General features: G+C 43.8%; 5 protein-coding genes, 1 long non-coding RNA gene and 1 other non-coding gene across 11 annotated transcripts; 3 read left to right on the plus strand and 4 right to left on the minus strand.

Moving 5' to 3' along the window:
• Nucleotides 1–15856: 15856 nt before the first annotated feature.
• Nucleotides 15857–123974, minus strand: GLB1 (galactosidase beta 1). 5 transcript variants are annotated; one of them, XR_009505768.1, is made up of 17 exons: nt 123838–123974; nt 100474–100643; nt 98194–98344; nt 97593–97653; nt 96243–96337; nt 91177–91357; nt 88335–88393; nt 86789–86910; nt 86662–86702; nt 81149–81261; nt 65068–65142; nt 62698–62787; nt 59177–59290; nt 57433–57564; nt 54931–55170; nt 31413–32980; nt 29348–29556 (listed from the first exon to the last, which is right to left on the minus strand). XR_009505768.1 is itself a non-coding variant. In XM_059939084.1 (16 exons), exons 1-16 carry the CDS (start codon nt 123907–123909, stop codon nt 16863–16865), a joined length of 1746 nt encoding a protein of 581 aa, XP_059795067.1. In that variant the 5' UTR covers nt 123910–123974; the 3' UTR covers nt 15857–16862. The 5 variants fall into 5 exon arrangements, 4 of the variants coding, with proteins under 4 accessions (XP_059795067.1, XP_059795066.1, XP_059795065.1 ...); XM_059939084.1 differs by lacking the exons at nt 29348–29556; nt 31413–32980 and adding an exon at nt 15857–16892; XM_059939083.1 differs by lacking the exon at nt 29348–29556 and having other exon boundaries at nt 31067–32980.
• On the plus strand, nt 16201–17280 carry CCR4 (C-C motif chemokine receptor 4). The gene has a single exon (XM_059939086.1). The coding sequence runs from the start codon at nt 16201–16203 to the stop codon at nt 17278–17280; it is 1080 nt and encodes a 359-aa protein (XP_059795069.1).
• On the minus strand, nt 19658–19791 carry LOC132375498 (U11 spliceosomal RNA). The gene has a single exon (XR_009506046.1). It is a non-coding gene; the product is annotated as a U11 spliceosomal RNA (small nuclear RNA).
• On the minus strand, nt 120218–121561 carry TMPPE (transmembrane protein with metallophosphoesterase domain). Its single transcript, XM_059937574.1, has one exon. The coding sequence runs from the start codon at nt 121559–121561 to the stop codon at nt 120218–120220; it is 1344 nt and encodes a 447-aa protein (XP_059793557.1).
• LOC132374833 (uncharacterized) lies at nt 123326–128114 on the plus strand. The gene is made up of 3 exons (XR_009505769.1): nt 123326–123634; nt 126519–126661; nt 127530–128114. It is a non-coding gene; the product is annotated as an uncharacterized LOC132374833 (long non-coding RNA).
• A 7714-nt stretch (nt 128115–135828) lies between these two features.
• CRTAP (cartilage associated protein) lies at nt 135829–172004 on the plus strand. Its single transcript, XM_059939088.1, has 7 exons — nt 135829–136368; nt 142024–142173; nt 150084–150255; nt 156771–156899; nt 162861–163006; nt 163950–164033; nt 171316–172004. The coding sequence occupies exons 1-7, from the start codon at nt 135898–135900 to the stop codon at nt 171367–171369; spliced, it is 1206 nt and encodes a 401-aa protein (XP_059795071.1). The 5' UTR covers nt 135829–135897; the 3' UTR covers nt 171370–172004.
• Nucleotides 172005–177621: 5617 nt separating this feature from the next.
• Nucleotides 177622–224678, minus strand: SUSD5 (sushi domain containing 5). The gene is made up of 7 exons (XM_059940578.1): nt 224673–224678; nt 223881–223959; nt 221978–222280; nt 211414–211591; nt 206378–206496; nt 196112–196300; nt 177622–180625 (listed from the first exon to the last, which is right to left on the minus strand). Exons 1-7 carry the CDS (start codon nt 224676–224678, stop codon nt 179331–179333), a joined length of 2169 nt encoding a protein of 722 aa, XP_059796561.1. The 3' UTR covers nt 177622–179330.
• Between the last annotated feature and the right edge of the window lie 24150 nt (nt 224679–248828).

The raw sequence follows: 248828 nt of genomic DNA on the forward strand, positions 1-248828 counted from the left end.
GTTTTGATTTACATTTCCCTGATAGTTAATGATGTTCACCATTTTTACATGTGCTTATTAGCTGTTTATATCTCTTCTTTGAAGAAATGTCTATTCAGCTCCTTTCTTCATTTTAAATTTGGTTATTTGTCTTATTAAGTTGTAAGGGTTTTTATATATTCTGGATACAAGTCGCTTATCAGATATATATATTTTTTCCCATTTTGTGGGTTGTCTTTTTACTTGATGGTATCCTTTGAAGCATAAAAGTTTTTGTAAGTCTAATTTACTTTTTTTGTTGTTGTTGTGCTTTTGTTATATATCTAAGAAGGCTTTGCCTAATCCTGGATTACATTTGATAACTCACAATATCTTAACTTGTGGCTAGGATTAATTTGAAGATACTAAACTGTACCTTCTGTCACCTGCTGGCAAGATTCATTACCCTAATACTGCAGTTTTCAAAGTGTGGAATGTGGAGCCCTCTGGTGGGAACCAGAGATTCTTTTAGAGTGTTTGCAAGTCCAAAACTATTTTCATAATAATGATAAGATGTTATTTGCCTTTTTCACTGTGTTGATATTTGCACTAATGGTGCAAAAGCATTGGCAGGTAAAACCACTGGCAGCATCATCACATTGTGGCCTCTGGGAAATTTCATTGTACATTCTTTATTAAAAAAAAATATATATATATATATATATATATTTATTTATTTAGTTGCACCGGGCCTTAGTTGTGGCACGTGGGCTCCTTAGTTGCAGCATACATGTGGGATCTAGTTCCCTGACCAGGGATCATATCCGGGCCCCCTGCATTGGGAGCGCGGAGTCTTAACCACTGTGCCACCAGGGAAGTCCCCTCATTGTACATTCTTTAGGACATAGAAGAAAAAAATTAAAAACAGATATATAGTTGACCCTTGAACAACATGGGTTTGAACTGCACGGGTCCACTTATAGGTGGATTTTTTTCAATAGTAAATACTACATTACTACACGATCTGATCCTAGGTTGGTTGAATCCATGGACATGGAACTGCATACTTGGAGGGCCAACTTAATTTATAGTCAGATTTTTGACCACATGGATGGTGGGTGTCTCTAACCTCGACGTTGTTCAAGGGTCAACTGTAATTCTAGAAATTCTTTAGAATTTAGAAGTTAAAATTATTTACTTTGGTATTAGTAGTAGTATTACAAAAATAGTTTTGACCTCATAGGCCCCTTGAAACAATCCTGAAGTCCCTTTAGGGGTCCAAGGACCACACTCCAAGAACCATTGTACTGCCATCATAGATCCTTTGATGGAAGAATTATTTGAAATGCACTTTAAATTTCTACCAGTATCACTTATCTATTGAGGAATCTTTGATCTAATTAAATATTAATTTTGGGGGGGTTGGGGAGAAGGAAGGGATTCTCCTTGCAGCAAGTAAGGAGAACACTGGGGATATTTTCCCAAAGAGGTGTCTCCCCGAACTGCAAAATAGGGGAAGTTTTAAACTAAAGGTACGTGCATATTCAGGAGGGGGCTTGAGCTGAGGAGAATTCAGCATAGAATTGGGGCAAAGGTCGACAGAGTCCAAGCTTTAGTTGGTTGAAGTCAGGAGGGTCAACATCATCATTCTATCCTCCACCTGGGTGGGGGCCTTATTAGTTCCTGCATAACTGGCGTCAGGACTTACTGAAGCTCAGGTTCTTTATGCCTTGTCACAGAAAGAATCCACTGAGAGACAAAGTGATCGTAAGAAGCGGCTTTATTTAGAGAGGTACACATTCCATAGACAGAATGCGGTCCGTCTCAAAAAGTGAGAGCGGCCCTGGGAAAAACACACTGCACGGACAGAGTGTGGGCCATCTCAGAAGGCAAGAGTCTAAATATTAATATTTAATTTAGTTTTCGTATGTGACTTTCAGTATTTTTTTTTTTTTTTAATTTTTATTTATTTATTTATTTATGGCTGTGCTGGGTCTTAGTTTCTGTGTGAGGGCTTTCTCTAGTTGCGGCAAGCGGGGGCCACTCTTCATCGCGGTGCGCGGGCCTCTCACTATCGCGGCCTCTCTTGTTGCGGAGCACGGGCTCCAGACGCGCAGGCTCAGTAGTTGTGGCTCACGGGCCTAGTTGCTCCGCGGCATGTGGGATCTTCCCAGACCAGGGCTCGAACCCGTGTCCCCTGCATTGCCAGGCAGACTCTCAACCACTGCGCCACCAGGGAAGCCCTAGTATATTTTAAATTAGTACATTATTTCTGTTTTTAACTTTTTTTTCTAAATTCTGTGATGAAAAGGCTGCACATGCATATAATCAGATTGTGGCCCTTAAAATAACTGCCAAAATGAAGCATTGAATCCTAGTTTGGGTGCAAGAACAATAGTCAAGATCTGTCATATGACATAACAGCTGGGGTAATATCTTTATCATTAAACTAATTATGTGAATTTTTCTAGGTTTTAGCTTACAGTAATATTTCGCCCCGAATATTCCAAGCTCTGTAATAAACTATGACTGCTAAACCATAAGGTGGGTGGGAATGATATTGTTGATGATCGTCTTGAGCACATTCATAGGTAAGAATTCTGAAACTTAACTCTCAATTTCTTGAGAAGGGATATTTTTTCACATGTAAATTTCCCACATGTTTAAGAATGATAATATTCTTTGGATCCTCCAAATTAATTCTGAGCTGAATTTAAATGTTAGATATAAAATAAGATTGAATTGAAAAGCTGGTTACATTACTTCATAGCACATGACCCATGAGAGGCCCTAGTATGCAGATGAGGGCGTGGCAGTGAATTTGGAGTGGCATTCAGCCCTGGAGCTTGCTTCAATAGAAGCATCAAGCAGAAACCCTTAGAGAAGCTGAAAGAAGCTAAAGCATTTAAAAACATATTAAATGGGTGAGTTTAAATACTATAGTTATTCCCTTAGTTGCAAAACTTAGTTGATTAGAATATTTTGCTCATGAATAAATGATGTAAGTTACACTCAGCATGGAAAATGCATTTCTTTGTTTCAGTCTCATAATTCTAAAATCAGTTTTGTATGTTAAAATATGTTTAATGTAGCTTGGCTGACACTTTTGACCAAATCAGTCCCACTTCTCAATTATATGCAAGAATGATCCTTTTCCAGCACTCAGTTATTGATCACAACATCTCTTCCTTTTTTCCTTAAATAAACCAAGACATTCAAATAAATATATCTTGGAACTGCTAACAACGTGTGCATGTTCCATGAAGTAAAATGAGCCCCGTTTCAAAAAAAGTATGAGGGAGGAGGGCTTTTGTAATGCAGATATGCCATTGTACTGTGGATACATTTTAGTACATGAGCTTTTTATTACATCATGTCATTGTGTAGGTGTGAGTACTGCTTATATAATATTTGCACCCAAAAGTGTATGTATACAGGGACACACACACACAAGCTAACACACACACACATTCTTGTTTGATAACATATTCACAGTATCATTTTGTGTTTTATTATATAAACTTTAAATATTTTCAGAAAAGAGCAAAAGTTAATTTTCTCTACATGACATTTTTAAGTACCATAGATAATATATGAAGAATGTTTTCTGATTAAAAATACATTTTATTTTATATTAGGTATCACTTCTTATCTTGGAATGTTCTCAAATATCATAGCATGAGAGAATCACAGTGGCTATGTGGATATAAGGTAAATATTCAGTCTTTCCTACTTCATCTCCCTCTCCACATTGACTTCTGGCACTTAGGAAGGCTTGGTATATCCCAGCTCTTAACCCTTGGTGCTAATATTTAAGCAGATTCTGGGACTAAGTGTTGACGTGGGAGTGTCAGGGAAATGGCAGGGCCGGAGGAGGCCAGAGGAAAGAGAAGAGGGAGGATAGGGATATCTATCCCTAAGAGATGGGAGAGACAGTGTCTGACACCTGGGAACACTGAGGAGGGAGTAAACCCTAAGGGAATATGGCCCAGGGTTTCTCCCAACTGCTTCTAAGCAGTTTTGTTTTTCTTTGTTGAAAGCCCTGGGTTTTGCAGTTCAGGGCTTCATTATTTAGCACATCATGGAGCCATTATTTTCCAACAGATTTTTCTCCTCTTTTTACCCTAGACCAAAAAAAGATGGCAGCAACAGACCATGGTGTACCTCTGCAGTCTGTTTTCCAGTCTCCACAGCCACCTTCTGCCTCCACAGGTCCCACCCAAGGATTCTCAGAGCTGCAGGAATGAGATTTTTTTCCAACTTCTTTCCTCATGGTGACTCCTCATGTACCCTCTTGAGGGCTGTGGTAAACTGTTTCTCTGTAGTAAAAATGCCCGTGATACTCTTCTCTACTGCCTCTCTCACATATAAGATGGCAGTATTAAAATTCCTCATATTGAATGTACTGTCATATTTCCAAAATTATTTACATGGTAAAATAAAAATATATTCTTTGAATATGCAGAGCTGTATTTTATATTTTGTGTCTTCAACTGTGTTTAACAAGGAAGGAATAGAACCTTGGGTTAAGATGGGAGGAAGAACCTCACAGGGCCGACTTACAGGTAGAAAGTCAGGATTGGAGGCAGTTGGTTATTCCAGAGACAGGATTTGGTGGATTGTAGGTGTGTTGGGTGGTAGTTGCTCTGGAGGAGGAAGGGTGGTCGTTGCTCTGTGTGGAGTATATGTCCTGAAGAACTGATGGAACATGTTGGTATCTAGCAGTATGGAAGGGACCTCTAGAGTCTAGGCCCTGTTCCCTGGAGACTCTGCTGCCCATTAACAGTCTCCCATTGTTTTTTTTATACTATTTCTCAGGGTCAAACAACTGCAATTTCACCAGTTGGGCTATAGTTGCTGGGGGGTGGGGGGGGGTGGTAGACAATATTCGGGGGGCTTCCTAATAATGTAAAAAGTCTATCTCTGGAAGAAAGTCATTGAAATTGGCCTCCATAACTGAGGGATGATTCAGCAAATAAACTCATAAATCATATGGTTACATATATGTTTCTATTGATTAGGTACAGCAAAGATGAAAAGGCAGGAGTGTTGCCCCAGCCTGCTCCAGTGTTTGGCATTCTTTATTGTGTGAATTTGAGGAAAGAGATGAGCAAGGTTCTTAGATCAACCATACAGCTTCTTCCAGCCTCTCCCAAGCAGAAGCAAGGGGAACGGGTTGAGGAGCTGTGTTGCCGAAGCGGCTGCTGGGAGCGGCAGTAGGTGTTTGGCATCTCCTGCTGGTCAGTGTTGAGCAGTTAGGGGGCAGGGAGCCATGACCAACTCCTCTGAAGCCATGCCCCCATGCTGCTCCCTTGGTTGGTAGGCTGTGAGGCACCACCCCTCCTTGTGCCCTGCAGACAAGACCCTTGTGAGCCTGAGCCAGGCTGGAGCGAAGCCTTTCAGGCTTTATGCGCTGCCTACCATATTTCTCTCACTTTCTCCTCTCTGGGCCACTGGTGGGTTTTGTATAGGGGTAGGGGTGTCGGAAGTTAGGGTTCAGAAGCTCAGGGGTTGGTGGGAGGGCTGGGCCCCACTCTCCTCAGAGCATGAGGGCCCGCACTTGGGGGGCAGGCTGTGAGGTGTCCGAGCCTCACCCAGAAAAAAATCCACCTCAGGGGATCGAAATACCCTCTGGCCAATGACCCTGGGCAGTTTTTTCCCCTCAGTGAGTCTCTAACTGTAACATGGGGACCGGCTGGGTGGGAATGAGGTCGTTGGACTCTGGGCTCCAGCTCCCTTCTGGCGTCAAGTGTCACTCCTGGGAGGAGTAAGGTGTGTAATCAACCATCGATCTGTTTGAGATGATTAGATTTGTTCCTTCATGAACACTGGCCTCCGCTTGACTTCACACTAATACATTTGTTCATAAAAAGAGAATAATGCATATTTTATTATTCAGAATTTGGCAGTACTTGTGTGTTATATTTAGTTCCTTGGATGCAAAGAGGAAATAAGCTGTTGTCTCCTATCCTCACCTAATGGGAAGGAAAATTGTCAGGGTTAAATCCAAAGAAGGGGTGCTGCACACTGGCTAAGCTGGCCCTGGGTGTGCTTTGGGGGCAGAAGAAAACCATCAGGAGCTCAAAAGAAAACAAGGAAGTGGAAGGTGACTATCCCATGGGGTGTTCCCAAGAGCTACCTACTGGATGGAGCCTTAGACACATCTGCATCACTGTGCTCAGAGGTAGAGCTAACGTTCAATTAGAAAGAAGAGCATTGATGAGATCATGGTTTCTCTTATTTCAAAGAATGCTGATGCCAGTGATGACTTCAGCCTGTGTCTGATCTCAGTTACCATTAGTGTCCCTCCCCGCCTACTACACTGAGCACCACCATCCCAAACAGGTTTCCTGCCCTCTCTCTATTCCTTGCCTCTGACCCCACTGTTTCCTTAGCCTTGCCAGTCAGTCCTTACGTCATGCCTTCATTTGGCAAATATGGTTGGCAAATATCAACTATTCTTAGGAGCCTTCCTTCATTCCAACAAGCAGAGCCAGGTATGATTTCTGTTCTATTATAGAATTGTGCTCATATCTCACTTACTCAGTATTATACTTTATAAAATTATCTCTTTATTTTATTATACAGTTCTGTTCAATCTTATTTTACATAATATTCTATCATAACTATCTTCTTACATTGTCATCTCCTCCACTGGATTGTGAACTGGTGCCCTGAAACATGGACACTTCCTCTTGAAATCACCATTGTCCAGTATGTAGGAGATGTTCAGGAAATCTTGTTGAATCATTGAATGAATTTTCACCTAGGAGAATTGGTCACAACTTAAATTCTTAGGAAAAAATCTCTTGCTTTTGTTGTTGTTGTTGTTGGCTAGGAAGATTGCACATTATTCCATTATCATTTATTACTAATTGTATTTTCTATTTGGTGAATTGTTACTTTTATACTTTTTGCCCATTACTGAAGTCTTAAGTTTCTTGGTTATGTCATATAATCTGTGTAAGATATTCATTCAGTGAATAATTTTGAGCATATCCCATGTGTGACATTGTTTTAGGTGCTAGAGATGTGTAGTTAACAAAGAAACAAAAATCCTTGCATGGCACCTAAATGTCCATCAACAGAGGAATGGATAAAGAAGATGTGGTGGTACATATATACAATGGAGTATTACTCAGCCATAAAAAAGAATGAAATAATGCTATTTGCAGCAACATGGATGGACCTAGAGGTTATCATACTAACTGAAGTAAGTCAGAGAAAAACAGATGTTATATATTAATGCATATATGTGAAATCTAGAAAAATGGTACAGATGGGTCTACTTGCAAAGCAGATATAGAGACACAGATGTAGAGAACAAACGTATGGATACCAAGGGGGGAAAGGGGTGGGGGTGGGATGAATTGGGAGATTGGGGTTGACATATATACACTACTATGTATAAAATAGATAACTAATGAGAACCTACTGTATAGCACAGGGAACTCTACTCAGTGCTCTGTGGTGACCTAAATGAGAAGGAAATCCAAAAAGCCGGGGATATATGGATATGTGTAACTGATTCACCTTACTGTACAGCAGAAACTAACACAACATTGTAAAGCAGCTATATGCCAATAAAAAAAAAAAAAAATCCTTGCATGTTTGGTAGAATTTTCCTATAAAACCATCCTGAGGTTTTTTGGTTTTTTTTTTTTAACTTTGTTTTTGTGCAAAGCATTTAAACTACTGATTCAGTTTTTGAATGATTATGTCAATTTTTATTTCAATTTTTGACTGATTTATACTTCTTTAATTTTTTTAAAATTTATTTATTTATTTATTTATTTTTGGCTGTGTTGGGTCTTCGTTTCTGTGCATGGGCTTTCTCTAGTTGTGGCGAGCGGGGGCCACTCTTCATTGCGGTGCGCGGGCCTCTCACTGTCGCGGCCTCTCTTGTTGTGGAGCACAGGCTCCAGACGCTCAGGCTCAGTAGTTGTGGCTCACGGGCCCAGTTGCTCTGCGGCATGTGGGATCTTCCCAGACCAGGGCTCGAACCCGTGTCCCCTGCATTGGCAGGCAGATTCTCAACCACTGGGCCACCAGGGAAGCCCTATACTTCTTTTTGAGACAATTTTGGTAGGTAGATTTTTCTAGGAATTTATCCATTTCATTTAAGTTTTCAAATTCATTGTAATAAAATCATTCATATTATTTATTATCTTTTAAGTCTCTGCTCTGTATTTATTTCTCCCTTTACATTCCCAAGATTGTTTCCTATTTTTTCTTTACTTATCTTCCTAGAGTTTTGTCAATTTTGTTATTGTTTTCAAATACTTTTATGGGCCTTTTTTACTTTCAATTTCTTTTTTTTTTAATACATTTATTTATTTATTTATTTATTTATTTATGGCTGCATTGAGTCTTCGTCGCTGCGTGCGGGCTTTCTATAGTTGTGATGAGTGGGGGCTACTCTTCATTGCGGTGCACAGGCTTCTCATTGCGGTGGCTTCTCTTGTTGTGGAGCATGGACTCTAGGCACGTGGGCTTCAGTAGTTGTGCCACGTAGGCTCAGTAGTTGTGGCTCGCGGGCTCTAGAGCGCAGGCTCAGTAGTTGTGGTACACAGACTTAGTTGCTCCATGGCACGTGGAATCTTCCCGGACCAGGAATCGAACCCATGTCCCCAGCATTGGCAGGCGGATTCTTAACAACTGCGCCACCAGGGAAGCCCCACTTTCAATTTCTGTTTAACTAATTTCTCTCTTATGTTTATTATTTTTTCCTTATACTCTTTTTCTTCTTCTTCTTCTTTTTTTTTTTCCACACCGCACAGCTTGCAGGATCTTCCCCGACCAGGGACTGAACCTGGGCCACCTCAACGAAAGCCTGGAATCCTAACCACTAGGCCACCAGAGAAGTCCTTCCTTATACCCTTTTTGAGTTTCTTCTACTCTTCCTTTTTCTGCAGTGTCTTTTTCAAGTTAAACACTTCTTACCAATTTGTAGCCTTTCTTCTTTTCTGGTATAAACATTTAAGGTCTAAATTATCCTCTAAGAGCCTCTTTAGCTGCCGACCACAATTTTTGTTGTTGTTGTTTGTTTTTTTCGGCCGCACGGCACAGCATGCAGGATCTTAGTTCCCCCACCCACACCCCCTGAAGTGTAAGCTTGGAGTCTTAATCACTGGGCCGCCAGAGAAGTCCCTGACCACAATATTGGATAAATGATATTTTATTATCATTCAGTTATAAGTGTTTTCTATTTTCTATAGTATTTTCTTTGACATCCAGGTTACATGAAAATGTGCTTTCTAGTTTTCAAATGTGCAGTAATTTTTAGTTATCATCAAAAAACAAAACAAAACAACCCATTTGTAATTTAATTGTTTGCAATCTTTTATTTCCTTTCCAAAGTTTTGTCTGTTTCTTCAGACCTCCCCCGTAATATAGTGTGTTCAAATGCTTTCTTGACCCAGTTTTGAGGCCCAGTCAGTTCCCCTTTTTGAGGAGTTAGGTCCATACCCCAGTCACTTCCCCCATTAGCCTCTTGTGTGTACTCTGGGATCACTAGGAACCAGCCCTAATTGTCCTGGGGACTGGGAACCAGATGACTAGGGACAACTCCTCTGCTCCAAGCCTACAAAGTTTTTCAACTTAGCCAATCAACAGAGAACTCTTGAAAGCTAACTAACCCCACCCTGCTTGCCATACATAAGTTGCCCCCTACAGCTCTAGCTTGCTGTTACTCTGTCCTTGGGTCCAACCCCTGTGTGGCTTGCCTGACAGCCTTCTCTCATTTTAAGCTGTATTAACAGGTCTGACACCAAATCCTGGATGCTTTATCACCTCTGCTCTGCAGCAGAGGTCCATGGAGCTCCTCCTGAAGGCCTTGGGAGTTTTTGCCTTCCAGTGTCAGACACGCTGGGTGGCTACAGTACCTGTGGTCCGGGGATTGTATTTTGATGTCTTTGATCTTGAAATAAGGCTTGGTCCACCAGGGGGCGCTGTAGGCTCACACTCTCCCTTTGTTTCTTGTTGAAAGTCTGTGCTGTGCAGCATATGGCATACCACCTTGCTTTGAGGGAGGGTTTGCTCTGGGTATTTTTTTGTTGGTCACCTTCTCTCTGGTCAGGTTTCAGAAACTTAGCTCAATAAAAGATATTGTCCATGAAAATGTCGGGAGGGTAGGCATTAACACTGACTGTGTCTCTGGCTTTGTTGCCTTGAGTGCACCACCTCCCTTCTCTGGATTCTTAAAATTTCATCCTTTTTTCTTTTTGTTTTTTTTTTGTGGGTGGGAATATTGTTTAGTTTTGAATCCCTTACTGGAGGGAAAACCTATTTAGTGTTTCTCCAGGACACTATCATTATTACTTTGCAAACCTGAAGACCGACTTTCTCCAGGGCAGTAACCTTTGCAACTTGGAAATCTGAAACCTGCTTTTTTAAAAATAATTAATTAATTAATTTATTTATTTATTTTTGGCTGTGTTGGGTCTTCGTTGCTGCACACGAGCTTTCTTTAGTTGTGGTGAGCAGGGGCTACTCTTCGCTGTGGTGCGCGGGCTTCTCATTGTCGTGGCTTCTCTCGTTGCAGAGCACGGGCTCTAGGCACGTGGGCTTCAGTAGTTGTGGCACGTGGGCTCAGTAGTTGTGGCTTGCGGGCTCTAGAGCTCAGGCTCAGTAGTTGTGGCGTACGGGCTTAGTTGCTCCGCGGCATGTGGGATCTTCCTGGACCAGGGCTCGAACCCATGTCCCCTGCACTGGCAGGCGGATTCTTAACCACTGCGCCATCAGGGAAGCCCTGAAACCTGCTTTTAACCCGAACAGCAACTCAGAAATTGATTGTGGCCCACTGAGTCTAAATCAAAATATTTCCTGGATTCCTAGTTATGGCTAAGGGCAACATGCCAGGCTCACCCATTTCAAGAGAGAAAGCTATTCCTGTGTGTTTTATTTATCCTACTAATTTTCACAGCTGGTGCCATTTTGAGCACATATCTGTACCAGGCACCATGCTAAGTGTTTTACAAACATTAGGTCATTAATCTTCCCACAATCCTCAGGCTTTATCACCCTTTTTTACAGATGAGAAAATTGAGGTTCGTATAGCTAGTACATGGTGACCCTGAGATCCAAACCCAGACTGAGCAGGACTCAAAAAGCAAGTGCCCTCAGCTAACATGGACCCTGGAGCTTGGGCTTATCCCCACTCATGGGGCCAGGTGCCTGTCACATGGCCAGTCCGTCAAGGGAGCACCAACTAGCTTTAAGGGACCATCTCCAGACCCACAATGACCAACTACCACCGATGACAATTTGGACATCCAGATATCATCTGTTCTAGAACTTACCACTTCTCCCCCCTCCATGGAGGGTCCATGGAGACTTAGGCAACATGCTCAGATGGCCTTGCCCAGGGTAACTCGTCCCTCAAGTTCTCTAATTCCGTGGTGGAACCTTCCTCAGGTTCTGCATTTCTAAAAATAAGTTACTCTGTATAACGGGCATAGATTTACTGCTCAAATTGTTACCGAATCAGGTCGTAAGGACCCCTGCTCGGGCCCTAGCCCAGCTGAGGCCCCCCGCCTCAGCAGGGAAGTTTCAGGTTCGTGCAGCCAGAAACAAAAACGAAGCTGAGATTGATGCAGTGCAAGCTTTATTAAATGGCCTGAGAATGGAGAAGCGGGAACTTTGTTTACGGATGAACTTCTCGCCCACGTGGCACAACTTTGGGTCATGGCCGTGAGCAGGGGTGTCCTTTAGTAGCTGATGTAGTGAAATCAGCATAGAATGAGGCTCAGGGGTTGCTGGAGGTCAGATTCATCTTGGTTTCAGCTGGTTCTATCTGGGTTTTTGTTTTGCTCTTCCTATAACTCCCCTTTTTTGTCTCCAGACCCTGTGACTTAAAGATATATGTTAGTTCCTGTGCAAGGGAGGGGTTGGCGGGTTTTGAGCAAGGATCTGGTGTCAGCTCTGGCAACAAAATATATCTGGGACGTTTTTACTCTACATCTGCTTCCAGAGTTCATGATACTATTAGCACTGGAAAGCACTGCCGTGAGGAACTGTGTTTAACCTGAATCCAAGCCCAGCATTCTCTAAGGTTATTTGTCCATTTCCTTTTCACAGGATTTCTATGAATCTGGCTCCACAGTTCACAGGTGGGAATATTGCTGTAGCTGAGGAGTCCTCAGCCTCAACACTGCTGGCCTTCTGGGCTGGATGACTGTATTGTGGAGGGCTGGCCTGTGTGCGGTAGGATTTTAAGCAGCATTTCTGGTCTTTTCCCATTAGAAGCCAGAAGCAACTCCCCCCAACCTAAACAAACCTTACTCTTATATATATAAAGCATATATATTTGCATATATATATACGAAACATAAGCAGATTTACTATTTATCTGTGGTATTATTATTATTATTAATTTGGCTGCACCGAGCAGCTTGTGGGATCTCAGTACCCAGACCACGGATCGAACCCGGGCCACTGAATCCTAACCATTAGACCACCAGGGAACTTCCCTATTTATCTGTGGTATTAAAATATATCATGGGGAGGTGATTAGGAAAAAAAAATCCCAAAAGACTCCTTGGGAGGGGTGATAATGGAAAAAAAAAGGTTGATAAACACCGCTCTAGCTCAATTTTTCAGTTCTTATTTATGCAAATTCCTCAGGAGAAATGACATTTGTGGCTCTTGTAAGCTGAACCAAAGAGCCAAGCAACTGTGGACACATAGAAAGAAATGGCTGGGAGCTGGCAGAAGCTGGCAGGATACCGTATAGAAAAGACTCAGGACTGATGTCAGCTCCTTGGCTATGATGGGTACATGAACCTGAAGAAACTCTCAGCCAGGAGCAGTGTCAGGGGAAGCTCTGCTGTGTCTCAGTGGAAGGGGCTTGGGGGAGGGCTCTTCCTGCTGGGAAAGGGGCTTAGAGCTGTGTGGTCATGTCACTTTACACCAGGCTGAGGACGTTTATCGAATGTGGTTGACTAGGGCCTCCACGTCACTGCCAGACACACACATTTGGATACACTTTTCTCTCCTCTTGACTAGCCTTATTCTTGAATAAATCTGGCCTCTCACTCTGACCTCCTCAGATCCCACTGTTTAGAGAACACTGAATATCTTGATTGCTGGCCACTGTACATCCATGATGGGGAAATAACAAACAGCCCACTGATCCAGAATATAAAGATCACTTCTACTGCACATAGCCAGCTAAAATGAAAAAATTTAAATTAAAAATCCAACAAATACATTTTAAAACATTTAGAAGTTTCTCTCTTGAAAAACTTAACTTCCTCATCTTGCAGAGAGCAAACCTTCCCAGCTTTCAGTCTGGGGAAATGAGTGACTAAGAGTTTAACCTGAACCCAAGCTAAGAGTCACTCATTTTCTGCTTCTTACTTCTATCAAAAAACCCCACTTGAACTCAGCGTAGATGGATGAGGAACAGAGCTGGTGCTCACAGGAAGCCACGAGCCCTTCAAAGACTCCTGTCTTTCTTAGCGCCGTGCTTCTTGAGCAAGCCAGGCACTGCCTCGCAGACCTGCCTTGGAGCCACTTTCAGAAACGCAAGGTAAGGGGCCGGCGTGGCAGGGGGGTGAGGGGGCGCGTTCCCAGGGCCTCAGGCCCTGCGTTGCTTTGTCCACAGGTGTGTGGACTTTGGAAGCGCTGAAAGCTGCCCAGCCACACAGCTAACCCCATCACTCAGGCATCCTGGTCATCTGCTGGTCATTCTGTTGGCACCTGTCCTGCAGCTCACACAACCTACCCTCCCAGCCCTCATCTGACTGGCTCTCGCATACATACAGGGCTCTCCTCCTGCACACATCTGACCTAAGCCACAGGCTCAGAACACACAGCTAATTTTCATTCAACATATACACTTTTCCACTTCTGGCTTCTATCGAGACTCCCAGGTCAAGAAACACCAGCCAAATAAGGCCTGCAGAATAATTCCAGACATTTACCAGCTGTGTTGACTTTAGTTTCTTCTCCTGATAATTTCCTAACACCTCAGTCTCTCTTATTCCTTTCATTTTCACTGGTAAAATTATGGAGGAAGGCTAGAATTGTTATTCATTTAACTAGAATTGATAATCATATAACACAGTTTTTTGTTTTTTTTTTTTGAGACCCTGAGATGCCCCAGGTCTTCAGCATCTGTTTGCAGGAATAAACCAAAACCTCTCTCTTGAGAAACACATAGCTTGGGTGTTTGGGTGTGTGGTGGTCAGGGTGGGAGATGGGGAATAGATGTGAATTATCGAACAATGTGAAAGGGTTTTGATAAGGAATATCAGGGTGCCGCTAAGAAGGATGCAAGAGGAGGTGGCCTTGAGTCGGAAAGCCTCCTGCATTGCTCCGATTCACATGTGGACGTGTGAATAACTTTAAGAAGGTTTTAACCTCATCTGCCAATTTAGATAAGAAATGAGGGTGGTTGGCGAGGTAGAGATTTTATTTCTGGCTATGATGTGCCTTTTCTAGATTTGTCCTGCTAATTCCCACTCTGATAGGATTCAGTGTGTAAGATTGATTTTTTACATGTGGTTTTGATGAAAAGGCCAAAAATTTCCCTCAATTTACCCAACTGAATACTGCAACCTTCTACAGGGCCTGGAAAACACATTTGCTGCATTAGTGTCAGGTTGGCCCAGGAGTGGCCAGTCACCCAGCCTGGGAGGCTAGGTGTGTTCCAACTAAGAAGGTGCTCCACAGGGAACATGGGGCTTGGCTGTGGCGTGCTAGGGCCCACCCGCACCAGCTCTCAGGAGCTGACTGTTAAATCTTCAGGAATTTTTGAGGCGGTTGGTGGCTTGAACTTGGCCATGGTGGGAGTATTTACACCACGGAAACCAGCAAGAGCCATAAATCAGAGCCCCCCCCCCCCCCCAGCCATCCCCCGCACCTCTTTGCCCTCCCAGACCTGGTTCACCAGCACATCACTGGGACTTGGGGCCCGAGGAACAAGTCCTCTACATGGCTGTGTGGCCTTCAGGAGGCATTTAACTTCTCTGAGTCTTTCACGAGTCATCTACACCATGGCTCAGTATGCTTATTTGGCTTAGAGTACCAGGTTTTTGTTGGAGGGGGGTGTGGGAACAGGAGCACAGGACTGGGATTGAATGTACGATATGAGTGAACATGCTCTGAAATCCTATGAAGTACAAAGCACACAGGAGGAATTAGAATTTTAAAAAAAATATATTTTCTTGGTCCTTGCCCCCTTTTCTTTTATTCTTTTTTTTTTTAAAAAATATTTATTTATTTATTTATTTGGCTGCATCGGGTCTTAGTTGTGGCACGCAGGAGCTTCGTTGTGGCATGTGGGCTCTCTAGTTGTGGCGCGCAGGCTCAGTTGCCCAGCGGCATGTGGGATCTCAGTTCCCTGACCAGGGATCGAACCCACATCCCCTGCACTGGAAGGCAGATTCTTAACCACTGGACCACCAGAGAAGTCCCAGAATTTTTATATAAAGGCAAGAGGCCAACCTGGTTCCCTTCTAGCCTGATGATTTACCTAAGTCATCACTGAATTTTTGGTGTTACAGTCTGAAGGGGAAACATGCATAGATTTTAAAATCTTTTTTTTTGGCTTTCATGTCAGAAAGGCCCTGGGTAAAGTTCTGTTGGGCACGTCAGCTAGTCTTGTCATTCTTGCGAGTGATTTCAGTAATGCCAGACTAGCTTTCAGAAATATACTTTTGAAAAACACCTCATCGTTGGGACTTCCCTGGCAGTCCAGTGGTTAAGACTTTGCCTTCCGGTGCAGGGGATGCGGGTTCGATCTCTGGTCGGGGAGCTAAAATCCCACATGCCTCACGGCCAAAAACCCAAAAACATAAAACAGAAGCAATATTGTAACAAAATTCAATAAAGACTTTAAAAATGGTCACTATATTGAAAAAAAAATCTTAAAAAAAAAAAAAAGGAAAACGTCTTGTTGATAAGGAGGTTTTACTACCCCCGCTTACAAACGGGAGAACCAGAGCTCCCAGCAGAGGGGTAGGAAAAGTGGCAGAGCTGTAATTTGGAATCTGCCTCCAAAGAGCAGGATTATTTCACTTTGGCTGCACTGCCCTTCAGTTCAAGGATCTGAGCCCTTCCATGTGGGAAGGTTGGGAAGAGTGTATGATGATCTGGGCAAAATACAAAGCAGCTGTGCTCTGTACGCAGCACCGTTCTGATTCGCTTTTGTTCTGATAGAAATCTTGTTGGCTCTTCCACTCATTAGGTTCTTCTGGTTGGGCTCAGACCTGCCGTGAGGAGCCTGTACATCTGAAAATGAACCCCACGGGTATAGCAGACACCACCCTGGACGAAAGCATCTATAACAATTATTATCTTTATGAAAGCATCCCCAAACCTTGCACCAAGGAAGGTATCAAGGCATTTGGGGAGCTCTTCCTGCCCCCCCTCTACTCCTTGGTCTTTCTGTTTGGTCTGCTTGGAAATTCTGTGGTGGTTCTGGTCCTGTTCAAGTACAAGCGGCTCAAGTCCATGACCGACGTGTACCTGCTCAACCTCGCCATCTCGGACCTGCTCTTCGTGCTCTCGCTCCCTTTCTGGGGCTACTATGCTGCAGACCAGTGGGTGTTCGGGCTCGGCCTCTGTAAGGTCGTTTCCTGGATGTACCTGGTGGGCTTCTACAGCGGCATATTCTTCATCACACTCATGAGCATCGATAGGTACCTGGCCATTGTGCACGCGGTCTTCTCCCTGAGAGCGAGGACCTTGACTTACGGGGTCATCACCAGCGTGGCCACGTGGGCAGTGGCTGTGCTCGCCTCCCTCCCAGGCCTTGTGTTCAGCACGTGTTATACTGTGCGCAACCACACCTACTGCAAAACCAAGTATTCTTTCAACTCCACGACGTGGAAGGTTCTGAGCTCCCTGGAGATCAACCTTCTAGGGCTGGTGATCCCCTTGGGGATCATGCTGTTCTGCTACTCCATGATCATCAGGACCTTGCAGCACTGCAAAAATGAGAAGAAGAACAAGGCAGTGAAGATGATCTTTGCCGTGGTGGTCCTCTTCCTGGGGTTCTGGACCCCTTACAACGTGGTGCTCTTCCTGGACACCCTGGTGGAGCTGGAGGTCCTTCAAGACTGCACCTTTGAGAGACACCTGGACTATGCCATTCAGGCCACAGAGACCCTGGCTTTCGTTCACTGCTGCCTTAATCCGGTCATCTACTTTTTCCTGGGGGAGAAATTTCGCAAGTACATCGTACAGCTCTTCAAAACCTGCCGGGGCACTTTGGTGCTCTGCCAGTACTGTAGGCTCCTCCCGATTTACCCCGACACCCCCAGCTCATCTTACACACAGTCTACGGTGGACCACGACCTCCACGATGCTCTGTAAAAGATGAAAATGCAAAAAGCAGAGTTAATAAGCTTCCCAAATTAAGAGCTTATTTAAAACTGTATTGTAGTAAGAGTTTCCTGAACAAGTACCGGGAAGAAGAATTATATCCACTGCAAAACACTGTAGGGCTTCTCACCCTGCAGTCAGCTTTTCTTCCTGCCAAGTACAAGTTCAGTGTGACTAGAGTTCACCCGGACCAAGATGTCCTTCCTCGCACCAGGCTTTCCTGCAGGGATGAGTAAACCCGAGGAGGATTCTGAGCAGTGTTTCAATGAGGAGATGGATGATTTTGGAAAGGGAAGACCAGTCCCTTCTAACCTGAACTCATGGGATTCTCCAGAGGGGACTGTAGAGAATTGACTGGGGGAGTAAATCGCTACTTCTTGCTGTGAAAATGAGCCCTTTAATTAACTTCTAGCTTTTTGTGAAACAATATAGAAAACTTCGGCATGCTGTCCCAGTGTTTTCCTAAGAATATATCTGAAGCATGGTATACTCCATGAAGTCAGGTGTCTGCAGAAACGAATAGTGAAGTAATGAACTTAGATCTTGATTCTTTTATTGTAAAGGATTATTTGTTAATGGAAGCCAAGCTTTCAATGCTGATTACAATAATAAGGAGAAGAAGGCATTAGCGTGGTCTGATTTCCGAACATGAAATACAAGGCATTAACAAATCTAAACATACTCGTGGAAATTCAAACACAGTTTCATATGCTTGTGGACATGTTTTGTTTTAATTATAACAGATGAATATTCAAATTAAAAAAATAATACATAGGCCCAGACACATTTATTTGGGGTCTTTTACTCATTTACAAACATTTCCTTTAAAACCAAAAATGATGAGGACTAATCAAGTATGACAATTTTTCCTTAATCATTTTGAAGTGCCTGCTGTCAAGTGAGGCAAGAATAAGCCACTAAAAGTTATTGCTGATGTGGCATAAAAATGACTTTCCAAGGTGTCATCCTCTCTTTTAAAATATTGGCCCTGCTTTTTAACTTTTGGATGACTCAAAAGTTCTTACAAGTCATTTTAATTACGTAATTAATCATTTTACACCATTAAGATAAATCTCTGTTCGTAAAGCCTTAATCAGAATTAAGTAAAGACTTTAACAAAGTCTAGGGATACCTGTAATATCTCCAGAAACAAAACCTATTTTACAGACTATTACCTGAGTTAACCAGTTTAAAATGTTTCTGTAAATTTACACATTATTGCACGCTTTACATTTATAAAGAATGCATTTCCAGAAAATTTATTTTCAGAAGTGATTTTAACAGGGTAAGTTGATGTTGCCTTTATAGAAATACAATAAAATACAATAAAATAAACCCGTGTATGGTTTCTCCTGGTTATGTGTGTGTTTGGTCTCCCGACGGGGATGAGAATCTGAGCCACTAATGTTCCCATTGTCTCGATTAATCATCTTCGCTACATGTCGTAGACGAGATGGATGTCCCCGAGAGGAAGAATTAAAGGGTTCACTGTTAAGATCACCACTTGGGATGGGGAAAGGAGTCGCTACGTGTTGTCACAACAATGCTTGGAGGTTAGAATGGATAAGGAGTGGGGGTGGGCCGGGTTCCTAGGCAGTGTTTCCTTAGAGAACCTCTGCACCATATGGCAGGGTCTGCAAATCCTACCTCTGTGTTTCCTTGTGAGTCTGAGCACATTACTTTCCTCTCTTAGCCTCAGTTTCCTCGCATCTGTAAAGGAGAATATAGTTCAGAGTGACTGAAAAAAAGAAATAAGATGATTACTGAAAGCATCTATGTTCCTTGGTCATAGATAAAGTGTGGTTTTGAACTTCCCAGCCAGTGACTGCCTCCCTTTTCCTGAGGGAGCTTGTAATTTCATTCATTTAATCACAAGCAGACAGAAATTTAAGGACACCGAGGGACTTCCCTGGCAGTCCAGTGGTTAAGACTCCGAGCTTCCACTGCAGGGGGCGTGGGTTCGATCCCTGGTTGGGGAACTAAGATCCCACATGCCACACAGCATGGCCAAAAAAAAAAAAAAAAAAAAACCCCAAAACCCCAGTAAGGACACCAAAAGACAAAGACTGGCCAAAGGGGTTTTACTGTCCCTTCATTGTCCATCGCATACAATGCTAAGCAAGGCTACGGTGCAGACCACACAGCTACCACCCCTCCACCTGAGGGCAGGGTCACTTATCACCTCCAGTCACTCAGGGCCTCCCTTGTTCCAAAGTTGGGGGGTGTCCCCTCAGGATGGGAATTTCAAACCTCCGGTGATAGCCAAACGTAATCCTCTCAGAACACGGAAAAGAAAGTTCCTTCTTCCCCTTCAGTAACAGAAACATAGAAAGCAAGCCAGCTTGATTTCTACTCACAGGTTTTTTTTGAGGGCATCAGGACCAATGATCACCAGCTGCCCAAGTACCAAAAAGTTATGCTTCCAAAATCTCTTGATGTCGATTCCGCACAAAGAACAAGCAAGCTGCCCTACGTGTGCCACTCACAACAGAAGCCCTTTTTAAGGTGGGTTTAACAATAAGTTTTCAGACATTAGACCCATCCTTTTCTTGCTGCAACATGCCTCGCTTCTGGGGAACACAGGCTAGGTGTAATTTCTTTAAGAACAGAAGAAGCAGGTTTGCTTTGGAGGTGATGCAAATGTTTTGGAACTAGATAGAGGTGATGGCTGCACAGCTTTGTGAATGTACTAAATGCTACTGAATTGCACATTTTTTTTTTTTTGAATTGCACATTTTTAAACGGTTAGTTTCATAGTATGTGAATTTTACCTCAACAACAACAACAACAACAAAAAGAATAATAAGAAATAGCCCTGTCAGGATCTGTCCCGTAGTTGGTACTCAAATTCTATTAAATAGATGTGTTACCTGCTTCCCATGAGAAGGAAGAATACAGGGTGATGGCCAAAGGTCTTCAGATCTTTAAGTAGGTTATTCCTAAGAAACTCTCATAACACTTTGGGACATTTGATGCAATTAATTCCTATTTGTTGAGAGTCTGTTTTGTGCCAAACCGGATGCTAGGTAATGGATAGAATATAGGATAAAGGAGTGAGCTCTGCATGTATGGAATTTATAATCTGAGTAGGGAAAACACAAGCACAAGATCGACTATAGTGCAAGCAGGACAGATAGGATAACAAAGTCACAAACAAAATGCTTCAGGACCCCAGATGAAGGAGAAATCGATTCAATGTCAAATTTCATAATATAAGTAGCTTTTGAAGTCGGCTTTATAAGAAGAGCATGATTTGGATGAATGGAAGGGAGGAAGGACAGTCTATGCTGATGAAATCACACATGAAGAGGCAGGTGTGGTGTCAAGAGCACACTGTGTGGTCAGGTAGTGGTGAGTAGGTTTTTTTTTTTATATAAATCTGATTCTTTTTTTAAAAAAAATTAATTAATTAATTAATTAATTTTTGGCATGTTAGGTCTTCGTTTCTGTGCGCGGGCTTTCTCTAGTTGCAGCGAGCGGGGGCCACTCTTCATCGCGGCGCACGGGCCTCTCACTATCGCGGCCTCTCTTGTTGTAGAGCACAGGCTCCAGACGCGCAGGCTCAGTAGTTGTGGCTCATGGGCTTTGTTGCTCTGCGGCATGTGGGATCTTCCCAGACCAGGGCTCGAACCCGTGTCCCCTGCATTGGCAGGAGGATTCTTAACCACTGCGCCACCAGGGAAGCCCATGAGTAGGTTTTTGTAGTTAAAGTGAACGTTGCAGGTGGGGGAGAGGAGCAAAGTAGGAAAAGATGAGACAAAAGAAAAGTTACAGACCTAAGAGGCAGCAGTTTTGAGCTCCTGAGCCAGTGGCCATCCTGCATTGGGCTGCAGGAGACTGTCAGTGGGTTCTGTGGGATGCCGTCCACACACCCCATGCGGGACGGAGGGCCGCTCACTGTACCATCTACCAGGAGCCCTGACATCTGGGGCTCTCAGCTGGTCTCCTTTCAGGGCTGTCCTTCCTGGGCCAGCTCATATCCAGCACCTGGATACTGAGGAGAAAGAGACACTTGCCCCCTTGCTTTAATTTGGGACAACGCTGAACTGCGTTACAACTGCGGAGCTCGCCGTAAGATTAGCTGGGGCCTCTGTTGCAGCTACCTTGTGGACCAACTTTTCCTACTGCCCGCTCCTGCTTCCTTCATGCCCTTACAGGTGTTGTTCCCAAGAGGACTCCCCATTAAATCTCCTGTATGCTAATCTCAGGGTTTCAGAGTCTGTTTCCAGGAACTCAGGTCTAAAATGGGGACTTCTGGATCAGCACCTAATATAAATGGAAATTGACCCCATTTCCATTGTGGGAAAATGAGGAAGCACTGAGTTTGCATCAGGGCTGTCCACTCATTGCCTTCTGGCCCCCATTTGACTCTTGGTTCATGCAATTCCATTAGTCAACCTCACCTTTGCTGCCATAATTTGCCTGCCTCAAGCCCTGAGGCATTGTCCCTACACTCTGTTTTATTATAGTCATAGGCCAACTCTACCCTTGGCCGTGTTGCGGCCACCTGACGTCCTCTGTTCTGTACTGGTCAGTGGCTTCCTGGGCTCAAATGAACCAGACACAAGCTCCACCCATTTCTGTGGTCACAGTACTTTACTCCTGAATGGCCATCATCAAAAAGTCTACAAATAATAGATGCTGGAGGGAATTCCCTGGAGGTCCAGTGGTTAGGACTCCGTGCTTTCACTGCCAAGGGCCTGGGTTCAATCCCTGGTCAAGGAACTAAGATCCCACAAGCCACGTGGCCCAGCCAACAGCAACAACAACAACAAATCAAAAAAAAAAAAAAATGCTAGGGAGGTCGTGGAGAAAAGGGAACCCTCCTACACTGTTGGTGAGAATGTAAATTGGTGTAGCCACTGTGGAAAATAGTATGGAGGTTCTTTGAAAAACTAAAAATAGAGCTACCATATGATCCAGCAATCCCACTCCTGAGCATATATCTGGAGAAAACTCTAACTCAAAAAGACACATGCAGCCCAATGTTCACAGCAGCACTATTTACAATAGACAAGACATGGAAGCAACCTAAGTGCCCATCAACAGATGAATGGATAATGAAGATGTGGTACATACGTACAATGGAATATTAATCAGCCACCAAAAAAAAAAAAAAATAATGCCATCGGCAGCAACATGGATGGACCTAGAGATTACCTTACTAAGTGAAGTAGGTCAGACAGAGAAAGACAAATATCATATGATATCACTTACACGTGGAATCTAAAAAAATGATACAAATGAACTTATTTATAAAACAGAAATAGACTCACAGACATAGAAGACAAACTTATGTTTACCAAAGGGGAAGGGGGGGAAGGGATAAATTAGGAGCTTGGGATCAAAATATACACACTATTATATATAAAATAGATAACCAACAAGGACCTACTCTGTAGCACAGGGAACTATGTTCAATACCTTGTAATAACCTATAATGGAAAAGAATCAGAACAAGAATAGATACATATATGTATAACTGAATCACTTTCCTGTACACCAGAAACCAGGACAACACTGTAAATCAACTAATTTCAATAAAAATAAAAATAAAATACTTCACTCCTTAAAAGCTTATAATGGCTCCAAATTCCCCTTTCAGAATATCAGAACTCCACCAACTGTTTTCATATACTGAAACTCATTTCAGCCTCTCCTTAAAGTAGATAAGGTTGGTTTTATTATCCCCAAGCAACTGAGTTCAGGGGAAACAATATTCTAATGATGAATTAGACAAACCCTACGAACAATAATCATCACCTCACTGCTTAGTAAAATGCCTAGCACAGAGCAGTTGTTCAATTATTTTTTCGTGAATGAGTGAATTTCCTTATCTCTTAATTAAGTACTCTATGCTAGCAATTCAAGTTTCTATTTCACTACACAAAGTTCACCAGTCCTCTCTCCAAAATCCCCATTATGTTTCTAATAAAACTTTGTGTGACAGAGTTCAAAGGTTGATTGAATTGCCTCCCAGTTCCAGAAATTAGTTTGTGGTCTTTGGGTCAAAAATGACTTCATTAAGACTTTTGGTATGAACAGAGCTGCAGAAGTCTGCATTTTCATCTTCTCTGGGAAACTGTAAAATAACAGCAAGAAGAAAGAATGAAAAAACCCACGAACTCCATTTTCAGTCAAACTTGGAGAGAGAGATACTTTTCAGACTCCAAAATATATGAAAGGTCTGCTAAAAGCAGCCAACATCAGGCACAAATTGTGGGGAAAGGTGAAGAGAAGGGTGGGGAGAGGGTGCAGCAGTGACGGACCTCACAAAGCACTGAAAGAATCCACTTCCCAAAGGGAGGGGCACACCTCCAGGAGAAGGGCTTCAGTCAGAAGCCCTCCGAGTCCCAGTTTGGTTCAGAAGAGCAGACGAGGCAGATTTGTTAAATTTCAGATTTGCAGGAGGCAATCTCTCTCTGTGGCAGTAAAAGAGAGTCATTGGGTTGTGAAAACAGCTTGCCTCCTGGAAAATTACCAACACCCTGCCTCACACACACACACACACAAATACAAACATAATCATATTTTTTTTTTTTTTTTTTTTTTATTTATTTATTCATTTATTTTTGGCTGTGTTGGGTCCTCGGTTCGCGCGAGGGCCCTCTCCAGCCGCGGCAAGCGGGGGCCACTCCTCATCGCGGTGCGGGGACCGCTCTTCATCGCGGTGCGCGGGCCCCTCACTATCGCGGCCCCTCCCGCTGCGGGGCACAGGCTCCAGACGCGCAGGCTCAGCAGTCGTGGCCCACGGGCCCAGCCACTCCGCGGCATGTGGGATCCTCCCAGACCAGGGCCCGAACCCGCGTCCCCCGCATCAGCAGGCAGACTCCCAACCACTGCGCCACCAGGGAAGCCCAACATAATCATATTTAACAATTCAAAGATAGGGCTTCCCTGGTGGCGCAGTGGTTAAGAATCTGCCGGCCAATGAAGGGGACACGGGTTTGAGCCCTGGTCCGGGAAGATCCCACATGCTGCGGAGCAACTAAGCCTGTGTGCCACAACTACTGAGCCTGTACTCAAGAGCCTGCAAGCCACAACTACTGAGCCCACGTGCCACAACTACTGAAGCCTGCGCTCCGCAACAAGAGAAGCCACAACAATGAGAAGCTCAACCCAAAACAGCCCAAAATAAAAACAAACAATAAAGTAATTAATTAAAAAAAAAAAAAACAATTCAAAGATAGACACTAAGAAAAATAATATTGACTATAACCAGGATAGGAATACTACAGAAGTATAGGAATATAATATTTTATTACCATGATCAGATATATTTATCTCAGTTCAAAATGCTTAACAGGGCACTCCTGAGGTATTTTAGCTAAAAGCAAAAGACAACAAGAATGCCTGCTGTCATCACTGCTACACGCCATCGTGCTGGAGATACTAGCTCCTTGCTGTAAGTGGAATAAATTAGAGGTATAAAAACTGGAAAAGAGGGACATTCTACAAAGTATCTGACCAGTACCTCTCAAAACTGTGAACATCTGCAAAAACAAGGAAAGTCTGAGAGGCTGTTCCAGCCAGGAGGAGCCTGAGGAGACATGACAATTAAATGTAGTTAGTTGTGGAACAGAAAAGGACATTAGCTAAAAACTAAGGTCATCTGAATAAAATGTGGACATTAGTTGATAATAATGCATCAATATTGGTTCATCAAGTATAACAAATGCGTCATGCTAAGGTAAGATATTGGTAATAGGGGAAATGGAATACGGGGTATATAGGAACTCTCTGTACTTTCTTCATAATTTTATTTTTTTTCCTCTTCCAGTTTTATTGACATATAATTGGCACATAGCACTGTATAAGTTTAAGGTGCACAGCATAATGATTTGACTTACATGCATCATGAAATGATCATCACGTAAGTTTAGTGAGCATCTATCATCTCATATAGATATGAAATAAAAGAAAAAGAAAAAATGTCACCAAAGATATTACATAATTATTGGATATATTTCCCACCCTGTACATTTCATACCTGTTACTCATCTATTTTGTAACTAGAAAGATGTACCTCTTAAACTCCCTCACCTATGTTACCACCCCCTCCCTTCTGACATCCACCTGCTTGTTCTCTGTATCTATGACAGTTTCTGTTTTTTTTTTTTTACATTTGTTCATTTGTTTTGTTTTTGTTCATTTATTTTGTTTTTTAGATTCCACATATAAGTGATAACATACAGTATTTGTCCTTCTCTGTCTGACTTATTTCACTTAGCATAATGCCTTCTAGGTTCATCCATGTTGTCACAAATGACAAGATTTCATTCTTTTTTGTGGCTGAGTGATATCACATTATATATATATAATACATATATACCACGTCTTCTAAAAAAGAATATTTATATATATATAACTGAATCACTTTGCTGTACACCTGAAACTAACAATATTGTAAATCAACTATACTTCAATTAAAAAAAAAAAGATGGCATCTTAAATCAAAGGAGGGACACAATGAATTGTTTATTTAAGGAGTAGACCAAAATGGACCATCATCTGGGAAAAAAATGAAGCTTGATTCATACCTCACACCATACATGGTTAAATTACAAATAGATAAAATATTTAAATGTAGAAGTTGGAACAATAAAAGTTCTAAATGGAAACATGGGAGAATTTCTTCAGAATTTTGGCACAGGCAAGAACATTCTCAAAATTCAGAAGCCATAAAAGAAATGAGTAATAAATCCATCTATGTGAATACAAAAATATGCATGACGAAACATCACCAAAAGAAAAATCAGAAGACAAATGACAAACTGGAGAAAATATGTATACACGACTGAACTTTTTTTCTGATGATTAAATGGCACATGGATGTTTATTACATTATTCTTAGTACTTTTCTGTATGGTTAAAACATTTAATAATAAAAATTAACTAATTAATGTATATCCATATTATGGAATATGCCATTAAAAAGAATGATGTCCAGCTATAAACTTACTACAATGCAGAAATGTTCATGATGTATATTAAGTGCTTCTATTATTATTATTTTTTTTTATGGCTTGCGGGATCGAACCTGGGCCCCGGCAGTGATAGCTTTGAGTCCTAACCACTAACTACTGGACCACCAGGGAATTCCCTTAAGTGCGTTTTAAAAACCTGGAAGGATAAACCTCAAACTTCAACCCCAAACTATTAGTCATTTAAAATGTTTCCAGATTTATTGAGATATTATTGATGTTAGCCATTTTTATAGAGGGAAGAATTATGCTTTATAATTTCAGGGCTTCTTTATTTCTTTAAACAAACATGCATTATTTTCATATTCTGCCAAAACAATCAATATCCTCCATTTTAGAAAAATAAAAAGAGGGAGACCTTGTGATTAAGGATAACTGTCTAATAAACCGCAGAGAGAGAATCTAAAAAGCAGGGCTCACAAGTGAGGTGAGCAGGTGATTGCTCATCCTGATATACCTGCCTGTGGAGATGTGCAGTGCTTTGAAGAAGATGCTGTCAGTCCTGGGATGGGAAGCAGAGTTTGCGGTATGAGATGGTTACAAGATAGCACGTGGGAGCCTGCAGAATGTTTGCATTCTTTTGATCACACAGGAGATAAGCCAAGGCTATAACTGGAGCCCTGCCAGGCACGAAAAAGATCTGCACCAAGACTGGACTGTACAACCACCTCTCCATGGTTGCCTTGGTTAGAGGGATTCCTCCTAATTGTAATGACATGGCCACAAAAACATCACATGCAAATAAAGTGAATGGTGGTTCAAGCGGCAGATTTTGTGGTCTAGCTGGGCTTCTCTTGGGGGAATGACTAAGGAGGAGTTTGAGAGGGTTTGTACAGTCGACAAAGAGTGAGCTTATGAGGGAATGGATTTAAGTTGAAAATAAAAGAACTGTCCCTTGGAAACTTTTTTTTTTTTAAGTTTATTTATTTATTTTTGGCTGCATTGGGTCTTCGTTGTTGCGCACGGGCTACCTCTAGTTGAGGCGAGCAGGGGCTACTCTTTGCTGCGGTGCGTGGGCTTCTCATTGCGGTGGCTTCTCTCGTTGTGGAGCACGGGCTCTAGGTTTGCGGGCTTCAGTAGTTGTGGCTCATGGGCTCTAGAGCTCAGGCTCAATAGTTGTGGCATATGGGCTTAGTTGCTCCACGGCATGTTGGATCTTCCCGGACCAGGGCTCGAACCCGTGTCCCCTGCATTGGCAGGCGGATTCTTAACCACTGCGCCACCAGGGAAGTCCCCCCTTGGAAACTTCTTGAGGGTTGCAGATGTGTTGAGTCTATCACTGAGAAGACTTCCAGTTAAGGTACAACAAGAAGCCCACAGTTTGGGGGCCTTCCTGGTTTCCAAAACTCACTGAAATGATACATAACATGTAACAAGAAAAATTTAAAAGATGGTTGGATACAAAAGCCACTTTGGAAAATAGCTTGACAATTCTTTGTAAAGTTGAACATATATGTACCCTGTGATCCAGGAATTCTATTCCGAGGTATTTACTCATTAGAAAGGAAGACCTCAGTCCTTAAAAGACTTGTTCAAGAATGTTCACCACATCATACTTGATGGTGAAAGACTGAATGCTTTCCCCTTAAGATCAGGAACAAGACAAGGATGTCTGCTCTCACCATTTCTATCATAGTGGAGGTTCTGGTCAGGAAAAAAAAAAAAAAGGCAAGAAAAAGAAAAAAAATGCATCCAGATTCAGATTGCAAAGAAACAAGTAAAACTACATCTCTCTGCAGACAACATGATCTTTTATGTGGAAAATTCTAAGGAATCCATAAGGAAAACTCTTAGAGCTAATAAATGAGTTCAGCAGATTACATGATACAAGATCAATATAAAGAAATCAGTTATATTTCTATTCAAATTTAATCTCATCCAGAAACCCTCACGGACACACCCAGAATAATGTCTAACCAAATGTCTGTGGCTTAGCCAAGTTGACACATAAAATTAACCATTACAAGTTGCCTGCATTGGCTTGATTTCACAGGGGCTCTGGAGCATGAATTGTTTCACAGAATTAAGCCCATTTTGAGGCAAAGGGTATGGCCTTTTGTATTCTCATGTTAGTGAGGCATCTTCCTAATTAAGCCAGGAGTAGCTCTCTGGGGAAAAGAACAACCAACGCTCACAGCAGGTAAAGGAGGGGTGCAGCAGTGGGCAAAGGCTTCTGGGTAGGGTACCAACAGCCTCCAATACAGAGGCAACCTCAAAATTCCTATGTAGGGATGGAGGAGCAGAGAGAGAGAGAAACAAATCTTTATAAACAAACTAAGAGGAAATCTCCCATTCAAAATGAGCCTGCAATCCAACACTCCTTAGTCCAAGGAAGAAATATAATTCTACAACAATGAACAAGATCAACAATCCAAACGAGCTCACTTGAGATGAACTCAATATAATAAAATAGCGGAGGAAATACTTCTAAATAAATATGCTGATCCATTCTGAGGAAGTAATAACACCTACTAACAAAGAACAAATGATTCTAAAACATTTACCGACACCAGATAGGGCTGATCCTACCCAAAGGTGTTAAGAGAGATGTATGTGGGTGTCAACAGTAAACTTACACCTAGAAATGAACTTAACTTCTGTTTTGAGACCCCAGTTCCTCCAAAAGGCAGAGACTTAATCTCAGTCAATTCAGCATTTAACCCACGCCCCTTCCTTCAGTGACATTCGGTGTCACAATTTTGGGAAAGGGACTCTGGATTTTGTCATCTGTTGCTGTCAGCACCTGCTGAAATGCACCTCATCCTGTCTGGGCCTCAACCATCAACCCATGGACTGACCTCCTGAGTTGATCCACTGATCCTTTGGCATTCCTCTTGCAACACTGGAAATGCTCCATTTTCTCCTGTATTCCTCTGTGGCCTCAGAAGACTTAGCAGGGCTTTCTGGAGGCCTTGCTACTTCATGCTGCTCTGGCTGGCATAAGAGACCATCTTTCTGCTCTCCACTCCATGTCTTGCTCATAGGAACCCTTGAAGGGGCCTTGGTCCGCGTGCAGACACCCATGCCATGTTGCCTTCACACTTGAGCCATGATGGGGAGCTCAGGGATCTTGCTTCCTCCCCTCAAAGCCCCATTTGCTCAGATCTCAAAACTTTGGTGGGGATTCTGTTGTGGTTTCCCACTCCAGGGGCTTGGCCATGGGAGGTGGCCATGCCAGAACCCTTCCCAGGGACGCTCCCTGGCATCTGACTTGGCTTTCCTTTTGACTCCTCTCTCTTAGCGCATGGAAGCCTTCTCAAGGGCCCTTCCTAAGAAACTGGACCTGAAGGAGAAAGGTGAGAATGTGTCATTTCAGGAATACAGATGGGACATGTTTAATTTTTAAGTTATTGGAAACTCAGAGGTGGGAGTGGACAAAGAAGAGAAGAGAAGCGAAGATAAAACAAGGATGGCCAAGCAATATGGAGCATGGTAGAATGTCTTGTAAAAACTGGAGTGTCTGATATTCAGTACTATCAAGCTTATGCTGTTGCTGTGTAGACTGTCCCTCGCCCACATCTCCTTAAAGCTTCTGTAAAGTTCTAAAGATGAAAGGCCCAATGTGGGTGAGGTTTTGGTGAAACTCAAGGGACTCAGTTCCACATTTGAGTCAAGATACTGCAAAAGACTGTGTGGGATGATGAGCTCGTTCATGAATTGAACTAATTCAGTGGAAGCACAATGTCTAGCCAGAGGAAACTATGAGAAAGGAAGCTCTCCCGGGGTTCACAGAAATCTTGGGAAGGTTTTAAAGACAAATCTCATCTAAATTTTTTAAAGAGAAGGACACCTCAGCTAGCATCTGTGTTAGACACGGCTAAAGCAACACTGAAAACACATGGACCCACTCCCAGTCTGTGAATGTAGACACAGAAGTATTTTTTCATCCAGATAGCATTGATTGAGGGCTAGATGTGCTGTACTGGGTACCAAGGATACAAGAATGAAAATCACATGGTACTTGTCGTGAAGGCTCTCGGATCAGCGGTAAACAAATAACAACAATATTATGAGCTAAGTCCCACAGAAGGAGATGTAACCTGAGCAAGGATTAACAGTCCCTCCTCTAATAATTATCAGGGCAACCTAGCTCTCCCATTTCCTCGTCTGCCCCCAAGGCTCACAGAATGTTTGCCAACCTGGTCCTAATCCGCCAGTCTGAATTTCTGACACAGTACCCAGGATATTTACTTATGTGTCCTTTGCCTAATTAAACGATGGAAGTTCCTCTTCTTTTGTGATTGTTATTATCATTGGCTATTGCTTCATGAGCATAAGACTACTCTGCAGAAGCTCCATGATGACCACATATTGCAGTTAAGGTGATGGGAGAGTACAGTATTAACAGCAAGTGTCAACAAAACAGGAAATCGCCCATTATCTCAAAAACCTTTGGGTGAGATAATTGCCTTAATGTCTAGTTAGCACGAAAAACAAAAGGCTCTTTTTGGAGGTGGGCATTTGTCCCAAAGAGACAGATGAGATTCTTAGCACATTTAGTGTGAAGATAGAGAGATTTTATGAGACATGATGGAGATGGAGGGATTGTGTGGGACATGTTTTCTTCAAGTGTGAGTCGAAAAGAAAAATTCTCCCCTACCATTTTCCATAATAACAGCAATCAAGAAAAGAAAGAAGAAAGAAAACAAATTATCTAAGTTTCAACAGTTGAGGAGGAAAATAAGTTCTTGTATTGCAGACTCCTGCAACAGAAGAATTCATTGGACTATGAAACAAGAGTTTTAACCAAAATTTTTAGAAACTGAGACCCGATTGAAATAAAAAGGTGTTTATTTGGGGTTTGTTAGGACTGTAGCCTGGGAGACACAGACTCAAGAAGCACCTGAATTTGTTCCGCTGGACTACAAAATAGGGGAGGCTGATAAAGGCAAAACCCACAAGGTTACAGTCAGTTACGTGAGTTGTTTACCGAGAATTAGAATTGGAGCTAGTGAGAAGTAAGGGTGCTTGTTAAATAAGATTGGCTGGGGTCTGAGTATTTCTGGAATTCTCTATTGTCTGTCTAGACGTTGGATCTTTGTAGTTGCTGCTTCCTCCCTAAAGTACCTTCTGTTCTCTTCATTTCTATTCCTTTCTCCTTCTCTTATTCTCCACATGGCTCCACTCCAGGAGGCTTACCCTGACCAATCCCAGCTCTGCAACAGGTCCAGGACTAGATCCGGAATGTTCACAGCACGCTGGTCTTGTCCTTGGAATTGTCTTCCCCACAGACACTGCATCGTCCATTCACACATCTGTGTGCTCCTTGAGGGGCAAGAAATACGTCCTACTCAGTAGCATGGGGTTCAGAGTAAGTACTGAATGAACATTTATTGTATAAATGAAAACACTCCACTCATAGTTAAAGGTGAAGAGCACACCCACCCTAAAAGGGACAGGACCTGAACCCCCGGGGAGTCCTCAATGACACTTCTTGGGACACTTCATGACTTCAAAGGCCATGGAAAAGAGGACAGGTGATCCAGAACGGCCCAATTACCTAGATAAAAATCCCATTGCTTAGTAAAAATTAAAGCCAAGGTGAAGTAAATTGGACAGAGTGCACGCCTTGCTCAGAAATCTAAATCCAAAGATAACAAAGAAGGAAACCAGACTTTAAGTGCAGTATACACTCCCATCACCTCACCCTGCCATACACTCTTGCTGGTGGAGGGTCACACAGTGGATTTCTAGTCTATGTTCAGAGTCACAATTCCCCTTTCGTTACTACCTGGTGGGACCCCTAAAGGCCAGTAATCTGCAAAAGAGACAAAAGAATCCAACTCATTAACACAGGCTAAACATACCCACTCTGGAGCAAGCACAGTGCTCTGCCAACGGGACCTCGGACCAAGGGTGAAGGGATTCAATTCATGCTCACCGGCTTCTCAGACTTTAGTGGGATGGACGTAAATACACAAAAAGGACGCTCTAGAATTCCCTCCTGGAACACACCCTCTCGGAACCCGGCTACTGAAGGCATAGAGAAGGTCATGTATGGAAGCTTTGGTTGACAATCCTAGCTGAGCTCAGCCTTCAGACATCCCAGCCCAAATGCCGTCTGGAGTGAAGGAGCCTCCAGACGATTCCAGGACCCAGCAGAGGTCGCAGGTGTCATGGAAGAGACAAGCCATCCTGCTGTGCCTGTCCCAATTCCTGATCCATGGAATCATGTACATCACAAAATAGTTTTTTATGCCACTTATGCAAATGTATTGAAGCAGTTTGATGTGTAGCAACAGACCACAACCAGCGTGGCACGCACTGATGGGAAATGCCCTTCGGATTAGGAATTCAAGGTGTTGGCACCAGAAAGTTGCTTAAGTTTTGAGAACAGGTGAACAGAGGCCTTGAGGAAGTGGAGGACCCTGAGGTCTACACTGAGGTTTCTGAAGTCCACGCTGGATTTCAAGTGTTTTCTGTAGGCACAGGCTGCTCCCAGCAAGGCCAGGCTAGTGCTGGAAGGTCCTGATGGATGAAGCACCTTCACCCTTTCTGTGGAGCCTCCCCCCTCTTTTCTGGTCTGGGTCCATGTTTGATACTAGACTGTCTCCTTGGCTTTGCGTCCTTCAGCCAAGCACGGCGCCTGGTCAGAAGAGCCAAGCTGTTGAACTGAACACGAGGAGCTCCAGGGAAAGGATGGTGTCTCCTGGTGGCTTTTCTTCCCTGCCCGTCTCTCAGGTTTCCAGATGATCGGTTACCTGCTTCTGTGGAGGAATGTGATGGGAAAGAATGCAATTAGCCTTCAGGAAGTCCCTGCTCCATGGCAAGTGCCCTATGAGGCGCTTTTATGATTATTGCCTTTGATGTAAAAACTCCACAAGTGGGGACCCCACTTAGGAGGTGAGGAAATGGGGGCTTAATAAGCGAATCACTTCCTTGAGACCATGTTGATGGTGAGTGATGGCGTGGGAGCACGCACCAGCGTTTCTGCCCCTAGCCTGTCCTGTTTCACTGGGGCGGGGGGGGGTGGGACGGTGCTGCCGGCCTGAGGGCTCAGAGGCCTGGGCTCCTGGGGGGTTCCTCACATGTGGAAAACCCCTGGGGGTACAGAGCAGCTGTCTGCTGAGGAATCAGTTGAGAATCATCCCTGGGCTTTTATAGACAACAGAGGGCTGCTGGGTGTCTAGTTAGCAAACCTCAGGACCCGAAGGCTGAAGGGCAGGGGACAACCCGGGAACGTGCTCAGTCAGACCAAGAGCAGAGGCTGGGCTTAACCCAGAACCGCCTCAGCCCGAGTATCTGGACACCGACTGGACTTCCCTCACAGCCCACGAGCTACTAGGCCACCTGAGCCGTCTCTTCTGCCACAGACCAGACAGAAGCCCTCAGAGCACTGACTGAAAAAGTGATTTCAGGAAATGACTTTTTTTTTTTTTTTTTTATGCTCATAAGGCAAGAAACAAAGACCACACAAGATCATTTCCTATGTGTGTCATCTGACGGAAGACCTATCGCTTGTTGGGGAAACAATGAAAAAAACCCAAACTCGGATGAACACGAAACAATTTCATTCTGAATAAACTGGATTTGCTGAGAAATAACAATGGACTGACTGACAGACAAAAAGAGAGAGACACTGAGCAGCCTGACACAGAGCAGGGTAAAGAGACAGAGGGCACAAACTCCAGGGCCGCAGGGCCCCGCCCAGGGCGCCTCTGTCCCTTCTTCATCCCTTCCTTGCCTCAGGCAAGATCTTCTGAAATTGTTAAGCAGTTTCTTAAAAAGTTGGACATACATTTCTCATGTGACTAAACAATTCTACTCCTAGGTGCCTACCCAAGGGAAAGGAAAACAGTTGGCCACATGAAGAATTGTGCATGGATGTTCAGATAAGCATTATTCATAAGAGCCCCGAACTGGAAACAATCCAAATGCCCATAACTGACAAATGGATGTCCACACGTGGAATGCTCTACAGCAGAAAAAAGGAAGAAATTTCTGATCACGCTACAACATGGGCGAACCTCAAACACATTATGCTGAGTGAAAGAAGTCAGACACGGAAGACTTCATATTGTGATCCCAGTTCCATGAAATTCTGACAAAAGGCAAAATTACAGTGATGGAAAACAGATTCGTGGTTCCCTGGAGTAGGGTGGAAATGAAGATTTTCTGCACTAGAGAACCTTCTGGGGTGAAAGAAGTGTTCTAAAACTGTATTGTGATGGTGGTTTACACCCATATAAGTTTAGTAAAACTCATCAAACTGAGTGAATTTTATGGTATGTAAATCACACTTCAATAACTCTGTTCAAAACAAGAGGTTCTGCAGGTTGTGCAAATCTGGGGAATGTCTAAGCCAAGGCCATGATGTTCACAAGGATGGCTGAAAATATGGTAATGTTCGAGGAACATCAGTGTTATGGTTGGGTTAGCTCAGGCCTGCTCAGACAGCTTTGACATATTAAAACCAGCTTAAGATAAATTTAATATAAAAGGTTTACACAGCAGGCAATAAAGGTGCTGCCCTTATTATTTTCAGATGTAGCACCCTTCCACAGAGTTAAGACATCAGGAATGATGGAGGGGCATTGTACTTTAAGAACGACATTATAGAAGATGAAATGTATGCCCCTGAGAGGCACTACAGAGGGTTGGATAGGTTTGGGTAGAGTCCAGGGTGGTACCATTTGTGTATTAAGATTCTGTTTTGCAGAACATGACATCCTGGACAAGGGTGAAAACCCCAAAAGATTCCCTCACATGAACCAGACAAAACACTCTGGCTTTGGACAGAGATACACCAGATTGGAATCCAACTCCAGCTCTCGCTGACGTTTAAATGTTTTCATCTGTGAAGTGGGTTTACTGCTGCCTATTGTAGGGTGCAGTTCTGAATATCGGATGAGAGGATGGAAGGGAAATGTACGCTCCGACGCGGTGGTTTCACTCCACTGCCTGAGCCTCTGGAGACTCCACAACAGGGAATCTCTGGGAGGGGGACGTGCAATGTACCAATGTACGTAAGGCTTTAAAAGGAATGGTCTCACATCTTCCCAAAACGTGTCACTGGGCACAGTTCTTGAGTATCGTTTTCTAAGTTTTCAGTAACTTAGTAGTGGAAGAAAGAGTGATGCAGTGAGGCTGCGTGTGCAGATAGCAGCCCCTTCACCCTGTGGTCGGCCCAACATCCAAAGGATGCAGGACATCCAGCAGAAGATGCTATGGAAGACAGTCGTGAGTTAAGTTCTGGTCTGTCTCAACTCATACTTGCCTCCTGCAGTGGCTCAACCAGAGTTTCCAAACTCCCTGTTGAATCCCAGACAGTCATCACTGATGTCTAGGAGACAGAGAAAAACACACTCCCGTGAAAAGATGCTGTAGATTAGCATCAGAAATTTTTCCTTTCTTCCTCCCTTAAAAAAATGTACATCTTCTCTGTACAGGATTTAAAATACAGGTAAGCAAAAAAGAAAAGGTAAACAATCTCTCAAACAACCACCACCCAGATATGCTCATACTGACAATTCTGTTTATGTTGCTATGGTCCCCTCCTGTGGGAACATGAGCATGTGTCGATATATGACGAATGCAATGTGTGTCTAGATACCAGAGCCAGACAACCGGGGTTCAAACCGTATCTCTACCACTTGTAGACGTGTGACTTGGTAAATCGGGTAAGAGGACAATACGTTCCTCTGAGTCCTTGTGGGGGACGAGTGGATTAAATATACAGTATGCTCAGAACTGGGTGTGGTGGAGGACAGTGCCCAATGTCTGACAGCAGGATGCCCCGGGCAGGACATGCATCTCACACAACGCCTGGTCTCTGCCATGTCCACGTGTGTTCATGTGTCTACCGACGTTGAACAGGCCTGGGCTGAATGTGTGCATACGTGCAGCTCTTATGTCTAAACACACAAAATGGGATCCAACTTAAGGCAAACTGCTTTTTTAACACCACTTACCATGGTCTGCATCACCATTTTAGTGGCTCTGGGGTCTCCTACTGTACAGATGCACCATCCTGTCTACGCTCTCCAACTGTCAATCCTTTGCATAATTATTTGGAGTTGTGTTTAAAGGCTCACCTAGTAGATATCACAGAGATTCAAAAGGAAGTCAAATAAAGATCAGAAAAGCAATAGTCCACTAGATCAAAACAAGACTATTTTCTACTCCTTTGAACCAACCTCAAGTTAGTGAAGTGGCTTATTCAGCCCACTCAAGTCTAGTTATGATTTAAATCAGAACCTATAATTTAACACCTGCTAAACATTAAAAACAGTAAGATCATTTGAATACAAATTTTATTTAATAAAAAGACTACATGATTTGTACAAAATAAAAATCGGAAACACCTTGAACGCTTCCATTCCAACTCTGCAGATGCCTCTGTGTGTTGCTGGGCTGCCACCCTCACCCTATGTCCACGCAGCCAGACGGGGGTGCGTCAGGCACCGTCGGAAACCTCAGGTGAGAACACACCTAATCTATTTTCCAATCAAACTCTCCAGTGAATGCTGACCTTCCGAGGGGCATGTGAGGTATGAGCAAGGCTAGAATTCCAAAGGGTCACAGTCCTTGTCATCACACACGGTCCAGCCATGAGTCTTGGTTTTGGTCTGCAGGGACACGGCTGTGGGTCTTCACTGCACCGATCACCGGCCTGTCCACGAACTCCACGGTGCACAGTTCTGGGCCACCATGCCCACAGGGCGCACGCTCTAGCTCCAGCACGATGATGGTGTTTGGGGCCGAGGTCACCAGGATGTGCTGCGGCACGAACAAGGTCATCTGGGGGCCCCGTGCTGGCCAATAGCGGCCAAGGTTAAAGCCATTAATCCACACCTGACCCTGGAGAGAGAGAAAACCATCAACCCAGCTGCACTGACCACCCTGGGGAGTGCGAGAGCCTTGGTGCAAGGGGGCCAGGGCGGGGAGGCGGGCAGTGTCCCCAGAAAGGCGCTCTCCTGCCACAGGCCAGGCCCAGAGCCAGGCCAGGCCAGGGTGGGATCCAGCATCCTGCCGAGATGTCCAGCCAAGTCGGGCAGGGGCTGGGTGGGAGAAGCCACAAAAGCTGCCCCTGGTACCCACACTGCTTCAGGAAGAGATGTGTCTGGTCCCTTTGACTGGCTTCAGCACCACACATATCAGCACTGGATGACACTGTGGCAGATGCACCAAGTTACTGGATTTCGTCCTGGGTCCAGGGCGGGGTGGGGGTCAGGTGCCTGTCGGCACACACCAGCCTCTGCCTGGCACCTCTGTAGGCAGCTGCCTCCCTGCCTCCTCAAGGAGACGAGCTTTCCCTCTTTATTCTCCCCTCCTCCAGGCAGGTGGTGACCTCGCTGCCTCTGTGCACGAGATAAGCACGGGGCCTGCAGCCTGGGACACACAGGTCCTCTAGAAGGATGTGGAGGTCGCGGAGGGAGAGACGGGGGCCGCCCAGGTGGGTGTCTATGTTCCTGCTGTGTTTTGGCAGTTTTCACACCAGCATCAGAGTGAGGGTGGGGACTTGCTTCAAGGAGCAGAGGGGATCCTACAAGCTGCAAAGACGACTTCCGTGAATAGGAGAAGCTGCTTCCACCGCAAAACTGAGAGGGAGGAGAAAGTCCTCAAGAATAGGGACCAGGTGCAGGTGTGTCTGCACAGCCTCTAGGCAGGAGCTAGGATTTGCTCACAGGTGGGACTTAGCAGTTGGATGAATAGATGGAACCTTCTGTTACACAGAAAGAGAGCAAAGGAGGGGAGATCTCACACACATGACAGAGCAAGTGGGGAGAGAGAGAGAATAGGTGGGAGAGGATGGGGGGAAGGAAGGAAGAAGGAAGAAGGAAGGGAGGGAGGGAGAAGTATAAAAATTGCTCCCGGGCTTCCCTGGTGGCGCAGTGGTTGAGAATCTGCCTGCCAATGCAGGGGACACGGGTTCGAGCCCTGGTCTGGGAAGATCCCACATGCCGCGGAGCAACTAGGCCCATGAGCCACAATTACTGAGCCTGCGCGTCTGGAGCCTGTGCTCCGCAACAAGAGAGGCCACGATAGTGAGGGGCCCGCGCACCGCGATGAAGAGTGGCCCCCACTTACCACAACTAGAGAAAGCCCTCGCACAGAAACAAAGACCTAACACAGCCATAAATAAATAAATAAATAAATACTTTAAAAAAAAATTGCTCCCACGGTGGCCCAAATGTATTGGGGGACACCCTGGAGGAGGCCCAGTCCTGGCTGCCACCTGCAGCCCTGACCCAGCTGCAGAACTACTCAGTTCTCACCTGGTTAACCCCAGGTGTCCCCTCAATGTCAGCTTCCTACGTGGGTTCAAACCTTACTCCTGCCACTTACTGGCTGTGTGACCTTGGGCAGCTCCGCACTCACTCTTGTACTCGGGGACAGTGAGGGCGGGAGGAAGCAGTGCCTGGCCCGTGGTCAGCACGGTGTGGCAGCACCCCTCACACCAGCACAGTGAAAAGACCTTGGCCTCCACAGGCCCACGAAAGGAGGCCAGTGATGGAAAGCCACCTGTCTGTTGGGATAAGTCATTTAGAAAAAGGGTGGCAGTTTCACAATTCTCAGAATTATTTTACTCTTGTTTTTACCACGGGATATGCTATCTCGATCCATCCTGAAGGTGCACGCAATGACAGCCTCACCAGGTTTTATCAGTTGAAGATCTGGCAGCACCCTGTTTCCGCAGTATTAGAGAACAGCAGAACTTGACTTTTGCGGTGGAGGGGGAACGATGGGCTCCAAGGGGGAGTGCGAGAGGGCTCGGTGAGTAGCACACAAGGGCCTGGCCTGGGCTCCACGGGCTCCACACTGCACCCCAGCCACGGCCACGCTGAGGGTCAGTCCCTTCTACGACGCTACCCCTCACATCCCTCGTGCTGCACCGGGCATGTCCACCTGGAAGCTGGGGACCGGGTCCTGAGCCCCCCGTGCTGGTTATGGGGACCTGGGAGCCCAGGGTGGAAATAGGCTCCCCTGGCTCCCTCCAGGGTTGGGGGATGCAACTCACCCGGGCGAGGAGACAGGGTGCAGCGAGCAGGGGCCCTGGGAGCAGAACGCTCCCCGAGCAAGGAGCAACTTGCTGGACACTGGAAGGTGGAAGGGGAGCCGGGGCACTGCTGGGGGTTTTCACGGTTAAACGAGGAACTGACAGAACCAGGCACCTGTGGGCTCAGCTCAGCCTTGGTCCACCCACTACTCCAGGTCCAGCTCGTCCTCCTAGACACTGCCCTGCCAACCAGCGGCGCAGTAACTGCACAGACAACAGCCCCAAAGACCTCCCATGAGCTTCCCAGGGTACCACTTGCTTCTGGGAGTCCCCAGAGAAGCCGACTGGACCAAATCGGGAGGGTGATGAGCGTTTCTGCCTTTGATTGTCTGGTCCTTCTTCCAACTTTCACTTCTCCAGCTGCCCCCATGTTTCTGGAAGGTCCAACTCCCACTAGCGAACGCTCGTGGTGGCCCCACTTCCCAGACTACTCTGTGACCGACGGATGTAACCCCCAATTGTCACTCCTAGCTGCGCATCAAAGGTGATACAATTTTTCTCCTGATTCTCCTTAATTTGCACGATCTGTTCTAGTTATTCTTTTCTCCCCCAAATTATCACCTGTGGCCTATTTTAAGCCTTCAGCTCCCACGTGGACTCTCTTTTATCGGCTGCGCCGCGGCGTGCGGGATCTTAGTTCCCTGACCAGGGATCAATTTCGTGCCCCCTGCAGTGAAAGCGTGGAGTCTTAACCACTGGACCACCAGGGAAGTCCCTGGACTCTTTTAACTTGCCCAAGTGACTCCAACACGTGGGCATCCTGCCTGGCACCTTCCCTCCAACTTTCCCAAAACCCAGGGTTACATTGTCTTTGGTTTTGGTTAATTCTCCAAAGCTATGAAAGTCTTCAGGACAAACTTCCCCTCTACTCTCACTCCTTAACAGAATGGACATTCGATGAAGCCTGTGATGGTTTGGTTGCCCTTCCAAGAGAGAGGAATGAAGGATTGGGAAAGCACAGGCAGAAACCTTGCACATCTGTCTTCTTTCTTTGAACCCTGCCAGTCACCATATGAACAAGCCAGGGCTGGCTTGGTGGATGATGAGAGAGATGTGGACCAATCTCTGTGGCCTCAGCAGGCAGACAGCCAGCCCCCCGGGAGGAGGGCCTCCTCGCTGACTAGAAGGCCCTGCCCAGCTGAGACCAGCAGAAGAACCACCACCCAGTCTGCCAACACTCCAAATCAGGACCTAAATAAATGGTTTTGGTTTGAAACCACTAAGTTTGGGGTGGTTTGTTAAGCAGCAAAAGCTAACTGATATGCATCTCCATGGCCTCAAGGTACAGTAGCATGCTGCTTTTTAGTAAAGTAAATGATGTCATTGAACCCGATTTAACAAGAGTAGGATCGTCCTCTACTAGTCAGTTCCTCTTTCACTAATCAGTCTACTAGTCAGTTCCTCTTTCACTAATCAGTCACCAAACCCCGTTAGGGCTGCCTCTGTCGTGTCTGGGCCTCTCTCAGGGTTGTTGTTAAGAGACAGTGAGAGGACACAGGTGAGCACTCAGCACAGCGGCTGGTGTTCAGGGAGTGCTCCATGATGAGGCTGTTCCCACAGCTGGGCCCCCTCTCCATCCCCCCACCCCCCCACTGCTGCACTGAAGTCCAGCTTCCTTCCTTGTCCTTGGACCACTTCTCCTGCAGAAGAGCAGGTTTCAGGGGAATGAGGAGGAAGGGTCTGTCTTCTATGTATCGGGTGGGAGGTGCCTCTGAGGCCTCCGGTAGCTGGTCCACCCTGCTGCTTGGACGTGGTGTTCCCGGTCCTCAAAAGTGGTGAGTTGGAGCTGAAAATTTGGGTGTCGCCAGCACATCTGTGAGGATGACCTCCTGTGAAAATGTAAGAAGAGGGCCCAGGATCAAGTCCTGAGAACTGAAACACAGACACAGAAAGAGAAGCCTGAGGAGGAATGAAGACGGGGAGGGAAATCAGAAGTTTGGTCACAGACGTCAGGAGAGCTTCAAGGGAGGGAGTGGTTACCCTGTGTCAGACGTTACTTGCCAAGAGGTTAAGTGAGAAATGTCTGGGGTGTCACTATGTGGGTGTCGGTGGCCTCGGCGGGGACAGTTTCCGAGGAGTGTGGGAGCAGAGTTCCTCCCCATCGTCCTCCACTCAGAGTCAGTTCTACAGGTTGGGTCCTTTCCTAACAGCCCCAAACCTGGGACAGGCCCCGAAAGCACACCTTTAACTTACATTGTACCCCACCTCCCCATCTGTACAGAATTATCCGTATAGACTCAAGACTGACAGGTCTTCTAGAGGATCCCATCAGGTCTGGAAACAGAGATGACAATATTCCATTGTACTGAGTGCAGCTTTCCTTTTTTGCTGTGTTGCAGGCTTTGGTGGCCAAGAGCAGACAGCTCCTCTTGGATGAACAGGAAGTACTTGCGACTGAACATGCCCAACACAGGGCCTCCGGTCCCCTCCTGTGCTCCTCAGTTGCCCCTCTCAGAGGCTGACAGCTCCATCCCTCCAGTCGTGTAGGCTCCAAACTCTGGAATCCTGCTTCTGAACAACCAGCTGTAAGCTGGGGGTTCCCACGCACCCCTCCTCAGGTTCAATAGTTTGCTAGAATGGCTCACAGAACACAGAAAAACATTTTACTGATATTTATGGACTTATTATAAAGGCTACAACTCAGGAATGGCCAGATGGAAAAGATTCACAGGGCAAGGTAGGAGGGTGGCTGAGCTCCCAGCCCTCTCCAGGTGTACCTCCCACCCAGGTGTACCACCAGCACTTGAATGTTTTCACCAACCCAGAAGCTCCCCAAATCCTGTTGTTCTAGAGTTTTTATAGAATTTCATCTCCAGGGCTTCCCTGGTGGCGCAGTGTTTGGGAATCCACCTGCCAAGGCAGGGAACGCGGGTTCGAGCCCTGGTCCGGGAAGATCCCACGTGCCGCGGAGCAACTGAGCCCGTGCGCCACAACTGCTGGGCCTGTGCTCTAGAGCCCGCGAGCCACAACTACTGAGCCCACGTGCTGCGACTACTGAAGCCCACACGCCTAGAGCCCGTGCTCTGCACTAAGAGAAGCCACCGCAATGAGAGGCCCGCGCACCGCAGCGAGGAGTGGCCCCTGCTCCCTGCAACTAGAGAACGCCCGCGCGCAGCAACGGGGACCCAACACAGCCAAAAATAAATAAATAAAATAAACAAATTTATAAAAAAAAAAAAAAGAATTCCATCTCCAGTCCCCCACCTTGGCTTTAGAGGTTGGGGGTGGGGCGGAAAGTTCCAGCCCTCTAATCACATCATCTTTCTGGTGACCAGGCCTCCGGATAAGACTGGTCACCAGAAAGACCAATTGATTAGAGAGCTGGAAATTTCAAAGGCAAGATGCAAAAAAAGAGTCTCAAAATAGAAGGGATTTCTGTCAGCCCTTTGTTATAAATTCTTTTATTTCATGATTTTTTTTACATCTTCAAAGAGGGAATGTTTGCCTTTAAAGAATAAAGTTGCTTTTTGTCCGTATTCTACGTTGATTCTTAACATTCAAAGCTTAATTCTGGTAGAGGAAAAGCGGGAAGTTATCCCACCCCTCTCACTGCCAGGCTTTGCTAGGCACCCAGACGTACTGCGAGTGGTAAAAAAATGCAGGAAGGCTACACAGGATATTCATGTGAGATTATCCACACGCATCTGAAGGAGAGATAAACAGCACACACGTCACTGCAGCGGCAGAGCACGACATTTCAGGTCTGGCCCATCTGACCCAGCTGGAGCACTGAAGAACAGTGCCTCCTGCGGGGAGTTTGCATCAGACGAGAGTTCTGTGCGGACAAAGCGCTGGCCTGTGTCTCTGGGATAGAGCAAAACATGCCTGACCGCTTCCCACTGAAATCCCAGTTGACATTCGGGCATTTAACCAGAAAGCCACATCTGACTTAAGTAAGGCCGAGTAATCAGAAGTGATTTTTTAAATCTCCTGAATCACCCTTATCAGTGACTTCATTCACTCCATCAAGGTAGTTTCTCTACAGCAAGTGAATAGCATAAGTCAAGAGGCTGGGACAGGGGCCTGACAGGGCCTCCCTGCTGGAGGTGGATGGAGCGGGGTTAGTGCCTGGAGGCAGAGTCTTGGAAACGGCCCAGGCTTCAGGTAGTCCATCCCCAATGCACCCCCAGATCTGCCAAAGTGCTCATTCTCCCAAAGTCAGAACTCCATGCCCTGTTGGGGGTGGGATCTGTCTGTCCTGCATCTGCTGATCATTCAGAACCTCAGGAGCTGGCCCGGGACTGTCCTTGGCAACAGGGACCACTGCTCGCTGGAAAATAACAGAAAACACACATGCTCTGTCCTATGTATGATACACCTATGTCCTCTGACCTTCAGACCTGTGCAACCCAGGTCCACAAAGCCTGTGGATGGGCCTTCTTGCAGGTGTGTGTGTAAAGCTTTACTGAGTTATAATTCACATACCATACAATTCCCTCATTTCAATGTACAATTCAGTGGTTATTAGTTTACTGCAGAGCTACCCAAGTATCACTCCAAAGAGAAACCCTGCACTCTTTAGTATTTACTCCCCATCTCCCCCCAATAACCCCTTCCCCTTGTTCTAGGCAACCACTAATCTTTCCATATCTAGAGATCTGCCTGTTCTGGACATTTCTTTTTTTTCTTTTTTCTATTTTTTTTTTTTCCGGTTGTGTTGTGCGGCATGCGGGATCTTAGTTCCGCGACCAGGGATGGAACCCGTGCCCCCTGCAGTGGAAGTTTGGAGTCCTAACCACTGAACCGCCAGGAAAGTCCCTGTTCTGGACATTTCATATACATGGAATCGTACTGTTATGTATGGTTTGTGACTAGCTTCTTTCACTGAACATGTTTTCAAGGCTCATCATGTTGTAACATGGATGAGTACTTCATTTATTTATTTATTTATTTTCATTTATTTTTATTGCCAAATAATTTTCCATTGTGTGAGAAGACCAGATTTTGTTTATGCATTCATTAGCTGATGGGCATTTGGGTTTTTCGACCTTTTGGTTGATTTTGGATAATTTTGGATACTACTGCTGTGAACATTTGTGTACTCGTTTTTGATCGGACATATAAATTAGATGGGCTTCTGGGGTTCCAAACCCCTTGACACATTCATAAATATTGTGTGTACACGTACTTTTCAAGCATGACGGTGCAGAAAATCCATCAGACTGACTAAGTAAGTAAAGAGCTTCTGCCTGGATAATTAGCACAATCTCCCAGCTGGCCTTCGAGGCCCTGTACATGCTGCCTGCCTCTTCGTGTGGGCCTTCAAGTCAGACAGACCCGGGGCTGGCGAGCCTTTCCACCACCATGTCTGTACCTCACACACATTGCTGAGGTCTCTGAGCCTCTACCTGCTCATCTGCAAACTGGAGACACTATCAGGACATCCTACCACAGGGGCCTCCTTTGATGATTATGAAGATAGTGTCTCTTAAGTGCCGAGTAAAACTCCTGGGTGTGACACTTCTATGACCTGGCCAAGGCAAAACCCCTTGACCTCAAAAACATCCTATGCTTCTCCATTTCTTCATTTTTGCATCTACTATTCTTTCACCTGAAATTCCCTCCCTGACAAAGCCTCTGATTCCGATGAAGAACCATCCATCCTTCAGGTGTGTTTCAAGCTCCATCTGAGCCCCCTAGCCCTGTTCATAACCCCTGTGACAGATAATGTTCTCTTTCTACTTTGCATTTCCTGAAGGTTGTTTCTCTTAAGGCACTAAACTGACACCACCTGGTGAGCAATGGTTTGTGCTGGGTCTTCTCATTGGCCTTGGCCCTGTACCCAGAGCACCAGCCAAGCCCCTCTTCACCAACAGGACCACCCAAGGGCCTACAGTCCTCGCACGTGCTTTCTTTCAAGGGACCCAGCAACACAGGCAATTCCCCCTTTCCACCTGAAAGCAGTTACAGAGCAGCCAGGCCTAGGGAGGACACAGAATAAACTGGGCACTTAAAGAAATGCCCCTCGTGAAACTTATGACTCAGTGGGTGAAACCAGGGTGCCAGCCTGAGTGATGAAGCGTCACGGAGCTGAGTCCAGGCGGGGCACGAGGTGGATCAAGGGGGACTAAGGGTCTAAGAAGGTTTCAGAGAGGAGTTAATGCCAGTCCTGACGTCGTGAACCCGGTGGGCAGAGGGAGGGAATGAAAAAGCATGAACAGAGGACACCAAGAGGGAAAAGGGGGGAAGGACCGGGGGTGGGCAGGGAGCAAGAGAACAAGAACGAGCCTGCTTGTGCTCCAGTGGGAAGATCCGGGGAGGGCTTTGTTTTGTTTCTGGGTCGCAGAGGCCCTGGATATCGCTTCTGGGCTGCAACACGGGAGTTGGCAGAGAAGACAGAAAGGCTGACAAAATGCAGGAGGAGAAAGAGAACAGGATCTCGGCCTGGAGGAAAGAGGTGGGAGGGGGATTTGGAGCTTAGACTTCCTCCTAGAGGCCACTGGGCAGGAAGCGAGGGTGGAGGCGGAGAGGTAAGTCTGACAGGAAGCTGAGGAACAAAGGAGCTCCACCTGATAGTGTCAAGGAGGGTGAGTCCTCAGCGGAGGGGGTGGGGAAGAGGAAGGTGGTTTAAGGCGGATGATGAGGGTCATAAAGGCCAGCTGGGGACAGGGAAGAGAGAGGCCCAGGACTGCTGGGCAACTTGGGACCTCCAGAGTCTGGAGACAGTGAGGGGAACGTGGCCCCCTGACAAATGTGCCGGAGTGGCTCCCCCAGGGCTGCTCAGTTACTGGTGAACCAGCAGAGGCCAATGGTGGACCCACTCCCAGTGGAGGATGATCAAGGGGACAGAGTGGAAGGGCAAGGGGGTCAGTGCATTGATGGCCCTTAAAAAAATGGTGATGATGTCTAGGCAGGATAGGGAAGAACTGCGGCCTTAATGGTGGAGCTTCAGGTCATCCATAAGATCCAAGAGTAGGCTTGGGAGGCATGAGAGTTCGAGGGATAGAAATATGTGGCCAGAGAGAGGATGGTAGAGCTTAAAATTCCGGAGGTATATTCATCAAGAAATACAATATGCTTGGACCTTAAGCCAAGTCTCAATAAACTTAAGAAGATTTTGCAACCATCACCACAATTTAATTTTGGGACATTTCCGTCACCCCAAAAAGAAATCCCATACCCATTTGCAGTCATTCTCTATTCCCACCCTCAGTCCTAGGTGACCATTCACTTACTTTCTGTCTCTACAGATTTGCCTTTTCTGAACGATTCACGCAAATGGGATCATACAATATGTGGCCTTCTATGACCGGCTTCTTTTACTTAGCATAATGTTTTCCAGGTTCATCCATGTTGTAGCCTGTATCAGTAGTCTGCTCCTTGTTACTGTGGAATACCATTCCATTGTATGGATATTGCAGAGTTTATTTATCCATTCATCAGTTGATGGACATTTTGAATTACTTCCAATTCTTGGTTATTTTGATAATGCTACTATGAATATTTGCATGTAAGCCTTTGTATGCACATATGTTTTATGTCTCTACCTAGGAGTAGAATTGATGAATCCTATGGTAATTTTATATTTAACCCTTGAAGGAACTGCCAAACTGTGTTCCAAAGTGTTTGTACCATTTTACATTTCCACTAGCAATGTAGGAGATTTCCCATTTCTCTACATCCTTGCCAACATTTGTTCTTGTCCATCTTTCATTATTATAGCAATTCTAGTGGGTATAAAGTGGTATTTCATTGTGGTTGATTTGTACTCCCTTAATGATGTTGAATATTAAGCATCTTTTCATGTATTTATCAGCCATTTGTATATCTTCTTTGGTGAACTATCCATGCAAGTCATTTGCCCATTTTTTGATTGGGTTGGTTGTCTTCCTATTATTGTGTTATACGAATTTTTATATATTCTAAAATCAAGTCCTTTGTCAGATATATGGTTTGAAAACATTTTCTGCCAGTCTGTGGCTTGGATTTTCATTTTCTTAATAATGTTTTTTGAAGGGAAAACATTTTCAATTTTGATGAAGTCCAATTTATCCATTTTTTCCTTTAAGGATCATGTATTAGGTGTCAAATATAAGACATCTTTGCCTCACCCAAGATCATAAAGATTTTTCTCCTTCTTCCAGAAGTTTTATAGAGGAATTAAATTAGAAATCAAAATTAAGATATGCTTTAAAAAACGCACAAATATATGAAAATTAAACAACACACTTCTAAATAATCCATGGTTCAAAGAAGAGATAATAAGGGAAATTAGAAAATATTTCAAACAGAATGATAATGAAAATGTATGTCCATAAACATGTAAAAAGCAAACATTATAAAAGGGCATTTATTAAACACATGCCATGTGCATCATCTCTTCCAGTTTTTTTTCCAGTATTTTTTTCCTCTTCTCCTTCAGAGTCAAACTTCTCAAGAATGTTTATCTTCAAGTATCCGTATTTATTCATGTGTTCATGTCCTCCCCCTACACTCCTCAGTAGAAGGCCATCTGGCTTGCAATGCTTCACTCTGCTGGCTTAGCCCTTACTGAGGGTCCCCATGACCCCCTGGTGCTAAATCCAGCAGAGATGCTTCTGTCTTCATCTCACTTGTCCTCTTGGCAGCATAAATGTTGTTCTCCTCTCATTTTTTGGTCTCTCCTCCTCACTTTCTGTCATGTTTGTGTCTCTCAAAGATCAGCCTGAGGTCTTCCTTTCTTCCTTCTTCATCCTCTCTCCTTAGAGGACCTTGTCTATCCCATGTCTTCCACAACCATCCATACACAAATGATCTCATATGTATGTTCCCAGCCCAGATCCCTCCTCTGAATCCCCACCCGTAAATCCAACAGCCTCCTTGTGTACCTTCTTTCCACTGTTCTCCAAGGAATTTCTAACTCAGCTGTCCACATCCAGACTCATGATTTTGCTCTTCCAGCCCAAGTCTTCTTCTGAAATTTCTTCTTTCAGTAAATGGTACCATCTACCCAGCTGCAAGCCTGGAACCTCAGAGTCATCTGATACGTCCTTCTCTTTAAATCCCTATATCCAATCTGTCATTACATCTTATTGATTTAACTTTATTCTTTTTTTTTTGGCTGCACCATGTGGCTTGCAGGATCTTAGCTTCCCGACCAGGGACTGAACCCACGCCCTTGGCAGTGAAAGTGCGGAGTCCTAACCCTGGACCACCAGGGAATTCCCGATTTAACTTCAAACATCTCTCCTATAGTTGATGTCATCTCTATTTTGGCTCCCACCATCCCAGTCTCTCAATGAAACTATGGTCCAGCCTCCTAGACAGTTTCCCTGAATCCACATGTACCCTCAACCAACCCATCCTGGGGTCACAGAGGCTCATCACATCACAATCGCGCCATGTCTCTCTGCTGCTTCAGTGACTCTCAACAGAAAGACCAAACCTTAATATGGTTTAATTGGCCTGTCCTGATCTGGTCTCTACCCACTTTCTAGCCTCTTCTCTGAACCACACTCCCTTTTCTCTGTGTTCCACACATTTCAGTCCTTTATCAGTTCCTCACACTGGCCACTTTCCCCTCTAACCACATGGCCTTTGCACATGCTGTCTCCTCTGCCTGGAGCATGTTTCCCTCCCCTTTCTGCCACGTTAATTCCTATTCAACACTCCTATCTCTGTCAAGCATCATGTCCACAGGTAAGGCTTCCCTGACCTCCCTGACAAGGTCAAATGCCCAATTATTATCAACCTCCATATCTCTTCTTAGCACCCATTGCAGCTGCAGTTCTATCATTTAATTTGGGTGATTATATGATTTGGTTTGGCTGCCCCAACAAGACTTTAAGTTCCATGAGGGCACGAACCATATCTGGTTTTTTTTTTTAAAAGATTTTTTTTTCCTGAGCCCTGTTTTTTTTTTTTTTTTTTAAAAGATGACATCTTTTTTTAAAAAAATTATTTATTATTTTTATTTTTGGCTGTGTTGGGTCTTCGTTTCTGTGCGAGGGCTTTCTCTAGTTGCAGCAAGTGGGGGTCCCTCCTCATCGCGATGCACAGGCCTCTCACCATCGTGGTCTCTCTTGTTGCGGAGCACAGGCTCCAGACGCGTAGGCTCAGTAATTGTGGCTCACGGGCCTAGTTGCTCCGCAGCATGTGGGATCCTTCCAGACCAGGGCTCGAACCCCTGTCCCCTGCATTGGCAGGCAGATTCTCAACCACTGCGCCACCAGGGAAGCCCCCCATATCTGGTTTTATTCATTATTGTATCATTAGCACCTGGCACAAAGTTTGGGCACACAGTAGTGAAATGGAGCAAGACACTATGGTCCTTCCCCACCATGTCCTCAGCCTGCCTTTTGTCTCTAGAAAAATTTTAGCCAAAGGATAAGGTTAATCAGAGAAGTGAGAAAAATACAGAAGCAAAGGAAAACAATCAAATAGGACAAAACAATAATAGTTTAGTCATTAAGCAAAATCAAGGACCTTTAGTTTGGGATTTCCCTGGTGGTCCAACGGTAAAGAATCTGCCTTACAATGCAGGGGACGCAGGTTCGATATCTGGTCAGGGAACTAAAATCTCACATGCCACAGGGCAAATAAGCCCATGCGCCACAACTACTGAGCTCACTTGCCTCAACTAGAGAGCCTGTGTGCCGCAAACTACAGAGCCCACGTGCCTTGAAGCCTGCGCGCCACAACTAGACAGAAGCCCACGTGCAGCAAGGAAGAGCCTGCGCGCCGCAACTAAGACCCAACACAAGCCAAAAATAAATTAAAAAATAGTAAATAAATCTTAAAAAAATGTTTAAAAAAAAGGACCTTTAGTTCCTCCTCAAGGGCTATAGATAATATTCTGAGTCATGTTCTGTGAGCTGTCTTATAGATACTGAAATCCCCACCAGGTGGAAGAAGTTAACTACATGAGGACCAGACTGTAGCCATCACATAAGCTGCCACAATTCAGAGAATTGGCCTCAAGGAAATGGTAACAAACCGACCCTGGAGCTGAAGATTAACTGTACTTAAAACAATCAAGATGATGGTGGTCAGACCACCGCAGGACCAATTTCAAGACGACTGTCAGAGCTGACTGTGCTGTTTCTATATGTAGCCCCCTCCGTCCACTTATAAAAGCTCTTGCCCCCTGATTGTCAGTTGGAGTGTGGGGGAAGTCGGCTTTGGACAGGAGTCTGCCCTCCCCACCACTTGCCAGCCTTGTAAATACAGCAAACTTTCCTTTCCACCAACCTTGCCTCTTTATTGGCTTTTGAGCAGTGAGCAGCTGGACCCACTTTTGCTAACAGATTTTGGCTCCCAATGTGAAGCTGCACTCTCACAATATCTGGCTCCTTGGGGTTTTCTCCAGCAGAGCTGCCACCATGACGATGCACCGGGATGGCTGCAAGGAGCCCACTGCTCATGGTTCGCTGGCCCTGAGAGGGGGATTTGGGGGCGTTCCTAGCAGCTGCCAAAACCATTTGTTTCGGGGATCCTCCCTGTTTCTCCCCTGCTCACCGCTGGCTGCCAACGTACGCTTTTCACTGGTGGAACAGAAAGATGCCTCTGGACGAGCTGATGAGCTCCAAGACCAAGGTAAGTTCACTGGTGTGCACCTGGGCAAACTTCTCTTTGAGCATGAGGTGCTATTTGGGCATTTTGCCAATTGGTTCTGATGTGTGTCTGATGTTGAGAACCATTTGTGAGCACTGAGTGTCATTTGGGCATTTTGCCAATTGGTTCTGACGTGCGTTTACCATTGAAGACCGTTTGTGTTGGGAAGTGTTTGTTTGGGACTCCGTATTGGTCATTCTCTCAGAGGATCTGTGACAGTTCTGTCTTCTGGTGTGTGAGTGTATATTCTATTTGTGTATTTGGTATTCTTGTTGCCTTTTGTAAAATGAGAAATTCAGGTTCAGTTCATTAGAAAGATTTTAGCTATGACACTATGACTAAAGAAAAAGAAAGATGATTTCTTAAAACACTGTGTGGCCACCAACAGTATTCTTCAAACTCCGAAAAAAATTGGTTAAGATGGAATTCTGTTGAAATTCCAAAACTGGTTATTTTTGTATATGCAGTTAGAGAAAGCTAGCTTGATAAATACTTTTTTTTTTTTTTCTCAGGATTCTGACCCTGAGAGAACAAAAATATGCTTAGGAGAAAGTCTGAAGTTAACTCTTAACACATTCTTGAAATACAAACACAGCTCACTTTGCCTGAGACTTCAGCCTTGGGTTAATTAGTAGAACTTCAAGCCAAAAAAAAAAAAAGAAAAAAAAAAAAGAGAGGAAAGAGGACTTAGGTGTATTAAACATACATCTGGTACCACATTAAAGAGAAATTGTGCATGAAAAAAATGTATGTTTTTAGAGGTTATGGAATATGTTCTTAAGTTTGCCAATCAGAAAATGCTGGTATAACAGTTCGATTACTCGTTTCTTAGTTTTGTTAAGGTTTTAAAGGGTTAAAAATTGTAATATGTAAAAATGATAAGGGAAACATTTCAGTATGTAAAGCAAGTAGGATGTGTGTTGTTGGCGAGAGAAAATATAAAGAATGGAGATACTTTTGTTTTCTGTTTTTGTTTTTTTTCCTTTGGCCATGCCATGTGGCATTCAGGATCTTAGTTCTCCAACCAGGGATCGAACCTATGCCCCTTGCAGTGGAAGCATGGAGTCCTAATCACTGGACTGCCACCGAATTCCCTGGAGATATCTTTGTTGAGGGATAAAAGGAGAATAATTTTGTCCTAAAGCTGGTTGCTTCTGGATGGGAAAAAAATAAGGGACAAATTAATATGGATACAGAGAGTATCCTTTTTTTTGTAAAAAAAGGTACTTTGAGAAAAGAATTTTGTACGTTGTTAAGATCGATTAAGATTAGATTGAATTTAATTATGTAAATGAATTTTGTTATTAACACTAAGCTGGTACAAGGTGGGAATCTGGTTTTCTCTCTGTTAAGAGAGCAAAGTTTTCCTGGAATATTGAGCTGCTTTTGAAAACAGATTGTAAGTTTCTTTATCTATCTAATTTTGAGTTTTCCAGAGGGCCCCTGAGGAATCTCAGATAGAAATATTGATAAGACATTTGAAGAATTCTAATGGAAAGCTACTGTTTTTCTTCTAACTATACGTCTGACCCCAATGTTTAGGATGGAAAAAAACGTTTAATGAAGTTGTCACAGAGTATAACTACTAATGATGTGTATCACTGCTGGCTTTAAGTTTACTGCTTAAAGCACATGTACAATGTTTGTGTGATAACTGGGTATAACTGATAAAATGTATAGCCTATAAAATGTTTCCCCATCAACATACTTTTCTGTACTTGTTTGTTATGTCTGATTAGTTTTCCCCCAATGTAGATGACTAGACAAATATATAAACAAAAAGTAGGCCTAGCACTGAGGGACATGAATGGACCCAGAGTAGGCAACTGAGTCACTATGGCAACTTGGAAAAATACATTGATTATCAATGTTTTCTATTTACAATTGAAAGGGGAAAATGATAGAAGAAATTTTCACATATTGAGGTATGGGGAAGTCATTCTGTCTTATACCTGATTTAATTTGAACTTTAGGCTAACCAAACAGCCTGTTTATGGCCTATTAAACATACACTGTACATCCGCTTTAACCATTAAGGAAAAAAATACATTCAGAGAATAGTACAAAAATACATTTTGGGGCTTCCCTGGTGGTGCAGTGGTTAAGAATCTGCCTGCTAATGCAGGGGACACGGGTTCAAGCCCTGGTCTGGGAAGATCCCACATGCCACGGAGCAACTAAGCCCGTGGGTCACAACTACTGAGCCTGTGCTCTAGAGCCTGTGAGCCACAACTACTGAGCCCGTGTGCCACAACTACTGAAGCCTGCACGCTTAGAGCCCGTGCTCTGCCACAAGAGACGCCACCGCAATGAGAAGCCCACACACCACAATGAAGAGTAGCCCCCACTCACCATGACTAGAGAAAGCCCGCATGCAGCAACGAAGATCCAACGCAGCCAAAAGTAAATAAATAAAATGAATAAATTTATTTAAAAAGCTGATCTTCAAAAAAAAATACATTTTGATTATTACCCTCATTGCAATATGTCTACTAATTTTCAAATGTTTGTCCAGGTACTATGACAAGGCAATCAAAGACAGAGGCAATGTTTTCATAATACAAAATATTGATGCTAAGCTTGGAACACGAAATTATTTCCAACTCTGTGTCCATTCCCCAAATTAGGCAGGACTAGGCCCCATTTCAACAGGAAGTAGCCAGAGCAGTTGTCGCCCCATTCCCTCAAAGATTTGGGGGAAATTGGAACAGAAATGGAACTAAAACCAAGTTCCTCTGCCAAGTTTATGATTAACCTCTCTATCCAAAACTTTATTCCCTTTCTTGTTCTATACCTGTCCCTCATCAAGACTGGGGAGTATCAAAGAAAAGGGGGGATTGAAATGGAGCAGGACCCTATTGTCCTTCCCCCTCCATGTCCTCCACCTGCCTTTTGTCTTGTAGAAAAACTTTAGCCAAAGGATAGGTTTAATGAGAGAAGTGGGAAAATACAGAAGCAAAGGAAAACAATCAAATAGGACAAAACATTAATAGTTTAGTCATTAAGCAAAGTCAGGGACTTTAGTTCCTCCTCAAGGGCTATAGATAATATTCTGAGTCATGTTCTGTGAGCTGTCTTATAGATACTGAATCCCCCACCAGGTGGAAGAAGTTAACTACATGAGGACCAGACTGTAGCCATCACATAAGCTGCCACAATTCAGAGAATTGGCCTCAAGGAAATGGTAACAAACCGACCCTGGAGCTGAAGATTAACTGTACTTAAAACAATCAAGATGAAGGTGGTCAGACCACCGCAGGACCAATTTCAATATGACTGTCAGGCTGACTGTGCTGTTTCTATATGTAGCCCCCTCCGTCCACCTATAAAAGCTCTTGCCTGCTGATTGGGGGCGGAGGGGAGTCAGCCTTTGGGCAGGAGTCTGTCCTCCCCACCCCCAATTGCTGGCAACCAAAATAAGGCAAACTATCCTTTCCACCAACCTTGCCTCTTTATTGGCTTTAGAGCAGCAAGCAACTGGACCCACTCTTGGTAACAGTGGCCACCAAAATATTTGTTGAATGAATAACTGAGTCATGATAAGGGCATCTAGGATGAAAACAGGACTTGAAGTGGAGAAGACAATGGTGAAAGAACACATGCTGATGTCTTCAAAGAATAAAGGAGAGTGAGCAGGCAGTAAAGTGGCCAAGGGAGAGCTGAGGATCGTACAGACAGTGGTGGATGCCCCCAGGGCACAGGGGCACTTTCACACGGAGGTGGGGGTGTTCTGAGAGTATAGAGTTAGGCACGAACAAGAGAAAACAGGTTCCCCAGAGATTCACCCCTTTGCCTGGGCCAGATTTTGTTCAGGATAAAGAAGAAGGGCTCCTCCTAGGCACTTTCCAAGGGGACTATGATTTTTCTTAGAGGCAGGAGGAAGTTTCTAAAGGAAGTTGTCAGTCAATGAAAAAGGGGTAGATGGTGTACCTTCATGCTGACCATTGCATCTTCAAAGATCTGCCATGGTCCTGCTCCTGAGAAATGGGTAAACTTCCAAAGAAAACCCTCCACTCCCAGACTGTCACACAGCATCCCATTAGCAGCTCTTTTTGATTCTCAATCAGAGATTGAAAACCAGACGTCTGAGGCCTGAATTCAAACACTTCCCATGAAGACACATACCTTGGTCCATCCGGAAAACTGGATAAAGGTGTCCTGGGGCAAGTCTGGGATCCCACTGGGAATAGAGAAATTAGCCACATAAAAGGCCGGGAGTGTGTAGTCAGATGTGCTGTGGGCACAGCCGCTGTCATGGCCATCCCAGGTCCCCAGGTGGTTGCATACTGCATCCTCCATGTCCAGTGGGAAGATCTCCCAGTCGGTGAGGATTTTGGAAGCAAGGGTCAGGTTAGAAATAAGACCCTGTAAAGGAGAAACAGAGCAATGAGCTGGGGGTGGGGGTGGAGGGAGGCTTCAAGTGACTCTGTGTTCCAGCCCTGAATTCCTGGGAAAAGCAAACTGGGATATGAAACACAAACAGTACATGCAGACTCAAATGGTGTGTACATCAAAGCGACAGATCTGGCTTGAGGCCAGAGCTTTTGATCCCAAATCCCCAATCTTCAGTGTTTGGTTCAGAGACGTTGCTAGAATGGAGGAAATGATGGAATTTGAGGATGAGAGAGTGAGTGGAGGGGGGGGATGCAAAAGAACATCCAGCCCACTGTAAAAGGATAGAAAGGGCTGTGATGATGATGGGGACCCTCAGACTCACTTTCTGAAGTTGCTCTATTTGTCCAGCAGGGGCAGGGGCCTGGGGCGTCCATGGCACCAGCCACTGCATCGAAGCCTTTGCTCATGGTTCATCTGGCTTTCTCTTCCCAGCCTTTTTAAAAAATAATTAATTAATTAATTAATTAATTATTTTTTGGCTGTGTTGGGTCTTCATTGCTGCGGCAGCCTCTCTCTAGTTGCAGGGAGCGGGGGCTACTTTTCATTGTGGTGCGCGGGCTTCTCATTGTGGTGGCTTCTCTTATTGCGGAGCACGGGCTCTAGGTGCACGGGCTTCAGTAGTTGTGGCATGTGGGCTCAGTAGTTGTGGCTCGCGGGCTCTAGAGTGCAGGCTCAGCAGTTGTGGTGCACGGGTAAGTTGGTCTGCGGCATGTGGGATCTTCCCGGACCAGGGCTCGAACCTGTGTCCCCTGCATTGGCAGGCCGATTCTTAACCACTGTGCCACCAGGGAAGTCCCTCTTCCCAGCCTTTTATGAGGGGAACTTCTCCAACCCAGTGGGATCCCAAATTAGTCGCAGGATACTTCTCAATACCAAGCCTCAATTGTTCAATTAGTAATTCAATAAGCATTAACAAGGCAGCTGTGTGCCAGGCTCTTTGCTGGGTCCTGGGGACTTAGACACCTCATAAGAGTCCCCATCACTCTATAGGTCAGCGTGGCCTGTGACAGCCAAGCAGGAAGGCCACTAATTACAGCCTGAGCACAAGGACTGTAACAGGGACATTTCTACTGGAGACAAAAGTGGCCCCTGTATGGCTATTCCCTAAGAGTGTCATTGCCTTGCCTCCGAGGTGCCACCAGGAGGGTCAGGAAATAGCCCCAGGCACCTGTCCTCTCCTAGAGTAGGTGGTGCCATCATTCCCTCAGTGAAGACTTCCCTCCTCTAGCAGATGGTGAGCTACCCATGGGGTAGCCTATATCTCAACATCCTTGCATCCCCCCAAAGCACCTCATGGAGCATGTGCACAGAGTATGAGCTTCACAAACGTTTGCTGAATAATGCTCTCAAAATATACATTAGAAAAACGTATTTGGACTAGACACCTAGGCACAGACTAACCAACAGAAGTGAGAGGCAGTGCACCAAGGGAAAGGCTCTCTGCAATTCAAGAGTTTGTCCTGGTTCATCCACATCCAGAAAACAGAGCAAACCAAATATTAAGCTGGCTTTGTTGGCAAGGGAGTGCTTTTTGCGAGCTCGGTGGGTTTTTTTTTTTTTTTTTTTTTTTAAATTTTTTTAAAATTTATTTATTTATTTTTAGCTGTGTTGGGTCTTCGTTTCTGTGCGAGGGCTTTCTCTAGTTGTGGCAAGTGGGGGCCACTCTTCATTGCGGTGCGCGGGCCTTTCACTGTCGCGGCCTCTCTTGTTGCGGAGCACGGGCTCCAGACGCGCAGGCTCAGCAGCTGTGGCTCACGGGCCTAGTTGCTCCGTGGCATGTGGGATCCTCCCAGACCAGGGCTCGAACCCGTGTCCCCTGCATTGGCAGGCAGATTCTCAACCACTGCACCACCAGGGAAGCCCATCGGTGGGTTTTTTAAGCAAAGGAAAAGCACGGTGCAGTGGCTTTCTCCTCCCGTTTCTTACTAAAGGATGACTGAATTCAAACACAAAGGAAGGCTTCTGTTTGCAAAGCTCAACTTTCTCATCACCTGCAGAGGAAAACAGTTCTTCAAAATAACCCAGCTTCTAGGTTGCAAAACAAATCAGGGTAGGTTCACTCATCAGATACGGAAAGGTGGGTGTGCTTTTAAAAATTACTTCTATGTGAACAGGGCTGGAGGGAAAGAGTGTATGTGGGAGAGTTTTAAAATGGATTTACAGAAACTTCCCTAGTGGCTTAGGCACAGGTCAACCTTTGAACCTCACTCCTTACAGGGAAGCTAGGTCTACCTTAAAATCGTTGATAGAACTGCCGTAGTTCACACGCCCCATGTTCTCCACCAGGAGGTCCAGGGTGGCTCCAGCTTTCCCTGTTATGTTCAGGGTGATCACAATATCTCGCTCAAGGACTCCGTGGGGGACCTGTTGGTTCAATGCCAAATGAGAATTAACTAGGGTGGGAGGGTCAGCAGAGAGGCAGCCCCCTCAGTTAATTCAGCACTCATTTTCCTGCCTGGAAGTGTCACCAGACTTGGGAGGAAATGCTCTGATGGCTCCTTTGCCCAAGTTACTGGCCAGATGCCCACATTCCTGAAATCACTGCTTTCTACACAAGAAGGTCAGCAGACTCAGCTCCCAGCAAGGAAGGGGCAAAGCTGGTTTCCTTAGCTCTGGGATGTTTTGCTGTGTATCTATTTTTAAATTTTGTATTTATTATTATTTTTTATTTTTATCTTATTTTTTGTTTTTTTAGTTTTTGGCCCCACTGCACGGCACGTGGGATCTTAGTTCCCTGACCAGGGGTCGAACCTGCGCCCCCTGCAGTGGAAGCTCAGAGTCCTAACCACTGGACCATCAGGAAAGTCCTTTATTTTTTAAATTTAATTTTTATTTTATATTGGGGTGTAGTTGATTTACAATATTGTGTTCATTTTAGGTGTACAGCAAAGTGGTTCAGTTATACATACATACATATGCATTCTTTTTCATATTCTTTTCGCATATGGGTTATAACAGAGTGTTGAGTAGCCTGTGTATCTATTTTTAACAGAAAGGGGATAGAGGCAAAAATTCCAGGGGAAGATCCCTAATACAGGAACCTCTTCACGTTCTCACAGCAAAAAGGCAGTCACAAAAAGTAGCTTCTGAACAACATGGAGAGAGGAGACAAAATCAGACAAACGAGATAAAATCAGCGAGTTAGGTGGAGTAGTCTCACTTCAAAATACCTGATATGATGCATTAACCACAAAGATGAAATAATAGAATGAGGGGAAACAACAGGTATTTTAGCAGCAACATATTCCTAGTTTTTTTAAATGCAAGATTTTTAAAAAAATGACCATAATTCAGTAAGACAACCCCAAGATTGGAATTTTAGAAACAATTGCTGCCAGTATACACATAATGTCTTAGACACTTGCTGCCACTGAAATTAAAGCCGCTAATGACAACAGAATGGAAATATTTTCATTTAAAATTTTCTGAACAAATTTTCTTGGTTACGAAAAATCTCTTCATGTGTTTTTTCTCACATGTTCAGTGAGAGGAAGGGAAATCCTAAAATGTTATCTTTACTTTGCTACAAAACCAAAGTCTTTGTGTCCTTTAGCTCTAATTATCATGAACAATCCTACAGAATATAATTTCTCGTGTAATGAAGACCCAAAGTTAAATGAGTCATCTGGTGTGTACAAAACAGACCGTGCCCTCCAGGAGCAAAGAAGACATGGGTGACACACATGGTCAGTCAGAGGGGATGGCCCTGGACTGGGGCAACCAGGAAGCTTTCCGAGGAGGTGGGGCCTTAAGCACAGCCCTGCGGTTCGGATGGGTGAGGGGGTGTATCTCAGGTAGATGGAGCACAGGTGAGGCTATGTCAGCAAGCAAGGGGCACAGCTAAGGGGCATCACGAGGAGGGGTAGAGCCTGAGGATGGAAAGGCAGCCACGGCCTTGATTGTCATGTTACCAAGTGCAACCCACAAACCCCCTCTCCCGTGGGGGCAGACACACAAGTATAGAGAGAATTCTTACCCCATCCACAGAGACGTAGGCCCGATCGTGGACGCCATTGAAGGGCGAAGAGAGGGGTGTCGGGTCGCTGCAGTCTTGAGGAAGTGTTGTTCGGTACAGCACAAACCCGAAGTACTGGTTAGAGAAGGATGCAAGAAAAAGACATCACTCTTGCCATTCATGTTAGGAGAACTTGGTCACCCTCGATCTGTGTGAAAGTGACATTTCTAAAACCAGAGGAATGAAATGCTTCCCCAGCCTCGGCAAAAATTCCAGCTGAGAGAAGAGAACCGGCTTCAATCTTCGGGTCATAGAATAAAGCTATCACAGCAGCGAACTGCAAGGAAGCCTGAAGAGTGTTTTGTCAAACGTCACCTCCCCTCCCACAAGAGGGAACTGGACCCTGGAATGTGTTAAGTGATTTGCCCAGAATCACTCAGGGGGATCACATCATATATATCCCAAAGTTATTTCTGTTACCTCAAAAACCAGAACCAAAGACAACAACAACAAAAGGCAAACGGTGGGCTTCCCTGGTGCGCAGTGGTTGAGAGTCTGCCTGCTAATGCAGGGGACACGGGTTCGAGCCCTGGTCTGGGAGGATCCCACATGCCGCGGAGCAACTGGGCCAGTGAGCCACAACTACTGAGCCTGCGCATCTGGAGCCTGTGCTCTGCAGCGGGAGGGGCCGCAATAGTGAGAGGCCCGCGCACCGTGATGAGGAGTGGCCCCCGCTTGCCGCAACTGGAGAAAGCCCTCGCACAGAAACGAAGACCCAACACAGCCAAAAATTAATTAATTAATTAAAAAAAATAATAAATCTCCGCCGAATAAAACATAACTCTCAATTTAAAAAAAAAAAAAAAAAGGCAAACGGCAACAGAATGCTCGGTAAAACGTTCTCCAGATTCTTGGGCTAAATCTGCTCTAACATACAAAACAAGAGTCAATCAGAAACTGTTTAAAGTGGAGGCATGAGGGAAACTGATAGAGATGGGGGTGTAACCTGTCGCTAAGTCAGAAAGTACTTTGAGAGCTGGGATCCCTGGTCCCAAAGGAAGGCCCCAACCATCAGCCTCGGTTCGTGGCTTCCTGCTGTGGCCATTAGCTGGTGGAGGTGGATAAATCCTGAGTCATACAAGAGAGTCCAAATGGAAATCCAGCAGGGAACAGAGACAAAGTTCCCTACTCCTCGGGCCCCAAAAGCAAGAAAGTGCACCCCAGGCAAGTGGAGAGGTGACTTGCAGGAGTGGAAGGAAAACGCTAACACACGTTCCTGTGTTGCAGGAAAGTGCTGAACTCAAGAAATGCTACTGCTGTCGCCAGCCAAACCTTCAAGTGCAAGGATGCCTCCCTCCCAGACCCCAAATCTCCGTCTCTGTCTTGTTTTTATCTTTTGAAAGTACCAAAGTGGTGTGTCCTAGTTCAGAGGCCGAGGAAAACTTAGCCAGGGGTTTCCAGGAGGGGAGCAGAAGTTGAGATGCTCCCTGCAAAGGCAAAGCTGAGGCCTCCGGGGATGGGGTGGGGGGCAGCTGCAGGGGTACCAGGGCTGCACCCCACTCCCTGCAGCTGTGCCCGCCAAGGGGTTTGCTGGAAATAAATCTTCTATGAGCTTGTCCCAGATCTGAAACAGCCAGGGCCCAGGAGCCCCACCCGATCCGAGAGCACTGCCTTGGCCAAAGAGGAGAGAGCAGAAGGGGTCTGAGGAAGAACAAGGGCTGCCGGTGTCTACACATGAACCTGGGATTCACTTCCCAGGTTCCTACTGCTCTGTGTCGTGTCTTGTCTGATGTGCTCAGACCCTACTAGGTGGAGAAGACAGGTAGAGGAAGACGTGGATGTACAGTCAGTGTGTGTTAGAGCCAGAGAAAGAACCTACCCAACGTTAATAAAAAAGTGTGGGGTGGGGAGCTTAATTATTCATTTTTATTTATCACAAAGCAGTGCTGTTGGAGTGAAATCACAAGTATAACAATAGTAACTGGAGGCAAAATACGTTAAAGTGAGATCGGATGTGCTATTATTCCCTCTAGAAGGTGATCTCCCCAGGAAGTCAGAAAGGAGGGCCGAGATAACTTTCCATTTCAAAAAATGGGGCTGAGATCCTAAGTGATCAAACTGAACATTGAACCTAAGGCAAAAAGTGACCTCATGGGCATCCTGAAATGGTGCCCTGAGAAGAACACATCACCACTGTCATGTTTGTGCCAGAAATGTTCCACTGAATCTAACCAGTGAGGGGCCGTATACAAAACTGGGCTGAACTCTTCAGACATGTCCATGTCATGAGAGAGAGAGAGAAAAAGACTCAGGAACCGTTTCAGATGAAAGAAGACAATGTGTGATCATGAACTGGAAACTGGACTGAAAAAAGTTAAGCTATAAAAGACACTGTTGGAATGACCAGGGATACCTGACTGTGGAATGTGTATTAGATAATAGGATTGTATCAATGCTAAATTTCTTTCTTTTTTAAAAAATAAATAAATTTATTTATTTATATTTTAAATTTTGGCTGCGTTGGGTCTTCGTTGCTGCGTGGGCTTTCTCTAGTTGTGGTGAGCTGGGGCTACTCTCTGTTGCAGTGCGCGGACTTGTTGCGGTGGCTTCTCGTTGCAGAGCACAGGCTCTAGGCACGCGGGCTCAGTAGCTGTGGCTCGCGGGCTTAGTTGCTCCGTGGCATGTGGGATCTTCCCGGATCAGGGCTCGAACCCGTGTCCCCTGCATTGGCAGGCGTATTCTTAACCACTGTGCCACCAGGGAAGTCCCAATGCTAAATTTCTTAAGGGTGATCATTATTTATGGTCGTGTAGGATAATGTCCTTCTTAAAAATATATGCTGTAATATTTAAAGGTGAAGTGTCATGATGTTGACAACTACCTCAAACGGCTGAAAAAAAAAGCAGTTGACTGCGTATACACACAGAGAAAGATAAAGCAAGTGAAGTAACTGTTAACACTTGGTGAATCTAGGTGAAAGCTTTACGGGTGTTTGTTTTACTATTCTGACAAGTTTTCCAAAATAAAAAGTTGGGGAAAACTTTTACAATAAAGATGGGGCTGTGGCCTGGAGATTAAACACACACACACACACACACACACGATGTACTCTGTTCTTGTTCTCTTCAAAAACAGGAAAAAGAATCTCTAATAACCTAATCTATTAAGAACACAGTCCTTATACCTTTGAGCTAAGGACAAATAATTGTCTTTTTTGAGTAATAAAATAGTGGTTTTCCTCTGATAACTTATAAGAAAGATTAATTATGTCCTAAATATACTCAATTTATAGCTTGTACAGAATTATGCTGAAGCAGGTTGAGCTACTACCTATCTGATAATAAGAAATGGGGGGAAAACACAGGAAAGATCAGCTCACCATGTGGTACTTAGAACTAAAGAGATCGTGGAGATCCATGGTTAATTTACGTGGGGTCTGATTTATCTACTTACCGTTTTGGTCTCTGTGTTCAGAACAGGCAGTGCAGAAAGCACATTTTTGCAAGAAGAAGAAAGGTGAAGCATTACCTTTGAAGGCCTACCTGTTTCACCTGGATAAATGTCAAGGGATAAACGCTTTTTACGGGTCCAGAGGGACACAGAAGGTTGAGAGCTTCCTCCACTGTCTTTAACTGAAAAGAAACAAAAGCAGCATTCACTCACTGTCACCCCTCCCTGGTAATCACAGTAGAGAATAACATCATTGACCAAACCCCTAAATAAATTGAAATGGTTCAAATTCTACTTAGTGCTGTCCCCCAATATACCTATTTGCAAACCCAACCTCCTGTATATGAAAGGCCCTTAAAATGCATGAAAACCAAAGCTCCGTAAAGCCTTCCCACCACTCCCAATGAAGTAGCTCCGACTGTGCCCTCCTCTGAATTTGTCTGCAGCATATTTCCCACGCCTGTATCACTTTCCAGTTGTTTATACCACTGCTGTCCTTGCTGACCGTCAGCTCCTTAAGGGCAGGGTCTGTACTGTGCTTACCTCCAATGCCAGCACAAGGTAGACACTCAATTAATACTTATGATTGTGTATTCTTCCAGCTCATGGTGCTTATTCTGATGCAATAACAATGATAATGGCTGTAAGTGCCTCACCAAACTCCAGGGGAGACATCACTTTACCCGCATACCTCACTGAATCCTCACAACACCGGGAAAGGCAGGCATTACTGTCCCTTTTCAGGAAAGAAGAAACGGGGCTCAGAGCAGCTCACTTGAATCAAGGCGCAGACAGGATTTGCAGTTAGGTTTGGCTCCAAACCCAGGGCTTTCCCTAATACGATACTGGTCAGGAATTTTATAAACACTTTTCATGGTTACCTCGCCAATAGGCAGCATGGAAGAAAACAGTCTTAAGTACAATCCATCAGTTCAGCTGAGTGGGTGCTTTCCCACTTGGACAACTAAAGGAACTCAACTCATGGTGAAAGCTTTTATCCTATATAACTATGTTCTACTTAAACTTCATTTAGTTATATGCCGATTTGCTATCTTCAATTGTATATATTTAGTTTCTGGTCTCACAATTTTCCTTCCTGGTAAACAAAATGCGCTCTGGTACTAAGGTAGCTATGTTTTAGCAATGTTGTTGTTTGAAATATTTGCAGTTATTTTCTGTTGCATAAAAATAAAATTTTCACAGCTCTATAAAGACATAAACCAGGACTTCCCTGGTGGCACAGTGGTTAAGAATCTGCCTGCCAATGCAGGGGACACAGGTTTGATCCCTGGTCCAGGAAGATCCCACATGCCGCGGAGCAACTAAGCCCGTGTGCCACAACTACTGAAGCCCATGCACCCTAGAGCCCATGCTCCACAACAAGAGAAGCCACCGCAATGAGAAGGCCATGCTCCACCACGAAGAGTAGCCCCTGCTCGCCACAACTAGAGAAAGCTCACGCGCATCAATGAAGACCCAACACAACTAAAAATAAAAAAATTTTTTAAAAAGACACAAACCAACCCTTTCCTTAAGTAGCAGTAGCAATGAACAAGTAGAAGGTACTCCCTTTACAAGTGTGATTAAAGTTTGGTTAATCTAAAGCAAGATTCCTATCAGGCAGAGAGACCACATTCTTTGTAGATCATAACACACGTATCCGACACTAGGTGGAAAATGTTACAAGAGCTCAACCAACCAATAATATATCAAAGGGCTTCACGAATGGAAAAATTATACAATCATGTTTGGTATTTTGCTTAAAGATAAAAACTTATGATGCTATTTTAGAATTATCAAGATTCTTAAGATATATGTAACTTTTTTTTCCTTGTGAGTTAACCCATGTAGGAGTTAGGGATTATTAGAGGGGAAAACCTGAAGACACAGATGGTTAAAACAAATTGATTTGGGCTTACGTCACTCCTATCAAATGAAACCTCGCTTCTTTGTCTCTTTCCCTAGAATAAAATGGTCTTCACTCATATTTATGATTCATTTCTAGCTTTCCCCCCTGATGTCCCAATTACCATATAAGCCACAAGCCACGAGGACATAATTTTGAGATGGAGGGGAGTGTATAATTGAGGGTTAATGCCTGTGGCTTTTGAGAACCCCCTGTGAGAAAGGTGAGTTGTAGAAAAGAACATCACCAGCCGTAACAATAAGGCTGCACGTTATTCCCACAAGGGCTCCTAGTGCTGCTTTTGACGTGGATAATGGAACCAAAATGATGTAAGAATGCCCGCTCGTGCCCCATGTGCTGACCCTGTCAACATGCACACAGAGTCTCTCACCTCCCGTGTCCCCGTTTTCCCAGACACATCATCCACCCCATCAGTCTCACAGAAAACAAGTTCACAGAAAAATAACGAACCGATTCCCCAGCATAACACTTTCACTCACGACTGCTGAGCTCCACTTCCTCACTCTCAATGTTTCTGTCATTTTTTTTTCCTTACCTTTTTCAGACCAACTTTTCCATATGCAAACTTCGGTGTGGATGGAGGGATAGGGCCTTCCGGTACTTTTTCAAACTATAAACCATAGTGGAAAAAGACAGAAAGGAAAAACAGCCGTTAAACTCTCAGAAACATATCTATACAATTCATGTTTCAAAAGGAGGGTCAAAGAGTCAAACAACAGTGCCAGTGATTTTTGGAAAGGCAAAGGAACCAAAAACTCTCCCCAAAACAGAATCTAAGTGTATATCTTTGTATGTCTGTTCTTTAAGCTCCAGGAACCATTCAAATAATTATAGAACAAAAGACTTCAAACCGAAAGCAAAAACAAGTAGAGAGAATGAAGGTGACAACAGAAGACTGAAGTGGAGGAGAAAAGGAAAAAGGTACATGGTAAAACAGACTCTGAAGGGAGGGAGTTTATATTATCAGTTTATATTGAGTTTTCATTGATTATCATACAGCAAAATTCTAATCTTCTGTCCAACTAATTAATATGTCAGAAAAGAAGTAGACAAATATGCCAAAATATTATACTTCTGAACCTTTATTTCTCCATAGTAATTTGTACATTAATCATAGTTTTCAGAGCAGTCATAAATACTGCTTCTTATCCTACCTGTTTAGATGGACAAATTCAACATGGGAAGCTGCTCTTTTCCCAGTGTAATCCAATAGATTCAATGGTGACGAACTTTTCTTTTCCCAAGATCTCTAATGTTTTCATTCATTTATCTAACAAGCTCTTAGAAAGTACTTTGGGGAATTCCCTGGCCAGAGTTTAGGACTCCACGCTTTTACTGCCAGGGCCCGGGTTCAGTCCCTGGTTGGGGAACTAAGATCCCACAAGCCGCGGCAAAAAAAAGGAAAGTACTTTGTGTCAGGTCTTATGCTTGGTACTAAGGATAATAACAGCCCCTAGTCCAGAGTGAGAATGTATAAACAAGTTATATTAGCAAACTAGGAGAAGTTGTGTCTTCAAGATTTCCACAGTATAATGTGGTGACAGAAAACAAAGTGTGACTAAATCTTCAGAGAGACGAATCAAAGACAAACCCCAGAGAAGGTAATGAGATGTGTCCTCATTTTCAGATGGATAAGGGCAGAGGGACCAGTTTGTGCAGAAGTCAGGAGCTGTAAACTGCACCTCCTGTAAAATTCTAGAATTTTATGTACCTTCATTTTAAGGCTAGAGACTCACATACAAGAAAGTGAGAATTGAATAGCACAGGGAACTATATTCAATATCTTGTAATAACCTATAATGGAAAAGAATCTGAAAAAGAATGAAAAAGTACTGAATCACTTTGCTGTACACCCCGAACCTGACACAACATTGTAAATTAACCACACTTCAATATTTTTAAAGTGGTACCAAAAAAAAGGGGGAGAATTGAGAGATGAGGCTTGATGAAAACAGGGGCAGAGTCATGGAAGGCATCCTGACCAGATCAGCATTTCAGAGAAACCACTCTGGAAGACAGACTAGAAAAGCCAGGTCTGTAGGAAATGAATAGACTAATGCCACAAGAGTACAGGTGACGCTTTAGAAGACTATCTATTTGGATTAGCAGATGCAAACTATTATATATAGGATGGATAAACAACAAGGTCCTACTGTATAGCACAGGGAACTATATTCAATATCTTGTGATAAACCATAATGGAAAAGAATATGAAAAAGAATATATATATATATATATATATATATGTATAACTGAGTCACTTCTGCTGTAGCAGAAATTAACACAACGTTGTAAATCAACTATACTTCAATAAATTTTTTTTAAAAAGACTAACATTCATTAAGTAATATTCACATCGAAATCCTTAATAATCAGACATAAACACTGTGTCCACCAGCAACATGGATCATCAAGAGACAGCTGTGTCTACCCACTGAGCTAATGTCATTCCAGCCATAAACCAAGATGGACAATCAATCAGCCAGTGTAGACTGGTCCTGGGTCAAGTTTCAAACTTCATTAAGCTTCTGAAGTACTGAAAATCACGATGGCCATCCTCTCATGTCCAGTCCCCGCCCAGCCTCACTACCACCCTCATGAAATTCTGAGATCCCCTCCAGTCATCAAGGTCCTCAACTACAACTTAATTTCTGCAGAATGACCCATCTTCAGAAAGTCAGCTGGACTCATCTTTGATGGAATCCCTATGAAGAACTGGAACAAAACTCTTTAAAAAATCGGTCTGAAATTCATTCAAAAGCATTCAAAAATAAACTCACCACTGCCCCTCTCAGGAATTGCTACCAAGGAGGAGGGCGCTACCCTATAGTATTACGCTTCATCCTCGAGGTCAAGGTGTTAACCATGTCTGGTTGAGTTTTACCCACACCAAAGAGAATACATTTAAAAATGCAAATGTCACGAGCTTTGTCACGCCTTGAAGAGTCCTGTGCAAAGGGCTGCCTGGAGTCTTCACCGCTGAGCCCAAGCTTGTGCAGCCTGCTGGGAAATTCCCATCTCTGGGAGTCCATGTAATTGAAAGAGACTGTCCATCTCCACCCAGCTTACTCTTGAGATGAACTAAAGAAGAGACCCATTCGACTTTTTAAGCCTTTGGTGAAGGAAAGAGGCAGGAAGAGCTATATATGGGGGTATTTATGATCCCATTTCTTTTCCTCGACGCAGACAAATACTTTGAATACCATCTAACAAACCATCGAAGTGAACATCTACAAAGGCTCATAAGAAAGAGCTCACTTTTAAAGTCGTTCATTTCTCTCTTCCAAACCTGAAATATCAAAAAAGAGAAGCGGGGAAAGATGACCACATGTTAAGCTGCAATCTCTCATAAGCTACTGAATTACATTAATTTCTGAAGACTCTGTCTCCTTCATGGGTTCATTTTACTGTGGCCACTGGTTAAATGCTTGGGATCCTCTGGGTTTGTCTTTTGCTTGGCCCGCTGCCCTTCTCACTCAGCTTCTGCGTGCAATCTCAACCTCTCCTGGACTTCAGCCTCCACCTCCACAATGACTGCAGAATCCGTGCCTAACGGATTCTTCCTGGAGCTTCTCACTCTTAAGTGAGATGCTTGCCAGACAGACACGTCCACCTGGATGTCCTCAGACGCATCCTGAGCTCAACTTGCTTCTCCCTCCCCCTTCCCACCTGCGCCTTCTCTGCAACACTCTATGTTAGCTGCTGACCCCAATACCCATCTAGTTATCCAACCAAGGTTGTAACCTGGACAAATCAATGACTCCTCATTCTTCCTCACACCGGCATTCAGCCAGTTGCCAAATTCCACCAGTTTTACCTCCTGAATATTTTTCAAATCAACTGCTTCCTCTCCACTCCCCATTGGCCCTGCCATCATCTAATTCCTAGGTTACTGCAGCAGCTGCTGAACTCATCTTCTGCAGCCAGAAGTACCCCAAGGGAGGGTCCTAGCAGTGCGTTCTCATGGTCATAGGTTTTTGCAAAATTTGCAGAAGTAATGCAGTTTAACCACAAAAGGCTAAGACCCTCGCCCCTTTCTGCTCCAGCTTTCCTGTGTTAAACATCCTCTTGGGTCAGGAGGCTTTAGAGTGGCTACAGGCATCTTTGAGATTCAACCAAAGGAGAGCTGAGGTGGGGATTTATTTAATTTGGGTGTAGAATATATTTACAAGGTTCACTGTCACTCCTATGAGTAGGTAAATTATTGCTAACAGATTATGCTGACTCGCAATATGATTGTGCTCTAAGGCATCCAGCTCCAGAAATACGTGGTTTGTGGAGGGGAAACAGGTTTTAAAATGTTATGGGGCCAGATCATCAAAAAATCTACAAAAAAAAAAAATCTACAAACAATAAATGCTGGAAAGAGTGTGGAGAAAAGGGAACCCTCTTGCACTGTTCTTGGGAACGTAAATTGATACAGCCACTATGGAGAACAGTATGGAGGTTCCTTAAAAAACTAAAAATAGAACTACCATACAACCTAGCAATCCAACTATTGGGCATATACCCTGAGAAAACCATAATTCAAAAAGAGTCATGTATCACAATGTTCACTACAGCTCTATTTACAATAGCCAGGACATGGAAGCAACCTAAGTGTCCATCGACAGATGAATGGATAAAGATGTGGCACATATATACAATGGAATATTACTCAGCCATAAAAAGAAACGAAGCTGAGTTATTTGTAGTGAGGTGGATGGACATAGAGTCTGTCATACAGAGTGAAGTAAGTCAGAAAGAGAAAAACAAATACCGTATGCTAACACATTTATATGGAAGCTAAAAAACAAACAAACAAAAATGGTCATGAAGAACCTAGGGGCAAGACGGGAATAAAGACACAGACCTACTAGAGAATGGACTTGAGGATACGGGGAGGGGGAAGGGTGAGCTGGGACAAAGTGAGAGAGTGGCATGGACATATATACACTACCAAATGTAAAATAGATAGCTAGTGGGAAGCAGCCGCATAGCACAGGGAGATCAGCTCAGTGCTTTGTGACCACCTAGAGGGGTGGGATAGAGAGGGTGGGAGGGAGGGAGATGCAAGAGGGAAGAGATATGGGGATATATGTATATGTATAACTGATTCACTTTGTTATAAAGCAGAAACTAACACACCATTGTAAAGCAGTTATACTCCAATAAAGATGTTAAAAAAAAAAAATGTTATGGGGCCAGGACCTATCTACAGAAATTTCTTCCAAATATTACAGCTCATGCATGAAAGAATTTGAGAGAGATTTCCCCAGTTTAGATAACAATCCTAAATATTCATATAATGCTATCAGCAACAAAATGAGAAGCTTTTCTGTTTTTCTAAACTATCAATACTAAAAAACAAATTTCAATCAGTCACACTTGAGAAAGATTGCCAGTCTCTCTAGAGAAGATTACAAACATTGTTGTCATCCGAAGAGACAATAAAACAGCATGCAGCCAAAAGAATATAAGGAAAGAAGGATGGCAGAGGTGTTTCAGTAAATAAAGCCAAAATATGTTTTTAAGTTTTGTGATGTTTGCAATTATTTTAATTTAAAAAATTTTTAAATTTGTAATGATTTTTAAACAATTTTTATTGGGGTATAGTTGATTAATATTGTGTTAATTTCAGGTATACAGCAAAGTGAATCAGTTATACATATACATATATCTACTCTTTTTTCTTTTTAGATTCTTTTCCCATATAGGCCATTACGGAGTATTGAGTAGAGTTCCCTGTGCCATACAGCAGGTTCTTATTAGTTATCTATTTTATATACAGTAGTGGGTATATGTCAATCCCAATCTCCCAATTTATCCCTCCCTCCACTTATCCCCTGGTAACGGTAAGTTGGTAATGATTTTTTTTTTACTCATTTAAATATACATTCGCTTTTGGTGCCTCACTCAGTACCCTTTCTGAAATGCCTATCTGACTATGTCACATGGTGTATTCAGCAGCATTAATGTTCCTGGTGAAGGAGGAGATAGCATCACCTGTACCTTAAGGAGAAAGCATGGCAGTGTTGGTTCCCACTAGATGGGGAGAAGAGACCAGGGTGTAAATAGAGACGTGCAGATAATTAAAGGTCCAGTTGAGGTTGGAAGTACAAATCCCTGTTCCAACCAGTGCACACTGAAGTTCACAGTCCTCCTGCCTGGTTTCAGGGCCAGAGTGTGACAGCAGAATGGTCCAGGCCGGTGGATTGTGGAGCAGGGGCCCTTGAACAGCAGCAGAGAGGGCTACGGAGGGTGATGGTGAAAGACTCTAACAGCCATCAATCCTAAGAGCCAGGGAAGGTCAAGAAAATGTGAGGAGTTACAGGAGTGGGGCAAGGGGCAGAAAGAAGTAGCTAAATATATGGGAGAATAAAAACGTGAGGTTATGATGAGGCCAAAGATTAGATGATATTTTGTGCAAGAAAAGCACATGTAAATATCTGCTTTTAAATTTGACTTGGATTTTTCTTCTATGTTAAGCATAGAAAAGCTCATTATTTCAGAAAGAAAATGATTCTAAAAATAAACCTGCCAGCAACACCACTGAGAGGTATATACCCAAAGGAATCGAAAGCAGGGACTTGAACAGATACTTGTGCCCCAATGTTCAATGCAGTATCATTCAAAATAGCCAAAAGATGGAAACAACACAAGTGTCCATCAAGAGATGAATGAGGTGAATAGATAAACAAACTGTGGTATACAAGTCGTCCCTCTGTATCTGCAGACTATTGATTTCAGGACCCCCACAGATACCAACATTCCAGGATGCTCAAGGGACTTGAGTACATCTGCATATGTTCCATGCACATTCTCTCATATTTCACATCAGCCCTACATTACTTATAATACCTAATATAGTGTAAATGCTATGTAAATAGTTGTAAATACAATGTAAATGTTATGTAAAAAACTGCCTGCGTGCAACAGACTCAAGTTTTGCTTTTTTGAAAATTTCTGTAATTTTTTTTTTTTAATATTTTCAATCTGTAGTTGGTTGAGTCTGTGGATGTGGGACCCACAGACATGGAGGGCTGCCTGTATATATACAATGAAGTATTATTCACCCATGAAAAGAAATGAACTTCTGATACATGCTATAACATGAACCTTGAAAACATTATGCTAAGTGAAAAAAGTCAGACACAAAAGGAAAATATTGTATGGTTCCACTTTTGTGAAACATCTACAATATGCAAATTCACAGAGGCAGAAAGTAGACTAGCGCTTACCGGTGGCTGAAAGGAAGGGGAAATGGGGAGTTATTGCATAATAGTTAGTGTTTCTGTCTGGGTGGATGAAAAGATTTTGTAAATAGATAATGGTGATGGTTACACAACATTATGAATGTAATTAATGCCACTGAATTGTACACTTAAAAATGGTTAAAATGGCAAATTTTATGTTATATATATTTTATCACAATTTAAAAAATTAACATACAAACCCCACTGAATTGTGTACTTTAAATGGATGAAGTCTATGGTATGTGACTTATATCTAAATAAATCTGTTTAAAAATAAACAAACCTGAAGTGGTTTGTGAGATGAGGCAACAGACTGTAAAAGAAATAAGTCCACAGGCACTACAATAAAATCAAAGAAATCAGTAATTTAAAAAGGGAAGTACAATGGAATATTCATGTACAATTTAAAGAGACCAAAAAATTAAATATAGTGTATGTGGATGCATGCATTTGTGGTAAAAAATCACAAAAATGTGTGTGAAGGATAAATACTATTCCTCCTCCTCCCTCTGAGGAGGGAGGAGAAGAAACAGGAAATAAACCCAGCTTTATCTGTGATGTATTATTTTCTTAAAAAATCAGAGGCAGGGCTTCCCTGGTGGCGCAGTGGTTGGGAGTCCGCCTGCCAATGCAGGGGACACGGGTTCGTGCCCCTGTCCGGGAGGATCCCACATGCCGCGGAGTGGCTGGGCCCGTGAGCCACAACCACTGAGCCTGCGCGTCTGGAGCCTGTGCTCCGCAACAAGAGAGGCCGCGATAGTGAGAGGCCCGAGCACCGCGATGAAGAGTGGCCCCCGCTCTCCACAACTGGAGAAAGCCCTTGCACAGAAACGAAGACCCAACACAGCCAAAATAAATAAATACATTAATTAAAAAAAAAAAAAAAAATCAGAGGCAAAGATTTCATAATAACCTGTGTTAAATCTAGGTACCAGGTACATGGATGTGTGTGACATTATTTTATATATTTAACATTTTTTAAGTAGGTTATATTTTAAAGACAAATATATAATCATAATATTTCTCATAAAGAAATAAAAGACGACTTTGATAATGATATTAGTATTAGAAACATAGAATATTTGGGAATAAACATATTAAGAAATGGACAGGGACTATTTTAAGAAAACTTTAAAACAAGAAGCACATCAGAGAAGACTTGAACAGGTAGAAAGGCATTTTCTTAGCTAAGATTCAATATTGTAAATATCACCCCTAATTTGATGTATAAACTTAAAACATCAACAGGTATCTCGAGTTTTTGTTTTGTTTTGAAGTTGATAGAATAATACAAAAGTTTACATAGAAAAGTAAACTTGCAGGAATAGCCAGGGAAATACTGAAAGACTAAAGATGGAAGACTAGTCCTACCAGATAATAAAACATTGTAAAGGTAACAATTAAAACAGTTTGGTATTGATAAAAGAGAAAAAAAAAATCAATAACATAAAAGAAAGTGTTCAAAAATAGACCCAAATACTTATGGAAATTAAGTAGGTGACAAAATGGGCACATCAAACCAGTGGCAAAATAATGGATAAGTCAATAAAAAGGGCTGGGATAACTGTCTAGTCATTTAAGAGATGAATAAAGCTAAGTCTCTACCTCACTCCTAATAACAGCAACAACAACAAAAATTCCATGCACATCAGCACTTAAATGTAAAATATGAAATCATAACAATTTTAAACACACTAAGAGAATTTATTTATACTACTACAGTGGGGAAGCAGCCATAAAGGAGGGAAGTAACATATTTGACTACATAAAAACGCAGGATTATTTTTTACAGGAAAAAAAAAGAACCCTCCCCAAACTGTGAAAAATGAAAAATGCCACAATAACAAAACTCTTGCAAATTATAAAAAGAACAAATAGCCCAACAGAAAAACTATGAAAAAACCTGAACAAATAGTTCATAGAAAAAGTAACATAAATGGACAATTTATACATGAAAGGGTGTACAACTCTAAGTACTCATTACTAAAGAAATGTAGTGCTTACTTTTAAAACTATCCTTTTACGTATCAAATGGCAAGGTCAAAAAGTCTGATAATTCACAGTATTGGTAAAAGTGTGGGGAAATAAGACTCAACTGATACAATTTCATTGAAGGGCCATTTGTAATATATTTCAAGAAAATTTCGGGGACTTCCCTGGTGGTCCAGTGGCTAAGTCTCCACACTCCCAATGCAGGGGGCCTAGGTTCCATCCCTGGTCAGGGAACTATATCCCGCATGCTGCAACTAAAAATCCCACATGCTGCAACTAAGACCTGGCACAGCCAAATAAATAAATAAATATTAAAAAAAAAAAAAAGAAAATTTCCTGTAGCTCTCCTTGAACTGTACATGGGATGTCATTTAAAAGTTGACGGCTTCCCTGGTGGCGCAGTGGTTAAGAATCTGCCTGCCAATGCAGGGGACACGGGTTTGAGCCCTGGTCTGGGAAGATCCCACATGCCGCGGAGCAACTAAGCCCGTGAGCCACAACTACTGAGCCTGCGCGTCTGAAGCCTGTGCTCCGCAATGGGAGAAGCCGCGACAGTGAGAGGCCCGTGCACCGCGATGAAGAGTGGCCCCCGCTCACCGCAACTGGAGAAAGCCCTCGCACAGAAACGAAGACCCAACACAGCCAAAAATAAATAAATAAATAAATAAATAAATTTTTAAAAAAAAGTTGAAAATAATCTAAACGCCCATCAATTAGAAATGGATTACGTAAATGGCAGTAAATCTAAATAGCACAATAGCATGTAGCCATTACAGAGAATGAGATCATTTAGGTTAAGATGGCACACTAAACATAACATCTAATTTCATTCTTTCCCAAAAGAATGCCAGTAAACATCTCAGTAAACAGATTTTTGTTTAAGACATAAATACACAGAACTGATGAACAGAAGAGGAAACAACAGCAACAAAATTCTGGAAGCTGGAAAATGGACAAATGAATGGCAAATCAGTAGTAAGAAAGCCAAATCCTAATCCAGAATGGGAGAAAACTAAGAACCAATTCAATCTGACTGCAAAATTACCAAAAGGCTCAAAATTGGAAGCACCAGGGCTTCCCTGGTGGCGCAGTGGTTGAGAATCTGCCTGCTAATGCAGGGGACACGGGTTCGAGCCCTGGTCTGGGAAGATCCCACATGCCGCGGAGCAGCTGGGCCCGTGAGCCACAATTACTGAGCCTGCGCGTCTGGAGCCTGTGCTCCGCAATAAGAGAGGCCGTGATGGTGAGAGGCCCGCACACCGCGATGAAGAGTGGCCCCCGCTTGCCACAACTAGAGAAAGCCCTTGCACAGAAGCGAAGACCCAACACAGCCATAAATAAATAAAGAAAACAAATACTTAAAAAAAAAAAATTAAAAAAAAAAATTGGAAGCACCAGATCCTTCTGGAACTGGGAGGTACAGGTGCTAAAATAAGGAGGATTGGGTGAAAGCTATTTGTAAAGCAGCATGATCCTCAGATTTCTTTCCCTTCTCCAAGCCAAAGGTTCTCAAACTCTAGCGCACGTCAGAATCACCCAGGGGTCTGTAAAATCTTGGATTGCTGACCCTATCCACAGAGTTTCTGATTCAGTAGAATTTGCATTTCCATCAAGTACTTAGGTGGTTCTGATGCTCTGGTATTTGAGAAACACTGCTCTATGCAATGCCCCCTCCCACCTGGGACTAGAGATTTATTCTCCGGAGAGGGGAAAACATGGTCTTTGTTTTCATGGTTAACCTGCAGCATCGAGGACATTTTAAAAGGGGAGAATGTGATCATGCACGTAGTAAAAAGTAACTACCCCTCCCACCCCACCCCCCACCCCCAACCCTGCTCCAGGGCGCAGAATGCTGGCAACCAGCCCCTTACTCCAGGCAGGACATTCGAAGACATCTTTCCTGGAAATCTTAGCCATAGAGGAAACATCTAAAAATACTGATACCTTGTAATTTTATATAATTAAACAAAATTAGGTCAGAAAGGAAAAAAAGCAACCTCTAAAAATAAAAAACCAGTAAAGGAAATAAATGAACCTGTTTATTTGATTAGTGGCATAACCAAAGGCTACCTGTGATTACAATGAACATTGCCTGTCATAAATAAAGCCCTGAGTGTAGGGGGATGTGGCGGTTTTAATGACATGCCCACAAATTCTCTGATACTCTTCCCCTCAATAAGTGGAACTTAATTCCCCTGAATATGGCCCGGACTTAGTAACTGGCTTCTAGTGGAAAGAATATGGAAAAAGGGATGGGATGTCATTCTGTGTTTGGGTAATAAAAAGACTGCAGCTTTCATCTGGAGGTGCCCACTCTCTCACGGATCATTCACTGTGGGGGAAGCCACATCATGGGCAGCCTCATGGAGAGTCCCATGTGGCAAAGAACTTTAGTGACCTGCACAGAGCCATGTGAGATGGACCCTTCAAAGGGGAACCCTACTACACAGTTGGTGGGAATGTAGGTTGTTGCAGCCACTATGGAGAAGAATAAGGAGGTTCCTCAAAAAACTGAAAATAGAGTTGCCATATGATCCTGCAATCCCACTCCTGGGCATATATCCAGAGAAAACCATAATTCAAAAAGATACATGCACCCCTATGTTCATAGCAACACTATTCACAATAGCCAAGACATGGAAGCAACCAAAATGTCTATCGACAGATGAATGGGTAAAGAAGATGTGGTATGTATATACAATGGAATATTACTCAGCCATAAAAAAAAGAAATTATGCCGTTGGCAGCAACATGGATGGACCTAGAGATGATCATACTAAGTGAAGTAAGTCAGACAAAAACAAATACCATATGATATCACTTATATGTGGAATCTAAAATATGACACAAATGAACTTATTCATGAAACAGAAACAGACTCACAGACATAGAAAACAAACTTAAGGTTACCAAAGGGGAAAGGGGTGGGGAAGGATAATTTAGCAGATACAAACTACTATATAAAAAATAGATAAACAACAAGGTCCTACTGTATAGCACAGGGAACTATATTCAATATCTTGTTATAAAGCATAATGGAAAAGAATATATATATACATGTATAACTGAATCACTTTGCTGTACAGCAGAAACTAATATAACATTATAAATCAACTATACTTCAATTAAAAAAAAAAAAGAGGAAAGTAAAGAAAGAAATGGACCCTTCAGGGACTTCCCTGGTGGCACAGTGGGTAAGACTCCATGCTCCCAATCCAGGGGGCCTGGTCAGGGAACTAGATCCCACACGCATGCCGCAACTAGGGAGCCCACCTGCCGCAACTAAGGAGCCCACGTGCTGCAACTAAGGAGCCAGGGAGCTGCAAATAAGGAGTCCACCAGCTGCAACTAAGACCCGGTGCAACCAAATAAATAAATAAATATTAAAAAAAAAAGAAAGAAAGAAATGAACCCTTCAGCCCCATGTAAGTCTTCAGAGTCTGCTGCTTCGCCAACAGCTTTCAGTGCAACCTCAGGAGAATTCACAAGCTACAACATCCAGCTAAGCCACCCCTAGATTCTTTACCCTCAGAAGCTGTGTGAGGTCATAACATTTGTTTTTGTTTTTTTTTTAAATTTATTTGTTCATTTAATTTTTATTTTTGGCTGCGTTGAGTCTTTGTTGCTGCCGCGGGCTTTCTCTAGTTGCGGCGAGCGGGGGCTACTCTTCGTTGCAGTGCACAGGCTTCTCATTGCGGTGGCTTCTCTTGCTGTGGAGCATGGGCTCTAGGCGCACGGGCTTCAGTAGTTGTGGCACATGGGCTCAGTAGTTGTGGCTCGCAGGCTCTAGAGCGCAGGCTCAGTAGTTGTGGTGCACGGTCTTAGTTGCTCCACGGCATGTGGGATCTTCCCAGACCAGGGCTCGAACCCGTGTCCCCTACACTGGCAGGCGGATTCTTAACCACTGCACCACCAGGGAAGTCCCACATTTGTTGTTTTAAGCTACTGAGTTGTAGGTAATTTGTTGCACAGCAATAAATAGGGGAGAAAACAAATCTCCCTTGAAGATTCACATCCACAACTAGCCCACAACTAAAATACACGACATTCAGAGCATATAAGTCAGGAAGGATGTAACTGGAGTTAATGTGAGATAAAGTTCTGGTTGTAGGAAGGAAGTAAAGATATGGATTAATTTTAAATTATTATAAGTAAAAACTGAATGTTAAAGTTTTTTGAAAGCCAGACATAAAGGAGTGCATACTGTATGAACCCATCCATATAAAGTCAAAAACAAGCACAGCTAACCTATGGTGATAGAGGTCAGTGGGAGGTCAATGACCAGAAGGAGCATGAGGGGAGCTTTTGGGGGGCTGTGTGTTGGTTCCAGGGGTTCACGTTGTTCTTTACTGAGTTGTATTTTTGGGGAGGTACATATTTCACACTTCAACAGGTAACCACTAAAAGAATAAAAATACAAAAAAAAAAAAAAAAAAAAAAGAATAAAAATATAGTGAATAACATCCAAACTAGGGTGGGAGGGAGATGAAATAAGGAAACAAAAATAAACAGTTCAAAAGAAAGTAATAAGGGAAGACAAAACAGAAAAGCTGGACAAATAGATTATTATAAGATGGTTGAAATGAATTGATGTGTATCAAGAATTATAATGAATGACAATGAACAAGTGCACCAGTTAAAAGATAAAAATGTTCCAACTAGATTTTTTAAAAATCCAGCTATATCCTGTTTACAAGGGACACGTTTTTATTTTTATTTTTTATTTATTTATTTATTTATTTATTTTTTAATTAATTAATTTATTTGTTTTTGGCTATGTTGGGTCTTCGTTTCTGTGCGAGGGCTTTCTCTAGTTGTGGCAGGCGGGGGCCACTCTTCATCGCGGTGCGCGGGCCTCTTCACTATCGCGGCCTCTCCTGTTGCGGAGCACAGGCTCCAGATGCGCAGGCTCAGTAATTGTGGCTCACGGGCCCAGTTGCTCCGCGGCATGTGGGATCTTCCCAGACCAGGGCTCGAACCCGTGTCCCCTGCATTGGCAGGCAGACTCTCAACCACTGCGCCACCAGGGAAGCCCTTATTTTTATTTTTTTTAATTGAAGTATCGTTGATTTACAATGTTGTGTTAAGTTCTGCTGTACAGCAAAGTGATTCAGTTATACATATACATTCTTTTTTATATTCATTTCCATTATGGATTATCACAGGATATTGAATATAGTTCCCCATGCTATACAGCAGGACCTTATTGTTTACCCATTCTGTATATAATAGTTTGCATCTGCTAATCTCAAACTCCCAATCTATCCCTCCCTCCCCCTTGGCAACCATAAGTCTGTTCTCTACGTCCGTTGAGTCTGCTTCTGTTTTGGGACACGTGTTTTTTTAAAAAGGATATAAAAAGGTTGAAATTAAAGCATTGTGAAAGATATACCAGATAAATACTAACCAAAAGAATGCAGGTAGTATTAGTATCAGACAAAAAAGACTTTAAGGCAAAAAGCATTATCAGAGATAGACGACTTCCATATAATGATACTAAAAGATTTAATTCTCAATCTACATACTAATAACATGGCCTCAAAAACTGACAGAACTACAAGAAGAGATACATAAACACAACTCTCTCAATAACTAATAGAATAAACTGACCAAAAAATTTAGGAAGGATATCAAAGATATCAGCAGCACCATTAATAAGCTTAATCTAATGAACACGTATACAGATTATAGCCAACAATTATAAAACACGAAGTCTTTTCGAGAATACACAGAATATTTGTTCATATTGGTATAGGCCAGGCTCTACCGAGAGGTTCAACAAACTTCAAGGGATTGGTATCATACACACTACATTCTCCAACCACAATGCAAATATGTGAGAAACCAACAGACTAGAAAAATACTTATGTTTAATAATTTAAAAACTCACTTCTGAACGTTTGAAGGGTCAAAGAGAAATCAAAATAGGCATGTTTAAAAGCAAACAATAATAATATATTACATATCAAAATTTATGAGATGGCACCAAAGCAGTACTTGAAGGAAATATATAGACTTGAGTATTTATATTAGAAAAGAAAAGAAGAAAGCCCAGTTTAAAAAGCTAGGGCTTCCCTGGTGGCGCAGTGGTTGAGAATCTGCCTGCCAATGCAGGGGACACGGGTTCGAGCCCTGGTCTGGGAAGATCCCACATGCCGCGGAGCAACTAGGCCCGTGAGCCACAACTACTGAGCCTGCACGTCTGGAGCCTGTGCTCCACAACAAGAGAGGCCGCGATAGTGAGAGGCCTGTGCACCGCGATGAAGAGTGGCCCCCGCTTGCCGCAACTGGAGAAAGCCCTCGCACAGAAACGAAGACCCAACACAGCCATAAATAAATAAATAAATAAATAAATAAATAAAATTAAAAAAAAAAATTAGATCTCTTTGTGAATAAAAAACACATAACCAAAACATAAGAAAAACAGTATGTAAAAGAGCAAGATTTAAAAAAATAAAAAATAAAAAAAATAAATAAAAAGCTAAGCTTCAAATAAAGGAAGGAAATAATAAAGATAGGAATAGAGAGCTTTGAAACAGAGAACAAACGTACAAGACAGAACTTGGGAGTCATCACTCTAAATTCTACAGAGATTAAACCCACAGCAAAAATCACATGAGCAACATTTTAAGCACACGTCTGAAAACGTAGATCAAATGGACAAACTCTAAGAGTAGTTTAGATCATATTTTTCAATATGTTTAAAATTTTTCATAATATAAATAACACTTAGGCTTAGACTGAGACTACAGCATACTTAAAACTAACAGAAAAAAAAATCCATACCATTTATAGGCAGAAAATCTTTGTTTTTTAACTTCAAAACTCAGGTGACTGAGCAGAAAAACTGTGGGTTTTTTTTTAAAGCCACACAGAGACAGGAAACCCCACCTGGGTGCGTTAGATGCCTCAAAGGTCACAACGTTAGCAGGACTAAGCATTCAGGTGTCAGGCCAGGAGGAAACAGCAATCACTTGCCCCAAATAGAAAAATGAAGCATTGCTGACAGCTCACGTTTGTACCGTGTTCAGAATGCCCACGGATTTTCTTTCCTGCATACTTCAGCTACTTATGTGGACACACATTTTCTTCTGTTTAGTATGAATAATAGTATAAATGGCCACCACTTACTGGACAACAGATGTGTCAGGGCTGTACCGGAGGCCTTACCTGTGTTCTTTTTAATCCTTACAACGTACTGTGGAGTACCTTGCTGACAGGCTCACTCTTAATCGGGTGGGACCAAGACTCAAGGCCAAGTCTTGCTCATGCTTCCCTTTCATCCGTCCTTTTAAACACAAAAGCTCCAGGAAGTTGTCTACAGAGCATTGTGAGTCCCGGGCAGGCTCTGGCCCAGACCAGCCCCTGCAGCCCGTACAAAGCACTCACCTGCTGAATAACATCCCGCACAGCAAAATACTTCTCACTGAGGTCCCCGGCCTCGCTCAGGGGGGCATCATAGTCGTAGCTGGTGGGCTGTGCCTGGTAGGGCGTGTTGGCCCCTGGAAGACAAAACCATGCCACTAGCTACTACGGAAGGCCTTCCCCTGGGACAAGTTCTTTGGGATTCATGGCTCAGCATTGTGGAGGGAGAAAATAAGGAACACATTAGAGCCAACTGTTAAGTGACACAGAGGTGGCCCTCAGGAGGCAAGGTTTAGAGAAACGAGTTTCTTCCTGCAGGTGGCCCTCGCCACGCTCCTTAGAGTCTACAGAGCACTTTCCCCATCCACTCTCTCAGCGACCCCAGCAGACAGCCCTGTCACTGGACAAGCAGGGCCTCTGATGCTCCCCACAAAACCCCCTGGACATCTCACAACCAGCAACAGCAAGGCTTATGGCATGACCCCTACGTCTGACCGTTAACCCTGCAGCCGTGATCTTGTTCATGACCTCATGTGTGGCTGAGAAAAGGTCCATGGTGGACACACAGTTTTCTGGGCCCAGGATAAGCAGCAAACAACTAAGGGGCTATCAGACCAAACAAACTGGGAGATGACTGCAGACACACATCAGCCCACTGAAAGTCAAGTGTAACCTTGGGCGTTTGTAATGTCTGCAAAGAGTTAGGGGGTGCTGTGGTGTGCCTCTCACATTGACCTTCAGGGCCCAGGCGCTCACTCATTCCCCCAGTTAACCGGGAGTGCTTGCTGAGGACGGCTCTCAGATGTGCCCCTCTCTGGTCCTTGACCTCTGCTGGGCCGCCTTGCCCAAGATTACACCCCTCCTGGGATCGCCCACATCCAAAGATTGACCAGTGCAGGGATATAAAAACCCAGTCCCCTTGCCTCAAAGGGCCATCCCAGCTCCAGAGCTCCCTCTAGAATCAGCTGAGCCACTTTTGAGACTGCGTCACTGCCCAGCTTCTCCTTCTGCCCAATCCTGACTCTCACTGGTGTTGCCGCTGGGAGCACACCCCAATAAACTTGTGCCAGGCAATCTCAGAGTCCCGTTTCCCAGGGAACGTGACCCGCCGCAGAGACTAATAAATAATGCCAATACCGTCGATGCAAAAAGCAAACAGCGTTGCAATTGTTGTCCAAGGGGCACAGTCTAGACCAGTGGGCCCCAGCCTTGTCACAGGTGATATTCACAGATAGGAGACTCCGCAAATTTGGGCAGTGACCCTGCGTCAGTACAACTTGCCCCGGCCTGAGAGTCATGTGGAGAGCTCGTCAAAACACACTCCTTAGCCCAACCTGGGATTCTGATTCAGCAGGGCTGGGGTCAGACCTGAGACTCTGCATTTCTAAGTAAGCCTCCCAGGTGACACTGACGCTGCCGTTTGCAGACCAGCAAGGCTCTATGCCACCCCTTTCTCTTCTACTCCAGAGAGCATTTTGCAATGCAAGTGTGTGAAAGAATAAAGTTATTTTAGGATAATCTTATATCCAATCTAATTTTTAAGTAAATGAGGCACAAAATCTGACAGTTCACTATGATTTAGTAACGAATTCCTTGGAGCGATCCCACAGCTCACGAATGATGGAGCCGCCCTGGGTGATCCTACTGGTGGCGGGGTTGACAGATGAGGGAGGCCGAAGATCAGGTCATCCCCCAAAGACTGTCTCATCTGTTCTATGCACAGAATCTACATTTTGAAACACCTGGACCACTCAACCAATTGAATTGATCCAGTCGTATTACTTTTACTCTCCTGCCCCTGGGAACACCTATGTTAAAACACATCCTTTGCTGTGAGATGCAAAGAAAAGAAAAACCACATCCCTTGCTGCAAGGAGCTCACCTTCTCCTTTGTGGTCCCTCCTCTCGCTCAGTGTGGCAGTGACCTTGCTCCACTAGACCAAGGGCATCCTAGTGGTAGGCATGGCCTCGTTTACCCGAGGCCCTTGCAGAGCCATGCATGAGAAGGAGCTCTGTGAAGGAGTGTCAACAAGTGTGAACACCCAGAAACATACTCTACGGGCCAAGGGAAACCAGGCTGGGAAGTTGGCCAGTGGGTTACAGGACAGACTGGAAAACTAAGTCTGTGCAGTTCTACCAGCAGAATGCTTCCTCTGGATGTTTCAGGTCCCCACAGGGCAGTGTCCTAGGGAAACAGTGCTGACTTCAGCCTCCTCTGGCCATGCTGGGGAGTGTGAGGTAGGAAGGCAAGAGAAATGGCAGGATATACCGCTCCTCAGCTTTGCAGGGTGTGTGAGGCGGAGAGGACAGCCTGGCTCCCGTGGGGATACACGAGCACAGAGTGGGCACCTATCTGCACAGCGTGGGCAGCTATTGTGGGCAGGAGCGCAGTGAGCACCTGAGCCAGAGGTTTCCTCCCGTGCTCTCCTCTGGGAAGCCGGCCCGAAGAATAGCAGCCAAGAGCACAGACCGCCCACCCACCCCGCCCAACTCCCGCAAAGAGACCGGGCCAACAGGGCAGGAGAGAGAGGCCAGCAAACACAGAGGGGCTGGTTTGGGGGTTGGAAACACAGGCTTCAGGCTGCAAGGAGTTATCCAAAGAGCGGTGACCAGCTTTCCAAGGCCTGAGTTTGAGCCCAGGCTCCACTCTCTGCCAACTGAATGGGAATCTTGTGGACTTTTCTGGTACCCTGCTTTTCTTATCTGTAAAGTGGGTCCATAATCCCCAGCCCAGATGAGACTGCTATGAGGACTAAATGGGAAAACAGAGGCAGAAAAGAGCCTTGTATTGTTTATGGCAAGGTCAGGGGCAAGGGACAGGATTAAGGACAACTTCTGAGTGGTAGTTTTATACATGTAAATTTTATTTATTTTTAAAATTTTTATTGGAGTATAGTTGATTTACAATGTTGTATTAGTTTCAGGTGTACAGCAAAGTGAATCAGTTATTATACGTAAATTTTAAAAAAGAATGTATTGGGACTTCCCTGGTGGCGCAGTGGTTGAAAATCTGCCTGCCAATGCAGGGGACACGGGTTTGAGCCCTGGTCTGGGAAGATCCCACATGCCGCGGAGCAGCTAAGCTAGTGTGCCACAACTACTGGGCCTGCGCCCTACAGCCCGCGAGCCACAACTACTGAGCCCACGTGCCACAACTACTGAAGCCCACGTGCCTAGAGCCCAAGCTCTGCAGCGGGAGAGGCCACCGCAATGAGAAGCCCGTGCACCGCAACGAAGAGTAGCCCCCACTCGCCGCAACTGGGGAAAGCCCGCGTGCAGCAACTAAGACCCAACAACGAAGACCCAATGCAGCCAAAAATAAATAAATAAATAAATATTTTTAAAAAAGAATGTATTGTTTTCAATAAAATAATAGGATATAAAAAATTGTTTCATGAACTGTAAAGTTTCAAAAAATATCAGTCTTTATTCCTGGATTGGTGACTGGTCTCGGTTCCATGGATGGAAGCTAGGAGGAATCTCTACTTTCTGAATGCAAAAGGCATCACAAAGTCTAAAGTGTTTCTAAGGGGAAGACAGACACAGAGCTGATCTAACTTAAATTACCAACCTTGGCACTCTACTATCTTTTAAGAAATGACACTTGAACTTTGCATTATCTCCATTTTTTGGCTCTAATAATAATATTAATAATACTTTGACCAAAGTCTTCTCCTTGACCATCCTGCCCTGCACAAAAGATAGCAGTTTGAAGAAGAAACTTCACTAAGAGCTGATAGTGTCCAATTACTAACACCAGGAGACTGAGGTCCAATTAGGCTTCCAAAACTCAACTGTAGAGCATCCTTAATGACTCCTAAGGAAAATGCAGATGTGGAGAGATGTGGGGAATGAGGCTTAGAGAAAAGCAATATAGGACGGTTTGTCTTTGCAAAAGTCAATGGCAATGAAGAGAATTCTACCATAATTTTTCCTACTAAAAAAAAAGACCATATAGGCCATATAGGAATGTAAAATGATGGAGCTGCTTTAGAAAACACTGTGGCAGTACCTCTAACTCTAAATATAGAGTTAGTTACCATATGAACCAGCAATCCCACTCTTAGGTGTACAGCCAAAAGAATTGAAACAGGGGTTCAAACAAATACTTACACATCAATGTTCATAGGAACATTATTCATAATGGCCCAAAAGGGGGAACATCCCAAATGTCCATCAGTTGATGAATGGATAAACAAAATGTGGTATATCCACACAATAGAATATTATTCAGCAATAAAAAGGAATGAAGTACTGATACACAGTACAATATAGATGAACCTTGAGAAGATTACGCTGAATGAAAGAAGTCAAACACAAAAGACCACAAATTGTATGGTTCTCTTCGTATGAAATGTCCAGAATAGGCAAATCCATAAAGACAGAGAGTAGACTGGTGGTTGCCAGGGGCTGGGAGGAGGGAGAGTGGGGCATTTCTTGGGTACGAGGTTTCTTTTTGGGGTAATGAAAATGTTCTGGAATTAGATGGTGATAATGGCTGCACAAGTTTGTGATAAACTAAACACCACTGAATCATGTACTTTAAAATCATGAATCTATTTATTTATTTTTTTGGCTGCACCATGTGGCTTGTGGGGTCTTAGTTTCCCAACCAAGGATCAAACCCAGGCCTTCGGCAGTGAGAGCGTGGAGTCCTAACCACTGGACAGCCAGGAAATTCCTAAAATCATGAATTTTATGGTATGTGAATTGTATCTCAACAAAACAAAGTGTTTTTTTTTCAAAAAAAAAGAGAAGAAAAAGACCAGAATATATGAACAAGTAAGTTATAGCCAGAGACTATGACCTGCCCGACTAGCTTGATTTAAAACAACAGCTTCTAAATGTACAAGTTACGTCTCTTAAATTTTTTTTTAAGGAAAAATGATTTTTTGACCTACTGTATAGCCAGAGAACTATACTCAATATTTTATAATAACCTATTAGGGAAAAGAATCTGAAAAACAATACATATCTATATATCTATATCTATCTATATCTGAATCACTTTGCTGTACATCTGAAACTACCACAACACTGTAAATCAACTATACTTCAATAAAATAAAAAAAGAAAAGAAAAAAATAAAACTTAGAAAGATTCATATTTACGTATGAAAAATATTCCATTTCTATGATTCTATAATACATTTGTAAATTAAATTAAAATTCTGAATTAAATTTTAAAAGAACAAGTAATCTGTGAGCATCTAAAACAAGTATAGAAGGGTAATTTATAATCATCATAATGCAGTTCCTCATTTATATAACATTGATTATTTCATAACACTTGGATACTCAATTTTTTTAAATCAGTTCTTAATAGAAAAGTAAATTCAACATTTCTCTCCTCTTCTTAATAAATAAAAGAAAAATGATTTTTTAAATTAAATAGGCAATTCTTATATATTAGAAAATTTGGGAGACAACAAACAAAAATAGAAAATAACAGTTGTCCATAGGCACACCCCTCCAAAAATCAAGCACCAGAAACATTTTAGGATTAGATTCTACAAACAGATGTTAAATTGCTCTTACCATTCCAATAGGCAAAATTGGTGCCACCTATAAACATGTACCTACAAGGAAACAAGAGAACAGACGGTACTTCACCATGAGCCCACAGCTACGGAGAACAGTCTCCCCTCCAAAAAATAACACTCACATGTTCACACTGGCCCCTCGGGAAAGAATATCGTGAAGGGAGGAAGCCACCACTTCAGTCTTGACTGTTGAGTGAGGTTGGCCCCAGTGGTCTAACCAGCCAGTGTAGAATTCAGAATTGACCTGAAAAGAGAAAGGGATACGGAGCTTAGGATAGACTTAAGACCTCTACATGCTGAACTTCTCAGTAACTACTGCCCTAGGTTCTCTACCGAGGAACAGGTGGGGAGAGGAGCTGACATTCACTGCTTTACCTGGAGCTGGGGGACCAATGAGGACATCCCATATAGCATTGCCTAAACTCAGGTCTCAGGTGCGGACAATACAGGTGTCCCTGAAAAGTTGTACCTGCATCAGAATCTTGTTAACCAATCCCCAGTTTGAATATGGTAGGAAAGTTTGTTGGGCAAAAGAATCAGATGACAAAATGTTTATAAAATAATTAGCTCCAAATTCACCCTTTGTGTGAATCCAGATTTTCAGGTGTCAGGTTGACTTAAAGTGAGGTAGACTTGTCCAAATATTCTGCCAAGCAGGCCCCAAACACTTCATGTTTCTGTTGGGCATGACCCTGCCAAGCCCTTGATCTATGGAAGGAAAGAGAAATCTGGATGTGTTCTGGGGCCTTCTTGTCTCAGGCTCCAGGAAATAGCTCCACCCAGAGTCTGGGAACTCGGGTTCTGCATGGCTCACAAAGCAGAGACCAGGTTCAGAAAAGGCTGCTTTGTACAAAGCTGGGTACGCAGGCGGGGCAGCCTGACTTGCTGTGGGGAAGGCACAGGATATTCCCCCTTACACGGGGCCAAGTGACAAGGACAACTGCCACAACTGCAAGGAGAAGGGAAGCACAGAGAGGGCTGCATCATTGATGGGCTGAGCACACCTGCCAGGACCTGGCCGCCGTCTCCACCTCCCAGGCGCCTACACAGCATGTCACAGAGCCCCGCGGCTCCCAGAGTGGTCAGCAACCCTACATCCCCACGTCACCTGGTTGCTTGTCAGAAATGCAGAATCTCAATCCCCTCCCAGACCCAACAGATCAACGTTTGCGTTTTAGCAAGAGTCCCACGTGATTTGTAAGCACACTGAAGGTGGAGAAGCTCTGTCACAAAGACCTTTCAAGAAACACAGACCTGAACTCAGATCCTGGCCCTGCCACTCACCAGCTGTACGACCCTGGGCAAGTGACATGGTCTCTGAGCTTCATTGAAAATGGAGACAATGATACTACTTATGAGAGCTGGCACGAGGACCAAATACGATGAGGTACGCAAGAGCGCAGAGCCTGATGGAGGCAGGATGTTCACTTTGGTCCCCATTCTGCCCCCCTCCAGTGCAGGGCCTCAGTGTCAAGTAGCAGCACTGCCTCTGCTGTTTCCCATGTGTCCAGAAGGGGGTCTCTACACTCCCATCAGCTGCTGACCTCAGACCCAGAGAAACCAAGGATCCATTCCCACCCTCCACAGCACTTAATCGCTCTCTCCCAGCAGCAGTAATGAAGTTAGTACAAGCAAACAGTCTCCCCACGCCTCACGCCTGATTCTTACCAAGGGTCCTTTGGGTTCACTCTTCCTCTGGATTAGGAAAGCAGCTGTGATGTTGACACCTGAAAAATGAGAGGGAGAAGAACGGTCAGCCATGGGAATGACAAGAAGTTAAATAAAAAGATTCCTTCGTAGGACTTGCGCCCGAGGCCCCCACCCTTCCCCACACCCCCAGGGGCTTGCACACCTCCAAGTTAGCTTTAGGTGGGGACTCAGACCATCCATTTGACAGACCGTGGGGACCACAGAATGATGCTTCCTCTGTGAACAGTGCCCGGGCCTCTCCTGACTGCTTTCCTTTGGGAGATCACGGCACAGGCTTTGTGCTTCCTCTGTGTCCCCAGCACCTGGACACACGGCTGGTGTCTCTCTCTCTCTCTCTCTCTCTCTCTCTCTCTCTCTCTCTCTCTCTCTCTCTCTCTCTCCACTCGGACATCTGGTTGACCTAGCTGCTCCCTACAGGATAGCCCTGCTTTGAACATACTTCCTGGTAAGCTCCACAGCACCATACACACCATAGTGGCACAAATATCTGCCACTTAATTAACAAATCAAAGGGACACATGTGCTCTAATTACGTTTATCCCTGAATCATGGAGTATACTCTGAATTTTAATTTGTACATCAACAGTCATTCCAGACCACTCGCGAACTCAATTTTTTCTTCTGAAATATTCCATTAGGATGCCTGTATCTCATCTTGCTTCCCACGTCTCTGTTCTCCCCTCCATCTCTAAAGAGAGAAAGCGTTTCTCCCCAGAGAGGTAATGGGCTGCTTTACATCACTGAACACGCACAGTGCTTCCCAGCCAGAGCAGAGGACACCCTGACCCCATACTGCACAGTCCAGTTCCCGCAGTGGGTGTCCCAGTGTGAAAGGGACACCAGCCAAGTCTCCAAAAACGCCTTGCTCTTGGACAAGCCTTGGGCTTCTCTGTAAGGCCAGCTTTCAGGAGAGAACGTGCTGATCAAGAAAGAATGGAATCTCATTTATTTTATGGCTGTAAATTTCTCACCGTTAAGCATTCGGTAGCTTCCAGATCTTTAAATGTTGCTCTCAGGCACCTCTCCTGGGATCTGACCCCAGGCACTGCCCCTCTCGCACACAAATGAATGAAGCTACCACAGCCCCACCTGCCCCAGGTACACCGGTCTTGAATGTCTGTCCTTGAACCCACAGCAGAAGCATTATTTGTATGTGCTGTCACCCTACATACAAATAATGCTTACAACTAACTCATAATAATCTTCAATTTGTTCCTCCCAACAGAAAAATACTGTGCTTTTTCGTCACTGTGTTGGGAAGTGTGCCAAAGCGGACGAAACTAGCATGCCACTTCCTGTGCAGCTCTTTGTAGATGAGTTATTTCATCGCCAAATGCTCTGAGCAACGTACCATGTTTCTAGAAACACTCAATTCACTCAGAGCCAGTTATTTCCTTGTTGGTAGTGTAGAAGAATCTTTTTAAAAATGCAACTTCAGTTTTCTGTACATCCTTCTCAAGAGAAGGCAACACTGGATGTACGTCTCATCCCTCAGATGGGAGAACAGCGGGATCCTTATGCTACTTGAAGAGCTGGTCTTTTTGGGCGGGGCAGTAACTTTTCATTTTGAAATAATTTCAAACTTACAGAAAAGCTGTGAGAATAGTACAAAGAACTCATATTCCCTTCACCCAGGTTCCCCAATTGTTAACATTTTACCACATTTATCAGGTTTTCCCCCTTTATATGAATATACATATTTTTTTCTGAGCCTTTTCATTTTGAAATAATTTCAAACTTACAGAAAAGCTGTGAGAATAGTACAAAGAACTCATATTCCCTTCACCCAGGTTCCCCAATTGTTAACATTTTACCACATTTATCAGGTTTTCCCCCTTTATATGAATATACATATTTTTTTCTGAGCCATTTGAGAATAATTTGCAGACAGAATGGCCTCTTACTCCTAGATATTTCAGTGTGTATCCCCTAAGGGCAAGGGCATTCTTTAAACAAACAGAATACAATGATAAAAAACAGGAAATTAACATGGATAGAATACTATTATCTAATCTAAAGGCTTTATTCAAAGATTTCAATTGTCTCAATAATGTCCTTCATAACAACAACAACCAAAAAAAGAAAAAAAAAACACGGAAAAAAAAAGGCCAGGATCACACACTGCATTTAGCTGCCATGCCTTTTATGAAAGCTGCTCTCAACCTACATGAAGATTTCTTAATGTCATTACAGCCCGAAGCATCCCAGCCCTCCTTTCATGTGTGGAACCTCAGCAGCTTACACAGCACTAATGCATCAGGCAAGACGATTTTTTGTAGCATCTGCCAAACCACCTCCGGCCCATCACAGTTGCCAGCGTTATGAGTTGATGTAGAAAGAAAACGGAAGTGCCAGGTAAGTTCCCGGAACCCCAGGGCTGGCCTCAGAGTTCACGATGGCCATGACCCAGCCCGAGCATCCAGCCATGACTCGGGGGACAGGGGGAGCAGGGAAGAGCAGCACATCCCAGACAGAGCCTGAAAGGTGGAGCTCCTCAACCTGGAACTGCTCCTGGCAGGCAGCCCCTAAGAGAACAGGACTCCAGGCTGCAGCCAGCTCCGCCAGGGCTGGAAATGGAGCTTTTGACCTAAGGCCCAACTCAGCTGACATAAAGTGATCTCTGCAATGGAGGGGTGCATTATCAGGTATTCTATGTTACCAGTTACCAGATACAGGAAAATTTGGGAAATCTCACTTGATATGCCCTTGCCACTTGAACAACAGGTGCCTAGAACGACCGATGGAGTAAAAAGCCCAAACCTGCCTGCTCAGCTGGGTTTCTGTGACTGTAGACACCAACCTGCTCCGAAGTCCACGGTGGCATAGAGCCCCTGCAATGCCCCGCACTGCAGGAGCCTCTCATGCACCCCGTCCGTGGTGAACAGAAGCACGTCCTCACCCAGGTGGTACTGGAAACGCCTCTGCAGGAAACGCAGGTAGTTGTAATCACAGGTATAGTAGCTGCCATATTCATTTTCAACCTGCAAATTTAAAAAGAGGAGGGGAAAGAAATCAGGAGACTCCAACGTCCGAAGGCAAGCTTTTGTTTAGAGAAACTACCTGCGCATCACTGAGATGACAAGGCTTAGTAATCCCCCCAAATATCTCCTACACTCAGTCCTCAAAACTCATTTTCCAAAAAGCAACTCAGCATAAAAACCTACCTTCTAATACCTCCCAGAAATAAGGAAAACAACCAATGTGTTAGTTTTCAGATTGTAGTGATAGTCTCCCCTATAATAGGTAACCGATACTTTAAACATTACATAAATAATAACTTTCCATGGCAGAAATGTTAAAAAAACGAAGAAAAATGGAAAAATCATCTGTTAATTCAGCGGGTAGAGGCCAAAGGATGTTGCTAGAGATCCTGCATTGTCAGCTTCCACAACAAAGAATTATTGGGTACAATGACAATAGTGCTGAGGGCGGTAACCCCTGCTCTGAAGTGTCCATTCTCAATGAGGTGGAGAGCATCCCCAAGGAGGTGGGAGCTGATTTTTACAGGATTAAAAAAAAAACAACCTTATTTTTCATATAAAGTACAGATATATGTACAATTATACAGTATATCTCAGGTATTAAAATTTCATGGGGGGCAATTAGAAAAATATGTCTAGAGAGGATCTTTAATAGGCAACAATGAAAAAAAGGTTAAGCAACATTGCTCTAAAGCAATAAAAATGAATGACCTTCATTTATTTCCAATACACCGGATACACCAAAAAATCCAATACACCAAAGAATCTTAGAGGTATAGAGGTTGGTGAAAGAAGCATGACACTGAAAAATACAGACGATTCAGTTTCCCGAATAGAAAATTCAAATCAGTCAAAACCAAACTATCAAGTCTTGGTGTGCACATAATTGGTAAAAGTGTAAAGAAAAGCAAGAAGCTGACGGCTACGAAAGTCAGAACAGTGAGAAGAAGTGGGATGTGATTAAGAAGGACACCTGGGAAGCTTCCAGGGTCCTGGCCACGTACCATTTTCCATCTTGGGTGGTCATTCTGTGGCTGTTCTCATCATAATGCTTCATTATTGCACATTAATGTGTGTGTGGTATACTTCACAATTTTACAAAAATTTAAAAATTTCCCACACATAACAATTTCTACCTGCACACAACGCAAACAAATTTTTGTGATCCTAGGGATACGTGGCCTTCGAACATGAGCATAAGAAACTGTGAGCCCCCAGAAAAGAGGTGCCCAGTCTGAGAGTGGCTGGAAGAGATGGCTAAGGAAGCTTCCCCGGAGCGGTTGCCCGAGGCAGCTCTGGACAGAAAGGCACTCGCTGGTCAAGTAAGCGGGAGAGGTAGAGAGTGTTCCTGCAAGGAGTATGCTGTTGGCAAAATTGCTAGTAGCTCCATGAAGCCTATGGACAGAGTCGGGGAGTGGGAAGGGAGTAGGGAGTGATGTAGAAGAACTAGACACCATCATCATCATCTGCAAAGCACCTCCTCCCAAATGGTTTAATGCACGATGGTTTTCTCAGCGAGAATCCCTCTGACTATACTTTCATGTTATGGGTTCAAGAAGCAAAACAGGGCTTCCCTGGTGGCGCAGTGGTTAAGAATCCGCCCACCAATGCAGGGGACACGGGTTTAAGCCCTGGTCCGGGAAGATCCCACGTGTTGCGGAGCAACTAAGCCCATGTGCCACAACCACTGAGCCTGCGCTCTAGAACCCGCGAGCCACAACTACTGAAGCCTGTGCACCTAGAGCCTATGCTCTGCAACGAAGAGTAGCCCCTGCTCGCCGCAACTAGAGAAAGCCCATGTGCAGCAACGAAGACCCAACGCAGCCAAAAATAAAATAAATTAAATTAATTAATTAATTAATTAAAAAATTAAAAAAAAAAAAAAAGAAGCAAAACAAGGACTTCTCTGGAGGTCCAGTGATTAAGACTCTGCGCTTCCAGTGCAGGGGACGCGGGTTCCATCCCTGGTCGGGGAACTAGGATCCCATATGCCGCGAGGTGCAGCCAGAAAAAAAATAATAATAAATTAAATTAAAAAAAAAAAGAAGCAGCAAAACAGGTAATGGTAGGCCAGTATCAAGGGCTTCACAGGTCATGAAGCCATCCTGCAATAGGTGTTTGCCACTCACACAGAAAAGGAAACTCCCCTTGGATGACTGATCCTGATACTCTGATTAGTGCCTCAGAAGTCCCTTTGGAAATAATTGAAATAAATCTTAAGAAAAGCTTTGCAAATACTGGCAAGGTACTGTCCCCCTCATTTTCTTTTTTCTCCTCTTTAATTAAGAGCTACTTAAATGGCTGTGTCTTCCTTCATCATCTGGCTGCCAAGAAGTTCAGAGCTAAATTTAAGGGTCGGCTTTAGCAACTAAGAGGGCCCAGAGCCTCTGTACCTCTCGTTCTTTTCTGGCCACGCCCCAAGCCAATGTCATTGATTTTCACTTACTCTTTCAAATCTTATTTATCCATTATCATCATTGTATTAAGATAAAATACAGGACTGTATTTTAAACAGGATTGTAATAAATGCATATACCTAATTTGGTTAGGTTTTTAGAGAAAGAGAAAAGCTCAACATTCGCAAGACAGTTTAGTGCTGCGGTCACAGGCACAGACATTAGAGGCCCAAGAGTCCCTGTGCAAACCTCAGCTCTGCCTTTTCTTATCCAGGTGGCTCCACCCGTAAAATGTCTCTTTGTCTGTACGAGGTGAGTGTACCTACCTCACTGGGTTGTATGAGGATTCACTGAGCCAATACACGAATAGGGCTTTTGCACAATACCTGGCACCTGGTAAGTGCTCAGAAAGCTGGCAATAAAGCGTATAGTGAAGTTCTCTATCATTGCCAATGAGAGGAAAGAAGAGGTGTGTGTGGAGGCGGGGGAGGTGAGAGAAGAAACACACAGAAAAGGGCTTTGAGACTCATAGACGAAGTTGCAGTTAGCCTCAGAGGAACGCTGATTTTTCCAGAGTAGGAGTTTGCCAACTTTTTCTATAAAGGGCCAGAGAGTAAATATTTGGAGCTTTTTGGCCATATGTCTCTGTCTCAACTACTGAACTCTGCTATTGCGGTTCACAAGCAGCCCCAGACAATATATAAATGGTCAGGCGTGGCCATGTGCCAGTGGCCTTTATTTACAAACACAGGCAGAGGGCCAGGTTTGCAGGTTGCAGGTCTTTGTTCTAGAATAATTATCTCACACTGTAAGCTCCTTAATAAAGCAACAAAACACTGCAGACGTTTTCAGTTGTTACTCTTCCAAAACAGCAGGTATAAACAGGGCTAATCCCTCATGAATTGTATGAAGCAAATTTGTGGGTGGAAGGCCCCCACTCCTAATTATCAAGGGGCAAAAGGATTAGGTGGGATTTGAGCAGGTGGAGATGTGAGGCGGGTAAGGGAGAGGAGGAAGCTGGGTCCTCCGGCAGGATCCACGGTCAAGTTCAAGTCATCTGAGGTTGCCAGGGATGGACATAGGAGGAAATGCCCCCCAAGACAGTCAACTTTGCTCTCCCCTGCACAGTTCATATTTGTTGACATTGTGGTGCATTTCAATAACCAAAAGGTACAGAAAAGCCGTCAGCAAAAATTGAAAGTGATTTTGGCAGAAGCAGAGACTAAAAAGCAAGGGAAATTGAGGGAAACCTGAGATCAAGAGAAAGGAAGAAGACCCAGCTATGCAGATACATCCAGTTTCAGCCTTGAAATCTTCATACAGGAAAATGGGCTCCTGTAAGCTTAACTGGTACAGACTCAGGACAGGTGAGGGGCAGTGAGTGCTATCAGTACACCTCTCTGCGAGTAGCAGCCTGGCCTCTCTCCAACACGCAGGGCACCCTGGCCAGCCCAGCCCTCTCATATCTGAAGGGCATGGAAATGGCCAGGCTCCCTCCCCACAATGACCGTCCCTTGCAAACACTCCACAGTGCCGTTCACAAGAAGGAAATCTGGCCCACGCTCCCCTAGGGAGCGCCGCACGCACCCCCTTGCTGGTCTGGGATGCAGCCAGTTTTACATAACGTATTCTTTGCAATAAGAGCATCCTTGGTAAATGACCAACAGACATGGTTTTGTTTTACCTAAGTATTTTTGCAAACATCAAAAATCATCGCAGGTCAAGTGTACCGATTTTTCACTTGGAAAATTCTTGCCACGTGATATACCTCACAATCTACCAGTCACTGCAAAGTGAAAAACACATGGAAGAAGGAAAGTGAGGGCAGGAAGTGGGAGAGAAAACACAGTGGCCCCAATTCACTGCATCCTCTTTCCACACCCATGGAAACTGACGGCCTAGGCAGTGCAGACACCAAAGTGGGTCAGTCCATGCTGCATCCCTGTGGCCAGAAGGCAATGTGGCACTGGAGAGGAGCCAGGCTGCAACATCTGCCAGCTGTGTGACCTTGGCCAAGTCACTTAACCTCTTTGAAGATGGTGGTTGGAATAACTGAATAGCATTTGTAGGGCATCCAGCAGAGAGTCTCACACAGCAAGCATTCAAAAATGGTAATGCCTCCCCAAAATGCAATTTAAATCAAAGCACCATCTGTGGCATTGCCTCTTAAAGAAACAGACATATGAAGATAAACAGCAAGGACCTACTGTATAGCACAGGGAACTATATTCAATATCTTGTAATAACTTATAGTGGAAAAGAATCTGGAAAAGAATATATACACGTATATATGTATATGACTGAATCACTTTGCTGTACACCTGAAACTAACACAACATGGCAAATCAATTATACTTCAATTTTAAATATTAAAAAGAAAAAAAAAAAAAAGAAATAGACATATGAGGCTCATGTCGGCTTTGTTCCCATATATAATGTGGATGGATGGAAACCTCCCCTGACCCGGCCAGGCTCCTCTCTGCGGTTACCTGCACTGTTATAATTGGCCCTCCATTCTGATAGAGGAGGGGCCTCATCTTGGGCAGAAGGACTCCCAACCACTTGTCCACAGCTGCAAGGTAATCTGGAAGACAACCAGGTTTAACACCATCACACGCCTTTTTCTACAAAGAGACACAACGCAGCCTATTACCCTGGGGCTGGCAGCAGAGATTGAACAGACTGGATTCAACAACCACCTTCTGAAATGGGGGGCGCTACATGCACTAAAAGTCTGCTAAAAGTTGTCCTGCCGAGAGCTGTCTCCTCAGCGGAGCTCTGAGAGGACAAGGACCAGTATGCCTGATATCTGTCCCTGCCATTAGGACAAAAAGCCTGCAGCGCAGGAGGCATTCACCAATGTTTGTTGAATGACTGAGTGATGTGTCCTCTCTGTCACAGCTGAGTTTTCTTAAAATTAAGTTCTAATCAATTATACATTTACATTGTCAAATGGGGATAACAGAGTACATAGGTCATAAAGTTGCTGTAAGGATTAATTGAGATAAAACGTGGAAAAACACTAATATACTAAGAGCGTAAAATGTGAGGGTAGTACACTAAGAAGGAAATGCATATAGAACATAATATACTAGCCTTTTACACAGCAAATTTAATCAGTGTTAGCTGCTCTTATGACCAGCTTCATCACCAAGAGAAACTGAAGCCTTCAGAAGACAGATATGCAGCTAAGAACTCTACTCAATTCTCTGTAATGACCTATATGGGAAAAGAATCTAAAAAAGAGCTGAGATATGTATATGTATAGCTGATTCACTTTGCTGTACAGCAGAAAGTAACACAACATTGTAAATCAACTATACTCCAATAAAAATTAAAAAAAAAAAAAGAATAGCAGCTAAATGGGACCTGCAGATTGATCAGGGTTTACAGCTAGACAAGAAAAAATACCTATCATTTACAGATAACTCTGTAAAAGTAGACAAAGGAACTGAAGACACCGCAGCCACTGAGAAATCCAGTGACACCACCGCAGAAACTACATCTGCCATTCTGATTAGCTGGGAGTCATCACCAGCCATGTCGTATTCTAAGAACAGAGGCAGAGAAAGCATTAAAATCAGCCAGTCAACCGCAAACAGGGCCCAGTGTCAATTCAAAGAGTTACCAGGGTATCAGCGAGATCTGGTCAAGTTGTTCGAATAATCCTTCTTTCCTAAAACATTCAGTATCTGGAGGAGGGTGACGAACACTCACACTTCCGCTGAACTTTCAGAAGCATTTGCCCAGGAGTACCCCAGCCTTCGAAATACCTGACTCTTTTGATATAAATTATCTAAGCTTTCTTAAATTCTCTTATGATATCTGTAACAACTTACCTGGATCACAAGAACGGAGAACAATAGATTCTTTCTCTAGTAGCCAAGCAGGTAATCCTCCCTAGGAGAGGGGAAAAAAAAAAAAAAAAAAAGGAAGAAGAGGCCATGATAAGGTCTTAGGAGAGATAGAAATTACTATTAGCAGTGAGGGGAAAGAAGAAAAGTGTCATGGAGAAGGGGTATTTGAGCTGGGCTTTCTGGGTTGTAACTTTCAGGGCAATTAGAAATTGTAAACATAATAAAAATAAGATCACTCTGCATGAATGCAATGTTTTGAGAACCAAAGCCTTTTCTACAGATTACTCCACTTAACCTCACAACTACCCTGTGAGGCAGACAGAGGCCACACCATGAACTTCTTTTTACAGATGAGGAAACTGACTTCTGTACGTGACCACCAAGAGGAGGACCCATGCCTTCTGACCCCTCCCTGCTCCTCTCTGCCTGGGCACTGCCCAAGGTAAAAGACAACTGGGTTTGCTCAGTCACAGGCCCGTGTTACCTGGAATTATAGACTTACCAACGCTGCTTTAATTCACTTTCCCCCAGATCCTTGCCTGCCCGCACACCAGGCAGGCAGGGCAGGTCTAGCCGCACTCACCATGTCCCACTCCGCACAGATGTAAGGTCCAGGCCTCAGGATGACCAGCAGTCCCAGCTCATGTGCCAGCTGAATAAAATGCTCCACGTCACGGTCCCCAGTGAACTCGTACCGTCCTGGCTGGGGCTCGTGGAAGTTCCAGGCCACGTACCTGCCAAGACACACACAGCCCCTTCCTGGAAATAGCTCAAAAATCCAGGTGTCCTAAATGAATTTCTGAACAGTCTGCAGAACTATAAACCCGCAGGACACACAGACATCTTCCTAAGGCAGACTCGCAGAAAAGCAGCCTTCTTTTGAGTTTCCACAGCAGCTACCAAGAGAATCAAACTTGTGGGGAACACTTTTAAGTGTATGACCCTCAAAGAACGCCCATTCCTATTTAATGCTTGACTTAAAAAAAAATACAGAGTTCATGGACACAAATTACTACTATGGAAAAATTACTTATGCCTATGTAAGGGCTTAGGAAAAACGAAAATATCTGTGCTAAAGTAATAAGAGGCATACTTATTTTTTGAAAAATATTTTTCAATAAAAATGGGAAAACCTCCAAGCCCTGCGTCCTCCTAACAAAAGATTTTGTCAGGAATAGCCCGAAGGAGGTAAAATAACAAAAATTCCGGGACTTCCCTGGTGGCGCAGTGGTTAAGAATCTGCCTGCCAATGCAGGGGACATGGGTTCAAGCCCCGGTCCGGAAAGATCCCACATGCCGCGGAGCAACTAAGCCCGTGCGCGACAACTACTGAGCCTGCGCTCTAGAGCCTGCGTGACACAATTACTGAGCCCGCATGCCACAGCTACTGAAGCCCCCGTGCCTAGAGCCCATGCTCCGCAACAAGAGAAGCCACTGCAATGAGAAGCACACGCACCACAATGAAGAGTAGCCCCCGCTCGCCACAACTAGAGAAAGCCCGCGTGCACCAATGAAGACCCAATGCAGCCATAAATAAATAAATAAATAAATAAATAAATAAATAAATAAATAAAATAAAATTCCGACCAGCTCCTCGGGCTGCCTGCAGCATGGGACACAAACTTATTTATTTATTTATTTTTAAAATTTTATTTTTTTAAATTAAATTTTTGGCTGCGTTCGGTCTTCATTAATGCGCGCGGGCTTTCTCTAGTTGCGGCGAGTGGGGGTTACTCTGCATTGTGGTGCATGGGTTTCTCCTTGCGGTGGCTTCTCTTGTTGCGGAGCACGGGCTCTAGGCACGCAGGCTTCACTAGTTGTGGCTCGTGGGCTCTGGAGCGCAGGCTCAGTAGTTGTGGCACACGGGCTTAGTTGCTCCGCGGCATGTGGGATCTTCCTGGACCAGGGCTCGAACCTATATCCCCTGCATTGGCAGGTGGATTCTTAACCACTGAGCCACCAGGGAAGCCCTGGGACACAACTTTAAATATGAAGTCACCCACTGCCATCACAAAGGTGTCTTTGATGACCCCTGGCTTGTGTTTTTTTCCCACAATCCCATGGTTTCAGGGTCCCCTGGAACAGTCTTGGTCCCCCAGAACTTAGTGTTGAAACTACAGACATGTCCCAGTGGCCCTAGAACCAAAATAACAACTGGGATTCTTCCTAACTATCTGTCCCAGGAATCTGCTGCTGGGTTTTCTCACCCTTTATCTTTGAAGAGTTATCAGCAAGCCACATAGGCAATGCAAAAACCAAAGTGGCCAGCCACCCCAACTTCCTTCTCAATTAGTCACTTTACAACAGCAGAAGAGATAAGGAGAGATAGTTTGGGGGGTAAAATTCTGTAACCTTGGGCCACAGAATCACCCCAGCAGAACCACAAAGACAAACTAGGTTTCAGGAATCTACCCAACAAGGCATATCCCTCTAGGAGCTGAGGAGCTATGGTTGCCTACCAACACCCTTATCTTCAAATCTCAGCGGGACCTCTGTCCAAAAACATATGCCTGGGCAAATTTCAGTTTCGCCAGCTGCAAACAAGAAGGGTGACCTTGGAGAAATGGCATCATCCATGTAATGTGCCCTGCACACAGTAAACGCTCAACCATTGTTACTTCCCTTTGCCCTTTCAAGCTGATATCCATTTTATGATTTCTGGTGACAAAGTTCAAGGTTGGAAGAAGTAGTTCATTGTCTAAAGAAGGGACACTCAAGCCCATGACTAGCCTCTCCCGGGACCCCAGACCATGCTATTCCCCGTTCTGAGCAATGGAACAGCTGCACCGAGAGATGCAGCTGGACCCTCCCTCCAGGTGTGGGTGTCCAGGCCCAGGTGAGAGCCCAGTGCCCTCCTACTTACGTCTGGATGGCATTCAGCCCAGCCATCTTCATCTTCAGCAGCCGGTCCTTCCAGTAGAAACGAGGCACGCGGAAATAGTGAATGCTTCCCGAGATGTAGCGGAAGGGCTGGCCATCCTTGAGGAAGCAGTTGTGGCCGTAATCGATCTCGAAAGTCCTCTGGGAGGCGTTCTACAGAGCAAGGACGGAACCACATGAGAACTTCCGCCTTCCGCATTTCAGAAGCAGACACTTCAACAGTGGCAACTGACTCCCTACCCTTTTAGTTTGTATACGTTCTTGATTCTGGGCTATAAAGCAAACCACTGCTAAGTCAGGGCAAGGAAGAGCCACGTGCAGGATTCCAGAGGCCGGCACCAATGTGACAATCAGTGGGTGAGCTGCAGAAGTTACATGCCCAAAGAGAAAACCCTGCTGCAGGGGACTCTTCGCAAGGTGTGGCAAAGCTCAGTGTGCTGGGGCTGGAACACACACATACACACCCTGCCCCCCATGGCTGTGACCTGCCGGAGCTCTGGGTGTCCCTCAACAGGAATGTCGTTGTGCTGAAAGCAACAGATCAGAAGTCCGAAGCCCTGAAGCCATATCCTGGGTGCTGCTCTGGGTCCCACAGTGACTGAGCATCCCTCTCTAACCCTGCATCTCTTCATCCATAAATATGCAGGATGCCAGACTAAATGAACTCTAAGGCAATATGTGCGACCCAATTTGTAGGTCATGAACTCAATTTGGTGATGATTGGCACTTTTCTTAATGAAAGAGAATAGAAATATCAGTGTATTGCACATAGTAAAGACAAGTGTTTTTTTAAAAATTTATTTTATTGAAGTATAGTTGATTTACAATGTTGTCTTAATTTCTGCTGTACAGCAAAGTGATTCAGTTATACACATATATACATTCTTTTTCATATTCTTTTCCATTATGGTTTATCACAGGATATTGAATAGAGTTCCCTGTGTTACACAGTAGGACCTTGTTGTTTATCCATTCTATATATAATAGTTTGCATCTGCTAATCTCAGACTCCCAATCCATCCCTCTCCCAACCCCACTCCCCCTTGGCAACCACAGGTCTGTTCTCTATGAAAACAAGTGACATTTCATGAAATTTTGTTATATATACATATATAGAGTTGCATACGGATGTATGTCTCTGTGGGGTTGAGATGTAAGATGTATTTCTAGAAGTCAGATCAAAGTTCGAGAAACACAGTTTGGGGATCACTTCAGGAGCTGAAATGCTAGGATTTGAAAGGGAAGACCTCTGGGACTTCCCTGGTGGTCCAGTGGTTAAGACTCTGTGCTTCCAGTGCAGGGGCTTGGGTTGGATCCCTGGTCGGGGAACTAAAATCCCACATGCCGTGCAGCGTGGCCAAAAAAAAATTTTTAATTAAAAAAAAAAAAAGAAAAAGAAAAGAAAGGGGAGACCTGAAAGGGGAGGCCGACTGTGAGGTAGAATAGAACACTGCCCCCTGGTGGATATAAAAAGGCAGCACTAGATCTCAGGTTCCAACAGGACAAGGGCTACAAGAGACCATTTAATTAGTGTCCTCCATTGTTGGTAAGATTCCTTGTGCATCTTTAGGCTTTTTTTTTTTTTTAATCTTTTTTTCATAGCAGCATCACAGTCCATGAGAGCTTTGGGGGTTGCCCATGAAGCCATATCTGGAAACATCCATGAGAGCAAGGGTCCTAGATCACACTTGGCCTGAAATCCAAATATAAAGTATTGTGACTGTGGGAATTCCCTGGCGGTCCAGTGGTTAGGACTCCAAGCTTCCACTGCAGGGGGCCTGGGTTCAGTCTCTGGTCGGGGAACTAAAGATCTTGCATGCTGCCAGGAGACTGCTTAGGGGCAACTGGAAACCTTTACTGTATGTGAGTTAATAAAGCTAACCAAAAATAAACAAATAATTTAAGAATCATTTTTCAAAAGGCCAGAGTGTCAATTTAATATTTCCAAACAACGCTTTAATTGCTACTCAAAAGCAAGAAACTCACATGATTTCTTATACCAGGTGCTCCAATGGATGACTTGAAAAACATCACACAGCATGTATATGGTTAAATGTCAAATAAGGGTTTCCCACAAGTTCTTTGAGTTCAAAGGTGGCCCATATGTTGGGAAAATTGTTTGTACAGGTAGAAAGGGAGTGAGCAACTTCGGGCAGAACTGGGAAAAGGAAAGGGCTGTTTGGAGTTCGCTTGTCTAAGGGAAGGGATTTGGAGAAGCAGGAGATGAGGTTGGAGAGAAACGATCTGGGCAGATGGTGGAATATGGCCTTTGTCCCACAGAGCAGAGCACCCCTGCATTCAAACAATCTCAAAATCCAGCCTAAACATCAACCTAACAAGCACTTGCAAATATTACAAACACCTACTATGTGCTGGGTAATAACAGAGGGGAACCACGCAGATGCAGCCACAGACCACATGAAGCTTGTCTAGCGAGGAAGAAACCCAAGAGTTGACATAGTGAGGCCTACATAGTAAAATGAGGATAAAACCACCAGGTTGTACACCTTCAACGTACACAGCATTATCCATCAATTATATCTGAGTAAAGCTGGGGGGATGGGGGAACAGGATTAGAGCAGAAAGCTGCAGCAGTAATAAATGGCATGTAACCCAGGCCTGGGGGACAAGTTTCCCAGGGGAAGGAACACCCCAAACTGTGGTTCTCAACCTTGGCCACACATCAGAATCACCTGTGCAGGCTTTCTTTTTTTTTTTTAATTTATTTATGGCTGTGTTGGGTCTTCGTTGTGGCTCACAGGCTTAGTTGCTCTGCGGCATGTGGGATCTTCCCGGACCAGGGCTTGAAGCCGTGTCCCCTGCATTGGCAGGCAGATTCTCAACCACTGCGCCACCAGGGAAGCCCCTGCGCAGGCTTTCAAAAATAGCAAAGTCAAGCCTCATTGCCCAGACATTCAGATGTTAATTGATCTTGGGTGGAGCCCAGGCATTGGTATTTCTTAAAACTGCCCAGAGGGTGTAATGTACAGCCAGGGTTAAGAATAATCGGTCTAAGCTGAGCCCCAGGATGAGGAAGAGTTAGCCAAGGGGATGGGCGACACAGGCAGAGGAAACTGTGAGCCCTGGTAGAGGGGGCACAGGTCGCAGGGAAGGAGCAATGGAACCTCAACACAGATAAAGCAGCTGAAACAGGGGAGACAGGCAGGGGCCAGACTGAATGAGCCCTGAAGTCCATGTTCAAGGGCCTGGACTTTATGCCAAGAGCTATAGAGAGCAACTTAAACAGAAGAATGATAGGATCAGACATGTTTTCAAATATTTGGCACTGTGGTCTTTTCCTGAAATGGCAATAAAGGAAGCAGACTCATGGACGATGGTGGGTGGCAGCAAGGTGGGCAGCAGGCAGGAGATGGAACCCACAGGACCAGGGGGCGGGGGGTTGGGGGAGGGGTTGGTTAGATGCAGGATGAACACGGGGACTAACCTGAAGAGGCTCCCATTGGCCTCAGGTAGAAAAATTTGAGCATTTTTTTTTTTTTTTTAAAGAGAGAGAAACCTAAGAGACATATGACCTGGGGGCGGGGGTGGGGGAAGGCTGCAAAGCTATTAACACCTGAGTTCATAATGATACACAGAGGAGGAAAAAAGAATTAATCGGTCACCTTTGGAGATTGCCCATACTCTAAAAGGTTCTTTCCCTTTCACATGAAAACTATTTTGGGGTAACCAAAAAGCTGACAATGGAAAACTCTTCACAGAATTCCAGCTAATAAATGCATATGGAATAACAGAATCTGAAAAACACCCTTTTCTGAACACTTAGTGAAATAATGGATTTAAGCTATAATCATCAATGGATGCTAAAACCATCAGCAAGGTTGATGGAATTTTATAAAGAAGGGATCAGGCAGATTCTCCGTGATCCCTGCTCAGCGTCAACCTCATAAAAATGGAGCAAGCAGACGTCACTCCCATGTTTTGATTCAGGAGGAAGGACACAGCCTCTCCTCGAAGCAGTGCTCATTGTGGAACTTAAATCTCTGCTGAACCCAAATCTAACTACAACACAAGGAAGCAATAAGCCAAGCCTGAAATGGGGGACATTCTAGAAGTCCAGTGATGGAGTTTCTCTGAAATGCTGATGGTATTAAAACAAAGTAGAGGGCTTCCCTGGTGGCGCAGCGGTTGAGAATCTGCCTGCCAATGCAGGGGACACGGGTTCGAGCCCTGGTCTGGGAAGATCCCACATGTCGCGGGGCAGCTGGGCCCATGAGCCACAATTACTGAGCCTGCACGTCTGGAGCCTGTGCTCTGCAACAAGAGAGGCCGCGATAGTGAGAGGCCTGCGCACCGTGATGAAGAGTGGCCCCTGCTTGCCACAACTAGAGAAAGCCCTCGCACAGAAACGAAGACCCAACACAGCCAAAAATAAATAATAAATAAATAAAAATAAAATGACTAAAAAAAAAAAAAATTAAAAACAAAAAACAAAAAACAAAAAAAACAAAATAGAGTATTGTTAGAAAATAACAATGCTTGGGAAGGAATATGAGGGAACTTTCTGCGGGCAAGGGTAATGTTCTAGGGCTGAATCAGGGTTTTGGATTACCAGATATATGCATTTGCCAAAACTCATCAAACGGTGCACTTAAGATTTGTGCATTTCATTGTATGTAAAGTTAACCTTAAGAGGGAAAAAAAGGCATATAAACAAATATTGACCTCTAATTAATGATTTATATGCTGATGTATTTGAGGGGAAGTACACTGATGTCTGCAACTTACTCTGAAACGCATCCCAAAAATAAGATGGATTGATGGATGGAGGGATGGATTAATAGTAATTAAGTGTTAATGGTAGAATTTGAAAGGTGAGTATAAAATGTTTTCAACTCTCAATTTTTATGTGTGAAAATTTTTCCTAGTAAAATGTTGACACAAATTAAAAAGTCAGGGGCAGGGAGAATTGGAGAAAGGTGGTCAAAAGGCACAAACTTCCAGGGACTTCCCTGACGGTCTAGTGGTTAAGACTCTGCGCTCCCACTGCAGGGGGTGCAGGTTCAATCCCTGGTGGGGGCACTAAGATACCACATGCTGCGTGGCACAGCCAAAAAAAAAAAAAAAAAAAAGAGGCACAAACTTCCGGTTATCAGATAAATAAATACCATGGATGTAATGTACAACATGACGACTATAGCTAACACTGCTGTAGGATATACAGGAAAGCTGTTAAGAGAGTAGATCCTAAGAGTTCTCATCATAAGGAGAAAAAAATTTTTTCCTTTCTTCTTTCTTTCTTTCCTTTTTATTTTATCTGTATGAGAAGATGGGTGTTAGCTGAACCTATTGTGGTAATCATTTCACAAAATGTAAATAAATCACGCTGTTTGCCTTAAATTTATCCAGTGATGTATGCCAATTATTTCTCAATGAAATTGGAAAAAGATTAAACTTAAAAAGTGGACTGATGGGGCTTTCCTGGTGGCGCAGTGGTTGAGAATCTGCCTGCCAATGCAGGGGACACGGGTTCGAGCCCTGGTCTGGGAAGATCCCACATGCCGCGGAGCAACTGGGCCCGTGAGCCACAACTACTGAGCCTGCGCGTCTGGAGCCTGTGCTCCGCAACAAGAGAGGCCGCGATAGTGAGAGGCCCGCGCATCGCCATGAAGAGCGGCCCCCGCTTGCTGCAACTGGGGAAAGCCCTCGCACAGAAACGAGGGCCCAACACAGCCAAAAAGAAATAATAAATAAATAATAAATTAATTTAAAAAAAAAAGTGGACTGATGAAATAAATTACGGTTTCTATGGTATGTGTATTGCATATGAATGTACATACACACACATGATGAAATATTATGTACATCCTGAGAGTAATGACTTATTCTTGCCACTGTGGTAAGATCTCTGAGACAGAATAAAGAGAAGGTCAAGGGGTGTTTTTTAAAACACACCTGGGGACTTCCTGGCGGTCCAGTGGTTGACTCTGCACTTCCACTGCAGGGGGCGCGGGTTCCATCCCTGGTCGGGGAACTAAGATCCCGCATGCTGCGAGGTGCGGCCAAAAAATTAAAAAAACAAACAAACAAAAGAAACCTCAAAAAAACACACCTATGTCAGCTCCTGCGGATAGTCCCGCGCGAGTTCAGTGTACAGTGTGCTGACAGCGTCTCATCTCAAGCTCACCGGTCAAGTCTTTGTGTCTTCCCACCCACACGCCATGGGCACCTGCTCACCCAGGAACCCAGGTGTCGGGGGGAGTCCACGCACCTCGGAGCAGCCCTCAACCAGTGGGAGTGGATAACTGCACCCTCCTCTTTTAGGCAGGCAATTCGGGAGACATTGCGTCTGCTCTCCAGGAGACCTTGGCAGAATCACGGTCCTGTTGCCCAGAGTGAGAATCTGTCCCTCTTGGACCGCTTCCCAGATCACCTGCACTCCAGGCCTGGTTTCATGTTTTACTTCTAAAGGAACCCAAATTAAGACACTTGGTACCAGAACTGTCCTAAACAGCAGATCCTCAGGATGTCAGTCAATACCTGGATTTCTCATTTCCTGTGCGTCAAACAGCAGTAAGAACCCACACTGGTGCTAAGTGGGTGGCGACGGCCCATGGTATGCAAACACACACGATAAGGCCCTCACCTGTGCAGGACTGGGAGGGGGCACGGGCAGAGGGGGGGAGTTGGCATCTGCATTAGCTCTACGCGTGGAATGGGGCTGAGGGGTGGGTGCTGGTAATTATAAGGATTGTGAGGTTGGCTGGTTTTTACTAACAGATTGGAAGCTTTGAAGAAAGAGACTGGTTGACAGGCTCAAATCAGCCATCCACTCAGGGCATTCTGTGAATGCCAGAGGCTTCCATGGCAATGTTTAAAGAGACCTACATCTCCTGCCAGAAAGATAAGGCCAGGACTTAATTGGGGAGGGGGAGGGGGGACACTGGGAGGGGATCTTGAGGGGGCAGAACACAAGGCAGATAGAGGGGAGTGTATGGACATGGTGTGTTCTCCCATGTGTGAGCTATCATCTTGGTAAAGGTGCCCAACCCAGTCCCTGTGCTGTTGGAACCCAGTTGCTTGGAACTTGGACATGATATTGACTTACAGGAAATGAGGTGGAGGTGCCCGGACTGCCATGGAATCCTGAGGAAGGTATGAGATGGCTCCAAGAAGTGAGGAAGTAAAAATGGTGACCAGACACCCCAACATCTGACTACACTCCCCAGGACTGGCCAGAGAACACACCCTTCAGTAAGGAACACAGCAGTGAGGAGGGTCCTGGTGTCCTCCAGAAGTCCCCTGAGGGCTGTGCTCTGTGGGCAGGGGATGACAGAAGATGCTCCCTCGTGTCTTCGAGGGTGATGAGATCCTGGCATAACCAAAGAGGTACCACTTAACTGCCAGACGCAGATGGACATAATCACCACCACAACCAGCTAGGCCAGAGTGGCAGCTGGGGCGTGTTGACAGAGGTGACCTCAGGCAAGGGCTCAGAAACCACAGCATTCCTAGAGGGTGAGATGGTTGGCCAACCAGTGAGGGTGCTGCTTGATGTGTCTCGCAAGAAAAAAATCAATCACTCATGAGCAAAAGGCTGAGGTCAGCCCCTGCAGTGGAAAATCATGACTCCTTCATCTGGTTCCCAGCTCTGAGGCAGTTCTACAACAAACAGCCAACTGATGGAAGGAAGGATTGGATGGATCCCCTTGAGGAAGGGCCCTGTGATGCCACCCTAAGTACACACAATAAATATTCCTTCCCCAACGGGACTTAGGACACCTGTGTCCTAAGGAAAGCACACCTCCAGACCTCGTGAGGACTGTTGGATGCAGTCTGGGCTGGTATGTATACCAGGGCTCCTGAATGCCACCATCCCCACCTTGTTGCCACGGGAAAGGGCCCACGTCCTTCTCACTAGTCAGAGGACCTACCCTATGGTGATGTCCCTGTTTCTGAGTGCAAACTGGGATGGTTTTACTTAACAGCCCCCAGAAGCCTCCCCATGAGTAACAGCCACTGTGGAGGGAAGGGCCACACAGATGGAGCTGTCCACTGCCCACCTCCACCCAAGATACATCTGAACAAGCCCACAGTTCCTCCTGGAATTGCAGATACTGGTGCCTCCACCACAAAGACTCAGTGGACATCCTCATCACATCCCCATTCAGATCACCGGTGAGCCCCTGCCAAAAACAGATCGTGCTGGATGATGGTGGACCACTTGTTTAACCAAGTGGTAGCCCCAGTGGCAGCTGTGGGACAGTCAACACAGCCTCTGGCATTTGGTCTGTGGCTAATCTTTTCAAAACTATCAATAAAAAGGGTCAAAAGCAGTTGGTTTGTAAGTGGTCAGGACAGCAGGACACATTCTTTGTCCTGCTCCAGGGACCTGGTAACTGCCCCGCTCTCTCCCATGAGACACCTCGACTGTCAGGACACTCCCTGAGCTGTCACACTGGTCTGATATACAAACAACAGCATGTTATTTGGACCTGGGGAGTGGTGACAAGTGTCTGAAACGGAAGCTTAGAAAAGCAGCAGAGGGGATGATAACAGAAGATGCAGAAGCAGCATCACCTAAGAGACAGCCTCTAACTGGTGACTGTGATGGCCAAGGTAAACAGGGAAAATCCACTTCATGGCTCCAAAGTGACCCCTTTCAAGGTTGAAGGACCTGAGAGGACCCAGCCTAAAAGAGCCAGCTTCCTTAATCTCTGAGCTGTGGCACCACTCATGGAAGTAGGGCCATCGAGAAATGTGGGGGGAGGAGAAAAGAGGGAAAGCTGCCTTCAGAGTTTATTCCCCCAAATACATATAATGGAAAATTTGTCCTGTGTGCAAATTCCACCCCCTTTTTTCTGGCTGCACTGGGTCTTCGTTGCTGCACGCGGGCTTTCTCCAGTTGTGGCTCGCGGGGGCTACTCTTCATTGCAGCGTGCGGGCTTCTCATTGCGGTGGCTTCTCTTGTGGGATCTTCCCCAACCAGGGATGGAACCCATGTCCTCTGCATTGGCAGGCGGATTCTTAACTACTGGACACCTACACCCCCAACCCCTTTTTAATTAATTCGCATTGGAACCAAATACTGAAGAGCCAGTTTTATTTCACACGTGCTCGGGTGTGTTAGCATCAATATTTACAGTGCATGAGGTCACAGAACTTACAGAATAAAAAGCAATTCCAAACAAGTCAAAGCCCACAGCTTTCCAAGCCATGCCCCCACCCCCAACCAATGTATTGTACATAATGCATATAACACTGGAGAAAAAAGACCACAGTACAAATGAAATAACCCCAGAGCAAATACATACCAGGTAACTAATGCTGTCCAATACAACATTTTTAAAGTTAATGATACTGTTTAGATTATTTCAGTGGTGAATAAGCCTTTCTTTAAAAAAAATTCAATGTAACATTGGTATTTACATCACCAGGTAATGTGAACATGCCTCAAGTTGCCTAATCCTCAGGACTAAAAATAATTATATTTGCATTATTTGTGCACATTCCTCAACCTGAATAAAGAAATAAAAGGAGCTCAGTGCTATCACAGGTTATGGGTCATGCCGATTACGTGAAGATGCTAACGTCTTCAAGTCTCTCATAATAACTCAGGTAAGCACCTATTCCATGGATCTCCATCCCCAGCACCCTACACACCTTCTCAACTCACCACAGAGGCCCAAGAGCCTGGAGAATTCCTGACATGAGCTGCTCAGCTCCAGGGTGACAGAGACCCAACCATCCCAGGCTGCTAGCACCCTAGTGTTGAGGGAAAAGGGATTAAGAGAAGGGGAGAAGACAGGGGTGGAGGGGTGTTTACACACATGGGCTTCCCAGATCCCTCAGTTCACAGAACAAAGAGAAAGAGAAGGAATATTGCAGACAACTATAAAACACACATTGATAATGCCAGAGCTAGAGGCTTTCAAACATCAAATGTCATGGAAGCACCATTACATCAGACAGGCTGTAGAAGAAAAACCACCACAGGGAATGAATGGTGATAATCAATATGGATCTGGAGGAATTTGTGAATGATCTGCTATGGCTTATAGATTTATTAATTTTATTTACTTATGCCTGTCTTGTTCCAAGAAGATTTTTGTTCAGCATTCCAAAAGACTGTGGATAAAGAGTACAACTTTCAATGGAAGAGGAAGGGGAAATGGCAGAATGGAGGAGAAATGAGCACAGTTGAGGATCAGTTCCCTATCCTCCAGGACTCACAGACATTTACAGATTTAATTCTGCTCCCTCATCTCAGAGAAAAGGTAAGTACACAGTTTTAAAAAAATAAATTTAAAAATACAAAATAATTCTTAAAAGTGAAAAACAGACCTAACTGTCCATAGAGGAAAGAATCATTTCAAGTGAATTTGAAATAGTATTTTGACTATATTTAGGCTAAGGATAAAAATACATCTTGAACTGCATTAAAACAAATAAACCTGCAGCTGGTAGATTTCATCCTATTAATAATATTTCATTACTATTTTGAATCTATAAAATACATAACAGGATAAATAAGTAATTACATCGGGTTGTTAGGAACCAAAAATTTCAGTATAAAATAGAAACAAACATAAAATCAAAGAAAGTTAAGTAAAAGCCCTGCAATCAGGAAATCTCTACCGTCCACTCAATTTTGCTATGAACCTAAAACTGCTCCAAAAAATAATGTAACTTAAAATTTTTTCTCTTTCTAAAAAAATATTTATTTCCCCGCAATAGCCACAGAAACAGCTAAGAAATGACACTAGCCAGTAGCACTTAGCTCCTCTAGCACTTAAATTATGGTGTCTAAATATTTCCCACAAAAAGGAACCAGGGCTCCTTAAGAAATTACTTAATCCAAGTCTGGGGCAGAATATATACAAAATAAGCCTAAAACAATCAACAACTATTAGGGCCACACAAAATGACGTAGAAGCCAATTTGAAGGAGTTCCAACTGGCTCAAAATGGGATATTTTGAGCATTAGAAGATTTATCATTTCGTTAGATTGAAACACGTCAGATGCAAAAATAGCCAAATTCATAATACTCCTTCCCACCTAAAAGAAAAGCTTATTGGTCATCCCTGAAGTTTGCTGGGGTATCAACTCATTATTCTGAAAACTGATGAATAAAGAGGAAGAATCCAGCATCCATCTTGCCTTTGCTACAGACTTTTTCAGAATAACCAAACAATTGATGAAGAGAATTCTTTGTAGAAGAACCACAGCTAGTAAATGCAGAAGAAATGAGATTAAAAATCATCGTTTTGGGGGCTGAAGGCAGAATTACACTTCTTTTTCTTTTTTCGCCGCACCGTGTGGCTTGTGGGATCTTAGTTCCCCAAGCAGGGATTGAACCCAGGCCCTCAGCAGCAAGAGTGCAGAGTCTTAACCACTGGACCGCCAGTGAATTCCCAGGATTATACTTCTAAGTGCCACAAAAACTCCTTCAAAATTCAGAACTGAGGTATAAGAAGTTTCCATTGTCTCTTGAATAGATAAAAGCCAACTAATTACTCCTAGAAAGTCTATTTAGTACTCTGGCCTACTAAATTCTGTATTAAATGTATCAAACTTTTAAAAAATCACCATTTTACAATCCCTGCTGGACTAATGACTTTAGGCAACAATTATCAATGACTGCTGAAACATTAGATGAAAAGATGATGTGGAACTTTCTAGTGGAGGAGCCAAGCTGACAACACCTGGTCAATCTCAGCATCACTGAAAGCAATGAAGTCTTCCTACCAAAAAAAGAGAAAAGTTGAACATGAATCGCTCTAGCTTCTAGCTCTAACTTTAATAGATGTCTACCTCTACCAGTTTACAGAAAATATGAAGGATAGTACATGTCAAACACCACCACAAATCCAAAATGTAGGAAATACCAAGATATAATATCCAGATAACTTGAACAAATAAATGGCACAAAATAAGAAGAGAGGGTATCTTTTAGACTTAGAGAGACTTAAGAAATATATCACATGCAATATATGGACCTTGTTTTTAGATCCTGATTCAAACAAAAGAACTGTGAAGTGACACAATTCCTCAAGAAATCAAAGAAAAAAACTAAACCTAAAGCTAGCAGAAGGGAGGAAATAATGAAAATTAGAGCAGGGATTAAGTGAAATAGAGAATAGAAAAAAAATCAATGAGAGTAAGAGTTCATTTTTTGAAAAGGTCAACAAAACTGATAAATCTTTAGCTAGATTAACTAAGAAAAAAAGAGAGAAGACTCAAAATCAGAAATGAAAGAGAAGATATTACAACTGATGGCACACACACAAAAAAAGGATTATGAGACTACTATGAACAATTGTATACCTATAAATTGCAAAACCTAAAGAAACAGATAAATGTCTAGAAACATACAACCTACCAAGACTGAATCATGAAGAAATAGAAAATTTCAACAGACCAATAACTAGTAAGAAGATTGAATCAGTAATTGAAAATCTCAAAGAAAAACAAAGGACCAGATGGCTTTAGCTAGAGAATTCTACCAAACATTTAAAGAAGAACTAACACCAATCCTCCTGAAACTCTTCCAAAAAATTAAAGAGGAGGGAACACTTCTAAGCTCATCCTATGAGAACAACAGAACCCTAACACCAACGCCAGACAGGACATAACAAAAAAAGAAAACTGCAAGCCAATATCAATATTCCTGATTAATACTGATGCAGAAATCCTCAACAAATATCAGCAAACTAAATTCAACAACTTTTTTTTTTTTTTTTTTTTTTGGCCACACTGCATGGCTTGTGGGATCTTAGTTCCTTGACAAGGGATGGAACCCGCGCCCTTGGCAGTAAAAGCACTGAGTCTTAACCACTAGACCACCAGGGAATTCCCTCAACAACTCTTTAAGAGGATTATACACCATGACCAAGTGAGATTCGGAATGCAAGAATGATTCAACATATGAAAATCAATCAATGGAATGCACATTAACAGAATGAAGGACAAAAACATGATCATTTCAATTGAGGCAGAAATTTATTTGGTAAGATTCCACAACTTTTTATGATAAAACACTTAACAAACTATGAATAGAAGAAAATTACCTCAACACAATGAAGGCCAGATATGAAAACCAACAGTTAACATCATACTCAATGTGAAAGACTGCAAGCTTTTCTTCCATGATCAGGAACAAGGCAAGGATGCTCGCTCTCACCACTTCTATTCAACATACTATTGGAAGTCCTAGCCAGAGCAACAAGCAAGAAAAAGAAACAAAAGACATTCAATTTGAAAGGAAGAAGTAAAATTATCTCTATTCACAGATGACATGATCTTATATGTAGAACACCCTAAAGATATCACACGCACACACACACACACACACACGCAAAATTGTTAGAACTAATAAATGAATTCAACAAAGTTGCAGGATACAAGATCAACGTACAAAAATCAGTTGCATTTCTATACACTGACAATGAACAATCCAAAAAGGGAATTAAGCAATTCCAATTATAATAGCATCAAAAAGAATAAAATACTTGGGAATAAACCTAACCAAGGAGGTGAAAGACTCATACACTGAAAACTACAAAACACTGCTGAGATTTAAAAAGACACAAATAAATGGAAAGACATCCCATGTTAATGGATCGAAATACTTAGTATTGTTAAGATGTCCATATTACCCAATGTGATCTACAGAGTCAATGTAATCTCTATCAAAACCCCAACAGCATTCTTTACAGAAATAGAAAAATTCATCCTAAAATTCATACAGAATTTCAAGGAACCCTCAGTAGCTAAAACAATTTTGGAAAAGAAGAACAAAGTTGGGAGACTCACACTTCCTGTTTCAAAACTACTGTAATAAAAACAATGAGTTACTGATATAAAGACAAACAAATACACCAATGGAATAGAATAGAGGGGCCTGAAAATAAACTGTCACGCAAATGCTCACATGGTCATCAATAAGGTGCCAAGACCACTCAGTGGGGAAAGGACAGTCTCTTAAACAAAAAGTGTTGGGAAAACTGGATATCCACATGCAGAAGAATGAAGTTGGATCCTTACTTTACACCATATACAAAAATAACTCAAAATGGATCAAAGACCAAAACATAAAACCCCAAATTTAAAACTCCTTGAAGAAAACATAGGGGGAAAGCTTTATGATATTGGGCTTGGCAGTGACTGCTTGGATATGACACCAAAAGCACAGGCAACAAAAGCAAAAATAGACAAATGGAACATAAAACTTAAAAAACTTTTTCGCATCAAGGTATACAATCAATATAAAAAACTTTTTCGCATCAAGGGATACAATCAATACAGTGAAAAGTCAATCTATGGAATGGCAGATAATAATTGCAAATCATATATCTGATAAGCGGTTAATATCCAGAATAATAAAGACCTACAACTCAACAACAACAAAAAATCAAATAATATGATTTTAAAATGGGCAAAAGACCTGAATAGACATTCTTCCAAAGATGGTATACAAATAGCCAACAAGCATATGAAAAGATGCTCAACATCACTAATCATCACAGAAATGCAAATCGACACCACAATAAGTTATCATCCCACACGACTATCAAAAACAAACAGGGACTTCCCTGGTGGTGCAGTGGTTAAGAATCTGCCTGCCAACGCAGGGGACACGGGTTTGAGCCCTGGTCCGGGAAGATCCCACATGCCGTGGAGCAACTAAGCCCATGCACCACAACTACTGAGCCTGTGCTCTAGAGCCTGGGAGCCACAACTACTGAGCCTGCGTGCCACAACTACTGAAGCCTGAGTGCCTAGAGCTCGTGCCCCGCAACAAGAGAAGCCCCGCTTGCCGCAACTAGAGAAAGCCCGTGCATAGCAACAAAGACCCAATGAAGCCAAAAATAAATTAAAAAAAAAAAAAAAAGAATCTGCCTGTCAATACAGGGGACACGGGTTCGATCCCCAGTCCGGGAAGATCCCACATGCCACAGAGCAACTAAGCCCATACGCCACAACTACTGAGCCTGTACTCTACAGCCCATGAGCCACAACTACTGAGCCGCGCGCCTAGAGCCCGTGCTCCGCAACAAGAGAAGCCACTGCAGTGAGAAGCCCGTGCACCGCAACGAAGAGTAGCCACCACTCGCCACAACTAGAGAAAGCCCGCACAGAGCAGAGACCCAGTGTAGCCATAAATAAATAAATAAATAAATAAATTTATTAAAACAAACAAAAAAATGGAAGGTAAGATTTGGTGAGGATATAGAGAAACTGGAACACTTGTGTACTGCTGGTGGGATTATAAAGTGGTCCAACTGCTATGGAAAACAGTATACAGTTTCCTCAAAAAATGAAAAATAGAACTACTATATGATCCAGCAATCCCACTTCTGGGTATATATCCAAAAGAACAGACAGCAGGGTCTCAAAGAGATATTTGCACACCCATGTTCACAGCAGCACTATTCACAATAGGCAAGAGGTGAAAGCAACCCAAATGTCCACTGATGGATGAATGAATAAACAAAATGTGGTATATACATGCAATGGAATATTATTCAGCCTTAAAAAGGAAGGAAGTCTTGTTACATGCTACAATGTGGATGAACACTGAGGACATTATGCTAAGTGAAATAATCCAGCCACAAAAGGCAAATAATATATAATTCCACTTGTATGAAGTACCCAGAGTAGTCAGATTCATAGAAACAGAATGTAAAGTAGTGGTTACCAGGGGCTGGGGGTGGGTAGGGGAGTTGTTGTTTAATGGGTATAGAGTTTTACATTTGCAAGATGAAAAAGCTCTGGAGATCTGTTGTACATCAATGTGAATACACTTAACGCCATTGAACTGTACACTTAAAAATCACTAAGATGGGCTTCCCTGGTGGCGCAGTGGTTGAGAATCTGCCTGCCAATGCAGGGGACACGGGTTCGAGCCCTGGTCTGGGAAGATCCCACATGCTGCGGAGCAACTAGGCCCGCGAGCCACAATTACTGAGCCTGCGCATCTGGAGCCTGTGGCTCCTCAACAAGAGAGGCTGCGATAGTGAGAGGCCCGCGCATCACAATCAAGAGTAGCCCCCACTTGCCGCAACGAGAGAAAGCCCTCACACAGAAACGAAGACCCAACACAGCCATAAATAAATAAATAATTAATTTTAAAAAAAATCACTAAGATGATAAATTCCATGCTATGTGTTTTTCTATCACACACACAAAAAAGACAATTGAGATAATCAGGAAAAACTGAAAACTAACTCTTTACACAGTTAACTGCATTTGAATCCTATACTTACCTGTAATCGATACAGCCACCTAATCCTCAGACAGTGGAAAAAATACTTTTATTAAGAGGTAGAAAACCTAACTTCTAGCCCCAAGTCTCCTAACTAGGTATAAGATGATATTAAAGAATTACTGTGAATTTCATCGGCTATAACAGCATTATGGATATGCTTTTTTAAAAGGATTCATACTGAAGCATTTGAGGGTGAAATTATATTTTCTAAGATTTGCCTTAATATACTCCAGACAAAAAAGAAAGAGTGTAGGGCTGGGGTAGATGAGAAAGAACAGTAGAATAGTCACAAATGTTGAAGCTGGGTGATGGGGATTCTGTTGCTGCTTCTCTCTCTAGTTTGTGAATACTTCCCAATTTTCACAATAAAAAGCTTTTCAAAAGAACAAACAAAATAAGGGGAAAAAAGGATGGTTGGACGGATGGATGTTTGGAATGAATGGCAGTAGGATTAATGTATTGAGGTTTTATAACAATAGTATCACAGTACACAGGCTATTGTTAATTTTTAGAAAGCTTTATGTTTCATTTTAGCTTGCATTTAACAGATTTTTAAAAAGAAACTAGAATGAAATTGAAAGCATTTTCAAGCTTCAAGTAAATGTTTCTCACCACCTCCCCCGGCAATAAATAAACAAATCAAAGAAGGTAAATGAGTGAAGAACAGGGAACAGAGGTACCAAGGGGGCCGTGGAGAGCAGCCCACCAGGACCATATCTGGACACAAATGGAGAAATTTGTGCTGGGAAAACTTCCACCACGTCACGGAACACAAACCAAGTGTGAGAAGGTGCTGCTGACTATTCCTTGGGCACAGAAGATGGACCTGTCTTGTTTCTGTTAAGAGAGGAATCAGTCAAGCAAGGACTTCAGAGCAGGGATGACAGGTGCTCAAGACCGAAAAATGCTGGCACTCAGGGAAAGAGAAGAGACAAGAAGGTGCAAGATGAAAAGCAGGACTGATGGAAGTGAATTCCATCCAGCTCAGGGCACTGATGAGAAAGATCCCAAATCAAGAAACCAGTGAAATAAGACTTGGTAAAGCAGGAGACACACACGACCTGTTGCACCATAAGGTGGAAGACAAATGGCAGAACTAGTGTAGACTGGGGGTGATCCCAACTGGGGTCAGGGCACGAGAAAGTGAGAAGGTCTGGAAGTGACCTTCCTGAGGTGGGGAGCTTGAGTGATGCCACCGAGAAGGCAGTCAGGAAACTTGAGCTGAGCTGGGCGCTGCCCTTGGCAAAGCACTTCCCCCTCCTATAACCCCACCATCCGCAAAATGTGTTAAAAGAAAGGCTCTCCAGAGTCCTTTCCTTGGTTCTGGATAAGTTTTTCCGCAAACTTATTCCTGGCTGTAAGGATGATTAAACACGAGGGGGTAAATAATAAGGAAACCACTGAAATCTCAACTCAAAGATACATTTTAAACTTGACTGGAAGACCCGCTGTCAATATTTTGGTTGCCTGGAAACAAGAAAGGTGGTCTCCAGGAGCCCTCAGGGTTCCACTAACCAAGAGGACAAGGGGGAAAATGGAGAGACTCGCCCTGGCCAGGCTGAGTGTGCACAGGGAGACAATGACACAGGCAAGAGACAGAGGAAAGCAACCCCAGCAGTTGCTGCTGTGACAAATCACTGGGCCCCAGCGGCAGGCGGCATGGTACCCACTCCTGTTCCCCAGGATTGGCTGCTCCATAAATTCTCTGTGCACCTGTGACCAACACAGCCCCTTTGCAGGCCCCACGGGATGTTTAAAAGTTAGCAACATCAAGTGCTTCCTTGTGACTGAGCCACAAGCAACTTCTGCGCCATGTCTTAATACCCTCCCTGCAAAACAATCTTGAGGTAGATAATTATCCCCATTTCAGGGTGAGGGAAACCGAGGCTCAGTGAGGTCATTTGCCCGATGCTGCCTGACAAGAGAACAGGAGGGTGAGGCCCTCCAGTCAGAGTTCCCTGTTGCAGAAAGATTCTCAGTGAGGCCTTGTCTATCCGGCCTTATTGCTACCCCAGGGTCAAAGGGTATCCTACCTCTGGCACAGAGGCCGGCCAGCGAGGGTGGGGCTGCTCCAGACACGGTAACCCCTGCCTCTTTCTCTGAGGGTCCAGCTCAGGGATGGCCATCTGGTTCTGTGGCCAGAGCGCTAGGACAGCTCTGATGGGGTCAGGCTGGTGGCGGGGAAGGGGGCAGTGAGCCACCAGCAGGAAGGACAGCCCAGCATCCCAGAGCCAGGGGTCCCAGGGAGGGAAGGCCTTGGGGCCCGCGGGAGCTCAGTGCCCTGACACTCGCCATGCAAGCCTCAACCTCCCTACCGGTAGAGAGTGAACCTCCGTTTCTGACCCAAACCTGGGGTGGAGGGTGTGCACTCCAGTTTCCTGACTGTCCCTCCAGGCTAACAGCCATCCTACACTGAAACTGGCCGACCCCCTTCCGCGTCTGGCTCACGTAGTTACTGTGAACTGAAATCGGCCTCAAGCAGACCACTTCAAAAGGGCATCAGGTTATAGGCCCTTGCTTGTTCTCATTACAGTGTTACTTGTGTTTGAACACTGTCCTCGCCTGTCAGGGTACAGCTACTTACCATCAGGCAGTGGGAAGAACACTGGTCCTGGGAGGCAGAACACCGGGCTTCCAGCGGGCATCTCCTATAACCCTTGTGCTGCTGTCAGTGCTCTACCTCCCTTTGCCTCGGTTCCCTCATCTCTCAGCTGGGGAAAGTCGCCTGTCCCTAATCACCTCATCCAGGTGTTGTATAAAAGGAGCCAAGTTTGGCAAACACCCTCTGAATTCCTAGGCAGCAGCACTATGACCTTCATTCACCTACCAGTGTTCCCATCCTTCCACCCCACCCCCAACCCCAAAGGCCCAGGAGCACAGCCAATCAGACAGCATCACCCAAGGCCCGGAACAGGATGAGCCCTATATTCCAGCCGATTTGGCTGATGCTCTCAGTAAAGGTGACTCTGATAGAACCAAGGGGGGAAAAGAAAACCTTCTTCTCCAGCAGCCAGAGGGGCCTCCATCTCGCCAGTTCTCCCAGATTACCTAGCCACACTGCCCCTTCCCCAGAAAGCTCTGGATCAATGCTTTTGAAAACTGCTTAAGTCCTAAAGAGGCTTTTAAAATACCAAGAGTCCCCTCCCTACTCCACTTTCCACAGGCATCCCCTTCAAGCAACCCCCTGATTCAGTTCATCCCCATGAGTTCTGCAGAGGAGGAGGGCTTACTCCACATCATCTGGAAAATAGATGCCTGTTCCTACACATGTGACTTTAGGGGCCTCACAAATGCACAGAAAGAAGCAGATGGCCATCTATAGAGTTAACTCGCCTGGACTTGCCAGGAAGCCCCACCACTGATCACGGTGCAAGCCAGTCTTGTGACAAGCGTGTGCTGGCAGGAGAGACTGGAGGGGATAAAGCAGGCAGTCTGCTCTGCAGAGGGTCGGGGACGGAGGGCAAGGGCAATGAGGAGGCGCACGGGGCAGGGGTGGGTTCAGGGAACCCGCTGCAGGATGAGCTCTGTAATCTCCGCCCTGCTGCCCAGTCGCATGGGTATCCCATAGTAGGCCGTGCCTGGGCTCACATAAACAAATGTAGCCTGGGCCACTTGGTACAGACCAGCAAAGAAGGGGTTCAGGAGATAGGCTGCCACATTCAAGGGGAAGATCTGCCCAGCGTGAGTGTGCCCAGAAAGGATCAAGTTGATATCTGGCCGAGCCTGGAGAGCTCTCTTGGCAGCCAGGGGCTGATGAGCTAGCAAGATGGTGGTGTGGTCCGGGCTGCAGCCCCCCAGAGCCTTCTCGAGATCCATGCCGTGGCCAGAGTAGTGCAGGATGTCTGCTTCGATGTCGTCCACCCCGGCCAAGCAGATCCAGTCATCATCCTCACCCCCGCCAGGCTGGGCCTGGGTGGCAGAAATCTTCACGTTCTGATTGTGAAGGGGCTTGACGTTCAGGGATTCCAGCAGCGCAAACCAGTTGCTGACATCTGATGTGTAGTACTCGTGATTCCCCGTGACGAAGTAGGTGCCGAGGCGTGAACGAAGCTGGCCCAGAGGAGCGACAGCCGTCCGGAGGACAGAGGCTTCGGCATCGCACAGGTCACCCACAATCACTGTGACATCCGGTTCCAACGTGTTCACCATCTTCACGAACATCTCCATCTTGGTCCTGCCCACCGTGGGGCCCAAGTGGATGTCCGAGAGCAGCGCGATCTTGAGGTTGTCCATGGAGGCGGGCAGCCAATGGATGGGCACCTCCACGGTTTTCACAGCCGGGGGCTGGGCAGCGTTCAGCAGCCCTACCACGCTGAGCACGGCGGTCACCAGCACCGCCAGCGCTGGCCTGAGTGCCAGCTTCCTTGTCTTGTCAAGGCTGCCCACCACCCTGCCGGCGCGCAAGGCCAGGAGCTGGTAGGCCTGCTCCATGCCACTGAGGGTACAGAGGAAGCAGACCATGATGATGTATGCCCCGAGGCAGGAGTAGGCCGCCAAGGAAAAGAGATAGGGCTCCTCGGCCACTAGAAAGAGCATGGTGAAGAAACTGGAATGGGCCAGGGCCAGGAAGGCCACAATGGCCATCTTCCAAAGCTGGAAACAGGCCGACTCTGCAGCAGGGGAGTGGCTGAGGTTGCTGACGGTGCTTCGCCAGATGTAGAGGGAACCGAGGAGCATGAGCGAGTTGGCAAACAGGGCGAGCTGCAGGCGGAACAGCCACCGCCAGGCCCTGAGCTCGAGGCTCTCCGCCAGGTAGGAGCGGGAGATGACCATGGACACGAAGACAGTGCCGGCTGCCAGGGCGGCCTTTGCGCCCAGGGACAGCTGCCTGAAGATTGCCATCACCTCTGCTCCTAAGAGGGTCCCCTGCCAGTTCTGTGCAGGCGGGCTCTGGAAGGTGAGCTCCTTAGATAGGACAGTGGCCAAGGACAGGTTTCCAGGTCAGCTCCGCCTGCAACCAGGAACCGGCGTCAGCTTTGTGGGATATGAGAGCTTCCTTGTCCCCAGTCAAAACCTGAAGGCCACTTACACCTGCCCAACCCACCCTGAATCCAAGCCACTCAAATACCAGTCAGTTGCTACATTTTATTATTGAAATACAAACACGCTGGATTATAACAGGATGGGCAGTTTCATTTTCTTACAGTTTTCTGTATGTTTAAGGTATTTCCATAATGCATATGAACTTTTATAATAAGAAAAACATTATTCTAAACCAGCGGTTCTCAAAGTGTGGTCCAGGGAGACCCTTTCAGGGGGTCCATTAAGTCAAAACTATTTTCAAAAACAGTACTAAGCCATAATCATTCTCTCATGAGTGTACAGTGAAGTTTTCCAGAGGCTACATGACATGTGATATAGCAAGACTGAATGCAGAAGTAGCTATGAGAATCCAACTATCATCTATTAAGACAGACATGAAAGAGATTTGCAAAAATGTACAATGTCACTCTTTGCCCTAAAATTTGGGAAGAAATATTATTTTTCAAGAAATATATAAAGTTTATTAACATACAATGATTTTATGATTTCTTAAGTAAGTTAATAAATATTTTTAAATGTTCGGTTTTAACTTCTAGGACAGTTAATGTTTGAGAACCGCTGTTGTAAATAAATGTAAAGAAGGAAATCATGGAAAGCTAGTCGGCTGGTATCTTTTTCAGCTCTAGGCCCAGGAGGGACACCTAGACACCTGACATAAGGATTCCTGGGGTGAAGACAGCCTCCTGGCAGTCACAGGGCAGCCCCTGTGACTGATGCTGCTCAAGGATAATGAGCAACCACGACACGGCAGGCTGCCTTGTCCCCCAGCTCCTCCTCCATAAATCCTTAACCCTCCCGTCTCACAACCCTCCTAGATATTGGTTAAGATCTGCCTTCTCCCCATCTTTCTCTGCCACTGAACCCTTGAACTATTCTCTTGTGGCTCTCATAGCTGGCTAGTTCCCACTCCAGGGCTCCCAGACAAAAAACTGGGGCAGGGGAAGCACAGACCCAGGTAGACAAAGGTTAGCAAATAGTCATTTGAGGTGACCTTTTCCCAAGAAGAACCCCAAATGAAAATATTTTCAACAGTTGTTTTCCAAATAAGATTCTCAACCTCGGTTTAAGATAAATATGTGTATATATATATATATATATATTTTTTTTTTTTCCCCCTGCCCTACGCACTTTACTGAAAGCCTTTTATCAAAGGTGTAATTTGCAAGTCAAAGTTCACAATTTTCCACTTACAAAACAAGTCCCAGACTCAGCCCACCCGAACTCTGGAGGAACCAAAGTTGGTTCCCTGAACGTGTAGAGAGACAGGCGCCCGTTTCAATCCCCCGGTCCCTCCCCCCTCAGATCCACCCTCCCTTTCCAAGGCCGTGATGCTGACCTTCCCAGGAGCGATTCGGAGTTCCCTCGGCCCCTGCCTTAGCTCTGCCGGGTGGACTGAGGCTGTAGTTCTTCTCCCGCAATCGTGAACGCCCCGCACCGCCCAGCACCTCGCCCCGCCAGACCTCCCTCCAGCAACGCTGGCGGCTACCTGCAGCCTGCCTCTTGCCCGCCGCCAAACCCTGAAGGTTTGTAAAATCCAAGCCTTAAAAGTAGGCGGCGGGAAGGGCCGAGAAGGGCACGAAATGTCCGAAAAGAGAACACCTCGAAGGTAATTAATCCAATGTTCCCATTGCGGGGGCCTCTCCTGACCCCATTTTTCTCCTTCCGGAGCGCTCCGCAGACCGCTGGCAAGGGAGGGCGCGCCAAGCCAGAGCCCAAGGCGCCCTCCAAGAACGCGCGCTACTTGGAATCCCCCTCCCGGAAACCCGCAAAGCTGGAAAGCACCTCATCTCAGCCCCTCATTGCACCAATAAGGAAGTAGGTCCCAGCGAAAAGAGGCGGCAGGGGCGGAACACACGAGCGACAGAGCTACCGGTAAGGAAGCTCGCCCCGCCCGGCCGGCCCTCTGCCGGCTCAGCGCCCTGCCTGAGCTCCCCCGGTTGCCTTGCGGGCCCGGGCGCGCCTTGGGGTCCCAGGACCTCCGCCCTTTGGGACCCCAGGTGGCCGCAGCACCAGCCCGGTCCCCCGCCAGCCTGTCCCCTATCCATCATTCCTGCGCGGGGGTCCTGTGGACTTACGTGCAAGCCACGCGCAGAGCCCAGCAGCAGCGGCACCAGCAGCAGGGAGAGGATGCGAACGACCCCCGGCATATCCACCCTCCGGCCTCCTGGCTCCACAGTCAGCGTCCGGGCAGCCGCCGGGTGTCACTTGACTGAGGACCCGCGGCCTGGCACCGCCCCGCGCCGGCTCCGCCCCGCGCCCCGCCCACCGGCCGCCGGGCCCTGAGCCCAGGGAGGCGGGAGCCTGGGGCCCAGCGCGGCCGCGTGACAGCAGGATGGTGTTATCTGGCCCCGGCAGGCCTCCGCCGGAGGGAGGGGCCTTTTGCAAAGACCCTCAGGAGGCCTGGCTGTCAGCAGCTTGATAACGCGCCTCGGGATTGGCCTTTAACAGGGGTCTCCTTGCTCCCTGGTTCCCTTGACAGGACAGAAGAGGGAAGTTGAGGCCAGATAAACCTAAGTGGGCTAGATGGACTCCCAGCCCTGCCTACGGGGCTGTCCGGAAGACTAAACCAGGGGCCTGGAAAGTGTGGTTCCCTAGACCAATCCTGTCTCTGATACGTGTTAGAAATGGAAATAGCAGGTCCTCGCCCAAGAAATTCTAGGGGTGGGATCCAGAAATCTGTATTTTTACAAACCCTCCAGGTAGTTCCGATGCATGCTAAAGTTTAAGAACCACTTTTCCAGGTTATTGATATATTTAGAGGTGTGTTTCAACTGTGGCGAAATCTTTCCGAATGCCAACCCTCAAAGCACCAGGGGCTGCGGAATTTTTATCTCATCGTTGGGTTTTGAGAGATAAGAGTAGCAACACCTCCCATCTTTCAGTTTTGCACTTGAGCCTCTCAACATCCCTACGATGACGCAGATCTGTCAACTGAGCATAAAATACAAGTTTTATCCAAGTTTTACACTCGTGAAAACGAAGTCTCTACTCTGTGAGTTAACGTGTCCAGGACCGCTGGTTAACCACTAGATATGAGTCTGAAGTTAAGTCTTTCCTACCTAGTTCCCCGAACTCTCTGAAAATCCCCCTTTTCTCAGAGGAAGGAGCCTTTAGGGAAATCGATTTCAAATATATGTATTTTTCCAGCTTTATTGAGTTATAATTAACATTCCACAAAATTCACTGATTTTAAATATTTTCGACTTTTATATTGTTAACTTAGTTTTGAAAAATAAAAATGTAGGGTTAGGGGATTCCCTGGTGGTCCAGTGGTTAGGACTCGGCGCTTTCACTGTGGTGGCCTGGGTTTGATCCCTGGTAGGGGAACTAAGGTCCCACAAGTCTCAGGGCGCAGCCAAAAACAAAACAAAACAAAAAAACAAATGTACGGTTAAATTATGCGGTCTATTGACAGACTCCTAGACTAAACTTTAATTAGGCTCCTCTGACTAGAGACTCTTTTAGACTCTTCTAGACCTGGACCTTGGCCTTCTGTGCCTGTCCTGTCCTTGCCGGCCCTGCATTGTCCAGCCTTAGCAAAGAATCCTGCTAAGTCAGTTTAGGAACAATCCCCCAATTCTTGTTATCTGATCAAGGTCCTCATTCCCACCCCACCTCTCTTTGACATCTAAGTCCTTGACCTCCCCTTAGCAAGAATCCCTTGAGATCTCCTCTTATAATTTTTCACCAACAAGCCCTTCTCTCTGCTGGCTGTAAATCCCCAGCTATCTTTGCTGTACTTAGAATTGAGACCCATCCCTCCCCACCTATGGCAGTAGAGTTGACCCTTATTACAAAAAAGTCTTGAAGGAAGTCTTCCTTACCATTTTAGCAAGTGTCAGAATAATTTTTTTCTTTAGCACTATTTTTTTACAACTTGTGCATCTTTTTAAAACTTAGTCTGGATTTTAACACTGTGAGTGACGATTATAAAAGTCAAGAATAGTGGTTACTTGTGGGGGTGAGGGCCTGAGATTGGGAGGGGCCCCATGGAAGGGCAACAAAGTTTTGTTTCTTGAACTAGAGGGTGGTTACAAGGGTATTTGCCATTTAGTCCTTTACTTGTTTTCTGTTGCTTTCTGGTTTTTTCTGGCCTTGCTGTGCAGCATGTGGGATCTTAGTTCCCCAACCAGGGATCAAACCCAAGCCCCCTTCACTGGGAGCACGGAGTCTTAACCACTGGACAGCCAGGGAAGTCCCTCATTGCCTGACTTTAGAGCCCGAATTATTTTTTATTTTTATTTTTTAATTGAAGTATAGTTGATTTATAATGTTGTGTTAGTTTCCGGTGTACAGCAAAATATATTCTTTTTCATATTCTTTTCCACTATAGTTTATTAGAGCCCGAATTACTTTTACAAGGCCATGCTTCTGTGCCTACTTTATTTCTAGTTCCTGTCCAAGTGTGCATATAGAGTGTGTGCTGGTGTGTAAACCTCCTGCTCCAGGTTGTGGGGAATATGAAATGACCTTGAGAAGGCTATCACCCCATAGGGAATCACTTCCAGTAGAAAGATGTCCACATACACAACTATATATGCGGCATGCTCTGATATAGACCAGTGCTACTCTAAGTGTGGTCCGAGGACCAGTGACATAAGGTAAGTACAGAAATTCAGAGTAGGTATTTGGAAACTTATAGCAATTTGAGAAAGTTTGTCTGTTGCATCTAATAATGAAAAAATTAGATGTGAATTTTATGTCTATTTTTATTTATTTTTTCTAGTAATTTTTTGTTATAAATTTGTACAACCAGATCAGTCCTTGAAAGATGGGAAAGAGCACTGATAATCGCAGAAACAAAAGTGATCCTTCACCAAAGGTGGCTTGAGAAGCACAGAGGCCTCATCAGTAGCCTAAGAACAATGAACGGAAGAGACATATGCGGCCCAATAACAGGTAAAAACTTTGTTTTTCTATCCTAACAGGGCTTTGCACAAGTTAGGATAAATTGGGAGATTGGGCTTGACATATGCACACTACTATATATAAAATAGATAACTAATAAGGACCTACTGTATAGCACAGGGAACTCTACTCAATACTCTGTTATGACCTATATGGGAATAGAATCTAAAAAAGAGTGGATATATGTGTATGTATAACCGATTCACTTTGCTGTACAGCAGAAACTAACAGAACATTGTACATCAACTATACTCCAACAAAAATTAAAAATAAATAAGTAAATAAAGTTTTAGAACAAGAATCAATCTCCCTTTGAATGACCTGTTTTCCACTGTGGTCCTAACAGAGCTTTCCTCAGGTTCCAGTGTCAGTTCTTTTCTTTTCTTTCTTTTTTTTATTTTTCTGGCCTGCACCGCTTGGCATGTGGTATCTTAGTTCCCTGACCACGGAACGAACCCGAGCCTTCTGCACTGGAAGCTCAGAGTCTTAACCACTGGACCTCCAGGGAAGTCCCCCAGTGTCAGTTATGATCTGTATTTCAGTGTAAAAATTTAGCTAACTTTACATTTCTAATATTTTTAAAGTTCTAGTAAAATGATTGTAATTTGCAATAGGTTTTAGGAATACTAAATGATAGATGTTAAAAGCAAGGAAAAAACAAGGCCTCCACTAAAAAGAAATGACAACTAAATGCAGTGCATGATCCCAGATTGGATCGTGAACCAGGAAAAAAAATTGCTACAAGAGACATTATTGGGACAATTAACAAAAGTTGAATATAGACTATGGATTAGAAAATAATATTGTATCAAGATTAAATTTTCTAATTTTGATAACAATACGGTGGTTATGTTCTTAGGAAATACACTCTGGGACTTCCCTGGTGGTGCAATGGTTAAGAATCCGCCTGCCAATGCAGGGGACACCAGTTCGATCCCTGGTCCGGGAAGATCCCACATGTCACGGAGCAACTAAGCCTGTGCGCCACAACTACTGAAGCCTGCGCACCTAGTACCTGTGCTCTGCAACAAGAGAAGCCACCGCAATGAGAAGCCCATGCACCACAACGAAGAGTAGCCCCTGTTCACTGCAACTAGAGAAAGCCCACGTGCAGCAACGAAGACCCAACACAGCCAAAAATAAAAATAAATAAATTAATTAAAAAAAAAAATTGTTAAAAAAAATCACACACACACAGAAAAAGGTAATACACTCTGAAACATTTAGGGGTAAAGGGGCATAATGTCTGCAACTTCCTCTCAAATGATCATATGTATATGTTTATATATAAAATTATACATAATACATAATATACATATTATTAGATGTGCATGATTATGGAGCAAATAAGGGCAATAAGGCAAAATGTTAACAATTGATGAATTAGGTAAAGGGCATATAGCAATTCTTATATGAAAATAAAAAGTTATTTAAAAAATAAATAATAAAGCCTCCTGCCAACAGATGTGGACAATTCTGATGTGCAGCAATTCCTCATGCTTCTCACGAGTCTTTGAGTTTTCTGATACAGTAAGTCCCAAGACCTGTATCCTGGGGTTAAATTGTGCAACCAACTGATGGGTATGGTTATGAAACAATAAAAAGATAAAATTGTGAAATCATTGGACAACAGTTTCCCCACAATACCAATAAAAGTTAACAGCTGTGTCCCAGGACTGGCCCATCCCTCTTGACAGTCATGAGCATTAGGATGCCCTTGTCACCATGTCCTCGAACTCCCTTTCAGGAGTCTGAGATCTAAAAACAAATGCCCCAAGTGAGGCCGGCCTTAGTGGGGGGGAAAAATGACTTTGTTTTAAACACTCTCTCTCCTATCTTCTTTCGCCTTCACTATCTGGCAAAAGCATCTGCTTCCCTAGGGTCTCCCAGCTGCTTCTTTGCAGTGTTGTTTTTTTCCCCTTCGTGTTTGATCTAGGCCTGTTGTTTCTTCTTCGTGTGGGCCCCCGGATTTAGCCCTCTCTGTCTTTACATCCACATCTGCAGCCATGGTTCATGTCTCTGAATGATCACAGTAGTTTTCTAGCTCAATCGAAGGTTACAACTAGATATGGCCAGAGGGCTATTTGTTTTGACAGTCACCATGTTGGCCCATCGGTGTCTTAAATTTTATATAATCAATGGAATTGTCAATATTTAATCAGGGGAATTTACATAATCTGGATTTCCAGTTTCTCTTCAAAGATCAGAAGGTCTGGCCATACCAGGGTAACAGTAGATCAGAGATATGCATTGGGACATTCTTTAGGCAGGTAGGTTCTTCCAGTTGGCAACGATCTCCATCTGGTCCACTGTTCTTTTGACATGGCCTGCAGGCCCCATGAGAGATTTAAGTTTGCAACTTCTGGGTCAGAGAGTTTCCATGGTAATTTGATCACAACCTCTCTAACTGCTATATCAAACATGATCTGTGTGATGCCTCAGATTCCCTAGTCACTTGTATCCAGAGCTCTAGGCTTCCTGTTCCCCCCAGCTGCCCTGGCAGCACATCTTCTGCCCCAGACCAACCGTCTGGAGTTTCTGGCTCCTCTACACACCTCTGCACTCACTGGAACAAAGCACCATGCTTCCTACGTGGCTGCCAGAGGTTGGGTGGTGCAACCCAGAGGGGCAGGCAAGTTCACTCCCCCGTAGAGAACCATAGTGCAACAGAAATCAGAGGAGGAAAAGAGCCAGTAAATAGATGACCTCTCCCTTCTTCCCTCAGATCAACTATTTCAAGGAGTGGTTTCTCTGTATAGCCTGTTCAGAGACATTCCAGTAGTCTAGTGGGTCCACATGCCAAGGCTGTTCTGAAGCCGTAGCCAGTGTGGTAACACATTACTTTGTGTTGCGTCTCATCCTTCCTTTCCCTCTTTGCCTCTCCTCTCTCTCCCACTGTCATGGGTTTACCTCCCAAATAAAGAATGAGCACTTAATTCTTGCCTCAGCCTCCATTTTCTAGCACAGGATAAGATAATTATTTGTTGAACATGAAGAAATTGCTCTGCAGCCTACCGTTGCCTGTATGTATTTCCTGAACTTTCTCTAACCGTGGGTTTTGGAGACGTCCTCTTAGATTTTGCTTTTAGGACCATAGGTCACAACTCATTCCCAATTCAAGTCCCAGATTTAATACCTCTTTTGTAATGAAGTAATCAGTGCTTGCACTAGCTGAAGGAGTTCTTTCCTTCTAACAATTTCCACACCACTCTACCTACATCTAACTTATGACATTTATCTTTCTCTGTGTTATGGCCCTTTATGGTCTGTGCCTTAACTCAGGCCCTCATCTTTCTTTATTTTATTTAATTAATTAATTTATTTTATTTATTTAATTTTTTTGTGGGGGGCACGCCATACAGCTTGTGGGATCTTAGTTCCCTGACCAGGGATTGAACCCAGGCCCCCAGCAGTGGAAGCATGGAGTCATAACCACTGGACCGCCAGGGAATTCCCAGGCCCTCATTTTTCTTATGGAGATCACACTGAGGGGTCTCCTATGGTGTTATTTGGCCTCCAGTCCCATCACTTGTCTTCTCCTTTGTAGTGTTGTTTTCTTCGCCCAGAATCTTCTTCCTTTGTTCATTTTTGCTTCCAGCAAACTTCTATTCCATTTTTTCAGGCCCTTTAAAGGAGTTCAACAATGGCCTCTTGGGGCTTCCCTGGTGGCTCAATGGTTGAGAATCCACCCGCCAATGCAGGGGACACGGGTTCGAGCCCTGGTCCGGGAAGATCCCACATGCCGTGGAGCAAATAAGCCTGTGCACTACAACTACTGAGCCTGTGCTGTAGAGCCTGCGAGCCACAACTATTGAGCCTGTGTACTGCAACTACTGAAGCCCACGTGCCTAGAGCCCCTGCTCCGCAGCAAGAGAAGCCACCTCAAGGAAGAGTAGCCCCTGCTCGCCTCAACTAGAGAAAGCCTGTGCGCAGCAGTGAAGACCCAACACAGCCAAAAATAAATAAATTAAACAAATTTTAAAAAAAGAAAAGAAGAATGGCCTCTTGCAAGAAACTTTCGCAGACTCAGACTAGATTAGTGCTATAGACTGAATATTTATGTCCCACCCCCAGCCCCCACGGAATTCATATGTTGAAACCTAATCCCCAAAGTGATGGTGTTTGGAGGTGAGGTCTTTGAGGTCTTTGGGGTGATTAGTTCATGAGGACGGGGCCTTCATGAATGGGATTAGTGCCCTTAAAAAAGAGACCCCTGGGACTTCCCTGGCAGTCCAGTGGTTAGGACTCTGCTCTACCACTGCAGGCGCCCAGGCACAATTCCTGGTTGGGGAACTAAGATCCCGCATGCTGCGTGGCCAAAAAAAGACTCCAGGGAATTCCCTGGTGGTCCAGTGGTTAGGACTTGGTGTTTTCACTGCCGTGGCCTGGGTTCAATCCCTGGTCAGGAAACTAAGATCTCGCAAGCTGCCCAGCCAAAGAAAAAAGAGAGAGACTCCAGAAAACTCCCTTGCCCCTTCTATCCGGTCAGGACCCAGTGAGAAGACGGCCATCAATGAACCAGAGAGCAGGTTCTCACCAGACACAAATCTGCCAACACCTTGATCTTGGACTTCTCAGCCTCCAGAACTGTGAGAAATAAATTTCTGTTTATAAGTTATCCAGTCTATGGTAATTTTGTTATAGCAGCCTGAACCCACTAAGACAGTTACCCAGCTCTGTTTGGGGCCCACACAGCACTCTTTCCAGCTCTGGTGGTGGGTAATTGAAGGTTTACTTATGTCTTCTCCAGACTTTGAGTTCCCTTAGGAAAGAGGTGATATTTATTTAATACAGTGCCTATAGGTTCACTATAGGTTAATGGAACAGTTCACTATAGGTTAATGGAACAAATGAAAAAAATATAGATGTCTTATCTCTACTCGACTGGAAGTTCCTTTCAGTCGAGGATATATGTCTGATTCATGTTTGCATTCCAGTGCCAAGGGCAGGACCTGGTATAAGGTAGATGCTGAACAGTGTATTGAAAGAATGAATAAATTCATGATGTGAAAGAGAATTTGTCATTAAAGTCACCTGGGGGACGCTGGCTCCTTTAGGGAGGAGACACTCTTGGACACAGCTCTAGTGAAGCTGAACAGACCCCAGAAGCAGGGGTCAGCCACTGTAGACATTGTCTGGTTTCACTTCCATTTATAAATTGTGTTGAATTATCATGGGAAGCAACTGTTCCCTCCACCTCCACCTGCTCACCCACGACCGTCTCCTCAAAGGCAATTCCAGTTAACCTTTGCTGCCCCACAGTCTCTCCCCAACTCTTTTTTTTTAGTGGCGGGGAGCTGTGCCGTGTGGCTTGTGGGGTCTTAGTTCCCAGGCCAGGGATGGAACCCGGGCCCCCTGAAGTGGAAGCACAGAGTCCTAACCACTGGACCGCCAGGGAAGTCCCTCCCCCACTCTTTATACTCTGGCCACAGTAGCCTTCTCTCTGTCTCTTGTACCCTTCTTGTCTCCTCCTCCAGAGCCATCTTCTGTGGGCCACCGGCTTGTGATATGTGGAGGTAGCCTGGGCTTCAGGGAGCTCCCAGAGATTTCCCAAACCCCACTCTCAAAGCAGAATGCCCTGGAAGTGGCATAGAGCTGATGGACTCGGAGGGGCTGGGCCAAGATAATGAGGTTGACTCCTTAGTGGTGACCAACACCAGATGATATTTCAGCAGAGGACACAGTGCACGTATGACAGTTTCTCTCCATTAACCACACCAGGTTGACTTAACCTGACGTCAAGGACAAGAGAGGAAGCCAGGTGAGAAGAAAAAAAGAGGGTACACTTCTTGTTAGTGGGATTGAACTCTTTTCTGTTTATTGGCCCCTTTGTGTGTCTGTTTTGGAATTGGGGTATTGACTTTTTCATGTTCTCCGTACATTAAGGATATCAAGCCCCAAGCAAGATGGTCACAGATTGGGCAGGAGTTTCCAGGGGACCAGGTAAACTCTCGTCCCAGCTCAGCTCTCTCCACAGGCTTCCCCCCACTCCCACCTCCCCCCACCACCTCCATGACCCCATTCAGGTCTCTGCTCAGACATCACCTCCTCATGCAATCTACCACCCTCCCCCATCCCATCCACTTGTTTCATTCTCTTTACATCACCATTGCAATTTTTCCCCTAAAAATTGTTTTTAAAATAACAAAGAACTGTAAAATAATATCTTTAAAATATATGTATGGCATAAAAAAATGATGCAGTGAATGTTCCCATACTCACTCGCATCCCCTCTCCCTCCTGTGACCCTCTGCCAATTCCATGTCCTTCCTTCCACCTTACCGGAAACCACTCTCCAAAGTTTTTGTTTATGGCTCCTTTTTCATTACAGTTTTACCCCGCGTGTTTGTATGAAATAAGACTGTATTACTTGCATTCCTAAATAATATTTTGTGTACTTTAGCATATTTTTAAACTTTTAGACAAGTGGAATCATTCTTTTTTTCTTTTTAAGGTTGAACTGTGTTGTTATGTGTACCTGTAATTCTTTTATTATCCTCTGCTGTAAAATATTCTCCTCTGCACACATCCTCTCTCTTTAAAAAAAAAAAAAAAAAATCCACTCTTCTGTTTTTAGACAGGTTATTTCTGCTTTCTGCTATTAGGAACTGTGCTGCTGTATCATACCCAAAACACTTATTAATTACAAAAGAAAAAAAATGAAGTGGAGAAAATGGATACGACCTTAACAAGGTAATCAAAATTAATGTCACCGATAAGGTGATAAGGTAAGACAGTGTGTTCCTCCTGTGACAGCCGAGAAGGATGGTATTCTAGTCCAAAGAGCTTAATCTGAATCTAATCATGAGGAAACATCAGAGAAACCCCAGTGAAGGGCTTTTTATAAAATAACTGGACTGTGTTCTTTTTTAAAATAGACTTTAATTTTTAAAGCAGTTTTAGGTTTGCAGCAAGACTGAGTGAAAGGTACAGAGATTTTCCACATACCTTCCACCACTACATACACACAGCCTCCCCCGCTATCAGAATCCCATACCAGAGTGGTATATTGAGTACAACCAATGAGGCTACTTTGACACATCATAATCACCCAAAATCCATGGCTTACATTAGGGTTCACTCTTGGTATTTCACAGTCTGTGGGTTTTGACAAATGTATAATGACATTTATCCACCATTATAGTATCACACGGAATAGTCTCACTGCCCTAAAAATCCTCTGTGCTGTGCCTGTTTATCCTTCTCTCCCCCCAACACCTGGCAGCCACTGATCCTTTTACTGTCTTCAAAATTTTGCCTTTTCCAGAATGCCATATAGTTGGAATCATACAGTATATAGCCTTTTTATATTGGCTTCTTTTAGTTAGTAAAATGTATTTGTTTCCTCTATGTCTTTTTTGAGGCTTGATAGCTCATTTATTTTTAGTGCTGAGTAATATTCCATTGTCTGGATGTACCACAGTTTATTTATTCATTCGTCTATTGAAGGACATCTTGTTTCCTTCCAAGTTCTGGCAATTATGTAAAAAGCTGCTATAAATATTTGTGTGCAGGTTTCTGTGTGGACATAAGTTTTCAATTTATTTCAGTAAATACCAATGAATGTAATTGCTGGATGGTATGGCAGAGTATGTTTAGTTTGGTAAGAAACTGCCAAACTGTCTTCCAAAGTGGCTGTATCATTTTGTATTCCCACTAGCAATGAATGAAGAGTTCCTGTTGTTCTACATCCTTGTCAGCATTTGGCGTTGTCAGTATTTTGAATTTTGGCCATTCTAATAGGTGTGTAGTGGATCTCATTGTTGTTTCGGCCTGTATTCTTATACAGTGTCAATGGTATGACAAGAAAAGCTGAAGGTTCAGATTCCAGAACACTAGGTAAAAGAGAGAGCTAGATTCAACACCAGATATTGGACCGCATCCTGACCAGGGGGATAAAGTGCTGTAAAAGACATTATTAGGATAGTTGACAAAACAGGAATAGGGAATATAGATTAGTCTTCCATCAATGCTAAGTTTCCTGAATTTGATCATTGTCTGTAGTTTAGTTCTTAGGACATACATATCAATGCTAAAAGATTAAGGGGTAAGTGACCTCATGTATGCAATGTACTCTCAAATGATTCAGAAAAAAACATAGAGAAAGGAAATGTGTCATAACTTAGCAATTTGTGAATGTGGATGAGGGCTATACAGGAATTGTTTCCACTATCCTTTTAATTTTTCTGTAAATTATTTATTTTTAAAAATATTAATTTATTTGGCTGCACCGGCTCTTAGTTGCGGCCCACAGGATCTTCGTTGCAGCGTGCAGGATCTTAAGTTGCAGCATGTGAACTCTCAGTCGCGGCATATGGGATCTAGTTCCCTGACCAGGGATGGAACCCAGGCTCCCTGCATTGGGCATGCGGAGTCTTAGCCACTGGACCACAGGGAAGCCCCTCTATCCGCATCTTTTGATGCACACATACAAGTTTCTCGAGCGCATTCTTTTATTTATTGGTATTTTGTTAATTAAAAAAAAATTTTGGCCGCACCGCTCCTGGGATCTTAGTTCCCCCACCAGGGATTGAACCCGCGCCCTCAGTAGTGAAAGCGCCAAGTGCTAACCACTGGACCGCCAGGGAATTCCCTCTCCAGCGTATTCTGAGGAGTGGAATGGCAGTCATAAGGTGTGTGCATCTCCAACTTGATTAGCTTAATAGTTTACAAAGCGCCACTGACATCCTTATTAATTTTATTAATGCACTGTCTTTCTCATTGAAACGTAAGGTCGTCGCAGTGCCATCAAAGTGTAGGCCGTGGACCCGCAGGATCAGTCTCATCAGAGTGCTGGTTAGAATCGCAGATCCTCAGACCCCCATCCCAACCAGACTTGCTGAATGAGAAACTCTGGGGTCACGGTCCAGGAATCTGCGTTTTCACAAGTCCTCTAAGAGATTCTTAAGTGTAAGCAGCGCTGATCTGTGATCCATTAGGGCCGCGTCTGGCTTGCAGACCGCCCTCTATAAAGGAGCGAACAGTGGAGCCCGGGATGACGGGTTAGATCGTGCAGGACCTAGAGGGCAGCGCCTCTCCCCAGGACACCCGCTCCGCGCGGGCAGCTTCGCCCGGACCCCCGGATTGGGTGGGGAGGGGCAGCCGGACGGGGCGGGCCGGAGGCTGGCGTCCCCGCCTCCCCAGCATTCGGCTCGCCGCGTCGCTCAGTCCTCCCGCTTCCTTTCCTTCTCGCACCCCTCCTTCCTTCCTTCCTTCCGCCGGGAGCGATGGAGCCGGGACGCCGGGCGGCCGCGGCGCTGCTGGCGCTGCTGTGCGCTGGCTGCGCGCTGCGCTCAGGGCGCGCCCAGTACGAGCGCTACAGCTTCCGCAGCTTCCCTCGGGACGAGCTGATGCCGCTCGAGTCGGCCTACCGGCACGCGCTGGACCAATACAGCGGCGAGCACTGGGCGGAGAGCGTGGGCTATCTGGAGATCAGCCTGCGGCTGCACCGCCTGCTACGCGACAGCGAGGCCTTCTGCCACCGCAACTGCAGCGCGGCGCCGCAGACCGAGCCCGCCGCCGGCCTCGCGCGCTACCCGGAGCTGCGCCTCTTCGGGGGCCTGCTGCGCCGCGCGCACTGCCTCAAACGCTGCAAGCAGGGCCTACCGGCCTTCCGCCAGTCGCAGCCCAGCCGCGAAGTGCTGGCCGACTTCCAGCGCCGAGAGCCCTACAAGTTCCTGCAGTTCGCCTACTTCAAGGCAAGTCCGCCTCGCCCCGCCCCACCCCCAAGCCTAGGCCCCGCCCCGCCCCCAAGCCTAGGCCCCGCCCCTAGGCCCAGGCTGTGTCCATCGGTCCTGGGCCGCGTCCCACCGCTCTTTCTTGACTTAGTTCTTTCCCACCCCGCGCTGCCAAAGGACGCCTTCAAATCCTGTTCTCCCTGTTCTTCGTCTTCAGTAGAGATGAAAATACTTTTCTTGAAGTGTTGTTCTGAGGCGGAGAACGTACGTAGAACGCCTAGCACAGTGTTATTTGAAGACGTACTCTTTTTTTAGTATACACCATTAAAATCCCATTTCTCAAGTGAGTGGTGCCTTTCAGTAATAGGGCTGAAGAGGACCTGAGGAGCCGGCCAGTCCCTTTTAAAGAGGAAATTAAGGCCAGGAAAGGGCAGGGCTCCTTGGAAGACACTTCCCTGCCTGGAGGAGAAGAAGCTGAGCGCTGTGATTCATCAGGGCTGGCGCTCTGGGCTGGCTGTCCTTCATCTAGAATGTAACACAGTTGTCTTCCTTCTTTTTGTGGCTGCTTACATTCTGCCTGTGATTGCTGGCTAAAAATAGCCACAAATTGCAGTCTCTATCCTTTAAGTCCTTGCTCTGGGGACCCACAAGTTTTAAGAGGGGCTGAATTCCCTGTTACTGGATAAACAGGTTTTAGCTTGGTGGGTCTTCACCGGGTTTTGCCAATAGAGACCTCTCAAAGTCCAGTTTCTACTTTCTCTAACCGAAAACGATTTTTTAAACTTTGCTTTCAGTCTTTGGGCTGCAAGATCTGTTTTTCATATTTCCCTGAAACGGAGCTGCGTGTCTGTTGCATTCATATGAGCCATAAAATAGCAGAAACCCTAAATAGGAGAAAAGCTGGGTTATTTCTATGCCTGGTTACAGTTTTATATAAGTATCAGATTTGTGAATGTTTGTCCTGGCAATAAAAAAACAATTTTAAAATAGAACGGGGATAAGATTAATACATTTCCAGAATGTATGAAATGCAGAAGTGATGGCTGACTCATACAAGCGGTATTTTTTACGCTAAAAAGGACTCGTTTAATCCTCTCTTTTTTGTAGAGCTTTACAGCTCTACAAAATACAAATACAGGCTGAGCCAAATTTGAGTCACATAATCAAGGGGAAAACGTTTTATTTTTAAACCTGTAGAATAGTGGAAGCTCTGATTTCTTTAATATACAGATGACTTTGAAACAAGTGCTGTAGGGAGGAGGGGACTGCAGTGCTACAACGTGACCAGAAGGCAGGGGTTTCCTCCATCCTGGCATCCTCAGAGGTTAGCAAGTTCATAGCTTCTCTCAAAACCCTTTGTAGGTCTTGTAACAATCACTTACTTAAAAGTCAGTATAGGGGGCTTCCCTGGTGGCGCAGTGGTTGAGAATCTGCCTGCCAATGCAGGGGACACGGGTTCGAGCCCTGGTCTGGGAAGATCCCACATGCCGCGGAGCAACTAAGCCCGTGAGCCACAATTACTGAGCCTGCGCGTCTGGAGCCTGTGCTCCGCAACAAGAGAGGCCGCGACAGTGAGAGGCCCGCGCACCGCGATGAAGAGTGGCCCCCGCTCACCGCAACTAGAGAAAGCCCTTGCACAGAAACGAAGACCCAACACAGCCAAAAATAAATTAAAAAAAAAAAAAAAAAAAAAAAAGTCAGTATAGGGAATTCCCTGGCGGTCCAGTGGTTAAGGAGGCTCCGCACTTCCACTGCAGGGGGCATGGGTTCGATCCCAGGTCAGGGAACTAGGATCCTGCAAGCTGCGGGGTGCAGCCAAAAAAAAAAAAAGTCAGTATAATACCATCCGTCTTAGTATTTTGAGATCACTTACAGGGCAGGGAGAAGTTTAGAATTTTATAAATAAACCAGAACCTTCCCTTAATTGCTTCAACTGAAAATCACTGAAAAAGTGATTTGGGGTGATGATATTGTATGGCTGATTTTTTTTTTTTTTTTCCATAATGGTGTTTATATTTTCAAACTCTGTTTCTGGGTAGAGAGGAAATAATTGGTGACAGGCACATTCATTCTACCTGGCACCTGACGGCTGGCGACAGGTACTGGAGATGGATGGTGCTTCCTGCTCTAGCAGGATCTGAAACCACGGTAAGTTTCATGCCCCCAGCCTGACTTAGGTTCGTGTCATGAGCTGTGGGTTCTCTCTGTGGCCGCCATCTCCATGAAATGCTCATCTTCCCCACAGGCCGAGGAACAGGTGGGCCCCAGCGCTTTATCAGATCCTTGATGACACTGTTGAACTCTGAGCTGACAGAGCTGGCTGCCTCTCAGGCATGCTTACCCCCTCTTTGCCTGGACCTGGACTCTGTCCTCGCCTGGTTGAGGGGTGGCCGGTTTGGCAGGTGACTGGGAGCCTCTCGTGCAGGTGGCTGTCTCTCAGGAGCCCATGGCAGGGTAGGTTCCCCCACCCCCTCCTTCTCTAAAACCTGCCTGGGGTCTGTCAGAGGTTTAGCTGTCAAGATGTGGCTCCATGCTCCAGCTGACAGAGCTGGAGTTAAAAATGAATAAAATCATCCTTCAGGAAGGGATTCCATTCTGTAAAACTCAGGTCCTGAGTGAGAGGCCTTAAAAATCCCACTCTGTGCCACTCTTTCTGACTGCTCTTCTGAGAATCAGAGAATCTAATTTCATTGGCAGATGCTTTAAAAAGGACTGCATTCATACTCTTCCCTTCCTTCTGGCTGCCAGACTGGCCTTTTTCCAGCCAGGAGTACAAAGCTGTCTGTAGAACTCTTTCAAAGGCAGTTCTGGGAATTCCCTGGTGGTCCAGTGGTTAGGGCTCTGTGCTTCCCCATCCCCCTTCCGGCCCCCCCCCCACCCGCCCAGAGTTCCATCCCTGGTCCATGAGCTAAGATCCCACAGGCAGCCGGCAGCAAAGCCAAAAAAAAAAAAAAAAAAAAAAGGCAGTCACACTCCAGGTCCTGGCATTCCCCAAGTATCAGCACTGACTTCTGGGAGTCTGTCCTTATCACCACCCATCACTCCTCCAGGGCAGCCACTGCCATTGTCTTCAAATGACTGGGCTCCCATTCTGGGGCAGTTTCGCACAGGTATGTGCTATCCTTTGATTCTCGGAAATCCAGAGTGTGCTGAGTATCCCTTTATTTTTCTCTCTCCAAACTGAATTCCCTAATTCTTGCCCCCAAGTGTCCCTCTGGATTGGCTGAAGGAGTCTGTGTGCACGAGATCCGGGGGTCTTCCCTACCCCCCCCACCAGGTTGTGCTGTGATACCAGGGGACCGAGGAGCCAGGACATCGCGGGGGGCCCTCTGTTTGCTGCTCGCGTGTCCACACAGGGAAGTGTCCCTGTCCTCGGCTGCCCACCTCTTGAGCCTCCCGCCCCCAGAGCATCCCATTCCTCTCTAAGGACTTATGCTCTCCTGGGCTCTGCCTGCAGGTGCCAAACCTGAAGGTCAAGGGCCACAGACCTTGCTGCCCCTGCAGACCCGAAGGGGGACTTTCTTCTGGCCTAGAGGATTCCTCTTCCTCCCTCTTCTTCTTCCAGCCCAGTTAGCTTCTTCCTGCAGCTCCCTCTCCCGATTTCCTCCTCTTCCCATACTTGCCAAGTTCTCTCAAGAGTACAGGGGCTTTTGTCATGTTTCTGTGTCCTGACCAGACAGCTACCTCCCATGAGGCAGTGAAACTCAGAATCAGCTGACCACCACCTAATGGGGAGAAGAGAGAGAGGGGAAAATAGAGGGAAACATGAATTAATTTCATGAAAATATTATGCAGTGGTGATGTTACATCCAAATCACTGGTACTTACCAAGTCCTGCTTTGTCCCAGGAACTGTGCCAGGCACCAGGAGTGCAGACATGAATGACACTGCTGGGTCCTTCAAGGCTCAGAGTCTGGAGGGGGAGACAGACACATTAGCTGAGACCACAAAGAGGTGTGAAAAGCAGGGAGACAGAACACAGGATGACACAAAAGATGCTATCATCAAAAAATTCACAAACAATAAATGCTGGAGAGGGTGTGGAGAGAAGGGAGCCCTCCTATACTGTTAGTGGGAATGTAAATTGGTAGAGCCACTGTGGAGAACAGTATGGAGGTTCCTTAAAAAACCAAAAATAGAGCTACCATATGACCCAACAAACCCACTCCTGGGCATATATCTGGAGAAAAACATGGTCCAAAAGGATGCATGCACCTCAATGTTCATTGCAGCATTGTTTACAATAGCTGTGACAGGGAAGCAACCTAAATGTCCATTGACAGATGAATGGATAAAGAAGATGTGGTACATATATACAATGGAATATTACTCAGCCATAAAAAAGAATGAAATAATGCCATTTGCAGCAACATGGATGCACCTAGAGATTGTCATACTGAGTGAAGTAAGTCAGACAAAGAGAAATATCGTATGATATTGCTTATATGCAGAATCTAAGAAAAAAGATACAAATGAACTTATTTACAAAAATAATTATATACATTTTAAATATAATGTATTACATATATTACATTATATATTATATAGTGTATAAAATATATTAGTACACATATATCCATGAAATAGTAAAGTTACATGTCAACATGTCTATCTGCAAGTATTCACCTGTAGACCCATGTATATGATGTGTGTGTGTGTGTGTGTGTGTGTGTGTGTATCTATATGTATAGATAGAGGAGAGAGAGAGGAAATGAATCCATTTGGTACAGGTTGGGTCAATTACTTGAAATAAACAGGTCATAAGGAGGCACGTCCCCCCACCAAAAAAAAAGAGTCTCTTGATCAAGGTTACGGGAATACGGGGGGCTCACCTGCATGTCCAGTACGTAAAGGCAGGGATTCTTTCCCCCTGTCTTGCTCATTGTTACAGACCCATTTCCTAGAACAGTGCCTGGCATGTAGGAGGCTTGCAACAAGTATTTGCTGAGTGAATGGATGAGTAAGTGAGGAGGTGGTGGGAGTCACTGAGAACAGTGAAGCGGAGATTCTGTGAGAGACTCGGGAAAGTACTGATACATCTGTCAAGGTTCTGGCAGAAAAGATGTGATATAGTCATACTGGGTAATTGGAGGAACATTTAATAAAGCAGTTATTTACAAGGGCTAGTGACAGTGAGGTGTGACACTCCCCCACCCAGGCCAGAAGGGGCGAGGGAGAGACCAATTGCTGGAAGCCAGAAGGAGAGATACCGGAAGGAGAGGCCCCCTTTGAGAGGGGCTGTGACCTTCAGTTAAGGGAGCGACCTTGCAGGGAGGAAGCCAGGACACTAACGGCCCAGCCTTATTCTATTCCCTTCCTTCAGTCTCCTGTTGGGTTCCTTTTGGGCTCCTGTTGGAGCGCCTCATTGATGAACCCACTGGAATCTAGGGGGCAAGGGAGTCCGCTGTGACAGCCTGTACACCAGCCTCCTGGGCAGGGCAGGGTAGGGTGGAGACTGCAGGGCGTAGATCGGGACAGGCACACAGAGGCCATCTACTCACCTGAAGGGAATGAACACTCTTCCAGAGTGGCTGGACCAGGTCTTGCTGGGGCTTGGAAATCACTGAACCCTTAGCTTCCAACACTGTGTAGAAACACAAAGTTGCCGAAGGACTGAACAGACGTTCACACTCACCACCCATTGAGTAGCTTTTCTCTTTCTTCTTTGTACTTTAGGCAAATAATCTTCCAAAAGCCATTGCAGCTGCTCACACCTTTCTACTGAAGCATCCTGATGATGAAATGATGAAGAGAAACATGGCTTATTACAAGAGCCTGCCCGATGCCGAGGACTACATTAAAGACTTGGAAACCAAGTCGTATGAGGTATATTTGCATTTTTACACAGTGGTTAGTTGCAATGCGAGTTGTCAAAGAAGCGTATCTCAGTAAACATCTATTGACATCAAAGGACCGCTAGTGATTTTTGATGACATTTAATGAATATTATGCCAATAGAAATGATTGCCTTTTTAACACCTAGTTGATCCATTTAAGAATGCAATTTTACTTTCCGTGATGATTTTAAAGCCACTTTTTTTTAAATGATACATTTTAGAAATATGGTCATGTGATGGTAGAATAAGATGGTAGAATAAAGACGTGTCTTGGAAATCATCTGAAAATGACCAAGAATAGGAGAAACAGAAATATAATTCTCCATTTCTGATGAAGCTAGGAAACATATATATTTATACACACACACACACAACTTTATATCTTAAGTTGCAAAGGAAATAGAGGCGCTAGGAGGACTGACTTGACAGATTGGAGGCTACTTAAGTCTCTGCATCTGCAGAGGGGAATTCTGATGAGAATGAATGAGGACAATCAGAAGAGGAAGAATCTAAGCCCTTTGAGCACTTACTGTTGTCCGGCCCTGTCGAGCTCGGGCTCTGGAGGTGTGGGTACCAGTGGAGGGTGGGCAGGGTTGAAAACAGAGGGATGTGTTGAAAGTACCCATGGGAGCCGTTAGATCCTAAGGTCTGACTCCAGGGTTTCCTATCGTGGGACCAGATCTCAGGCTCAGTTTTTCACGGGTGGTGACCCTCAAACGTAGTGGGCGAAGTCTCTTTCCTGGAGCCCTTCAGTTTTCCAGGGAAGAATTCTCCAGCCTTCTGCAGGGCTGGTGGGGTGTCCGTGCTTCTCTACTGGTGTCTGAGAGCCAGTCTGGGGAGAGAGATGGGGGTCTCAAAGCTGAGTCAGAGACCTTACCTGCTTCCTGGTTTTCAGCCCATGCCTCGACTCGGCTCTGCTATGCCTGCTCCCTGGCCCCTCAGCTTTTATGGGTAGAGTCTCTAGAATAGACCACCAGTCTCTGGCAAGGAGTGGCTTTGGGAAGTGTGGTCCCTTAGGTGAGCAGGTGGGCGCTGGTGGGGGAACCCAGGGTTCCAACAGCTCTGTTCAGACTTTCAGCCCTGCTTTCTGTCCCATGCCTTGTGCCAGCCTCCGTGGTCCCTGGTGCCTGCAGGTGCCTACGAGTGTATAGCTCACCTGCTCTGAGGTCCCTCCTCTCTGATAATTCGGTTTTTTTGCCTTTCCAAAAGTTGTTGAAATCTCTTGTCTGCTGCTTGCTCCTTTCCCGTTCTCCCATAAAAGGACTGAAGTCTTTTTACTTCCTTCCCTGTCATTTTTTGGGTAGGGTTTGGGGAGCAGAGCGGAGCGCATGCGGCCAGTGCACTGGGCTTCACTGCAAGCAGCTGCACCCTTCTTGCCCTCTTTGGAGTCCTGCTGTGTGTGGCGGGCTCCCCCCTCCCCACCATCCCCACCGTGCCCAGGGGCTTCCTCTCTCTGCAGGGCTTTCTTGCTGCTGCCCCCTGCCATTTCTGCAGAGCCAGCGGCCTGGTGTTGCTGCTCTTTTACCCAATCTCCAGGCAAAGCCCCTTCAGCTCTCTGCCTGTCTTGTTTCCAGGGGATGCTGCCTGTCCAGGAGGTATAAGGAGACCCACCTTCTTAACCTGAGGCCTTAAGTTGGGTGAAAATTTCAGGTCCCAGGGGTGACCCTCAAATACCCCCATTCCAGAGCAACTGAAAACAAAACTACAAATAGAGAGCCCCATGCGTATTTCAAGGCCTGTCTTGGCCCCTCCAATTTAGCAGGTTTCCGCATGCGTCCAAGATCTCTACTTATTTCCTGTGAAACCAGGCTGCTTCCTCAGCCCTAGTCATTTCTTTTACCTGCTCCAGGCAACAGTTAGCAGAAAGTCCTTGACGTTTCCACTATCTGGCACGCGGCTGCCCTCCCCAGGAACTTATACTGATGTATGGCACTGCTAGTTCATACTTCACTGTTAGGAGGAGGGGTATCTGACACTTGCTTAAGCTTTATCTTTTCCTTGAATCGATTTTTAGAATCAGCTTTACTGAGGTATAATTTATTTAAAACTTATTTACTAATTTTAAGTGTGTAATTCGATGAGTTTTGTCAAAGGTACCACCACAATCATGATGTAGAATGTTTTCTTCTCCCCTAAAAAGTTCCCTGGTACCCCTGTGCAGTCCAGGCTTTGCCCCACCCCCTGACTCCTGACAACCACTGCTCTGGTTTCTGTCACTAGAGTTTTCTCTTTTTCCTTTATTCAAACTTGATTTTTTATCAAGTGCCTGTTACTTTTTTTTTTTTAAATTAAGATAAGACACACAATACTAAATAGTGATTTGAAAATAATCTGAATGAAAGAGAGAACATGGTATATTTCTCCATCTGTTTGTGTCATCTTTGATTTCTTTCATCAGTGTCTTATAGTTTTCTGAGTACAGGTGTTTTACCTCTTTAGGTAGGTTTATTCCGAGGTATTTTATTCTTTTTGTTGCAGTGGTGAATGAGATTGTTTCCTTAGTTTCTCTTTCTGATTTTTCATCATTAGTGTATAGGAATGCAAGAGATTTCTGTGCATTAATTTTGTATCCTGCAACTTTACCAAATTCATTGATTAGCTCTAGCAGTTTTCTGGTGGCATCTTTAGGATTCTCTATGTGTAGTATCATGTCATCTGCAAACAGTGACAGTTTTACTTCTTCTTTTCCAATTTGTATTCCTTTTATTTCTTTTTCTTCTCTGATTGCTGTGGCTACGACTTCCAAAACTATGTTGAATAATAGTGGCGAGAGTGGACATCTTGTCTTGTTCCTGATCTTAGAGGAAATGCTTTCAGTTTTTCACCATTGAGAATGATGTTTGCGGTGGGTTTGTCGTATATGGCCTTTATTATGTTGAGGTAGGTTCCCTCTATGCCCACTTTCTGGAGAGTTTTTATCATAAATGGGTGTTGAATTTTTTCAAAAGCTTTTTCTGCATCTATTGAGATGATCATATGGTTTTTATTCTTCAGTTTGTTAATATGGTGTATCACATTGATTGATTTGCATATATTGAAGAATCCTTGCATCCCTGGGATAAATCCCACTTGATCATGTTGTATGATCCTTTTAATGTGTTGTTGGATTCTGTCTGCTAGTATTTTGTTGGGGATTTTTGCATCTGTATTCATCAGTGATATTGGTCTGTAATTTTCTTTTTTTGTAGTGTCTTTGTCTGGTTTTTGTATCAGGGTGATGGTGGCCTCGTGGAATGAGTTTGGGAGTCTTTCTTCCTCTGCAATTTTTTGGAAGAGTTTGAGAAGGATGGGGTGTTAGCTCTTCTCTAAATGTTTGATAGAATTCACCTGTGAAGCTATCTGATCCTGGACTTTTGTTTGTTTGAAGATTTTTAATCACAATTTCAATTTCGTAACTTGTGATTGGTCTGTTCATATTTTCTATTTCTTCCTGGTTCAGTCTTGGAAGGTTATATCTTTCTAAGAATTTGTCCATTTCTTCCAGCTTGTCTATTTTATTGGCATAGAGTTGCTTGTAGTAGTCTCTTATGATGCTTTGTATTTCTACTGTGTCTGTTGTAACTTCTCCTTTTTCATTTCTGATTTTATTGATTTGAGTCCTCTCCCTCTTTTTCTTGATGAGTCTGGCTAAAGGTTTATCAATCTCATTTATCTTCTCAAAGAACCAGCTTTTAGTTTTATTGATCTTTGCTATTGTTTTCTTTGTTTCTATTTCATTTATTTCTGCTGTGATCTTTATGATTTCTTTCCTTCAACTAACTTTGGTTTTGTTTGTTCTTCTTTATCTAGTTCCTTTAGGTGTAAGGTTAGATTGTTTATTTGAGATTTTTCATGTTTCTTAAGGTAGGATTGTATTGCTAGAAACATCCCATAGGTTTTGGATCGTTGTGTTTTCATTGTCATTTGTCTCTAGGTATTTTTTGATTTCCTCTTTGATTTCTTCAGTGATCTCTTGGTTATTTAGTAACATACTGTTTAGCCTCCATGTGTTTGTGTTTTTTACATTTCTTCCCCTGTAATTTATTTCTAATCTCATAGCATTGTGGTTGGAAAAGATGCTTGATATGATTTCAATTTTCTTAAGTTTACCGAGGCTTGATGTGTGACCCAAGATGTGATCTGTCCTGGAGAATGTCCCGTGTGCACTTGAGAAGAAAGTGTAATCTGCTGTTTTCGGATGGAATGTCCTATAAATATCAATTAAATCTGTCTGGTCTATTGTGTCATTTAAAGCTTGTGTTTCCTTATTAATTTTCTCTCTGGATGATCTGTCCACTGGTGTGAGTGAGGTGTTAAAGTCCCCCACAATTACTGTGTTACTGTCGATTTCCTCTTTTATAGCTGTTAGCATTTGCCTTATGTATTGAGGTGCTCCTATGTTGGGTGCATATATATTTATAATTGTTATATCTTCTTTTTTTTTTTTTTTTAAACATCTTTATTGAAGTATAATTGCCTTACAATGGTGTGTTAGCTTCTGCTTTATAACAAAGTGAATCAGTTATACATATACAATATGTTCCCATTTCTCTTCCCTCTTGCATCTCCCTCCCTCCCACCCTCCCCATCCTACCCCTCTAGGTGGTCACAAAGCACCGAGCTGATCTCCCTGTGCTATGCGGCTGCTTCCCACTAGTTATCTATTTTACATTTGGTAGTGTATATATGTCCATGACACTCTCTTACCCTGTCACATCTCATCCCACCCCCTCCCCATATCCTCAAGTCCGTTCTCTAGTAGGTCTGTGTCTTTATTCCCGTCTTGCCACTAGGTTCTTCATGGCCTTTTTTTTTTTTTTCCTTAGATTCCGTATATATGTGTTAGCATACTGTATTTGTTTTTCTCTTTCTGACTTACTTCACTCTGTATGACAGACTCTAACTCCATCCACCTCATTACAAATACCTCCATTTCATTTCTTTTTATGGCTGAGTAATATTCCATTGTATATATGTGCCACATCTTCTTTATCCATTCATCTGTCGATGGACATTTAGGTTGCTTCCATGTCCTGACTATTGTAAATAGAGCTGCAATGAACATTTTGGTACATGACTCTTTTTGACCTATGGTTTTCTCAGGGTATATGCCCAGTAGTGGGATTGCTGGGTCGTATATTAGTTCTATTTGTAGTTTTTTAAGTATATCTTCTTATTGGATTGATCCCTTGATCATTATGTAGTGTCCTTCTTTCTCTCTTGTAACATTCTTTATTTTAAAGTCCATTTTATCTGAGATGAGTATTGCTACTCCAGCTTTCTTTTGATATTCATTTGCATGGAATATCTTTTTCCATCCCCTCACTTTCAGTCTGTATGTGTCCTTAGGTCTGAAGTGGGTCTCTTGTAGACAGCATATATATGGGTCTTGTTTTTGTATCCATTCAGCGAGCCTGTGTCTTTTGACTGGAGCATTTAATCCATTCACTTTTAAGGTAATTATCAATATGTATGTTCCTATTACCATTTTCTTAGTTGTTTTGGGTTTGTTTTCATAGGTCCTTTTCTTCTCTTGTGTTTCCCACTTAGAGAAATTCCTTTAGCATTTGTTGTAGTGCTGGTTTGGTGGTGCTGAATTCTCTTAGCTTTTGCTTGTCTGTAAAGCTTTTGATTTCTCCATCAAATCTAAATGAGATCCTTGCCAGGTAGAGTAATCTTGGTTGTAGGTTCTTCCCTTTCATCACTTTAAATATATCATGTCACTCCCTTCTGGCTTATAGAGTTTCTGCTGAGAAATCAGCTGTTAACATTATGGGAGTTTCCTTGACTGTTATTTGTCATTTTTCCCTTGTTGCCTTTAATAACTTTTCTTTGTCTTTACCTTTTGTCAGTTTGGTTACTATGTGTCTTGGCATGTTTCTCCCTGGGTTTATCCTGCCTGGGGCTCTCTGTGCTTCCTGGACTTGGGTGGCTATTTCCTTTCCCATGTTAAGGAAGTTTTCAACTATAATCTTTTCAAACATTTTCTCAGGTCCTTTCTCTCTCTCTTCTCCTTCTGGGATCCCTATAACGTGAATGTTGGTGCGTTTAATGTTGTCCCAGAGGTCTCTTAGGCTGTCTTCATTTCTTTTCATTCTTTTTTGTTTATTCTGTTCTGCAGCAGTGAATTCCACCATTCTGTGTTCCAGGTCACTTATCCGTTCTTCTGCCTCAGTTATTCTGCTATTGATTCCTTCTAGTGTATTTTTCATTTCAGTTATTGTATTGTTCATCTGTTTGTTCTTTAATTCTTCTAGGTTTTTGTTAAACATTTCTTACATCTTCTTGATCTTTGTCTCCATTCTTTTTTTTTTGTTTGTTTGTTAAAATTTATTTATTTATTATTTATTTTATTTTTGTCTGCATTGGGTCTTCCTTGCTGCATGGGTTTTCTCTAGTTGCTGCGAGTGGGGGCTACTCTTCGTTATGGTGTGCGGGCTTCTCACTGCAGTGGCTTCTCTTGTTGCGGAGCCTGGGCTCTAGGCGCGTGGGCTTCAGTAGTTGTGGCACGCAGGCTCAGTAGTTGTGGCTCACTGGCTTAGTTGCTCCACAGCATGTGGGATCTTCCTGGACCAGGGATCGAACCCGTGTCCCCTGCATTGGCAGGCGGATTCTTAACCACTGCACCACCAGGGAAGTCCAGTTTCCATTCTTTTTCTGAAGTCCTGGATCATCTTCACTATCATTATTCTGAATTCTTTTTCTGGAATGTTGCCTATCTCCACTTCATTTAATTGTTTTTCTGAGGTTTTATCTTGTTCCTTTATCTGGTGTATAGTCCTCTGCCTTTTCATTTTGTCTATCTTTCTGTGAATGTGGTTTTCGTTCCACAGGCTGCAGGATTGTAGTTCTTCTTGCTTCTGCTGTCTGCCCTCTGGTGGATTGCACCTGCTACTTTTTGAATTAAATAAAATAAGTGTACCACTGTGAACAGGGTAGAAAAATCTAGATATAGGTAAGTTACTGATTGGTTTCCTATTTGTAATTAAGAGTGAGCATGGTTTCTCCAGAGCTAATGAGAGTAGAGCTTGACGATGGTCTGATTCCTTTCAGGAGGACAGATCTCTCTCCCTTCATGTCTGGACCTTCCTTGGCTTCTCTCTGCTTTCCAGAGCCTGCTTTTTGTTTGTTTGTTTGTTTGTTTGTTTGTTTTTTTAATTGAAGTATTGTGGATTTACAGTGTTTCAGGTGTATAGCAGAGTGATTCAATTACACATAGAATATATATATATGTATTATTTTTCAGATTCTTTTCTATTATAGGTTGTTACAAGCTATTAAATATAGTTCCCTGTGCTATACAGTAGGTCCTTGTTGCTTATCTATTTTATATATAGTAGTGTGTATCTGTTAATCCCAAATTCCCAGTTTATCCCTCCCCTACCCCTTTCCCCTTTGGTAACCATAAGTTTGTTTTCCTACTTTGTGAGTCTATTTCTGTTTTGTATACAAGTTCATTTGCATCATTTTTTAGATTCCACATATAAGTGATATCATATGGTATTTGTCTTTCTCTGTCTGGCTTACTTCACTTAGTATGATAATCTGTAGGTCCATCTATGTTGCTGCAAATGGCATTATTTCACTCTTTTTTATGGCTGAGTAATATTCCATCTTCTTTATCCATGCAACCTGTTGATGGACACTTAGGTTGCTTCCATGTCTTGGCTATTGTAAATAGTGCTGCTATGAACATAGGGGTGCATGTATCTTTTTGAATTAGAGTTTTCTCTGGATATATGCCCAGGAGTGGGGTTGCTGGGTCATATGGTAGCTCTAGTTTTAGTTTTCTGAGGAACCTCATTACTGTTCTCCATAGTGGCTGTACAAATTTACATTCCCACCGACAGTGTAGGAGGATTCCCTTTTCTCCACACCCTCTCCAGCATTTATTATTTGTAGACTTTCTGATGATTCCAGAGCCTGTTCATCCGAGCCGTGCGGGGGTACAATGGTGAGAACTGGAGGACATGCATCACGGACATGGAGCTGGCCCTTCCTGACTTTTTCAAGGCCTTTTATGAGTGTCTCGCTGCCTGCGAGGGCTCCCGGGAGATCAAGGACTTCAAGGATTTCTATCTTTCCATAGCAGGTTAGTGGTGGGTTGTGTCCTCGACATAAATGGCATAGCTGCCCCTGTGGGTTCTACATGCCTTCTAGGTACTTGAGTGGCCTCTGAGGAACTTTTGAGCTTAAATAAGAGAGGGTAACTGGGGTGGCTGACACATGTATAGATCAGCCTCTGATTTGGTGGGAGCTTCTGGAGAAACAGTGAGTATGGTGTCTAGATACAGGCCAGCAGAGAAGGTCTGCCTCATCAGCCCTACTTGATTACAGATTCCCATGGGCTTTTGGAAAAATAAAAATGGGCCCCAAAGCAACTCATGCCTCACCTTAGGGAGATAACTTTGATTATGGCAATTTTTCAGCACACATCAAGATAAAATGAAGAGTATAATGAACCTCTAATTAGTCATCACTAAGATAACTTTCGGGAAAAAAATTTTCTGACTATAAAATAATTCATGCTTATTATAGGAAGTTTAGAAAGCACAGGAAAGAATGAAGAAAATTGAGGACTTCCCTGGTGGTCCAGCGGTTAAGACTCTGTGCTTTCACTGCAGGGGTCGTGGGTTCAATCCCCGGTCGGGGAACTAAGATTCCCACATGCCTCACGGTGCGGCCAAAAAAAAAAAAAAAAAAAGAAAGAAGAAAAATTGAAAACACATAAATAGCCCTAGGGTTTCTCCTTAACCAGTAGTGGGCAGCGATGCTTCAGAGAATGGGAAATGGCCAAGAGATGTCCCTAAGTGGTTTGGGACATCCAAACTGCACCTTGCAGGAAGGGGACCCAGGTCAGATAGGTCTGAGATTGGCCTGAGCACCGTCTGCCTCTTGGAGTCTCTGTGTGCTGTGATGGTTAATGGCTCCCAGAAACCCTGGGGTAGGCAGCTCTTTTACAGTTATTGAATCCAGTACGGTTTTTGTTTTTGTTTTTTAATCACTTTTTTGCTCATGGATCTCTTTTTCCACATCACTTTTTTGCTCATGGATCTCTTTTTCCACAGAGTACCTTTATTTCTCTTAACAAAACCTTTTTATTGTGGAAAATTTCAAACATATACAAAAAATAGAAGAGTGTAAAGAAACCCCATGTCACCATGACGCAGCTTCACTGTTGTCAACTCAAGGTCAACTGGGTGTCACCTAATTCCCACCCACTTACCTCTCATATTATTATTATTATTTTTAAAAAATATTTATTTATTTATTTGGCTGTGCCAGGTCTTAGTTGTGGCATGCGGGATCTTCGCTGCAGCATGTGGGATTTAGTTCCCTGACCAGGGATCGAATCCGGGCCGCCTGCATCAGGAGCTCGGAGTCTTAACCACTGGACCACCGGGGAAGTCCCTCATGTTATTTTGAAGCACATCCCAGATGTTGTGTCACTTCATTTGTAATGTTTCAGTAGGTACCTCTAAAAGATAAGAACTCTTTTTTTTTCAACCACCGAACCATTACACCTGAAAGAATTTTAACAACAGTTCCTTGATCTCATCATCAAATATCCAGTGTCCCAGTCATCTCAGAAATGTCATAAATGTGTGTTCCTTAAATTTACAATTTGTTGGGTTTTTTGTGTGTTTTCTTTCTTTCTTTCTTTCTTTTTTTCTTTTTGGTCCCACTGCGCGACTTGTGGGATCTTAGTTACCCGACCAGGGATTGAACCCGGGCCCCCAACAGTGAAAGTGTGGAGTCCTAACCACTGGACTGCCAGGGAATTCCCAATTTATTGGTTTGAATCAGGTTCAAAATAAGTCCCACACATTGCATTTGGTTATCTTCTTAAATTTTTATTTTGAACAAAACTTTACTATTTTAACCGTGTGTAAGTGTACAGTTCCATGGCAGTAAGTATATTCACATTGTTGTGCAGCCATCACCACCATCCATCTCCAGAACTTTTTCATCTTCCCAAACTGAAACTCTGTACCCATTAAACACTAACTCCCCATCCTCCTCCTTCCCAGTCCCTAGCAACCACCTTTCTTCTTTCTGTCTCTATGAATTTGATTACTCTGGGTACCTCATATAAGCAGAATCATACAGTATTAGTCCTCTTATGACTGGCCTGTTTCACTTAGCATAATGTCCTCAAGGTTCATCCATATTCTAGCAAATTGGTTTTTATCTTTTTAATTTTTTAAAAATTATTATTTATTTATTTATTTTTGGCTGTGTTGGGTCTTCGTTGCTTCGCGTGGGCTTTCTCTAGTTGCGGCGAGCAGGGGCTGCTCTTCATTGCAGTGTGCGGGCTTCTCATTGCAGTGGCTTCTCTTGCTGAGGAGCATGGGCTGTAGGCACGTGGGCTTCAGTAGTTGTGGCGCACGAGCTTAGTTGCTCCATGGCATGTGGGATCTTCCTGGACCAGGGCTCAAACCCGTTTCCCCTGCATTGGCAGGCGGATTCTTAACCACTGCACCACCAGGGAAAGCCCAGCCCCTGGTTATCTTTTAAATCTCTTAATCTATAAATCCTCCTGCCAATTCTTTTTTTTCTCCTTGTTATTGCAGAAACTGTGTTGTTTGTCCTATAGAGATTCCCACAGTCTGGATTTTGCTGGTTGTATCCCGTAGTCCTCTGTGCTCTGTATTTTTTTTTTTTAAGCCCAATTTTTTTTTTTTTTTTTTTTTAACCCCTCCACGCAGCTTGGGGTATCTTAGTTTCCTGACCAGGGATTGAACCCACGCCCTCAGCAGTGAAAGTGAGGAGTCCTAACCACTGAACCACTGGGGAATTCCCTCTTTCACTTTTTATTTGTATACTTTTTTCTTACAGTGAAAATCTTACTTCTCTATAATGTAGAATATTTATTTATTTGCTTTACTTACAATGAACATAATATGGTTTCAAATGTATCACACCAATATAAATATTAACAATAAAACTTCTGAGTGACCTTTGCGACATCTTTGAAGTTCTTTTAGTCCTTAGATCTGTGCCGTCCAGCACGGTAGCCACCAACTGATCGTGGCTACTGAACACTTGAATGGTGACTGGTCCCATCTGAGATGTGCTCTGAGTATGATGTAGATACTGGATTTTGCAGAATTAGTACAAAAAAAAGGATAATGAATATCTCATTAACAATTTTTTTATATTGATTACATGTTGAAATGATAATATTTTGGACATTTCTCGGTTAAAAAATATGTTATTAATATCACTTGTTTCTTTTTAGTTTTTTTTTTAATGTTGCACTAGAAAATTAACAATTACATATGTGGCTCACATTGTATTTCTATTAGACTGTGCTGCCTTACACTGTATCCCACTAAGAATATTCAGTTACTGTGATCTGTTCTTTTCTCTGTGTGGTACCAATTGGATATAAATCTAGGTTTATTTTAGTGTGTTTTTAATCTGGAGGCTTGCTTGATTTTTCCTTTTTATTGTTTAGTTTTTTTTTTTGAATATATAGAATATTCATATGTTTGAGTGAAAACTATTTAAAAAAATCACACTCAGAGAAATCTTGCTTCCATCCACATCTCTCCTATTCATCTCACTCACCCCCAAAGGTAACCTTTCTTTATTCGTTTCTTTGATATACCTTAGATAGATAGATATTTAGGGATTTTTTTAGTTTTATTTTAAAATACAGTTGACCCTTGAACACTGGAAAGCACCTTAACCAAATGCTTAAAAATTAATATCACCAGGACTTCCCTGGTGGTCCAGTGGCTAAGAATCCACCTTCCAATGCAGGGAATGCAGGTTCGATCCCTGGTCAGGGAAATAAGATCCCACATGCTGCAGGGCAACTAAGCTTGTGAGGGGCACTGACCCTCAGTGCTGTTGGAGATCTGAGTATGACTTAATAGTTTGTCCACCATGTCCTTTGTTCCTCTGTATCCATAATTCCTCCAAATTCGTGGTTCTACATCCAGGGATTCAACCAACCGAGAATTGTATGGTACAGTAGTATTTACTATTGAAAAAAATCTGCATGTAAGTGGACCTGTGCAATTCAAACCCGTGTTTTTCAAGGGTCAACTGTAATTTCAAAACTGTAGAGAAGTTCCAAAAGTAGTACAAAGAACTCTCACATACTCCTTACCCAGATTCACCAATTTTTGACCTTGTGCATATTTACTATCATTCTCTCTGTATATGTGTGTATATAGTTATTTTTATTTCAGGACATTTTGAGAGTAGGTTGCAGACATCACGACGCTTTACCCCATAATCCTTCAGTGTATTTCCTAAGAACAATATTCTCTACATATCCACAGGATAGTTATTAAATTCAGGCAACTTAACATCGATACAATACTTTTTTTTGGCCGTATGGCATGTGGGATCTTAGTTCCCCGACCAGGGATCGAACCTGGGCACCCTGCAGTGGAAGCTTGGAGCCCTAACCACTGGACTGCCAGGGAAGTCCCAACATCAATACAATACTTTTATCCAATCTACAGTCCATATTCCAATTTTGTCAATTGTCACAATAATGTCCTGTCTAGCAACTTTTTCCCCTGGTTCAAGATCTTGTCCAGGATCACATTTCCTATTTATGTGTCATATTTCTTTTTTGTTTTGGCGGCGTCAGGTCTTAGTTGTAGCACACGGGATCTTCGTTGAGGAATGCAGGATCTTTCGTTGTGGAGCGGGCTCTTCGTTGTGGCACGCGGGCTTCTCTCTAGCTGTGGCGTGCAGGTTTTCTCTCTCTAGTTGTGGCACCCGGGCTCTAGAGCATGTGGGCTCTGTAGTTGCAGCACACGGGCTCTCTTGTTGAGGTGCGCGAGCTCAGTAGTTGTGGCGCACGGGCTTAGTTGCCCCGCGGCATGTGGGATCTTACTTCCCCGACCAGGGAAGTGGTGACATTAAGTTTTAAACATTTGGTTGAGGTGCTTCCCAGTTTCTCCACGATATAATTACTGTTTTTCCTTTTTAAATTAATAATTTGTGGACAGGTGCTTCCAGACTAGGACAACTTGCTGTCCATCAAACTCTGCCCTCCTCCGCACCCTGCCCCCACTGATTTAGCACACTGCTGAGAATTCTTGCCTGAATCATTTTTTTCTATAAAGGTTGTGTGAATATAAAACTACTTTCCCTAGGGATTTCCCTGGTGGTCCAGTGGTTAAGACTTCGCGCTTCCACTGCACTGGGCGGGGGTTTGATCCCTGGTTGGGGAACTAAGATCCCACATGCTGCGTAATGCGGCCAAAAAAAAAAAAAAGAAAAAAAAAAAACCTACTTTCCCTTTATTTTTGTGTCTGCTTCTTTCATACAGAATAGGTACCACACGTTAAACACTATTCTATTTTATGCTTTTTCCACTTAACAATATATCCTAACTAGTGCGTAGAGATTGTGTCATTCTTTTTATTACTGCCGAGTGCTCCACTGAGGGTTGGGGGAGTGATGTACTACAGTTTATTCAAATATCTGATAGATATTTGGGCTGTTCCAATCTTTTGCTATTACATCTAATACTGCAATGGGGAATTTTAGTGGGTTGTTGTTTGCTAAGTATGGAAGTGTGTTTGCAAAGTCAACATCAGTGGGATTGATAGTTCAGAGTAAAGGTTTACATAAATTATTTGGTATTTTAAGGTACCATTTTGCATTCCTACCAGCAATGTAGGAGAGTGCCTGTTCCTCCACAGTCTTGCTGGCAAAATGTGTATCATCATGCTGGAGTCTTTCGCTTCTGGCTGCATGAAAGGAGAAAAGAGAGGGGCCAAGGGTCACCTGGGAGGTTGTTAGGGACCAGCCCCAGAAGTAGTATTCATCAGTTGTTACTGTCCACATTTCATGGCTCACTTAGTCACATGGCCCCAACCTAACTGCAAAGGAGGCTGGGAAATGTAGTCTTTGACATCTTTCTATGTGACTGTATTTAGGTATTTTTTAAAATTTATTTTATTTTATTTTATTTATTTATTTGGCTGCACCAGGTCTTAGTTGCAGCACTCGGGATCTTTAGTTGTGGCATGAGAACTCTTAGTTGCGGCATGCATATGGGATCTAGTTCCCTGACAAGGGGTCGAACCTGTGTCCCCTGCAGTGGAAGCCACAGAGTCCTAACCACTGGACCGCCAGGGAATTACCGAGAATATGTGTATTTTAACCTTTGATAAATTTTGCCAAATTGTACTCCAAAACATTTGTTCCTATTTTGCTCCTACCAACAGAACATGAGGGCATGAGTCTCACTATTCTCTTCCTATCACTGGACATCATCAAATTTTAAACAGTTTGCCAATGTAATAGCTTACATTATTTTAGGTAGAATTGTATTTCTTAATTTCAAATGTGGTTAAGATCTTTTCACAATGTTTATTAGCCCTTTTTATAATTTCTATTAACATCCTTTTGGCTATTTTTATAGTGGACATTTGTCTTTTTCTTATTGATTTAGGAAACTCTGTGCATGAAAGATTTTAGCCCTTTATCATAAGTGTTGTGAATATTTTACTTTTATCATTTTATCATTTATCATTTTTACCTTTTACCTTGATCTTTTGGGGCAGTGGGGCAGAAGCGGCATTAAGAAAATAATGGATACACTGCCTGAAAATTTGTGTGTTCTTTCAGATCATTATGTGGAAGTTCTGGAATGCAAAATACAGTGTGAAGAGAACCTCACCCCAGTTATAGGAGGATATCCAGTCGAGAAATTTGTGGCTACCATGTATCATTATTTGCAGTTTGCTTATTATAAATGTAAGTAATCATTTTCTAGGAGATCTGAGCAAGGTACTAAGACTTAACTTCCACATCTGTAGAGAGTACTAACCTCCTAAGATTGTTGACGATTAAATGAGTTGATAGACGTGGAATGCTTAGGAAATTCACACACTGGCACATGGCAAACTCTATATAACTGTTTTTTTGGTTGTTGTTGTTGTTGTTTTGGCCGCTCTGCATGGCATGTGGGATCTTAGTTCCCCGACCAGGGATCGAACCCATGCCCCCTTGCAGTGGAGGCGCGGAGTCCTAACCAATGGACCACCAGGCAAGTCCCTTTTTTCTTTTTTCTTTTTTTTTTTAAAATATCATTATTTCCCTTCTTCCACATCATTGGCTTTACTTTTCAGACTCTTAGAATGTCATTGCAGTTGGTCCTGCCTTGGCCTGAAATTGGAGTTTATCAATCAGAACCTTCCAAGTGGACAAAGGGGACACATGGGAGAAAGAAAGGAGCTTGGAGTTCAGACTTCAGAGCCTGAATTTCCTGGCTTTCCCCCCTCTCCCTGTAGCCAAGATTGCTGGGTGCCACTCGCGTGAGCAGTGTGTACCTTGACAGTTCAGTGACAAGCACGGGAAGTTACTAGGGTCATTTGCAGCAGCAACAACTCTACCCTCCTGATGAAATGTCTGGGTCCACTGGCAGGTGTCTGGCTAGCTTCCCCAAGGCTGCTCTTCAAACTCAGGGGCAGCTGGTCTTGGGGACTCAGGGATGTCCTGGAGGAGTGCCAGGTGACCTTGTCTTCCACAGCCCCCCTTCCCCGCTGTGTCCATCCTGTTCTTTGTTGGGTTCCCTCTGCTCGAGCAGCCACCTAACCTGCCTACCTTTTAATCCCATCTCATCTCCTCTCCAGGACACACTGAAAGCCTTGCCTGCTGAAGGTTAAAAAAGGGAAAAAAAGAAAAGAAAAAATATTTTCCTTCTCTCCCTCTCTCTCTCTTTTTAGTTTTTAAATTAAAAATATTTAAACTTTTGCTGTTAATCAAGATGGCTCCTTTGTTCCTGAAAAGTCTCTGATACTGACATTTATACCATGTTTTTCTGAGGAAGGTAACTGGCCTCTCTCAGCAGTGAACCTGATCTTAGAGCGGCCGGAACCTCATCTAAGGATGCAATGAAATGTCCTGAAATGTCCCTTGGTTGGGACATTTCTGAGATCAAGAAGAGGTTGAGGTGTGTTTTTAACAGGTGTCCTTCCCAGAAGTCCCCTTTCATGGAGGGAAGGATGAGATTTTATTTGCCACTGTCACCCCAGCGTGAGCTGTCTGGTAAAGGATTATTCAGCATAGAGGACAAGAGTCTAGTTCTATGTAATGTGTGAACGTGCTTTCCTATGAGGCAGCACTGAGCTCACAGCATGGTGCCAGCAAATATTTATTGACCGCATTCTAGTGTGGAGGGGACAGTTTTCCACTAGACAGTGTCTTTGCTTATGAAGAGCCCTCTTTTCTAATATAAGTAACTGATTTAATGTAAGTGCTTTTTTTCAAAAAGGCTTACAGGAGAAGCTTATTGCAGTGAACCAAACATCTCAGAGATGTACAGAGAAACATCAAAAGCAAATAACCCATCTCCATCCCCCTCCCTGCTCTCCCCCCAACCCCAGTGTTAACTGTTGGCTTATATTCAGCCACACGTGGAAGGACCCTGTTTTAATGAGAATTATAAAAAAATTACGTACATGTTTTATTTAACTTCTGGAAATTTAAAAACATATATTGGGGGCTTCCCTGGTGGCGCAGTGGTTAAGAATCTGCCTGCCAATGCAGGGGACATGGGTTCAAGCCCTGGTCCGGGAAGATCCCACATGCCGCGGAGCAACTAGGGCCGTGCGCCGCAACTACTGAGCCTGCGCTCTAGAGCCCACGAGCCACAACTACGGAACCCGCCTGCCGCAACTACTGAAGCCCACGCGCCTAGAGCCCATGCTCCGCAACAAGAGAAGCCGCTGCAATGAGAAGCCTGTGCACCTCAACGAAAAGTAGCCCCCGGTTGACCGCAAGTAGAAAAAGCATGTGTGCAGCAACGAAGACCCAACACAGCCAAAAATAAATAAATAAAATAAATAAATTAAAAAAAAAAAAACCAAGGTAATAAAAAAAAACAACACATATGTTGGAGAGGTTGGTATAATGAACACCAGGGTGCCTATCACCCATTTTCAACTTTTATCAACACATTGCTGATCTTGGATTCAGTTTATAGATGTTCTGTTGGAGGAAAATATAGCCCGTGTTTTTCTTTCATTTTCCTGAGAAGCTGTGCTGACACTTCACTCAACTACCCCGTGAATGGACATTGAAACATGGATCTTCCAGCCACTAAGCAGGCTTGGTTCAGTGGGAACACGCGAGAACACAGGAGTTTAGAGGTGTTCCGGACACTTCCAGGCCCTGGAAGCTCACTGGTCGGTCCTCTGAAATCCTAACTCTAAAAACCAACCAGACTATCAGAAACTGTGGCAAAGACATAATGGATAAAAAACCAAAACTTTCAGCTTTTCTTGCTGCTCCCCAAGAAATCTTTGCTTTCTGGATTACAGGTAAACAGTGTGAGTAAAATTTACATCTTGAAATTGGCCTCTTGAATCCTCTTGGCCCTGTTTTGAATTCTTTTTCAATCACTTACCCCAGGACGTTTCTTGAGGACAGGTGTCATTTCCAACCCTACAGGCCTTGTGACTAGGAAGTGCCCATCAGCAGTGGTTTTAAAGTTGTTGTTATGGGAAACGGCCACAAGGCGGCAGCATTTCTTCATGCCCAACTTGGATACCTGGGCAACCGGAACCTTAGGAAAATCATGTTCCTGGGTTGTCAAGGAGGGCGTAATGTGCCAGAAGAAAGGCCCAAGGGCTTGTGTCTCATTCCTTCTTCCCCCTTACCCTTTACCCCACAGAGAAATCGCAGCCCCAGCAAAACCGCTGCACTGAGGGCGCTGTCGTCCCTGGGTGGGGTGACTCTAAGGAAGGAGGTTGGAGGTGGGAACCCCACCACCAGGAGACATGGAGACCAGGTGACTTTTCAGAGCTTCTCCAGACCAGAGGGTCCACCCTTTCTTGGGTGCACTAGGCTTGGCTTAGCTTTGGAAGGGCCCACCTGGATCTGGAGATGGCAGTCTCATCCAGAGGGGACCTGGCACTACAGGTCCAAGGGGGGCTCATTTGATGGCATATCCTCCCCAGCTCCCTCAGCCCCGCCAGAGAGCAGCCTTGGGACCCAAGCCTCCTTAGGCTTCAGGGATGTGACCCCAGCACCGGTTACCAAGCCCTGAGGGAAATATGGCAGGTACTACTTTTTTTTTAATTGAATTTTTCTTTTATATGGGCTATAGTTGATTTACAATGTTGTGTTTGTTTTAGGTGTACAGCAACTTGATTCAGTTATACAAACATATAGAGCTATTCTTTTTTGGATCTTTTTCCCATATAGGTTATTACAGAGTGTTGAGTAGAGTTCCCCATGCTACACAGTAGGTCCTTCTTGATTATCTATTTTATATATATGAGGGTGTATCTGTTAATAACAACTTTCTAATTCATCTCTACCCCCCCTAATTTCCCCTTTGAGAATCATAAGTTTGTTTTCTAAGTCTGTGAGTGTCTTTCTGTTTTATAAATTAGTTCATTTGTATCAATTTTTAGATTCCAACTGTAAGTGATATATATTTGTCTTTTTCAGTCTGACTTACTTCACTAGGTATGATCATCTCTAGGTCCATCCATGTTGCTGCCAACAGCATCATTTCATTCTTTTTTTATGGCTGAGTAATACTCCATTGTATAAACGTACCACATCTTCCTTTTCTGTTTGTCTGTTGATGGACATTGTGGTGGCTTCCATGTCTTGGCTGTTGTAAATAGTGGTGCAGTGAATGTTGGGGTGCCTGGGTCTTTTCGAATTCTGGTTTTCTCCAGATATACACCCAAGAGTGGGATGGCCGGATCATATGCTAGCTCTATTTTTAGTTTTTTAAGGAACTTCCACACTGTTCACTGTAGTGGTTGTTCCCAATTTATATTCCCACCAGCAGCGTAGAAGGGTTCCCTTTTCTCCACGCCATCTCCACATTTATTGTTTGTAAAAGTTTCGATGATAGCCATTCTGAATGGTGTGAGGTGATACGTCGTTGTAGTTCTGATTTGCATTTCTCTAACAATAGTGATGTGGAGCATCTTTTTTAAAATTATTTACTTATTTATTTTATTTTTGGCTGTGTTGGATCTTAGTTGCAGCATGCGGGCTCTCTGTTGCAGTGCATGGGCTTCTCCCTAGTTGTGGCAGTGTGGGCTCCAGAGTGCATGGGCTCTGTAGTTGTAGCTCACGGGCTTAGTTGCCCCGCGGCATGTGGGATCTTAGTTCCCTGACCGGGGATTGAACCTGCGTCCCCTTCATTGGAAGGCAGATTCTTTTTTTTTTTTTTTTTTAATAAATTTATTTATTTATTTATTTAAAATTTTTGGCTGCATTGGGTCTTTGTTGCTGCGCACGGGCTTTCTCTAGTTGCGGCGAGCGGGGGGCTACTCTTCGTTGTGGTGCGCGGGCTTCTCATTGCGGTGGCTTCTCTTGTTGTGGAGCACGGGCTCTAGGCGCACAGGCTTCAGCAGTTGTGGCTTGTGGGCTCTAGAGTACAGGCTCAGTAGTTGTGGCGCATGGGCTTAGTTGCTCTGCAGCATGTGGGATCTTCCTGGACCAGGGCTCGAACCCGTGTCCCCTGCATTGGCAGGCAGATTCTTAACCACTGCACCACCAGGGAAGTCCTGGAAGGTGGATTCTTAACCACTGGACCAACAGGGAAGTCCCAGCTATGTGGAGCATCTTTTCCAGTGCTTCTTTTTTATTTTTAAAAACAGTGTGAGTGAAATTTACCTCTTGAAATTGGTTTCTTGAAAGTCGGCCCTGTTTTGAAATGTTTTTTAATCACCCCAGGACATTTCTTGAGGACGGGTGTCATTTCCAACCCCACAGGCCTTGTGACTAGGAAGTGCCCATAAGCAGCGGTTTTAAAGTTGTTGTTATGGGAAACGGCCACAAGGCGGCAGCATTTCTTCATGCCCAACTTGGATACTTGGGCAACCAGAGCCTTAGGAAAGTCGTGTTCCTGGGTTGTCAAGGAGAGCGGAGTGTGCCAGAAGAAAGCCCCAAGGGCTTGTGTCTCGTTCCTTCTTCCCCCTTACCCTTCACCCCACGGAGAAATCGCAGCCCCAGCAAAACCGCTGCACTGAGGGCGCTGTCGTCCATAGGTGGGAAGGAGGTTGGAGGTGGGAACCCCACCACCAGGAGACATGGAGACCAGGTGACTTTTCAAAACTCTTCCAGCCCAGAGGGTGGACCCTTTTTTGGGTGAACTAGGCTTGGTTTAGCATTTGAAGGGCCTGCCTGGATCTGGAGATTATGGTTCACATGCAGAGGAGACCAGGCACTGCAGGTCCAAGGAGAGCTCATTTGCTGGCATGTCCTCACCAGCTCCCTCAGCTTCAGGACAGTCCAGCCTTGGGACCCAAGCCTGCTTAGGTTCCAGGGATGTGACACCAGCCCAGGTCTCCAAGGCGTGAGGGGAATATAGTAGGCATTTCTGCATAGGTCTCTGCCTAAAGAGGAACTTCTTCTGTTTTCCAAACTGGCCTCCACGTTCCCATGGATACCCTATCTGTGACCTTTTCACCCTGGGAAGATTTCTTTTGTCTTTGCAGGTATTCCGAAGGAGGGTCTGTGGAGAAGGGGCTTGTTGGTGATCTTTTCCTTTTTGAAGGTGTTATTCAATGGAGGGTGGGTCGTGAGAGGTTGGCTGATTTCCTGTTCTTGTTTCCTTTGCCTTCAGTGAACGACTTGAGGAGAAGGGGCTTGTTGGTGATCTTTTCCTTTTTGAAGGTGTTATTCAATGGAGGGTGGGTCGTGAGAGGTTGGCTGATTTCCTGTTCTTGTTTCCTTTGCCTTCAGTGAACGACTTGAAGAACGCAGCCCCCTGTGCGGTCAGCTACCTGCTCTTTGACCAGGACGATAAGGTCATGCAGCAGAACCTGGTGTATTATCAGTACCACAGGGACAAGTGGGGGCTCTTGGAGGAGCATTTCCAGCCCAGACCAGTACGTGCCAGTGCACCAGGCATTGCGTTTCCTGTTCTCTTCTTCATCCCACTTTCAGGAAGCAACTTTGCATCTTAAGAGATGGTTTATTTCAGAAATGAAGGGAAACTCAGTTTTTTTGATAGCTTTTTTATCTTTTAACATTTTACTTCTTTGTTCTCATTTCTAAATTAGTAAGCACTCTACAAGTTTTAAACATTACAGAAATGATTCACTTAGGAACTGAGACTGCTTCTTAATCCCATATTTTCTCTTTCTCATCCTGCCCTATAGCTATGCATTTACTGTATATGCAGCATGTAACTGTTAATTTTTACAAAAATGGGATCTTACATACTGTTTTGCAACTTGCTTTGTCTTTCTAACAATTTCATCATGAACACTTCCCATGTCGCACCCATACCACCTACTTTTTTTTTTTTTTTTTTTTAACAACTCCATGGCAGGCTTGTTTATGGATGAATCATCATTTAATTCCCTTGATGGATGCACTCAGCTTTGCATGTGTTCAGGGAAACCTATGGATTATATATCACTTTCAGAAGGTCTTTTCTAATTTGCCCTTAACTTGTATTTTCATTGAGATTTGTGCATGCTGTCCTGGTTTGCCATACATGCATCTTCCTTCAACTTCAGTGTCCAGCCAACACACACACACACACACACACACACACACACACTTTCTCTTTCATTCACTCAGGATTGGCTACTCTTTTTTTCAAATTGAGATATAATTCATATACTGTCAAATTCATGCTTTCAAAGTGCACCATTCAGTGGTCTTAGTATAGTCACAGAGCTGTGTGACCGTTACAACTATTTAATTTTAAACATTTTCATCACCCCCCAAAGAAAGCTCATACCCTTCCCCCGCCTGCCACCAGCCCAGTTCTCCCGTTAAAAGGTTGGTCATATAAACTGTTCTCTGTTTGTGTCTGAACAGGAAGCAGTTCAGTTCTTTAACGTGACGACACTCCAGAAAGAGCTGCATGACTTTGCTAAGGAAAACATAATGGATGATGATGAGGTAAGTTTTTCTGTTTAGCACACGTCTGGCTAAGAGAAAATATTACTCACAGCTTTGTTAAAAATCACTGGAAGGCCGAGTCGTCCCTGAAATGAGAAACAGAAGGGGCCTTGGGAAACAGAGTTTCTGTGGGCGTTTTAATGTGTCAGAGCACTGGCCTGGGCAAGAAGGGTTTTCTAGGAAACGCAGGCTGGAGCACCACGTTTCCTGACAGAGTACGGAGCCGTCCTCCAGGAACCCATCACAGGAGCCGTCCAAGCATCTTTTTTTTTTCTTTTCCTGCACCGTGTGGCATCAAGCATCATTTTTTTAAAAAAAATTAATTAATTTATTTATTTATTTTTGGCTGTGTTGGGTCTTCGTTTCTGTGCGAGGGCTTTCTCTAGTTGCGGCAAGCGGGGGCCACTCTTCATCACGGTGCACGGGCCTCTCACTCTCGCGGCCTCTCTTGCTGCAGAGCACAGGCTCCAGACGCGCAGGCTCAGTAGTTGTGGTGCACGGGCTTCGTTTCTCCGCGGCATGTGGGATCTTCCCAGACCAGGGCTCGAACCCGTGTCCCCCTGCGTTGGCAGGCAGATTCTCAACCACTGTGCCATCAGGGAAGCCCAAGCATCATTTTTTAACATTATAAAACACACTGAATTTTAGCACTCTGAAGACACTGGGAAGCCCACATCCCAATTTTTCTGTCAGTTTGTTTTTTTTTTTGTTTTGTTTTGTTTTCTGTAAATTAGGCATTTTATCCTTCTCTGGGGTTGCTTGAAATTCCTGATTAAGTCTTACTTAGCCGACTTCTTTATTGACGGCGGAGACTCTGCTGGTTGTGGAGCCGTCATTCTGTGGTGGGGCAGCTTAGTCACAGAAAAGCCATCATTAGGGGTAGCGTTTAGAGAGATGCGTTTGGAACAAACCGTCAAACTCTTTCTAAGACAGCTGGGGCCTTGCCAGCCATCGGAGCTGGGAGAGAGCTGCGGGTTTGTTCTCGTCTGACCCTTCACTTTATAGCTGAGGAGCTTGGGGAACAGGAAGGTTCTGGGAGCTGCTAGGCCAGACCTGGGAGCCCTGAGCCTCCATGTCTGCTCTTTCCACTGCCCCAGTTTTCGGTGAAGCACCTGTAAATGAGACATCATCATGGAATTTGTTTTCTGTGCATGAATTTGCATGAGATGGATCGACCACTAGCATGCATTTAGCTCCCCTGAGCCTCAGTCCTTCGTCTGTAAAATGGGGCTAATAACATTGACCTCACAGGGTTGGAAGAATGAAATACCACTTTGCACGTCGAAGTGCTTTACAAACTAGGAAGTGACCCATGTGCCATATGTCTTGGCTTGGGTTCTCTTGAAGCAGAGCCTGTGATATGACTACAAGGATGCTGAACAGGAAGGAATGCTGACCAGACACAAACAAGGTTGACCGCTATGGTTTGAAAAGTGGAGAAAAATATATTTATTTACTTATTTATTTATTGGCTGCACAGCACGGCATGCGGGATCTTAGTTCCCTGACCAGGGATCGAACCCATGTCCCAGGCAGTGGAAGCATGGAGTCTTAACCACTGGACCGCCAGGGAATTCCTGAGAAAAAAGTATTTAGGAAAAATGGGACAGTAGAGTTCCTGATTATCTAGAGGCAAACTACTATTGATATTTTGGTATTTATGTCTCCAGTTTTTTCTATATATTTCCAATATATATTCACTATAAACTTGACTGTAATTATATATCATGGCTTTTCCATGTAACACTGTAGTATGAGCAATTTCCCTGGTTATGTTTTTCTAGAACAGTTTGATTGAGATATTATTCACATATTGTACAATTCTCCTTTCTAAAGTATACAATTCAGTGGGTTTTTTTTTAGTATATTCATAAAGTTGTGCATTCAAATTTGAGAACATTTTCTTCACCCAAATGAAAGCCCAGGGACTTCCCTGGCAGTCTGGTGGTTAGAACTCTGTGCTCTCACTGCCGAGGGCCGGGGTTCCATCCCTGGTCGGGGAACTAAGGTCCCGCGAGCTGCACAGTGCAGCCAAAAAAAAAAAAAAAAAGAAAAACCAAATGAAAGCCCAAACCTATTAGTAGTCACTTTCCATTCCTTCCCCTCTGCCCACCCTGACCCTTTCCCCCAGCCCCTGGCAACCACTGACCTACTTTCTGTCTCTGGATTTGCCTGTTCTGGATGTTTCATGTGAATGGAATCATGGTTTTTGGTCTTTGTGACTAGTTTCTTTCACTGAGCGTAATGTTTTCCGGGTTTAGCCATGTTGTAACATGCATCACGTTACATGTAAAAATTCCTTTTCATTGCTGAATAATATTCCACTGTATGGATATACCACCTGTTGTTTATTCCTTGGTTGATGGACATTTGGGTTGTTTTCGCTTTTTGGCTACTTTGAATAATTATACTATGGACATTTGGGTACAAATTTTTGTTTGGACAAAAGTTTTTAATTCTCTTATACCTAGGAGTATATATTTAGGAGTAGAATTTCTGGGTCCTATTACTCTATGTTTAACTTGTTAAAGAACTGCCAGACTATTTTCCAAAGTGGCTGAATCATTTTACATTCCCACCAGCAATGTATGAGAGTTCTAATCTGTTTCATCTTCCTCAACACTTATAGTGTCTGTCTTTCTTTTTGTGTGTGTGTATGTGTGTGTGTCTGTCTTTTTTATTATAGCCATCCTAGTGGGTGTGAAGTGGTACCTAATTATGGTTTTGACTTGCATTTCCCTATTGACTAATGGTGTTGAGCATCTTTTCATATGGCTATTAGCCATTTGTATATCTTCTTTGGAGAAATGTTGATTCTATTCAAGTCCTTTGCCCATTTTTAAATTGGGTTGCTTGTCTTTTCATTGTTGAGTTGTAAGAGTTCTTTATATATTATGGTTATAAGTCCCCTGTCAGATATATGAATTGTAAAATTTTTCTCCCAATCTGTGCATTATCTTTTCACTTTGTTAATGGTGTCTTTTTTTTTTTTTAAAAGAAGGATATTTATTTTACTTTTTTTTTTTAAAGGAATTCCTTTATTTTTATTTTTTATTTATTTATTTATTTATTTTTGGCTGTGTTGGGTCTTCGTTTCTGTGCAAGGGCTTTCTCTAGTTGCGGCAAGCGGGGGCCACTCTTCATCGCGGTGCGCGGGCCTCTCACTATCGCGGCCTCTCTTGTTGTGGAGCACAGGCTCCAGGTGCGCAGGCTCAGTAGTTGTGGCTCACGGGCCTAGTTGCTCCGCGGCATGTGGGATCTTCCCAGACCAGGGCTCGAACCCGTGTCCCCTGCATTGGCAGGCAGACTCCCAACCACTGTGCCACCAGGGAAGCCCTGTTAATGGTGTCTTAAAGCTCAAAAGTTTTAAATTTTGATGAAATCCAACTTATCTATTTTTCCTGTTGTTGCTTGTGTTTTTGGTGTCATATCAAAGAAAATATTGTCTAATCCAAGATCACTAAAATTTACTGGTTTTTTCTAAGGTTTTTATAGTGTTATACACTTACATTTAGGTGTACAATATTTTTTTTTGTAATTTAACATATGATGTGAGGTAGTGATCCAATTTCATTCTTTTGTGTGTGGAAATACTGTTGTCCAGCATCATTTGTTGAAAAGACTTTCTTTCCCTATTCAATTGTCTGGGTACCCTTGTAAGAAATCAGTTGACCTTAAATGTGAAGGTTTATCTCTGGACTCTCAATTCTATTCCATTGATCTAGATTTCTATCCTTATGCCAGTACTGCATTGTCTTGAACACTGTAGCTTTGTACTACATTTTGAGGTTGGGAAGTGTGAGTCTTCCAACTTCTTTCTTCTTCTTCTAGATTGTTTTGGCTATTCTGGGCCCCTTGCATTTCCATATGAAATATGGGATCAGCTTGCCAAATTCTGCAAAAGGCAGCTGGGATTTTTATAGGAATTGTGCTGAATCTGAAGATTGACTGACATCTTAACAATATTAAATATTCCGATCCATGAATATGGGATACCTTTCTACTTATTTAGGTCTTCTTTAACTTCCTTCAATAATATTTTCCCAAGTTTTATTATTCTTGGTGCTATTGGAAATGGAATTGTTTTTCTTATTTTGATTTTCTAGTTGTGCGTTGCTGGTGTATAGAAATACAGTTGATTTTTGTATGTTGATATTGTAATCTTGCAAACTTATTGAACTTGTCTATCAGTTCTAAACTTTTTTTTGATGTGTATGGATTCCTAAGGAGTCTCTGTATACAAGATCATGTTACCTGTGAATAGACATGGTTTTACTTCTTTTCCAGTCTGGATGTCTTTTGTTTATTTTTCTGGCTAATTGCCCTGGCTAAAACCTCTAGTACAATGTTGAATAGAAATGGAGAGAGTGGAAATCCTTGTCTTGTTCCTAATCTTAGAAGGAAAGCCTTCTGTTTCATCATTAAGTACATTCTTAGCTGTGGTAGGGCCCTTTATCCGGTTGAGGAGGTTCCTCTTCTATTCCTAGTTAGTTGAATGTTTTTTATCATTCAACAAACTAGGAATTTTTTCAAATGCTTTGGTGTTGAATTTTGCCAAATGTTTTTTCTGCACCTATTGAGATGATTTTGTGGTTTTTGTTAACCTTGTTAGTTAATGTTCATTATAAAAACAATTTTGTAATGACTAATATTCCATGGTGTGGATTTTTTAAATAAAGCTCTTTTTATAGGCATTTAGGTTGCTTCCAACTTTTTGCTTTTATAAATAACACAGCAGTTACTAAATCTTTTACCTCTTCTCTGATCATTTCCTTAGGATAAATTCCCAGAGGTGGAATTCCTGGCTATGAACCCTTTGAAGACTTTTAACATACAAGAACAATGCATTTAGAAAAAAATCATAAATATTAGAACAAGAAGAGACCCTTTATGAGATTTAGTAAAGCTCTCTCATGTCACAGATGAGGAAACACACTCAGAAAGGTAGAGTGACTTACTCAAAGTCACACGGCTGCTTAGTAATCATCTAGTGAATAGACCAAGCTTATTGCAGGCTTTAAAATTCCTAGGATTCTTAGACTTGGACCTGTCAAGATAACAGGACTCCATTGAAGTTCCCAAAGTAGTTAGGTTATTAATCAAAGCTTTAGAATTATAAAAGAATTTCTAAAGAATGAGCTATTTTTTAAATTATATATCAAATTATGGCAAGTAATAATTTGAAATAAACTGTAACCAACACAATAAAATTCTTAGTTAATCCTTAAAAATTTCCAAAGGATAAAATGCTACTTTGAAACAAAGCGTCAATACAGTCTCCTGATATTTGTGGTATTCTTCTTTATATCTTTTTTTTTTTAACTTTTTTTTGGGGGGGGTTATTTATTTGTTTAATTTATTTATTTTATGGCTGTGTTGGGTCTTCGTTTCTGTGCGAGGGCTTTCTCTAGTTGTGGCAAGTGGGGGCCACTCTTCATCGCGGTGCGCGGGCCTCTCACTATCGCGGCCTCTCTTGTTGCGGAGCACAGGCTCCAGATGCGCAGGCTCAGTAATTGTGGCTCACGGGCCTAGTTGCTCCGCGGCATGTGGTATCTTCCCAGACCAGGGCTTGAACCCATGTCCCCTGCATTGGCAGGCAGATTCTCAACCACTGCGCCACCAGGGAAGCCCCTATATCTTTCTGGGCTTGAAATGTGTGTAAGAACTCCTGAAAGTTTGCACACTGGTTAAAAATTTTGCAGAGGCCCTGTTACAGTTTCAGAATGTTTATAAAGCAAGCTGAAATAGATGCTCTTGGGTAGGAAAGGAGGTGAGGGGCAGGGGAAGGAGCTACGCACACATGTGGTCTCACCTGCAGTCAGGTTATCCTGATCCTGCGGGGAGCTCTGGAGCATGCATTGTATCACAGAGCTCCTTCTGCCTTTTGTCATCCCCTTTCTCAGTACCTCACTAGTTGTTGGCAGCCCGGAGGGAGTGGTGTATAAGCTCCCTGGCAGGGCTGCTCATTTTGGCCAAGATCAGTCATGCAGAGAAGGGACAGGTATAAGCCATTAGCAACGACACTCCCAGCAGCTGGGGGATGGGTGCGTGGAAAATATCGATAGATCTGAGCGCGACACCAGTGACCCTATAGGAGGATATGTTTCTTTCATCTCTATTGCCGGGGACACTTAGTAGTGAGCTAAAAGCAAACAATACTATCATCCCCATCTCACAGTAGCCACACAGCAGGAGACAGTAACCCTGGGAACAGATGTCATGGCCATATATGTAATCCTCTGCCATACCCTGTTTTCCTTTTGGGGTCCAGAAAGCAACTGAAGAATGTTGTTTATTCAAGCAGTGGTCTTCCACTCCCATCACTTGAGTTCCTAATTGCAGGCATGACGTGTAGAAGCATTTGATAAAAATAATAAGACCCCTTTTTGTGTCTCATGTACTTGATAGATTTTCTAACTATTCTCAAATGCTGAGAGATTTTATGACTCTCTCTGTGTTAAAATATCAAAAGGAGCAAATTGGCTCTTGGCCTGGGAAGGAGGCCTCCGTGAGGGGGGCCAGGCTGTAGCAGGGGGTGGTCACCATCGGTGGGGCTGCCTGTACTGACCTCAGGGGAAGGGGCTTGGCCTTCTTGGTGATTCACTCATTCTCTGCAGTAAAGGGAATGGGTGTCATCAGCTGGTGGGTCAGGTGTGTCGTGGGAGTGGAATCAACACAGAGAAGGAAATCAGAAAGTATGCTGGGCTGTTTCAGGTAGAGGCTTAAGGCTCATTGCAAAAGGAGGGAGCAGGTGGGCTCCTGTACCACCCAAGCGTCTCTTGTTTGAGTGGTCTGATTGCTTCAGTTGCACCAGCAGTAACACGCCTACACGCAGTCAGCCATCCCCTAGCAGGTTTACTGCGACCTGTGTGTGCCAGTTTCTGCAGAAGAAGGTCCTGGTCCTTGAAAAGCTCATGGTCTGGTGATCAAGGCAGAAAGGGAACAGACAGAAAGTCTTCCTGTGGGGTAACTGCTGATGGGAGGGGAGTAGGGCTGGGGGAGGGATGCACAGAGGAAGGGGCACTAAACAGGGTCTTTCAGAAGGGGCTGGACCGCCAGTTCACACAGGCCATCTGGGGGTCTTGGAGCACTTGACTCCAAGTTCACATGGTGTGGAAGCCAGGTCCCTCCCAGGGAGAAGTCAGATCCTCTGGGCACGAGGGAAGAAAGGCTGCTCCAGCCTAGGGGTGGCTGGCAATTGCCTCTTGTAAACAGTCTCTGCTCACCAGCACTTTGAAGGTCAGGTACCCGCTTAACAGAGGTGTCTTATTGTCTCTTACAGGGAGAGGTTGTGGAGTATGTGGATGACCTCTTGGAGCTGGAGGAGACCAGCTAGCCCCCAGCAGCCAGAGAGACTTCCTCTTGATGTTCAGGAAACACAGATTCTTTGTCTTCCTTTTCCTAATAGTACAAGTTGTTGATACCTCGGAGCCTTCTCTTTACTCTGTGAAGTGAAAGAGAAGCCCCCATCTCTCACTACAGCTAACCAGGGGTGAGCCTGCCTTCCACGTGTCCATACCTGCCCCCCCTCTTCACACCTGCCCCCCTTCACACCTGCTTCCCATCTTCACACCTGCCCCCCTTCACACCTGCCCCCCATCTTCACACCTTCCCCCTTCACACCTGCCCCCCTTCACACCTGTCTCCCCCTCTTCACACCTGTCTCCCCCTCTTCACACCTGTCTCCCCATCTTCACACCTGCCCCCCATCTTCACACCTGCCTTCTCCATTTTTATACCTGCCTTCTCACCATTTTGGTTAGAAGGACAGTTTTCCATGGATAGTTTTTTTCTTTTCCCAGAAAATCAGTATTATTTTTTAAATAAGAAAAATACTCCTAAAAGGTGATAATTATAAAAACCTACTCTAGCCTTTCTGCTTTTCCACATTTTGGTTTTGTTTCTCCCCATCCCCTGATCCAGCAAAGATGGTGAGGACAAAGGTTAAACTTCTCCTCATGATGGTCTGTACACGGTCTGACCTGCATTTTTTCTGGCGCCCATTGAAAAAGAAGTTGGGTAGACAGGGTCGAGTACAGAAATGTGGCTTTTGCCCAACACTTTCACATGTCCAAAGTCTTACAATGGTTGGTAGATCCCATCTGAGGACAGTGCTCAGCCGTTAGTGTCAGAGTTGGGAATGGAAGGAAGCAGAGGGAAGCTAGTTTCATTCACTCTTTCAACAAATATTTACTGAGCACCTACTACGTGCTAGGCTTTTACCTGGGCACCGGAGATACTGCACAGAAAAACAGAAAAAAAAAAGTCCCTGCCCTCACGGAGCCTACATTCTTCAGGGAAAGACAGACAACAGATAAACAAAAATAAATATGTACAAGGCATCAGAGGGTGATCATTGCTATGGAGAAAAATTAAGCAGGGAAGGGGGTAAGGAGGCCTGGAGATGAGGCTGCAGTTTTTGTTTTGTTTTTTGAATTTTTTGGCCGCAGCGCATGTGGGATCTCAGTTCCCCGACCAGGGATCAAACCCGGGCCCCCTGCAGTGGAAGCATGGAGTCTTCACCACTGGACCGCCAGGGAGGTCCCAAGGCTGCAGTTTTAAATAGAGTGGTCAGGGAAGGCCTCAGCAAGGTGACAGCAGAGCAGAGACCTAGGGAAGTGGGTCTCAGGGCAGAGTATTCCAGGCCAGGGGGCAGCGCGTGCAGTGCCCAGCTGTGGGGATGCGCTTGTGTGGTCCGGGGACAGTAAGGAGGCCCAGGGGAGGCGTGGGCCAGGGGCAGAATGGAAGGAGGTGAGGATAAGTGTGTGGGTGGGAGGGTGGATGGCTCAGCCTTGCCGGCCAGCGTAAGGCCACTGGCTTCTGCCCTGAGTGGGGTGGGAGCTGTGGAGCAGAGCGGAGCCTGGGCTGACTTGCGTTTTACAGGGAGCACGCCAGCTGCCATCCTGTGAGAAACCTGGAAGCGAGCAAGGCTAGAAGCAGGAATACCAATTAGAGAATGGCTGCAAAAATCCAGGCAAGGGGGATGCGGGCTCGGCCCCGGGCGGTAGCAGGAGAGACATGGTGAGGAGTGGTCAGATTGCGGATTTTTTTTGAAAGCAGGGCCGATAGGATTTGCTAACAGATTGGCCGTAGAGCATAAGAGGGAAAAAGAGAGAGGCTCGAGGTGACCTCGAGGTTTTGGGCCTGAAGCACGGAAAGGATGGAGTTGCCATTTCCTGAGATGGGGAAGATGGCTGGGTGGGTAAGTAAGGCATTCGGTGCCAAGCATCTGCCTGAGGCTGGGATGCCAGGTTCAGGCTGCAAATCAAATTGGAGCGTTTTCTCAGGTGAGGTCATTAGCAGAGCCTAAGTCAGGGATCCTGTGGGGAGTGGGTCCCAGGGCGGGACTGCAAGGCAGGTGGGGCCCGTGCTTGGGTGCCCTGCCCCAGGACCCCATCAGTGGAGGCTCTGGACCCACACATGCTTGAGCCTCCTTGAAGCTCAGGGCTGCGGCTCTTGCCGGCTGTACGAGGACATGCAAGGAGGCCTGACTCTGTCCACCTCTCTGTGCCCACAGAGCTTCCCTCTGGTCCTCCCCCTCGGAGCCCGGGTGAGCTTTCTGTGGGTGAGGATGTTCCCCACAGGGTTGCCTGGTGGTGGGCGGAGGTTCTCCTTCACTGTCTGAGGTTGGCCTCTTTTCGCTGGGGACTGAAAGCGCCTCCACCCCCATCCTAGCGATGTCCCCTGGGAAAGAAACCCTGGGGACAGTAGGATCAACACCGTCAGCACTTTGCTTTGCTTGAAGGCTGTGGAACCAAATTACTAAGTTTTTACTTCGAAAGAAGCCAAACCAATTAAATGAAAAAAAAAAAAAAGTGGGGCGATTCTTCCAAAACCACCATGAAAAAACCCCAGCTCACAGGCTGCATTCAGCGACCTCAGCCCAGTACCTCCCTGAGCGGGTTTTCTTGGAAGAACCTAGAAGAATCCTGGATTGAGACCTTGTGGGCTCAGCGTTAGTCTGGCCTGTCTTTTGAAAAAAACAAGACAAAACGAAACACATTTGTAAACTTTGTGGGAGCTTCCAGACCGAGACTAGGATGCCTTGCTTGTCCTCTGACCCACCTGCACGCAGCCCCACGGGTACTGTTAGGTTTCCACCCAGGGAGGCTGCCCACCACGGGGCAGGGGGTTCTCTCCAGCCCCAATGCCTCTCAGGCAGCCCAGGCAGGGGCCTACACTGGGGAGGGCCTCAAGGCACCCCCTGCACTTCTGTTAATGTTCACACTTTACCTTAGCAGGGAAGGGCTGGGGGCAGGTTTGTGTGTACCTAAAGGTTTAAAAGCAACTGATGGACTGAAATATACATACCACGCTATTCAATGTACTAATATCTTTCTGAGTTTGAGGCTTTCTAATTACTGCCACTAACCTGTTGTGCTCACCTCTGGGATCCAGAACCACTGGGTCCGTTGCCCACAAATGCCGCCTTCGGAAACGTTGCTTTTAGGAGTTCTTACTAAGGGAATTTTAAGAGCACAAAAATTTTATTGAACCAAACTCAGTGGCAAACAGAAAATGATTTGTTAGATTGTCAGTGGGAAAGAGTTTATTATGACTGCTGGTGGAATCAACAGTGGCCCGTTTCTGCCAACATTGATGGAAATAACGTTTTTAAGTTTTAAATGTGAGATGTAAACCTAAACTACTTCAGTTTTTTTTTTTTAAATTCAATACTTAAACTGTGGGGAAAAGGTGGATTGGAGCCAGAGAAAACATTCTCATTTAATAGTGTTTGCACATGGAACGGCAGCACAGTTTGTAGCGAGGCTCTGAGAAAAACCCACAACTAATCCTTCATCGCAGCTGTCCGAACTCTTGACCATCTGCCATCTCCCAAACAGCGACTTCTTTTTTCTGGTGACTCCAGGCTTGAATGACCTAGTGTGGAGAGTTTAAACTATATGCAAGGAGGCGGGTGGGACGGGAAGGGACCTTAAGTCAGCCTCAGCCAAAGGTTTTGTGCATAGGACTTCCTGTGCCTGCAGCCCGTCCCCGGGGCATCTCCCTGAGAGGGAATTCACCAGGACGGCCCAGCTTCGCCTTCACTGACCCACTCCTACCCCAGAAACAAGTCAGGAGCAGCCGTGGAATGTGCCATAGCAGAATGTTCTGTCCTGGAGGTGGGCACAGTGAGTACCATACCCTAGGCCTAAACTGCGCCCCACCTCAAATCTGGCTTTGGAGGCTCGTTGAATGAGTGAGTTGACTGGCTATCCTCTTGGAGCTGATAGCGTAAGATTAATGGTGCCTCCTTTTACGAGAAAAAGAGTGGGAAGAAATGAAGCAATTTCTTAACTGTACCAACAGAAACAAGATGGCCCACTTTTGCCACACCACAAATGTTGTTGCCGATATCTTTTCCACCTCCTCTCCTTGGGTCAGGGCAGTGGGTACAATTTCACTCTGTGGGAAATTAGAATCACATTAAATGTTTTACTTTGCTTATTCTTTTTTTTTTTTCTGACCGCACAGCATGCGGGATCTTAGTTCCCCGACCAGGGATCCAACACGTGCCCCCTGCAGTGGAAGCGTGGGGTCTTCACCACTGGACCAGCAGGGAAGTCCCTTACTTTGCTTATTCTTGACTGCTTTCTTTCTCTGTCTGGTGGTGGGGCTGTCTTAACCACACCCAGTCATTCTAGGACGCGTGTTGTAATGAGCTGCTTTCTCAGGTCTGTGAGGTTTCGGATGTGCATCTAGTGAAGTAGAACCCTCACCCCAAGGACTGTTGGCTGTCACGCAGAGGGGGAGTCCTTGCCAGCTATGGGCAGGCCCAGAGCCTTCAGGAGATGCAGGCTCATTCCTCTCCCCAGGAAGACTCTCTTTCAGAGAACTGGGATCTCACTAGGAAAACACTGGGAATCCAGGGCTTGCTTTGGATCTGATGAGCTGGTCCCTTGCTGCCAAGGTCTGAGAAGTGACAAAGTATTTACTGTTTAACGAGGACCAAAAGCCTCCAGGCATGACAGCCAACAGCTACTGTGCTCCAGGACTATCACCCAAGGACCAGCAAGGAGAAAGAAAAGTGTGGAAGGAGGCAGGTGGAAAGAGTGAGGAACCAGCCAGGGCAAAACAAGACCCATGGCCCAGAGAGTTCACACACATCGGCTATTGGAAGAGGAGGTGGAGGACACAGGGATTCTGTTGATGTCAGCCCAAGAATTCCAGAGGATACAGTGGAAAAGTTTGGACTGAGCAGGAGGGGTGGTGTAGGCAGTAAGAGTTTACCCATCAATGGGCGTCTTAAGTCCTGATCTCTTGAAGCAAAGCCTTGTGCGAGTGACGGGGTGCTCTCAGGAGAAGGGAAGCAGGAAGGAGCTGGAAAGGGTGTGGTCTCGTGGGAGACCAGCCTCAGCATGATCCCATGGGAGCTCTCCCACCTTGAGGCAAGGAGGCCGGCCTTCTGTGTGCTTGTGTCCATTACTCACTGGCTGCATGCAGGGTGCTGCATGGGTGGGGGGGTGTGAGGGGCTAACTCCTGGGTGACGGAACTCCCATTAGGCTGAGGACAATTCTCTGGGTGAGAAGGGCACGCGTATGCATTTATGAACATTTTAGCAGCCAACAGGGCAGCAGGAGGAGGGTTCACCTGCCCAGTGAAGGGCATCTGGATGGGCACCAACAGTGTCCACAACATTGGGTGGCTTGGGAGGGGTCATACCCGGTGTTTGCAGAGGTAAAGAGGGACATAAGGCAGATGGGACTGGTGCTGACAGTCTCTGAGCTGGGTTACTCCATTCACGCCTCCAGATCTGTTGTCCACCTTGCCCTGTGCCCCTGGGTAGACATTGCCTGGGCTCCCTCACCCTGGACTGCCGCTGACCGCAGCTGGGACTTGCTGGCAAGGGACTGCAGGCTGAGAGAAGAGGTCCAGGTCTTTAAAAACCCTGCCTCTCTAGGTCACCGCTGGACAGGGGCTGTATTCTTCTTGAGGCCGGAGCCCTTGTCCCTCGGGGGCTTTCCTGTTGCTGAAGCTCTCGTCTGGGCCCCTAACAGCCCTCCACTGCACCTTGATGGTTCTCTTAACCCTCCCCAGGCTTTCCTGACCAGTCCCTACCCCTAACTCTCTCTATTGATTCCTTTGACTGTCCCATCAGTTAGGAGAAGGGAGGCAATTGGTTCTGGTCTCTTAGGCCAGTGCTTCTCAAACTTGACCGCTCGCACCCATCACCTGAGCATCTTGTCAAACACAGAGTCTGAGTCAGCAGGTCTGGGGAGGGGCCTGAGATTCTGCATTTCTAACAAGCTCCTAAGTGGTGTCTGTGCTGCTGGCCTGGGAACCACTCTTTGAGTAGCAAGGCCCTGGGCTTTTTGTTGTAGTGAGAGGCATGGTCTCTGGTTGGGGTGAGGAAGATGGAAGGAGGGAGGAGGGGGCAGGAGCTCTGCAGACTCCCCAGAATCCTGCTGTGGGAGGTCACATGGCTGAGAGGCTTAGAAAGGGTGGTCTTAGATCCAACAAGTACTAAGACATTACTTTCAAGACTACTAGAGAATCCTTTTTAAAAAAACCACTGTGACGTAACGCAGATATAAAATACACTAAGTAACTGTTTGGGGAAATAATTATTTATTTCAAAAATGTCAGAAGCTTTGTGTTAATGGATCCCCACCCCCAAATTTTTGTGAGCAGTAAACATTTACCAGTCTCAAAACACACATGATGACATACAATTTAGGTTTACAGTGTTTTTAAGCACTCCCTTTCTACGTGCATTTTTAGATCCTATAACATTAATTTAGGTGACACCAAATCAATAAAAACTTAAAAACTGATGTGTGGGGTTTATTTTGCAGTTCTATCAAATAATACGTTTGCATGTATTATTTATTTGTAATAAATTGATTAATACATTTGTATTAATATTACCTATTTTGAGTTGGAGGTGATGTTTCGGCAGCCTCAAATGCTATCCAGGGGCACAGCGATGCCTGACCTCTGTGCAAGACAGACCTCAGGTGTTCCTCATCGGGGCCTCCAGAGCCTCGGCTGGCCTCAAAGCTCAAAATTTATGTGCTTGTAAGCCTGTGGTTCAGTCTTGAGCGTGCATCAGAATCACCTGGCAGGCTAGTTAAAGCACAGATAGCTGGGCCCCACCCCCAGGGTCTCCACTTCATCTGGGGTGGAACCAGAGAATTTGCACCTCTAGCAAGTTCCCAGGTGATGTTGATGCCACTGGTCTGAGGACCATGCTCTGTCATCATAAGCGAGATGTGCTGAGTCACCATAAGATGATCGAGACACCGTGAACTGGGTGCTCAACAGCCATGGGGAGTCCATCCTGTGCTCAGGCTGTTTCTAGAGGGCTCACAATCGCCACAACAGGGTAAAGAACAGATCGGCACAGATCATTTCATATTCCTTTTCAATTCCTCTGCTTCTCTATCAGGTAGGTACCCATGCTTGGTATCCTAGCCCTTGGCCCTCTTGAAACATTTTTTCCCTCCTAGCTCATTCTCTCTTCCTGGAGTTCAGAGAAATGGTTAATCCTGAGAAAGGAAACCGAGGACTGAGTTTTGTTAGTCCTGGCAAAAACTCTAAGACATTCCTAGGCACAGACTGGTCAAGGACAACCAGGCCACTGCTTCTGAGAGGAAACGGTGCTTACCGGTACAAAGCAAACCTTGTTTTTTAAAAAAACGATGGGCTGTCCCACAGGATAGAGGGAACGGGGTGGATGTGTGTCCCACCACTCCTCCCCTCCCCCCCCCCAACCAAACATCTGTCGTAAATTCTTTCCAATTTCAACAAACAATTTTAAAAATCTCAAAGCTTCTAGACTATGTCCTGGTTCTTGGCTCATATGCCCTCAGCAACGTCACAGCATTAAAAGGAAATAACCCATTACTCTTCCATATCCCACTCCCAGCAATTAAATATCTATATCCGAAATAACACTGCTCTCAAATGCTCTGTACATCACATCTAGTTCGAAAATTCCATGTCTCAGGCTCATTCATTTTCTTTCTTAGAAAAAAGAAAAGACAACTGTATGATGAAGAGGTGAGTTTTGACCTCTCACTGGAATTAGGAAGCACAGGTCTGGGATTAGTGCAACAGGTTCCAGGGCAGATGGTCAAGGGGATGCTGAGGTGTGTGAAGATGCCACCAAAGCCTCCCTGCCCTGCCAGGTGCCTCCAGAGATGCTTCTCAGCCTAGAAAACAAAGACCTGAGAAAAAGAAGACGAGCCCTACTCCACTTGTTTCGTGCGCTAGTGAATTGTCAGTGTTTCTCAATGTGATATGTCACAGTTTATCTTCCTCCCAAGGGGCTTTGGGCGAGCCCCCCAAGGTGGCTAGACCTTCTCCATCTCAATCTGCTGGTGGTAGTGACCAACCTGCCGCTGGCCAACATTCAGCTTGTACACGGAGCTCTTGCGCTGGCACCTGCGGTAGCCCCACACGGCCCCCATGCCCGCCAGGAACAGCAGCAGGCACAGGACCGTGACAATGGTGGCAACGATGGGGCCTCTGCTGAGGCTGGGACACTTATCCCCTATGCAGGGCTCCAAGGTTGGAAGAAGCTCCTCGCTTGCACCTGGGCCGGGGACTTCCTGTCCCAGGAAGTCCTCAGACAGCAGGTATGGAAAGGTATCCTGGACCTCAGGGGCAGTGATTTCCATTGGAATCTGGGTGGCCGCCATGACAGTTGAGGGAATGAGGTCCGACGTCTTTTGGATGGTGGTTGTCACCATCTCCAGGATAGAGCTGGTGAACTCATAGGGTAGGGTGGACATGGGAGGCTTCTCTGTGGCATATCTCCAAGGAACAGTCGACTGGTCCCTGGTCAAGTCACCACCCCCCTTGCTGGGACTCTCAGTTTCAGACACACTCATGGGTCTGAGAGCCAAAGCTTCTACACCTAGTGTTTGAGTTGGAAGAACTGAACGATGGGTTGTGTCCTCACTGAGTGTGAGGGTGGTACTCCTGGGCTTCTTAACTTCCACAAGAGCAGGCTGATTGGGTGTAACTAGGACAGTTTCTTCCAGCCCTACTGATTGATTGCCCTTGTCCTCCTCTTCCTCCTCTTCTGCCTCTGTCTTCCTCCAAGCCCCATCGGTCACAGGGTAGCCATCTAACCAGGACTCATCGCTGCTGCTCACCATTGGGTCACCTGCCTTGCTGTCATTCCTGCCCACAAATGGCCCCAAGGGACCATCAGTGCTGCTGTAGATGACCCTGGTTTCTGGCTCACCTGGGGCCAATGTGGTGCCACTGTGGTTGTCTCCAGGAGGAAACTGCTTTTTGGTGTCCTCATCCATCTCCTTTTCCAACTCAGGCTTGTGGAAGGTCTCAACAGGAAACCAGAACATGTACTTCTGGTTTTGTCGGGATCCTGGCAGGTCTGTGGGGACACCGCTCCCAGTGCTGGGCAAACCTGTAGTTGGCGCAAAAGCTGTATCCTGGGCTGTGTCTTCTCTCCCCACAGAAATAGAGACCAGATGGTCCTGCTTTGGAGCCTCCTCAGAGGTTTCTGCCTGACCCCTGTCCTCCTCTGCCTCTGTCCGGGAATCCTCCATGAGCTCTCTGAATGACACAGATCTGTCATCAGGAAAATTATCTTCATAGTCAATATGTACCTCACCCCCGTCTGGAAGGAAAGAGGGAAAAGCCTCATTAAGTCCGAGGTCACAGAGCCAGCGTGGAACACAGAAAGGGAAACCAAAAGCATAAGGACTGGAACAAATGAAATAAAACTGTTATTCTCAGATGCTATGACTGTATCACAGATAAACCCAAAGAACCTATATACAAAGTGTTAAACAAATTAACAGGCAAGTTTATCAAGGAAACTGGGTCTACAGTCAACATAAAACATCAACTGTATCTCTATATACCAGCAATAAACAGAAAACAAAAAATTTAAAAGATACCATTTGCCATAGCATAAAAACCCCCCAAACTCCTACGAATAAATCTAACAAAAGATGTGTAAGATTTCTACATAGAATGGTACAAAGTATTTCTGAGCAAAATTAAAGAAGACTTAAGTAGTGAAGGGCTATCCTATGTTAGTACAATGGAAGTGTAATTGTTAAGCTGTCAGTTCTGCCCAAATTGATCTATGTAGATTTAATAAGATCCTAATAAACATCTCAGACATTGACAAGCTGATGCTAAAATTTATGGAAATGCAGAGGGCCAAGAATAGACAAGGAAAAAGAAAAGCTGGAGCATGCAAACTAAAAGACTTCAAGATTTACTATAAAGCTGGAGTACTTTTTAAGACTGTGTGTGGTATTGGCACAAAGACAGACAATCAAATTACATTAACTTTAAGAACTTCTGTTCATCAAAAGCCACCATGAAGAGAGTTAAAATGCAAGCCACAGAGTTGAAGATAATTGCAACACATATAGCCTCCAAAGGGTTCCAGAATTTACAAAGAACTCCTACAAATCAATAATAAATAGGCAGGGACTTCCCTGGTGGCGTAGTGGTTAAGAATCTACCTGCCAATTCAGGGGACATGGGTTTGATCCCTGGTCTGGAAAGATCCCACATGCCGCGGAGCAACTAAGCCCGCGAGCCACAAATACTGAGCCAGCGTGCCACAACTACTGAAGTCTGTGTACCTAGAGACCGTGCTCCACAACAAGAGAAGCCACCTCAATGAGAAGCACCTCAATGAGAAGCCTGCACACTGCAACGAAGAGTAGCCCCCGCTCTCCACAACTAGAGAAAGCCCACGTGCAGCAACAAAGACCCAAGGCAGCCAAAAATAAATAAATAAATAAGTTAAAAATAAATAAATAAATAAATAAATAGGCAGACAAACCATAGAAAAGTTGGCAAGATACTTGAATCAGAACATCACAAAAAGGATATCTAAATAGTCGTTTAACACGTGTAAAGAGGCTCAACCTCATTAGTAATAGAGACATGCTAATTACAGCCATAATGAAATGCCATTTACATAGCACCAGAATGGCTAAAATTAAACAGACCGACAATCCCTAGTGTAAACAAGGATGTGAAGCATGGCAATTCCACTCCTAAGTATGTACCCAACAGTAACGTGTGGACATGGGCACCAAAAGACATGCACGAGCATGTTTATAATAACCAGAAACTAGATACACTTCAAATGGCCATTAATTGCAGAAATGACACATACATTGTCGTACATTCATACAATGAAAATCTGGACATCACTAAAAATGAACCAACCCATGCTTCCCACTACATGGAATCTCACAGCCATAAAATTGTGCAAAAGAAGCCGAGCACAAAAGAGCACATTCTTTTGGGGGTACTGGCAGCATTCTACTTCTTGACCTGTGTGGTGGCCAAATTTCTTTATTTTTTGATAATTTATTAATCTGTTCCCTTATGATTTGTATGTATGTTTTTTCAAACTTTCTAAAAATTGAATGAAAGATCTTTAAATTCTATAGTGGTTTACAATTTTCAACAGTTTCACACACGATTCCATATAATCTCATAATAACTCTTTTATTTTTTATCTCCTACCCCTATGTTGCCCCTCCCCCTTCCCTCTCCCCACTGGTAACCACTAGTTTATTCTTGATATCTGTGAGTCGGCTTCTTTTTTGTTTTATTCACTAGTTTGTTTTATTTTTTAGATTCCACATATAAGTGATATCATTGTATGTAGGTTTTAATTAAATAAAAAAGTATCTTTTGAAACTCTGATTTGCTCTTTGTAAGACTTCTGAGTTGTGAGATGTGCTGTGAAGTATCCTGAATCCAGCTGAGTGAGAAGGAAGACGGGCCACACAGGCAGGAGCCCAGAATGTAAGGACAGCTTGGTGAGGTAGGAACCATGCTGGTTAGGAAGGTCTCAAGTAGCTGTGTCCTCAGAAGAGAGCAGCCCGCTGAGCTTGCCCTTCTCAATGGTCTTTGAAAGTCACATCCTACTACAAGATACAATTATTTTATTTTTAATTTATTTTTAAATTTTTTGGCTACAATGGGTCTTCGTTGCTGCACGTGGGCTTTCTCTAGTTGCGGCGAGCAGGGGCTACTCTTCATTGCGGTGTGTGAGCTTCTCATTGCGGTGGCTTCTCGTTGCAGAGCACGGGCTCTAGAGTGCACGGGCTTCAGTAGTTGCGGCAAAGCTCGGGCCCAGTAGTTGTGGCGCACAGGCTTTGTTGCTCTGCAGCATTTGGGATCTTCCCGGACCAGGGCTCAAACCTGTGTCCCCTGCATTGGCAGGCAGATTCTTAACCACTGCGCCACCAGGGAAGTCCAAGACGTGATTATTAAATAGAAAGGTTTCCTATGCTATTGTGATATAATAACATACATATTTGGTCTTTGGTTCCCGGCACAGAGCTCCTAAAACCCTTGGAATTTCCTGAGTGATAGGGGTGACAGGAATATTTTTTGTTACGCGTAACAAGTTTCTTTGACCATACCTGAGTTATGTTAATGAGGTGACTCTGTGGGCCCCTAGAGAGCTTCAGGATGGGGGCTGGTTGTCAGAGGAACCAACACATGATTAGAGGGTTGGACCTTTCAGCCCCACCCCCACCTAGGGAGAGGGGCTGGAGATTGAGCTGATCGCCAAGGCCAATGATTTAACCAACCATACCTATATAATGAAATCTCCATAAAAACCCTTAAACTACAGGGTTTCACGAACTTCCAGGTTGGTGAATGCATCCAACGTGCTGGGGAGGAATACACCCCAGGTTCACAGGGACAGAAGCTCCTGTCCTCGGGATCTTTCCAGACCTTGTCCTATGTACCTCTTCATCTGGTTATTCAACCTGTATCCTTGTAATATCCTTTATAATAAACTGGTAACTATAAGTAAAGTCCTTTCCTGAGTTCTGTGAGCTGTTCTAGTAAATTGTCAAACCTGAGGAGGGGGTTGTAAAAACCCCCAATTTATAGCCAGTTGGTCACAAGTCCAGGTGACCTGGATTTGTGATTGGCATGTAAAGTGGAGGCAGTCTTGTGGGACTGAGCCTGTAATCCATGGGTTCTGCACTAACTCCAGGTAGGTAATGTTAGAATGGAATTGGACTGTAGGACGCCCAGCTGGTGTCCAGAGAGTTGGAAAATTGGTTGTTGGTGTGAGGGATCCCCCTCCACTGCCCCCCACCTCACCACATTTGGAGTTAGAAGTGTTCTGCAGGTGGAAACAAAGCTCAGGAGTTTCCCCCTACTTCACTCTGCACCTTAAAAAGGGCAAAATGCAAAGATCTCCAGCACCAAGGTCTGGATGGAATGCTGAGGTGTGGTGCGTTCCTGGGCTCTGAAACTGGATTAGTGGGCATTTGGTTTATTCTAATAAGTCTCCTTATCTTGCTTATTTAATGACTTGCAGAGTTATAAACACATTTAAAAATCCTTTCTGATCTGCTCCTAAAATTTAAGCCCATTCATTTTACTTTTCATTATTATATTTGTGACCTTTGATGTTACTACTATGACTCGATGAAGGCTGCTTCATAGATACTAAAACCCCCATCGGGTGGAAGAGGTTAACTACATGATGACCAGTCTGTAGCCATGACATAAGCTGCCACAATTCTGAGAACTGGCCTCAAAGAAATGGGAACAAACTGACCCTGGAACTGAAGATTAACTGTACCTAAAACAAGATGATGGTGGTCAGACGATTGGTGGATGACCAATTTCAAGATGACAGTCAGAGCTGACTGTGCTGTTTCTACACGTAGCCCCCTCCCTCTGCCTATAAAAGCTCTTGCCCACTGATTGTCAGTGGAGGGAGTCGGTCTTTGGACAGGAGACTGCCCTCCCCTCTCGGTTGCTGGCCTTTGGAATAAAGCAAACTTTCCTTTCCACCAACCTTGCCTCTTTATTGGCTTTTGAGCGGCGAGCAGCTGGACCCACTTTAGGTAAGTATTTGGCTCCCAACCTGAGACTGTGCTCTCGCGATATCTGGCTCCCGGGTTTTCCCGACCAGAGCCGCTGCCATGAAGACGCGCCGGGATGGTTGCGAGTAGCTTGCTGCTCGTGGCTCGCTGGCCCTGAGAGGGGGTTTGGGAGGACGTTCCTAGCAGTTGTCGAAACTATTTGTTTCGGGGCTCCTCCCTGTTTCTTCCCAGCTTGGCACTGGCTGCCAGCGTAAGCTTTCCCTTGGTGGAACGGAAAGATGCCTCCGGACGAGCTGACGAGCTCCAAGACCGAGGTAAGTCCAGTGGTGTGCACCCGGCAAACTTCTCTTTTGAGCACCAGGTGCTATTTGGGCATTTTGCCAATTGGTTCTGATGTGTGTCTGACGTTGAGAACCGTTTGTGAGCACTGAGTGTCATTTGGGCATTTTGCCAATTGGTTCTGAGGTGTGTCTGAGGTTGAGGACCGTCTGTGTTGGGAAGTGTTTGTTTGGGACTCCATATTGGTCATCCTCTCAGAGGGTTTGTGACAGTTCTGTCTTCTGGTGTGTGGACAAGTCCTCTCTGCCTTTGTATCCCCAGCACTCAGCGTGGTGCTTGGCACATAGTAGACACTCTGGAAATATTTGTTGAATGAATAAACGCGTGAGTGAAGAAGTGAACAAGTGAGTGATGGAAGCCCGTTTTGATTAAGCTTGATTCAGTCTGGAAGTCCATCAGCCAGGGCATTATTTGGTGCATGACAGTAGCAAAGAATGGTAAACAACCTCTTAGTCCTAGGACTGAGCATAATCAACGTCGGCTAAATTCCTTCTCCCATGTAACCCAGCCCATGAGCTTCAGAAGTCAAAAGGCACCTGGAATATGGGCAGGATGTGAGCCATTTTTCTCCTCCCCCATACCTTCTTGTGCAGGAAATACTGGCCTAGCGTATAATGTTAGAGCTGGGGATTTGGGATAGGTCTGCCCACTCTTGCCTGGTGGGCCTGCCTTGACCTGGACCCTTATGACCAATCTGAGCTGTGTGTGTGTGTGTGTGTGTGTGTGTGTGTGTCTGTCTGTGTGTCTGTCTGTCTGTCTGTCCGTCCGTCCATCCAGAGGTTCTGCCTTCAGAGCTCCCTGAGCCTAGAGCATCCCTGGATGGCAGCCCAGGGCCCAGAGCCAAGCTCTTCCTGTCTGCCCAGGTTCTCAGGTCAAGGTCTGGCTCAGAAACAGGCTCTCACTGTGTCACAGTTTCGCCAAAACCTCAAATGAAGACACAGACACCAACTGTTTACAAAGAGTCTACTCATGACAAAATATCCCAAGCCTGTTTTTCCCTTCTTGAGTAACAGTAAAGTTTGTTGCTCACTGAATGTCAACCCGAAAATTACACTCTGCCTCAAGATGGGGAACATCAGCCCTTTGCCTGCTGAGGTGTAATTTCTCTCCCCTCCCTCTGCTCCCCTGAGTCTGCGCTCTCCTCAGCCAACCCTCCAGCCCTCCCCCACGCTCTCCTGAAAGCTGGGCTGGCACAACACTGGGCCTTCTGATTTAGACCAACGGGTCCAGGAAATGTAAACTTCATGGGCTCTCTTGGCAAAAACCAAGTCATTCCCTGTGTGTTTATATTTAATTGTTACTTTAGGAAAACCAAAGACTACACATCAATAGAAATCAGGAGTAAAAAGAAAAGGGTCGCCCAGGTCGTGCCTTTATCAGGGGCAGAAGTATTACAGGCCGGGCCCTAGAACCCTGGGCTCTCCCAGTGCTGCCACTTTTCATGTTTTTTCATGTTGTTGCATTTATGGAAGCTTACACATGCCTTCTTTTTCCCTCTGGTCTTGGCTACGCAGCCTTTAAAAATAGTAATTTTGAAAAAGACAACCAGACAAGCCAAAAATAACCACTCGTTCAATGAACCTCTGAACAAATATGGCAATATTGACAAAGAAATTCTAAATTCAGTCCAGTCTCTGGCTTTTATTCTATGAAGGAAGTCTAGAAGATGGAGGAAAACAGAAATGGAAGTTAACTTAAGAAAACAAAAGATGGGCTTTAGAAATGAGGGAAAATAGCAAAGGAACTTCGTGAGGGAACAGCTAGTTTACAAAGCAAGCCCTGCACTGCCCTGATGCTTTTTAGAGGCCCCTGGAGAAGCACACAGCCATCATAAAGATGTTGGAATGAGACGTGCCTGGTTTTAATCTTGGCTCTGCTTTTTTTTTTTTTATTAATTCTTTTTTTATTTTTGGCTGCCTTGGGTCTTTGTTGCTGTGCACGGGCTTTCTCTAGTTGCAGTGAGCGGGGGCTACTCTTTGCTGTGGTGCGGCGGCCTCTCTTGTTGTGGAGCACAGGCTCTAGGCACGCGGGCTTTAGTAGATGTGGCATGTGGGCTCAGTAGTTGTGGCTCGCGGGCTCTAGAGCGCAGGCTCAGTAGTTGTGGCGCACAGGCTTAGTTGCTCTGCGGCATGTGGGATCTTCCTGGACCAGGGCTCAAACCCGTGTCCCCTGCATTGGCAGACGGATTCTTAACCACTGGACCACCAGGGAAGTCCCTTGGCTCTGCTTCTTTCTGGCTGTCTGACGCAGAAAGTTACTGAACCTCTCTGTTCCTCAGTTTTCCCATCTATCAATTGGAGCCGGCCATTTCTACTTTCAGACTTGTGAAGATGAAATGAGATAAAGTGTATAAAACTCCTCTTGCAGAAAGGAACATGAGGAGACTTGGGGAAGATGAAAATGTTCTGTATTTTGGTTCTGGTGGTGGTTTCATGGGTGTACACATCTGTGACAACTCAGAGACTTTTATATTTTAAATGGTTACTGTTTATTGTATGCAAATTAAACCTCAGGAAAGTTGTTAAAAAAAACGAAACAAGGACAAAAAACAACTCCAAAACAGAGATGACATGGAACAGGTTTGGCATGGTTTACGACAGCTCTTTTCTCAGTGCCCAAATGGGGAATGGGTCTTGTTTCCACAGCTGCAACAGACCAGGGAAGGGAAAAAGAATAGCTGTCCATTTGTTGTTGGACTCAGAGGTGGCAGGGCTGGTAGAGTGAGGTCAAGCTTGGTGTCACTCACTTTCCTGATCCTACAGACCAGAAAGCACAAACAGAACCATGGAGCTTGGAGTGGAAAATCTTAAAGGCTTTTCAGAGCCTGTCTTAGCAGATACCCTTTGTCAGGGCAAGTTGTCTTTTTTTTGGCCACGCCACGTGGCATGTGGGATGTTAGTTCCCTGACCAGGGATTGAACCTGTGCCCCCTGCAGTCAAAGCTCAGAATCTTAACCACTGGACTGCCAGGGAAGTCCCCAGGGCGAGTTTTAAAGGAGGATCAAGGGGCAAATCAGAGAGCAAGGGTCTATGAGTCTCTCCCTTCCTGGGGTATCTGCAGACCAGGGTAGAGGCCATAGGACCACTGGCTGCTGAGTTAGGAGAGGGCAGAGGTGTTGAAGGCAATGAGCACCCAGGACAGCAAGTAGGGGAATGGTCAGTGTGCCCAGGGAAGCACGTGTGGTACCATGGTCACGTGGCCAGGGGTGGCCACTCGGAGTGCTGGGAGGTCAGAGACTATTCCTAGGGTACAAGTGGCCAGAGATGGATATGGCCTTGAAGATATGGGACTTGGTATAATAAGAAGCCCAAAGAAAACCACATATAGCATGGAAATCTGCGCACGTGCGTAAGGAGCAAAGCACCAGGATTTGTCTATAATTAGGGCAACAACCAATCATAGTTGGATACCAAGAACATTAGAGAGGTATGACAAACATTTCGTGCTGCCCAACTGGGAATGGAAACCAACTGTGGATTCGGGTAGGAGAATGGAAAACAAAATGGCCAGACCCAGACCTGGACTCTGGGAACCAAAGCTAGAGAAATACCAACACGCAGAGGGGAGAAAATGGCAGTTTAAGAAGTCCCCACCCATTCAGGTTGATGGTCAAGGCTAAAGTCCCTGTGCTAAGTGAGAGATTTCACCAGCACCACTTGAGGCTGGACCATAAGGTCGAGGTGAACATACAACCTGGGTGGGCAGTGTGTGCCTGAGGCACCCTCCTGCACTGGCCACTCACTGACCACCCAGGTGGACGTGCCCCTGTGCATTCATGCCCACTCACCATTCAAAGTTTAAATTTCATCACGCTCATTCAGGCAGTCCCCAGTTTACTGATTTTTCTTTAAACCACTGCTCTCCTGAACTGATGCTTTAATAAGCAACTAAGTTCTCCACTGTAGTGGATGCTGTCGGTGCTCATGTCCCCTTTCCCAGACCAGTGCACCCATCCCCCAGCTGCTGTGAGCGATGGCAGCTGAGGGTTCACAGCTGCCACTCCTCTGGAGGACTGCCCTTGGAGAAATGGGAGCCTCAGTTAGGGGGGTTGCAACCCGCCTTGCCCTCCGTGCACAGCAGCCTGCAGCCAATGAGAGACTAATATGGAGGAACTCAGGCCAGTCCCCTTGCTTCCAAGTGGGACCAACCCTGTGGTGCAATTCATGCTCCCCAGCTCCCCAAGGGATCAGGCAAAGCAAGGATCCAGCTGAGGCAACATCCTTAACTCCTCCCTCTCACCTTCCCTTCCTCCCTTATTCCCTTTCTCCCTCAACAAGCCATGGACATCTGAACAGGCTCTGCTTTTAGAGAATCTAACCCAAGTCATCTAGCCAGTCTTCAAGATGCCCAAACAGTGACAAATTTGAGTGGAACAGTCTTCCTAGTAGCCCTGAGCTCCTAAGCCCCTGCAGTCTCTGAGACCAAACTCGTGTGAGCCCCAGGTTCTTTTGTCTTGACTTCCATGGCACCCGAGCCTTGAGGCTCTCTGGGCCTGAAGAGGTCATGAGGGGAATAAGGGGCAGGGACCCCTGGGGCAGGTTCTGCTAGAGGGGTTGGGAGCGGGCTCCAGCACCTCACAGGAAACATAAGGAAACGTTCTGGGCTGGGGGCAGGGGGGTCTTGACAGACAGCCACATGATGTGTAGGGAGGGTTGTGGGCCGAGCCCAGTGCAGAAGTGACAAGTGCTCCCTGGAGGCGAGGGGCAGCTGGGGCCACAAGTCTGGAATGCTTGGGAGCTACACGTTAGAAAGTCCCCGGCTGCTTGCCCACGGGGTCTCCACCAAGTCCTAAAGCCACACAGGCCATGCCTTTCTGGAAGGATCATTTGCTGTCTCCAGAATCTGAGATGCCCGCTGGCAGAGACCAATTTCTCACCCAAGTACTAGACAGCTGAAGTCACAGACCGCCTTTGGTTATCTGTTGTACAGGAAGCTGGAGTCAGTAACACACAAGGGAGCAAGGAGCCAGCGTCGCACAAATCCCTTTAGATCCTTCAGTGAGGGGCCTAATACCCTCCTCCGTCAGCGCGAGAGTGAAAGGGAAAGAATATGGTCTGAGCTCAGACCATATCACAGGTCCTGTTCTGAGTGAGGTACTTCCCATCTTAGAATAACAAAAGCAAGCAAGCAGACAAAACAAAACAACCCCTCCACCTCTCTGGCCCCCTGATCCTCCTGCAGCTCTACCCTCTGCCCCTCCCCACTGCCGCCCCAATCCTCTCCGTGAACAGCAGAAGTTGTCTGCCTTGGTCCTCTTCCTCACTCCAGCTCATTCCTGTGCTCGCTGCAGTTCCGCCCAGGTGCATCCCACTCCCCAGTTACACACTGAAAACATGAGGCTACCAGAACCTTCTTAGGCTGTGAAACCAGTGCGCACTTTTTAGCTTCCATTGACTGGACCTGTGCAGACTTTGAGCACTTTTTCCACCTGGGAACACACACTTCCTTTAAAATTTCACCTGGGACACCTCGTTTTCCAGCTTTCCCTTTTACCTCATCATCTACTGCTTCTCTGTCTCTCCTAAGGTATTCAGTTTACTAGTTTCCTTTAGGGTTGGGACAGTTTTGCTCAACGTTGATTACACAGTACCTGGGACCCTGCCAGATGAAGGGAGGGGGACAGAGTGAACGAATGAATGGCCAATAGACCATAGAAGGAATGTTGTTGTCCAAACCAAGATGAGTCCAACTCCAAAACCCTTGTTCGGCCCACCCTCTCAAGATGACTTTTCTCCAACTTGAAGCAGTTCCTTAATCAAAAAAAGTTGGTGTTCACTGGAAAAATACACGTAAGGTGGAGTCAAATACCTGGTGACAATATTCTTGTAACACACACACACACACACACACACACACTTATAATAACACAGATACTTTAAATGTTAAATCTACAGAGTAATGAAAACTATAACGGTCTGTATATTCAGCTAAGTGTAGAAACCAGAATTCCTGCCCAGCAGCTGAAAGCTCCAATGACTCTGCTTTGCAGTGAGAAAATAAACACCATTTCAGACACACAAAACCTTCATTTAGTTCTCATTCTACTGGGGCCAGTAAACAACCCATTTGAGTGGTGGGTGTGCCTCGTGGGATGGTGTAGCCTCGGTGCCTCGCCAGAAACCCAGCCAACTCACTGACACCTCAGGGTGAGTTTGGGTCTGCTTTGAGGTGACACATTCAACAAGCAGGAAGTCAGGTCTTATGCCTCATTTTCTCAGACAGGTGAATCCATCAGAACTGGCAGGAGCTCCTGCCTGCCACAAAGCAGCAGCAACAGAGGAAAGTACTAGAAAATGGCTCAAATTGTGTTTCAGGGACTTGTCCCACTCTGTAACTTTGTTATTAGTATGTGACAAGCAAGTAGGAAGTTTTTAGAAGCCTTTGTTACAATTTGACAGGGGAATTTTATGTCTACTTAAGGAAAATTTTTATTTGTATCTAGAATATCTTTCCTTTAGTTTTATGCTAATTCATTTTTATTGCATTTTTACTAACGTGTCAGTCTATCAATAACAAGAAAACAAATTTTTAATTGTGCACAGAGAGTTTGAGACAACAAAATCTCACTATTCATCAAAAAACACTCCAAGAGGAAAAAATAAGCCACAGGATGAGAGAGAAAATTTCAACACATTAAGAAAGTTTTCATAACACGACGACCCAAAACCTATGGGATACAGCAAAAGCAGTTCTAAGAGGGAAGTTTATAGCTATACACGCCTACCTAAAGAAACAAGAAAAATCTCAAGTAAACAATCTAACCTTACACCTAAAGGAACTAGAGAAAGAAGAACAAACAAAACCCAAAGTTAGCAGAAGGAAAGAAATCATAAAGATCAGAGCAGAAATAAATGAAATAGAAACAAAGAAAACAATAGCAAAGATCAATAAAACTAAAAGCTGGTTCTTTGAGAAGATAAACAAAATTGATAAGCCATTAGCCAGACTCATCAAGAAAAAGAGGGAGAGGACTCAAATCAATAAAATCAGAAATGAAAAAGGAGAAGTTACAACAGACACCACAGAAATACAAAGCATCCTAAGAGACTACTACAAGCAACTCTATGCCAATAAAATGGACAACCTGGAAGAAATGGACAAATTCTTAGAAAGGTATAACCTTCCAAGACTGAACCAGGAAGAAACAGAAAATATGAACAGACCCATCACAAGTAATGAAATTGAAACTGTGATTAAAAATCTTCCAACAAACAAAAGTCCAGGACCAGATGGCTTCACAGGTGAATTCTATCAAACATTTAGAGAAGAGCTAACACCCATCCTTCTCAAACTCTTCCAAAAAATTTCAGAGGAAGGAAGACTCCCAAACTCATTCCACGAGGCCACCATCACCCTGATACCAAAACCAGACAAAGACACTACAAAAAAAGAAAATTACAGACCAATATCACTGATGAATATAGATGCAAAAATCCTCAACAAAATACTAGCTAACAGAATCCAACAACACATTAAAAGGATCATACACCACGATCAAGTGGGATTTATCCCAGGGATGCAAGGATTCTTCAATATACGCAAATCAATCAATGTGATACACCATATTAACAAAGTGAAGAATAAAAACCATATGATCATCTCAATAGATGCAGAAAAAGCTTTTGACAAAATTCAACACCCATTTATGATAAAAACTCTCCAGAAAGTGGGCATAGAGGGAACCTACCTCAACATAATAAAGGCCATATAAGGCAAACCCACCGCAAACATCATTCTCAATGGTGAAAAACTGAAAGCATTTCCTCTAAGATCAGGAATGAGACAAGGATGTCCACTCTCACCACTATTATTCAACATAGTTCTGGAAGTCCTAGCCACGGCAATCAGAGAAGAAAAAGAAATAAAAGGAATACAAATTGGAAAAGAAGAAGTAAAACTGTCACTGTTTGCAGATGACATGATACTATACATAGAGAATCCTAAAACTGCCACCAGAAAACTACTAGAGCTAATTATGAATTTGGTAAAGTTGCAGGATACAAAATGAATGAACAGAAATCTCTTGCATTCCTATACACTAATGATGAAAAATCTGAAAGAGAAATTATGGAAACACTCCCATTTACCAGTGCAACAAAAAGAATAAAATACCTAGGAATAAACCTACCTAGGGAGACAAAAGACCTGTATGCAGAAAACTATAAGACACTGATGAAAGAAATTAAAGATGATACCAACAGATGGAGAGATATACCATGTTCTTGGATTGGAAGAATCAATATTGTGAAAATGACCATACTACCCAAAGCAATCTACAGATTCAATGCAATCCCTATCAAATTACCAATGGCATTTTTTACGGAACTAGAACAAATCATCTTAAAATTTGTATGGAGACACAAAAGACCCCGAATAGCCAAAGCAGTCTTGAGGGAAAAAAATGGAGCTGGAGGAATCAGGCTCCCTGACTTCAGACTATACTACAAAGCTACAGTAATCAAGACAATATGGTACTGGCACAAAAACAGAAACATAGATCAATGGAACAAGATAGAAAGCCCAGAGATAAACCCATGCACGTATGGTCAACTAATCTATGACAAAGGAGGCAAAGATATACAATGGAGAAAAGACAGTCTCTTCAATAAGTGGTGCTGGGAAAACTGGACAGCTACATGTAAAAGAATGAAATTAGAACACTCCCTAACACCATACCCAAAAATAAACTCAAAATGGATTCGAGACCTAAATGTAAGACTGGACACTATAAAACTCTTAGAGGAAAACATAGGAAGAACACTCTTTGACATAAATCACAGCAAGATCTTTTTTGACCCACCTCCTAGAGAAATGGAAATAAAAACAAAAATAAACAAATGGGACCTAATGAAACTTCAAAGCTTTTGCACAGCAAAGGAAACCATAAACAAGACGAAAAGACAATCCTCAGAATGGGAGAAAATATTTGCAAACGAATCAACAGACAAAGGATTAATCTCCAAAATATATAAACAGCTCATTCAGCTCAATATTAAAGAAACAAACAACCTAATCCAAAAATGGGCAGAAGACCTAAATAGACATTTCTCCAAAGAAGACATACAGACGGCCACGAAGCACATGAAAAGATGCTCAACACCACTAATTATTAGAGAAATGCAAATCAAAACTACAATGAGGTATCACCTCACACCAGTTAGAATGGGCATCATCAGAAAATCTACAAACAACAAATGCTGGAGAGGGTGTGGAGAAAAGGGAACCCTCTTGCACTGTTGGTGGGAATGTAAATTGATACAGCCAGTATGGAGAACAATATGGAGGTTCCTTAAAAAACTAAAAATAGAATTACCATATGACCCAGCAATCCCACTACTGGGCATATACCCAGAGAAAACCGTAATTCAAAAAGACACATGCACCCGAATATTCATTGCAGCACTATTTACAATAGCCAGGTCATGGAAGCAACCTAAATGCCCATCAACAAACGAATGGATAAAGAAGTTGTGGTACATATATCCAATAGAATATTACTCAGCCATAAAAAGGAATGAAATTGAGTCATTTGTTGAGACGTGGATGGATCTAGAGACTGTCATACAGAGTGAAGTAAGTCAGAAAGAGAAAAAGAAATATCGTATATTAACGCATGTATGTGGAACCTAGAAAAATGGTACAGATGAACCGGGTTGCAGGGCAGAAGTTGAGTCACAGATGTAGAGAACAAACATATGGACACCAAAGGGTAAAACTGTGGTGGGGTGGGGATGGTGGTGTGCTGAATTGGGCGATTGGGATTGACATGTATACAGTGATATGTATAAAATTGATGACTGATAAAAAAAACAACAACAAAACAACAAAAAAAAGAAAGTTTTCATAAAAAAGAAATCCAACATTAACGTAAAAAGTCAATTAGAGAAATGGGCAAAAATCTTGGACAGACACTTACTGAGTAAATGCTAATAGTATCCGATTAGATAAGTGCTTGGGTAGAGACATGGGTTTTACACGTCACCATGGAGTAGTCACCAGATAGGTAAAAAGGTAAAAAGTCTCACAATCCTGAAGGTTGGTGAGGATGCTGGAACAGAGCTCTTATACACAGCTGTTGGGAGAGTAAACTGGTCAAAACACTTTAGAAAACTCTCTGGAAGCATCCACGTAAGCTGGACACACACCTACCCCATGGGCAGCAACTCCACTGCCAGGAACCAAAAGAAATGTGTTCACATGTGAAATGAATGATGTGGAGGAGAACGATCACCGCAGCGTAAATTTTTGACAGTCAGAACACGAGAACAAGCCAGATGACCACCAGCAGAAATAATGGGTGGCGTATTCACACTATAGATAGTAAACTGCAATGAACACAAAAAACCACAGCTCAGGCAACAACATGGATGAAGCTCACAGACAAGACAGCACCCTAGTCTCATCATGGTTCTCCCATAGGATCTGCCGGACATTCTGGGGACCAACTGTCCTACAAATTCAGTAACATTGTGGTGCTGGAGTCATCCCCTTCTATAGCGCCAACCTCCGCTTGGTACCCAGATGTCATGGGGGATCAGGAAGGTGGGCCCTGAAGGAGTCTTGGGGAGAAAGGAACCCTATGAGGTCAGGGAACAATTCAGGGTCTGGCATGAGGTCCATGGTGTAGGAGTCATAGGAGAGAGTGATTTCTGCCATTGGGAGAATTCCCAAGGGGGCTGGGCAGGGGTGGGATGCAGAAGCCTCGCCCCCAGGCATACGATGATGATGGAATGGGGACATCTGGGGGAATCAGATCAGGTTTCGGGAGCTAAATGCCCACCAGGAGTCTTTTTAGCCTCAGCTATAATTTTATTCAGACTCACGGGGCAGCCCAGGGAGTAGAGCAAGACAGCAGGGCAGCAGCAGAAAATTCTCATCAGGAGGAGCAGTTCATACAGCTGTCCTGGAGTTATTTTCCTGCTTACCTTTCCCGCAGGCCTGGACCAGGCCATACCACTCCCCACAGCTGTTGCACAGCAAGGTGAAGGCTGTTTCGTGCCGGCCCGTCACGTGGCCGGGGGCACACAGGTACAGCAGCTCATCCCCCATCTCCAAGCCCGTGTGGCCCTGCAGGATGGTGTGTGGGAAGGAAGGTGGGTCTCCACACGGCTTCTCTGAGGACAAGGAATCACAATAAGTTTTCCCAAACTCTGCAGAACTTTTTCAGCCTGGGAGGAAAAAAAAAACTTAAAAAGCAACCCCTTGGGACTTCCCTGGTGGTCCAGTGGTTAAGAATCCTCCTTCCAATGCAGGGGACATGGGTTCGATCCCTGGTTGGGGAACTAACATCACACATGTTTTGGGGCAACTAAGCCCATGTGCTCTAGAGCCCATGCACCGCAAAGATCCTGCATGCTGCAACTAAGACCTGATGCAGCCAAATAAATAAATATTGAAAAAAAAGAAGGCTGTAGAGGAAGTAAAATGGAATAATATAAAATATTGGATTAATCCAAAAGGAACATAACAATAGAAGAAGAAAAACAGAAAGCAACCCCTTCTCCCCCATGGGTGTTGCCTGCACCTTAAACTGAGATCTCCTTTACCGTGGCATCCCCAGGACCTGGCAGAATGCCTGGCACAGATGAAGCACTCAAAAAATACTTGTTGAATGAATAAATGTGCTACAAAGTGCTACAACTTTGTGTTTTTATTTATTTTTTATTTTTTAAAAAAAGATTTATTTATTTATTTATTTATTTAGCTGCGTTGGGTCTTCGTTGCGGCGCTCGGGTTTCTCGCTAGTTGTGGCGTGTGGGCTCCAGAGGGTGTGGGCTCAGTAGTTGCGGCATGCAGGCTCTCTAGCTGTGGCCCACAGGCTTAGTTGCCCTGTGGCATGTGGGATCTTAGTTCCCCGACCAGGGATTGAATCCACATCCTCTGCATTGGAAGATGGATTCTTAACCACTGGACCACCAGGGAAGTCCCACAACTTTGTATTTTTAAATTGCCAGGCAATATTATCCTCTAATGTTTCCTTGAAAGGTGGACCCAGAGACAGTGCCCAGCAGCAAGTGGTACTCTTTGTCAAATGCTGAAATATTACAGACTGTAGAGTAGAGGATGCCTCTCCCCTCCCCCAACCTCGACCCTGATGGTAACACTGTTACCTGTTTGGTATTTACAAATAAATACTGATAGAGATGCACATACGTATACTACATATGTAGCTGTCTGTGTGTGTGTGTGTGTGTGTGTGTGTGTATTTATTATTTTTTATTGGAGTAGAGTTGCTTTACAATGATGTGTTAGTTTCTTGCTGTACAGAAAAGTGAATCGGTCATACGTATACATATATCCACTCTTTTTTAGATTTCTTTCCTATTTAGGTCACCACAGAGCATTCGGTAGAGTTCCCTGTGCTTACAGTAGGTTCTCATTAGTTATCTATTTTATACATAGTAGTGTATATATGTCAATCCCAATCTCCCAATTTATCCCACCCTCTTCTTCCCCCCTTGGTAACTGTAAGTTTGTTCTCTACATCTGTGACTCTGTTTTTGCTTTGCACATAAGTTCGTCTCTGCCATTTCTCTAGATTCCACATATAAGCGATAATATATGATATTGTGTGTGTGTGTGTTAACATAAACAGGATTACATCATATTTATTACCGAGTACCTGCTTTTTAAAAAACTAATAAACTAATTTTTGGAGCTGGTTTAGGTTCACAGCAAAATTGAGTGGAAGGTACAGAGATTTCCCATGTTCCCGTCTCTACCCAGGCACAGCCTTCTCACTATCCTGTACCACAGTGGTACATTTGTTACAATCCACGAGCTTACATTGACATGTCATTATCTCTCAAAGGCCACAGTTTACATTTGGGTTCACTCTTCATGTTCTACAGTCTATGGGTTTTGATTGTATAAACCCAATCTATGGGTTTTGAATATATAATTATATATATCCGCCATTGTCGTATCATACAAAATAGTTTCACTGCCCTAAAAATCCTCGGTGCTACACTTATTCATTCCTCCTGACTCCTGGCAACCATCAATCCTTTTACTGTCTCCCTAGTTTTGCTTTTTCTAGAATGTCATATAGTTGGAATCATTCAGTACGTAGCCTTCTCAGACTGGCTTCTTTCACTTAGTAATAAGCATTTGTTTCCTCCATGTGTTTTCAAGGCTTGATAGCTCATTTCTTTTTAGCACTGAATAATACTCTATTGTCTGGAAGTGCTACAGTTTATTTATCCATTCACCTACTGAAAGACATCATGGTTGCTTCCAAGTTTTGGCAATTAGGAAAATAAGTTGCTAATAAACATTCATGTACAGGTTTTTGTGTGAACTTAAGTTTTCAGCTAATTTGGGTAAATATCAAGAACTGTGATTGCTGGATCGCATGGTAAAAGTATGTTTAGTTTGGTAAGAAACTGCCAAACTGTCTTCCGAAGTGGCTGTACCATTTTGCATTCCCACCAGCAATGAAGGAGAGTTCCCGCTGCTCCACATCCTTGTCAGCATTTGGTGTCATCAGTGTTCTGGATTTTGGCCATTCTACTAGATGTGTAGTGGTAAATCATTGTTTTTTGTTTTTTGTTTTAAATTAATTAATTAATTTGGCTGTGTTGGGTCTTCATTGCTGCACGTGGGTTTTCTCTAGTTGCGGTGAGCAGAAGTTACTCTTCGTTGCGGTGCGCAGGCTTCTCATTACGGTGGTTTCTCTTATTGTGGAGCACGGGCTCTAGGCGTGCGGGTTTCAGTAGCTGTGGTTTGCGGGCTCTAGAACATAGGATCAGTAGCTGTGGCGCACGGGCTTAGTTGTTCTGCAGCATGTGGGATCTTCCCAGAGCAGGGCTCAAACCCGTGTCCCTGGCAATGGCAGGCAGATTCTTAACCACTGCACCACCAGGGAAGTCCCTCATTGTTGTTTTAATTTGCATTTCCCTGACGACATATGATGTGGAGCATTTTTTCATATGCTTACTTGCCATCTGTGTATCTTCTTTCGTGAGGTATCTGTTCAGGTCTTTTGCCTATTTTTAAATTGAGCTGTTCATTTTCTTAATGTTGAATTTCAAGAGTTCTTTGTATATTTTGAATAATAGTCCTTTAGTAGACATGTCTTTTGCAGATATTTTCGCCAGTCCGGGGCTTGCCTTTTCATTCTCTTGACACTGTCTTTTGCAGAGCAGAAGTTTTCAATGTTAAGTAAGTCCAGCTTAACAGTTACTTCTTTCATGTATTGTGCCTTTGGTGTTGTATCAAGAAAGTCATCACCATAAACAAGGTCATCTAGGTTTTCACCTATATTATCTTCTAGGAGTTTTGTAGTTTTGCATTTTACATTTAGGTCTGTGATCCATTTTGAGTTAAATTTTGTGAGGGGTGTAAGGGCTGTGTCTAGATTCTTTTCTTTTGCATGTGGATGTTCAGTTGTCCCAGCACCTATATTAAAAAGACTATTTTTGCTCCATTGTATTGCTTTTGCTCCCTTGTCAAAGATCAGTTAACTCTATTTATGTGGGTCTATTTCTGGGCTCCTACTCGATTCCATTGATATTTGTCTGTTCTTTCACCAGTACCACACTGTATTGATATCTGCATCTTTATGTCTTTTAAAATTTAATTTAAAAAAGATTTTATTTTATATTGGAGCATAGTTGATTAACAATGTTGTGTTAGTTTCAGGTGTACAGCAGAGTGATTCAGTTATACATGTACATGTATCTATTCCTTTTCAGATTCTTTTCCCATTTAGGTTATTACAGATTATTGAGCAGAGTTCCCTGTGCTACACAGTAGGTCCTTGTTGGTTATCTATTTTAAATATGTGTACGTGTCGATCCCAAACTCCCAATCTATCCCTCCCTCTAAGTAAGTCTTGAAGTTGAGTCATGTCAGTCCTCCAACTTTGTTCTTCTTCAATTATGAGTTAGCTATTCTGGGTCTTTGTCTCTCCATATAAACTATAGAATTAGTTTGTTCATATCCACAAAATAACTTGCTGGAATTATGACTGAGATTGCATTGAATCTATAGATCAAGTTGGGAGTAACTGCAGTGGGATTATCTGGGCTGCTCTCTGCAGCCTCCTCAGACCTGCCCAGCAGCCACTTGAGCCCGCAGGGATGTTCCAAACCCAACTCATTCTCTGAAGCACTAGGACAAGGGCTCACCCAGAGCTAGTCTCCCCAGAACCACTGGGATCTCAGATTTGTAGCCCGTGCTCCAGCTGTTTTCTCTGCAATGTCCTCTTCTCCTTTCCCTAACCATTATCCCCACAGAACAAAATCCTTCAAATTCCACCTCAGCTGCCACTGCCTCAGGAAGTCTCCCTAATTACGTTCCTCCTTTGTGCCATGGAAACTCATTCATCTCTTGCTTGTCCTTATACACCGTCAACTCCTTGAGGGTGGAGAGGAGTCCTCTATCTCTATCTACCTATCTATCTATCTATCTATCTATCGATCTACCTACCTACCTACCTATCTATCTATCTATCTATCTATCTATCTATCTATCTATCTATCTATCTATCTACCTATCTATCTATCTGAAGCACCCACAAGTCTGCACCCTGCTTTGCGTTACCCTGGACAAATAAATGAAAAATTGGCCAGTGCCAGGTCAATGGTAAAGAGTGCAGACTCTTCCACACTCCCTCGGGAGACCCTGAACTGGATAAATTCTGTCAGCTGCTCAAAGCATTGCAGTTCATTGGTTCCAGTCTCCCATCATTGCTGGAATTTCCCCAAAGCCAATCTTGAGGCACAGCGCCTTCTCAAGCAGACCTGGGAGGTGGCTACTCTCAAAAATTCCTGCTCACCTGAGAGGTGAGCATTTAGCTCTCTTTTAATTTTTGGCCACACTGCAGCTTGGGGCATCTTAGTTCCCTGACCAGGGATCGAACCTGTGCCCCCTGCAGTGGAAGTGAGGAGTCTTAACCACTGGACCACCAGGGAACTCCCTCAGCTCTCTTCTTGAAGACATGAAGGGAATCATTCCATTTCTATTTTTAAGGGAGATACAGGTAGGAGTAACATATGCAGGGAGGTGAAATACAGTGCTAAGAAGGTGAGGTGGGTTGGCGGGGAGAGCAGGCAGGCCAGCCCTGGCTTAGAGGGGGAGAAACAGAAGTACACCCTTAGTGAGCCTTGGGTGCTGCAGCGAGAAGGTGAGAGGAGACCTGAAGCCTCCAGACGCCATGCTGTTGACTCCACAGACAAGCTGCCAAGAGAAGCAGAGCCAGAGAACCCAAGTGCAGGCAGCTCATTTCATCAGCATCCAGTTGGTTAAAAATAACTTCACTTATTAAAGTGAGGTCACCACAGGGCTGGAAATTCACTGTCAGTGAAACAAAAATACTGAAAGGAAACAGAGAAACGTCTACATTCATGGTGAACTTTATCCAAAAAAGAAACACAGGAGGAAGCTGCCTGAACATTCCACAGGCTGTTTTCCTTCTGGGCTCTTTATGAGGCATATGTCTGCCATTTTTGGAGTTAGCACCCTTCATTCTTCCTGTCTTGCCGAAGAGAAGCAGCAGCCCAGGGCTAGGTGCAATGAAGCATCATCAGGAAAAAGGCAACCTTTAGAGGTGATACTGCACCCGGGTGTCTGCTGAACCAGACCTCACGTGCACTCCCCAGGAGCCTCTTCTCGGCTTCTTACCTCCCTTTGGCACACATATTTCCCTTGGTGAAGTATAGTTGATTTACAGTGTTATGTTAGTTTCTGGTGTACAGCAAAGTGATTCATGTATACACACACACACACACACACACACACACACACACACACACATACACATATACAGAAGGACCTTGTTGTTTATCTACTTTATATGTAGTAGGTTTTTAAAAATATTTATTTATTTGGCTGTGTTGGGCCTTAGTTGCGGCATGCAGGATCTTTCGTTGTGGCGCGTGGGCTTCTCTCTAGTCGTGGCGTGCAGGCTCCGGAGCACGCGGGCTCAGTAGGTGCAGCGCGCGGGCTTAGTTGCCCCGCGGCACGTAGGGGTCTTAGTTCCCCGACCAGGGATCGAACCTGCGTCCCCTGCATTGGAAGGTGGATTCTTAACCATTGGACCACCAGGGAAATCCCTATATGTAGTAGTTTTTATCTGCTATTTTATATATGGTAGTTTGTATGTGCTAATAATCTCTAATTTACCCCTCCCCCACCCCCCTTCCCGTTTGGTAACCATAAGTTTGTTTCCTACGTCTGTGAGTCTGTTTTTATTTTGTAAATTAGTTCATTTATATCATATTTTAGATTCCACATATAAGTGATATCATAAGGTATTTGTCTTTCTCTGTGTGACTGACTTCACTTACTGTGATAATCCCTTGTTGACCGCCTACAAGGCTCCCCTGAGGAAAAGTGAAGAGCCATCTGGGAGCCGTTTACGTGCTCTTTCTAAAGGAGGAAAGGCAGAGGAACAGGGGCCAAGCTCTCTCTGAGGGATCGTGGGGAATCCATCCTGCTTTTCTGGAAAGTCCAAGAGAGAGCAGCCCTCTGACCCTAATCCCACCTCAGCATGTGTTCCTGAGCCCCTTCATCACCCATCTGAAGCCTCCTCACAAGTCAGGCCCTGTTGGACCAAGACTCCAGTTTCCCCCACCCAAGCCTCTCCCTGTTGACCTGGAGGGGAGGGGAGGCGGGCAAGCTAGGCTCAGGCAAACTGCCCTGGATGCGGGGCTCTTGAGCACTTTGACTCAAAGACACCCACAGAGGGCTCACTTGCTAAAATGGCATCAGTCCTTACATAAGCTGATAGGCATCATGAATTTGCTTTATTTTTTTGTTTTTGTTTTTGTTTTGTTTTGTGCTTTCCTGTTGTTGTTATTGTTGTTTTGGGAGGAGTATGTAGACCATTTGGGGGGAAATTTTCATTTGCATATAATTTCAAAGTTACAGAAAAATTTTAAAAATAAGGAACTCCCATAAACCCTTTATCCAGATTTACTAATGTGTTTTCATTTTGCCCCATTTGCTTTATCATTTTCTCTCTCTAGATATATATATATATATAGAGAGAGAGAGAAAATATATATCATACATAAACACATACATATATGTGTATGTATACATACATGAATATGTATATATGTGTATCTATATCTGTAATTCTTTTTTTTTTTTTTTTAATTTTGTCTGCTCTGGGTCTTTGCTTTATTGCAACACACAGGCTCTTCATTGCGGCATGCGGGCTTCTCTAGTTGCGGCGTGTGGGCTTAGTTGTCCTGCGGCATGTGGGATCTTAGTTCCCTAACCAGGGATCAAACCCATGTCCCCTGCATTAGAAGGCAGATTCTTAACTACTGGACAACCAGGGAAGTCCCTGTAATTCCTTTCTGAACCACTTGAGAATGAGTTGTAGATATGATGTCTCTTTGTCCCTAAGAACCTTGGTATATATTTCCAAGAACAAGGATATTGTCTTACATAACTGCAGTAGTTACCAAAATCAGGGAATTTAAGCATTGATACAATACTATTATCTAATTCAAATCCATATTCAGATTTCATCAATTATAGCTGTTTTCTCCTGGTCCAAAATACAATCTAGGATCACAAATTACATTTAGTTGTCAAGTCTTTTTAGTCTATTTTAATACAAAACAGTTGCCTTGCCTTTCTTTGTCTTTTTTTTTTTTTTTTTTTTTGCTGCACCACGAGGCTTACAGGATCTTAGTTTCCCAACCAGGGATTGAACCTGCGCCCCCTGCAGTGGAAGTGTGGAGTCCTAACAACTGGACAGCCATGGAATTCCCTCTTTCTCTTTCTTATCCTTGACATTTTTCTTTTCTTTTTTAAATTTAATTTTATTTATTTTTGACTGCATTGGGTCTTCGTTGCTGCGCGGGCTTTCTCTAGTTGCGGTGAGCAGGGGCTATTCTTCCTTGTGGTACGCAGGCTTCTCATTGTGGTGGCTTCTCTTGTTGCGGAGCATGGACTCTAGGCACACGGGCTTCAGTAGTTGTGGCTCGTGGGCTCTAGAGCGCAGGCTCAGTAGTTGTGGCGCACGGGCTTAGTTGCTCCGCGGCACGTGGGATCTTCCCGGACCAGGGCTCGAACCCGTGTCTCCCGCACTGGCAGGCGGATTCTTAACCACTGCGCCACCAGGGAAGCCCTCCTTGACATTTTTAAAAGAGTGTAGGCCAGTCATTTTGTACGATGTTTCTCAACTTGAGTTTGGCTAAAGTTGCCTCATGATTAGATTCAGGTTGCACATTTTTGGCAGGAATACTACTGAACTGAAGTTGTGCTCCTCTGAGTGCAGTATATCAGGAGGCACGTCTTACTGGTTTGGCAATAACTCAGTTTTGGAGTCACTGTCATGGTTTTAAATTTGGTGCCCTATAGGATGTGAACAGATGTTTCCAACCTCTGGCTTCATGCACTACAGTTGTGGGCAAAGGGGCACACACTTGCATACACACAACCTGTTTGAAGCCTGTGAGGTGGAAAGCCCAGGATCTCCTGTTGTATGATGAGGAACACATGGCTCAGTGCACCCCCCTCACACCCCAGTCAACATCCAGCCAACGCCCAGAAGCAAGGCCCCTACCCAGCAGCTGACTGCAGACTTGTGAATGAGCCCAGCTGAGGCCAGAATAACACAAATTGCTGCCCTCCCCCCAAAATAGTGAACTAAACAAACAGTTGTTTTAAGCCACTACATTTGGGGGTGGTATGTTACACAGCAAAAGCTAGCTGCTACCTCTTGTTCATGAGGGGAAAGAGATCAGACTCAGAAGCCCCACGTATCCATTTGAGATCACTAAAGAAAGAAGGTCATGCTGGTTTTCCTCTGGCTCTGTCCCGTCTCCCTCAGGGATCTGAACCTTTGCCTATGTTTGAGATTCAAAGGATCGTTTTCATTTATTTATGTGGTTTTTTAAAAAACAAACCATGGATGTTGTTCTCCCCAGGGCTTTCCATGGCCACATCTTTCAGTTGCTTGACTGCAATCAGCAAATGTAGAACCCTTCCTGGAGGGAGATGCCATGGCAGCAGAGAAGCCTACCACCAATAAACATCTAACAAGCACCAGCCAGGGTGGTAGGGTTCACTGTGGCTCTTTGATTTACCAACTCCTCTGACCCCTTCCCTGGAGATTGGGATTTGGTGCCTCTGGGATGCAGCCTGAGGGTTTGCATTTCTAATAAGTTCATCTGGTATTTCTCATCATCAGAGAGCTTTGGGAAACTCTGCATTAGAGAACTAATTCTCAAACTGGGCTACATGTTATAGTCACTGAGCAGCTTTAAGAAACCCCAGTGTCCAGAACATTTATATCCGAATCTCTAGGGCTGGCACCCAGGTATCAGTAGTTCTTAAAACTTCCCAGATGGGACCACTGTGCAGCCTGGCAGTACCTGTGCTGATTTCTGTGACTGATGAGTAAGCAGCTCGCTTTCTCCCCATTTGCATGGACATTCCCTTTCAGCAGCATGTATTTATGATAATGAAGGTATACTTTTTCCAGTGCACATGAAACGCTGCCCTGGAGACTCCTTTATGGTTTTCTCCTCACCACTCAGCTGATTTCCCAGAAGGAAGTTGAATTTTTCGTTCTAGGAGCAGTTTCCTAAATCCTATAAATTTCCTTTCGGGAAAAAAGGATTTATTTTCTTTTTAGAAAAATTTCCACCATGAAGACAGACCAAAGGGTAAGTGGTATCAGCAGCTGCAGCGCATGCTGTCAGGCATCTGCCCATATTTCCTAGATCCCTTTACCATTCCCATGCACAGGGGCTCTGGGTGGGCATCTGTGCATCTTTGTTGGAGGGTGACTCAGCTATCGTAATTCTTTGTCTGAGCACACTGAAAACCAGAAGAGTCCAGGAATTTATATCTCCCTGAAGCAGCCCTTAAACAATGACTGACAAGTTCAGTGGTATCAATACCCCTGTTCTCTCACCCCTGATCAGGAAACCCGTGGTGACCTGTGGTCACTGTCTCCAGAGATGCCCTGCAGGATTGAGCCAAAGTTACCCACCCCCCACCTCACAGCCACTGTGGACTTTGCTTAGTGCTGCACCATTGCCTTCCCTCTTCCTTTCCCTGTCCACTTCCCCACTGCCCTGTTGGCTTTTCTTTGGAAGTCTCCCTGATTCATGATGGTCAGTGAATCCTCATCTTAAGGTCAGTTTCTATAGAACACAACCTAAGAGGTCAACCCCCACGAGCACACCCTCCAAAACCTTTACAAAGGCTCTGGCACTGACCTTCATCCTTCATACACAGGGCATTGTATGTGCCACCAGGAACCGGGTTGCTTTCAATTCTCACATCGACAGCTCTCATGATTTGCTGTTCACCACTCCCCTTGCTACACATGGTTGTCCTAAAACAGACAAAGAAGGCACTGGGTTAGGAGAACTAACCAAAACTGGGAAAGAATTCTTTTCTTCTGTCAGCGCTGAATCAGCAGAGATTTTCCTGATTCAGGAGTTTTGGCTGAAAGTATCAATATGATAAAGTATCAATACTCTCCCCAGAAGTCTAAAAGCAGGAAGTTATAGGTGGTGCTTGAGTTGAGGTCACATATATCAATTCAAGATTCAGAGGCAATACATTGTTGATCTCTTCTAGTATATGCTTGGTTTTTATTTCATAAAATTCTCTTCTCTTTATTAGTTCTCTTCTTTTTGGGGTGTTTGTTTTGCTGTTATTTTCAGATTTCTTAAGATGGATCATTGGTTCATGAACCTTCAGCCTCTTTCCTTTTCTAACACAAGCATTTAACGCTTTACATTTTCCTCCAGGTATAGCACTAGTGGCATCCCATGAGTTTGAGTATGTTATATTTTAATATCATTCATTTCTACATATATGTGAATTTCCATTATAATTTATTTTTGCCCCATGATTTATTTAAGGATATCTTTTGTAAACAGGAAATAGTAGAACTTTAAAAAATCCACCTGATGGTCCTTGTTTTCTAATCAGAGCATCACATCTGCTTAATTTAGTAACAGATCTCTTTGAATTTAAATCTGCCATATTTCTATTAGTTCTGCCCATTCTTCCTTTCTTCCTCTCTTTTCTTTCTCGTATTTTGATTGTTTGGATTCCTTTTTGGCAATCTCCTTTTCTTCTGTATTGGTTTGGAAGTTATATGTTCTTTTACTATTCTTTTAGTGGTTACCACACGCTTCCTTGACTTATTAAAATTTAATGTTACTTTTACTCTCTTTCCCAACAACCCAATTTAAAATACTGTGTATTAACATACTTAAAACACTTCCTGACTGATATACCATTTTTTAGTGTTTAGTATTACTGTTACTGCTTTATATAATTATAGATCTTCCTCGACTTACAGCAGGGTTATATCTCCAAAAGCTCATTGTAAGTTGATAATATGGTAAGTCAAAAATGCATATAACACACAAAACCTACTGAACATCAGAGCTTAGCCTAGCCTACCTTAAATGTGCTCAAAACACTTACTTTAGCCTACAGTTGGGTAAAATCATCTAACACAAAGTCTATTTTACAATAAAGCATTGAACATCTCATGTAATTTATTGAATGCTGTACTGAAAGTGAAAAAGCAGAATGGTTGTCTTGGTACAGAATGGTTATAAGTTTATCAGTTGTTTACTTTCATGATCACATGGCTGACTGGGGGCTGCAGCTTACTTCCACTGCCCAGCATCATGAGAGAGTATCAGACAGTACATCACTAGCCTGGGAAGAGATCAAAATTCACAATTTGAAGAACAATTTCTGTTGCATGCATAATGTTTTTGCACCATCATAAAGTTAAAAAAAATTGTAAGTTGAACCACTGTAAGTCAGGGACCATCTGTACATAATTCCAATTCACCCCCATATTTACTTTTTCCACTCATCCCTTTTTGCATCTCTGGCCATCCACCTGCAATTATTTTCCTCCTGCCTGAAGAACACCCTTCAGTGTCTTTTTTTTTTTTAGTGCAGATCATGTATGATGAATTCTCTCACCTTTTGTCTGTCTGAAAATTCTTTATTTTATCTTTATTCTTGGAAGATATTTTCACTGGGTATAGAATTCTAGGTTGGCAGTAATTTCCTTTCAGCACTTTGAAGGCCTCATTCAGTCGTCTTGAGGCTTTCACTGTCAGTTTATTGTTGCTCCTTTGAAGGTACTCTTTCTTTTTCTTATTATTACTTTTAATAGTTTTTCTTCATATTTGATTTTTACCAGTTTTACCATGTTGTTCCAAGTCGTGAAATTATTTTATGTATCCTACTCGGGCTTTGTAGGGCTTCTTGAATCTGTGTGTGGATGTTTTTCCACAGTTGTGGCTAAGTCCCATATTGCTTTTGCTTTGTCTTCTTTCTCTTCTCCTTTCGGAATTCCAATTACATGCATCTTCTTTGCCTTGTACTCTTTCTTCTATATTTTCATCCTTTCTTCTTCTGTTCTTTATTCTGGACATCTTCCTCTGAAATACCTTCCAGTTCATTAATTTTCTCTTTGACTCTTAAAATCAGCTGTTAGATCCATCCATTAAGTTCTTAATTTCAGCTACTGTATTTTTCATTTCTAGAGTTTTCATTTGGTTATTTTTATACTTTTCAGTCTTCTGCCAAAATTCTCCTTTTTGTCTTTTGTATCTTTGAACATTTTAAAGAGTTCTTTTAAAGTTTGTATCTACCAGTGTTAACATCTAGAGTTTCTATTGGCTATTTTTATCTTGTTGTCTTGTCTCCTCACGTGACTGGTTATTTTATTTTGCTTGACAAATCCTATACTTGCTAAAATAGTTTGTGGAAATAAATTGTCTAGGATGATGTTATTTTCCTCCAGAGAAGATTTTTAAAATCAGCTCTGCTACCTATCTGGAACACTGGAACTCTAGTATCATCTCAATCCAAACTCATGGCTTCAGAGGATTCGAAGCTATGCTGCAGCTCCTTTGAGGGCCTGTGTACTTGTTCCAGTTTACTGTGACTCCTAGGGTACAGCCCTTCAGTGTTCCAACCCTAAGCAAAAGGATTCCCTTGGCCCCCACATACATAAAACCTGAATTCAAATCTCTGTTCTCCTAGTCCTATGATGCTATCTAAGTTGCTTCTCAGCTTTTCAGACATGCTTTATGAAATCTGTAAAAGCTCCCAGGAGACAAATAGCCCCAAATTCTAGATTCACCATTCTAGATCTCCATCTTCTAGATATATGTATATACTGAATATAAATTCATGGAGATACAGATCAGATCTATATGGCTACTATGCCATCAATTGCAAGATGCACCATGCATTTAATAATTAGTTTTTAGTGGGGAGGGGAGATGGCTGTGCAGGAAAGATGCACGGTGAAATGTACATACTAATGGTCAGATACTTCTTGGTTCCAGAGACATTAACATGGAAAACTCTTTTAATATGTCATGTAGTAAATATATCAAGTAAGTGTGTTTACTTTAAAGAAATAGCATCTAAGGGAATTCCCTGGTCGTTCAGTGGTTAGGACTCCGTGCTGTAACTACCGAGGGCTGGGGTTCCATCCCTGGTCAGGGAACTAAGATCCCATAAGCTGTGCGGTGTGGCCAACAACAACAACAAAATAGCATCTAAGCAAGTTAGAGATCCATTAACATGTCTTAACACCTTACAGGAAACCCAGAGAGGATAAACCTTTACAGTGACTCAGTTTCAATTTGTAATGCCTGGGAGACCTAAGCCTGGCTCCAAGCTGGCTCTTTAGAATCTTTAGAATACCCTGGTTATCTGATATAACGATACTGACAGAGTTATGAAAAATATCCATACTTGACTATGTTATGGAAACATGCATACACGGGACATATTTTGTCTATTTAGGAACTTGGATGTGAAATATAAAGCAGAGAGAGCCACAATTCCAGATTCACTGAAAAGCTTCGGAAGTAACCTCAGTTGTTCTCTTTATTCAATTGCTGCTTCACATGTGGCACCTTTGGAGATGTGAATCAGCATGGTTGCATGTGTTTTCTATGGCCATCTCCCAGCCAGACACCTTCTGGGTCATTATCAAGCAAAGTAGTTTTTGGAGGCCATTTGTTCTTTCACATTCCTGTGGCATGAAGGAAAACGTGGAATGGCTCCTGCCTTCTCTGTTTATGACTAATGGAGTAGTTAACAGCACTAATGGGATGTTTTCTCCTAGCTGGCCACAGAATTACTTCTCCACAAGGATTCCATGGGTCAGGAATTCAGATGGGGCACAATGGGAAAGGCTTGTCTCTGCTCTGTAATGTCTAAGGCTGAGCTGGAAAGACTCACAGGCTGGCTAACTCAATAGCTGGGGGCTAGAATCACCTGGAGGCATCTGCACTCACATTTCTGGTAGTTAATGCTGGCTATTGGCTGGGACATCAGTTGGGGCTATTGGTGAGAGTACATACATAAGGCATTTCCACGTGGCCTGGGCTTCCTAGGACTTCTTAGGTAGCATCTCAAAAGTAAGTGTCCCCAGAAATCTGACCATGGGTTTTTCCGACCTACCTTCAGAAGTCACACAGTATCACTCCTGCTGTATTCTACTGGTCGAGGCAGTACTATGCTGTCCCTGATTCACAGGGAGAGGACATAAACCCCACTTCTCAATGGGAGTAATGTGAAAGAATTTGTGGCCATATTTTATTTTATTTTTTAAAATTTATTTAAATTTATCATTTTTTTAAATTGATCTGATGACTCTGAACTTTTATTTATTTTGCCGCACCACAGGACACGCAGGATCTTAGTTCCCCGACCGGGGATTGAACCCGTGCCCCCTGCAGTGGAAGCACGGAGTCTTAACCACTGGACCGTGAGGGAAGTCCCTCGTGGTTATATTTTAAAACCTCCATACCATCTTCCTCTTCCCATGGACGCAGATGAATATCCACAGAGAAAAAGAGATAAAGAATATATATCAAATAGTTAAGAGTTATTACCTCTGAGGTGGGGAAGAAGAGAGAAACTCACTTTGCACTTTATATATATCTGTATTATTTGAAATTTTTACAAGCATTTTATTCTTTTGTAACTTGAAAGGAAATTCAGAATAACAAAGTAAAGAGGAAAAAACTGTGACAGAACTCCAGAAAAATGTTTTTAATTAACATTTTTGTTTTTATATTTTGTTTAACATTTTGTTTTTATATTTAACTCAAAACAAGAATATACTGGAAGCCACAGCCCATTGCACTCTGTCTATCCTGGCACCTCTGTTGAACCCCGTATCAGCCCTGATGGCAAGGCGGGGTGAGTTGGCAGGAGAGCGCCCCCAGCTGGCCTGACTTACCCTAGGCTGCCGTCCGCCAGCCAGCCCGTGGTGCACATGGAGAAGGCACAGTCCTGCACCACCCTCCGCAGCTCGTCCGCAGACACCAGGTGAGCGCCTCTGCTCTTGCAGGAAAGCCGAGCGGCCTCTAGTTCCAGGCCCTGAGAGCCATTCTGAGACTCCAGCACAAACAGCTTCCCTGTGTGAGGACAAGCACGGACACAGGCTGACTCTAGGATCCATGGGAATTTAGTCTCAGCAAACTCACCCTCTGGCAGATGCCTATCAGAACTGTAGTTTCCCACTTGCCTAAAGATCTAAGTGCAGCAACTACCCCATTGCATTCGTCCCTGGACTGCGATGACAGTTACACTGATGTTTTAATCTATTTTTACCTCTTAACTTTAAAAAAATTTAACCGCCTGTTCTGGCATGTTTATCTGGATAAGCCCTTCAAATCTTCCTTTTAAAAAGATGTTTAGCAGCATTATTTACCATTACCAAGACATGCAAACATCCTCTGTCCATCAACAGACGAATGGATAAAGAAGATATGGTATACATGTATATACAATGGAATACTACTCAGCCATGAAAAAGCACAAAATTTTGCCATTTGCAGCAACATGGATAGACTTGGGAGGGCACTGTGCTAGGTGAAATAAGCCAGACAGAGAATTGATATCACATCCATGGAATCTAAAAAGTACAACAAACTAGTGAATATAACAACAAAGAAGCAGACTCGCAGATATAAAGAACACACTAGTGGTTACTAGTGGGAGGAGAGAAAGGGGGAGGGGCAATATGGGGGTTGGGGGAGTGGGAGGTACAAACTATTGAGTGTAAGATAGGCTCAAGGATATATTGTATAACGCAGGGAATATAGCCAATATTTTGTAATACCTGTAAATTGAAGGTAACCTTTAAAATTGTATAAAAATAAAAAATTAAATAAAAATAAGTAAATAAAAAGATGTTTTACAAACACCAAGTGCCAAGCCTCAGCGTCCTAGGTTCCCTTAGGTTGGGTCACTTGGTGTCCAAGACCCTGATTCAGCCTCAGCTCTGCCTTCCTCTGCTGCCCCAGCCCTGGGGTGACCACAGACAGCAGGTTGCTTCCCTTCTCTCTGTCCCATTGTCTTAGGACATTTTCAGGTCCTTCCTACAATGAGTGTGCTGCATTTCTCCCCACTGGACAAGGCAGCAGCAGCCACGTCTGGTGCACCCTGGCTGCCTGCACCGCATCAGTCTGTGGGCAGGTAGCAGGCCTCGAAAAATGTGCGACAGATGGGTGGAATAGGATGTGAACTCAGGCAGAGGTGGGAGCTGAGTCTGAAAGCAAAGGACAGCTTTAGGCAAGAAAACCATGGTGCAGGAGGGAGCGCTGGGGTCCCCAGGAGCCTCGCGGAAGGACGAAGCAGTGCCTTGGGTGACCCTGTCAAGCTTAAAATAAAGGCAGGGGAGAAGAAACTCACTTAAAATGGCATACTTCACTTCCATCTGTCAGCAAAATTATCATAATAAATTGATTTTATTAGAATAAGAGACTTAACTGTCATCTACTGTAAAATTATTACAACAAATACAGTAATCTCTCCAGCTTTGGAACCAAAAGCTATAATAAAAAATGCAAAAACTTTTCACAATAAACATATCTGTAGGTGACTGGAGCTCCCTCAGATATGGTGCCAATGTGCAGTACACAACCTGAACAACTATACTTGATGGTCCTACCTGGAGAAGTAAGCATGCACCCCAAGACACTTTTGTATTAATAGCATTTGCCTATCTGGAAAAAAATGCTATGAAATTAAACAGAGATTTTGATGGCCAAGCCCCTGTGCAAGAGAGATAAAAGTGAAAGCCCAGAGCTCACATGATGTAGGGAATCTGATAGCCCTCTCCTCCCCACTCTACCACTGTCACATGCACACATGAATCTGAGAGTCTGAAGGGTTAAAGTCTCAAGATAAGAGGGAACAAGAATAAAAAATATCCCCTCCCCTCATTCTCAAGAACTGTTGGATGAGCTGTCTTGGTGCTAGGAGGCCAAGTGCTAATCCTCATTTGGAATTGTAGTCCTAACAAAAATTTATGTCTAAGACACTTCAAGCCATGGATTTAGCTTAAAGTGGCCTGAGACTGACATTTATCCAGATGCCTGATAGGAAAAATTGTAACTAACTCCTCTCTGGAGAAAAAAAAAACTGTTCATTTTATGCTTCAGGAAATCCCATACAAATACTTATTCAAAGGCCATGCCCACGGAAGTAGAAAACAGTGAAGTATACAAGGAAACAAGGCACCATGAGTGAGAAGCAACAGATACCACATGTAGCAGAAACTGACCTAAAAATAAGTCCAATACTGGTATTAACAGGCACAGATTATAGAACAGTGATGATTACTGTATTTAAAGAAATAAAAGACAAGTTTGAAAATATCTGCAAAGAATAGGAAATGATAAAAAGTGCTTAGTTGATCTGAAAAAGCACAAAATAGGACTTCTAGAAATTAAAAATACAATGATAAATTTAAAATGCAATAAATGTTTTTGGCTGCGTATCAGACACATTTAAACAAAGAACTTAACCTTGAAAAAGAAAGCAGAAGGGGACTTCCCTGGTGGTGCAGTGGTTAAGGCTCCATGCTCTCTATGCAGGGGGCCCAGGTTCGATCACTGGTCAGGGAACTAGATCCCACATGCATGCCGCAACTAAGAGTTCACATGCCACAACTAAGGAGCCTGCGTGCTGCAACTAAGGAGCTGGCAAGCCGCAACTTGTGAGCTGCAACTAAGGAGCCCGCGTGCTGCAACTAAGGAGCCCACCTGCTGCAACTAACAAGCTGGCGAGCTGCAACTAAGGAGCCCACTTCCCGCAACTAAGACCCAGTGCAACCAAATTAATAAATAAATATTTAAAAAAAAGAAATGAGAAGACATCATCCAAAATGTAGTAAAGAAACAAGAAAAGATGGAAAATATTAAGATAATAAAGAGACATGAAGGAAAGAATAAGGATCTTTTAAAAATTAATTAATTAATTATTGGCCACGTTGGGTCTTTGTTGCTGCGTGTGGGCTTTCTCTAGTTGTGGTGAGCGGGGGCTACTCTTTGTTGCAGTGCATGGGCTTCTCATTGCAGTAGCTTCTCTTGTTGTGGAGCACGGGCTCTAGGTGCACGGGTTTCAGTAGTTGTGGCACGTGGGCTCAGCAGTTGAGGCTCATGGGCTCTAGAGCACAGGCTCAGTAGTGTGGCGCATGGGCTTAGTTGCTCTGCAGCATATGGGATCTTCCCAGACAGGGCTCGAACCCGTGTCCCCTGCATTGGCAGGTGGATTCTTAACCACTGTGCCACCAGGGAAGTCCCAAGAATAAGGATTAACATATACTTTAATCAGAATTCCCAGAGAGGAGAAAAAAAAATGAGGTGGAAGTGATATCTGAAGACAAAATGCCTGTGAATTTTATAGAACTGATGAATATTCCAATACACAGATTGAATAAGTCCAACAACAAATCCCAATATGGAAAATATCTATAAGTATATATATACCAGTGATGCTGCAAAATGGTAAAGACAAAGAAAATATTGTCAAAGCACTTAGAGAGAAGGGACAGAATACTTTCAAAGTAGCAGCAGTTTGACTGCTGTATTCTAAAACAATAGCAATGGAAGCAAGAATACAATTACTAGCAAAAAATAGCTGCAAATTTATAATTCTATACTCGCTGAGAATATATTTCAACGAACGAAGATGAAACAAATGTATTTTTTCAGATAAACCAAAATCAAGGTGGTTTGCCACCAGCAGATCCTCCTTGTAGGAAATAGTAAAAGAAGTATTTCAGACAGAAAGAAAATTATTTGAGAGGCAAGATGGAATGGAAAGGGGGAAAAAAATCAATACACAGTTAAATAAAAGTGAACATTGATTATATAAAATGGCACCCAACAGCAGCAGAATACACATTCTTCTCAAGTGCGCATGGAACATTCTTCGGGGTAGACCATATGCTAGGCAATAAAATAAGCCATAATAAATTTAAAAGGATTATAATTGTACAAAGTATTTTCTCTAATTACTATGGGGTAGAATTAGAAATTAATAACATAAATAAATTGGGAAATTCATAAATAAATAGAAATGAAACAAAGCACTTCTAAATAACTGATGAGACAAGGAGAAATCACAAAATTAGAAAATATTTTGAGATGAATGAAGGCAAAACATGCTAAACCTTATGGGATGCAGTTAATGCACTGCATAGAGGGGAATTTATAAATGCCCACATTAAAATAAGAAAAATTATCTCAAATAAAAATCCTATCACACCCGTCAGAATGGCCATCATCAAAAAATCTACAAACAGGGCTTCCCTGGTGGCACAGTTGTTCAGAGTCTGCCTGCCAATGCAGGGGACATGGGTTCGTGCCCTGGTCTGGGAAGATCCCACATGCCACGGAGCAACTGGGCCCGTGAGCCACAACTACTGAGCCTGCGCGTCTGGAGCCAGTGCTCCGCAACAAGAGAGGCCGTGACAGTGAGAGGCCCGCGCACAGCGATGAACAGTGGCCTCCGCTCGCCACAACTAGAGAAAGTTCTCGCACAGAAACAAAGACCCAACACAGCCAAAAAAATAAATAAATAAATAAATAAAAATTTATTAAAAAAAATCTGCAAACAATAAATGCTGGAGAGGGTGTGGAGAAAAGGGAACCCTCTTGCACTGTTGGTGGGAATGTAAATTGATACAGCCACTATGGAGAACAGTATGGAGGTTGCTTAAAAAACTAAAAATAGAACTACCATACGACCCAGCAATCCCACTACTGGGCATATACCCTGAGAAAACCATAATTCAGAAAGAGTCATGTACCACAATGTTCATTGTAGCTCTCTTTACAATAGCCAGGACATGGAAGCAACCTAAGTGTCCATTGACAGATGAATGGATAAAGAAGATGTGGCACATATATACAATGGAATATTACTTAGCCATAAAAAGAAACAAAATTGAGTTATTTGTAGTGAGGTGGATGGACCTAGAGTCTGTCATACAGAGTGAACTAAGTCAGAAAGAGAAAAACAAATACCATATGCTAACACACATATATGGAATCTTAAAAAAAAAAAAAGGTCATGAAGAACCTAGGGGCAAGATGGGAATAAAGACGCAGACCTACTAGAGAATGGACTTGAGGACACAGGGAGAGGGAAGGGTAAGCTGGGACGAAGTGAGAGAGTGGCATGGACATATACACACTACCAAATGTAAAATAGATAGCTAGTGGGAAGCAGTCGCATAGCACAGGGAGATCAGCTCGGTGCTTTGTGACCAGCTAGAAGGGTGGGAGGGAGGGAGATGCAAGAGGGAAGAGATATGGGGTTATATGTATATGTATAACTGATTCACTTTGTTATAAAGCAGAAACTAACACACCATTGTAAAGCAATTACAGTCCAGTAAAATGTTAAAAAAAAAAAAATCCTAACCTGTTGGAAAACACTGGAAAAGAAGAGCAAACTAAACCCAAAGCAAGCAGAAGAAGGAAATAATAAGAATTAAAGCAAAAATTAATGAAATAGAAAAGGAAAAACAATAAAGGAAATCAGTTAAACCAAGAGTTGGTTTTTGGAAAGGTCAACAAAATTGACAAACGTTTAGCTAAAACGACCAAGAAAAAAAAAGAAAGAAGACTTGAATTACTCAAACAGGAATGAGAGGGCAGTTATTACTCCAACCTTACGGAAATACAAAGATTATAAAGGACTACTATAAGCAACTGTATGCCAGACTTCCCTGGCGGTCCAGTGGTTGGGACTCTGTGCTTCCCGTGCAGGGGACTCAGGTTCCATCCCTGGTTGGGGAACTAGGATTCCACATGCCACACGGCATGGCCAAAAAAAACCCCCAAAAAACCAAAACAACTGTATGCCAAAAATTAGGTAACTCGTATGAAATGGAAAAATTCCTAAAAAGACACAAACTACTGAAATTGACTCAAGAAGAAATAGAAAATCTGAATAGATCTTTAACAAGTAAAGAGATTGAATTAGTAATTTAAAATTACCCACAAAGAAAAGTACAGTACACGTTCAGATGGCTTCACTGATGAATTCTACCAAATAGATAAAAAGAACTTGATATCAATTCTCTATAAACTCATCTGAAAAATAGAACAGGAGGGAACAACACCTCCCAGCTTTTTCTATGAGGCCACCATTGCCCTAATGCCAAAACCAGACAAAAGACACCGCAAGAAAAGAAAACTGCAGGCCATTATCTCTTATGAATATAGACACAAAAGTCCTCAACAAAAATACTAGCAAACTAAATCCAGCAGCATAAAAAAAAATATTATATACCATGACCAAGTGGGATCTATCCCAGGAATACAAGGTTGGTTTATATCCCAAAATCAATTAATATAATACAACTTATCAATAGAATAAAGAACAAAAACTACATGATCATCTCAATAGATGCAGAAAGGCACTTGACAAAATTCAGTACCCTTTCATGATAAAAAAACATTCAACAAACTAAGAAGGGAGGGGAATATCTTCAACCTGATAAAGAGCATCTACAAAAATCCCATAGCTAACATCACACTTGGTGGTGAAAGACTGAATACCTTCCCCTCAGGTCAAGGATGTCTGCTCTTGCCACTTCTATTCAACATTGTACTGGCAGTTCTCTCCTAGGCAATTAGGCAAGAAGATGCAACAAAAGGCATCCAGATTGGAAAGAAGTAAAACTATATTTGCAAATGACGTGATCTTGCATATAGAAAATCCTCAGAAATCCACTAAAAAAACTACTAGAACAGTTCAGCAAGGTTGCAGTAAAACATTTTTACTTAAGTGACAAAAATCTGTGGAGAAATTAAGTAGGTCATCTCTTCTCATTGTAAAACTTTTCCCTAGGATTCCATTTACACACATGATTTCAAAGGCCATCTTGACATGGATGACTCACATTTTTCTCTTCAGTCCAGACCCTTTCCATTCACCCCATCCTCCTCTCCACCCCCACCCTCTCTCACCTGGACAAGGGAAATAGCACCCTACATGGTCTCTCCACATCCAGTCTTGCCCTGGTGCCATCCATTCTTCCTACTCTCAGGGTGAGCTTCTCAAAATGCAAACCTGATCAGTCTCTCTTTTTGGATTAAAACAAAACTTGGCCCCATATCAATTTCCCCAGCATCATCTCAGACTACTTCTACCTTGGACTCTGGGCTCCAGCCACTCTATTTCTTAACACATGTCCCACTTTCTCTGCCACTCATAGTTTCTCTGTACATGTTATTCTCTATCCAGATCCTCTTTCTTTCCCCCTTTGCTTAGTTAATTCTTACTTATCTTTCAGATCCTTCTACGCCAAGTCAAAAATCTCCTAATATATGCCCTAATAATACCTCCGTCCTTTAATCTTATCACTTATCAAAATCGCAAGTTCATATTTCATTCATATAACTATTTGCTTAATGACTCTCTCCCCCATTGGATTTTAAGCTCCCTGATAGCAAGGACCTGTTTCTCCTCACCGTTCTATCCTCAACAGCAAGGACAGTACCTAGCATATGGTAGACACTCAAATTATCTGTTGAATTAATGAATCTTTTCTTGCAGTCTTTACCCAGACACAGTTAATTTGCATTCAGTTAATGTGAAGATTTTTCTGTTTCAAAAGTGTTTTAAAATTACAGTAGCAGGTCTCTTTTGTGTATAAGATATACATCTAATTAGTCCAATGTAAAAGTAAATGTTTTTCATTTGAGTTTGACTTATTTTTGAATAAGTCTATGGAATTTTTAATAACTCCAAATTCTCTCTCTTCAAATGTCTTAACACATCAGTTTAGCTGCACATTTCTTCTTCCTCCTTCCATCACTGTAGAACATAAATACCTAAATGTGAAAAGTGGTGGTAGTTAAGCATATATTTAGTAAAGAAAAGAATCCTTTCATAAATAGGTTCTAATTCTTCAATGGCTCTATTATAAAAGTTGGAGCTCAGCAAATGGAGTTTCTTGAAAGCAAATTTACCTATAGTTCCCCATTGCGGAAGAAGGGGGAAGGAAAGAAGAAGGGAGAAACGGAGGCATTTCTGGCAAGTGTTAACAAGAAAATATGCCTGGTGCTGTTGTTACTTTCTCCTTATCCAATGATATTTCTGTCTTAAATTTTCTATGACCCACATCAAGCCAGATAGGCACAAAATATTGATCCATATCCATCTGGCATTCCACTTAAGCAGTTATAATGGGGTGAAACTCTAAAGCCTCATGGGTTGCAGAGATATTTCTGTAAAAGGAATTAAAATTGGTACAACAGTATACATTGTTCAAAGGTTAATACTAGCTCCAATTTATTCTACTTGCATTCTTTAAAATCAGCTTAATTTTCATGACTCAATGTCAGGCCAAAAAGTACTACAGTAAAGAATTAACAGGGACTTCCCTGGTGGTGCAGTGGTTAAGAATCTGCCTGCCAATGTAGGGGACATGGGTTCGAGCCCTGGTCCGGGAAGATCCCACATGCCACGGAGTAACTAAGCCCGTGAGCCACAACTACTGAGCCCGCGCTCTAGAGCCTGCGAGCCACAACGAGCCACAGCTACTGAGCCTGAGTGCCACAACTACTGAAGCCCGCACGCCTAGAGCCCAGTGCTCCGCGATAAAGAGAAGCCACTGCAATGAGAAGCCTGTGCACTTCAACGATGAAGTAGCCCCCGCTAGCCTCAACTAGAGAAAGCCCTCGCGCAGCAACGAAGACCCAATGCAACAAAAATATAAATAAATGAATAAAAATTTAAAAAAAAAAAGAATTAACAGTGGATTGGCTGCTAATAGGTATGGGATTTCTTTTTGGGTGATGAAAATTTTCAGAAATGAGAGAGTGATGATGTTTGATGACTGTACTAAAAACACTTGGATCGTGCATTTTAAAATGGTAAATTTTACATGAATGTTATCTCAAAAATTAACAGTGACGACTAGGAGCCTTTAAAGTTAACAGTGTTTCCCCCTCTAACACTCTCTCTGAGCATATGGAGAAATAAGACAGTCATCCTTAATTAGGAGCAAAGAGTTCTACAAGCTGGCACTTAGGACAAAGAGAACCCAAAATTCTAAGATACTATCTGGAGTTTTTTCCCTTGCTTTCTCCTTTCCCTAACCACCATGCTTCTTTTTGTCAAATGTTCTCTCTGCACCCAATATTGTTTGATAAATAGCGATGACATTTTAAAATATATAAAGCATCCTAAATCAGCTGAGGGTTTTTCTCCTTCATCAATCTAATTTGTCCCAAGCTTGGATATACTAGTAACCCCTCATGGATGTGAGAACATGCTAGCTTCTTTTCTTTTAGATCCTTCTGCACCGAGTCAACAGGGTTTTGTTCCAAAATCAAAACACAACTGAATTAGCTTTTTGAAACTGAATTGATCTAAGGCTGTGATCCTGCTAAGTTTAGGGAAGTATTGAAAGCTGAATTCAGGTTGAAAAAACAAACAAAAAGATGGGTCAGTTCTCAGAACCCACAAAAATCTGGTCCTTACCTATTTCCTCTTACTTTTCTAAAATGTTTTTTATTTTTATTATATTTTAAATGTATTTATTCCATTTATTTATATTTGGCTGTGTTGGGTCTTCGTTGCTGTGCGTGAGCTTTTAGTTGCTGTGAGCGGGGGCTACCGGGCTACTCTTCGTTGTGGTGCGCAGGCTTCTCATTGCGGTGGCTTCTCTTTGTCACAGAGCACTGGGCTCTAGGCACACGGGCTTCAGTAGTTGTGGCACGCGGGCTCAGTAGTTGTGGCCTGCGGACTCTAGAACGCAGGCTCAATAGCTGTGGTATACGGGCTTCGTTGCTCCGCGACATGTGGGATCTTCCTGGACTGGGGCTCAAACCCGTGTCCCCCTGCATTGGTAGGCTGATTCTTAACCACTACGCCGCCAGGGAAGCCCTCTCTAGCTTCTTGTTGAAGGAGAGCCTCACCTTGAACTTTCCGCTCCAGCCACTCTATCATTTATCCCATTTCCCCTGCGACTCACAGGACCTTTGCACGTGCTATTTCCTCTCCCCAAGACCCTCTCCTCTCTCTTTTGCCTAGCTGATTTCCACTCATCTTTCAGATCTTCCCGGACCAAGCCAAAACGCCAAGGGAGTCTTCTAATCACTGGCCTTGCCATTCGGAGCACATTTAATAGACGTGGGAAATTATGTCTCTGCAGAGGAGGTTCCAGGGCACCCTAGACGTGATTTCATTTGAAAGACCTTTCAAGGAGATCTTGGAAAGCTAGAGGCGGGCCTGCAGAACCAAAGCACAGGCTTTCTCTTGTGCATTAAGGAGTGGTTCAGGGGCCCTGTGGGGGCGTTTGGGCGCGCGGGGACTCGGTGAGCTGCAAGAGGGAGGCGGGGTCGCAGGACAGCTGCGCTCCTTGTTTCCTCCCAGGCTGGTCGTGTTCCGGGCTCGTCTGACAGGACAACCCCAGCGAGCTTCACTCTCCCCACCGAGAACCCACGCGCCACCCCGGCCCGCCGCCTCGCGGGCACTCCCCGGACACTCACCCTCCGCCCGCACGGAGAGCCCCGGCAGGCCGAGCAGGAGCAGCGCCGCCGCCCAGAGCCGGGTGCGGGAGCCGGGCCCCTTGGCAGCCATGGTCCGGGCGTCCGTGGGCGGGTAGCTGGAGCGCGGGCTCTGGCCGCGCGGCAATCGGGGGTGTCCGCGCCACTGCGCCGCGCACGCCGCTCGGCTCCGCGTGCTGTGCTCTGTTCGCGCGTCGCAGGCTTCGCGCCCGGCGCGCAGACAGGGAGGAGTGCGGGGAGCCAGGGAGGCTTCGGATGCCAGATCCGCAGCGCTGGGGCCCCGAACTCCCAGGGGGGTTCAGTACTCGGCGCCGGGGAGGCGGCTGTAGCCGGGCTCCGCCTTCGTGCTGGGCACCTGGAGGCCTCGGTGCCAAAAGAGGCTGCGCCGAACGAACGGCGAGCTCCCTGGGCGCCTCCGGGGCAGTGGGGAAGGGCGCGTGGAGGCGGGGAGAGCGGAGAGCCCGCTGCAGGGAACCCCCGCCTGCCTGGGGACCCTCTGCGAAAGGGTGACGCAGTCTGAGAGGCCAACCCACCCCACACACCCCCGCCCCGGGAGGACCGTGAAAAAACTGATGCCTAACTCTGTACTCTGCCTCTTGACTTTGCAGCTGGCGTCCTTCTGTAGAGGAAGAACATTTTTACGAAAAAGAAAGCTCTAACTTGCCAACCTCACTCTGAGGAGTGAAACGCACGGAATAGCGAGACTCCCCTTCCCTAAAAGGCCTGACAATCATTCACATGTGAGTGTAAATTAATTTACTTAACTATTCATCTTGCAACAGCTAGCTGGTAACCTGAGGAGTGAGAATTCACATGTCTGGGCTGGAGGGGACCTTTGAAAGCCTGATTATTGCTGAGAATGAAGGGGAGGGGGCAGAAGGCACCTGCAGGAACTGCGCATTGATTCCTTCAGGAGCTGTGCCTACTATCGCTTTTAGAATAGTCAATTGGATATTTCTACCGAATCCTAATGAAATTTTAAAGTTTGCCTTTATTCAGACCTGTCCTGCCCTGTCCTAATTTGGGGAGATAGCATGCTCTAAAGGTTTATTTGGTACAACTGCTTTAGAGAACTGTTTGGCTGTTTCATATGAAGTTAAAATACACCTCCTCGAAGACACAGAATTCCACTCCTGGGTGTATATCCAAAAGAAATGAAAACATATGTGCACAAAAAGATTTATACCCAAATTTCATAGCAGCTTTATTCACAATAATTAAAAACTGGAAGCAGCCCAAATGTCATCAACCGACGAACAGAAAAACAAACGATGTCATGTTTATGCAGTAGAATACTCTTCATCAATAAGAGGAAGGAAATATTGATGCACTCAATAACGTGGATGAATCTCAAAAATATGATGAGTGAAAGAAGCTTTAGTAAAAGAGTTCATACTGTATGATTTCCTTTTTCTCTCTCTTTTTTTTTTTTGGCCACACCCTGACCAGGGATAGAACCCGCTCCTCCTGCAGTGGAAGTGCCAGGGAAGTCCCTGTATGATTACATTTTTATATGAAGTTCACAAAGGGGCAGAACTAATCTGTGGTGAAAACAATACCATGGTTGCCTTTGAGGAGGTGGGAACACACTTCTGATGTAATGGGAACATTCTGTATCTTGATGAGGATGGCAGTCACCCAAGTGTATACACTTCTCAAACCTCACTAAACTGTACACTTAAAATCTGTGCATTTTGTTCAATGCTATTTATACCTTAATAACAAATATTTCAAGAGTAATGAGTTCAGTTCTTGCCCTGAAGAATAAATAAGTTTAACAGAAAAGAGTTTAATGAAAGGACCACAGACAGAAATATAGGCAGGGTTGAGAGAACCAATAAGGGATGGTAAAGCCCTTGGGACTGTCAACAGCAGGAAGGGTTACCACCATGAGGCCTGAAGGTATGAGGGGAGTTGGACGTGTTATCAAAATCCAGCAGGAGCATGGTCATGAAAGGGGCTGCCTGAAAAGAGAGGTTAACCACAGGTAGAGGAACACAGTTGCTGCCAGTGGTCTGGTAGGGAGGGAGTGAGGAAGAAATACCCCAACCTCTCTCTCCTTCTACCTTTTAGATTCCTCCTGATGCCTCCTGGTGGCTGAACCATTTGACAGCTGGACGGCAAAGGAGCACAGGTGCCACAGTCCTCAGAGGTCATTCTCCCAGGGCGCAGAGTCAGGCAGGGGAGGGTAGAGAGTGGATCTGGAGAGGCAGTTGGAAAACAACCAGCACAGTCCATTTATTCTCTTCTTTCATTGGGATGAACATAATTTGGAACAAAACAGGGGAAGCACAGAGTTCTATCAGTTTCTGTATGATCTGGGAATATGTCAATTCAAAGTCTCACTTGGAGCTAAACAGTAACATTAACCACCATCACTGGTTATTTTCACATAAGTGCTGTTTCACATAAAGAGAAACGGCGAAAAGTAAACCCTTATAAAATGTAGATACCACAGTCCTCGCTCCCGTAACTGGCCAAGAGGTATTATTTGATAATCATTGCAATATTTCCCTTCCACCCTCAGAGCATCTTGGCCGACATGATTTTTTTTAACAGGTGGGAGGGATCCAAACCTTCATTCCTTCTGAGGACCTATCTTTCTTAGTTTGCCATGGTTTCTCGTTGACTGTTGCTATTGGACAGATTCCTGGGATCTAGACATAGTCATCCATACCCGCATTTTGTAGAAGCAACCCACTTTCCCCTTGGTAATCAGGATCAATCACCAGCCAGTAGAGTGACCTTCTCTTCTGTTGGAGAGCAATATTAGCGTCCAGTTTACTGGCAGATGCCTGTGTGTTTACTGGTGGAAGTATGTCTCCCTTGCCCACCCAAGCCTTCCAATTCACCAATCTAAAGGTTGTAGGGATGGCATGCAAAACTTTGGTAGGTGGGTTATTATATGTAATAGAAGGAAAGTCATTCCCACTTCCACTCGTTGGTTCTTTTTTTTTTTTTTTAAACTTTAATTTACTTATTTATTTATTTATTTTTGGCTATGTTGGGTCTTCGTTTCTGTGTGAGGCTTTCTCTAGTTGTGGCAAGCAGGGGCCACTCTTCATCGCAGTGCGCGGGCCTCTCACTATTGCGGCCTCTCTTGTTGCAGAGCACAGGCTCCAGATGTGCAGGCTCAGGAATTGTGGCTCACGGGCCTAGTTGCTCCGCGGCATGTGGGATCTTCCCAGACCAGGGCTCGAACCCGTGTTCCCTGCATTAGCAGGCAGATTCTCAACCACTGTGCCACTAGGGAAGCCCCCACTCGTTGGTTCTTAGATGGTGTATTCTGTCTATAAGAGAAATGACACCATATATTGGCTGCTGGCTTAAGGCCTATACTGTATCCTGGACGAGTGCCCTAACCTCTCAGGGTATTGGCTCAGCTAGTACCCTGTGACCTCACCTTTCTATCAAGCCATCTGCTTCTGGGTGATGGGGCATAGAGTAAAACTCATGGGCATGATGCCATTGCCATACTGCCTTTGCTGCAAAATCAGTTTCTTGGTTATAGATGATGTAATGTGCGATTCCATGGCACTAGATGAGGCATTCTATGAGTCCACGATATCATGCTGGTAGAAGCAAGGCAGGCAAAGAAGGCAAAATCATATCTAGAATAAGGATCTATTCTAATGAGGACAAATAATTGTGACCCCTGTGAAAAAAAAGGGATCCCATATAAACAACTTTCCCCCCACATAACAGGAGGGGCCAGCTAGGGAATGATGTCTTGTGGGGACTCATGGTGGCCTCTGCTACTGGCACATTGGATGCTCAGCAGTGGTGGTAACCAGATCTACTCTGAGGAAGAAGAGAAGTTTGTGTTATTGCATCCTGCATGGCCTCCATCTCTGCCACCATGACCCCTACGTACATGGTTCCATTACACAAGCGCAGATGCGGCTGGAGACAGAGGTACCTGACAGCCAGAGAATGGGTCCAGTCCTCCAAGGTGCCACCTGATTATTAGGGGTAACTTCTTCATTGAATTCCTCTTAGGGGGGTGGCATAGGCTACATACACATTGCCAGGCTGCTTATTCCAAGATGTCCAGACTGACTTTTTTTTTTTGGCTGCGAGGAGGCATGTGGGATCTTAGTTCCCTGACCAGGGATCGAACCCGCACCCCCTGCAGTGGAAGCGCGGAGTCTTAACCACTGGACCGCCAGGGAAGTACCCCCATACTGACATCTTATTATCAGTTTTTCAGTGTTGAACTAGCTGTCTCTGACCAGCTATTTTAGGCATTATCCATAAATTAGTAGAGATCCATGAATAAGGCCATCTCTCCTTTCATGTAAACCAAAGTTCCACACGTTGGGAGGATTTTCTTTTGCTTCTGGTTTTTTCATTGTGGTAAAATATACATAACATAAAACTTACCACTTTAACCATGTGTAAGTGTACGGTTCTGTGGCATTAAGTACATTCACATTGTTTTGCAACCTTCACTCCTGTCCATCTCCAGAACTTTTTCATAATCCCCAACGGAAACTTTGTACCCATTAAACACTAACTCCCATTCCTCCGTTCCCTCCCTCCAGCTCCTGGTAACTGCTGTTCAACCTTCTGTCTCTATGAATTTGACTATTCTAGGTACCTCATATAAGTGGAATCATACAGTGTTTCTCCTTTTATGTCACGACAGTTTTTTAGTTCTATACCAGAGTGGAGATGGCTAGTGCCATGCCGTGGACACTCAAGTACAGAGCAGGCCCAAGTTTTTCCCTCCCGTGTTAAGTAGAACTCCTCATGAGTCCATAGATGTGGGTTGAGGTACAGGTAGCAAAGCTGTAGAAGCAAGTGCCCTGGAATCTGAGCCACCTGCTCATGTAATTTACTTGTTCCTTCCAGGCCTGCTCTTGTATACACCATTTCCATTTGACAGTGGAATTCCGCTGTCTAGTTCAAAATGCCCTATTCAGGTAAGGTCTCATACTCACATGGTCAAGCAGTCAGTCTCTACCAGGGCCCAATTGCGAGGTAGGAACTGCTTATCAAATGGAGAATAGATGATTATACTCTAAAACTCTAGGGGTCTATATCACCATTCTACTATGTGGTTTGCCCATGCTTCATAAGGCATCCCTTCCTACATTTTTTTTTTTTTTAATTTTTTTTCCTACCTACATTTAAAGTATTGTGTCTTTTATGGCATGAGGCCAAAGTGGCAACACAGTTTGCTCTGCAGCCTGGATACTGCAGAGTTCCCTATTGCTATGGACTGCTTTCAAAACTGTAAGCCTTATGAGCTTCCACATAGTAAATGGTCTCTAAACCATCGTATCTTCTTTTTGCAAAATTTATTTTATTGAAGTATAGTTGATTTACAATGTTGTGTTAGTTTCTGGTGTATAGCAAAGGGATTCAGTTATACATATATATACATTCTTTTTCATATTCTTTTCCATTATGGTTTATCTCAGGATGTTGAATACAGTTCCTGGTGCTATACAATAGGACCTTGTTGTCTATCCATTCTATATATAATAGTTTCCATCTGCTAATCCCAGCCTCCACTCCATCCCTCCCCCACCCCAGCAGCCACAAGTCTTTTCTCTATGTCTGTGAGTCTGTTTCATAGATAAGTTCATTAGTGTCATATTTTAGATTCCACCTGTAAGTGATATCATATGATATTTGTCTTTCTCTTTCTGACTCACTTCACTTAGTATGATAATGTCTAGGCCATCCATGTTGCTGCAAATGGCATTATTTCATTCTTTTTTATGGCTGAATAGTATTCCATTGTATATATGTACCACATGTTCTTTTTTTTTTTGGGGCCGCACCGTGCAGCATGCGAAACTTCCCCCATCAGGGATCATGCTCTCGCCCCCTGCAGTGGAAGCACAGAGTCTTAACCACTGGACCACCAGGGAAGTCCGTACCACATCTTCTTTATCCATTCATCTGTCAATGGACATTTAGGTTGTTTCCATGTCTTGGCTATTGTGTATAGTGCTGCTATGAACATAGGGATGCATGTATCTTTTTTGAATTATAGTTTTCTCCAGGTGTATGCCCAGGAGTGGGATTGCTGGATCATATGACAACTCTATTTTTAGTTTTCTAAGGAACCTCCATGCTGTTTTCCATAGTGGCTGTACCAACTTACGTTCCCACCAACAGTGTAGGAGGGTTCCCTTTTCTCCACACCCTCTCTAACATTTGTCATTTGTAGACTTTTTTAATGATGGCCATTCTGACTGGTGCGAGGTGGTACCTCATTTCTCTAATAATTAGCAGTGTTGAGCATCTTTTCATGTGCCTGTTGGCCATCTGTATATCTTCTTTGGAGAAATGTCTATTTAAATCTTCTGCCCATTTTTCGATTGGGTTTTTTGTTGTTGAGTTGATGAGCTGTTTGTTCATTTTGGAAATTAAGTCTTTGTTGCATCATTCGCAAATATTTTCTCCTAGGTGGTAGGTTGTCTTTTTGTTTTGTTTATGGTTTCCTTTGCTGTACAACCGTTGTATCTTCTTATCCTTGGTGGTAGTACGTGGCTATCAGTTTCTCTCTAGATAAAGTCCTGACATAAAACAGTGAAAATGTGCTACTATTCTTGCTGGCTGAAGGAATTAAAAATGAACCATTTACTGGGTTAATAACATAACAGGTGCCAAAGCCTGTATTTATGTATTCTAGTAATGACAATATACCTGGAAGAGCAGTTGCAACTGGCATCACCAGCTGATTAATTTGAAGATAAGCTACTAATATTTTCCAATAATTCCATAATATTTTCCAGCTTTTGCTCTGGCAAACAGGAAAGAAACATTGAATGACCAAAAATCCTGGTTTACACCTCCTGTTTACACCTGTTGTCCCAGGGTCCCATACAATTTCATACCTGACCCAGATTTTTCATTTTCTAAAGAAGTGTTTTTAAGACTAGAATTAACATAAGCCAGAATGGTGGTCCTCAATTTTGCACTCCTAGTAGCTTCTGCATGTTTTCATCTAGTAGTGGGTGAGATGCATGTGCAATTCTCACTTGAAAACATGATTAAACATGAATGATAAGCAGTGACCCATCTCATTTTCCCTGATCGTTTTCTGATGCCACGTAACCAACTTCTCCCTTTCAAGGACAGTATGCAGAATGATCAGTAACATAAATCAAGTGTGCTCAGACACAAGGAGCTAGGGACAGCTCACTCCTTATGGTCTCTGGTCTTGGTGGGAAAAGTATTCAAAGCCCTGCCAGCCACTCAGTTTACTAGGCAGTTTTTCAGTGGCCTGTAAGATCCATGAGGCCACCAGTCAGCAGGTCAGGGAGAAAAGTGAGCACTTAGTAGGTAGTTTGAGTGCTTTTGCTACATTATATGTCCGGGTATGAGAAAGAAACTATAAGTAACCTCTCGAACACCTTGTGACTATACAGTGTAGGTCACTGTGTTGTGATTAAATTTATGGGTTCTTTCCTTTCTCTGAAGAATAAGTTTCCAGAGGGCAGGGGCAGTGTCTCACCATCTCTGTATCCTAGCGTCTACCACAGCCCCTATCCCAGTGCCTGGCACATAATAAGTCCTCAGTGAATGTCTGATAAATGAATGAGTGCATACTTTCCATGGTATTGTGGGCACTCTGTTTCCCTCAGCCCACCTACCTGAATGCTTACTCATCTTTCTTGACTCAATACTAGCATCATCTCCCTCTGAGAAGTCTTTTTTGTGACTAGTCCAGTCTCTCCACTGACGATTCTCTCCTTTGTACTCCCCACGTACCCTGAGGAGTTGCCTTGGTAATCATGGCTCTTTAATGGAACGATTGTTCTACAGATCTGTCTTTCCCACTTGTCTGAATGTCCTTGAGGACAAAGACCATGTATTTTCTGTGTTTTTATCTCTGGTGCCTTGAGAAGTGCCTGGTTCATGGTAGGTTCCCAACCTCTGTTTGATGAGTTCATCATACACCAGACCTGTGGGGTTAACTCATCCAAGGACCCCAAGTAGAGAGAATGTCAAGGGCCATGGAGATGGTCTCAGTAAAATAAGGAACTTGCCAAGGGATTGCATGGATCTCTTCTTAACATCTTTTTAGGGCAACCATGTCCATTTATGTTCTATCTTTGGTAGCTAGTACAGTGCCTAGCATATAGGGGGCATTTAATTAAGCTTCGATGAGCAGAAGGATGAATAAATGCGCCTCAAAAGCAATATATGCCAGCCAATGTAGATTTCACACTTGATGGATCCAAAGCAGTCTCACAAATCATTTGCCTCCAGTCCGAAGCCACATAACCGAAAAATCACTGCATAATGTAGCATTTACACGCAGGCTGCCTTCAGGGCTACGGAAGTTGTGGGCTGGGTCCTGAGTAAACACAGCCTACACTGAAAAGCCACTGTGGGCTCTGGGAGTTCTTTCAAGTTCCTCTGGGTTCTGAACTTGATTTGCAGCTGGAGCCAAGTCTCTACCAAGTACCCCCCTCTTTTCGGCAATTGAATTATTAACTAAAAGAAAACCATCCAGCGTGTAGCAGTTAGCAGTGGGCTGCCAATGGTAGGGAAATTTTATTTTGTTTACTCAGAGTCTTTGCACCTAATCTATTGAAGAGTAGGAATGAGACCTCAGAAAGCAGTTCAGAAGACCTGGTTCTGAAGGAAGACAGGCTTTGGATTTGGTAGGGAGGCAGTTCAGGGCAGCCAAGGAGTGGCGCTGCAGTGCTACCCCTCAGGACAAGACTGATTTCCAGGTGGGTGTTATGCACAGCTTCCTTCTGTGCTGGCTTTTCAGGGACCCTGGGAGGCCCCCAGGGCTCCAGTCTCCCAGATATCTCCTGCAATCCCTGATTTGAATTCTGCATCATTCACTGAAGTCTTTGGTCCTTGTTGAGATGCAAATGCCACAGAGAGGGACAACTCTGGAAAGGAGTCTGAGTTTAAGTCTTACTTTTGCAACTAATAACCCTATGAATACATCACTTTACATCTCTGGGCCTCGGTTTCTTTACCTATAAAATACAGATGAAAGTGCTACCTAACATACCGGGTTTTTGAGATTGGAATTACTTTGTTTTCTTTTTGTTTTTGTTTTTTTTGGCCACACCTCGCAGCTTTTGGGATAAGTATACTGCAGTCTTCTATCATGTCTAACCTTAAGATCCTCACTTCTTTAGACCTCACAGAGTAACCACTGAACTCTGTCCTTTGCTTTGGGAAAGCAGGGCAAACTGACCATCTCTGCTGAATTCCCTGTGGAACTCTCAGCCCTTAAACATGATGACTGCTATTCTGGGGACTATTCATCCTAGATCTTGCTCAGGTAGCCCATGTATTAATAGTAGACAGTCCTGTTGTGCCCATTGGTATACCTGTACTTGTCAGGCAATGTACCCAAAACTTCATTTCCAGAAGAGTGGTCATCATGTACATGGGACGTGGTGAGAAGGCAGAAAAACCCAACGCAATGATGTGACATGTTAAATATCCCTCATCTTAGCCCATATGTTGATTTTGCTTTTTACTGAAGTATAGCAAAGACACAGACATTTAAAAATTTACTTTGAGGAGTAGTGTGATAGAAGGGCCCGAGATGCTTGGCTTCTTCTCTTAGTCTGTCATCAGCCTATTGGACTAATCATTCCTTTGCCCTCCATTTCTCATTCTGTAAAGCCCAGCAATGAAGACATGGCTTCTAAGGAGACTTCCATCATTCTCTTTGGCTCCAGTGGCCCCTTTCCTCATGCATGGCTGTTTTCTGTGTTTAGAATGCCTTCTGTTGGCCAAGCTGGAGTCTCCACCTCACACTCCAAATTTGCCAGAGCATGGGACCAAATGCGGGCCCTGCTGGAAAGAGGCTTGGATGGGGTTGTCTTGGTCCTGCCACACAAGGCTCTCTGGAAAGGGCAAGAGACTCCAGCAGGAAGAGGAAAGAGGTTTATGTAAGCTGCCCAAGGGCTGTGAAAAGAGCTATAAAGGGTCCCAAAATAGAAATGCATCCACAAGGGACACGGGAGCTCAAACAGGTGGAGGGGAGAAGACTTAATGCCAAGCAAATTTGTGCATTTTGATTGCTAAGTGTCTAGTGCCAATTTCTGAAACAAAACTGTGTTTGCAAATTTAAGTGGTAGTGGGACCATTACCTTGAAGTGGGAAGAAAATCCATGGACCCACTAGGAGTTTGGGGACAGGGATAATTATCCCCATGAAATAATGTTCAAAGGAACAGTGGAAGGTAAAAACAAACTTGTGCTTTGATCACAATCCATGTATCACCTTTGTTCAACATGCCAACTCATATGCTTTAAATATATATTTTTTATTCATTTGGAGCCTCAGTTTACTGTCTGAAGATATATATCAAGCTGTGTGCAAATATTTTCTCTTTTTAATATTATGTACTGGAAGCTAAAACCACTCACTGCACAGTTAGCAAATCAACAGCAGTTAGGTTAAGTCATCTACAAATAACAGTAGGAATGTACACAGGACAATTTTCCAGGCACTTAACTAGAATTGACTTGGACCCAGATAGGTAGTGGGGAAAAGGGGAGAGTTATATTTTGTCTTTCTCCTCCATTCCCTACAGTGGGTAGCAGGGTGGTGAACAGAAAAACAAGTGGGTTCTGCCACTTGGTAGTACTGTGAACGTGGGCAAATTGCTTAGCTCTCATTCATTCAACAAACAAGTGATGGGGAAACAAGAAGTTGAGAAGCAGTCTCAAGGAAAATTCAAGTTGGAGGAGGTTGACAGCTGAAATCTAGGGATGATGCTGGGTTGTGATCAAGAGAGGGCAGCCAGAGCACATGGGAGATACGATATAGGCATATAGCCGCTGAGGGACCCACCAGACAAGTGAATTAATGCCAGGAGGGCATCCCTGCTCTGGGAAGACTTGCATTATCTGCATCTTGTGTTGCTAGGCACGCCATCTGCTGTCTTAGTGCGTGTTTACTTTTTATGTCATCCATAAAAAAGGTGGTCAAGCTTGCTTTAATTTATTTTTAAAAAGTAGGAATAGCCTTGGGAGAATAATTAGAATCCCACTGTTTTTTGTCAGCATATTTTCCTGTCTACTGACTTTTAAGAGGGCCCTGCCAAATAGTCTGTGTAAGAGTAAATGAACAAATAAAAGGATTGCTCTGTAGCTATTTGGACTTGGTTTTTAAGGAACTTTATCTTCCTTCCGATGAAAAAATCTTAACTTCAGCTTCTCCAGATTCAACAAAAATGCACAATGTGTGCCTGCAGAAGCAAAAAAGGGAAAAAGATGGAAAGAATGACTCAGTATTCAGGGGAAAAGGTTCTGTTATGTGAATAGAGGGCATTGTATGGATTGATTAGGTGGTGATATTGACCAAATTATTAGGGAAAAAAATGGAGGAGTAGTAGGATCTTTTGAAATACTGCAGAGGAAAAGCTACTATCCACACAGTATGTTAAAAATAATCCCTAAATGCCAAAAAAGTTCTCTGGCAAAATGATACTCGCTTATCCAGAGGTCTTCTGTTCTTACTCCAAAATGTCCTTTTCATCAGTATAACTCTAATAATTCTTGAAATTTAAAATTACACGAGTCAAAATAAGTTCGTTCACTTATGAAAAATCAAAACATTATATAAAAGCCAAAGTATCCTTTGACGGCCAACTCTGTGAAAGACAAACCCTCGCCCTACCAGAGATACCCACTGTTATGAGTTCAGTGGATACTATTCAGAAAAGAATGAGGCAGATCTATATGTACTATTAATATAGAAGTCTCAACGTACTGTTGAGAAAACAAAGTTACTGAGTATACATTATACTATTCTTGTAAACAATTAAAATACACTCGAGACAATACTATATTGTATCTATATATCTACAACATATCTACGTAGTTCTCTCTATTTATGTCTATACTATCTATATCTAAATCTAAATCTAAATCTCCACATCTAGTGAGTAGAAAAGGTTTAAAGGAATTTTCTCTTCTGGTCATGGTGAAATAGATTAGTTTCTTCTTGAGGATACGGGACATTTAAAAACCTGTGCAAAATTTGATAACATGTACTTAAAGGCATTAAGCACCCAATAAGATAGTGAATAATTGTTAGACTCTGATCTATGGAAGGGCAGGTGCTCAGAGATATCCGAGAGATTAAGACCTTTTCCCCCCCTGGGGGATTATTTACTCATTTTAGAGGGGCTTCTGAGAGGATGAGAAACTGAATTGTTGTTTTCATAGCCTTGTCAGGCTAAGGAAACTGGAAAATGACACACTGCAACCATGAAGGGGTGTTTCTTTGCTTTGTGTTGGGACCTTAATGCTTCACATTAGTGATAAGGTTATACAAAAAAAAGGCTGGTTCTTGCAGAAATTGCAACTCAGCTTTGAATAATCTCAGTCATGAATTTGGTTTAAAGTGAACTCATGTCACTTGGGCGTGCATGTGCCTAGCAGAAATAAATATATGTTCTCTGGAGGAAGAATACTTCATTCTGGGGAACAAGTTACTCTACAAACAATTTTGCAAGTAGATATCTGATCTACAATTAAAGCAGGCACATGAGAAACAAAAAGGAAAAAAAAACAATGAAAACCAGCATTAACAACAGATGATAAGAGACCCCCAGAGAAACCAGATATTGGAGCTATCAGATTCAGACTTTAAAAAACCTATTCATTATATTCAGGGAGATAAAAGACAAGTCTGAGAAATATGGCAGCGTACTAGAAACTATAAAAATATAAAAATGTAAAGTCTCCAACTAAAAATTATAATTGAAAAAAAATAATATTTTTAACAGAAGAGTAAACATTGCTGAACAAAGATTTAGTGAACTGGAAGATATGTTGGAAGAAAATATCTAGAATGAAGCATAAAGAGACAAAAGGAAGAAAATACAAGATAAAAAAGAAAATAATAGATATAGAGAATTCTGTGTGAAGATCAATCATATGATACCTTAAGTGAGAGAAGGAAAGGAGAGGAAGAATGGGGCAGAAAAATATTTTAAGAGATTATGGGGGACTTGCCTGGTGGTGCAGTGGTTAAGACTCCGAGCTCCCAATACAGGGGGCCCAGGTTCGATCCCTGGTCAGGGAACTAGATCCCACATGCATGCCACAACTAAGGAGCCTGCCACAACTAAGGAGCACATATGCTGCAGCTAAGGAGCCTGTGAGCTGCAACTAAGGAGCCCGCCTGCTGCAACTAAGACCTGGCACAACCACATAAAAAAAAAATAAGAGAGAGATTATGGCTGAGAGTTTTTCTCAGTTGATAAGCTATCAAGGGGAGTTCCCTGGCAGTCCAGTGGTTAAGACTCTGTGCTTCCACTGCAGGGGGCACGGGTTCAAACCCTGGTCAGGGAACTAAGATCCCACATGCTGTGTGGCATGGCCAAGAAATTAAAAAAAAAAAGATATCGAGCCACAGATCCTAGAGGACAAACAAAGCCATGCAGGATAAACACAAAGAAAGCTATACCCTAACCCTAACTCCTAATGTGATGGTGTTAGTGGGATTAGTGCCCTTATAAAAGGGACCTCAGAGGGCTTTCTCACCCTCTACCCACCATGTGAGGAGGATACAGTGAGAAGACAGCAGTCTGCAACCTGGAAGACAGCTCTCACTAGAACATGACTGTGCTGGCACCCTGATCTCAGATTTCTAGCCTCCACAACTAGAATAAGTAGAAATAAATTGTGAGAAATAAATTTTTGTTGTTTATAAGCCAGTCTATAGTACTTTGTTATACTGCACCCAAACTGATGAAGAAGACAGCGGTGAGGAGGAACTATCAGCTAAAATTAGACTTTGAGGACTACTTTCTTTTCTGTCTTATTATTATTATTATTTTTATTTTGCCTGCACTGAGTGTTGCCAGGGAAGTCAAAAGACTTTGAGGACTTCTGATGCTGACCAAGATGGAGTATGCCTCCTACAGTCTACCTGTGTTTTATTGCAATAAAATACTGTGGACAGGGACTTCCCCAGTGGTCCAGTGGTAAAGAATCTGCCTTCCAATGCAGGGGATGCAGGTTCGATCCCTGGTCAGGCAACTAAGATCCCACATGCTGCGGGGCAACTAAGCCCATGCGCCTCAACGCCAGAGCCCGGGTGTGGCAAAAACTACAGAGCCCCTGTGCTCTGGAACCCACATGCCACAACTACAGAGCCCACGCGCCCTGGAGCCCGTGCGCCACAACGAGAGAGAGAAAACCCCCATGCCACAACTAGAGAGAAGCCCTCGCGCTGCAGCAAAGATCCTGTGTGCTGCAACTAAGACCCAACGCAGCCAAATAAATAAGAACTAAAAAAAGAAATATTGTGGACAGAATAGAAAAAGCAAGTATCAGAGAACTCTGAGAAAGCACTGGACAAAATTCAATACACAGTTAGTAAAACAAGACAAAACAAAAACCCCAAAAACCTCCCAGCAAATTAGGAATAGAAGGAAAGTTCGTTAACTAAATAAAGCTATAAAAACTCTACAGCTAACATCATGCTTAACGATGAGATACTGAATACTTTTCCCTGTAACTCAGAAATCCCAGTCCTGATTATCTATCCAGGTGAGTTGAAAACTAATGTTCACACAACAATCTGTATGTGAATGCTTTTAGCAGCTTTATTTGGAATTGTCAAAGACTGGAAACAACCCAGATGTCCTCCAACAGGTGAATGGATAAACAAAAAACTGGGGTATGTCCATACAATGGAATACTACTCAGCAGTAAAAGGAATGGATTATTGATTCACATAATGACATGGATGAATCTTAAATATACTCTGCTAAGTGAAAAATCCAAAAGGCTATATACTGTATGATTCCATTTATATGACATTCTTAAAAAGGCAAGACTATAGGGATGGAAAATAGATCAGTAGTTGCTAAGGGGTGGATGTGGGAGAAGACGTTGACTATAAAAGGGTATAACGAGGGAATTTGGGGGATGATGGAACTGTTTTATATGGTTCTGTGGTAGATATACAATTTTATGTATTTGCCAAAAGCCATAGAACTATAAATCAAGAGGAGAAAATTTTACTGTGGGCAATTTTTTAAGTCAACCACCAACATGGAATTCAGAGTATGACAAATGAATCTAATTCTATATAACATATGTATTATATTCGACATAACCACACTGAATCGGGTGGGTAAAAAAAGTTGCTTACCTACGTAACTTTGGAAAACAGTGTTTTGAATGAATACTGAAATACTCAAAGACAAAAAAAACTGTAGGAAAAAATATACTCTAGTTGGTAAATTTGTTTCTTACAGGGATGTGTATTCGTAATCCTGAAACTATTTTACATGTATACTAGAGTTGAAAAAATAAATACATGTCTTGTAGATAATGATAACCAAGTTTCTCACTGCTGGAGAAAGAATTTACAGTATGCCAAGGAGGAATGTCTGTGGTGCTAGACTGAAATCCAAAGCATCGATATAAACTCACCATTTCTTTTCATACATATACAGAGAGGTAACACAGAGTACATGGGTTAGCACACACACAGACATACCTCATTTTCACTTCGCTTCATTGTTAAGATGTTCACAAATACTGCATTTTTTACCAACTGAAGTTTTGTGGCAGCCCTGCATTGAGCTAGTTGCTCACTTCATGTTTCTGTGTTACATTTTGGTAATTCTCGAAATATCTCAAACCCTCCAACAAAAAGATTATGACTCACTGAAGGCTCAAATTATGGTTAGCATTTGTTAATAATAAAGTACTTTTAAACTAAGATATGTACATTGTTTCTTTAGACATACTGCTATTGCACACTTAGACTACAGTATAGCATAAAAATAACTTTTATATGCATTGGGAAACCAAAAAATTCTTGTGACTCACTTTATTTCAATATTCACTTCATTTGTTACACTTGATTAACCAGTGTATTATTATTAACTAAAGTCCATAGCTTACATTAGGGTTCACTCTTTGTGTTGTATAGTTCTATGGGTTTGACAAATATATGTCATGTATCCACCATTACAGTATCATACAGAATAGTTACTGTTTTAATAATTCACTGTGCTCCCCCCTCTCTCTCCCTTCACCTCTTGAGTCCCTGGCAACCACTGATCTTTTTACTGTCTCTACCTTTTGCAAAATGTCATATACCTGGAGTAATATAGCATGTAACTTTTTCAGATTGGCTTCTTTTACTTAAAATAGACATTTAAGGCTTCTCCATGTCTTTTCATGGTTTTTAACTCATTTATTTTTATGCTAACAATATTCCATTGAATGGATGTACCACAGCTTGTCCGTTGACCTACTGAAGTACATCTTGTTTGCTTCCAAATTTTGGCAATTATGAATAAAGCTGCTATAAACTTTGTATGCAGGTTTTTCTGTGGACATAAGTTCTTGACTCATTTGAGTAAATTTGAGTAAATACCAAGGAGCACAAAATGCTGGGTCATATGGTAGGAGTGTGTTTAGTTTTAGAAAAAACTACTAACCAGTCTTCCAAAGTGGCTTTACTATTTTGCATTCCCACCAGCAAAAAAATAACAGTTCCTCTTGCTTTACAACTTCACCAGTGTTCGGTACTGTCAGTGTTTCGGATTTTAGCCATTCTAATAGGTATGTAATGTTATTTCATTGTTATTTTAATTAATTAATTAATTAATTATATTTATTTTTGGCTGTGTTAGGTCTTCATTGCTGCATATGGGCTTTCTCTAGTTGCAGCGAGTGGGGGCTACTCTTCTTGTGATGCACGGGCTTCTCATTGCGACGGCTTCTCTTGTTGCAGAGCACAGGCTCTAGGCACACGGGCTTCAGTAGTTGTGGCACACAGGCTCAGTAGTTGTGGCTCGTGGACTCTAGAGTGCAGGCTCAGTAGTTGTGGCACACGGGCTTAGCTGCTCCGTGGCATGTGGGATCTTCCCGGACCAGGGATCACAGCCGTGTCCCCTGAATTGGCAGGCGGACTCTTCACTGCGCCACCAGGGAAGTCCCTATTTCATTATTATTTTAATTTGCAATTTCTGTATGATATATGATGTTGAGCAGCTTTTCTTTCTTTTTTTTAAAAAAATATCTAATTCCAGAGATGTTTGCCATACTTTAACTTGGTCTATAGAAGCAAATAAGGCACAAAAAACTTGAGTAGCTTATTTTTTAAATTTCATCATGATAGAAGGGTAGTAGCCCCTATATCCAAGTATGGATTCATAATTCCATTTCTAGATTTCTGAAATACCAAAAGCTCTGAAAACCAAATGTTATTTTTCTTTTCTTTTGTTTTTTAAATGTTTAGCATGAAAACTAAGTTGGCAGCAAAACTTGACCCAAACAGACAGGGTAATTTTACTCCTCATTTATCACACTTACTGTGACTATTCATTCATATATTTCACTACAGAAATATTAATTTGTTTAATTACAGGGGGCTGCCCCAGACCCCACTCAGAATGTATATATATATATACAGTATACTTTCAACAAACAAAAAATAAACATAGACACACTTTCTGTATTCCGAAAAGTATTAGTTTAGTTATAGTTAACAAACTTCACATATGAAAATTCATATTTAAAAAAACATAAATTAAGAGGTGATTTAAGGAACCTCCATACAGTTCTCCATAGTGTCTGTACTAGTTTACATTCCCACCAAAAGTGTAGGGGGGTTTCCTTTTCTCCACACCCTCTCAAGCATTTATTGTTTGTATGTAGATTTTTTGATGATGGCCATTCTGACCAGTGTGAGGTGATACCTCATCGTAGTTTTGATTTGCATTTCTCTTAATAGTTAGTGATGTTGAGCTTCTATTCATGTGCTTTTTAACCATATGTATGTCTTTGGAGAAATGTGTATTTAGATTCTCCACCCATTTTTTGATTGGGTTGTTTGTTTGTTTGTTTGTTTTGATATTGAGCTGAATGAGTTGATGTATATTTTGGAGATTAATCCCTTATTGGTTGCTCCGTTTGCAAATATTTTCTCCCATTCTAAGAGTTGTCTTTTTGTTTTGTTTATGGTTTCCTTTGCTGTGTAAAAGCTTTTAAGTTTAATTAGGTCCCATTTGTTTATTTTTGTTTTAATTTTCATTACTTTAGGAAATGGATCGAAAAAGATCTTGCTGAGATTTATGTCAGCGAGTGTTCAGCCTATGTTTTCCTCTAAGAGTTTTATAGTATCTGGCCTTACATTTAGGTCTTTAATCCATTTTGAGTTTATTTTTATGTATGTATTAGGGAGCGTTCTAATTTCATTCTTTTACATGTAGCTGTCCAGTTTTCCCAGAACCACTTATTGAAGAGACTGTCTTTTCTCCATTGTATATTATTGCCTCCTTTGTCATAGATTGGGTGACCATAGGTGCGTGGGTTTATCTCTGGGCTTTCTATCCTGTTACATTGATCTATATTTCTGTTTTTGTGCCAGTAACATACCGTTTTGATTACTGTAGCTTTGTAATATAGTCTGAAGTCAGGGAGCCTGATTCCTCTAGTTCTGCATTTTTTTTCTCAAGATTGCTTTGGCTGTTCAGGGTCTTTTGTGTTTCCATACAAATTGTGAAGTTTTTTGTTCTAATTCTGTGAAAAATGCCATTGGTAATTTGATAGGGATTGCCTTGAATCTGTAGATTGCTTTGGGTAGTATAGTCATTTTCACAATATTGATTCTTCCAATCCAAGAACATGGTATATCTCTCTGTCTGTTTGTGTTATCTTTTGTTTCTTTCATCGGAATCTTATAGTTTTCTGAGTACAGGTCTTTTGCCTCCTTAGGTAGGTTTATTCCTAGGTATTTTATTCTTTTTGATGATGAGATGGTAAATGGGATTGTTTTCTTGATTTCTCTTTCTGATCTTTCATTGTTAGTGTATAGGAATGCAAGAGATTTCTGTGTATTAATTTTGTATCTTGCAACTTTACCAAATTCATTGATGAGCTCTAGTAGTCGTAGGGTTAGCATATGATCCAGCAATCCCACTCCTGGGCATATATCCGGAGAAAGCCATAATTCGAAAAGATATAATTATTTGATATAATACAAAAAGGCACATGCACCCCAATGTTCATTGCAGCACTGTTTACAATAGCCAGGACATGGAAGCAACCTAAATGTCCATCAACAGAGGAATGGATAAAGGAGATGTGGTACAGATATACAAGGGACTATTACTCAGCCATAGAAAAGAATGAAATAATGCCATTTGCAGCAACCTGGATGGACCTAGAGATTGTCATACTGAGAGAAGTAAGTCAGACAGAGAAAGACAAATATCATATGATATCACTTATATGTGGAATCTAAAAAAAAAAAAAAAAAGGTACAGATGACCTTATCTACAAAACAGAAATAAAGATGTAGAAAATAAACTTATGGTTACCAGGGGGTAAGGGGAGGGGGAGGGATAAATTGGAAGATTGGGATTGACATATACACACTATTGTATCTAAAATAGGTAACTAATAAGGACCCACTGTATAGCACAGGGACTCTACTAAATACTCTGTAATGGGCTATGTAGGAAAAGAATCTTAAAAAAGGGTGGATATATGCATATGTATAACAGATTCACTTTGCTGTACACCTGAAACTAACACAACATTGTACATCAACTATACTCCAATAAAAATTAAAAAAAAAAAAGAGATGATTACTTACTGTTCAACATGTAAGCATTTACCTAATCCCTCTGTTTTCAGAAAGGGGTCCTACCTGTTTTATCTTACCTCCTACTCCTCCCCAACCTGTTTTACCTTCTCCAGGTAATAAACCTCCAGGCTTCTCTAAGGGGTGGGCAGCTACCTGACTGTGTGGAGTTTGTTCTTTTCTTTTTTATTGAAGTATAATTTACTTACCATATTATGCTCTCAGGTATACAACATAGTGATTCAATATTTTTTGTATATTACAAAGCAATCACCATGATAAGTCTAGTTACTGTTACAATACAAAGTTATTACAATGTTACTATATTCCCCAAGCTGTACATTATATTCCTGTGATTTATTTATTTTACAACTTGAAGTTTGTACCTCTTAATCTCCCTCACCTATTTCACTCATCCCCCCGCACCACTCCCCTCTGGCAATCACTAGTTTGTTCTCTGTATCTGTGACTCTGCTTCTGTTTGGTTATGGTAATCTGTTTTGTTTTTTAGATTCCTCATATAAGTGATATCATACAGTATTTGTCTTTTTCTGTCTGACTTATTGTTTCACTTAGCATAATACTCTGCAGGTCTATCCATGTTGTCCCAAATGTCAAGATTTCATTCTTTTTTTTTTAATAGCTGAGTTTTATTCTATTCTCTCTATATACTACATGTTCTTTATCCATTCATCTGTTGATGGCCACTTAGATTGCTTCCATATCTTGGCTATTGTAAATAATGTTTCAGTGAACATAAGAGTGCATATATCTTTTCAAATTAGTGTTTTTGTTTCCTTCAGAAGAATACCCAGAAGTAGGATTGCTGGATCATATGGTAGTTCTATTTTTAATTTTTTGAGGAACCTCCATACTGTTTTCCACAGTGTCTGTACCAATTTACATTCCCATTAACAGCACAAGGGTTCCCTTTTCTCCACATCCTTGCCAGCACTTGTTATTTGTTGTCTTTTTGATAATAGCCATTCTGACAGGTGTGAGGTGATATCTCATTGTGGTTATGATTTATATTTTCCTGATGAGTATTGATGTTGAGCATCTTTTCCTGTGCGTGTTGGCTGTCTGTAATGTGTTCTTTAGAAAAATGTCTATTCAGGTGCTCTGCCCGTTTTTGTTTGTTTGTTTGTTTTTGTTTTTGTTTTAATTGGGTTGTTTGTTTTGTTGATGTTGAGTCGTATAAGTTCTTTGCATATTTTGGATATTAACCCCTTATCAGATACATGCTTTGGAAACTCTTCTGCCATTCAATAGGTGGTCTTTTCATTTTGTTGATAGTCTCCTTTGCTGTGTGCTGTTCAGTTTAATGTAGTCCCATTTGTTTATTTTTACCTTTGTTTCCTTTGCCTAGGGAGACATATCCAAAAAACCATTACTAAGACCAATGACTAAGAGCTTACAGCCTATGTTTTCCTCTAGGAGTTTTATGGTTTCAGGTCTTATATTTAAGTTCTTTTTAACATTTTTTAAAAATTAATTAATTAATTATTTTTGCCACACTGCGTGGCTTGTGTGATTTTAGTTTCCCGACCAGGGACTGAACCCGGGCCCTTGGCAGTGAGAGCATGGAGTCCTAACCACTGGACAGCTAGGGAATTCCCTTAAGTCTTTAATCCATTTTGAGTTTTTTTTTTGTATGGTGTGAGAGAGTAGTCCAGTTTGATTCTTTTGTATGTATCTCTCCAGTTTCCCCAACACCATTTATTGAAGAGGTTCTCATTTTCTCATTGTATATTCTTGACTCCTTTGTTGTAGGGCAAGTTATTAATTTCCCATATAAGTGTGGATTCATTTCTGGGCTCTCTGTTGTGTTCCACTGATCTATGTGTCTGTATTTGTTCTGGTACCATACTGTTTTGATCACTGTAGCTTTGTAGTGTAGTTTGAAATCAGGGAGCGTGATTCCTACAGCTTTGTTCTTCTTTCTCAAGATTGTTTTGGCTATTTGGAGTCCAGGGGACCCCGGCTCTGTTGCCGGCCTGCTGGTGGGTGGGTAAGCCCCTGGAGATAATAGGGTCCCCAACCTTACCTGTTACATAAGTAAGCAAGTTTTGCAACCCATTCTGTGTCACTGAAATGGGCTGCCAATCTTTTGGACACCAGGACCTGGTTTCGTGGAAGACAATTTTTCCACGGACCAGGGATGGGTGGTGGTTTCGGGATGATTTGAGCGCATTACATTTATTGTGCACTTTCTTTCTATTATTATTACATTGTAATATATAATGAAATAATTATACAACTCACCATAATGCAGAATCAGTGGGAGCCCTGAGCTTGTTTTCCTGCAACTAGATGGTCCCATCTGGGGGTGATGGGAGACAGTTACTCCCAAAGTGTGTTGCTTATGTCCAGTCTACTCTGTAATCCGTTTTGGTTGCTGTCACTGCAGAAAACCCTGCTTCACAGAGATAGGATGTTGGAAATGGAAGCAGGCTTTTCAGTGCTTTTGTGGTAATCTCAGGATATTCTGCCTTAACTTTAACCCAGAACGTATGGAGATTTGAAGGTGTCTCAAACATACTTTTAAGGTCACCATCATTTGTGATCTCAAGCAGTTGATGCTCTTCTAGCACAGACAAAGTCAATTCACCTGGCTTATTCACAAATGGGTTGTGGATCCATTCCTTCCCAGTTCGGGGGTATTTTGTGGTTGGGAAGTACTCTCAAATGCTCAAACTCTTTTGAAAGCTGAGATAGGTGATCATGCACCAGCTGGGAGAAAGAAGGCCTTGGCTGAGTCTCTTTCAAAATCTCTGCTAATGTTTGAAACATGTCAAGAATCCCAACGTTCACTTGTTGCCCCCATAAATGCAGTTTGGCTTTGAATGCAGCCCCTTTATCTGCCGACTTGAACACAGTTGTCGTTCTCTCCTGAAGTGACAGATTGAGTTCGTTAAGCAGGTTGAATATGTCACACAAGTAAGCAAGTTTTGCGACCCATTCTGTGTCACTGAAATGTGCTGCCAGTGGTGACTGTTTTTCTAAAAGAAATCTCTGGAGTGGCTCTCATAACTCAAAAACTCTGGCCAGTGATCTACCTTTAGAAAGCCGTCTCACTTCTGTGTATAAGAGAAGACGTGTGTGCTCTGCGTCCATCTCCTCACAGAGCTGCGCAAACAGATGTGAGTTAAGGGCATGTACTTTAATGTACACGCAGTCAAACCTCTCTGCTAATGATAATCTGTATTTGCAGCCGCTCCCCAGCGCTAGCATCACTGCCTCAGCTCCACCTCAGATCATCAGGCATTAGATTCTCATAAGGAGCACCCAACCTAGATCCCTTGAACGCGCATTTCACAGTAGGGTTTGCATCCCTCGCATGCGCAGTTCACCGCAGGGTTCGTGCTCCTATGAGAATCTAATGCCACCGATGATCTGTCAGGAGGCAGAGCTCAGGTGGTAATGCAAGCAATGGGGAGCGGCTGTAAATACAGATGAAGCTTTGCTTGCTCACCCGCTGCTCACCTCCTGGCTGCGTGGCCCCGTTCCTAACAGGCCATGGACTGTTGCGGGTCTGTGGCCCAGGGGTTGGGGACCCCTGGGCTGGAGGGAGGACTCCAGAATGGTGCTTGCATCAGTGTCCCTGTGGTAGGACAAGCTCCCCCAAATGGCTACCAGCAGCATCTGTGTCCCCAGGAGGTGTATCAGTTGCTTTCTGCCTCTTTGGGAGGTTCTCCAAAGTCAGCAAATGGATCTGAACCAGGCTCCTTTGAAATTCCTGCCTCTCAGCCGAGTCTTGGAGTATGTGAGATTTTGTGTGTGCCCTTTAAGAGCAGAGTCTTTGTTTCCTACAGCCCTCTGGCTCTCCTATGCAAGCTCCACTGGCCTTCAAAGCCAGATGTTCTGGGAACTCGTTTTCCTGGTGCAGGACCCCAGGCTGGTGAGCCCAATCTGAGGCTAGGATCCCTAACTCCTTGGGGAGAACTTCTGCAATTATGATTATCCTCTCATTTGTGGGTTACCTACCTGAGGGTATGGGTCTTGGCTATATTGCATCTTTGCCCCTCCTATCCATCTCATTATGGTTCCTTTTTCATATCTTTAGTTGTGAAAAATCTTTTCTGCTGGTCTTTAGTTTGTTCTCATAGATAGTTGCTCTGTAAATAGTTGTGATTTTGGTTTGCCCATGGGAGGAGGTGAGCTCAGGGTCTTCCTTCTTTGCCATCTTGGCCACCCTTGATTATCTTTTCATATGCTATTTGCCATCTGTATATCTTCTTTGATGAAGTGTCTGTTCAGATCTTTTGATCATTTTTAAGTTGGGTTGTTTGTTTTCTTATTGTTGAGTTTTAAAAGTGCTTTGTATATTCTGGATACAAGTTCTTCATCAGATATGTGTTTTGCAGACACATTCTCCCAATCTGTGGCTTATTTTTTAATTGTCTTAAACTGCCTTCATTTTTACTACTTTTTTCTTCAACATATGACATGGCTGTGGAGAAATTGGTATCCTTACACACTGTTGGTGGGAATATAAAATGGTGCAGCCACTTTGGAAAGCACTCTGGCAGTTCCTCAAATGCTGAAACAGAGTTATTACCTTATGACCCAGAAATTTTACTTCTAGATATATACCCTAGATATACACCCAAGAGAAACAGGAACACGTGTCTGTATGAAAATGTATTCAGGACTTCCCTGGAGGTCCAGTGGTTAAGACTCTGTGCTCCCAATGAAGGGGGCACGGGTTTGATCCCTGGTCAGGGAAGATCCTGTATGCCGCATGGCACGGTCAAAAAAAAGTGTTCATAAATATTCATAGCAGCATTATTCACGACAGCCAAAAGATGGAAATGACCATCAGTGAACAAATGGATAAGCAAAACTGTGGTATATCCTTTCAAGGAATATTATTTGACCATAAAAAGGAATGAAGTACTGGTACATGCTACAACTTGGATGAATCTTGAAAATGTGCTAAGAAGCCAGTTTCAAAATCCTAATTATTGTATGAATACATTCATATAAACTTTTAGAAAGGGAAATCTATATATTATACAATGGAATGTTATTCAGTGTTTAAAAAGAAGAAAATCCTGCCGTTTGTGACATGGATGAACCTTGAGGATACTATGCTAATTGAAAGAAACTGGACACGGAAAGACAAATACTGCATGATCTCACTTATATGTGCATTCTAAAATAGTCAAACGCACAGAGGCAGAGAGTGGAATGGTGGTTACCTGCGGTTAGGGGTAGAGGGAAATGAGGAGATGCTGGTCAAGGGGTACAAAATTTCAGTTATGCAAGATGAATAGGTTTTGGATATCTAATGTATAACAATGTGAATATAGTTAACAATACTGTTTTGTGTACTTGACATTTGCTAAGAAGGTAGATCTTAAGAGTTATCACTGAAAGAAAGAAAGAGAGAAAGAAAAATAGTGGTAACTATGTGAGGTAATGGGTATGTTAACTGAATTGTGGTCATTATTTCACAATGTATACATATATCAAATCATCACGTTGTACACCTTAAATATGTACAATTTTAAATTGTCAATTATACCTCAGTAAAGCTGGGGAAAAAAGAATAAATGGATTCAAAGTGAAAAGTTCCATGGAGGGATATATCATATTGATACAAAGACAAATTATCAAGATTAATTAAAGTTGAGAGTATGTATGAGCAACAACATAGCTTTAAAAAAAACACAGCTTGGGCTTCCCTGGTGGCGCAGTGGTTGAGAATCTGCCTGCCAATGCAGGGGACACGGGTTCGAGCCCTGGTCTGGGAAGATCCCACATGCCGCGGAGCAACTAGGCCCGTGAGCCACAATTACTGAGCCTGCGTGTCTGGAGCCTGTGCTCCGCAACAAGAGAGGCTGCGATAATGAGAGGCCCGCGCACCACTATGAAGAGTGGCCCCCGCTTGCCGCAACTAGAGAAAGCCCTCGCACAGAAATGAAGACCCAACACAGCCATAAATAAAATAAATAAATTAAAAAAAAAAAAAAAAAAAAAAAAAGAATCCACCTGTCAGTGCAGGGGACCTGGGTTCGAGCCCTGGTCTGGGAAGATCCCACATGCCACGGAGCAACTAAGCCCATGTGTCACAACTACTGAGCCTGCACTCTAGAGCCTGCAAGCCACAACTACTGAGCCCGCGTGCCACAACTACTGAAGTCCGCGTGCCTAGAGCCGGTGCTCTGCAACAAGAGAAGCCACCACAATGAGAAGCCCGTGCACTGCAACGAAGAGTAGCCCCCACTCGCCGCAACTAGAGAAAGCCCACGTGCAGCAACAAAGGCCCAACTCAGCCTAAAATAAATAAATGTATAAAAACAAAACAAAACAAAAAACCACACAGCTTTATTGAAATATAACTCACATACTATGCATTTCACACAAACTGTACAACACAGTGGTTTTTAGTATATTCACAGATGTGTGCAACCATCACCACAGTCGACTTTAGAACACTTTCATCACCTCAAAAAGAAACCTCACACCCTTTAGTTATTATCTCTTCCTCCACCACTCCTCCCCCAGCTGTGAACAACCAGTAATCTACTTTCCATCACTACAAATTCTCTTCCTCTTCACAGGGCTTTCTGGTGTTGATTGTTGAGGGCTACAGTTGTCCATTTGTTTAGGGAAAGTAAGAAACTTGGATCAAAAGTCTTATTGGGGCTATATTTAAGTGTGGGATGTCTATTAGACATTCAAGGGGAGATGTCAGATCTGCTGTTGAGTATGTCTCTTCATAGACTTAATGGGCTGGATTTGAGGATATCTAAAGTTCCTGTCAACCATATTAAAAACATCCAACAAGTTGCTGAATGATTTAATAAATTAGAGTGTATACATACAATGCTATGACATGAATTGGCACGCAAGGATAATTTTTAAATTGAAAAAAGTAGATAATAAAAGTGCGTATGGTTTGCTTCCATTTCCAAGAATACAACGTATTATAATAATATACATTTTGTTGCAGGCTTGGAAGCAGATAGACTAAAATATAAGCAGTGGTTATATCAGGTGCTGAGATTTGGTGTGGTTTTATTCTTTGTAATTCGTTATTGTTTAAAATGTCTCCAGGACTTCCCTGGTGGCACACAGGTTAAGAATCCGCCGGCTAATGCAGGGGACACGGGTTCAAGCCCTGGTCCGGGAAGATCCCACATGCCGCGGAGCAACTAAGCCCGTGTGCCACAACTACTGAGCCTGCGCTCTAGAGCCCGCGAGCCACAACTACTGAGCCCGCGTGCCACAACCACTGAAGCCTGTGCACCTA

Source organism: Balaenoptera ricei, chromosome 11, assembly GCF_028023285.1.
Source record: "Balaenoptera ricei isolate mBalRic1 chromosome 11, mBalRic1.hap2, whole genome shotgun sequence".
NCBI classification, from domain to species: domain Eukaryota; kingdom Metazoa; phylum Chordata; class Mammalia; order Artiodactyla; family Balaenopteridae; genus Balaenoptera; species Balaenoptera ricei.

Bases quoted from the DNA above. Each gene is read 5' to 3' on its own strand.
- TMPPE (XM_059937574.1), bottom strand. From the start codon at position 121,561: ATGGCAATCTTCAGGCAGCTGTCCCTGGGCGCAAAGGCCGCCCTGGCA.
- GLB1 (XM_059939082.1), bottom strand. From the start codon at position 123,909: ATGCCGGGGGTCGTTCGCATCCTCTCCCTGCTGCTGGTGCCGCTGCTG. The intron at 96,338-97,592 runs GTAAGTTGTTAC...GTTGTCTTCCAG, and splicing joins TCTCCGTTCTTGTGATCCAG to ATTACCTTGCAGCTGTGGAC. The intron at 91,358-96,242 runs GTAACCGCAGAG...TTAAATTTGCAG, and splicing joins GGCCAATTATAACAGTGCAG to GTTGAAAATGAATATGGCAG.
- CCR4 (XM_059939086.1), top strand. From the start codon at position 16,201: ATGAACCCCACGGGTATAGCAGACACCACCCTGGACGAAAGCATCTAT.
- SUSD5 (XM_059940578.1), bottom strand. The intron at 211,592-221,977 runs GTGAGTGTCCGG...GTCCTCACACAG, and splicing joins GCTCTCCGTGCGGGCGGAGG to GGAAGCTGTTTGTGCTGGAG. The intron at 206,497-211,413 runs GTAAGTCAGGCC...TGTCTGTTTTAG, and splicing joins CTGGCGGACGGCAGCCTAGG to GACAACCATGTGTAGCAAGG.
- CRTAP (XM_059939088.1), top strand. From the start codon at position 135,898: ATGGAGCCGGGACGCCGGGCGGCCGCGGCGCTGCTGGCGCTGCTGTGC. The intron at 156,900-162,860 runs GTAAGTAATCAT...CTTTGCCTTCAG, and splicing joins GCAGTTTGCTTATTATAAAT to TGAACGACTTGAAGAACGCA. The intron at 163,007-163,949 runs GTACGTGCCAGT...GTGTCTGAACAG, and splicing joins AGCATTTCCAGCCCAGACCA to GAAGCAGTTCAGTTCTTTAA.